The sequence below is a fragment of the Opisthocomus hoazin genome, chromosome 16 (genome assembly GCF_030867145.1).
Source record: "Opisthocomus hoazin isolate bOpiHoa1 chromosome 16, bOpiHoa1.hap1, whole genome shotgun sequence".
Classification (NCBI taxonomy): Eukaryota; Metazoa; Chordata; class Aves; order Opisthocomiformes; family Opisthocomidae; genus Opisthocomus; species Opisthocomus hoazin.
The window spans coordinates 13567449-13855806 of NC_134429.1; the positions used below are offsets into that span (position 1 = coordinate 13567449).

Here is a 288358-nt window from a genome sequence, read left to right on the forward strand (position 1 = left end):
AAAGGCAAGCATGTACTTAGTTTCTTGCCTTTTGCCAGTCCGTTCATGTAACTAATGGCTTTACAGAAGCCTTCCTGCACTTTCTGGTTAGGTAGAGGCAACCGTGATCTTTATGGAACTCCAGGGAAAGACTTTGACATGAGGTAAGACCAAGCTAAAGTCAAAGCTGGTGCTCATGGATTAATTTGTATCAGTGCAAGGGCTGGGGGTGGGAAGAGGGGCCCCAAACAAATGATGCTGTTGTGAGTCATTTAGATTTACAATATGATTACTGCAACAAATGAGCAGCAGAGAAGACTTGGGCTTTAAATTAAATCAGTGCTAGGGAGGTGTGAAGAAAGGGTATGAAGGATATTTAAAATGCCTCAGTCTCTTCACATAATATTACCTGTCCAATCTTTATTACCCACCACTTTCTTTACAGCTGTAATGATCAAGCGGCTGTCCATTCTGGACCATGGAAGATTCATCCTTGAGCCTCTCCATTTCTAGCAAGGTATGGGAGAAAGGGCATAATACAAATGATATTCAAATAAGAACATATTTGTCAAGAGCTTTTTCTGTGGAGAATGACAACGTGTAAATCTACCACTCTTCCAGAAGCTGTAGTCAGAATTACTGAAAGTACAGACATGATGTGATCTTTCTTCTAAGGCCGTCTCTCTCTCTCAGCCAGCCTGTGGGCATAGTAATTCTGTGATACGGTTTTGGTTTCTTTCATGGAAGCCAGGTCTTTCCTGAGAGCACCGAGTTCTTTGTCAGCTCTTCTCATTTTTCTGTCTGACTCAAAATGCACTTTAGTTTTGAAGCTACTGTGCACCAGAAAAAAAGACATTTTATACAGATTCTTTTTTTTGTTACATTAGTCATTCTGTCACTCTATAAAAGGTAGTAGTATTAGCTGAGATAACAAAAGCAGAGTTATAAGATTTTGTTATCCACATAAACTTTATACAAATGACATCTGTAAAAGAAATCTAATGGAAAATTAAGCCATGTTATCATTATTATTAACATGATCAGTCTGACACATTTTTAGCTGCTTAAATTTTTGTTTCAATCAAAGTTCTGAATAACTTAATGCAATTAAAAGTGAATAAAATGACAGACATATCATCGTATCTTGTTTTGCACATAAACACGGAACCCAAACCTGTGGTAGCAGAAATGCGTGGTTACACTTCCATAAAATTTCACTTTTTAAGCATAACAATACAAAGAGTGACTTTGCTGCTTCTGGAAGGCCAGAGTGTAGCACTGCCTAATATTGTGCTATTTAAAATGAGGATATGCTGGAAGTGATTGGAATGAAAACTAAGGAACATGAATGGAGTCAATGGGCTTTGTGTGTGGGGATTTATAAATCTCGGCTGAACCAAGTCTTCGTGCAGTAAGACTAATATAGGCTGAGAAGATTCTTTTTTCCCAGTACATCTAGGTTCTCTGCTGTCTGGAGAACTCTTCTAGCATCTCTGTTGTGGCTCAGAGTCAGCAAAAACAATTACTGTTGACAGTAGTTCCGAGCTTCCCACAGTCAGGAATTGCCTGTTTCATGTAGGTACTTTTTTACATTATATCCTGTAATTAAAAAAAAAAAAAAAAAAGTAACCATATATCATTGCTTGGGAACAGACCAGAATGCATCTCCTTCCGTTGGTTGTTCATTAATTGCCAAGAAATTTCCTGTGCTCAGCAAGAGCACAGCTGATTGAGACAAAAGTCCCGAGTTGCAAACAAACAAGAACTAGCCTGTTCTTTTATTTTAGATTTCTTGTTTGTATATGTATGAAACTTTATATAAAAAGCAAGGAAGCTGATTTCTTTCTCTAATATTTTTACTAGAGAACAGAAAGAGTCTGTGAGAATGTCCATCTACTGAAACTACTGTTACTGAAATGACTTGGGATTTCCCCCGTGTATAGGCATTTTATTATGACCACAGCTCATTATAACTGTATTTTTTCCTGCTGGGAACTCTTGTTTTAAGCCGTTGCTATGTTTCAACAAGCATGCAACAGGAGCTTCATACCGTCTTCCATGTTGATCACAGTGGACAAATATACCAAGGTAAATTGCTAAATCAATGCAGCTCTGCAGATCATGTTGTGAAGAGCACCTGCAATGTGTTCGACATATTGCAGGGTGGTTTGATTGATGGGACATAATTAAATGGATTGATAAATATTTAATACTAGGAATAGGAGAACTGTATGTGCAATTGTATGTACCGGAGTGGCATAGAGGGATGGAGTTTTGCCAGTCTGTGGCATACTTGACATAAATGAGATCTTACTCCTTTTTACATGTTCAAACAAGTTCAGATACTTTGTGAGCTACAGCTAGTTTAAACTCCGATTGCTGGCTCACTAAGTGCTGTTTCTCAATGAGGTTGCAGTGCACCAGTGTTGCCCTCCCTCCCATCTGTCCTCTTCAGGCTAGTGAAAGACTTCCAGAGAAGTTCAGTATGTTGGCTTCACTTATAATGCTTATAACTACTGGGATCCTGAATGCTCTCCCTGCATGTTGTTACCACACTCTCACGTCCCAAGAGCCCCAGGAGGAGAGCTCTCCAATGGCTAAAATGCGTAAAGAGAGGTGTCAGGAAAGGAATTCTTGGCGACTACTCACTTTCCTTCTTTTAACCATGAGAGTCTTTGTTTTTTATTACAGTAAATGCTTTCATTTTTCTTTTTTAGTTTGCTAAGAATTCCATCTTTTATTTTTACTCCTTATAGTCTGTAGCATATATCTCAATGGGCACTGCCTTTGGTACTCCTGAGACTCCTAGTGAAGTTTTAGGGTCTGGTGGTGTTTCATCTAGCGAAGTAGCAAGAGTTTAGTGATTTTTCATCAGCGTACTGCAATGCTCTAAATAGCAACACTGACAAACACTGAAATAGAGATTTCAGACAAGGTTATTTTAATATGCATCCTTTTAAATTCAGTGGTCTCATTTATCTGTTTGACAGACGTTTAGAGATGACACTTCTCTCAATGTTTTTTTTTTAAACCAATACTGCTGGATGCATATTAACTGAATATACATATTAAAAAGCACAAGGAACCGTGCTGAGAGTATGATATGAGACTAAAGTCAGCCACTTCAAAATTAGAAAATGTCATGAGTACTTTTGCTTGAGCGTGTGTGTAACAATGCTACTTCTACAGTATTCTCTTACTGCTATTTTTACTAGGCTGTCACTGTTAGCAGCACAATGAATAGACAGTGCTGAAGGGATGTCTTGGGTGCGTTTTAAAGAGACTTTCCCTCATGGCTTAGCTGGGTCTTTGTGTTCTTTTGCTCCCCGTATCAAGCAACATTTGAATAACTGCTGACTTAAAGGACCTTCTCTGATCTCCTCCATCTCAACTCCACACAACAGACACAGAAGATCAGCACAGATCAGATACCCGGTGTAAAGATTACCTAAGCCTTAGCTAAGCTCGACATTAACTAAATTAGTTACGACAGAGAATGCCAAGCAACCTTGTCTTTGGATATTGCTACCTTTAACACCTAAACCAAAAGCAGATTCAGATGTTAGCAACTGATGCGTGTAGTCAAATAAACATTATAAATAATAGTAATAGCATGCTTATAGGGGCTTTCCCTTTTTTATTCTGATAGACATTGTTCTCTGATGGAAGAACAAAGAAATAGGGGTTCTTTATTTGCTTCTATTTGTTCTGCCTTTTTTTTTTATGTTAACATAGAGCATTATTTTCTAGGAAATATATGCAACATTTAGAGAACAGTAGTGTGGGTTTGTTATAAAACGGAGGTCCTTCTTCCAGTTACTGATAGGGCTTTTTTTGGAAAGCCCCTTTCATTGTATTTGAAATCAAAACACACAAAGTCTGAAATTAATGCATTCACTTAAAAATGCATGCAGGTTGGAACGTTCCTATTAAACACAACCTTTTCACCCTCTTCATTGCTGTTGCTTTTATGACAGATTTATAATAGCATTGTGTGACACAATAGTCTTTCCGAAAAGCCAGCAGCAACAATAAGCACTTTCCGTTTCCCATCGTTTTAAATATCTGGTTCAATCAAGAATTAATTTAAGAGTAAGAAGTTCTAAGAAGGATGGCAGCTGGGAAGCCTAGTTTCACTTTGGACATGTGAGATGGAGTCTTTCTTCTGAGGAACACTGGTCTCCCACTGCAGCCTTTCCCTCGGTGAGAGGGTTACTAGAATCTTTCCTCTTTATCAAAGTCGTGTCCTTCCGTGAAACTTTGTAAAACTTAATGACATTGCATCCTCAGCCAAATTTGACTGAAGTTGTCCAATAGGTTAAAAAATTATTGACACCATTGATTAAAAAGGAACTAACATACATATATATACAAAATGCTCAGTATGCTCGTTTCAGTCTTATTTTTTTTGGAGAACAGACTCGAAAACTCTCCCTGTTGCCTGTCCTGGGAAAATCTTTCACACACGATTTTTTGTACTCAGGTACTTAGCTTTTGTATCAGATACATTGACCTCAGCAGTATAACTTATAGAGGCTAAAACTTTCCAGCCTGTGTCTTACATTGGTTCCTGTCTTTTTGCTAGAAAAGCTTAGCGAGGAGCAGATCAGAGGAAAGAAAGAAAAAAAAAAAGAAAAACGGAAAAACGGGGGGGGGGGGTGGGGGAGAAAAACAGCTCACCAATTGCCCAGACTACTATGTCATTTGAAACCACACTTGTAAATTGGGAGAATTGCCTAATGGCATATTATTACAGAAGATTAAGACATTGTCTTGCCCATTATTTAATTAGGAAAACCAAGAATGCAGTATTTGGACATTCAAATACTTAGTTCTTTCTAGACATACCCACTGCGATCAGCTTTTATAGCTAAGAGAGCTTAGAAACTGAGAATTAACCTGACAGAGTGAAGAAAGGAGGTTAGATTTATGTGTCAAATACACAGTATGCAGTGTTCTGCAAATGCTTCATTTTTATAAGATGGTATTCTGAAGAAAGAAATAGTTAAAAAGAAAAGAGTTATGGCTGTGAGTCAAAGAAGGTATTTACATCATCCCAGCGTCCCTGTGGAATGCTCTCATCTTTGGTACTCTGTTGTGATAGCAGTGAGGTAGCTGTGGGTCTTTAATAAAACAATCCATTATCCAACTCTCAATCTTTTCTCATTTCTTTTGTTTTTGTTTTTGATGATAAGGGTGAGAAGCAAAAAACCATGGGTGTGAGAATTCAAATTCTCATTATTTTCCTGAGCACCTCAGAGAGATTTTCAAGGCAGTCTGCACTTTTTTGAAGTGGCTAACTTTTACTTTTGACAGAACTTTTAGGGAAGATAACAAAGCTTCATGACACCTTAAACCAGCTGAAATATTTCCAGGTACCAGAGCCAAAAAATGTTATCCTGAGTAACAAATGAAAGTGAGTGAAATGACGAGTAGCGGTGCAAAGGATGATTGTTAGCAACAGGAATTGATTTCAAGTGGGACTGGAGGAAAGAGAAGGATTCTCAGGAGGGTGGTCTGCAGTATGTTGGTGTTTAAATGGCAATGTGTAAAGCCTAAACCTTCACAGAGTCACCTTGGTTGGTTGTGAGTTTTCACACACTCATCCAAACAGGAGTAAAATGACTGTACTGAAAAAAAAAAAGTGTTTCTTACTGGGAACTCTCTTGAGGCTTGGTTGCAGCCCTTGAGAGTGTGGCGGATGGACGGGGCAGGACTTGGACTCCTGCCTGGCCAAGGCTTGGGGTGGTGAAGTGCTCTCTGAGGGCAGCCTAGATGACTCAGGAGGCTCAGCCCAGTGTGTACCTCGGGTGACAACCTTGATGCATGCAACCGACACAGAAACCTGACAGCTCTGGGACTAGTGATTGATGCAGTTTTGTTTTGTTCTTTTTTTACTTTTCTTTTTTGGGCAGCCCCCCCTCCCCCTTCCTTCTAAATTGTTTTCTCAGCTTGTTTGAGTCTCAAAGACTCTCTCCTGCTTGTCTTGAACAGCTGGAATGGCTCTGGACTGAATGAACAGACACAGAGAAAGACTGGGCTGGACCCTGGGAGGATCTCAACCTCCGGGAGACGCAACCTGGCTGTCTAACCTGCAATGCTGGAATCTGGGGAGACTTAACACCACGGCAGATGGCTGCCTGCAGCCTGACACTGGGACTGTGGCTAGTGCTGCTTCTCCAGGATACCCAGACAGCCCCTCAGGTAAGTCAGCAAGGCATCAAGATTCTGCAGCCCCTCAGGACTCAGGAACCTGGAGAAGTCTGGGGGCACCCTGGGCTGCAGGGCTATTCTGCCCATAGACTGGGTGCTGGGTAGCAGGCATCCACAGAAACAGGCATTGTGCAACGCAGGGTGATAAAGGCATAAAGCAGAGCAGGCAGGAGAGTTTGCGCTCTCTGGGAACTTTGCAGACAGGAGCAGGGGACACGAGCTAAGATCTGCATCTCTTTGTTGGCATTGCTAGTGTTACTGTACCTCCAGGCGCATCACAGCTTGGGAATGGGGAAAGATTTGATAGGGGTGGGGGACTGTTCTCGTTTGTTTGGGTGAGTGGCTTTTATTTTTGCCTTGATGGCCAGGTGTTCTGCAGAGCTTGGCTCAGAGCAGTTCTGCTCACTCTGCTGATGTGAGTCAGGGCTGGCAGACTGAAAGATGTAAAGGCAAACAAAACAATAAAATACCTTCCTCTTTACAACCACCCACCCCTCTCACACTGACTTCCTCATGAATGGGCTATTATTTCTGTGTCAAATTGACTTAAAATAGACATAGCCCACTAGTTGCACTCAGCTGATGCTGCAGATGCAAGCTAGCTCTCTGCTCAGATCATATCATCTCTTGTGGGTTTGCTTGCCCTCACCCCTCCGCCACTTACCCCTCCTCTGTAGTGGATTGCATGGCAACGAACCCTCAGCACCTGGCATAAATCCAGGTGATTTCCCTGGCTGACGCGTCTGCGCATACACACAGAAAAGATCAGTTGCAGAGGCTCTTTGCACAGGTAAAGTCAAGTAGGTGAGTAGTTGCACACTGTGTTGGATCCTGAAATTGGCCATTTTCCCTTGCCGTGGAAATATGAGCACGCATTAGCCCAAGACAACTGTCTGTGCATAGTAACTGAATGATATGGCACATCATTTGGGCTGTCAGGAGATTTTTTTACAAGAAACTGACTCCAATTAGAACTTTGAAAATAACCAAGTCCTGCATCCTCTTCATAGACGTTACAAAAGATCCTCCTGGCTCTTTTGTTAAGAGTAGGAGTTTGCGCTTGTGTCTTTACTTGTAAATTCCCCTCCCACATTGCAAGTTTGCTCTACTTTGCCCTGGTTTTCTGTCCCGCCACTGTTTCCTTCCTGAAATATAGAAGGATCACTGTTCTTCTATACGATTGGAGTCTGTACTCACCTGAGGAATACTTAGGAGGGCATTCAGATAAGCTTGTCCAGTCTGCTGAATGCAAACTGCTTTAGGAGAAGGGCAATAGAAAAAAAAAGATGGTATTTTTGCTATTTGACGTCACTTTTGGTGTTTTGTTCACAAAAGGAAAGGGGCAGAGAGAAAACTGGATTTTCTGATACTCATTGTCAATGTTCAGACTTTCAGCAAAATCATCATTTAGCTGGAATAAATATGTAGCTCTTCCTGGGATAAGCAACTGGCTTTTCAGTGTCTTTCTGAATTGCCTCTGTCAAAGCAACATTTGCTTTTACTGCTGCTGGAGTACAAGTGATACTGTTTAATGTGAGCAAGTCCCAGATTATTGGTCATATTTTAAACCATATTCCACCTCACTTGAGTCCACAGTTTGGGTTTTGTTTAACTCGCATTTGTTAATAATGTCTTTACTATCAAGCAGATGAATCTTGACTGCTTGAAGTCTTCTTTTGTGCTGTCAGAATTTGGATAGAAGCTTGAAAGGGAGTCAACTGTTTTGTTACAGTGTTAGTCAGTTCTAGAATAGCCAATGCTGGTAGAAGATTTTTTTTTTACCGTAATATGCTTTCTTCCTGACTTACAGCTCATTTATAGCAATCTGATTTCTTACTCTGCCTCACCATCACTTTTTCTCTATGAGCTCAAAAGACCATGAATAAATGAGTCAAACCTTGTCCTGAGTGAATTGCAGAGTAGCCCACTGAATTCATCACCATCTTTACAATTGCCATTATTTAAACTGGAATAGCAAATGTGTTTGTAGATATAAGGAAGTGAGAAGAGCTACAAAAAGCCTATTTTCTAAAACAAATTCTCAAAAGCAAGCACTGAAAACCCCAAATGCCGTGTATCAAATATGTTTGCTTTATTTAATTTGGCCTTAATCTGCAATACTTCAAAAAAAAAAAGAACTGGTTGGCCTGATAGGTCAATGAAAGCACTAAGCCAAGGGATCACTGGCCATTCTGTTACAGAGCAGTCCAAACAGGATATGAATTGTGGTCTTTTCTTTCACAATGAGTATACCAGCTCCTGCTAAATGAAAAACCTTTATCTGAAGACCATGCAGGAAAAGATTAGTGAAATTCAGTCTCTGTCGCCCTCCAGTTGAACAGTACCCTGAATCCAATTTAAGAATTCCTTGTATTAGAGCAAAACCAGATGCAAATTACTAGTCTTATACAGACTCATGGCTTGTTCAGATTTGTTCAAAAAATGTGGACAGATTAACTTTGTAGTGGCAGGCTTTCTGCTACAGTGGTGATTGTTTACTACACCAGCTTACCTTCCTGTTAGTTTAAATATTTATCTATTCCTCTGCAGCTCGCATAAAGCAGCATTAACTCTGCATTGTGTCCTTGTGTCCAATCCAGATCAAATCAATTCTGATATAGTATACAGATGCAGAAATAATGCCTGTGAGGTTTCCTGTTACAGCTGTGCACATCAGCAGAGACCTGTCGCACGATGGGGAGGCCCTGCTCCTGGCTACACAGTGCCACTGACTTTCTTGCATTGAATTTAGTGCAAATGGCTGCAGCCACAGAGTGAGTTGTTTCAGTGCAGTGACCTGCTGAAAACCAACTTCACAGATTCAGAAAGCAGAGTTTTCAGTCAAATGAACTCCTAGAACTGATTCATCCTCTGGAAACACATTCGCTCTCTCTTAAGTAATCAGGGAGTTGGAGAGGAAGGAAAATGTGGGTACAGGCGAGAGAGGGGAAGTGAAGTTGCACCCTTGGATGACAGAGAGCCACAGGATGAGCATAGTTGTAATAGACACATATTCCCACTTTGCTAATCCATTCGTAGTACAGACCCATCCATTCAGAGTTTCATCAGAATCAGAGGGAAGGACAAAGACCTACTGTCTGCTACAGCTGGAGTCCTCACCGCTATCCACCAATACTTCTGTGATCTTCCTTGATTTTTAAAGGGGTTTTTTATAATACATATTAATGAACAGAACTGTAAGTACTAATGGATGATAGTCAATGTCATTGGCATGAAATTGGTATTCCTTCATTAAGACTGGATCATCTTTTGGAGAGGTGACAGGGAAATGTACAACGTCTCCTTCTGTTTTCTTCAGGAAACACTAGGAAATGGTGCCTTAAGAAGTGAAATTGCACTAGAATTTTGAATTTCCCTGGCAGAACCTGAGTTCTGTTTCTGTCAGTCTTGAGATTCAGACAAGAGTAGATAAGGAGGGACAGTAAAAAGATGAAAGACAAAAATACTTTGAATGTTAATTAAGCAGGATTTTGAGGTTTCATTCTGTTCCTTGCAGAGATGAGGAGAGTTTGTTCTGTAAAACTTACCGGAGATTTCCTTGATGAAGAAAAGCCACATGCTAGTTGCTACTGAGTATGGATTATACCACACTCTTCAGTGTTTCTAGGCATTTCAGGGAGAAGAGAAGGGAATGGGGCAGAAGTGAAAGTTCTTACACACAAATCCTTCCCTACAAAATAAATAGTAAGGGGGGAAATGAAGAGGTGAATCTTCTCTCACTGGCTAACTGACAATTTCTGTAAGCATACTGGAGCCAGGAGAAATGGTCAACAACTGTAAATGGAGAATTTTGTAGCACTTTCTTTCTGTGGGCTTCTACACACAGGCACTGTGGAATCAAGAAGGTGAGCCCCCCACCCCAGCACTCACAGCTAATGCATTTTTATAAGAAGGTGATAGTGTTGAGGTTTTGTAATGCGAGGCTGAAATTTTTTTCTGTCTCCTTTGCTTTATCCCTTCCTTTAATTTCAAGAGCTATTTGTGAGCAATTAGGACCTGCTAAGTCAAATCTTAACCTTCAGATTCTGCCTAAGAGTCTTAATTTAAATAAACTGATTTTGCTCTGGAAAAATGAGTTTTATTAGTGATATTCACACAATCCTGAGTCAAAGTAATTAAGTTCATTTTTTTTCTGAGACAGGGTGAAATTTCCACTGTCATCCTAGAACGTATTAAAAAAGATTCTTTGATGAAAGTTCATATGAACAAATGGGATAATAGTCCAAGGCAGAAGACTTTCACTATTTTGTAGTTAAACTTTATGATGTGTCTTATTCAATATTTTATAATGCTTGGTTTTGTTGAAGCACTCACAACTGGAAATATATTAGGAACATCTTAATGCTGAGATTTTTGTTGGCAATGAGAGCAGTAAGAGCACGTATGCTTTTCCTTCCTGCTGTGTTCTTGAGCCCTTATATGATAAAGTACAACTTTTTACATTATTTTTTCCCTTTTCTCCTCACTGCCCTTGTGATTCCCTCCCTTCTTTTAGGTAATCCCTTTTCTGATTAAGACTTGACAAGAGGGACATTTTCTTTAAAAGCTTCCACTGTTGGCTACTATCATCTTGGTCACAATACCGGAAACCCAGCATGTAGCAGGCTCCCACAGTTGCGGCCGTTGGTAACGCAGCTCAAAACAGGTCTATGCAGCTCAAAACAGTATGTGTCTCTGCTGGGGAGATCGGTGCTGCTACTGGTGGTGGGAATTTTTCTCAGAATTTCCCTCGCTGAAACAGGATCATTCTGTGCTGTCACCAGATTCCTTTGTAGTCACAGTGTTAGAAGACAAGTAGTTTTTCCCCTGCCTGTTTTGATTACAAACAGCATGTGATGTCCTCCTGAGCAAACTGCTTACCCAAGTTTTTGAGTGGAAAGATGCTTTTATGTTTCACTGGAAAAGCTAGAGAGAACGTAAACTACAAGTTCTGCTGTAGCAGACTGACCTATCCTGGTAGCAGTTGTCCTCCCCTTAGCAATTGAACTGCGAGTGTTGGCAGGATAAGAAGTGTTTACAGCACCATTGGTGACAGCTGGGACAAGATTTGGTAAAAGAAAGCAAATGTAAAGTTGAGGACCCAGTGGGGCTGGAGGAACAATATGTCCTATATGCCCTTACAGAGCCAATCTTGGGTTCCCTGGTGCTATATCCGCAAAAGTACCCATAATTGTAGATGGACATTGGACTCAGTACACCAAGGACTTTAAAGTAACACATCTGAGGCTGAGCAATGATAGAGGCAGGAACAGAGCCACCAGCCTTGAACATTAAGCTACAGGGCCTTCTCCTGCCCTCAGACTTGTGGTGGCCTCGCTGTCATGTTGCTGTGGATTTATACAGGGTTGAGCCTGGAGGTCCAAGCTGAGTATGGGACTAGTCAAACAGGAGCTCACCCAAGTCATTTTGATGTTTACCAGGTGAGGATTAGAAATCCAGTTTGCGTTCTAGCTGCTGTTTGTAGTAGGAGTATCACTATGTAGAAATGGTAAATTGCCATTGAAAATAGACAAGTCAGCTCAACAACCTTAATTTCTGAGAATTTATGCACATATGTTGCTTCCATAGTTCTGTGGAAATCTAATGCTTTTTTTGGCCAAGCCCCTAAAATATTTTTCACTTTTTAACAGTATTGGTTAATCAGCATTTAAGTATTTCGTAACTCCAGCACTCAGTCGTCATTCTGTCCAGGAACAGCAAGACAAATGTGCATTAAGTATTTTGCAGCCTCTCCAAATCTGGGTGGATTTGATGGTTGATGTCTAGATTTCTGCCATTAAAAAGGAATAGTCAACAGCTGAGAAACAAAAAAACACAAACACTTCAATCCTATCACTTGGAGTCGTCTTACACACAGAGATCTAAGATGATGGTCAAATCAAGACAATGCATGAGGTAGCTTTCCAGAAGCACTGAGTGTTGAGAGGAGTGGGACTGGAAAATTTGTAATCTAGAATTCCGTGTGTTTCTTGGTGAATTGCTCCCAGTGATCTCTTTGTATTTAGAAATCCTGAGGTCATCAAAATAAAGTCACACAAGCCAATATTTTATCGCAAACTTGTGCCCTAATTTCTCTAATTGTAGATGAGATGTTGGAGGTGGTATTTCACATGTGGGAAGAGCAGTTACAGGTGGTGAAACTGAGGTAATTCACATGTTCAGTCACTGACTGGGTAAATTACCTCAATTCAGGCCTATTGCTACCCACTAATAATGCACATTTTTGTTCCCTTTTCGTTTCATATCTTTAGTCGGTTATCTTTTGTTTTAGTTAAGTTATTACTCTGATATTCATTATGCAGACAGAAAAATGAAAATTACATTGTCCTTGTATGGCTGACTTCCCTTCACCCTTTTCCCAAAAGTAACCAGCAAATTAGTTGGCCCTGCATTTTATGGAAGACTTAAAACACTTTGAGACTTTGGCTCTTCACCTCTGCCATTTCTTCAAGCCATCTTCTTTGCTTTTGGGCACCAATTTGTTTCACTCCCAAAAAAACTCGTGGAAGTTTTGGTGGGTTCTTAGTGCAAGATTTTTTATTCCAGATGCATGAGAACTTGAAATTTAGCTTACAAAATGCCTTCCATAAGTTAAGAAGCAGAGCCCATATAATTTTTAGTGACACTTGCGTTTCCACACTACCAGTTTTGCTTATGTAATTTATTTTGAGCTTTTAAGCCTGAAGTGCTAGAGGTATGGGCACTTGAATTATACTCAGGTCCTTACCTTGAAGTATGCTGTCTACAAAGGGCCAACCTTTCTGCTTAGTTTAAGAGCAGAACTTTGCATCATTGCAGTCCTATTACAGGTCACAGTAGGAATCAAACAGTTTTAGAATTTAGAGGAAAAAAAATTAGAATGGGGAGATGATGACTGTTACTGAGCATTGATATGTTACATTATTTGTCACTGAAAGGATGCGTAGTAAGGTTTGTACTCATGAAACACCTCAACTGGACAGATGGCAACTCTTAAGACATTTTGCAGGTAGCTACGGATTAGAAGTAGAGTGGTCTTCAAAATACATTTTCTCAGACATAGAAGTTGTGTCACGATTTGTTAAAAATTACTTCTTTTTACAGCAGAGCACCTTGGGCTTGGCTCAGTGAAGAGTAAGGGTGGCTGCAAGGCTGCGTTTGTAACTGGATACTTGAAAGCAGCATTTGTTGTGAAGCTGTGGAAGTTATTTATTATGTAGCTGGCTGTAGTATATAGCTGCCCTCTTGTGGAAAGGAATAAAAGTTGAGTTCTCTCATATGTATATTTTCATAATTTGTGTAGTATTTATGCATAGTTCATGCAGTAATTTATCACAGCACTGGCATCAGGTCAAATTCATAATGAGAATTTGCATTGCTGTAACTAAGAGCAGAATCTAATCCTAAACTCGTAATTTCAGTATTTTAGACAAGGTAACTTTTTAAAAAGCAGCCCTTCCCTCACGCTTTTACATAGACACTATTCCTTTACTTAAACCCCAGAAGAGACAATTAAATAAGCTGTAAGCTTATGTGCTGCATATATCATTCAAGAGTTTATATTCAACATCATTTGCAGCCAGAGTTGGTTGCCAAGGAGAACCAAGAAGAGAAGATCAGGCATTTGTGGTGACTTCCCATAGTTCTTATGGGTAAACTAATCCAGGAGGATTTAGCTACAGCCAGAGTGCTGCAGTTTCTTAAATTTTCATTGTAAAACTAGTTAATTCATTTCATATCACTGCAGTGACTCCTGAATGACCCTTTGTCTAGTACCAGTACTGGTCTCGGTGTGTCATTTCCTGTTGTTTGGTTTAGTTGCCGAGTGGCGGGCTAACCGAGGTGCTTCTCCACGCGGATGCAAGGAGATTCCACTTCCTTTTCCTACAGTCTAGGGCTTCCTCTTCAGAAAAGAAAAATACGTGTGCACATTTGTAAACTTGATTTGAGTCAGGCTGAGCAAGCAGACATCTGCTATTTCCCCTCTACAGTAAGCTAAAAAAATGCTCTGTAGGGAGGCTGTGTGGCCCAGTGGTTAGTGCAGAAATGTGTCAGGCAGGATTTCTCAGTTCTGTTACTGGAGCTCGATGAAATTTCATGGTTTCAGTATGTTTCTGTTTCTTGTCCTTTTGTTAATTTCTTCATTGACTGAAAGTTCCTGATTTCTAATGTAACCTGGGGCAAGTTAAATAACTTCTGTGTTTTATGGTCCTGCTGTGAAAAGAACAGCGTGTTAAATAGTAGGGTATGGCTGTGAAATTAGTTAGGTAGTAAGATTCTGCGCTGCATACAAAGGCAGTTGTTACTTCAAAGGACAATGGGAAATTCATCTGCAGAAAGTGAGATGAAGGTTTTCTGTATTATTTAGCTGCTTTACCAGTATCATGTGGGAAAATCTCTGGGGAATCTGCTGATTGAGTCTTTACAGAAAAATTGCCTTTTATACCTTCTAGCAAATACTGAAAATGAAATTCAGATAACAACATTTCAGGGGATTACTAAGGGAGATGCCAAATTAAAAAATCAGATCTTCTCATCCGAAAACTTGTTGCACTGTAATTTCCCAGAGCATGTAGTGGCACTGCCATACAAAAATGAAGTCATATTATATGCTTCTTGCTACAATTCATAGCTGAGTCTCATTTTCTAAGCTAATACTAGAACTATCATGTGGCGTTTTTTTAACTAAAGAAGTATCAGTTACGTAGTCAAACCAAAGGTTGTTACTGAAAACCTTCACTCACAACAGAAGTGGGGTTATTTGAATAAGGGCTTCCTTGTGTGAGTGTTTGCAGCCTTCCTTTCAAGGCAAAGGCAAGCTCTTGTTCTCAGTGTAGGATTTGTCCCTAAATGGTAAGTAAAGCAATTTATTGGTTTATAATAAACACATCTTTAGGTCGCTAAATTCAAGCATTATGACTGCATAAATGACTGAACAGAAAGACTTGTTTGCTGCAAACAAGAATTATCTGTGTGGATTACAGCTTATCTACCTAGATTTAGATGATGCTGGCTGTGACACCACCTCTTATTCCAGTGCACACAGAGCTGGAAATCTGTTGCAGATGTTAGGGATTTTTTTTTATTTATTTTTTAAAAAATCCACATCTCAAATTAACATGGGATCATTTCAGGACAGCTATTTCTAGAGGAGACGCAGACTAACAAACTTTTCTTAGTGATCTTGGTGATCCTACAGCTAGGTTTCAAAGGGTGTTTGGAGCATTATCTGAAAAACATTTTTGTAGGGCAATGCCATTACCCTTTTTATTGTATAAAAGAAGGGGTTAGTTTCTGAGCACTGAAATGCTTAATACGCAGGTTGGGCTACAGTATTCCATTCCAATATTTAAATGACTTACAGAGAAAAGAGCCTGCTGAGTGAAGATACATATTGAATTGTTGCTAAATACACTGAATATTGCAGTATTTGCTTAAGCATATGGGCAACAGTAATTTAGTGGCATTGGAGATACTTGAACTTTCAAAAAACTGTAGGCTTTTCCTTACTGTCTGCAACTACTATCACTTGAGACAGGTACCAGCATCAGCTCTAATACAGAACTAATTGCTTTCTAAGTGTGTCTTTTGTCTGTTTCAATTTCTAGACATCACTAACCCCATCTCATTCCTGTGATACACTTGAGAATGGGTTCTATGATGAAACTTCACGAAGCTGCTGTTACCAGTGTCCCTCAGGTCAGTATGTTTATCATTCAATCAAATGAACATGGAGCCTTTCTTGTAGAGATAGTAGGAACCATGTATATCTGCAGAATTGCATTTTATCCCTGAAGTGAATCACTATCTAGTGTGGATCCATATATGAACTTGCTTTCCACTGCCCTGCTCCTGTTCAGTCTGCATGCAAATAATCTGTAAATTGCAAATAAGAAAACTTGCTAGAATTTTTAGTGTGTTTTTTATTGGTTGACTTGACACTCTGAAATAGCTAGAAGTAGGCAGGTCTAAGAATTCATTTCAACTTGCCTTAGGGTGTGAAATAATGCAATGAAATTAGGCTAAATATGTTTCTGATCAAAGACAAAAAGGTGTGGAAAATCTGTCATTATCCTCGTAGTCACAACGGTTTAGAAAGTGTCTCACATGAGAATGGGAACAGCCCTTTGTCAGGGGACACAGCGAGCTTTGCCGGAAGCTGGTCCTGACCGAGAAGCACATGAGGTCAGGAGCAGGAAACACCTTGGTGAGACAGGAGTTCTGGAAATGTCTGAAACCCCCCCGCTGGCCAAAAAAACCCCTCTGTGGGTGAGTGGGTGGGGCATTTTATGGTACTTCGCCATCATCAATCTCTTATAGAAGTGTTTTCGTTTTCTTTTTTTGTGTTTTTGAAAGGAAATTTTTGACATTTATTTGAGGTCTAATAATAAAGAGGGGGTTAGTGCGTGGTTGCTAGCATTTGTATGCAGTTACATCGGGGTTCCCACTGGGACATTGTGTACTGCTGGCCACACCACTAGAATTGTTCGAAAGTTGTGTAAGTAAGCAAGATGAAAGGATGGAGAAACTGGTCCCTTAAAAGAAGAAAAGGGGCAGGGATCTGATTCTGAGCCAGTCACAAGAAAAGCTCTTTTCTCTGTCAAAACCATACTGTGCAAAAGCTCCCATAATGGCAGTCATAATGCAGTCTTGTGAAAAGCAGAGACCTGATTTGCATCTGGCTGTAATGAGCCACCAGTCTCAATCATTTCACCTCTGCTTATTCCTGAAACTCATTTCGTTGCCACATCCTCACGTCAGTCTTGGACATCACATCCTCCAGAGCCTCTTTCACAACAGAAGCTGGTAGGAATGCTATTTCATTTTAATCTTCTGCTACTCCTTCAAGCAAAAATCTGTTCATATCTGCTACTAACATAACTGCTCACTGCAAAAGAAAGAGAAGCTATTCTAAAATTCAGTTTAATTAAAGTGGAGCATCTCGAACTCTTGATGCAGCCTGGCTTTACCTTCCTTGGTGTTCCAGCCCACAGATGTACAGCTTTCAGTCTGAGCACACTGGCTGACATACAAGCCATCCTCTGTTTCAAAGTGAATTTCACATTCAATTTCAAGATAAACTTCAAATCAAACCTCAAAAGATCATTCTAATCAATTTCTGCAGTTGCCACATCTCTTCTCATGTACTTAATTCTTGCGCAGGTAAAATGAGACTTCATACCTGGGATACCAGAAGAATATTTTCTTTCTGTCATCACAGAACAAAGTATTTCCCTCCTGTCAAGTGGAGGAACAGAGACTTTCATGGGAATTAGTGGTATAAGCTAGAACAGCTCATGTTATTCACAAGTTGGTATTCCACTTCACTTCTGTTTATTTTGTTTATGTGGTTTTTTGCATTTTTTGTTTGGTTGGGGTTTTGTTTTGTTTTGGTTTTTTTTTTTAGACTCTAAATCGGATATCGAGCTCCACAAGATAGTGCTGCAGTCAACACTCAAGACTATTTCCCACCTGGAGTTAACAGCAAATCCTCAGGACTGAATGAATGCACATACTCACAAAAGAAAGACACTTAAAACACTTATTAAATATACTTACTTTCGGTACATTTTTCTGTATGAGTGATTGCAGCTTATATTCCTACTGCTCAGGCTTTTATCTAGTTGTTGAGCTATGAACACAATCAATGGAGAAGAGCAGAAAACACTGTTAGACAGGCTTGAAAGCTACTGCACCTGGGACACACATCCCCCAAGGGAGGGAGGGACCCAGGTGTACAGGAAATCGCAGATAACTGAAGTTAAAGCTTTTGGGTGTTGGGGGAGGAAGCAGAAAATGACACACATGTGCAGGTACTCATGTGTTCAGCTTGAATCCTGAGATTCAGCAGTCAGCCCCCACCTTGAAAAGAGTAGTCTCATACAAGTAGCTTTGAGGACGTGGGAGTGGTGTGGTTCAGGCTTGTCTGGTGGTATTTAGTGGGCCAAATACAGCACAGCTGGTTTTACCTGCATTCCTACTTCATGCTTGCCAAAATGCATAGTAGGTGAGTTATTTCCCTACCAGGTTCCCCCTCCCTGTGGTTAACTCTTTGTGACTGGGTGATGCAGGCTGGATGCTGAAACTGAGATTCATTTCTCTCCATTCTCCACCTGTGAAGCATTCAACTCTGCCTATCTTTACATTGCTGCTTTAGCTTGTCCTTTTGCTTCTGTGACTGCTGCCGTTCCTTACCCTCTGGTAGTTATTTCCACCTCCTGGCAAGGCCACAAGGTCACAGCTGACCACTGTGCCTTCTAATTTCTTTGACGTGATGACCAGTAGTAGAATACCTCATCAGTTGCTTCAGGGGCTGAAGCATTAGGAATGTTGCTGTCCCAGCCTTTCTCATACTCCTAGCTGGTTATTGTACCTAGCTTGCCAGACAGATGCTTTTAAAAGCTAGTCACTAGAAAATGATTACCAGACATAAACAAGGAGTCATAGAATAGCTCAAGTTTGGCAAAGACCTCTGGAGGTTATCTAATTCAGCCAGCTGCTCAACTTCATGCACGCTGCATATACACAGAAGGGCTGTGAGATCCAGGGTAGTGTGCTTGCAAACTGTGAGCAGTGAGTCCAGATGAGTTGGAAGTGTTGAGCGGAGAAAGTGTATGGCATATACTTCCAGCATCAGAAAGATGTACATATCTGATTTGATTTGTTTAAAGGAAAGCAACTGGAAGATTAAACTATCTCACAATTGTCAAGGCAACTGTAAAACTAGCAGGACTGCTCAGAAAGCAATGTACTGCAAACCTGCTAGGGGTATATAGGGCACAGCTGAAGAAGTGCCATCTTGTAACCTCTCATTGTGAACACGAGAGGTGGGATTGTCCCTGCATGAATCCATGTGCACCTAGACAATTCTGGCAGCTTTTGAAAGGAAAAGTTATGCCTTAGGTAGGAAAATGTCAGGACTTGGTTACTATAGTCAAGAATTAAAAATGAAAAACAATTGCCTGGGAACTTAGTAATGGCAGGACGATACTGCCCTCACTCCAGACTTGGTAGTCTTTTCTAACTGTCAGCAAATGACTTGCCATGTGCCCATTCTGTAGCAATCTGTACTGTGATAATACCATGCGTAGGGCTGCTGAAACAGGAGAGTGTTGCGACGTTTCTGTGGTGAAGATGGACAAAGCATACGCATACAATATGAATGCTGCTAATGTCGAACTTTATTCATAGATTCAGTTCCTTATATACTAATTTTAAGATTATCTCATTGGAACATGTAATTTTCTAGTGACAGCTACAGATTATACCTGATATTTATGGTGACAGCTACTGATTATACTTGATATTTATTTTTTCATTAGTACAGGACATAACTTCCTCACATCAACATCTTCATTTGCCAATTGCATTTCTTGGCAGATCATCTAGTCCCATTTCCTTATGAGCCTTTGCTTCCGTTCTTGTTTACTTCTTTCTGTACTTTTCCTTGGTCCTTGATTCTTCCATCAAGGCATCCTTTGATCACTGACTTTGGTCAAACAAGGCCTACAAGCCTTGCTCCACAGCAGCGAACCTCACAGGAGAGCTGTGATCCCTTCAGACTTGAATGGAGAGGCCAAAATGTGCTAGAGAAACCAAATGACAGATACAAAGAGAAGACTGCGGTAGTGTGCCTAACCAGTAAATGAGCGTACAAGAACACTTCAGGGTGGTTGTCTCCTGTGATTCTGAACAGGTATCCTGCATATTTTGTTTTTCTTTCTCCAGGCTATGTTAAAAAGAGAGCATGTCCTAGGGACGTAGATGAAGACTGCATGAGATGTGGACCTGAACAATATGTGAATGAAGCATTGCAAAAGCCACAATGTGACGCTTGTGTGTCATGTGCAAAAGGTTTGCTTTCCCGCATGCATACCGCATGGTTATATTCTCTCTATATCTTTTATTTACACTTTATTTATATTTTATTCATTTAGAATTTCCAGCAGCAAAGATACCTATCCTTGGTTACTGATTTAGAGAGCAGAATGCTACCTTGCATGTAATCAGTATTGCTTCCTGTGTGACCTGGGACTACCTAAAAATTCTCACATCCAATGCTATCCAAGTCTGATTTCTGCTTTCTGTCGTATATTAGAAACCATTGTCTACAGGCTTTTCCAATGACTCATGACTTAAGTTGCCACTGCGAAGAGTGCCAGCAGCCTGTTCTGCTTCCTCAGCTTTTGAACTGATGTTGCTCAGCTTTGGCCCTGCCTTTGCGTTTTCTGAGCAGGGTTATCCTTTGTTACTGCATCTGTTTCTTCCCCACAGAATCTGACCTTGTGGAGAAAGAGCCCTGTTCCTTCAATTCTAGCCGTGTGTGTGAGTGCCGCCCAGGCCTGTTCTGTCAAACCCCTGTTCAGAACACCTGCATGCGATGCCAGAAGCACACTGTTTGCAAGCCTGGTTTTGGAGTCAAAGTCAGAGGTAGGAATTGGTACCTGCCTAGCTTACTTTTCCTGACCTTGGCCATAGGCCTGGACCTGATGCATTTGGTTGGTCGGTCCTCAGTCATTATTTTTATTCAGGCACCTCAACAAATGATGTTACTTGTGAACAGTGCCCTTCCGGGACTTTCTCTGATCAAAACTCCAGCACCGACATCTGCAAGCCCCACACGAAGTAAGTCCATGGTTCTTAAAAGTGACAAACTAATTAATTAAAGTTAATAAAGGACGAAAAGGGACACCTGTCACTTCTGGTGCAAAGTACACAAATTTATCTTAGAGGCAATGGGGTAGCTTTGGGCCTATGTGCAGAATTTAGAAGGCCTCTCTTTATACCTGTTGCACAGCTCTGTACTGGAGGAAGGAATCCCTCTTGCCTTGTTTTTAGTTTACTGAGTACAGTGGAATTATACATGCGTGTTGAGTATCCGGTTTGCATGCAGGTCAAGAATTAATGCCACAGGGGTGAGAAGAAGGTTAATGACTGTTTCACTGAAAGCAATAAATGCAGGTGGTACAAAAATGACCAAAGGGGTGTTTGTCACATGGAAAATGCTCTTATCTTCTGCCATGGCAGTTTCTGCTAGCACTGATACACTGTTCCCTTTCACTCCATAGCTGTGGTGAGTTAAACAAAGTAGTGCTAAGCAAAGGAAATGCGACACACGATCAGGTTTGCCTGGACCGATTGCCCACCTACCTCACCCCAAGCACTTTGTCCATGGGATTCAGCAATGAAACAAGTAACTCTGACCTAAGAAGGTTTGAGGAGAACCTGGTGACCATTGCTAGTGTGCTTTTAAGTGCCACAACAACTGAAAACCCCAGTTCAACTCCTGAGGAGAAAGCTCCGGCTGGCACTTTTCCCACCTCAGCCAAGGGGGAGACAACAACGGCAGGTAACAAAGATAAAGCATTTATGCTGTCTAGTGTGTTTTATTTGGATATATCTTTGGTAAATGCAATTTTGCTGTGTGAGCTTCCTGAAAATAGCCTACGACTTGTGAAATTATGTCTATAGATCTATGTCCAAACACATACATCTGCTAATAGTTCCCTCTCCGCCTTTTCTTAGTCTTTCGTGTGCTCCCTTTCCCTTTCTGTGCTATAGGTCTAGTTCTTTGGGGAGTGGTTCTCTCTGTGGTAGTGCTACTTGTGGGCATGCTGTTATTTTGGAAATGGAAGGTTTGCAAGAAGCGGATCCTCATCCTCAAAGGAAAGCGTGAGTTTTTAAGCTGTAATAAATATCATGCTGTTTGGTCTTCAAGTATATGCCAGCTGGGAACACAAATATCCCAAAATTTTGTGGAGGGCACTGGGGAAGAGAATGTTTACTACTGCCTTTTGAAGGAAGGCCAGATAAGGGTTCTAAGCAAACTGTTCACGCAGCGTGTTGGAGAACATGTGAGAAAGATTGAAGCAGCTGTGGATTTATGGAGGAAGATACTACAAGCTGGGTGGGGAAAGGGTAAGCAGTGGTTTCTGCTGTCAGCACAGACACTAATATTAGATGATACCTGAAATGTTTTGTGAGTATTTGTTGGTTCCTGTGATAGGGTTGGACTTTAAGTATGTGAGGAAGAGTGATTTTTACTGGTACGGACTCTGTAGCTTTGCCTTGGGTTACATGTGGGGTGTGCCTGCAGAACCACATTCCCTCTTTTATAGCAAGCGGGAGCTGCACGTTGTAGGCTGGTTGTAGACCTGTGGTTGTAGTAAAGCTGTTAGAGCCTGTATGCTCCATGATGAGTTCTGTTAAGTGAATGGTTTCTTTTATCAGCACATCTGCGTTCCATCACTTCACACAAATCTGGGCTCAGATCTCAAGGTGAGTGACTGATGGACCAGGAATTGTAATCCGTATGTCTAAGGAATAAGTGCATAGTTTTAGTATGGAACCTTATTTTATCGAATTCTAATTTAAAAGGCGGAGTTTTTCCATGCCAAACGCGTGTCTGCTGACATGCATAGGCCGGTCCCGCTGCCGGCCCTGCGCAGGCGGTGAGGCTCCGGGTGACAAGCCACTAGATGGCACTTGGTTCCCACGGCACCTGCGTGGCTGGGCCGGGGTCAGTGCAGGGAGCCTTTGCTGGAAAAACACCTGCTCAGTTTCTGGGACCACAAACGTGGGAGGCGTGTTCCAGAAAAAGTGACTGTTAGCCATAGCAACCTGTACAGACCCCCTGGGGTACACACATTTTTCCCAATTAACTAATAGGAGACCTGACAGCAGTGTTCCAGTACCTGCAGGGGCCTACAAGAAAGCTGGAGAGGGACTTATGACAAGGGCCTGTAGGGATAGGACGAGGGGTAATGGCTTTGAACTGAAAGAGGGGAGATTTCAATTAGATATAAGAAAGAAATTCTTTACTCTGAGGGTGGTGAAGCCCTGGCACAGTGTGCCCAGAGAAGATGTGGATGCCCCCTCCCTGGAAGGGTTCAAGGCCAGGTTGGATGGGACTTTGAGCAGCCTGATCTAGAGGAAGATGTCCCTGCCCATGGCAGGGGGGTTGTAACGAGGTGGTCTTTAAGGTCCCTTGCCAGGGGTCCTGTGCCGGGGCTTCACCACCCTCAGAGTAAAGAATTTCTTTCTTATATCTAATTGAAATCTCCCCTCTTTCAGTTCAAAGCCATTACCCCTTGTCCTATCCCTACAGGCCCTTGTCAAAAGTCCCTCTCCAGCTTTCTTGTAGGCCCCTGCAGGTACTGGAACACTGCTGTCAGGTCTCCTATTAGTTAATTGGGAAAAATGTGTGTACCCCAGGGGGTCTGTACAGGTTGCTATGGCTAACAGTCACTTTTTCTGGAACACGCCTCCCACGTTTGTGGTCCCAGAAATTGAGCAGGTGTTTTTCCAGCAAAGGCTGCAGGTACTGGCAGTCTGCTCTAAGTTCTCCCCAGAGCCTTCTCTTCTCCAGGCTGAACAGCCCCAGCTCTCACAGCAGAGGGGTTCCAGCCCTCGGATCATTGCTGGGGCCTCCTCTGGCCCCGCTCCAACAGCTCCAGGTCTGTCCTGTGCTGAGGGCTCCAGAGCTGGATGCAGGATTCCCGGGGGGGTCTCCCCAGAGCGGGGCAGAGGGGCACAATCCCCTCCCTCGACCTGCTGGCCATGCTGTTTGTGATCTCACCACACTTCATCTGACCACACAATGAACTGATCGATCTTGTTAATCCAGTAGAAAGTTATTAAAATTTTTTTTTACTTTTTTTTAATAAGCCTGTTTTCTGCTTATCTAGCAAGTTTAAACAGTTCATCATTTCATTAGATGAATACTAGCTGTGGTGTGGGGAGAGCAATAGGGATGGCCACAGGGGCTTTGGGGAGAGCAGGACCTCACAGTCTTGGCAGCAGCATGTTGCTGGTTCACCTCAGCCATGTCATGTAAGTGTGCCCTCAGTGGTAAAGAAAGCATAATGCAGGCGGGTTAGGCAGTGTGGTTTAGGACATGGCTAGGTGATACTTTAGAGCAAATATTAACATTCTTGTGATTGCTGCAAATTTTCTTCTAATAATTTTTCCTCTTTCTATTGCAGGTTCTGATCTAGTGAACAAAACTGCAGTAAGTGTGAACAATATTCCAAATCAGAACACTTTCCATTCCAATGTAAATAATAACATTTTTATATGTCCTCTTTAAGAGTGCCAGCCTTTTTGTTTGCACTTCCCTCTACAACACATGATCCACTAGGTGCAGCGATGAGATGTACTAGGACTTGCTACTTTCATGTCTTGGGCTATGTTTAATGTAGTGTTAAATAACGTGATGCTGCCGGTCTTCTTTGTGAATGGAGTGTTTGGTTTGGTCTTATGCCGTTCATGTTGCGTTCTGTGGGACAAGATCCCAAATCACATGAACATGCCTTCTCTACCTTCTGAGAGAACTTTGTCTGTCAGTCCCATTTTATCTTACTGCTCCAGTCACACAAGTGGGATTTGTACTCTTCTGTCTCCCTCTTTGTAGGATTTGACTTGACTGTAATACGGGTACACGATGGGTAGTGTCTGGAAGACTTTCCATCAGGACCAGCTTCTGGTTTAACAGTATAGTGTGCACAAGAACAAGACAAATATCAGTCAATGTGGTAACAACAGAAAGCAGTTCCTTCGCTGCTGAAATAATCACAGCTCTGTTTGATTCCTCCACTTCCAGTGAAATTGTAGCAACTTTCATCCTCTGAGTATTCTCAGTTTATTATCTTAAGGCTCATTATCTTTAAATATCCGTATCTGCTAAAATGCTCTTTAGACTGTTCTTTTTTTTTAGATCAGTTTGCTTTTAAATGTTGTACATCTGAACACATACAAGATACTATTTATTCTAATAAATCTGTTTGCAATCAGCTATCATAATTTCAGTGTGTCATTGCTAATTCCTGAGTTGCGGGGATCTTCCACTCTTGCTTTCATAGCAAATCAGACATGAGCAAGAGTTTTAAACTGCATATTTCGAAATCTTACTATTTTTTTTTCTTTTCCAACCTTGTGGAAAGAAAAACAGAGCTAGGAACCATCAGAAGTTTGTGGTGCAGGACCTTTAGCCCCTTTCAGATTCTGGCTCCTCTTTGAAAGGACTGTTTGTAATTAATTCTTCACATAATAGCTACTCTGAGCTTGTGTCTCCTACCTGAGGTTCTGCTGAGGCAATTCCATTTTAAAGTTCAACGAGTTCAACCTCTGGCTCGTTGTGTTCTTCCATAGCAGCGTGGTAGATCTTTCCAAAATCTAAGAAGTTGTTAAACCATATATTTTCAGTTTTGACTGTTTGACTCTCTCACCATATGACTACACATCTGTACAGGTTTGTCCTCTGATGCTTATCTCACAAGTAAATATGAAAAATATCTTGTTAAAGTTCTTCTGAGCAAATCCCTTAAAATTCTTACCTCTGACATCTATCTTTTTTGCTGATGTTATACTGAGCTTCAGCCCCCCAGAATGCAGCTGCTGCTATATTACAGGATAAGCAGATGCTGCAACAGAGCATACAGTATAAGATTAGTGGCAAAAAGTCAAAATGATGAATAGGTGGATTTACAAATGTTCATTGGCGTCTAAATTGCAGACAAGGCAGTGGGATTTACCAAAGCATCCAAGCAGATCCAGGAAACTGGATTTCAGTGAAAGTGAGGTACGTTCTTGCAAATGTCATCGAAAATCTGTGAATTTAGCTTAGAAACGCTATTTTTGAATATGGTCTTAAGTGAAGCAGGAACCTAGAATTAAGTTCCTATATCAGGTAGGCAATTTGGAATTTTTTACTCCCCATGACCATGGTGCTATGAAGTACATTATGTTATTCTGACTGGGACGGAAGGATTCTGTAGACCTGTTGCAATCTTTGCAGTGTTGTTATTACATTCACCCCACTTCTACTCTCCACTTTGTATTTGCAGAAGATCATACTGACTGCTGACAGTGGGCCAGAAGAGGAGTTAATTGACAGAACCCTCCCTTTGGAAAACAACAATAACTTGATGTCCAGCACAGAAAACGCATATAGTCCTGATGTGAGTCTGACTGATGTGACACAGAGCAGTGGAAATGCCCCAGAATGCGCTATAGATTCTCGAGTGAGAGACCACACAAATAATCGAATTGGTGAGTCTTGCTTTTTTTTTTTTTCCTTTTGCCTTTTCAGTTTTTCAGCCATGGGCACATAATGTCGTTCTGAGATTACGAGTAAGCTGCAAATGTCCAAAGCTTCTAACAAAGATTGGGGCTGAATCTCCAGAACTTTTGGCACACAAAGTCAGATATATCTGTTCATTTGAATATAATGCTTTCTTATTTTCACTTTTGCTTTAGTCACTTATGAACCTCACAGACAAATGCTCTTCTTCCTCTTTTTCATTCCAGAAGATATAAATTTGCAGAAGAAATTTGAAATCCAAAATATGCCAGCTGAAAATAATGCTGTAATACTTTGAGAGTTGTACTTCACATGTCTCAAGCTATCATTTTCTTCTCTTGGTTTCACAGTAGTAGCTTGAAATGTGTCTCCTGTATGCTCCCATAAAGTCTCTGACTGTGGCACAGGGTAGGAGATAGTCAGGCAAGGAAGCTTACTCACAGGGAGAGAATTGTCACCTGAGATACAGTCTACATGAGACATTCTGGTAACGTTCCCAACCCTGATTCTGAGGTTGTTTGAAGGGGTTTTTTTTTTATATTACTGGCACTGACCTTTCCTTACTAAATGTCCTTTCTGCTTTTTCTGTGAGTGACGGACTTGGGATGAATGTGATGGTTTCACTTACCATACCCAAATGTCTCCAAGCAATTGTGAACAATAACCTACAGTGTCTGATCTGCAGCATCCTTCTGAATAAAATGTAGTTGTCCAAGCCAAAGCAAAGGCCTTATTTACCTTTTGTAAAGGAGTAGGGTCAACAAGTTAGACAGAAGGTTCAAGTCTATCCCAGAAAATTTTGTAGCTGATACTCCGTTGGAAAGAAACTAATTTCTTTGCTGGTCCTATGACCCCAGATAATTACCCAGAATTTCTGTACAGTGCTGATCCTTGCACAAAGGCTGCTTTTAATGCAGGTATTGTTGCTTCTCAAAACAGCAGGAGCATAAACTGTGGATTCTCTATATCTGTCTTCACTGGATCCCGATTAATTGCTTCTTCTAACAGACTCTTGTGAATATCTTACTGCCTTTTCTAATTTGTGCTTCTCCTTGTAGTCCTAGCTATAATGCAGTGGCTTCATCACATGGGAGCTAGATCTACTTGATCTAAAATGCCCAGAGTCCCCTTGACAGTAGTCCAAAGCCAGACAGTGTGGTATAAAATGTGCAGGCCTTCTTTATCAGTATGTTCAGTGCTTTGATTTCAAAATTAAAAGCACCTTATGAATAAACAATTAAATAGACAACTTACAACGTGTGAACTCCAAAAGCTTTAGTGGGTTAGTGAATTCTGTGTTTTCACAGTGATGGGCTTGATCTGCATGCCTCTGATTAAAAAAAAGAAGGGGGGGGGAAGGAAAACTGAGTACCAGATAAAAATTTTGCATGAAAGGGACCATCTCTAGGGTCAGCAGTGATTGTTAACTACACTCAGCACTATTTTTTTCCCTCCTCAGAAAAAATATACATCATGAAGGCCGACACTGTTATTGTGGGGTCTGTTTCGGAAGTGCCTAGTGGCAAGAACTGTGCTGCTAGAGGATGCGAAAGTAATGTTGATGCCCAGGAAAATACAGAAGAGGAACTGGCAATGCACTATCCAGAGCAAGAAACAGAGTCTTTTCCAGGGAATGATGTAATGGTTCCCGTGGAAGAGGAGGGAAAGGAATTTCACCACCCCACCACTGCCACTGAAAAGTGATAACCCACCGAGAAGACGTGTGCAGCTCCAGAAACATCCAGTGTGACACTAAGCCTGAATCTCTGACAAGGGAGGTAAACACATAGTGCCTTAGATTGTCTGAAAACTCATGTAAAACACTGAAACACATTCAAACAAGGAGTGCTAGAATCTGTTTCATCTAACAAATGAGAGGATCATCCAAACCCTTGGCCTTCATAGCTGACATCAAATATTTCTCTTTCCCTCTCTCTCCCAGTATCATGCTGGGAACAAATTTGAATCAAAGCTACAAAATTCAGAGGACATCTGGATGCCAGCTCAAGTTTCGCAGCTTGCTTTCCCTGCATGAAGGAATGGATTGAAAACTATGTCTATTAGCTATGAAAATTCTGGCCAGAATTCTGAGTTAGGCTCAAGAACCAACAATGTTTCATGTGTTGCTTCTATTCCAGTATTACCAGTACTTCCAATTTTGTCATATATTTTGCAACATCTGGTATTTTTCTTAAGGCCTCAAATCTTGAATGAAAGTAATGACAATTTCAGTTTTCCCTAACACACACAGAACTCTTCAGTTTGTGGACTTCATGTTTCTTGAGGAAATAGAATCAAAAGGTGCCACACAGGCACAGGAAGCAGAAGGCAAATAAAACTAACTGAAGGCCACTGTACTTTATGCCATTCTTTCTAATTTTTAAGTCTGATTCATGTTTTTTGACTATTTCAAATCATCAGTGAGTATGGCCTCTTCTGGTGGAAGCCAAACCAGCTGAATATTTGGATACTGGATGAACTACGGGTTTAGCCCAGTGCGGACTCTGTAAAAAGGGAAAAGCAGCAAATAAACTAGTTTTCTACAAAAAGGAAGGACTGAATAACAGGCACAGCGGTTATTTCCTATAACATTGTTAATATCTGCATGTTTTAGAATTGCTCGTGATCATCAGAGTGACATTGATTTGCATATCTATTCTTTAAAAAAAATCTGGTATGTGGTCAACTGGCTTGTGTCGTGCTATTTTTCAGTCTTTCATGCTGCTTGTTTGATAACTGTAAATGTAATAGTGCTGACTAGGTTTTTGCACAGGACAATGGAAAATGAGCAAGATGACAAAGTGTGCCTTAACAGTCAAGAAAAGGAGCCACAAAAACAATTACTTGCTTTGTAGCTTTACCCTGGACAGAGTACTGTAATAACAGCTATGCAACTTCAGCATCTTTTGTCTTAGAACACACAAAAGGAACGTAAGGACATAAAAAACACCTTCTTGGGCCAAACTAGTAGTACGAGTCCAACATTTTATGTCAGTCATGGTAAGAGATGTTATTTAGGAAAAGCATGTAAGCCTGGTTAATATCTGCTGTTTGTATTCCTTGCAGTTCTGCAGTATCAGCTGTAACTGGATTAAGGATGTTAAAGAGTTTGTCGCAGCCTTTAGTGTTCATTCGTATTGCCTTTAATTTTAATTTCCTACTACAATCTGTCTCCATAAACACCTGTGGCAACAGATTACAGACAGTTACCATTCACTGTGTGAAGAGTTACTTTTACCTCTTTTAAACTGACCCATTACTTATTTCAGCCAGTGCCACTAGTTCTTTTGTTACAGAAATTACTGCAATACTGAGTTGTTTTCATGATTCTTGGTTGTATCCTCCTCAGCCTCCAAGCTGAGTTCCCATCTTTTTATATTTCTCATGTAAGTTACATGCTCCACTGCCTTGGCCATTTTAGTTGACCTCTTCCGCATCTTCTCTAACTTCACTACATTCTTCTGGACATCTGGAGTCCAGAACCCTGCACTGCACTGAAGAAGAGAGGTGGGCCAAGGTTTTAAATAGTGGCAGAATGATGCTTTCTATTTTGTTCTCAGTATCTCTGTAGATGATGCCCACCATTTTGTTTGCTCTTTTTGGCTGCCCTTGCACGCTAAGCAGATGATTTCAGAGGAGCATCAAGGATGACTCCAAAATCGCTTTTCTGAGTGATGGCTGCTAGATGCTAATTCAGCACCATGTACGCCTGGTTTAGATTATTTTTCCCTAAATGTATTGCTTTATGTTTATCTATGTAGAAGCTCATTTGCCACCTTTTTATGAGCTCCTTCTGGCTTTAGTTGCCTTCTATGTGTTGTGTAACTAGCTGGAGAAGTTTAGTAGAACCTTCACTGCGTGTGCACGCTCTTTTCTCCAGATCATTGATGAAGATATTGAATAGAACTGGCCCCACCAATCCTCCTGCTATCTGTTCTCTATCCTGAAAAATTACCATTATGCTGTGCTCTTTCCTTTCTGCCTTTTAAACAGCCATAATATCCTGTAACCTTGTAGCAAATCCATAAAATTACCTTTCCACCAGTCCTGTGACAACATTGTTTTTCCACCATCTTAGGTATGGAACCTCATCAAAGGCTTTCTGAAAATCACCATATAGTAGGTCCACTGGGTCTTGCTTATTCATTAAGCCTCACAATATAAGGGAAGAAATGTTATCAAGATTTTGTGACTGAAGAAATAAATCCAGATAAATTCATACTTTTCTGGAACCACAGCCACAGAGATGAAGTGGGAGAATCTCAGCACTATGGGATCTGGTCACTGACTTTCATCAGGGGATAATCTACCCATAGTACGTTAAAAACTGGTTGTAATCTCAAATGTTGTGAGTTCCAGTATTTACTTCCTGAATTCCGTTCTTCTCTGCAAGTCCAGAACATAAAATAATTTCTAAAAGCAACTACCACCACTTTATATTTTAGTTTGTCTACTAAGTCTTGCAAGAGAGGCGATTAGTGAATCTTTTCCGTGTACTTCTGTGTTTGTGCTTGTTTTGTTTCATTTGGAAGATAAGCTGCTCCTCATGCTCAGATTGAAATTTCTTTTGGCCATCAGTGTCGCTGTCTCAGCGGCAGTTACGTGAGGTGAAGAAGGAAACAGAACTAACAGTTTTTGGTTTAAGTGCTTATTGTGCAACAGAAGGTCAAATCACCAAGTACTGACATAAACCCGCAAATGCAAGGAAGAGGAAAAAAACGTGTAGGACAGATAGTGGTTACCCTTTCCTCACTTCCAGTCAGGGTAGTTCATTGTTTTCCAGTGCGTGCCTTTCATTCTAGAAAAATACAGGAACTTGTGCTTCATTTTCGACACCACCAATTTGTGCATCCACAACGTGTGACTGTGTTCACCTGGCTGCCATTGTTAAGGGGTGTTCTGCGACGCCGGCTCCTTGTGTGTTTCAGCTCTGTGTATAAATTAAGCTTTTTTACTGGAACAGCTTTCTAGATGAGCCACACGCATTGCAACCCGCTAGGTGCGTTATAGTTGTTTAATAACGCTGGTAATCTTGGAATTAAAAATTACACGGACTTCAAAGCACAGCCAGACTTTCCTCTCTGATATGCAAAGCTTTCACTGTTGATCATTCCAGTGCATGTATCAGTCGCAGAAAAAGCATTTTTGCCAGAGGGCTGTTCAGAACTTGGGCAGCGAGCGGCCGACTGGCGCTCATCTCCAGAGCAGGGGTCTGGGTTTGCGTTACGGCCTGCGCACGCCGTCCCGCATACGAGACCCGAGGGCTCCGGCGGGCGTAACGAATGCCAGAATGCTGCAAAAGGCGAGCGCGTATTCTGGGGCTAAACCAGCAGCAATACGGCTAAAGGCCCCTTCCGGCCCCGCCGAAGGCTCCTGCGGTAACCGGGGCTCCGACCAAGGCGCCGCCGGCCCCGCCCCGCCCCGCCCCGCCCCGCCCCGCGGCGCCTCACTCGGTGGTGGGAGGGGCCCGGGCCGGGCGCTGCTGTCGGCGCTCACGCACGCCGCGGGCGCCGGGTGAGTGCGGCGGGGGGTGCGGAGCGGGAGCTGTGGCTGTGCTTGCGGTCCCTTGCGTGAGCTGTCCCCCTCTGCTTGAGCCGAGCTCGGCGCGGTCTGTGCGGGAGCCTCGGGCCCCACTGTGGGACTGCTGCAGGGCTTGTCCCGCTCCCTGTGCCCATGTCGCTGTTATTGCCCGGCTTCCCAAAGCAGCGGTTGGTCGCTTTTCATGGGTTTGCACTGGAAATGGGTCGCTTTTTCAGGCTTATTTGAATATTTGCAAAAGCCGTGAGTGTCCTGGCAAGCTCAGAGTGTAAAACTGTATATATTTTACACCGTTGTTTACACAGGAAGAGCTTGTTCTGCTCTGTTGGATCCCTAAAACTACTCCTGACTTACACAGAAAAGCCTTTTAATTTACATCTGAGACGTGACATGATGCAGCTGTGACCGTGCTCCGTTACATCCAGCTGTACCGCTCTTTGGCAGTGAATGCCTCTGGCTGTTGAAGCCAGAGAGCTTGGTGGGACCAGTTTGACTTTGACTGTGTGTGCTGTGTGGGTACATTGATAGCATTTTGCTATCTGATTTTAAAGCGTCCTGGATTATGACGGTAAGTATGAAAGTGCTGCTGGTCCGGGTCACTGCATTTTCATGGGATGTGTATGCTACTTCCATGTGTATTTAATCATATTAATTTGGCCTCGGTAAGACAAAGGTTGAGTGAAGCTAGGTGGGGATGTCAGAATGTGTATTGAACCTGGAATTACATAGTGGCCTTTTAAGGAGTATTGGGTGCTATAGTGGGTTGATAATATATTAAATTAATTTTTTTGATGGCATCTCACACGTTTTGAATTCAGCCCTGGTTTGTAAGGTGATAGTATTTGGAACCTGATTCACTGAATACCTTGGAGTGGATAGAGTAGAGCAGGTAAAGAAGGGAGAGTCTCAGAATTGTAGCTGACCTTATCACCAAAATTAAAGTGTAAAGTTTTGTCATGCTTCTTGCTGAACGAAGGGGTTTGATTCAAAAGGAATTAGCTCTCCTCTCGCCCTAAACGCGACGTAAACATAATAATGGAAATCATGAAGGAAATTTTCAGTATTACTTCTTGCATTGTGACAAACCAAAGAAAAGTCAATATATAAAGTAGAAAAACAAAACTAGTGGTTTCAGAAATACCGCATCTGGCACAGAGCTGGAAAAAACCCTCCCCGTTATATCAATTTTAAAAAGTGATCAGTTAAAGGGAAGTTATTTTGGTTTTGAGGGGGAGAAACTGGCAAAGCAACAGTTCTTGAGTGACACCTTTTCCTGTTTTTTCTCATTCAGCTGAAATTATCTGAAAGTGTCTAGCCTGTGTCCCTGTGTTACTCACAGGAACTGAACATAATTTTTTGCCATTTTGAACAGCTCGGTCACCAGATATTTTTAATAGAAACTTTCTCAATAGCTTAAAACCCCAATAACTGTCCTTTGCAAAGCAGCGCTGTCTGCTCTGTGGTGTAGTTGCTGGTGTGTGCAGAGAAGGATGGTCATCCACTGCATGCTGTGGACTGCTTGTAGGGGCGTGCTGCTGGTACATGGGAGGTGTGTTGATAACCACGCACATGCTCTGAACTGCCAAAGGGCTGAAAAACGCTGGAATAAAACTGAGCAGACTGCTCAGATGTCCCTGCTTTTTATGGTCAGAGCTAGGAGGGCTGTGGGTGACCTGCGGCATTGCTGTTTTACATATCCCCCACTCGTGGTTGCCACATCAGAGTTCATGAGGACTTAAAGTCTTAACAGAGCATTGTAAAAGCTGTCTGTGATACAAGCAATGCCATCCCAAGAAAATGATTTGTTTCAAAATAATACAAAAATGCCATTTCTGGCATTTGGCATAGGTAGCAGACAGTTGTCCCCTCTGGCAGTGTGTTGGGCTGGTACACCTGGGGCATCTTGGGAGGGTTCTTCATCTGCCGTCTGCACACTTAGGGCTCACGTGGCTTCCCCTTCCCTGCTCTGCTCTCCATGTTAGGTGCACCGTGTCTCCCTTAGGTGCATCTTCCCGGAGGTCTCCATGTCAGGGCAAACCTGATGTGGCCAGTCCTGACTTGCTGATCCTTTCTTGGGGACTTGCTTGTCACCTGCCCTCCTCTGACAAGTAATGAGGATACAACCTATCTTCCTGCCTCTCAGGCCTGCAATTTGTTACTCTTCTTACTTTCACTCCTTGTTTCCCTGCGTAGCTTTGCTTTCCACAGGGAAACTGGAGATTTTAAGGTTCATCAGCTTTGACAGTGCCAATTAGTCTAAGTGTCAGATCTTGATCCTTAATTAGGACAACCTTTGGGAAAACAGGCCAACGTTTGGATACATAACCCTGAAGTTTTGAAACAGAAGAGCCGGTATTCCTGAAAATGTGTATGTTTTCCAAACATACACGTTCCAGATACTCATGTAATAAAACATACTCTGTCTTCCTACAAACTTTGGCTTGCTTCTATAATTTTGCATGTTGTGAATAACTTCCATATTCTATGCAGCCTCCTGCTGTCTCATTCTGGGAAAATGTTTTCGTATTATGGTGGTGAGTGGCAATGGAGTAGAATCCCTAACAGTAAGCAAAAAGATATTGTTTTCTCAGGGAGGGGGAATGTGGAGTTGTAAATCTGTTTGTGGCGGTGCAAGGACCTCTGCCTTACAGAAATAAAGTACAATGTAGGGTGGGAGAACAATTCACAGAATGGACCCGTAATTTTAGAGAGAGATTTGCAGAGAAGCAGCTTTTAAAGAACCTTTATGGTTTGAGTGTAGTAGATACAGCCTGATGCAGCTTCAGCTGATTTTGGTGAGACTTGCTGTTACCTGATAACTAATCTTCAACATAATTCTTTTTGCAAATTACCAGTTTAAATATTTTAAGCAGAATTCTTTTTTTTCCTGACTTCAGCAGGTTTGATAGCTCAACAAATGGTATTCTTTACCTCAAGTCCTTTCCATAGCAACAGATTTTTACATCAGAGTCCTTGGTGACTTCATTGTGGTTTCATATGCGTAAAGAACGTTATGTGCCAGATGTAGTTCCTGTTCAGACTCCTTTGTCTGACAGCTTGAGTTTGAAGAAGGCAACTGTAAGAAAGGAGACCAATAAAAATGTAAACATGTGAGTTAGGCTTAAAATACATGCTTAAATATATTTGTTTAAATGGCCTTGTGTGAAAATTAATGTTATGTGAATGGGTCAATACATATGTATTCATCCATTATATTACCATGTTTTATTTCTGATGTTGAAGATACTTTAATTTAATTACATGTAAGGTCCAAGAATACAGGAACAAGCTGTAAGGCAGCAGTTAAACAAAATTATGTTCGTTACTAGTAGTATTCAGCATGTAGGGAATGCATTACATGGTGATGCACTGTGTGTAGTTGAAACCTGTAGGTCTCACCAATAGGTAGATCCAGGTTGGGGCATTGGATCAAGCCCTTCTAATTTTGAAGAAGTCTGAATCCAAATCCTGTTTTGTAGTGACTGAGGCTTAGCTCTGGTACAGACATTAGGGTCTTGGTTGTGGTTGGCCTCTGTACGACTGTGCGGGAGGGGACAGCCCGCAGACCTTTTCCCTTCGCTTGTGCTGCTCCACACAACACTGGTACAGCCGCAGCCCTGGAAGTCCTGAGATACAGGCGTATTCTCTGCTAGTTTTATCTTCCGGTGGGTAGGATATAGGGAGTCTTGGAAACAATTGTGCTTGTGCATACGTGTTCATAAGAGTCTGTGCTAACCTCTCAGCTGGTATGGAGGCTGCTGTCAGCCCACTGCTCTCCAGTGACAGGTTAGGTCACCTGTCTGCTGGATCTCTGTGGTCCAGATGGGAAAATGATTCAAACAACGCAGGGACTCTTGAGAGAGATTCTGGAGTCAATGAGGTTTTGTACACAACTTCTTAGTTATTGCTTAATACAAAGGCATTGCAAAAATCTCCCTAGTGAGTTGTGTCGTCAAAGGCAAGCATAGTTTACCCATATCTGTGCCAAAATACGCTGCTTAATTTGATTGACGTGCATAGAGCTATACTAAATTTCATGTTTAATAATGTTTGTGCCTCTGCTGCTAGATAGATGAGGCTTTTACTTCTGCTTGTACCTGTCAAACTGAATGGAGTCTTCTCAAGCCTTCATTTTCTCTGTATAGATATCGTAAAAGTCTGCTGCCATTAGACACTGCTGCCTAATGTGAGAATTTCTAAGGCTATAACGCAAAAGATGCAGCATCAGTTTAGTCTTCCTTCATTCACTCTGCTTGAAGAACATAGTCACAATAAAAGCGGAAGACAAGGACTAACGAGAGATAGAAACAGTAACAAAATGTAAAGATTGTGGAGTAGAATCTGGCTCTACTCATGAGTCTTTCACCCAAAGTAGCCAATGGATCTGGATGCCAGAGGGTTTTGGTTTGGGTAGAAAACATTGTACTGCGCAACTCAGCCCTTAAAATTGGTGAGACAGGTAGCAAAAGTGGGGTCTTCCTGTAGCCAAGAAATCCAGGAGAGTTTTATACCTAGTGAGAGGCCTGTGCTTCCTCTGGCGTAGTAGATTTGACTGCTGGCCTTTCGAGCTTTGATTAAACTAGTTTACATTGGAAGTAAGTACTAAAATTAATGGCATCCTTCCAGTGCAAACAAAGCTGAGCTCATGTTTGTATATAAATTGTATCTAAGGGAGTTACAAGTCCCTTTTAGTTTCCCATGAAGTTCTTTGAGGACAGTTGGCAAGAAATTGTCAATTGTATGTCAGTGAGAGCCACAGCTCATCAGATAAAATTTCAGGGAGATTGTATCAGACAGCAGACGTATCCTTTCAAGCACAACTTAAGAGAAATAGATGTGAACCCATCAACCAACAGGTTTTCCTGTGTCTTTAAGTCACAGGGCAGTGTTTCAAAAGACAATGCAGAGGATGAGATAAGAGCATTTTTTGCCAGGAAGCCTCACCAAGCAGGATAATTTGTGATGCGGTTTATTGTATTTCTTTTTTTTTTTTTCTGTGTCTGCTCTTGCAGTGAGGTTTTATGTTTTAAAAAGACTCTCAAGTGCCTGTTTTAATGAAGTTGATCATAGTGACTACAAAAATGTGATGACAACACTTGGTCTTTCTTGTTTTAATAAACAAGAAAGTAACTTAAACAAAAAATACTTTTGAGAGCAGAGCCCTTTTATTCTCCTTCATCAGATTTTAGTGTCAGCTCACATTTGCAAATGGTATGGTTTACCGTTGCCCATCCTATGAGTGTATAATACCAAGTCCAGCATTAACAGTTGTTACTGAATCTAGGATGTATTGAAAAGCCTTGGGTTTCTTTTTGAATTATTATGGTTATTCTCATTAATAATGATGAAACTGATAATGCTGAAGCTAGGCTCCTGATTCTGCTTCAAAGTCTGCAATCCTTGTGCAAGCCCCCTTTAAATAAGCCTTCTTAACTGGAAAGCAAAAATGGAGGCCAAAGTAGATTTTGGAGATATTTGAGGCTGCAGCATGGTTCCTACAAAACTGGCTTTGTTCTCACCAAAAGGCAAAGAGCAGAATTTGAAAAATGCAGCTTGTGCTCAGCAGCTGTTGCTTACTTCACCTGCTCTAGTGCTTAAGGAGGAGAATGGTTTTGGGGTTTTTTTGTCATCTCTCCCCACCCCGTTACAGTTTCTGGCCTGTTAAAAGCATCTTTACAAGTTTGTTCTTCAATTTGCAACTTGACTGTTTCTCATTCATCTGGCTGTGAGAGAATGGGGCTGGTATTGATGAAACCCATCTCCAGTCTCCCTGGTTTTGAGTCTTTAACTCAACTGACTGATCAAAAGAGATCAGAATTGTCCTGATGTCTGGTCAGTGTTACCAGCTTTCATGGTGTTTTAAACAGCAGCGGTGAAACTGCTACTTAAATAGTTTGCTTTCCTTTTTTCTTTTCTGGGCTGAATATTGAAACTCAAGAAGGCCTTTCTCTGCCTTCACATTCTCAGGAAAGGTTTGTTCACAGAATCACGGAACGGTAACGGTTGGAAGGGACCTCTGGGGATCATCTAGTCCAACCCCACTGCTGAAGCAGGCTCACCTACAACAGGTTGCACAGGACTGCATCCAGGCGGATTTTGAATGTCTCCAGAGGAGACTGACCATTGATTAGATGGGTGACATCCTGTTTCTGATATACAGGTAGATAAGAGGTAAAATATTTCAACAAGCAGAATAATAAAATGTTAGGTTCCCTTTAAGCAGTTGTTGAGAGTGGGAAGCGTTAGTCTACATTGTCAGTAATGTGAAGACACAATAGATAATCAACATGTTTTTTTCAGTAAGGAGGAAGGATATTTTCATTACCGGCCTCTAAAGAACTTGTTCCTGTTTTGATTTCTCTTTTTAATGATACTTTTAAAGTACTTCTCTAAATGTGTGTAGATTATACATGGAGCAATCTCTTCAGACTGCAGAAAACTGAGCACTCACATACTTTTTGAACAGCATCTTTCTGATCTAGCGGGAAACTCCTATGCTTGGACTACCTAACATTAGCCTTTTTCTTTTGCTCCTTTTCAGAAGCAGCAGTGCAGTTTTTGGAGACGTCGTTTTCAAAACATCAAGACCTTTCTCATTCAGAAAGGAATCACAAAGTATCTGGAACAACAAAAGCCTTTTTTCCTTTCCTTTGGTGAAACAGTTCTAATAGTACTGGGTCTTTGACTGAAGGGACGGGTTATCTTGCCTGGATATTGCATGGGTATAAATGAGGGCATAATGAACATAAGCTCAATCAAGAATTGAACTCAGCATCCTGTGCACCCACGGATGAAAATAGCAAGATTCCTTCAAGCATTGCAGCAGGACTAGACCTACAGCTCCCTCTCCCACTGGCTCAGGAGGCCTGAGGGAATCAATAAGCAGCAAAGTCAACCTGCTAGTTGTCAGATAGGGCTCTAGATGTGTGTAGGGAGTAGACCTACGAAGTGAGAAGGTATCATTTCTAACATAACCACTTCACAGAAAATGCTTCTCCCCACGAACTCACAGGTAAGAGCTTAGGTTTCACTGGTGTTTTCTCAAAGGTTATTTGAATCATGGCAACTGGGAATAGGTACTTAGCCTTTTGGTTCAGGGGATGCAGTAGGGACCAGGTGTGATGCTAATCCCATAGTTCCATTGCGTTCTTTTGAACATAAAACCTGGAGAAATCACTTTGTTCATTGTGACAGATTTTGAAAAACAGAGGAACCTCTAAATGGCCTCAAGTAGCTCATAAGCTGTGCATTCTCCTTCAACTTTTGGCATCTGCTGCTTTCTGTTTCATCAGGCCTACATCAGTGTCTTGGAAAGGAGGGTGGTTAGAATTGCACTGATCAATAAGTGTTTGTCTTGTTTGAACCTCTGGTGTCAGAATGGAGTTGTGACTCATGGATATCCTTTAATTTCTCATAGGAGTATTCATTGCCTTATACACCACAGTTTGCACAATGCAAAGATCCCAGCACTGAATTCTATGCAGAAGTGCTTAATAAATGTTGCAGCCAGTGCCCTCCAGGTAGGTTATAATTCAAACGATTGCTTTACACAGCCAAATTCAGTCAATTTTCAAATGAGCATCATATGTTTTGATTATTTATGCATCTTAAGAGCATTGAATTTTTGCTGTTGTCTAGCTGGAAGACAATAAAATTCTGTGACTGTAAAAATACGTGCAAAAGAGACACACTGTTCATCAGGATTGGAGTTTTGTTACAAGGTTAACCTGGTTGGGGCCTATCGGGAGGTAGGCTGCTGAGCTCTTGTAAGCACAGCTTTGCATGGAGTTTTAAAGTATTTTTAAGTCAACATTTGGAGGAGGGAGCAACAGCTCACTAAGGGAATTGCAAAAATTAGACAACACGTGTCCACTAATAACAAATACATTGTAAAACAGGGCATGAGGCTGAGTTTAGTTTCCGTACTTTGGTAATATCACTTACATAAGGGGCTTTCCATTAGACAGGTTAATCTGTAATTGCTCATTAAGGGAGTTTTCTTGTCTTTTACTGGAAATCAGTCGCTGCAGACCACTATCAGAGACTGGGTACAAGACTACAGAAACTGTCTGCTTTGAGGTGTTGTGTCTTACACTCCAGTGAACATTATTAGTGATCTTTTGTTAGCAAAAGTTGTTACTGCGGAGAGGTGGGTGTGTGGGTTTGGGTTTCTTTTGAGGGGTAGTAATGGGATTTGCGTATTTTAATAATTGAGTTCTTGCAATAAGTTGTAATGATGTTATTACATGAGACACAGCAAAAAAACTGCCGATTTGTCTCATTACATGCTGAGCAAACAAAGTCTGTCTCCATAAATGCTGAGTTCCTGTCAGAGAGATCCGGAAGTTGAAGCAGGAAATCAGTGTATGCTGAAGCAGCCAGTTGCTTGAGTTAACCGAAAATGTCTAGATAGATCTGTCTAGCTTCCTTTGTCAAAAACACAGCAGATGAAAGATGATAATTCATAGTTAGAATCTTTTTGTGTTGTGGTATGTATTGTTCAGTCTATTTCTCCTTAATTTTAATTTTTCAGAATAACAAACTACAGGCAACAAGTTTTAGGAAGTCTAAAATCTTTATTTTTGTTATTATGAATTTTAATTTTTTTGTACCATAATTTATCAAAAATTGAAGCCTGAATCATTAGCAGGATGTGGGAGGCAGAATTTTAAGGTTCGAGTACGTATGTGGAAAAACAAAGTCTTTGGAAATAATTTCTGTGGCTCACCTCCAGGCGCACTTCTTTTGGAGAACAGAGACTCTCCAAGCAGCTTCAGAGGCTCTCTCAGTGTTACTCCTGCTTTCTGAGTATATTTTCCAGGATATTTCTGTACAGGATATGAGACATGGACTTTTATCATCTTCTTCCTTTCAAGCAAGGGGGAAATGGCAACTGAGGTGTTTTCCTTTCTCCAAAATGGATATGTTGGAGCTCATATTTACTTGTTCCCACCACTGCACTGAACTCTGTTGTTGATGAGAAGCACTGGAGAAACTACCTTTGGTAGCTTTTGATTTTGTCTGGAATGCCAGTTGCTTCGGAAGCTCATTGCCTTGATCTGTTAGGGCTGGCTGAAGAGGTGTAGGAAAAATGAGTGAGCTCATGTCCCTTCAGTAGTGGCAAGTGGTGAAGGTCTAGCTCAGGTCTGTTTGTGGTAATACTTCCTTAGGCTTTCTTCACTTGCTGCTTGTAAAGGTAGTAGCAGCCTCACCCAGACACATCATTCTAGCTCATGCTTGACTTTTGGCATGAAACACCATCCTGTGCTTCACCACAGAACACAGCTTCTGTGGGGGTAAGAAGTTTGGTTCATGTACTCTGGTAGCTGCATCTAAGTATATGCTGAGGGGTTTTGTTCAGCATTGAGGCCGCTTTGTTTTGAACGTGGCTGGAATTCGCTGAACTGAATGTAAGAAAAGGGGTCAGACATGAATAACGTAAAAGAAATCAGAGTTTCCCTCCCCTTCAAATCAATACTTGCTTGTTATACGTTACCAATCTGATAGTGGCAGTGAAGGGAAAGGGTTTCCACAGCTAAGAATGAAACTTACTTAAACAATTCCTAGTGATCTTTTCCGATTAGATGCTTTCTCTGGTTTGTTTTGTGTTGTTTGTTTTGTTTTGTTTTTTTAATAGGTCAATATAAGACAGAGAGCTGCAGTCACAGTGTGGACACAAAGTGCAGTCCCTGTAGACCTGACACGTATACAGCAGTCTGGAATTGGTCTCCTCAGTGCTTTGCCTGCTCACCACCCTGCAGGAAAGGTAGGCGTGAATTATTAAAGAGGTATTTTTGATTTTAACAGCCGGCTCAAAGAGTGGGCTTGGTTTAACCTAGTCTTTTCTCCTAAGACAACAAGGAGGTTTTGTCTATCAGTTGTATAGTTCCATTCTGATGCTTTTGGTACTCATAAGATTTGAGGAAAAGAATCAGGGAAAAGTCTTGCAGGGGGACCTGCCTCTTTTTCATTCTAAGTCATAAAATGTGACACCAATCTTATATTCTTGGAAACTAAGGCACCGCATCACTAAAATAGGTACAAATGTCATCAGTAGAAGGACTTCCTGCTTATACTCCCCAGCCAGGGGAGCTTAAGACCTGACTTGCTCAGCAGTAAATGGGTAATTACATTTCCAGCATCCAGTCATTCCTCAGTTTGTCTGCTGAACCGACAACAGCAAACACCAGCTGTGATATTCCCATATTGTTTTTATTTCTTTTGCAAACTAGAATAGTCGGTGAGAGCACGCTGGTTCAGTTCATTTGAAGCAGCTTAGCAGTATATAAAGTAACACATTGCACCAACATCTGTACATTGGCCTAATAGATCATGTGTGTTACCAAATTCAGTCGTGCTGTTGCCCATTATTTCTGATGGAAATTGGTGTAGAAAATTATCTACTTGACTCACTTGCAGGTAAGTTTTAAGGATACAGTCTGAGTTGTTTGAAGGACCTTTTGTCTCATCTAAATGCACAATTCTACAAAGCTGGTTAATCCCAGTATGAAAATGTCTGTAATAAGGTCTCCAATCACTTTAAATACAGTTGCATGATCTGCGTAGACTACAAATCCTAGTATGGCCCCCAAATACTGCAGTGATGGGCACACACCGCAGTGTGAGGTAACACAAATGTGCATATTTATGGATATGAGACAATATGATGCAACTGCATGTACAGAGTTTCAAGCGTGAATTCTACAGATGTGAATTTCTCCTCTCCTGGAGAGAAAGAGAGGAAACTCTTCTGAAAATGTAGATGTTGGGGCATATGATATAATTGTTTTATGATGGTATACTAGCCAGAAGCTGCAAAATTGTCTGCAGTTTGTGGTATGTGAACATCGCCTCATATTCACTTGAAACGTTGCAGGCAGTGATTTTAAATGTTGCTAATGCCATGTTGCTTTATTCTTGTTTTAAAAACAGGATTTGTGCAGAATCAAACATGCACTAAGTCACAGGACAGAATCTGTACCTGCCCACCCAATGAGTACTGCATTTTGAAAATATTTGAGGACTGCAAAATATGTAAAGTGCATAAAAAATGTGGAAAAGGTTACCGCGTTTCCAGAAGAGGTAATTTAAGTCTGAACACTCGACATACAAAATAGTTTTACTGTATGAAAAGGGTTAATTTTGGTGTTAATAGTCCATAAATATTTCTGGATCTGCCTCCAACTCAGTAAATTACAGGAATATTGTCTTTTAATTCCCTACTGTTACGCATTCTTTTTGGTGCAAGCATTGTCTTAGCAGGTAGTCAGCAACTAGAGTAACAGTGCTCTCAAGAGGCATATCCAAAGGGATGACATGTTGCAATCTGTTACTGCCATGTATCATAAAGTTCCCCAGTCCCACTTAATCCTTGATTTGTTCTGGTCTGTCCTGTGATTTCTTCCATACAAGTGACTCGGATTCAAGACCGCTTAATTCCTGCTTAAATCCTTGAAACAGGGCTTTGGGTTGAATTTTGGTTATGGTAAGTGGTTATGACTCTATGCTGTCCTGCATAATATGTCTTTATTAGATGAGGAAAGTCACCACTCTGATAATGTAGCTATCTCAAGATGATAAATAATATTGAAAGAGGTGGAACACTGTATTTTGAAGAAATTAAGAATTATTTGAAAAGATACAGACCTCCAACAGAACGGAATAAATGGTCAGCCTCTCGGGGTGGAGTGAAAAAGCTCAGCTCTGTCTGCAGTACCTCGTTTTAACCTTTGGGGGGGGGGGGGGTTTACAGTCTTTGAAAAAGACTATCAGGGGCACCAAACTAACAGCCGATTAATCTGCTGGTTAGTGTTCGGGTTGGCTGTTTCAAATTAATCTCTTCTGTGACAGTTAAAGACTGTATTTTACATACTGCCTCTGTATCACTTCCAGGATCTGTACCGCAGACTTTGATTATTCATTCTTGTTTCTCACTAGATGACTAACTGGGGTTTTTTTTATTTGTTTAAAGGGACAGATACCACAGATACAGAATGTAAACCTTGTCCTCCTGGCACTTTTTCACATGAGGAATCGTATGATACCAGCTGTATACCACATACAGTGTAAGCCAGTTTTTCTGTCCAGTAGCAACCTTAACTGTGCACGGGGTTGCTTTCTTTCCTAACTTCTCTTTTTGTTTCTTGCAGTTGTAAATCAGTGGCTATTCCTGGAAACAGCATCAATGACACTGTTTGCAGTGACTCAAAAACAGCAGCTGCCACTGTTCTACCTCCCACTGTTTTGAACTTGCTTCTGACCCAAAGTTCAGCTTCCAGCAAACCTGAAATAACAACTCGACCTGTCATTTTAAACTCTGTACCCGACATGTCTTACATCATTGGTGAGCTGTTAACTCATTTAAAGTAATTTTTGTCTGGCTAGGAAGCAAGTTCATACTTAGTTCTCAGTTTCTTTCCGAGACCTATTACCTGTACCCAAGCAGAACCTCAGAACAGCTGAATTAATTCAGTATGACACTGCTTGTAGCGAGTTGCATAATATTTACCTGTGCATCTGTGTTACCCCAGTACATTCTACAGTCCTTGTAATTCTGGAAATATTTCTAAAAATCCCAAAACTAAATTACACAAGGCATTTCCTGAGAATTGCTACTCTGAAGGAGCTAGTAGAAGAGGTCATATCTTAGATTCTGGACTGAGGCAAACTTGACTTCTTCTGGTGAGAGGTCTTTGGAGACTTCTGGCAGCCTTTCCTGAGACAGGAGGTCCTTATAGCATTCACAAGTGTGGATGTATTCTCTCTGGTTCACAACCTATCCAGAAGGCATATATGTTTAGGAGCATTATGGAATGCTTGGCCTTGTATTTAACAAACTGTTACTAGCCTAGAGAGGGGTCTTTTGTGACTGAGGCCAAAAGTCTGTCCTCACTTTTCAGGACAGGAAAATTCAATTTTATGAAGTGGTGGACTGAAATGAGACCTTGGTATCCACAATGGGGCATCAAATGTGAATGTCAGACACACCTGATACTTGTAAATTTAGCTTTTGTAGCCATGGACAGAAACTACAAAACTACCTCTTTCTAATTAGATCCTTTGTCAGATCAACCTGCTAAATAATTTATCTTTTTCATTTATTTTCAGGATCAGTAGCAGGACCATTGTTATTGGTCCTGATAATCACTATTTTGGGGTATTGCTTAGTCTCCAAAAAAAAAGGTAAGATTCATTAAGTGAAAATAAGCAGATCTATTGGAAAGAATGCAACCTTATTTCCTACTAATTTGAGCCTAGTGGTTGAATGACATTAGCGTCTTAGAAGATGCTAGCTCTCTTTGAAGCTTTTCTCATCACTTGATATGGATGAAGTATCACTCACGTAGATTCTTTGGTGTCTAATAATGTAGGAGTTAGTTTATTTTTTTCAAGGGGCAAGGTGATGATTTACAGGTTTTTGCCTCACTAGCTGGCAACCTTCATGAAACCCTGAGGAGCTTTTGACTCCATTCCTCTGTTACATTGGGGTGAAATTGGCCAGTGTTCAAAGGTCAGGAGAAGAGAGATTAAGAGAAAATTCATGCGAATCAGCTTGATCACATAAGCTTTGCAGCTACAGAAATATAGCATTAAAAAAATACTCGAGGAATTCTGTATTTAGAGTAAAAGTATCTTTGTTAAATCGTATGGGTTGAAATTCATCTCGATACAGGGATACAGTGAGGCAAATGTCCCATTCAAATCTCTCTTGTTCCTCGGATTTTAGAGAACTGTCTAAATATATAACATCCCAGTGGAGTTGGACAACTGTACAACAGTTGTGCTCCTACTGGAGCTTGTAAAATATTTTGTACTTCATCACTTAAATATTAGACATTATCAAAGGTTATCATTAAACAGTCATGACTGTAGTTTATTGTCATCAGTACCTTTTCTCACTGACATAGTACTAGAAAAATTATTAATTCATGCAGAGTGTCCTCTTGCTTGCTGACTAAATTTAAGTCACCCTACAGAATTAATACAATATAGCTTTCAATATTTTCAGTGTGTAGTAAATGTACATTTGGAGTTTATTCCAGGAGCAGAGGATATCATTCAGACTGGTTAAGAGAGCAGCTTTTGCAGCTGACACAAATTTAGGTGCTAATGAACTGTCTTTCCTCCCTTGCAGCCATTGTATATTCTCCACCGACTACAGAAGCAGATTTGGTGAGTGTCACACTTTCCTTTCCATCTTCTCTATTTCTTTAAGAGTCATATAGAAATCATGCAGTCTTACTGAATTGCAAGTAGAGGAAAACTGCACAGCAGAAAGACAAATGAAGTGCGGATGGAGTGGTTTGGTCCCCAAGCTAGCGTGTAAGATGTACCTTACCTCCCCTACATAATGTACCATCCTTGCTTTTTGTTATGCTGTATTAGCAATAAAGTGCAGGTGTGGTTCAGGAGATGAGCTTGTAGAGCCTTTGTTCCTTAGCTAATCAATAAAGTACTGTAGATGCCTTCAGGAGATGGGTTCATTTTGTTGAATGCCTAATGAGCTTGTATGAATTTTACTTAGTCATCACTGTGCAAATGGTAATTATCAGTGGTTTCTTTAGCTGCCTAAGTACTGACCAGTTCTGTGTTAGTGTTTTTTAAAAAGATTAATGTTTTGTGTTTCTCTGCAAATGTTCCAGCCTTTTTCCTCTATAGAAAAGCAGTGTGACAAAAAAGTAAGAAATACAGGATCGCAAAAGTCCAGCAGTTCTGAACAGGAGGAACGGCATCTCTTGGGAACTTCTGGGTCCAGCAGTAGCTCCCTGAATAATGCAGCTGGGTCTGCAGGAGTCAGTGTGATAACTAACAAGAACAATGAAAAGAAAGAAACAGAAGGATTTCAGCAGCAGGAGCATTCAGCTGCAGAAGGTTGTAAGCTTCACAGTGGAGACAGGAACAACTCTGCAAGTTCAGGTAAGAACGTATCAGAATGATAACCGTATTTCAAGAGGTTCTGGATCAGTTATGAGTCTCTTCAGCAGAAGTTTAAATGGCAGGATAAAACATCAGACCCATGTTCAGCAGAGAGATTAACTTTTGAAAAGAAAAAGCGATTGTTTTAAGTCATCAGCCTGAGACAGTAAAGAGAGTGTGCTCAGTGGAGAGCGTTATCTGCAGACTAGGGGACCCGTGTGATGGTAGGCACTTACCTGTCAGTGGGAGTGAGAGCCAAAGGGAGCCGTAAGAAAAGAGCATGGTCAAAAACATCTGAAATAGCAACAGGTGGGTAGGGAGTTTGCTGTGAGCCAGGGCTCTGGATTGATTTTTATGGCTTTTTTATTTCTGGGATGACATGTGGATTTTATGGTACCAAAAAACCCTTAAAATGTTACAGAACCAACTCCACCAGTTTACCTAAATTAAGTGAAGCAAGAAGATACTTGGTGTCTATTTTAACTTTAAAGAACTGGATAAACAATCCAACCGTCCTGTTCTGGGTTTCATTCTTCCACGTTTAATGTGTTTTCTATCTATTTGGCAGAACATTCTGGTAATGGAGGAACGCAAGTGAATGTGACTTGTATTGTTAAAGTATGCAGTCCAGACTGCTGTTCCCAGGTGCCGGAACAGACTAGTTCAACTAGCATGGATTATGGGAACGCTTCCTATTATTTCCCAACAGGGGAAGAAATTCCCCTTTCAAAAGAAGAGAATCCCTTGAAAAAAGACACTGAAATTCAGATCTTGGTGGAAAATGAGGACGATTTACTTCAAGACGTACTTCCAGAAGAGAAGAAGTTTCCTCTGGGTATTCAAGATGTGGGGATGAAAACCAGTTAAAGGAAATTACAGATTGTATACTGATTCACTGATAAAATTAATCAAACAACCCCTTATCTTCTAAAATAAACATTACATTAAATGTAGCATTCCTACAGAGACTTGAAATTTTAGACTAATAGAGACACTGACGCTTTTGAAGTTTTTAATCTCTTTTGTCAGCTTTGAGAATTGAAGGATGATCTTTGTAGTTTAAAAAAATTTGAATGCTTTTTCTTTTAAACTGAGTGGCTAAAACCTCCCTTTCTTCTGTGATGCCTTAGAGAGACCTTTACCAGATTTGAAAAGGAACATTTTTCTAACCTTATGCCATTGATTTTTCTGCTGAGACTTCTTGTGATGATACTTTGGGTTCAGGTATGCCACTTGTCAAGAACATTGCTGTGACCAGCACTTCTAGAGCCTGGAGTTAAAGTATCATGCATTCAATGCTAATGAATTATCCATTTGACTTTAATTTTAGAACTACTGCATACAATTTCCTAACCCATCTCTTCATGGGCATACTCCCCCTCATCCTCTTGGATATTTCTTTTATTATTACAGTTTGCTTTCGCTCATTATTGTACCAAACTTCTGAAAGCAACCTTAACTATATCAAGGAATGAAATCTTTTACAGGAGATTTTTTTGCTAGATTACAACTGTTATGTCTAAACAGTAGCATTTCATTAGCTGTGCATAGTTCATTTTATTTTAGGAAAGAGAATCTAGATTAAATAGTTGTTATCTTGGAGCAGGAAGCAAATTCCTTTTACTGACAGCTCGAAGGTTTGTCATCTTTGCATGCTGGCTGATGTCATGTGGTTCCCTGATTGATTCTGACCTCATTTTTGGGGCTAACTGTCAACCCAAAATATTTTTCTCTACATTCTTGTGAGTATTAGAGAAGATCCATGTGAATGTGTATGCCAGATAGCTCAGGCCCATTGAACCTCAGGAAAAGGACTCTCTTGATGATTGCATAGCATAATCTGTAAAAAGTGGAATTGACTCAAACCTCAGAACCAGAAAATCCTGTTCTCCTTCACTTCTTGCTTGACGCTGAAGGTCCAACCACCTCTTACTGAAAATTAGAGGTTCTCCTTGAGCCAAATGGGAGCCTTTTGGTTTTGGAAGTTGATTTTTAGGATCTCATTTCCCATAATTGTCTTTTGTGCATGTGACTTAACTGGCAATTGTGGCGTCTGTATTCAATCAGAATTTGTAATGTAGTGTCTGAATGACAGTTGAGTGAAGTCATAGAGTAGGTATAACTCTTTTATGCCATAAAAACATACTGTTGGACTAGATGGTCATTGTACTTGCCTTCCAACTGAACTATTCTACCTCGAGAGAAGCTAAATGCAGTAGTTATTTCTGAGGCCTCAGGCTGAAAAAGGATATTTTGCAATAGCATTTATTCTACAGCTACAGAAGAGGTACAGATTTTAAAATACAAACTTTAATCTTCCACAAGAGCTATGATGTTTACTAATGTTATTTGTGGAACTGAGAACTGCCAAACCTGTCTTTGCTTTTATTATGAAGAAACCTTTTGCAGCTGTATATTAAACTTGAAAGTAGTTTTCAGAAAAGACTTTGAAAATGAGCATGCTGAAACGATTACAAAACTGAAGGACTTGGGCAAGAAAAGAACCTAATTTGATACAGCGCTTTGAACCCCTTGCACTGTGCTATTTTCATCTCGCGTCTGTCAGCTCCTGGTCTTGGGACCACACTGAAGCAGCAGTGGAAGATTTTTGAAGCAGTTTTAAAAAGGTTAAAAAGGAGGATCCTGTTATGGCAGTTGATTTACTGGGTTTTCCAACTATGGAGCTGTGTGACAGAAGGAAAATCCAAGTTTTATGTTGAAGTAGGAAAAACGTGCTTGCATTTCCTTATAAAAGGTAAAAAACAAAGCCTGTATTTTTATAATTATGTTTATTTTCAAGTTATTAAATAAAATTATAATTTTTAGAACGAGTTCTTTTATTCTGTAGGTTAAGCTGCTGCTTTCCACACAGTTTTCCTGCTGTTGCCGCCTCATTCCCAGAGGCCTGAGCCCAGCAGCCCGTCTGTAGGCACCACGCCGACGAGCGCTCTGCCACCGAGCACCGCCACCGACGGAGCCACACCCTGGACCCCCAACCTGGGCGCTTTTAGGAGCCGAAAGACTTTGCCTGCCGCCGTCTCCTCATGAAGATCCCGGCGCCATAAAGGCCGCTGGCCAGCGTTCGCGGGCGGGCTCAAGCCCTGTTACCGCGGCCTCCGGCCTTCCCGCCGCCGGCGCGAGCAGCGCTCCCCGCGCGCCCCTGCAGGCGGCGCGGCGCGAGGCCGCTCCCGCCCCGCCCCGCCGCCGGCCGGGCTCCGCCTCAGAGAGGCGGGGGAGGTGCGCATCGGTAGCTCGGCGCTCCCCTGCCCGGGCGTCCCCCCGTCGGTTGGCTCGCCATCGATTGGCGTGCGGCCCGCCGAGCCCGCGCACCAGCCAGGAGGCGGCCGCCACCGGGAGCCCAGGTGGGTACCGGCGGGCTGGGGGCGCGGGGCAGGCGTGGCGGCCCCGGCCGTCGTTTCCTCCTGCGTCAGCCTCCGCTCCGAACTCGACAGCGGCTGCATGGCGCGGGCCCGGCCCTGAGGGGCACCTCCCTGCCTCACGCCCCTCGCAGCGCTCCGCCCCGCCGTCCCGGCCCCGCGGGGGAGAGGGGCCGCCGCGCAGTCCCGCGTCAGCGCGCCTCGGGCCTGGGGAGCGGAGCGCGTCCTCCTCCCCCCGGCCGGGGCTCTGCGTGGCGGCTCCGCCCGCGGCCGGGCCCGCCGAGTGCCCCTCGGGGCGCTTGGCGCTCCGAGCCTGCCTCCGGCCGCGCTCCGGCCGCCCCTGGGCAAGGTGACCTTTGGCTTCGCCGCGACACTTGTTGCGTGCCGGCGGGTCCCCTCTCTGGCCTGCCGTCGCCTCCCCGCGGTGCGTGTGCTTTGCGTGGGGAGAGGGGAGGGAGAGCGGCGGCCTGGAGCCTGCTCCCCGCCCTTTTTTCGTGTGACCGAGCGCGGGGTAAAACGGCTTCCCCCCCGTTTCCCTGTCCGATGACAGGGAAGTGCATCCGGCTCCTGGCCGCTGCTTCTGGCAGGCTGAACCCGGCCCCGCTCCTCCAGCGCCCGCCTCGTCCTCCCCGCTGGAAAAACTGCGCGTTTTTCCAGAAAAAATGCACCAGCTTTGAGTGAGGTCCTGGTATGGACTTTGATTCTCGTCCCGATAAGCGTTTGCCATTTCTTTTTTGCTCTGTATGCAAAGGAAATAAAAACACTGTCACAGAAAATAAGTGTTTAGTTTTTCTTTCCAGTGATACAACAATGGACTAGAAAGTTACAGGCATAAAAGCCTTAAAACATTTTAAAGATTCCTAAATAGTTATTTATGTTTTACAAGTTTAGATTAAGGAGGTGATTGCTTTGTTTACTGTTCTGATGATGACTTCAAGTGTGAAAGTGTTTGTGCACGGGAGGTTTTCAGTCACTGGGATGCTAACCTGTTTGTGCTTCTGAATGTTTCTTCAGGATCTTTCCTCGGATTTGGGTCTTGACACCTGTAGATTTCTGGTTCTATTTACTTATTTTTTAAAGGGTAACATGACAGGGATTACTGTATTTGCTTTTGTTTGAACTTCAAATTTTTTGTCAATTTTATTAGACTAAAAACCTATAGTGTAAGGTGGTGGCACATATGTACAAACGCTCCGTCTTTATTATGTGGAATGCTATTGTTTTTGAAAACTGTTGAGAAGTTTTACAAAGATAAAAATGTAAGCGCATTTAACATGAAGATACGCCTCATTTGTATGTAATTTCCCTGTGTTATTTATGATGTTTGTGTTTCATTCCGCATGATAGCGTAGTTTCACTTCTCATCTGTTAGGAAAAGCCTTTCATTAATTGCTGAATTCTGGTTATTTTATTTAACTGCATTAATTAAATATTTTCACTGCCTTTCTTTTTAAAGCAATAAAGGCTTAAATGGAGGTGCCTAAAATCAAGCAAATCTCATTATGGGAAAACCCTGAATCTATATTTAAAATGTAGCTCCTGAAGTTGTCGTTTTCTTCTGTTATCACATGTAAATAGGTCTGATATATCTTGCTTTTCTGCTCTGTAGAACTCAAGCTTACATACACTGGTGTAGGGAGGTACGTGGGGTTGGGAGACTTTTCTAAACAGAACCGACACATCTGCTGCATTCTAACCACAAGATGTGGCCTGTGTGCTTTTTTACCTTACCATAATAACAAGCTTCATCCTGCCCTTGCAGAAGCTAATAGTAGTTTTGCAATTCACTGGTTAAAAATTTAAACAGGCACTTAGGTATTTTAATGGTATGATTATCACATAAATTGAAACAGAAATGGTTGGAGAAGAGTACGAAGGGAATTGTTTACATGGATGACCAGTGTTGCTTTTCTAATGTAGTTTTTTTCCCACTCCTTGATGTAGTAATCTATGCTATCAGTTTGAAAACCTGTTAGAGTAACTGATGATGAGCTATTTATGGGACTTGTGTCTAATTCCTTCCCACGCATATGCGCTTCTTGAAAAAGGGGTGAGTTGTTTCACAGATGTTGTATAAGAATTCTACAAAAATACAGTCGAAGGCTCTGGGCTATAATTTAGACCAGGCTTCCAAAACCAGAATGCTTGAAACTTGAAGAAAGTACTGGCAGCGGAAGTTGAGGATGCCAGTGCAAAAGTGTTTCAATCAAAGTAGAATTTTAGTCTTCCCTTTTCTGCAAGGGGATTGTCAATTGACCTTGTGATTATTACAAGAAAACGTGGTGTTTTGGTTAGAAAAAGGGTGGGAAGAGGAATTTAGTTTGCAAATGGGAGTGGTCTGTAATCATCAAAGCTCTATATGAAACTCTGATTTGAGGTGTAAAGGGCATAGCATAAAGCATTTCTTTAAGGTAGAAATCAAGCTTAGTGTTTTTTACTGCTTTTTAGATTGATTACAGTAAGAATTACAGTGATAGCAATGTGTCAGCTCTGCTGAGAGTGTATATTTTAGTCATTTTCTTCATGTTTTTTCTTTCAGAGCGAGACTGTAGTTATGGAACAGAAATCCAGAAAATGACAGAAAAACGTTAGTTGCCTTCTTCTAGGACAGTCATGTTGGAAGGATTGGTAGCCTGGGTCCTCAACACCTATTTGGGCAAATACGTTAACAACCTGAACACAGACCAGCTTTCAGTTGCTCTTCTAAAGGGTGAGGCTTTGTGGTATTTTCTGTAGTGTTTTCATACAGAAGTGATTTGGAAAAAAAAAAAGTGTTGTGTTTTTGTGATAATTGGAAGTGGACTAGAAATAATCACTTAATACTGTGTTTAGCATTTATAGAAACCCTTTTAATATAGAGTTTTGTGCTAGCACTTTATAACGAATAGTAAATTCTTTTGTGTTCTGAGCTTTATTGCTTTTTATCAACACTTGTACCAATTTATATGAAACTTTCAAAAGTATGCTTAGCTTATCTTATCAGCATGTTTAATTTGTGTGATATTGGAGTGTCATTTTTCTTAATACTGTTCAGGAAATATCCTGTAGTCTTTACCTCGTACGTTTTGGTGCTAGTAGTTACTCCTCTGTAATTGAAGACTTCAGGTTTATGTCATATTATGTCATGTTATGTTCACGAGTCTTGTACTTTGTTACAGAGTCCACAAATCAGTGCTTTCTAATTTAGCTTTTGCAGCTATTACGTGCTATTTTTGAGGAGAATATTTTATAACACTTTAAATTCTGTGCGTGCTTTTTGTCATATTGAGAAAATACTTGAAGTATCTCTTTTGAAAAGATATTACAATAAAGTTCGGATCTAAAACCTTGCAGAAAATTGCTTCTAGATGACCTCATCAAACAGTTTGAGCAAATGGCATTGGAAAATTAACAAATATGTTAAATAATCATTGCACTTGTAACAACTTGATATGGCAGGTTGGCTGTTCTCATGAAATCCTATGTGATTTTTTTTTCTTTAAAACATGATTCTAGTCATTTTGGGCTTACAATGTTCAAGTTGACATTCTTTAACATAATTTTGTTTAACAGACTTGTCTTTTTTTCTGTTTTGTATAGGTGCTGTTGAATTGGAAAACTTGCCACTAAAAAAAGATGCCTTAAAGGAATTGGAATTACCATTTGAAGTAAAGGCAGGTTTGTATTTTGCTTGTGTGTGCAGAACAAATATTTAGAAAGAGGAAGTATGATGTATTTTGGAATAACCTTTACCTGTGAGTCAGAATCTTGAACAAATGAGATAACCTGTTCTTCGGGTAGTCCAGCTTTGGAGCCTTGAGCACAGGACAGGCATGTTGGAGCAGGGCCAGAGGAGGGCACAAAAATGGTCCAAGGGCTGGAACACCTCTCCGGTGAGGACAAGCTGAGAGAGTTGGGGCTGTTCAGCCTGGAGAAGAAAAGGCTCCCCTCTCTGGGAAGACATTATGGTGGCCTTTCAGTACTTACAGGGGGCTTACAGGAAACATGGGGACAGGCTTTTTAGCAGGGCCTGTTGCGATAGGACAAGGGCAATGGTTTTAAACTAAAAGAGGGTAGATTTAGGCTGGATATAAGGAAGAAATTTTTTACAATGAGGGTGGTGAGGCACTCCTGCACCACTGGCAGAGGTTGCCCAGGGACGTGGTAGATGACCTGTCCCTGGAAGCATTTAAGATCAGATTGGATGGGGCTCTGAGCAACCTGATCTAGTGGTAGATGTCCCTGCTCACTGCAGTGGAGTAGGACTAGATGGCCTTGAAAGGTCCCTTCCACGCCAAAGCATCTGCGATTCTGATTTTAGCCTGTTTATTTCTTATGCCACTTTTTCTTTCAGATTTTCCAAGCGTGATAAAGGATGTTTACATAGGAATCTGATAGCATCTCTGTTTTGTATATCTAGGTTTCATTGGCAAAATAACACTACAGATACCTTTTTATCGCCCACATGTGGATCCATGGGTGATATCTGTCTCAAAACTGCACTTAATTGGTGCACCAGACAAAAAAGAAGATTTTGATGAGGAAAGGGAGAAGTTGCAAGAAAGAGAACACAAGAAAGCCTTTCTTCTAGCACTTGAAGAAAAATGGAAAGTGAGTCATACTCGTCTTTCATGGTGGAGAAACTGCTATGGTGGATGGATTGCATTTAAGTCTCCTAACAAGTAGGAGAACAAATGCATAGGAAACTAAGTTAGAATTCTGTTCATATGTGCTAGCATAATGCAATTGCTGCCCGCCCCCGACCCCGTTGTATTGTGTGTCCCACATGTTGGAGATACTGAAATCTTTTTTTTTTTCCTTTCTCCCCATTCACAGTAATTTCAGTATAACAAAGTATGTTGTTTCCTGACCAGCTGTTACAGTGGTGGTTAATGCTTATCTGTATCTTCTCTTTTAGAAAGAGCGACAGCAGAAAGGGGAATCTTACTGGTACTCAGTTACTGCATCAGTAGTCACAAGAATTGTAGAAAACATTGAAGTAAGTCTTTGTGTTGTAGAGCTTTTGCTACTTGTTAAGAATTACCTGTGCCCACTGTGCTTCACATTGTGTAGTCCTCAGAGAAGAAATACATTAATCACAGGTAGATGTTTGGCAGAGCACAGTCCCTTTTCAGCTTGAACCTTCCTAACTTCAATCTTAAGCTAGTCCTAGTGGGGGCTTCTGGAAAGTTAAAACCCTCCATCCTGCTTTTACCAGCAGGAAAACATGACCTTTTTTTGGTTTGTAAGGTAGGTGGATAATGAATTTGCATGAAATCTGGTGGGGTTTGCTCACATTTTAATTCCTTTAGTTTTAAACCTGCCAAAACGCTGAATTGTTTATGTAGAGGAGGAGCGTGATTTGTTTTGATTAAAAGATAATTTGTAAAGAAACAAATCACAGAGTTTCTGCTATCTATGATTTTGATTATTTGGCTGCCTGTTGTGTCTCTCATGTGTCTCCCAAGTTTCAAAATGACTCAAAGTTTGGCTGTTACACTCTGTTGCCTTTCTCTTTGGAAGTCCTAATGCAGTTAATGGCATTTTAGCAACATTTACGTCGTTAATCATTCATGTTTAAGAACCAGATTCTTTCTACATATTACTTGCTAAAGTTTGTATGCTTGCCTCCATGAAAGGACTATCCTTCTTCTTCCGTATGTGCAGATAGATTGACTGTATTGTATGGTTGCGTTTCAATTTGCTAGAGGCAATTTGGAAGCAAGATACCTCAGACTACTTGCTTTTTCTAATGTGCTGGAGAAGAGTGTAGTTGGTACAGAAGCTCAAGGCAAGAGTATCTATGCTGGACTCTGCATTCTTGGAGAAGCCACAGTAACTTGGTGCTCTCAAAGTTTTTACCAATGTAAAATTAGTTTGGGTCACCTTGTATTGATAATTAGTTTGGAATTCTGGACCATGCTGATAATTCTAATACATAAAACAAATTTGCGTCTTCAATTGGCAATTACACATTTGCCTTTAAAATGGAGAATAATAGTAGGATAACAAAATAAGGTACACTGTCTTGTCAAAGTGGCGAGCTGTTTGTGGAGAGAAGGGCAGGGACTAGTGGTATCTGAGGAGAAGATAGAACCAGAGAGTACAAAACCAGAAGTGAGGAATAGGGTTTTTGAGGTCTAAATAACTACCAGAAATTTGTTGGAAAATTGCAGAAATCAGATAATAAATTGCTTCAGTATTAATGGATAGTACTGTTGTCCACTCTGATGGTGTAAATAGTTGTTTCTAGTAATGGTTTTTTTTTTCTGTCTAGTTAAAAATTCAGGATGTCCATTTGAGGTTTGAAGATGGTGTCACAAATCCTTTGCAGCCATTTGCGTTTGGCATATGCATCAAAAATGTATCAATGCAAAATGCAGTATTTGAACCTGTAAGTATGACTTTTTGTACAAGAACTCATGGCAGCTGAGATGTGATGCTGTATTTTATGAGTGCTAGTAATTATTTAAGAAAAAGTATGGTATTTTAATAATCTGGTTATTGTTGTAAATTGATTCTGAGCATTTCATGTTGTTTATCGAGGATGTGGAACTAAAAACTACATGGCATGTGGTGTGTGATCTTGGCTTTATTCCACTTTTTTTACTTCAGGTTGAGAAGCTGATGCGGAAAAAACAGTTGGATGTTGCCGACTTCAGTGTTTATTGGGATACCAACTGCACTTTATTGGGTGACCTGCCTCCTGGGCAGCTACAGGTACAAGAGAGAGATTTTGCATGCGAAAGAGAGATTGTTGTTGTTGTTAGTCTGTCTGTATTGCAGACCTAACTGACTTCGAATTTATTGGATCTGGTGCTTTTAAGAGCAACCGCCGTTTATGGTTTTATGCTATCGTGATGGGATATATGCGCAACCCACAGAGGCTGTGCTGTGAAATATCTTACCTTTGAAGAGCGAACATGTTTAAGAGGTGTTTTTAATGGACTGGCATGCTAATAAAGTGTATGCTAGTATATTAAACCAATGCATCCTAACAAGTGTTGTAGGTTCATTTCTTATAGAATAAATTTGCTTGTAACCCACAGGAAGCAATGGATAAAAGTATGGAAAGTCGTGATCATAATTACATCATGGAACCTGTATGCACTTCTGCTCTTCTTAAGAGAAATTGTTCCAAGGAGCCTTTAAAATCACGCCAGACTCCACGGCTTGAGTGTGACATTCATCTTGAGACTATACCCTTGAAACTTTCCCAGGTAAATAGCAGCCGTCTTTATTTAGCGCTCCATATCTGAAACAGAGGCTGTTGAGAAGCAGGTAAATGGGGCCATCATGAACTCTCTGCTGTTAACTGTGTTACGCTGCATTGGGTGACCAAACTAGTTAGTCTTCAGGATTGCTTGGGTATCTGCATGCGGTGTTGCACACTGCTTTATGGTCAGTTCCTAACAAAATGACTGATTAAAAAAGTTATTCCGTTGTGTTTTGGTTATCACAGTGTCTACAAATTCAAATCAGTAGTTTGACATAGAGGGTATTTTTTCATTACCATGTGCTGCAACTGTTGTTTGTATGTCAGTGCTTCTGAAGATCCTGCTGGTGAAATGCAGTGTTGAATTATCTGTATCTAAGAATAAACAGTTTCTGATTCAAACAGTGAAATGCCTGTAGGGTGAAACTGTAGTAGTGTTTGTAACAGCATGCATGCCAGTTATTGTAGCATGAAATTAAGACTTTCAAAGATTTTGTTTTAGAGGCAACTGAAAGGGGTATGTAAAGAATTTGTTTTAAAACCAAGCATTCCGAATTATTTTACTGATTATTGCAAAAAAATAACGTTGTTTATTGTAGTAATAGGAGGGATGCATATGGGGTTTTTTAGTGTATAGAATGTACAGTAGCAGCTGATGTTAGGTTGATAGTCTGACGCGGAAGGGGATTTCATTCTGTGTGTTTGTAAATAAGGAGGCCTGTAAATTGAATGTCCCACTGGGAGAAGACATGTAACACTAGAGAAGCAAGTAATGAATTACGATTAACATTAACCTTAATTCTGAAGCCATATGCAGGCCATTGATGCAGATAAACTAAGCCTGTGGTTGGTCTTTTGTTTGTTTTGTTTTTTCCTCCCCTTTGATTTGGAAATCACTCCAATATTGCCTAATTTGTCTGTGTATTCTTTTGCTGAAAGATGCAGTATCAGCAGATCATGGGATTTTTAAAGGAACTGGCTAGAAAGGAACGACAGCTTAAATTCAGGAAGTGGAGACCAAAGGTTACGGTAACAGAGAAGTAAGTATATCTACATATGTGGTGTTGTTGATATGGCATTAAAAACTATACTAGGGAGACTAGAATGAAAACAAATACAAAAAAGTAGGCAGTAATCATATATTAGAGTTTCAGTGTTCTTGTTTTGTTCCCCTACCTCATAAATCTGTTTTAAATATTCAGATGTAATTAAAACTTAAAATTATTCTTACCTAAGGCTATAAATCCTTCTTTCATAGCTTTTAAGAACTAAAATCGTGTTGGAGGTGCTATCCCCATGCGCACACTGTGATGTTCTGAAGTAATCTTTATGGAAAAAACTCCTGTTAATTTTCTTTTAATGGCAAATAAGAAAGATGGTATCAGTTCAGACCCGAGGTCTGTGTAACTCAACATTTTGTTGTCTGTGCCTGATAACAGAACAGCTATACTAAATCCCACTGGAGTGGTGGGGACATTGCAGAGCACTGTTCTACACAATTTGTAGAACTGGCCCACATAGGCTGTCTCTAATAGTGCGTCTTTTTCTGTTTTTTCGCTGAACCTCTCCTGGACCTTTCACCAGTTTGACATACTTTTTTTTTTTTTTTTTAAATACTGGTAATATAGTAATTCTAAAATATTTCAGCTGCCGAGAATGGTGGATCTTTGCCTTGAATGCTAATCTTTCGGAGATCAGGGAGCAGAGGCAACGTTCTACCTGGGAGTTCGCATTACATCGGGCCCAAGATGCAGTGTCTTACACTGACATGTATTACAGCAAGTTGAAGGGGGAACCACTGTCTGCTACAGACCAGGTGTGTAGATTTGGGTTTTCTACAATGTTGATTAGTTATCTCATATTTGATTTGTTTCACCTGCTCAAATTTAAAATCTGTTCTAGTTTAGAAACATCTTTAGTTTTACTGCAGGCCATTTTCACTGAACAGACTGTCTTTTGACCACCACTGAGTTTTTAATGCTTGAAACCTGGGCTTGTGGGAGGTGTGTGTGCAGAAGGGTTCTTGCTTTTTTGTTTTGCTGTGCAAAAAGCTGTCTTTTTTTTTGAGCTGTAGCTGCCTTTCACCAAAAATAGCATTAACTCTCATAGAGCGTTTATGTCAGTCAGTTGCATGCTTTCTTAACTTGTGTTCTCTATAGGCTCAAAAAGCATTCAAGTATTAGAAGTGTGTCAGGTCACCCATATGGTTGGGTAGATAATGTGGGAAAAATTGTAGCTGATTGGCAGTGTGTTTAGGGGTGCTTGTTAGTTTTTTTTTTTTTGGTTGGTTTTTTTTTTCCTCCCAGTTCATTTTAGTATGGAGAATTTAGAAGTAAAGTGCCCCTAATAATGAATCTGTGCCTTACTTCAGAAAGAAAAAAACCTGTGAACTATAATTAGCTGCTTTTTATCTCTAGGTCTGTTGGGACTTTTTCTTTAAATCAGTTCAGGGCACCATGTACCTCACCTGTCTGAATTACAGGTGTGATTCTGTCGATACTTTAAGTTGTATGTAATCATTACTTGTGTTATTTAGACATGAACTGTAGGAGTAGGTCAGTGTGCTGGATTTATAGTACCTGGCAAAGTGGGAAACTTTTACTTTCATATAGCGTGTATTGTCTTCAGCAGCGCTGTGAAATACAGCAAGGGCAATGCCGTTGGACTAGAAAAATATCTTTTACTTTCTTATTCCATTATATATCTTTAGACTTACATAAATCATAAGCTTCCACAAACAACTTCTTGATCAGTACAAAGAAGACAACGTCTAAGAAACTGAGTATGAATACTACATTGTCCTAATCTATGCAATTCATTTCCTCTGCCTCCTTTATTTGAGACAGAAGCTTTTTTTTGCTCCTGGCTAAGCTAGTGATTCTGTTAAATCAGATTATTTTCCATGGCTTGAATTTTGTGCTGCAAACTTTGCATCTGATGTGTGATAGGAGGATATAGTTGGGCAAGGAATTTTTACCATGAAAAGTGTTAAAATAATGTATTTTACAATGCAGATAAACTTTATTTTGGAAATGGGGCCATGTCAGTATTGTGGTTGATCACGACTTCTGTTTTTTTTTATGTGCTTAGACACTTGGACGATATCATTAATGCCTTCTTAGTTTTTTTCTATGAATCTCTGACTAATTGCAAAGATGTTTGACATGTTTGTGAATAAGACGCTATATTCTTTTAGTGCAGTTACTTTACCTTTTCTGTCTTTTCAGGCAGAAATGCGTCGTATTGAGGGTGAGCAAACTTATGAAGAGCTGAAGATACTATATGAGATAGTTCATGATAAATTTCATGACCTAGCTGAGGTGAGGAACATCATGCACACAGGGTAATATTTGGGATCTTTAAGTGAATTATTCTGAGCTGTTGTGTTCTGTTCTGCTGGAGAGGTCTGGCATGTATTTGTTATGATTTAGAGGTGTGTCATTAATGTTAAAATCGGAAACAATATTCGATTCCACCAGTTTTTACTCTGGTGTCACTTGCACAGTGAAATCTTTTGTCTAGTCATATGATGATCTTCCTCAGTAATATTCTTGCTGGAATTCCTAGGGCAAACACTCTTCATCTTAAAAACAGAGAGTGGAAATAAGGGCCTATAATGAGTATTTTCCCAGAATAAATTTATGGCAGAAGTAAGCCTCATGTAAATAGCTTTCTGAGCACACTTCATAGAATATGGACTAAGCTCTGTAACAGTACAACATCATCTTTCTTTCAGATACACTTGCTAAAATTTAGAGCTGTGTTTTATGGTGTCAAATGACTTCTTATTTGGTTTAGTCATGCTAGACTAAGATTTAAATAATGCCATATGGCTTCATATATGAATATGCAGCAGTTAACTGATGATGTGTTTGTTGTTTCTTTGCTGCTGCTCTCCTAATAGACTTGGTATTGATTGAAAATATCACTGCTGGTATACTGAAGAGTGCTGAGTAAATAGATGGAATTGTATTTTTATTGTGACTTTTGTGTACTGTTCTTTCACTTATAAGCAGTAATATGTGTCTTCAATATTCAAACATAGAGTGTTAAAGAGCCGTTGCCTGATTCACCTGGAGGTTCGCCTACAGCAGAATCTGCACATGGCAGTAGCACTGGAATGCTGCAGTATCTTCAGTCTTGGTTTCCTGGTTGGGGAGGTTGGTATGGATATGCTCAGCAAACATATGAAGGTGAACCTTTTGAAGGGCTGCTGCCAGACCCAAAGGAACAGTGGAATCCAGAAGACATACTAGGTATGGAAATACAGGATTTTCTTTTTAAGGCTGCTAATGCTACCATAGTTAGATACCTGGTAAAGGTGAACAGAAACAACTCATTGGTTCTGTACTGTTAAAAGATTACGCATGTTAATGGATGTACCTAGGTAGCAGAGCCTGTCTAAAGCTTAATACCCTGTTAAAAAATCTCAGTACGTGGTGTACCCGCTTATTTCTACAGCGCTATATGGAATACATTTGCTCCCACTGTTACAGATATTTATGACAAAGAGCTTTGGGACTTTTTCTGTTCAGGTGGGTGGGGGTCATGCAGCATGCTGTGACTGGGTACAACATTAACGGTACTGGGGTGTTGGAGTCTTTTTAAATTTAGGTTTACATTACCTTAATTGAAATGTAAGGGTTCTACAGAACATTCAGTTTTGTTAAGCAAGAAGGTATGTATACTTTATTTTTTGTTTCTATTTTTTTTCCATAAAGATGGGGAAATCTTTATTTTCAAATTTGGAGAAACTTTTATGTTCTTCAGTAGCCTTCCAGAAACTTGACTTATTTAATGTGTTGTGTTGTGGGTTGTTTTTTTTTTTTCTTTTCAATTAGGTGCAGATGAATTTTTTGATGCTGCTGCAGATGCTTCTAGCATGAATACCTTTACAAAGAGAGATCATGTTTTTGCTAAATTAAATCTACAGTTGCAGGGTGGCTCTTTCACTCTGTTGCATAAGGAGAAGAAGGTGATGCATGCTGAGGAGACTGCTTTTATGCAGCTGGAGTTTTCAGGTAGAAGTCAGTTTCTGTTCTTCAAAAAAGACCAGAGCTTTGTCTGTCTTCAGACCTTCCTTTGGTTTTTGCTTTTAATTCTTTAAATTACTATACTGAAGTAAAGTTTAAAATGAAAATAGGAAAGCAGGTTGCATAAATTGATGTATCAAGTGAAAATAAGTTTCTTTTTTTCAGTTGTGTGAATGATTTCAACACAGAAATCTAGTTTTAGACATTATTATATATGAAAGGAAGATAACTATAGAAACACATGTTTCGCAATCATTGTAATGTATTCCAAATTTATGTGTTTCATTTTTTTAGTAGAAATGAATATATATAAGCACTTTGAAAAGACTTGCTGGTTGGATGGTATTTGTTATCTGTAAAATTTAAATAAAACCTATGCTGTGTACTAAAAAAAATAAAAACATTTTATGTCTTTATATTCCAGGTGTAAAGATCTTGGCAGAATCCCTTCCTCGCAGAAATTCTTCCCTTCTCAAAGTGCAGCTTGGTGGTCTTTTTCTGAGGGATTTGGCAACAGAAGGGACCATATTTCCTGTTCTTGTTTTCCCAAATCCTGTAGGTGAAAAAAAACACTTTAAGTTACTATGTAGAATGCTTAAGAGTGTATGAAAATAGTCATATTCCAAAAGTCAACACATTTTTCTTGGTTTGTGTCTTACCCCAGAAAGAGAACACAAAAGTCTTGGAAGAAAAATTTCCACTTGTTGAACTTACGTTTCCCCTCCCTTTTCAAGCATCATCCATAGAACTCTTCATTGTTTGCTCTGTGTGCTTGTAATTTAACACTACAGTTATATGTGCTGGGAAGAAGGTAATTTATTGAACAAGATTCGATTTTTGGAACAATCAGCATGGCTGCTTAATCAGTGATTGTTCTTTTTTGAAAAGCTCTTTTGTCCAAGTAAGGTTTTATTTCACCTGTATACTGTTACACTCAAAGCAGAAATACAGAACTTTTTTTTTCTTCCTAATGAATTGCTGACAAGATTCCAGATATCTCTTCTGAGCAAACAAAATTTGAATCTAATTCCATCAAAATTTCCCATGTGTTTTGTACTTTGTAGAGAACTGACTGATATTTGCACTTCAGACTTCAGTCTGTCTGCCACGTGTAGATCGTGTTAGCTTCTTAGTCATACTTCCTTCTGTCGTTTGACTGCATTAACAAAAAAAATGCATATAATAGTCTCAGACTATACATATACTTACAAAGTGACCATAAGATGTAATACAGAAAAGACTTTTATGCTTATATCAAGTGGCTGGGTTGATTTTATCTAAACAATCTTTTTCTTTTAAATTCTTATCAGCAAAAAGAGGTTGGCTGCATGTCTTCCTTTGGACTCCAAAGTTTGTCCTCAGAAATGACTAATCAGAACACTGGTAAAGCTTTCATTTTATGTTTGATGATAAGAAGCGTATGAGATAATTCCTACAAACCTGAAATTTCAAAACTGAGTGCCTAGAGTTTGAATTCTTGGAAATGATTTTTGCAAATAGTAAAGATAAAATCATAGAAGCTTTGTTCAGGTGTAAGTGTGTGTGCGAGCTGAGTTTAAGAAAGTGAGTAAGAAAAAATGTATTTCAAGACAACGGGAATTGCACTTGCTTTTTGTCTTGGTTTAAAAAAAGAAAAAAAATTGTTATAAGTTCAACATTAGGACCCCAGTTCTGATGTGGCTTTGTATATACAAACATGTTGATTTCTGTTGATTGTAGAAGTTGATCAAATTACTTGCTTTTCTGTTACTGAAGAACTTTTGGACAGGTACTACTTTCCCTGGTTGTATGAATTAAAAATTAGTTATTAAATTTTTGGGGGTTGTTTTTTTACTTTTGTCCATTTGTTTTTTCCGGTTGTTTTACAGCTGCTTTTTGTAACTGATTTTTTTATTCAGTTGCAGATCCTGATGCCCCAGTGTTTGAGATGCTTTATGAAAGGAATCCAATCCACAGCGATTTTGAGAGGCGCCTGGAAGTCAGTACCAGACCTCTAAATATTATTTACAATCCACAAGCCATTAAGAAAGTAGCTGACTTCTTCTACAAGGGAAGAGTTCATACCTCAGGTTAACATTTAATGTGGTTTTTTTGGTGGGGTTGGGGTTTTTTTTGGTGGTGTTACATCTTTTCTTATCTTTCATTTCATTTATTTTCACTCTTAGAAATATAAAGCACTAATCAAAGAATCTCCACTTTAAATTCAAAGTAAGAAATACTCTGAGTCTTCATTGGATGAATTTTTTTTGTTCCTTCATTGAATTGAATTGGGAATTTTGCTCGTGCAGACTGCTGAAACTTCTACTTTAAAATTGCAAGTTGCTGCTGTACCGTATGGTGGATGTTCATGCTGCTTAAATTAAAATGCATGGATAAGGAGGCCTGTTTCTGTAATCTCTCCTGGAAATTCATGGAGAACAAGAAGGTTTTTTTGAGAGGACAGTTAATTGCATTCCAATTCCTGTTGTGTCTCTTCTGTTGGTTACATTAAGTCTGACATCTGTTACGGCTGCTTGAGGTACCTTGTTTTTTAGATGTTGAACATACTGCTTCCCTAAGCTTCTAAAGGTAGCAAGATTTAGGAGTCCAGTACCTGAGCTTGTAACATTATAAAGGGACTACCTTTGCAGTTTTAGTTGTTAAAGTTCAGTTTCTGAGGAGATGAGAGGTGAGAATAAGGAACATTAAAATGTTCTTAAAGTAACAATTCATTTTTCTATTGATTTTGGCAAATACCAAAAGATGTAAGTTACCTAGTATAAAGGTTTGTATGGTACTTACCTTGTCTCACAAGACGAGAATATTCCATAAATGTTACAGGTATAGTTTAAAACAAAAAAGCAAACTAAAAAAAAACAAAAGACTGCCTGCACCTTCCACAAACATCTTAATGGTTAGTCAGAATTTCCTCTGCTGCTGTACTTATCACCCTTTCTGTCTCCATCAAATTTAGTAACTCATCAAATAAAGACCCAGAAAAAGGTTTGGGAAGTGTTTTTTCTGGTGGGATGTGTTTGTTTTGTGCCTAGACGCTTCTTTTTTTCTATGAAGCAGCCTGTTGTGTAGGTACAGCCAATGGCTTTCAACTGCTATGTTTTCCTGTCCTATATTTACTGCTAAAATTTAAAATAGATCTTTTCTTTTTTCTCTTTCTTTTTTTTTTTCCCTGATTCAGTAACAGAATGACAAAATTATACCTAGTTGGTTTTGTATCTGTCTGCAGGTTTCGGATATCAGTCTGAGCTAGAGGCAAGAGTGGCCGAAGCTGCCAGAAGACAGTACAACAAGCTGAAAATGCAGACAAAAGCTGAAATCAGGCAAACTATTGATCGTTTACTAGTGGGAGACTTCATTGTAAGTTTTTGCCCCAAAAATGTTTATGTAGGCTTTTTTTGCCACATGCCTACAAGTTGTAGGACTTCAAGCTCGAAAGAGTGGGGGGTTTTTGTTGTTTATTTGTGTGGTGTTCTGTTTAAGAACGTGAGGAGTATTGTAGTATTCCTTTTGCTGTCAAACAATCAATTTTTGTGGTGCAGACCTGTTGTGATGAATGGCAGAACAGTATTTTTCTGTTCTTGACCCCATTACTGAGATGACTTCATACCAGCTTACTGGCTCCAGTGTGCATTGGAGCTCTGTTACATCAAACTTGCTAAATTTGTGTGTAACTTATTTAAAGATAATTTTCTAAACTAAGAAATTGTTCCACCTTTATTTGTTGTTTGCTCATTCTTCAGTTTCAAGTAGTATTAGTATATGTATCAGTGTCATTAATCTCTAGCTTTGGAGTTAGCTATATTGATGCAAGATAGTTGTTTTATATTGTTTTCAGTGAAATGAAAAAATAATTGTTCTGAAAAAGTAATAGTTTGATCTTTGATAAAACACAGTCTAATGCATGGTGTATTTATGCATAGCCTTGACAAGGATTTATCTTACACAGTGTCATGCAAAAGTAGATGCCTTCTCTTAGCTCTGCAGGTAGGTTCGCTCTCCCCACCTGAGAGACGGAGAGTCGCTCTGGAGGGGGGTTCATTGCAAATGTCTTAGCATGGGATGTTTCGCCTGCTGAAAATGTCTCTTCATTGACTGTAATGGGAGTCTGTGCTTTAACAAGTTCCCAAACTTTAGTATGGGTGAAATTGGTGAAAGTTAGCTCTTTGGGTAAAAAAGTGGCTAACTGGTGTGATTTGTTTGACGTAGCTTTCTTTGTATGTGAGGGGAAACTATTTCTTGTGGGCTATCATATCTTCTTAACTTTCAGGAAAACAGCAAAAGCTGGACCGTGTGCCTTGATATTTCTGCCCCTCAGGTGATCTTTCCTGATGATTTCAAGTTTGTGGATCCAGTGTTAGTTGTTGTGGATCTGGGAAGAATATTACTTACCAATTCTCAAGGTATGAGCTAGACTTATTGCAGCTTTCGTCTTCTTTCCACCTTCTCCCAGAAACTCTTTTGTCTGTGTAGAAAGTAGAGATGTCTTAAGGTTATTTCCCCTATATATGCCTAGTTTCACATAACAATTCTGCTATTATCAATAAATTTTTAATTAAAGGTTGATACACAATTTTAAAAATAATGGGGGTGTGTTTGCAGTTTTTTTGTTTTGTTAGGGGTCTGGGGTTGTTTTGGGATTAACACAGGCTCCCCTGTGATATCCTGCACCTCTTGAAGGCTGTGAACAGGTATGAAGCTGGTGTGTCAGGCCCTTTACCTTGGGTATGGTTTTGGCTGAGAGTGGCATAGGATTTCACTGTCAAATGTTTTTTTTGGGACAGGGTTCCCAGTGAAAGTATGCTTTGAATAAGCCCTCCGGTCGTGGAGTTGCATGGATCTCTGTTCTTAGCACATGTGTCTATAGCTAGCTGAATAAAAGTGAAAGGAAAATTGGTGTCCTTTGTAGGAAAAGTTGAGGTCATTGCTCCTTAAACAAATCGTTGCGTCTTTCCCATTCCACTAGGAAAACAATGCAGGAAAATTAAGAAGAAAGTACAGTGGAACTTGTAAATAGATTAGACCTACTTAACATGTAGTTGAGCTGTATGGTATGTGAGACTATGTTAAAAAAATATTGGAAGAGATATCTGTGTGGTATTCGTTTCCTTTTTAAAAAGTGCAGCTGTAGGATGAGCTGGTTTTTGTGGTGCAGTGGAAAGTTGAGGTGTCAAGCCTGACATTGTCTACAGTGGAATGTTTTCGCTCTGGATGTCTTTGAATCATTTAATCTTTTCTAGCATCAACTAAACTCTGCAATGTGTTAGTAGCTTCCTTTTTAGTAAATGCTGTCTTAGGGCAGCCTAGAAAAAGAACACGAATTGTTTGTTCAAAATAGATTTATGTTTCCCAGTGAAGTTGAGGCATTGGGCTGTTTAAAAGGAGCTTAAAAAAAAAAGGTAAAAAAGTACAGGAGAGTTTTGAGGGGTGTTCCTGCTTTGTAAAAAATCCTTTTCTTATGGTAATAAAATGAAAGTTAATATTAGGCAATGAAGTTAATTGGTCAAAAACTTCTGATCATAAATGTATTGTATCTAAGTAGCTCTTACCTTTCAGTTGGTTTTGAGGATAGAAAGAATTGCGTAGGGAGAGTAATGGTTTTTTTTTTTGTTGTTGTTGTTTTTTTAAACAACTTGATTAGAAGTAAATCATGTAGTAATAGTAAGTGGGTTAAAAATGAGACATTAGTGTCTTTTAATAGATTTTATAATACATTGTGACTGACATCTGCATGCATGTAAAAAGTGTAGTAGATTTCATGTTGAGAAAAACTAAAAGTGACAGTGAAAGGGGGTGAGGACAGTACCAGGTATGCTTTGTGTTTAAAAAAATACACCTTCAGTCAGGATGATCAGGTAATGATGGGAAATATCCAAGGAGGGAGAATACTTTATTTGCTTATTTATGGTTATTTTTTTAATCCACAGAAGAATCTAAAAGGAGTGCAGATACTTTTTCTTCAGAAGTCAATGAATTGAGTGATGAGGAATATAAAACACCTCTTGCAACTCCTCCCAATACTCCACCGCCAGAAGCTAACACTAATAGTGGCATCAAAATATCTGAATTGGCTGGCATAGAAATCAGTGAAGAGCAGCTACAAGCACACTTAATGAGCAAAAAAATGTATGAGAGATACACACTTTCATTTATGGACCTTCAGATCATGGTGGGTCGAGTGAAAGACAACTGGAAACATGTTCAAGATAGTGATGTGGGTCCAACTCATGTGGTAGAAAAATTCAATGTTCACCTACAGCTGGAGCGGAGATTGATATACACGTCTGACCCAAAATACCCAGGAGCTGTCTTGTCTGGCAGTCTGCCAGACTTGAAAATTCATATCAATGAAGACAAAATATTGGCTCTGAAGAACTGTTGTGCGCGGCTGAGTACATCTGAAACTAAGTCTTCTGATGCCCTACATTTAGGGAAAGACAAGATTTTTGCAGAGGTAGACCAGCTTGGCAGTTTGCATGATTCTGTAATGAATCTAACACAGAGTGTTGTAATGCTGGAGCAGCATACGAGGGAAGTTCTTGTTGAATCTCAGCTGCTCTTGGCTGAATTCAAAGTAAACTGTATGCAGTTGGGTGTTGAAAGTAATGGACGATATATCTCTGTACTCAAGGTTTTTGGCACCAATGCCCATTTTGTGAAAAGGCCGTATGATGCAGAAGTGTCCCTGACTGTTCATGGCCTGTTACTGGTTGATACTATGCAAACATACGGAACAGATTTTGATCTTTTGATGGCTTCTCATAAGAATCTGAGTTTTGATGTGCCAACAGGAAGTCTTCGAGACAGCAGGGCTCAGTCCCCTGTTTATGGACCATATGATGCACGTCCCATTGATGTAGCTAGTTTGGCAGAGAGATGCACTACAGCCTCAAATACTTCTTCTGGTAACAATGCAAAAGATCAAGAGTCCCTGATAAAATTAGAGTATCAGTTTGTGAGTGCAGAATGTCCATCGATGAATTTGGATAGCAGTCTGCAAGTGATCTCTGTACAGGTGAACAACCTGGATATCATCCTTAATCCAGAGACTATTGTTGAACTGATTGGGTTTCTCCAGAAATCTTTCCCAAAAGAGAAGGAAGTTTCTAGTCCTCAGCCTTTAATAACTGACTTGGAAAGAGATTGGAGGGAACAGGAAACCTTCCAGTCTACTTACGTACAGAATACAGAGGTAGCAGTTGATATTCACTGGTTAAATATACTCCTCCTGAGGACAGTTGGCATGACAAATGGAGAAAAATATGGCAGAAAAATTGCAACAGCCAGTATTGGTGGCACCAAAGTCAATGTCTCCATGTGTAGTAAATTTGATGTAAATGGCTCTCTTGGATGCCTTCACCTTATGGACCTAACACAAGATAGTGTTAAGAACCAGTATGTTGTCAGCATTGGGAATACAGTTAGGTATGAAAATCTCATTGGTGATGTAGGTCACTTTGAATCTTTATTGTTTAGGCTTGATGACGGAAATAGCGTTCCAGATGCTTTAAGCTTCACTTTCACAGAAAAGTCAAAAGAGGAATGTTCTCTCAACCTCAAAATGGCCTCCTTACACTACAACCATTCAGCTAAGTTTTTGAAAGAACTAACTTTGTCAATGGATGAATTGGAAGAGAATTTCCGCAGCATGCTGAAAAGTGCAGCTTCAAAAGTTACTACAGTCTTGGCAACTAAAACTGCTGAATACAGTGAAATGGTTTCTTTGTTTGATACAACACCACGATCAAGAGATGCTGCCAACTTAGAAGATAATGAAGGCTATGCATTTGGATCGCAGTCTCTCAAAACTGATACTATTAAGCTTATATTAAATGTAAACATTGAATCACCGATTGTCTCAATACCTCGAAAGCCTGGTAGCTCTGAACTGCTTGTAGGTCATCTAGGACAAATATCTATTCAGAATTTTGTACCAGGAGAAGATGAATCTACAAGTGATAGACTGCAAGTTGAAATTAAAGATATTAAAATGTATTCTTTAAACAGCAGTCAATTTATGAGCAAGAAGGAGTCTGCAAGTGAAGTATCTCATGGGCCGCATTCTTCTTCAGGTCCTGCCAGTATTAGTAGCCAGGAAGAATCCCATTTTACTCGTCATGACTTCTTTGAGTCGTTACATAAAGGCCATGGTATGTTAATCAGAGGACTCTTAATTATTTTAATGAGTAGTAGATGGTACTGAAACTCTGTATTGACCATAGGTCTGATTCTGTATTCTGTCTCACCTATCCTCCTGAAATATACTTCTCAATTTTAATTACAACGGACAAGTTATTTTATTTATATCCATTTTCGGTCTCCTAAGCAAAAACTGAATAGTGATTTTCGTGCAGAAATTTAACAAAACGTAGCCATAAATACTTATTTTAGCATTGCTAAGAGATTCTGAGCCAGTGAAATAGCCACTATGTTATCTCTGCTGTACAGTCTATATAGGATAGTCAGTTCACTTATTATAATATTGTTTTAATTTAACTTGATCTTCACAGCTTTCCACATTCTGAATAACACCACCATCCAGTTTGAATTGGAAAAGATACCACTAGAGAGAGATTTGGATTTAGCTTTTCCTCTCAGTAATGAAGACTTTGGAATATCAAGCATTATGAAGATTGAAGGGAAATTTGTGAACCCTCTTCAGGTATAGTAATGCAGTATTTCTACTGTCAATATAAAAGTATTTCCCTGCATAGAAGAAAAGTATTTTTCAGGCAAATATTTTCAGGTTTAACACATGGGTAGTTTAGAAATCAGATCCTTACAGATGTGGTTAGAAGAGACAGTCTTAAGACAACAACAATGACCAAAATTTCTTAATATAAATGACAAGTCCAATCTTGTTTTGGGCCATTTTAGACATCTTTATGAATTAGTCTGACTTTTACTTACCCTGAACACCTATCACAGAAGGAAAAATAAATGTGTCACTGTTCAAATATGTTTATTTGCAGTTCTAGTAGAAACTAAGAATTAAAATGCCACTATCTTGAACAAAATCTCTGCAGGAGCGGAGTTGTTAAGTAGAGGAAACTGAAGCTTCTAAAGCAAGCAATGATGGTGAAGTGGAATGTTTTTTCCATATATTACTGTATAATCTCAGCATGCTGAGTTAAGGCTGGTTTGTATGATGAATTATTTTTAACTAACTCTGTATGGATGCTTTTTGCCTAGGAATACAAGGCATCCTATTCTAGGATCCTATCCCATATGTTTCCGGATTGTGTCATCTTACAGAGCTAATACAGAATTGTTTTGCTTCAACTTTGCATTGTACCTTGTTCTAGATTTTTTTTTACTTGTGGACAAACTTAAAATTTGTCTGGTTTGAAATTCCACAGTCTTTCCGATTGTGAGTTTTAAAATATGTGTACTGATTTTATTAATATAGAGAGCTGTAACCTGATGATTGTTTCTTTTTTCTACATTGTAGGTGGTATTAGCAAAACACGTGTATGAACAAGTCCTGCAGACTCTGGATAATTTAATTTACAGTGAAGACTTGAACAAATTTCCAGCCACTTCTGTATCTTCAACTTGTCATAGTTCTCCTTCAGCATCACTGCATAGTACAGGCACAGAATTCCCAAGTGAACAGAAGGAAAATGGCTTATTCAGCCATTCTAATTTTAGTTCTGTTCCAAACAAGTCGTTAGCTATTAGGGAAACAAAATCTTTTACTCAGATTCAAGCAAACTTTCGTGTCTCAGAGCTCCAGGTTCAGTTAAGTGGTGACCTTACACTTGGTGCACAAGGCCTTGTCAGCCTTAAGTTTCAGGATTTTGATGTTGAGTTTGCTAAAGATCATCCTCAGACTTTGTCTATTCAGATTGCCTTGCGTTCTCTGCTAATGGAAGATCTTCTGGAAAAAAATCCAGACTCTATGTATAAGAATCTCATGGTGTCCCGTGGAGCACCCAAGCCATCCAGTTTAGCACAGAAGGAGTATCTTTCACAGTCTTGTCCCTCGGTATCCAATGTAGAATATCCAGATATGCCACGTTCCTTACCTTCCCATATGGAAGAAGCACCCAATGTCTTTCAGCTATACCAAAGACCAGTTTGTGCCTCCCGTAAGAAGCAGAAAGATGATGCTGATTCGGAGTATCCTCTGACTCCACCTCCTTCTCCAACAGCAGACAGATCCAAGTTGCCCTGTGGAAAAAGTAACTTTGATGATTCATTAGTTCATATCAATATATTTCTAGTGGATAGGAAACATCCTGAATTTTCTTCTCACTATAACAAAATTAACCGTAGTGTAGATGTTGATTTTAATTGTCTAGATGTCTTAATAACTTTGCAAACTTGGGTAGTGATACTGGATTTCTTTGGGATTGGATCCACTGCTGATAACCATGCTATGAAGCTGCAGCCTGAAGATACTCAGCAGACAATCAAATCAGAAATAAATACCTTGTCAGCTTCTCAAGCCCAAGAGCCCGTAAACACTAAACTGGATCTGAAGGTATACTTGAGATGCAAAATAGTAATTGGATTGTCTGTCGTAAAACGTCTGGTTTATAGAAACTTAAGGTGACATTTGAATCAAATGTTTTATATTCTAGTAGAGGATGTGCATAAATTCAGAAACAGTAGATTTAAGGCGTGCGTAGATGTAGTTTAAAAAAGTGCAGAAGTTTCAGAAAAGTAAAACATTTGCAAAAAAGGGAGGCTGAAGTAGAATGCTCCATGTTCATCCAATGGACCTGTCATAAGTAGAGTTTGACACCCACCGCCCCAGCCCCATCCAGTCTGCTCAATGCCTGAGAGTCTCAGGAAAGTCCGGGTCTGGTGGGCAGTGACTGTTACTTCCCTGAGGTTAACACAGGGCACAGACTAAATGTCTGTGATCTCTTAAGTGAAAAGGTTGCTTGAATATTAAGGACCTGACTTACTGATGTTGACGCTGTGCTGTTCTAGGTACTATGGAGTTTGTTTTAAAAACGAAGCATATACTTTTGTAAATATATATACATATATGTCTGTACATATATGTGTATAAACATATATTTTTTTTAAAAATTGCATGTATGTATATGTAGTCTTTGCACAGAGGTCCTGCAGTCTAACTTAACAATGACGAATCTTGAAAAAGAACAAAGACAACAGTGCTAGGATTTGTTGATGACCTGATCATTCGAAGTTGCTTGGGAGACCCGTTCATGTGCAAAGAAGGAAGTAAAAAGGTTGCTTTCCTCCAGCGTCTCCCAGTCAGATAATTCTTGTTTGCCATTTATGTGTTACAGTGCAATTGTCTTGAAAAACACTAACAAGACTATGAAGTCATATCGTTTAATACCAACCTGTTCCTTTTTGTTTGACCAGGTCCATTCTTTATCGTTAGTACTGAATAAGACAACTAGTGAGCTTGCTAAAGCCAGCGTGTCAAAACTTGCAGCTCATTTGGAAGTGATTGGTGAGTAGACTGGAGAGCTAAGGTGGTATGCAGTTTAAAATAAAAGGTGGTGTGCACTGGAGCTGTGATTTGCACCAAAATGAGAGCATTTCTTATTGGTTGTTTCCCAGGGAGGATGTACGTTCTCTTCCCACTGCTTCTTCCTCTGCTTTTTCAGGCTTTATTTTGAATCCTGACATCCCTCCTAGTTGTCAAACCCTTGACCGTTTTTAGCTGAGACTGGCTAGGATTTAGTGTATATTACTGTTGTAGAGAAAAAAAAGAGTTCTATCTAAGTTTTGACAGATCAAAGTGGTGTGATCACATATGTATGCAAAGCATAGGGTTATGTTTGGGCTAATGTAATCTTTGTAGCAGAAGGACGTCCTCTTCTTTGAACGTGAAGTTTGATGTTTAATTGAATGTGATTTAGTTAATTACTTGTAACGGGTTTATCCCACTAATATAAACTTCTGGGTTTTAATAACTTACGTGTGTTTGAGGATCCTAATTGTCTATCTGTTGTTTTGCAGAGGGAGATTTAGCCTTGCAAGGAAGTATTGGAAGTCTGTCCTTAAGTGACCTTACAGCTCATGGAGAATTTTACAGGGAACGTTTCACTACAAGGGGTGAAGAGGCGCTCATTTTCCAAGTCTACAAGTATGAATTCAAATTTCTTGTTACTCGATATTAACACCATTAACTCCCCACACCCCAAGAAACCAAAATGAAACCCAACCAAACCCAGAAAACCAAACCCACAGCTGTCAGGTCTGCATGATTCTGCTTTGGACGTTTGTGACTTAAATGCGACTTTGAACGTTTTCAGTCATTAAGCTATGATTTTTGACTTTTCTTTGTCCTGCAATATGCATGGCTTATCAGGAAAAATAGTTTTTTATTTCCCTCTACAGCTGTTCTTGAAAGTATTTAGGTGTTAGTTTGTTCCCAGGTAAAATAGTAGTTGTTTTTTAAAAGTTGGAAGATGTTTTCAGCTGATCATTGGTTGAAATTTCATTTAATTTCCATTTTTCCTTATTTAATTTTGGAATTAAGGGTTTGCTTTTGTCATAGTGTATGCTTGAAGTTCTGCGTTGTGTAAAGCACTAGTTCTTATCCTGTGATGTTTCATGGTTTTCCACCCCCTCCTCCACACACTGGAATTAATCAGATCAGAAGTTATCCAAGTAATGTTATGGAAATAATTTGAAATGTAACAGCACACTGATACAGAGTTGAATCTACAGATTACTATGCAGTAAAGTACTCACCTTATAAGCCACTGTTCAGATGTATAAAATCACCAAAGGTGTATCTGTTAGATGTAGAGATTTGAGGTATGTTCCAAAATGTAGAATTTTCCTGTTTGTTTAATTAAAAATCAGTAGCACTTAAATATATGTAATTTATAAATAATGAATGTAAAGCCAGTTTTTCATATCTATGAGTGAAATCGTTTTAATAATACACTGTGAACATCAGTTAAATCCTCTATATTACTATTTTAAATGCAAAAAAAATGAATAGCACTCTTTGCAGAATGTGGCTAAGATAGCTAAATTTTACTTTCAACCTTTATCATAGATATGGGAGGCCAGATCCATTTCTACAGAGGGAGTGTGATATTCGTGTCACTCTACGAATGGCATCTGTTCAATATGTGCATACTCAGCGTTTCCAGGCAGAGGTGGTGTCTTTCATCCAACATTTTACTCAGCTTCAGGATGTCTTGGGGAGGCAAAGAGCAGCAATTGAAGGACAAACAGTAAGTCTGGGTTTTATTCTGTTTTCTCCTTCTCTTTTTTCCCTTTTCTCTTTCTCTTATTTTTCCTTTTTCTTAGCTTACTTTTGGAAGTTGAAATGCAGTATAAAATTCATGTTAATGCATCAACTCAGTGAGTTGAAATGATGAGATGTTTTAGAGTTCTGGTATTAGTGGAGATTGCTCATAATCATCTTGTGGTGAAAAGGCTGCATTTAGGACCATCCTGCTGCTATTTGAAAGTGTAGAATATCAAATTTGCACATTACTTAAAATTTTGGTACCTGGATCCTGCAGTATGCACCAATACAGGTGTTTTCCTGTTATTGTGATGCTGGACGAAAATGGCTTAAGATTTTACCTTGCCTTTTTCTCCACTGTTTGCTGGGTAAGTTACTCAGTACCTGAATAAGCAGAACCAAGTGAGAAGTCCTTCAGTTCTGCTCCTCTGTATATCTTTGATTAAGCATGATGGCTGGTAGACTGAGAAAATCATACGCCGAACTTCTTCACAATAGAGCATAGAAATGATCATGACAGTCATAGCCTATTTTGTACAAAAGTTAATGCGGGAGTGATTAATATGGCTAATACTAATAGTCTTGTTTAAAAAGTTGCTTCGTGTAATTGGAAGAAAGACAATCAGTACTTGCATACATTAAAATGCTTCATTGTGTGTCAGTTAGGAAGTTTGATTTCGAAACATCTGTTCTAAATAATGGGGTTTTCTCCTGTAGATAACTTTTCTTATGTAATCTTTAAGTAGTGAGCTCACTACTGTCTGTTATGCCTTTTGTAGCTGGGTGGTGACAGTGTGCTTCACTCCTGATGGCTGCACCTGTTGCACACACAGGTGTGTGCTGTTTGCATCATTGCCTTCATTCTCTGCCTGAAATGAGGTGGAGTTGGGGTTGTTTTTGTATAAAATTTTATCACATCCTAATTTTGTAAATCAAAGAATATTGTTGCTGAGTTCAGAACTAATCAGTGAAATAATCACCTGCTTCCTGAAGTGTTTTTTTTTTTTTAATTTTTTTAATGAAATTTTGCTCTTTCCAGGTAAGAGATAAAGCACAGCGAGCTTCCCGAGTTCTTCTTGATATTGAGGCTGGTGCTCCTGTTCTACTTATACCTGAAAGCTCGAAGTCTAACAGTCTTATTGTAGCTAATCTTGGAAAACTGAAGGTTAAGAACAGATTTTTGTTTGCGGGTATGCCGGGTACTTTTTCATTAAAGAACAAGGTAAGAATATTACTTCTTAATTTAGCGGCTTGTGGTTTTTCTAGTTCTTGTGCTTTTTATTTCTGTATCAAAATGGTAAATGATTCTTACGTTTTACTTTATATATACACTTTGTACTACTAGTAGCGAAACAGTCCATGCCAGCCTGCCAGGTCGTCATCTGGATCTGGTGTGCCACTGATGGTCCCCAGCTGCTCCCTTCTGTGCCTGGACTTGTGCTCTGAGGCCTTCAGGGCAGGAGGGAGACTGTTCTGAGGAACTCACTAGAACTGGGCTTGTTAGGAAGCAGGACCCAGGTGGGTGCACACCTGGACGTGGTAGCATAACAGGCTTTAAAGCTAACCCTGTTTGGTAACTTCTTCAACTCTTCACCAGACAGAATTTCAACAGTGTGAGTAGCAGAGAATGGAGATCTGTATTAGCTGAGACTTGCTGGATCACACTGGAGAGTGGAATTTGGTTTAATTTAGGTTTGGGTTTTTTTTAATGAAACTGAGTGTGTGTAGTTGCTTTGATTCGGTGAAACCTAACAAAAGGTTTCCGGTGAATGCTTAAACCTAAGGCGAGGCGCAGGACGGGGAATAGGTGGTGTTGGCAGTGGGAGATCCAGCCACAGAATGTGGGGTAAGGAAAATCCATCTTGGATGGCTTTCTATATCTAACTTATGCAACAATATAGGTGGTCATTCTGGAAACCCCCTAATCCCATTTTAAAGAGGGGCAGAAGTTAGGTGGACTAAATTGCTACAGCAGCTTTGTGGTGTGTCTGTTACCTTCATCTGATTTATATCTACTGATGTCTTTAAGGAAATACTGGACTGTAGTATTCAGTTGTCTTCTGTGCTCTAGTGTGCTGATGTATTTAAAGGTTTGTGAGTGGTAGATTCCTAAATTTGTGTTAGATTTTAAAAGAAAGGATGTGTGTGTAGTAATTTTAATTCAATTTTAAAATACTGTCTTACGTAACACTGTAGAGTTTGGGGATTTGAAATGGGATTGGGTCATTTTTTTCATTTGTTTTGTTTTCATTTTTTCTCTGTCCTATGTTTATTTTTGAGGATCTGATTTTACAAGGCAATGCATACAAGGATCCAGTTTTATTTGAGGTATTTCACATCTTTAAAGTAGTCTTCAGGTGCTCTTCATTCATTAAAAAAAAAAAAGGAAATATTCTTGTGGAATATTTAGCATTTTTAAAGTTCCCTTGTATGTTAAAAGTGATGTTTCTCTTCTAAAGACTTTGCCGAATTCTGTAAGAATTGGATTTAAACTTGTTGTGGTGTGCTCTTTATGCATGTATGAGGGGCTATTAATTTGGACTTATTGCATAAATTCATAGATTTATAGATGATGTGGTGATTTTTCTTTGCATGTACTTTTCAGTTTTGGCTTTACAGTATAAAGTTAATGTCTTCAATTTTTTAATCTTAAAATCCTTAATCATGGCTGCAATGAATTTTTCCAGTGAATAATAAGTAAAAAACACATCATGCAAGTAAGTAATTAAAGCCAGAAAGGAAAGATTATGGGTAAGGACTGGATGGTGACATCAGAAGCTGTAGGCAGGAAGAAGGTGGGCGATGATAGTAACAACACTGCAGTCACGGGTAAAGGAAGCAATCCCAGAGTAAGGGGCAAGTGGATCACTACAAATAGATGATTGTTATCTGCTAGGGCACATGAAGATGAGTGAAATTAAAACATGAGGTTAAGAAATTTAAATCAGGATAGGCTAAAGGAACCCTGAAATTGGCTTTGGACTATAAATGTAGTGTGTAAACCTGTTCCACCAGACAAATGGGTTTGGGAGAATAAATTCTTAATGTTGATGTGACGGTTTTACAAGCAAACTATATGCTTTGCAGGTGTTTGATGCTAGACAGTGTCATGAAGGTGGAAAAGCTCATAAGATTTCCACTGGATATGTGGTTATGGGGAAATGTCTAAAATGTTACACATAAATATAAATGAGCTTTTCTTGTTTCACCTGTGGCAATTTTAACAGTGAGGGTAGGGATTTATTCTGTCTTAAACGTAGCTACTGCAGAAAAATTTTGGGACACATTTTGGTATGACGACTGAAGTAGCTAAAGTGCATAAAATAATAACTTCATGTATAGAAGTGTTTACATATTCTGATAAAATACTAAGTTGATGACATGATCTTGCAGAAATCATGGCGTATGTTGTTTTCATTATCTGAACATGTTCTGAAAAAAAGCTTTTAATATTCGGCAGTCTTTGTCTACAGAAATGCTTGATATCTTGACAGTCTTACCCCTCTGTTTTGTATTAATTTCATTTACATGGGGTTTTTTTTTGGTTTTGTGGAAAAACCACTGGTTTTTAATTAATTTCAGTTTAGAAGATTTCACAGCCTTTTTGAAAATGTTGCTGAAATAAACTTTTTTAAAAGAAAATGTTTCAATCTGCTGTTGAGGTTGTAGAAAAAAAGTTTGGCAATCTTCCTGCAGTAAACGATACTGACATTCAAATAAAATACTTCGTTTTTTGACAAGAATTTGTTGCAGTTTGAAACTTGGTGTATTGGTTCCTTTGAATTTAAAAATCTGTTGTTAATTACAAAATTACTTTCATTAGCAGGATTCGGTTCAATTTTCGTCTCCGTTGGGGACCCCAAAACATAGCATGAAGAAAACAACAAGTGCTGATGAATCAAAAATAGTGACGGAAGGATTGTTCATGAAAAAATCATCAGGAACAAACATTTCTAGGCTGAAGAGTGAGCCTATGCTGAATACACTGAGTAAGCAACAAGGGCAACAATCGAAGCTACCTATTGTACCAAACCCTGACAGCCCAGGTATGTGATAAATAGTAGAAACTCCATTTAGCTCTTCTTTTTCCTGTTAAAATAATGTGGTGCAATTTTGCTTGTATATTATGCGACACTGAAGAAGTACGGCTCTGGGTCTAAAGATTGTAGATTTAAAAAGAAATTGCTTTTTCGTTTCAAGGTTGACTTTTGCAGCTTAAAGAATTAGGGAATTGTAGTTCAACTTCTGTAAAAACAATCCTGCAATTTGAGGATGTTTTGAGATGCGTATTGTTAGACATATAGGGAGTATAGTTGGACTTTTAATTAAGAGTTTACATTCACCTGTGAATGAGTTTGGTATCAGTTACAGATATTGATGAGTGTGAATGAAAAATTACAAAAAAATAAAGTCTGAATAACTTCCAGGAGAAACCAAATTTCTTTTTAAAGTGGGTTGCATTAGTTTTCTACAGATTCTTTTTTTTCTTTCTGAATGTGTTATCTCCTGTGCACTTGCAGAGGATCACATCTGCCTGTTAGACTGCATTGTGGTTGATCTGCAGGACATGGACATATTTGCTGCCGAAAGGTATCAGAGAGAGTATTCAAAGGCTGTGGAAGATACAAGTGCCGACTTGAGCTTTCCATCCTACTTCGTGAGGCAGACAGGAGGAAGCCTATTAACAGAACCTTTCAGATTGAAGTTACAAGTGGAGAGAAACTTAGACAAGTGAGTTTATCTAAACAGGATCACTTTATGCTGTTGGCCTAAAACCAGTGTTTTAGATGCCTTTTATTGTATCTGAAAAATATTGCCTGCTGTGTTACACCTCCTTGAAATATTGAGGTTTTTTCCTTTGTTGTAGAGAGCTAAGTCATGCAGTTGCAGACATATCAATACATGGCAATCTGTCATCAGTCCATTGCTCTCTGGATTTGAAGAAGTATAAACTGATACGTGGACTGCTGGAGAACAACCTTGGGGAGCCCATAGAAGAGTTCATGCGGCCTTATGATTTGCAGGATCCAAGAATTCATGTAAGGGGAACTATATGCAGTTGAAATTCTGTCTTGAAATGTCTGGGATTTTTGCTGATTAGGCTAAATATCTGTGATTTTCTTGTAGTTTACCAGGTGGACAGGTATATTTAAAAAAAAAAAAAAAAAAAGTAGTTAGCCTAACAGCGAAGGAACCTATTTGTCTGTAGATACTCCTGTGAATTCAGGTTTGTGTCTGCATTACTGTTGTCCTTTCGGGTGTGGCTTGCTCTTATATTGCTTCATGTTTCCGAGATTCTGATCTTTAGAAGAGATGTGTCAGGAATAGCCATCATTGCATGTATTTCTTAGTTCATTTTATGTCTGCTGAAATATATCGGTGGTGAAAAAAGTTGGCAAATCTGTGAAAACTGTACGTTATTTTTTTTCTGAAGTATTTAAGCTGAGCTGCTATGACCGTATAATATTGGTATGTTAACAAGCTTAAGATTTTTCCATTGGAATGGAGTTTTTTGGAGGGACTTGAAGGTTATCCTGTAATTATGTGCAGGGTGACAATTCCTGTACCATCATGTCTATGACATTCCTAAAGACTTCTGATATTGTGGAATGTATATTACTTTGTATTAAAAGCCCTCTTTTTGTGCTATGAGTCTGAAAGAAGAGTTCAGTAATCAAAGCTTTATAGCAGAGCTCAGGTTCTGAAGTATCGCCTGTTTGGCTGTTGTCAAATACTGTCCTTTCTGGAAGAGTGTGGGCAGCACCTGGAAATAATCAGTGTATATCCTTTTTACTGGGAAGGGAAGTTGTTGGACAACATGTTTCGTCTTGATCTTGTGGGGCTTCTAAGCATTGTCTGTGTTGCATGACTGTAACCTTGGCTTAAGAAGCAAAAATATGACCACAGCAGGGAGAAAAATTGCTATGAAGCATCTAGGATTCACTTTAAGAGAGGAAAGAATGGGTAAAGTTCTTCTAATACAAGTATGCTTTTCATGTCAGGCTTTTCACCTAATTTTTTTTTTTTAAAAAAAGGAACTACAAATTTAATTTAATGATAGAAGGTACCTGAACCAGTGTAAAAGGATTGCTGACTTGGGGAGGGGGGGAGGATGATGATGACAACATTTTGTTTAAGAGCAAAGAAGCTGTAGAACAGTAGTGTGGAAATGGATTAATAGACATTTTTCACTTGAAGGCTACACTGCTGTGAAATGTAGCTTTTCCCCCCCAATAGTTAAGGAAACTCTTCGAAGGAGAAAGACACTACAGCTGTGTTAACATTTGGCTGAAATAACAAAATTTAATTCAGGAATGAAAGTTAAACAGATGCTCTTAAAAAAATGTTTGTGTTTTGCACTTTCAGACAGTTCTGAGTGGAGAAGTGTATACTTCCATGTCATTCCTCATTGACATGGTTAATGTGAGTCTGGAACTGATGGATCCAAAAGGAAAAGATGCATGCAGCTCTTTAGCCAGGTATGAATTTTCTTTTGTTACTGAATACCTTATTGTAAATACTATGCTCGTCTGAGAGATTATAGGACAGAAATTAACATAATACATGGAATTATGGTTTAATAATGTGGTGAAATAGAATTTCTTAATTAGAGTTCGAATTGAGAGTTTCAGCTGATCTGAAAGATGAAAGGGAATGACACTGTTCAAAAGAAACCATCTGTGTCTTTCAAGTTGTTCTTCAAATCACAGTTCAGTAATAGGCTGGCTTGCCCAAGAAAAATGTTGTTCTAATTAAGGGAATGTTGAGAGGTAATCTTGAAAAAACTGATTTCTGCTACGTTGTTTTGGGTTTTTTAGATCCAGAAGGTTCTGTATCAGTGGCAAATATTATTACATACAGTATAGATCTACTTTCTAGCTCTGTGACATGAGATGTGATCATAGTTGTTATAGAAAATAGGTAAATAAAAGATACCATCAGTATACCATACATACTTTTAAATGAAGGGACTTCTAGAAATAAATGAGCTACAAGACTCTTAAATTTATTGTTTTGCTGTTTATTCTCCTAGGTTTGATTTTAAGAAATCCAAGTTGCTTTTTGAAAGCTCTTCAAATGGAACAAAGTCTGTAAATTTGGTTTCTCATTCCATGATGGCATTTGACACACGTTATGCTGGACAGAAGTCTGCTGCAGGCATGCCAAATGTGTTCAGTTGTATCTTTCAGTCATCAAAGAATACTAGTAGTCCGGGAGCAATCCAGATTGAATTGCACTTCAGGTTGGTAATCCTGGGATTGGGTTGATTGGTTTTGATAATGACATACTCCAACGGGATTGTCGTGGTTTTAGTACAGTTGTTATTAATGTAGATAAACTTGCTGGCATTGTGTTTAAATCTAAAGGCATTTTTGGGGTGGTCAGTGGTGCTTGATAGATTGAAATCTGCAGTTATTAATTAACTGAAGGTGGCTGAGTTTTTATGTATTTATTTTTTCCTTGTTGCAATCAAAAAAAATTAGGTTTGAATGTGCAATGTATTGGATGAAGTTCTGGCCTATTAAAATCAGTAGAGCTTAAAGCTTGACAAGTCTGGCCTGTCACTTGTATGTTTCCATAAAGCCATATTATAGGATTTTTACTGTATGGTGCACAAAAGCTGTTTTCCAGTAGGTGTCACAATTGCCTTTCTGAGAGCATCGAAGTACAGAAACGGCACCTCTTTCGAAAAACAATCTCTACATTCTCTTCTTGATTCTATCCTACACTGTTTGTTTTTCCTTATCCAGATCTCTTGCAGTGCTTAAAGGCATCACAGTGAATGTATTTTTTTCTAATTTAATATTGAAAATGGGAATATGAAGTGTGATGTCAGTATTTACCTGTATCAGCATGGTGTTTTGTTGAGGGACGTTAACTAAAAAAAAAGAAGAGAGTGAAGTGAAATGAGTAGAGATGTTGCTTTCACTTTTGATCAGGCTCACTGACCAAACTCAGCTTTCTAACTCTGTTGTAAGTATGATACCTTAGGAGTAACAGAGAAGAAAATCTGTGGGCTATTGTAGTCCAGTAGAAAATCTTGAAGACATATGTTCATAAAAAACAACCTGACTAATTTTAGGCAATTGAGAGAAATTTGTCCTAAAGATTTGGATAATGCATAATGGTTTTCAGTGCTTAAGAAGTTTGTGTTCAGAAAGACACCAAAGATTTGGATTTGAATGAAACTGAAATGCCATGGGATTTAAAAAAAAAGAAAAAAGTTTTCATGTAACTGTTGATCCAGTATCTGCCTAGATTGGAGCTTAGTTTTCAAAGTATAGCCTAATCTGGTTTATGAGTGATAGTTTCAGGAATTCTCTTCCCAACTGTTATGCTTTTAAATTGTAGCTGCTTAAGCATGTGTTAGGTTTTTACTGGTGAGAGCATCCTTGGCGCTAGATGTAAGCTTTTGCAGAGCTCAGTGATAGTGTTACACTGACTCGTGCCTTTTAGAAATATCCTGGAGAGCCAGGGAGAGTTAAAGGCTTTTACTATTGGAAGCAGTGCAGGCAGGCTGCTTCTCACGAAGGAATTACAGTTCTTTAGAGATTTTATAGTTCAGAATGTGTTGGATATAAAATTGTTTCGTGGTATTTAAGCACTAAGATTATTTTCCAGTTAGCATGACCAAATATAATTGGTATTCCAGATTGTGAAGCCAAACACTTTTATCCCTCCTAGCCAGATACTCAGAATGTGATACTAAAAGTTCAGGAAGGCTAGCATTTTTTCGGAATGACAGAGCAGCTTCCTGTGCTGCAAAATGCTGTCAGGGCGTGAGAGGAAACACATTGTACGTCTGATCTTTTAGAGGGATATGGAGCCAGGTCTAAATTTCAAACGCAGTACGTTAGGTTTGATACGGAACAGATGTAAATGATAATAAGAAGATCAGTTTTAAAATTTGAGACTTTGCAAATTAGTGTCAATAGTGTAAATGTGTTAAAGGAGCTTTTATAAGTGAATTTCTTGTTATGTAGTTTTTCAGTTCATCTTTTGTCTCATTACGGCTTAGAATTCACACAGTTAAAATCTGTTGAGTTTCTGTGGATACTGCAACTTGATGAATTTAAATCTATTTAAATATGTATATGTGTATTTTAAAGGCCAGACACTGTAAACTAAGTGTATCCCTGTAAAGTTCCATATGGTTCTTACTTGCTGGATACTAGTTCTTTTCTGCTTCATTTTAAATATATGCAAGACGTAAAGTGAGTACATATGCTTCTCTCTTCTTAAAAGGTCTACTAAGGATTCCTCCAGTTTCACAGTTGTTCTGAACAATCTTCGTGTATTTCTGATATTTGACTGGTTGTTACTTGTTCATGACTTTTTATATACTCCTGGAGATAACAAAAAGCGGGAAAATCACCTTTCTGCCCGGCAACGGACTTACAGCAGTGACCCAGCTGTAGTTCCAAAAACAGTGAAAAGTGGAGTAGTTACAAAACGTTCATCACTACGTGTGTCTGCAGAAAAACAACTGGAAGTTAAGGTTAATGTGACAGGTAAATGTATTCTTCTCTAGGAGTTTTTCTGATTAAAAGCCGTGTGCTAGTAGAAACAGATCCTTTAAAAGACAGAAAATCAAGAAACCTGCTACGAATGCTTAAAATATCTTAATGATATTTTTCAGTTGCCTTGTTTATTATTTGTCATTTTGTTCTGTTAAGGAACTGAATTTGTGGTCGTTGAAGATATGTCTTGTTTCGATACCAATGCAATTATTCTGAAGGGGACTACTGTTCTCACTTACAAACCCAAGTTGTTAGATCGTCCTTTCTCTGGTAGTTTGTTTGGCATTGAGGTAAGAAGAAATAAATTTGCTTTTGTAGAACATTTGAAATTAGAGGAGCTTGTGAAGATATTTTATTGTGAATATAGATACAACAGGAGTAGTCTGCAGATGATTTTTGAATGTTGTTAGTTCCTCATGAGATGCTCTCACTCTACACCAGTTTTAAGAATGGTTTTATATTGTTAAGCCATTGAAACACTTGACTATAGTCTCAAAATATTGCTAGTTACTAATCTAGCTTCCAGTCATGAACTGGCAAATTAACTGAAAACTGAGGAGTGACTGGGTAGACAGAAGCCCACAGGGTCAGCAAAGGCCTGCAAGCTGTGATTGTAACGGACTTGAGGTGAACAAGCAGTATCATGCCATTGGAATATGCAAGTAGGGATCTTTTGCAAGTCGGCATTTTCAGTATGCAAAGTGGTCCTTGCATCCTGTTCAGCAGAGCAGGACCACAGCTGGAGTGTTGTGGCCAGTCTTGGGGAAACGGAGCTGAAGAAGCTGTGAGCAATTGAGAGGAGAACAAGAACACTCAGAATTGAGGGGTACATAATATATCGGGAAAGTTTAAAAGAACTTGCTCAGAAGGAGAGGCTGTGCAGACATCTGGTAAATCCTAGATGGTTATTGTAGACCAAAGAACAAAGCGTTTTCCATATCTGTGATAGGAGTGGTAGTGGAATTAAGCTTAGCAGTAAAGGGAGTATTTGGTTGCATATCACAGTCTTTTCCTGAACTTACAGCATAGCTGGGCACTGGAATAAATTGGCTGGAAAGATTCTGGAATCTCTGCACTGGAATAAATTGGCTGGAAATATTCTGGAGTCTTAAGTTTACAGAGAACGGTTTGGTTATAGTTCATATTTTGTGAGAGTCGGTCTTTGATTTTGAGGTTCTTGCCAGGCCTGTTCTCTCGGTACCTAATTTTTTTTAAATAATTTTTAATTTTTAGGTTTTCTCATGCCGATTGGGAAATGAGCAAGAGACCGCACTGTCAATTATTGATCCAGTACAAATTCAGATGGAACTTGTTGGGAATGCTTCCTACCCAATTGGCTCAGGACTGTTGGATGCTTTTAATAGTGAGGATTTTCCGCCTATTTTAGAGGTAATCTTAATAGCCTGAATAAAACTATATGCAATAGAGAATACTAGTTCATGATCTTGCAAAGATTTTTTTTTTTATGGCCAAGGATTCAATAGAATACTTTCAAATGTATAAGAAAAGATGAAGATAAGTGTTTCCTGGAGTGGAAAAGGCAAAGAAATAAGCATGCAGAAAGTGCTTTTAGTGGTCACAGAGGAGTGATTTTGGATATATTATAGGATTAATAGTGGGGAAAAAAGTGGGTTGATAGTGTAGACATGTTAGATAGTTACTAATAGCAGAAAGAAAAAGATTTCTGTGTCTCATTATTAGTTTTTATTAGAGGGGAAATCTGAATCTTGTTTTTTAATTTTTCATTTAGATTCAGTTGCAAGCCCTGGATATCAGGCTGTCCTACAATGATGTTCAACTGTTCTTGGCAATTGCAAAGTCAATTCCTCAACAGACTAGTGCAGCTATGCCTGACACAGCTGTATCGATTGCTGAAAATCCTGCTCACCCTTCCAGTTCAGCACTGGTGAATGAGACTTCCTCCTTGACACATGAAAACAAAGAGATACCCAAACGTGTGTTGGATCCTGTTCTTGGTACGTTTTTAAATGATGGGGTGAAGCCATTTTGTATATCTAAAGAAGGTTTCTGGAGTGTGAAGCTAGACTATGTGCTGAACACAAAAGATGTTGATCTTCATCATGTAAAACCCGTCATTGATTTGAATTATCATAGGGTTATACTGATGATACTATTAAAAAAAAACTAGATTTTTTTTTTCCTGCTTGTAGTATGACAGAGGGTTGTTTTATAGTGAGTTTTATTTAGCATCGCTTGTCGTTATAAATCAGGATGATGGAGTACTTCTTATGTAGCAAAATTGTAAAGGGGGAGAGGGACCACCTCTTCAAACTCACTAAATTGGTAGTGAAATGGAAAGCATCATAATTACCAGTTATCTCTTCGTGTCTGGCAATCTTTTGTTTTGGTGACATTGCTTTTTTGCAAACAAAATACTGTGTGTGGTGAGAACCACTGCCTGACAATAATCAGGAAATACACACTAGAAAAGAAGGTTTTCTTCTGTGCTACTGCAGCTGAGAATCATGTGGGGAGCTTAAAGTAAGTAATGGTGTTCTGAATGAAGGGTTGGTTTACAAAAAAATTTTAGTCTGAACTAAAATTCATGGAGTAGGTTGGCTTCCGGTAGTAGAATAAAAATAGCCCATACATTCTAGAATGTAAACATGATGGGTTAAGGGTTTGGTTTGAGGGTTGTTTTTTTTTGTAAAAGCAGTGCTGAATCATATGCTTTTTCTACAGTTGCAATCTTAAACAAAACCTCATTTTTCATACAGATGTGTCGTAATTATAGAATTGGTTAACTGTTCAATTACAGAGGTACAGCTGGCTCGCCTCCAAGAGTTGGGATTCAGTATGGAAGATTGTCGTAAAGCTCTTTTGATCTGCAAAGGTAACCTCAAATATTCTTAGCTGACCTTGCAGGTAGTTCCTATTACCTAACTTGCAGTTAAGTACAAACTTTCAGACTCTCAGGTAGCTGGCGCACAGGCACTATTTCCTTCCCTTCTCTACTTTGGCTCTGTGGTGGCATATAAACTTAAGCATTCTTGTTATTCTGTTCTACTACTGTGTGGAACCCACCCCCGAAAGATTCTTCTTACCTTTTGGGATGTTATGTGTGGGGTGTTTCAGTGTATTTTTGTCTGGGGGTTTGGGATGTTGAGGTGTTTTTTTTTCTTTTATGGTATACCTATTTCTTGCTGTTGTCCATCTCTCTCCCTTTACAGGATGTGTTTTCATCTTTCACTTTTTGAATCCTGTATTTTACCTACTTCTACATGCAATACACGAAAAGAAGATGAAACTTTAACACAAGTGATTCTTTTTCTTGGACACTGTCATGTTTCCCATCTTATTTATAAGCATTTGTAGTGTTAATATAGATTTATGTTATGTTGCCACACGGTTTGCAAAACACATTTCTTAGAAAACACCAATGTATTTATAATCTCATATTTATGTTACTGAATAGAACACATGCATCTTAAGAGAGAGGGAACTGGTTTGCTTCTGCATGTTTTTTAAATAATTACATTTTATTGAGAACATAGATGGTGATTGATTGGTTGTTTGGTTTTATCTAAGGTGACTTGAAAAAGGCAGCAAGTTGGTTATTTAAGAATGCTGAACCTTTGAAATCAGTTTCTGTGACCTCTTCTGGTCAAGATGGCCAGGGGATTGTGCCTTTTCAGTTCATCTCTGGAGTGGAAATAAAAGCAGAAAGTATATGCATTTGCTTTATTGATGACTGCATGGACTGTGACGTTCCTCTTGCCGAGTTAACCTTTTCACGTGAGTATCTTGCTTTGCCGAGTGAGTTGTGTAAAGTTACTGTCAGTTACTGTGTACGTTCAGCACTGTCCTCCAGTTCCTTGGGACTTGTGGAATTTCAGCTGACAGTGTTGTGGTGCTGGTGGTGGTTGCATGACGTTTTGGGTTTTTGGGGGTTCTTTTTTTTTGGTTGGTTGGTTTTCATTTTTGTATGTTTGTTTTACGTTTTGTTTTTAAGAAGATTACGGTCTATGCAGGGTTAAGATTCTGGTTTCCCCTTTATACATCGCATAACAAATGGAATCTGTTCTGAGCAGAACTCCCCGTTGTGAAGCATGGCTGTCTGTAAATGTTACTTGAAAAGGTGCTAGTTTGGCTGGGAAGGAGTTAATTTGCTTCATAGTAGCTAGTATGGGACTATGTTTCAGATTTGTGCTGGAAACAATGTTGGTAACACAGGGACATTGTAGTTACTGCTGAGCAGCGGTTACACAGAGTCAAGGCCTTTTCTGCTCCTCATACTGCCCTGCCAGCAAGTAGTTGGGGGGGTGCACGAGAAGCAGGGAGGAGACACAGCCAGGCAGCTGACCCCAGCTGACCAAAGGGATATTCCAGACCAGATGCCATCATGCTCAGCAGTAAAACTAGAGGGAATGTTGGCGGGGAGGCCGGTGCTCGGGCTCTGGCTGGGTATGGGTCAGTTGGTGGTGAGCAATTGTTTTCATTTGCATCACTTCTCTTTCTTGGGTTTTATTTCTCCGTTTTCCTTTTCATTGCAATTTATTATCATCATTGTTATTATTTTCATTGTTATTTTATTTTATTTCAATTATTAACCTGTTTTTTATCTCAACCTACGAATTTTGTCACTTTTACCCTTCCAATTCTTTTCCCCTGTCCCACTGGGGGGAAGTGAGTGAGCAGCTGTGCTGGCATTGTACAGTGGCAGAAGAGTATTCTGATACTCTTTTTGTACCATTTCAATTTAAAAGACAAGACAAAACCTTCTGTTACTTAACAGTTCACAAAATCAGGAAACTTGATTTTTTTGCATTAGTATAACATTCACTTCTTTTTGCAGGTTTGAATTTTCTCCAACATTTGAGAGCCAACCCTGAAGGCTACGCTCATTTTACACTGTCTGGAGATTATTACAATCGTGAGCTTTCAGGTGAAATACTGGGGATTTGTTGTTTTCTTTACTTGAGATGAGGAAAACAGCCTTGCCTACTACAGTAGCCTGAAATTCACCCAACATGAAATGCATATAAGGGAATGTGAAAGGTTGTCTTTTGTGGTGATGCCTCTGTGTGTGTGTAAACGTGATCCTAGACAAGATACCCTAACTTGGTATCAGATGGAGGGATGTGGAAAGGAGAGAGATTGCCGATGTGAAAGTTGCACTGAAGTGTTCAAATATAGTTGCGTAAAAAGGTTATCCAAGAACATGACAGTTACGTAACTAGCTGTCTCTGTATTCACATCTCTTTTTTAGTATTTAATTGTTTTGATGCATTCAGTTTGTTGCCTATTTCAGGAGGGAAAAGCACATGAGCATAAGGAATTAGGCTGAAGACAATGGACTAAAATAAGAGGAGCATCATAATTTATTTTTTTAGATATAAAAAAGGAAGTTATGCCTCAATATGGGTCAACCACTGACAAAAGAATAATCTAGTTGTGTATTTTCTCTGAATTGAGAAACTAAATTTTCTGTTGTAAAATTGGTGGCAACAACCTTAGGAATTATCTGGCAATACCAAGCTAGGTTTTCATTTTCAAAAATATGTAGGGTGGTTTTTTAAAATAGCTTTTAGGCCTTTGTTGTTTGTGATACTGAATAGTAGGCCAACTTATGTATAATTGTATGAAATTAATTTTCAAAACTATTTCAGAGAACTTAGTTCCAGCTAACTTCAGCGAAGCTGTAATTGTCTTCTAATGCCTTCCTCAGAATTAAGATGTTTCTGCAAGACTCTACACATTGTATACACTGATTGAAGTGGAGGAGCTGGAGGAACTTTGTATTAGCTAGTAAATTAAATCTCTAGGCTTACAAGTTCATCTTGAATGCAGGTTGAAAGTAAAGGATGTCATTATTAAAGTTGCATTATTAAATGCTTAGGTATGTAAACAGCATTCCAGCGTTGCCTTCAAACGTTTAATACATGTGACATTTTCTGTTTGTTCTCAGGCTGGGAGCCATTTATTGAGCCATGGCCGTGTGCAGTTTCTTGGCAGCAGCAAGCTTCGAGCCGCCTCCACCCTTCCCGTCTGAAGCTGGAAATAAAGGCTAAGCACCGTTTGGATATAAACATTACCTCTGTCTTCATTGGTATGTAGGAATACTCCCTGAGAGCATCACTATGCAGTCTCATTTTCACTGTGCTGGAGGTGACAGACATTTCTGAGTCCTGCTGGTGTCCCATAGACGGAGGGAGGCAGATTTGGCACAAGACTGTAGATGCTTCAGATGATATTGTGCACAGGTGTGCATTTAGGCAGCCTGTATTTTATCAAATATTTTGAAAGTGTAAAAATGAGCTACATATTTTAGAGGTTAGTAGGAATTCTTTCTCTGGTCGTATGAATTCTATCAAATTCATATGTTGTTTGAAATTCATTTCTAATCAGAAATGGACTTTCATCTACAGGTTTCCATACTTAAAATTATTTTTAGAAGCTTGTCATTTTTCAGTACATTGACAGGTGTAGTGGGGAGCTACTCATTTCAGCTCTGCAGTCTCTGAAAACCTCAGCTGTCAATTCCCACCTCAGGAAATCACAGTGTTATGTTGATCATTAACTCAAACTTCATGTAAGCTTCTGTGTGTGCCTTTTCCAGAAATACTGTTACTTATTCTGTAACGGCTGAGCTTGCAAATATAACAGAAGAGCCTTCCTTGTTCCTTGAGTATTCATTCCTTTCTCCCGCAAGGCCTGTGGGCTTGGCAGAAAGAGGGAGCAAAGGTGGGAGGAAAAGACGCTGATTAATGATTCTGAAGAGTTCCCATGGTACTTTTTAATACTAGTGATAACAAGTAGTAAGGCTAGTTTATGACTAATACGGTGCCAGAGGACTCTCTTGGTGTCATGTTATTTATGCAGGAATGTGCATGTACCTCTTAAAAAGAAAAAAAATTAGAAACTGCTAAGATGTAAATATTTAAGGTTAATTGCCTCCTCAGAGAGAGCTCTTACATTGCCACAGGAGTATCTTAAGAACATAAAATTCCACTGAAAGTCTGAAAAAAAATAAATCTCAACAATATAAAAACATTTGTTTTTGAAGACACTGCTGTGATTTCATGAGCTGTTGTTTGTCTTTAACTTACGTGACTCATACGAAAAGCAGTGAAGTGAAACTTCTGCCATTAAAGGGGAGTAACTTTAGTGTTATGAATTTAATATGCTTTCCAATTACTTTGGTTACTGCCACCTTGGAGACATTTACTGTCTGTGCTTGTATTCCTCTAGAACAATACACATGTACCAAACAGTCATGGATGGAAGATTACTGTAAACAGGACGAAGAAGTGAATGTAATCAGTTTGGAAGACTGGATGGGTTCTTCGGTGGATCCACCATGTTTTGGGCAGAGTATGATACTCATTAATCACATTTTATTTCAAACAGTCCTGACGTACAGAGTTATCTGTCTAATGTATTGCAAACACAAGTATTTGGTCTTCATAGCATACAATGAATTATTACAGATATTTGGCAAAAAGAAAGACAAAAATGCTATTTTCCTCTTCAATTGTGTTCAGTTCTTTAGAAACAGAAGCCTTCCGGCTGCTTAGCTTTGAGTGAGAGCTTTGCACTGCTAGCTCTGCTTTCTTTTTTTGTCACACTTTCTCAGTTAATGAGTGACTATTATGTCAAAGATAGGAGTGTTGAGTTTAGGGTGTGCAGTTCAGAGGTGATCTTTTTTCTTTCTGTACCCTCAAAGACCTAAGTGACTGAGTTTCTGGAAAAAAATGCTGTTATATTTGTGAAACAATTCTCTTAAGTAATAGCTTTTGGTACGTGGCAGGTCTTTTCAACTTCTTTTCTCCCAGTGTTAGTTCTGGAAGAAATTTTAGTAATTCAAATAACAACTTAGTGTAAGCAAACGAGTAGAGACTCATACACCAATTGCATGATGCCAGCTGTCTGTATCTTTCCTGATGCATGGTGGGGAAGAGTCTACGTCTCTTTATGTGTTTTTTCTTACCTGCTAACTTTGTCTTTCCTGTCTGCCAGGCCTTCCTCTTGTCTACCTTAGAACTAGGAGTACAGCCAGTTTGACTAACCTAGAGCATCAAGTCTATGCTAGAGGTACAGTATGGCAGAGAGAGACAAAAAGGTTTCTTCCTTCTTTGAAAGGCTCTTGTACAATACTGTGTTGTGTGTGACTTGCAGCCCCCTGTATTTAAGACAAATAAGCGAACAAAAAAGCCAAAACCAAACAACATAATAGCTGCTTTGCTTTTAAGCTGCTTAACTTAGTATTTCATCCTGTCTTTCTCTTACGTTCCTCTCTGGGCCATTCAGACAGAGAGAAGTATAACTAATCCTGTGCAGCTAGACTGTCTGCTTGAGAAAGGTTATATGAATTGTTGACTCTTCAGTGTCCCTTTTCTAGAGAAACAGTATACTGTGATTAAAAATAGTGTAATAAAATCACAAGATTTTTTATTTTATATGCTAAAAATATACAACTGTATGTTTGATGTACATACTTATGCTTGATTCAGCATATATATGTAGCTGTTTAGAACTTTGAGATGCATTCAGAAGGAACTGTTTCCAGTGTTTTTTCTGTTTTCATTAAGCCTTAGGAAGTAAGGCATTCATAATAAATATCTTGTTAATTTGTATGGTTTATATTTGACAGTACAGTATAGAGGCAAAACCATCCAGTTTAAAGTAAAAATTCTTAATTTTTATTTTTTAAGATTTTTAACATTATAGAAGACAAAACAGCACACTTGATAAATACGTCACCATGTAGAAAAGTTGATGAATGGGAGGAGAGAAAGCTTTCTAAAAATCTACATCTTTGGCACGTTTAGGCTGCCCCTTAGAAACATTTTCTCTGAGTGGTTGCAGACAGTTCATAGATGTTTAAAAAAACCCCAGAAAACGGAAAGTGATAGGATGATTTATTTTTCTGAGTTATTTTTCAGGAAGGGTTTTTTTGTGTGTGTGATAACAACAAAACTCAACATTTATTGTTCGGCTTCTAGTGGGTGTTGCAACTAAATGATGAAATGAATAATGAAAAAACCCCTCCTTGTATGAGAGTCTTTATTTTCAGGCAGTAGTCTCAAGTTGGAACTTTATGTTTTAAAATCAGGCCATAGTCCAAAAATTCTTTTTTTAGTCTCAAAAAATAAATTGGCAACTGTTTAAATGCCAGAGTAAACATTTATTTGGCTTCTGGTCTGTAATTTTGTAGAACCTGAGCTAGCCAAAAAAATGTATAAAGTCAAGTTCAACACTAAAAAAATTGGTTTATTTGCAGTTGGTAAAAATCAGAGTTTTCATTTTCAATAATTTAATCTTCTTGCCATTTAATTGGGAGGAACTTTCTCTGTAAGCTTTCGAGAGATCGAATTGAAGTCTCCACTGACAAAGTAAGGTGTATAGGAATTTGTTTTGGTGATTTGGAAGAAAGTTATATGCAGTCATCAATAACTCCTTCAAAAACTTACCCACTCTGCGTTATCCCTTCTTGCCTCTGTAAACCTGTGCTTAAGTTATCCTTAGCTAGACACGTGGTGGTGGGATGAGCGAGTCTCAGAACGGGAAGTACTTCACCTTGTATCAGTCAGCCTTTGGAGTGACTGCAGATACGTTCTGTGGAGTAGATTTCATTTATGTCTTACCTTTTCTTTAAGCAGCTGATTTATTGTGTGTGCCGCCTTTCTACTTCTCATACAAAAAGATTTATATATTTAGGGAGCAGCCATTTATCTTCTTTTTTAAGTAGTTAGTGGAATTTGACTGGGGGGGTGTCTGTGCAAACACAGTAAGTATTTTCACAGATATGATGTACTGCAGTATGGAAGATGAGAGTAACTCTTGTGTGCTGGTTAGTAATGCAAACTTGAAAGAAGTCAAACGTGGTAGGTGACGTTTCTTGTTCTGGGGTTTTGCTGTCCCAGCGTTTTAACAAAACCAGATTACCTTTGGTTGCATTAACTTTTTTTACTAGGCTTTATCCTGTGTAGGAAAATATTTCTACTTGTTCAGTCTTCGAGGATTAAAGTCCCATTTAAAGAGGGTAGCAGATAATCCTGTATTTTTCACGTGAAATAGAGCATAAATCCTAATTATAAGTGAATACATGTTTAATACTTTATGAGCATTTGGATGTATATGTGAAGTTACTGATTATGATTGGGTTTTTAGATAGGTTTTCTACATGTCAGTTAAACTGGAGGCATAGTATTTGGTAAGACTTGATCCGAAGAAACAAAAGAACAGGTAGATTAAGCTCAGTTCCTGGGGGGGGGGGTTGATGGACGGGAAGACTTTCTGTTTGCTTGGTACCATTTCTGTAATAGATACCAAATATTAAAATGTTTTTAGTAATGTTACCCTGTTTCTTCGATCTGTTTTTATTAGTGCAGGTTGTGGTTCTCAGCCATTGTGTCTCATCCTACCTTAGCATCTGATGAATGTTTCTCTCATAAACATTTAGACAAATCTTTATTCTCTTTTATAGCTGAAATGAAGACTCCAAAACGCAGGCAGCCATTTGTCCCATTTGCTCTGAGAAATCATACTGGATGCGCTCTGTGGTTTGCCACCCTAACTACAACGCCCACCCGGTAAGAAGCTGTGGTGGGGTCAGTTTGACAGTATTTGACTTCTCTAGCGTGTCAGCCAAACCCTATTGTTTTCGGTGCTTCTATTTTCTTGCAGAGAAACATAGGCAACTCCCAGTCTTTCTTAATTAAAAGCTTTTTCTTATACAGTGAGGTAGTTTTACTACTGAAAAAAGGATTTCTCCCCCCCCCCCCCCCCCCCCCCCCCCAAGAGGCCCAAGAGAATTTGAAAACCGGTCAGATATGTTCATTATGTATATGTGTTTAGTGCAGGACTTCTGTAAACTGAGGCAGACAAAAAAGTGAAGTGGTCATTTTGTCAGTGTGTCAAATGATGTGGTTCTCTTCATAGGGCTGCACTGTCTCACAGTGGGAGTCCAGGTGTTGTTCCTGAGGAGAACAGGACATTGCTGGATGATGCCCATAATGTCAGTGAATGGCAAGAAGTTATCACCGGGGAAGAGGTTCCATTTGAATTTGAAGCCAGAGGGAAACTCAGACACAGGTGAAGGGACACTGGGCTTAGAGTTGTGTTTTGACACACTTGTGTGTGGAACACATAGGATCATAGTTGTGAGGACACTAGCAGATTTTCATTAAAAAGTGGGTATGTTTTTAAATCTCCTGTTAATGTTTTGGGTTTGAATATTTAAAACTCTGTATAGAGTTAAATTATCAATTGTCTCGGAAGCAGCTAGCAATATGTTGCTATTGGTGGCAGCCATTCCTAGATGTGTGCTGGATCATTATGAGCTTTTAGAGACTTGGCGGCCTCAACTACAAGTCATATGTCCTTTATTCTAAAGGACTCAGGGGGCGTAGCATTGTTTGTTCAGCATGAGCATTATCACTGTTAAGAGCTAGAAAAACTTAATGTATATGTAGCATGCTTTTATTTTTGTTTGTATGGCATTGTTGTACTTCTGTATGTTCATTAGGGAAGGTGGAATAATAGATGTAGAATAAGGTCTGTCTTTATTCATGAAATGGAAAAACTCTTGAGACTTTTTTTTTGCTTAATGCTTCAGTGAGATTCTTTGTTCAGAATCTGGAGGATGTTCTTGGTTTGAACTGTTTGGTGTTTACACTGTACAATAATGCTTATTAGTAATTTCACTTGATCTAACCTGGTAGGCACACACATGATCTAAGAATTCATCAGCTGCAAGTGAGAGTAAATGGCTGGGAAGAAGTCAGTCCAGTATCTGTAGACAAAGTTGGAACATTTTTCCGATATGCTGCACCAGATAAGAACTCATCCTCTTCTACTGTAAGTTCTGATTTGGAGTGTTAGTTTTAACAGAATATGTAATTTGAGAGCAATTGTGTCTTCAAGATTTTGATCTTAAAGCAGCTGATTGTCTGCTTTCCAGTTAGCTTGGATTGGGAGAGTTTGGAGATGCTGACTGCCTAACTGGCAGTTTTATGCATAACAAAAAACCAAGCAGAGCAGTCAGCAGTTAGACTGTGCTTAGCAGCCGGGGCTTCCAGTGACAGAACAAACGCATTACTGACAGTGTCATGGACTTGCGCAGGTTGAGCTTTAAAGCAGCACAGTGTTTCAGCAGCTACTTTTGTTTCTTTTATTGCAGGAATGCTTCTCATGTGTTGAATTTACTTAAAATAAACAGCACTGGCAATTTCCTGTAAGCGTAGAGGTTGTTGAAATATGTGGCTGCTTAGACAAAATATACTTGTCATAAAGGAAAAATGCAATTGTAATAATCAGCAGGCTGGCTGTTGGTAGCTGAGGCTCAATGATAAAAACGATCTTGTGGATTTCAAAACTGGTGAAGTTTTGAGACTAGCTACTGAAAATTGTTGAGCACCGGAGAAATTGGAAGGCGAGATCTTTTTGGTATAAAACAGGATTAGAATTTTATTTCATGATACTGCTGACCAGAGCCAGTAGTCTCTTATTTGAATCATTTCTGATGTTTTCCTATTGAAGCATAAAAGCATCATCTCTCTCTGTAACTTGATTCTTGAAGGAAAAGGATGCAAATTAATGAGAATTGCTGTTCAGGAACAGCTTCTGTCGCTTTTTTCTTTTTTTTCAACAAGCCTTCTTCCTTCAGGTTTGTTTATTTTTAAAGCAGTATTACAAACAGGTTTTGCTAATATAGTTCTGACATGTTTTCCAAGCTGTGTTAAAGATCACAAGCACAAAATGGTGAAGGTATTTACTTTATTCTTCTGTAAGAGTGCTCTGTATTACAACTGAGCGTAATATCTTAAAAGTTGAACAATTCTAACTTTCTTGTTTACTTTTTTCCCAGCTTGGAAGCCCAATAAGTAGAACAAATATAATACATCCACAAGTCTACGTGAGTATATATTTTCATTTTTTGAGAGCTACTTAAATAAGACTAGCATAATTCTACAAGTGAACTGGTTTTTCCACTCTTCTACAACCTTTTCAATAGAAGGGAAACAAAAGTCAAGCAAACAAAACAAACTTCCAAATTAGAACAAGTATTTAACATGACTTACCATGCCTTACCCATGTAAATGTTTGGTTGGAAATGGGTCTTAAATTCCAGTATGTGAATTCCAGCATGAGCCCATATAAAGTGTGGTTTTCAGGATCAAAGTGACAATGACTTTGTATAATGTAAGAGATAAAACACCACAGTAGAAGGGCAGGTAAGAGTGAAGAAATTATGAATATTTTTAGAAAACTACAGCTTGTTTTTTAGTTTAGGCGGATAGGAATGGTGAGTGACTGTTGAATTATATGAGGCTTGGAATTCAAACTCCATGAATTTATACAATAATGTAATAGTGAGATAGTGTATAAAGTGTTTTTTTAGGATCTGTGTTGCTCTTACTTGAACTTGCATCATATAGAGTTGTTAGTATTTAGAATTGCTTTTTTATAGTTAATTTTATTTTGTTTTGAGGAGGTGGTACAGGATTATAAATCATTATTATGAAATGGTATATACCTTAGGTGTTGCACGTGGTTGGACTCCATTGGCAAGTTCTTACTCCAGCAGTTACTGCTTCAGAATTGAGGTGTCCCTCTTCTAGGTATAATCATTACCTGAGCTTTTTAATGCTTTTAAATATCTTCCAGTTTTCTTCATTGCCTCCAGTTCGTGTGGTCTTTGAAGTTACCATGGAAGGTAGTGCTCGGAAGGTGATAACAGTACGCTCAGCCTTGATGGTGAAGAACAAGCTGGAAACGCCAATGGAACTAAGACTAGATAGTCCTTCTGCTCCTGACAGTAGGTGTTGTATTCCATGCTACTGGGAATCTTTAGCTTCCTCCCCAGGAAGGTTCACTGCCGCCTGTTCACAACAGAGTAAACCTCCCTGGAGGGGAAATGGCTAATCTTAAGCAGAAAGTAATCAGCAGGGCAAGCTAGAAAACCTGGCAGGATTTTTCCTTATTGTTCAGGTAAACAGGGAAAGCTGAGACTCTGTAAAGACTGAATCTTATTTCTGTATGTAGCATATTATATCTTTTAGCAGTAGTCTAGAAGGTTTCAGGTGTTAGCATGCAAAGGTACAATCTAGAAATGTAACGGTATGCTGATAATCCACCCAAAATATTATGGATGAGGTCTTTTTGAAATAAGCATTTTCACTAAAGCATCCAAGGAAAAAGAATTTGAATTCCAGCAAGTTTAGAGTCTGTTTCCAGTTTCAGATTTACACACCTAAATTTGCCTGCTGCCAGATTGTTAACAGGGCTTAAAACAGCAGGTTGGTGTTTGAAACATACATGAAGTAGCTAGTGGTTTATGTTAAAATGAAACATGTTGCATACAAAAATTTGAGACTTGCTTTTTCAAAATTTTATGCTTTTCAGTAAAGGGGCCGGTTTAGTATGTGTGTTTTATTCTCTGATTGCAGAACCTGTAGTCCTTCCAGCAGTTATGCCAGGAGATTCCTTTGCTGTTCCATTACATCTGACATCTTGGCGTTTGCAAGCCAGGCCAAAAGGAATGGGAGTCTTTTTCTGTAAGGCTCCAATTCACTGGACTGATGTTCAGAAGACAGCAGAAGTTTGCAGTAGCAAGCGAGAGTGTCATTCAATGGAGTCTGAAAATACCCGTTTTTTCAGGTAGTTAAGACCTAATTATTTCTCTGTAAGCTGTGTTATCTTCTGATGAATGAAATACCTTGGAAATAAGTAACAGGAAAGAAAATACTTCGAGATGAAAGCTTCTGCAGTTTAATGGGACGTTTTGTTTGGTCTGTTGAATAATGAGCAGGCATTGAAGCGTAACTGCTGTATTTCTTCAGGGCTCCTTGAAGCCCCTTTGACAGTGTCTATTAGCAAATGTCTGAGAATACAAAGTAGGCACACTATTAATATTTATTGTAAAAAAGAAAAGGTTGGAAAATAGAATGTGGTCTTATGTTAAATTGTCTAGTCTGTCTTACTGAGAAAAACGAGTGGTTTGCCATAGTGTGTTTGCAGATACTCATTCTTTGTCCTGAACATTCCGTACTCCATTCTAAGCCCCAAAATGTCACTGCATAGTGAGGACTTAATGGAATTTTGTCATTAACTGATATGATGGATTTAGGGATGCTCTGAATTTAGGAAATACTAGAATAGGGATTATGGAAGTTGTTTCAGGAAATGACGTTTACATAGTATATAGTTCTTCTGTGTGTCAGTTCCATAGTTCATTTCTTAATGAATGAGTTTTGTTTTTGAAGGGAGGTAAATTTAAAAGTTATTTAAAATGAAGGTTTACTTACTCAATTTTTTGCCTTTAATTAATGAAAAACTGCAGTGTCAGGTGGCCAAAGCAAGGATATATCTACTAGGAAGAAGGACGTGTTCAGCATTTGTGTTTAAGAATATGGTTATAAGTTCAGTAGTTAAAATCTCTTTTTAGTAACAGCTGATAATGTGTTTTGGTGAGTTTATGGAAGTTGGTCTTAAAGTTGGTAATCTATAAAAGCAATTTTCTCTTAGGTCTTTGAACAGACGAGTTTTTTTGAGTGACCAAGTTAATTTGATTAAAATCAGGAAATACCTGTTGCTGTAGTGTGAGGCATACATACAAAATACCTTATAATCAGACGCTGAACTAATTATGTGGAGAACAATTCTAAATGCTATTTTTCCGGTCAGTCCTGAAGTTATAGCATGTTGTGGGATTTAGTGCAATACACAAAGACAGGGTTCAGTTATTCCATTGAGTTAATTGACTTCTCGCATACGTCTGCCTTTACAGGTTCTGTGTGGCTATAAAGAAAGAAAATTACCCGGATTACATGCCCTCCAACATATTTTCTGACAGTGCTAAACAGATTTTCAGACAGCCTGGGCATACTATTTACCTCTTGCCAACGGTGGTAATCTGTAACTTGCTGCCTTGTGAACTTGAGTTCTATGTTAAAGGAATGCAAATTAATGGGACTTTAAAACCTGGCAAAGAGGCAGCATTGCACACAGCCGATACATCTCAGAACATTGAGCTTGGTAAGGTTCTTTTTCAGAGACCACTTTCTGATCCTCACAGAGGAGTACCTCAATATAACTGTTTCTTTTACAAGGAACTATGGTATATGAATGGAAATAATTAAAAAATAGAAAACATTTATGTGAATATTTCAGTGGGTTGCAGGGCTTCTTATAGTTAATAACCAAGTGCATGCATCCAAAAAAGATACTGATATTGCTGTCATTCCCCCAAGTCTGTCAGCTGTCTTGGTCTGATTCGGCTCTTTTCTCATTTTCCTGAGTGGAAACAGTGGAAACTGGAGAGAACAGTGATAAAGAAGGGAATAAATCAAAGAAGTTGCCACCATTCTGGGTGTTCTTGCTGTTTTCTTTCTGACAGAAGTTGTTCATGTTGAGAGTACATATGGAATTACTCGGCACTGGCTGGACTTCTGATGCCTAAAGCAGTAACTAGCCCTGCGCAGGGTTCTTTACAGAGCTTTTGTTGCTGCTTGTGACTTAAATTGAAGCATTTGTTCATGAGGTTACAGGTTGCTACACTGGGCAGATTTGGAAGCTAATCCGGGTAAGGTATATGAAATATTCAGAAGAATCAAGCCACATGAAACGCCAACCTGTGTGCTCATCAGAAACTAATGTTTCTCTGTGGGTGATGTCTGGGTTCATTTTGGTTTATTTTGGTTTTGCAGGGGTATTGCTAGAAAACTTCCCGATCTGCAAAGAGCTGTTGATTCCTCCTGGGACACAAAACTACATGGTGCGGATGCGATTGTATGATGTCAACAAACGACTGCTAAATTTGACCATAAGGATTGTATGTCGTGCTGAAGGTTCTCTAAAAATACTGATTTCAGCACCATATTGGTTAATCAACAAGACAGGTAAGTTTACAGTATTTGCTTTCACAGCTGTAATCATGAACTGGGAAATAAAGATTTCATGCAGTGTTTTGATTAGCTTTCTAGCGAAACAGAGCTTTTAAACACTACTTAAGAGGAAGTAAAGTTGCAGGTTTTTTTTTTGTTTTTTTTTTTTTTTTTACAGTGCCAGCAGCTATTGTTTGACAAAGTTACAGATGACTTAGACTGCTATATTGCAGATTTTTAGACATGAGCTATTGTACCTCTAAATAAATCCACGTAGGTTATATCACTGTTAAAATTGTGGTTTTCAAAGACTAAAGTGCCTTGAGAAAGCAGCAGGTCTAAATTGCAGCTACTTCATGTTAACATCCATTGGCACTCTTAGAGCTAGAACTCCTTCTCTGCATGGAGCAGACCTCCGTGGCTCGCAGCTGTTAAGCAGGTTAGACAGAGAACGAGAGGGAGAATGCGTGCAGACTGGTGGCTAATACTACAGCTGAAGTATTTTAGATTGTTCCGTGATTTGAAGTAGTTATTACCATTCTGATTTTAATTTGTGCAAAGATGAAATGTAGTTTGACACTCCATTTTTTTGTGTTTACTTAAAGGATTGCCACTTATCTTCAGGCAAGATAATGCAAAAACCGATGCTGCAGGTCAGTTTGAAGAGCACGAGCTTGCTAGGAGCCTCAGCCCACTTCTGTTCTGTTACGCTGACAAAGAACAGCCAAACTTGTAAGTAAATACCGCAGGCAGAGCAGACAGGAGGAACTTCACAAAGCGTGAAAGTAATTTGCAGAGGATTGGGTGCTGATACACTAGTATGAATATCATGTAGGACGAGTCTTTCCCTGTTAAGATGATCTGTTATTAAGTTTCTAAATACTGAAATAAGCGTATTGGATCTTCAGACATTTCCTACTGAAAACTCCTTGGTTGGCACGTTCTGTTGTGTCCGCAGGCTGCTTTGGTTTTATTTTGCATGTTTTGAACTCGGGCTTCTTTTGTAAGAAAATCAAAAAGCTTTTTGAAGAGACTTACCAAGTTGTATAATTTACTTTGTTACCAGTAAAAAAACCCCACTCCGAGCCCCTAATCCTAACGTCTGAATGTTAATAGAGAAGTAGTAGCAGTCCCTTAGTAGGAAGACAACACGCAGCAGAGCTGTCGGTGATTTGGATGTAGAAGGAAATGATAGGATTTCAGAGAGGAAACTTTTCAGTTCCTTTAACGGGCATCAAGGGGTGAACTTGGTTTTTCCATGAAAATAAGAAAACAGAACATTGATTTAAAGTAAATTTATCTGAAATGTTCTGGGATTTTTGCTCAAATGAATAACAGATAAATTTATCACAAAAAATTATTCCAAATTTTCTTTTTTCTTTCAAAGAAAAAAGACACACAAATGTTGTTGTGGTCAATCAGTCTGAAAATTACCAAACCTTTGAAAAGAAATGGTCGCTGAATCTTGATCAATATGTTGAAAGAGTTTATGGCAGAAATGCAGAATGAATTAAGAAGAGATTTATTGTGGCTTCTAATGCTTTTACATTAAACCACAGATGTTCTTTTTGTATCTGGGTATGTGACTGTCATCATCATCGTGTTGATAGCTGATCCTTCATTTAAAGAGTACATTTTTGTTTTTTTTTCTTACCCTTAGTTGTACAATGCGGGTTGGCAAAGGGATCCATCCTGAAGGTATGCCTGGCTGGTGCCAGGGTTTCTCCCTGGACGGTGGTAGTGGTGTCAGAGCCCTTAAAGTGATCCAGCATGGGAACCGGCCAGGCCTCATTTACAACATCGGTAGGTGTTGGTAGGAGCACCTGAGAAATACTGTAGCACTTGGTAAGACGTGGTGTCAGTGACACCAGAAACGGAATGGTTACAGCAGGCAAACGTATGTTGTAAGGATTTTGAGGGTCCAGAGAAAATTATTAAACAAAAAATACTATTAGAAGTATTTTTACATCTTTGTTTAGAATTTCATTAGCTTAAAAATTATTTTTCAGTTATTTTTAGTTTTACATTTCATCATTGAGTATTAATGACTGCATTTAAAAACTAGATTTTCTTTGTCTTTATTCCCCCTAGATGTTACTTCTGAGTACATTTGAAATCCCACCACGTTAACTGTGTTTGATAAGTTTGAGTGTCTGTATCCTGTAACCGTTCGGCTGTGTGCTGCTCCTGTAGTTTTTGCTGTGTAATGCCTCTGTAGGCTGACGTGGAGGAGTGCAATGTCTGTCTGCCTTGCGCTCCTGGGGTACCTAAAGTAAATTTATTTGGAAATTTCTGGTATTTAATTGCATGACAGGATAGATTTTCAGAGTTTGGAAGTTACTCCACAGTGATTTTGGAGGAATTTTTCATATGTTTAAAAGTGGAGTAATTACTTCGGTGGATTTACTTGTGATTGGAAAACAGGGGTTTTTATCTGCAGTGCTTACGATCTCCAAATTTTACCTGAGAAATAAAGGGTAACAGATGGCATAAAATTACGTTTACTGTTTAAAATAGTGTTTTAAAATATAGCAGTGGTAAGGCAGAAACAGCACATCTCAGGAACCCAAGAAAAAGAACTTACGTGAAATGTGTTGTGGCAGGTCTTGTCTTTTATCTTGTAAATAATAGCTTTATTTTTAACTTGTTTTTATTACTAGGTATTGATGTTAAAAAAGGTAGAGGCCGTTATATTGATACATGCATGGTAACATTTGCACCCCGTTACCTGTTAGATAATAAATCAACCTACAAGCTTGCCTTTGTTCAGCGGGAGTTCGCCAGAGGTCGGGTAAGCTGCTTCCTTGCTGTTCCTTGTTACCATACCTGTAGTTGGTCACAGCATCTTCTAACCAAAACAAACACAAACATTATACTTGGAAGTGTCATTGGCTGGTGATGAGGCTCTTTCTCGTTATTCTAACACCAGCATCCACCTAACGGAGTAATTACTGTGTTCGTATTGGAGTGGCATATAGATTAATATTGTATTTTTTAATACTTATAGGATATGTTTCTACCGATTTCTGTTGCTAGGGAACATCCAATCCTGATGGCTACATCTCCACACTTCCTGGCTCCAGCGTCGTGTTCCACTGGCCACGTAATGATTATGATCAGCTGTTATGTGTGAGACTAATGGATGTCCCGAACTGCATTTGGTCTGGGGGCTTTGAAGTCAACAAAAATAACTCGTTCCATATTAATATGAGGTAGCTATTATATATAGATCTTCTGTAGTGTGCTTCCATTTTTTGATGGAAGCAGCTGTTTAGCATTTAGGATTGGGGGTAACAGATCAGAAGCCTACCTCTGCTGCATTTCTTTGTTTTTGTTCAGGGACACCCTGGGAAAATGTTACTTCTTAAGAGTAGAAATTACTCTGCAGGGAGCTACATACCACATTGCGTTCAGTGACACAGATCAGTTACCACCACCTTTCCGCATAGACAATTTCTCCAAGGTAAAAGAGCAAAAAATCACTTTTTTTGTTTTATTTTTTAGTAAAAAAAAAGTATAGTAGGAATTATTTTGTATTTGTTAGAAGAGGGAAATGACTGGCTTGTGTAATGAAATAAAATGGAAGTGTGTGTAGCAAGAGGCATTTGTGTATAATAATTGTAGTTTTCTGAAGTTTTAGTATAAATTCGAAGTACTCAACTACTTCATATTGTTCAATAGTGCTAACATTGTCACTTTCATGAGTGTATTAAAAATCTGACAGAGCGTTATTACTGATGAGAAAATTGTGCTGGGGGATAGTTTTAATCTATTCTGTGTTATTTTCAGAACTTGAATAACCTGTAAAAAGAATTCAGGCTACTGCTGCCACTTCCTTTCTCTCTGTCTTTGGGCTTCCATGTCAGTGATTATAAAAACCAGACAATTTACTTTGCGTGTCTGACAGTAACTTACTGACTGCCTCGTGATCGGAGCAAGAGACAGAGCTCTTAATAGCTATTGGTTCTTGTTCTGGATTTTGGTACTAAACTGTTAAATAGAACTGGGCAAGCCTCCTAATTTTGATGAGGAGGATTTGGGATGCTACCATGGGACTAAGGACATTTTGAACCACAGGTGACAGATAAAGATAACATTTCTTATCCCTTTGAGACTATCTTTAATCGAGTCTCAAATGGAAGAAAATGCCTCTGAAATCATTGGGATGGGGAAAAAAAAGTGACCTGAACATGTTTCAGTGGTCAGCTCCTGAAAAATGAACAAATGATAGCAAAAAATCTCTCTGGTTAACAATTTCTGTGTGAAACTAAATCCTCTCTCATAACTGTTACAGGTCCCAGTCGTTTTTAATCAGCATGGTGTTGTCGAGCCCAGACTATACACTGAAGTGAAGCCCATGACCTCTCTGGATTATGCATGGGATGAACCTGTTCTACCACCTTTTATAATGGTGACAGTTAAAGGGGCAGGCTCCTCGGAAATCATCTGTAGCATGAATGACTTGCAAGATAGCAAGCAGCTTTACTATGAAAACTTCATTTATATTGCTGCTGCCTATACTTTCTCAGGGTAATTCTTTGTATGTTAGATGAAAATATTTTGAATGTTCATGGTGTTCATTAGGCTTTACGTTAATATTCTCTTAATGGTTACTGTTTGAAAGTTTTTTCAAATGCAGCTAGACTTTTGCCAACCTTGTAGCTAGCAGGAGAAATGCCAAAATTCAGCAGTTGAGCCTGGCCATCAGTAAGCTGTATATTTTACTGGTTTGGATGTGGTGACTTCGCTTTGTTGGTGCAGGTTGCCATTGTTTACTTTGTCACATAGTGAGAAAGACTTAGCATGTGGCATCTGCTGTGACTCCACTGGCTGATCTTAGAAGAGCAGAGACATTTAGGGTCACGTCTGGGGGCTTAGTTTCGTTTGGTGTATTAAGAACACGTGACACAGGACATACCTGTTTATCACATGCCTGTGAATTTTAAACTTGCGCTGGTTTATATGCTGTTGAAAACAACTGCAGGAGATTGATACATGCTTTGTTGCTTTCCTCAATGAAAGGGATAAAATTTTCTTTGGAATTCATCTGATCTGCCTGCGAAGTTCCTAGTCACAGTGAGAAATCAAAGCCCCTTTTAAAGAATGTGCTGAGATGGACAGTTTACCCTGATAATTCTGAAAATAACAGGAGGGAAAAAACCTCAATATAAATTTTTGTCTGATTGGCTATATTGGAAGCATAAGCTTCCTCGATTGGATTTTTAGTACAGATCTAATTCGATCTATAGAGGAAGCAGCTACTCTGAACAAACATGGTGATGTTTTCTTGATGTTCCAGTTTACAGGAGCCAAGTGTAAGACCAGTTGCTTCGAATAAAGATGCTGCATATGCAGAGCTTGTCCTTGATGTTTCTCCAAAGACTCAACGAGTTGTTCTGAAAAAGAAGGTACCAAGATACATTCAGTTTTATTAAAATCCTGTTGCTATGTGCTGAAGTAGAATCATATGCTGGGAGAAGGGAATAATAAAACCATTTTCATGTTAACTTTTAAAGGGTGCAGACAGACTCCATTGAAAGCAACAGGTTATTGCAGTTCACGTTACTTGAATTATGGTGGTGCTTCTATGTAAGACTTCTGTGGGGGTAAGGATGACAGAAAAGAGAATTGGTATAAAAGTGGTACGAAACATTGTAAATGCCTCTGAAGACAACCAAGTGTGGTAATTGTATGTTGAAGGTTCTAATGAAGTACAGGGTAGGGCATGGTTGCATCGTAAGCCAAGTCTTCTATTTCTGGAGCTCTTAAGAAATAGAAACTGTATTTACATATTACTGAGATTAAAAATATCTTGTAAATACAGCTCTGCCTCTAATAATGCTAACATAAGATGCATATTCATTGACTATCAGAGCTGAATTGGAAATTATTGTACAAACTAGTTCCTAATTCTGATTCAGGCTCTGAAGATAAATATATACAAGTCATTCCAAGAATTATAATTCAAAGCATCTGATAGCAAAACAGAACAGAAATATTTGCTCTGTACTGCTGTGTTCACTTAAATGTTGAATTTTTATGCAACAGGAGCCAGGAAAACGATCCCAGCTTTGGAGAATGATGGGCACAGGAATGCTTTGCCATGAAGGCTCTTCCGTTCCTCATAACCCCCATAAACCTTCTCCTCGGTCTGTGGACTCGTGTATGATTTTGGATATTGCAGGTCTGGCAGCTGTCACAGATAACAGGTATTGCAAATACAATTTCTCAGAAAGCTGTTGTAGATTCTAACCATGTCTTTGCAAGGTTATTCAACGTGATATTTTCTGAATAAGGAAAGAAAGGATTCCGAAGGCATGTGGAGGAGTTAGATTTTATCTGTCTTTGTGAACGGACCTCGTGATCACTTTTGTGACTTGGAAATATTTTTAAAAGCATGGCTGATGTATTTTCAGCAGGAGATTGTTAAAAGAGCTCTTCAGAAGTGAGATTAGGAAAATCATCCTGAACAAAATTAGAGTGTTTGCCGTTATCTCAACAGTATAACTGAGCCATTGTAATCCTCTGAGTGTTGGCTGGCGTGCTTTCGTTGCAGGTACGAGCCCCTGATGTTGAGAAAGCCTGATCGGCGGCGCAGTACTACCCAGACGTGGAGTTTTCGTGATGGGAAGCTGACCTGTGGTATTCATGGACTTGTTGTCCAGGTCAGTACGGATTATATGTTGAATTTATTCTGACTGTTGCTGATACAGATGACAGTCATTTGGGGTTAGTATTGACCTAAAAGCTTTGAGGCCAAAGTTTGGAATACAGAGGAAACCAGACTTGCGCAAACAGCTTGTGTGGGTTAAATTCATGTTTGAATGTTCTTATCAATTTCAAATAATTAAACATCCTGCACTGTTAATTTGAAAGTAAATAATTAAAAAATTAGTAGTAGATCATTGTTGAACACGAACAGTGTAGTGATAAATAGTGCCTTGATATTCTCACACACACCAAATATGAAAACACTGCAGACTGTGTCAGGATCACTGATGGAGGGCAAGATTTGTGTGTAACCGAGCACTTCTCAGAATCGTGGTTCTAACACTTCAGTAATAAGAATTCTAAAAGCAGTTTGAACTGTTTGCTGTTTCTTTGCATTGCAGGAAACTGAGTTACAGACAGCTAACGCTTGTACACTATTTGGTAATTCTGCCTGCTGATGGTAGAATTTGTAAGCACAAAAGCCTGGATTGCTTTTACAAATTCTAGAACTAAACATCAAAAGAACTTTGATTCTTCCACCCCCGACGTGTTCCAACTATATCCATTGCTTACAACAAATCTGAATAAGTTACCCGCGTATTGTTGAAATAGCAAAGTATGTTTGTAATAAACAGTGATATTATTTCTAATGTTTATTTTGAAAAATAAATCATGCCAGCAATGGCAATGGAAATCAACCTCATTTCAGCGGAAAAAGTACCTTCACAGGGAATATGTTAGCTGTATGATGAAAGCGAGTCTTTTATGCGCGCAATGAATTTGGAATTGGATCTGTACGGTACAGAATGATAATATCACTTTGAAAATCCTGCAGATGGGACACCATCATGTTCTGTTCCACACACACACATCCCCCCTTCCCCTTCCTTCTCTTGTTTCTAAATCCCTTGTAAGTTGTTAGGGGTTTTTCCAAAACGTGTGCTTTGGATATTTCTTCATTTTAGAACAGGATGGCAATGCAGAAAACCAGCATCTCGGTCATTTTGTTCACTCTGTAACAGTGGGATGGTATGTGTCCTCTGAGAAACTGGAGATATCCTGCCAAAACCAATTTTGACGTTTCATATGCTTGCTGATGTAAGCAAGGGAGCAAGGAGGAAGAAGTATGGAAAATACTCTTCAAAGGCTTCACAATAACCTTTTAAGACTGTATTTGTAGTTCTGATTAATTCTAAAGGAATATAGTAGCCATGAAAGAATGTTCCTGCCTGCAGAATAGATACAGTAAGGATAGCAGTGTTCTTTTGTCACCTTTGATGCTGTGTTTCAATTGTAATACCAAAATACAGATCTAGAGAAAGTTGTTTGATTTGATCCCGTGATGTTGCATTGATCATTCAGTGATCATATTACTGTAGCTCAGTAAGTTGCTGCTTGTCAGTTTGAAGCAACCAAAAAGCCCTGCATTGCAGTTTTGAGATGTTGACTGAGTAAGGGTTTACATTCTCATCTGCAGACCCAGAGTTCATCTTTTAAAAAGCTTTCTGTAATTTTGAAAATATTTTCAGGAACGACTTCCCATCTTTGATCATGATAGCTTCAGTTTCTGAACGTGCAGTGGGAATACTTAATTATTCATCTTGGCTGTTTCTTCTAGCTGCCAGACTGATTAAACATGAGTTACCAGAAGCTTTAGTAATATCAAGTAAAACGCTGCTGGACTGCTTTTCTTTTAGTTCTGAAGAGTAAGAAATCTGTTAATTTGCCTCACACCCAGTGTGGGATGGAGTCTCAGAAGACTACTTCTTCAGCTGTGGAAGGAGAGGAAAGTAAAATACACTTTTAAATTAATGTATGTAAATAATTATCTGAAGCCTTTACCTACCACTTAATTTTTTTTTTTCCTTACTCTTATTTCTTTTTCTAGGCAAAGGGAGGAATACGAGGTCTTCATGATGGAGCAGAAGTTGTTCTTGGTCCTGATACTTCGCTTGAACTTTTGGGGCCAGTTCCACCTGAACAGCAGTTCATAAACCAGAAGATGAGGCCTGGGTCAGGAGTACTAGCTGTGAGAGTCATCCCGGATGGGCCGACTAGGGTTCTACAGGTGAAGGTCCTTCATCGACTAGAATCTAGTTTCATTATTTGCTTGTACTTGAAATACCTGCTTCTGTCTTGCATCTGTAAATTCTGACACAGAGTTACCTTTATAATGATTTGAAGGGGGAGGGGAATAGCACAAAAGAGAAATAATTCAAACATAAGTTTTCATTGTGCTTATTTTTAAAAAAGAATAATTTTGGAAGGTAGGACAATATAGATGTTATTTATAAATAGGAAAGTGATGGTTGTAGTAATTTATTTGTTTATCAGATAACAGATTTTAACCAACGTAGAAATGATCGTTTATCCAGTGAAGGAGGTGAACTTCCAGTTACGGAACAAGATCTGCGGAAGTTAAAAAATCCACACACAAAGCAGGAGTTAGAAGTAAGATATTACAACTGGTATCGGTCTCTTTTATTTATTATTTTCCTTTCTAGATTTTAGAGGGAGTCTGGGGGGGATTGGTCATGAAGTTTTCCCCATGATGAGCTCTTGTTATGAACTCGTAGATTTTCCTGCTAAACCTCCTCATTCTTAGAAGTTTAGTTTATATGTCTTAACACCTCTTTATTCGAAGACTAAGCATCACTGAGGTGTGCAGCCTCTCTGGAGATGAGTCAGAAAAAACCCTTCTTTGCAGAAGTGTGTATTCAGTATCATAGGGGTTTTTTTCAGTGTTGGTTTCTTAGTGGGGTTTCTTTCTTCTCCTCTTCAAATATTGTTTTCTCAGGTGCTTGTGAAACTGGAAGGTGGAATAGGGTTGTCTTTGGTCAACAAAGTTCCTGAAGAGCTAGTATTTGCAAGCCTCACAAGAATTAATGTCCACTACACACAACTGTCGACAAGTCAGGTGCTGGAGCTCAGTGTGCAAGACATACAGGTATTTGCCATTTTGAAACAAATGTGTTTGTTCATGGGTCTGCTGTGGGTTTTGTTGTCATAATAGTTTTGAAAAATGTTTAGAGCTGTCAAATACCATAGAAGTTTCGATTAGCGTCGACGTTTCCTTTTTTCATTGTTCTCTACTTAGTAACAGCAGAGACAATGATATATTGTATTTCATGCCGTTGATTTCTGTTAGGCAAGTTAGAATCTATTTTATTTTGTAAATGGGTCAGATTGAGATTTTTCTCCCTTCCTGGTTCTTTGTTCTTTTTCATTACATGATGAAAAAGCAGCCACTGAAAATGAGTCCTGATGCCGGTAGTACCACAGTATGAATCATAGAATTATAGACAAATAAGAGAAATATAAACCTCTTGTATTTTTTTCTAACTAGATTTTGTTTTTGACTTTGCAGAGTTTTGCCTTAACCTTTGTTTTCAGTACAGTCTTTGAAATTCTGAATTCACAAATTAAACTGAAGACTGTAAAAACTGTTCTTATTCTACTAAAAAAACCTCCTATAAATTATTAGAATTCTGTTCCCAATATGTAAGACTTCCTTGGAAGGGGAATTGTGGGTACTGGTGTAGATTACATGAGATAAATGGATACTTATATGCATCAGTCAAACTTAAACACAGGAGTAGCTTAACTCTGCAGTTGTATTAATTTTTTTGAAAAAAGAAAAGAAATCACGGAGAACATAGCAATTTTGTTACAGGTTTTGTTTGTTGGTAGGGATAACCATTTTTTTTAACGGAGGACATTTCTGCATGGTTTTTTGGTATGGTCTCAGTGGTGATCAGTAACCAAGTATGTTCAGTATCTCCCTGGCACAAGGACCAAGTATTTCTGAAAGATTTTAAGTCCTCAGTTAAAGAGGATCAGTTTTGCTGTTTATTGTCACCTATTCAGATGATGTTGTCTGTCTTGCCCACTCTGTAGGTGGACAACCAGCTTATTGGCACCACACAGCCTTTTATGCTCTTTCTGACACCGAGAATGAGTGAAAATGAACCCGTGGAGACTGGTCCTGCTGTGCAAGTAAATGCAATGAAATTTCCCAGTAAAAATGCACTGACTGATATATACAAGGTAAATTCAATCTTTTGATTGTGCCATGCAGGTATTACTCTGTGAAAATGACTTTTCCTGTCCCTAACATAATCTGAATTAAATAATTTGTGAAATACACTTTGTTGAATTAATACTGAGGCTTCAAGGATGCTGTATCCCCTTTCTCATGTTCATAGTGTTTAAAGCTACAGTACAGGGATGAATCTCCTTCTCTGGAGGTATTCAAAACCTGCCTGAACAAGGTCCTGTGCAGCCTGCTCTAGGTGACCCTGCTTTGGCAGGGGGGTTGGACTGGATGACCCACAGCGGTCGCTTCCAGCCTCTAACATTCTGTGATTTTGTGAACAGGATAATAAATACGTTTAAAAATATAACAAGTTAGGCCAGACCCCTGCTTGTTCATGTCTGTGACCTTACTTTTCAAGCCAATTACTGTCCCATCAGAATTGATAGGTACCACTGTATCATAGTGAACCAGAATATCTGTGCTGTGCTTTTCATGAGCTGTGTACAAGGTTATCACTTCTCTCTGATAAGCCGTTATCTTGCGCCATGAACCCTGTTCTGTGTGCTGCAGCTGTTTGGAGACGTTGTTTGGAAATTTGTCCGCGAACTGTGGTATGCATCATGAGGGCAAAGCAGAGTTGATTGTCAAGACCTGTTTTCTTACTTGGAATCTTCATCCATGTATTCTGACGCTGTTTTGAAAAACAGCTGATTTTGGTGTTTTGAGAACAGCTGAGCATCAGATTCTGAAGTGTTAGTATAGGTAATGAAGCACAATACCTTCCAAAAAGTTAAAACAGTCGTCGCTAGTTGTAGGTAACTTTAAGTGAAGAAAACCACCAAAGACATTTTGAAGGTGGAAGTCTTACTACAAATTCATTCCAGTGAAGTAGATCACATTATCTTATGTAATGGCTTAAATGAATTATATTTCTAATGTTAATACTGCAAACTGAGACTTGTGTATCTTTGTAGCATCTGATGATCACTGCTCGCAAGTTCACAGTTCAAATTGAGGAGAAACTGCTTCTGAAGCTGTTGAGTTTCTTTGGCTATGATCAGTCTGAACCAGGTATAGTATAAAGTTACAAAGACCAGTTTTACAGTGTGCAGAGATATTATGGTCTTTGCATATAAAATAAGTTCAGAACACCTAGCAAACTCTTAGCTGCTTGGAAACTTCTGGTGCTGAACAGAAAGCTGGAAGGCTAACGTCTCCATGGCCCCCGCAGAGCTGCGCATGGATATCGTGCTGGTTACAGTGTTGGGGTAATGACCCGTGTAACATGCTGTTGTCCGGTACACGGTGGCTGAGCTGAGCCTCTATGGGAGGGAGTTCAGTATTCATCTGAAGTTCCTGTATCTGGATTCATCTAAACTGGGATAAAAAAAATTGTGTTGTTAATTTAGCAAACCGCTTTGTTTAGTAATGTTTGTTTATTTAAACCCAAGGCTAGAAATGGGATCTCTGTTCATTTGTTCCTTGGGCAGTTTCTCTTACTTAACTGAAGGAAAATTTTGGCTGTCTGACCTTTTAGTTGTGGCATCCATACCCCAGGCTTTAATTGTAATACAAGTTTTCTTCCCTTCAGTGAGGCACGGCAGAGCTCTTGAATCCTCTAATCTCAAAGATGATGTTCTAATCCTTCTCTTCTAGGGTTTATCTGTACTTTGGAAGCTTTCTGAAATGTCGATTTTGGAGTGGCAATTTAAAAAGGCACTTTTATTATGCAGTAGGATGTGGGGGGTTATATAAGAAATTAACTATTGCAAAAAAACCTATTTTTGGCATGATTTCAAATGGGGGCAAGCCTACAAATGATGGTGAAGAGGTGTTTGTCTTGGTAATCCACAGTATCTTCTGAATTGTCTCTGAAAAAATACGAGTATTACATTTCCCAGTTTCACAGAGGGCTTCACAGGGGACTTGAATTTGTAGTGATAAGGAAGACACAAAGATCTGGAGTTTGGTCTTATGCTGTTTACTAATCTGTCCTTTGTTTTGGTTTACTCTGATGCTTCTGCTGTTTTTCTTGTTTCCTTACTGTACACTCTTTGTAGTTTATCCACTGATGCTGATGATGTCATCCAAGATTCGTACAAAAATTATTTTGTCATTTACATTCAACATGTTGAATTGTTCAACCTGAGTTCATACAGCTTTGTTATCTTTCGTCTTTCCCCCGCCTTCACGCACCACCAAGGTGCTCTTACAGATAACATAGGAACCTGTTAGTGTCAACCAAATTTGGCTCACTCTGTCCGTAAATTGATTTATTGAATGTCTTCCACATAGGCATTTTGTCGATTGTGTGGTGATAACTGTAAAGACTGACAACTTGACTTGCTTTGTACATTGTATTGATAGTTGAGCATGTAAGGAAGCACAGAGAGGTAGAGAGAGGAAAACATACTGTAAGATTGTGACTACGCAGTATCATACTACATTGTGTAGTTATGTTTGTATGTCCTTGTTTCTGTATGCTGACAAAGGTAAGTTAGAAGTGACATTAAAAGCTCAAATAAAAAAAAGTCATCCAAGTGCATAGTTTAAGTTATCTAGCTACAAATACATTCCGGTTTTAGAGATACAAGCAGATTGAAAAAAATTCTTGAGCCTCAGAGGTCAACTTCATGTCACAAGGCATGAGTAATTTTGCTGGCTACACTAGCAGTTGCACATACTTTTTATTTGTACAGAGAAGCTATTAACTCTTTACTGAGTATGCATTCATAACCCTATATTTATTTATATATAATCTGTTCTCATCCGTATGTTTTGTCTGGATGCAGAAGTTGAAAACTATGATGAAAACCTCCATGACAAGGTTATTGAACAAGGTGGAGCACAAAAGCGATACTACTTTGAAAATCTGAAAATTAGTGTGCCTCAAATAAAGTTGAGTGTCTTCACTTCCAACAAGCTGCCTTTGGATCTCAAGGTACGCCAGCACATTCACAGAGTATGCTTTCAAGTGAAGAGATCCTGTTGTAGGAGGAAAAGGGAAAAGAAGCTCTAACTTACTACAGTTAATTTCCATTTACTCTTCCATTATTTAAGTTACACAAAATAGCAGTTCCAATAGCTTCTGTTATTTTATTTGCATAATTTGCAGTCTTGTCTGTAATATCCTTTCATTTTTGTAATTTTAGTTGACACACAGCCAACTTCACCCAATAACGCACTCTCTTACAAAGAATCTTAGTTACATTAATGGTAACGTAAAGAGCTTAAAAGGGAGTGACTTACCTACCATGTGGGAGGGCTGAGGCGAGGGTGAAGAAAAGTAAGTTGTTGCTCAATTTAGGGAGCAGAAATACAGGACAACTCTGACAACTCTTGAGTGTTTTCATCCAAAAAATGTTGTCTCACTGGAATTGGAGGGTTTGCATGAGCACTGTGCAATTTGGTTCAATATTAAAGTGAACTGAGTTTGAGTGTGGACTTAAGTGGAAAATCTCGTCCTTTTCATGTGGTAATAAATGTTCTGGTAGAGTTGTTCAGATGAACAAGGGATTCCAAATTACAGCAAGAAAATAATCTCATCCGGGGTTCCCAGCTTGTGTGTTGGGAGCTTTTAAAGATGTTTAGTCTTGAATGAATGTATATCATGGAGTCCTACCACGATGATCCAGAATATCATCAGTCCTGCATTCTTGTATTGCTTTACCAGATCCTGGTGCAAAGGAGGACAATTCCACAGCTAGCTGTAACGTTTCTTAGCGTTCAGCATCATCAGCAATGTCTTGAATGTGTTTGCGCTTTAGCCTCAACGTGAAAATACCTATCATCCGATTATCTGAAATTTAGAGAGAGAAAGAGTGTTAGCGGTGAGAGCCTTTAAGAAACCAGTAACGTGCGCTGTTCTGTTTGGATTTCCTCCTGCCTTTGGTATATGATTGCCTATGGATATGCCTTGGCAGCCGCCAGCATTGTTCCCAAGGGAAAACTCAGCGTATGCATTCCTCCCCCATGAGAACAGTCACGGACTGTATTTTGTATATTAACTTTCACAGAAAGAGTTCCATTCAGGTTTGTAGCATAGGAGAGTTCAGGGTAGGAGGGAGAGTATAATCACAGTAGAGCCTTTGTAGAAGTTTTTCTAACTACCTCTAATGTTTCTGGCTTGGACGTTGCTGTCTGGTAATTTGGTGTAGACAGATTATTTTTATTAGGTACCAGTATTAACAAAGTTGCCTTATGTAATATCTGATAGTTAAACAGGAAATTACTTCCTACCCAAGTGAATAATGAGGACTACTCTAGTTAGTCATCCATTTACTGAAAAAATAAATAGGTAATTTCTTGCTTGCAAACTTAAATCAGACATGTAATTTATTGTAATTGCCTGCAGATGGCAGAAAAACTCATCTTTACTACTACCAAGCGTGCTTTAGTGATTAACGTAGAAGGATATAACACGCATATCGGGCTTCTTGCCGCCTTCAGGTTTTCTGATGTTAGTGACTGACAGATGCCATTATCAAGACCTGAAATAGAAGGAATCTCTTTCTTTCTTAAAAGATCAGATTTCCTGTTATTTTTTCATAAATTATTTTATTCTTGTGTGTGTATATATAGATGTATAGCTTGTCCACCTTAAATATGGTTTTTCATGTATAGACTGTACAGGTTACAGATGGCCCATGGGCTCATTACTGTCTTAGTTTTTCTTCCTTGAAAATAAATGAAAAACTGGTTTACAGAATTGTGGTATACCACATAATGTTAAGAAATGAGCCTCCGGTTTGCAGGAAATTATATATGTTACTCCTGTTCATCCGGACACTTAATCCATTCGTAGAACTTTAGCAGTGTGGAAAATAGCCAGTTTTGTCTTCACCACATATCAAGGAAATTCATTTAGGGTTCAGTTTAATTGAACATTAGAGCAGTTACAGCAAACTGCTGAGCATGGAATCTTAAACACATTTTGTTTTGAAATAATCCTATCAAGTGTAGGAAACTGATTGCATCAGGAACAGTGTTAATGACTAGTTATTGAAGAAGTGCAGTTTTAATAATTGATCATTGCTTACAAGTAAAAATTTTTATGGAGTGATTGCTCTCTATGTCAAAGCATCTACACGGCAGTGGAAAACTGCTCTAGCAATGTCAGATGATTTTGGTTTGCTACCCATTTAAAATTAATTCATTTGGGTGGTGTGAATGAGAAGTAGAGAGAAAAATTAATGCAGCGATGTCTTTTATTTAATTAGGCGTTGAAAAGCACCCTGGGATTTCCTCTAGTCCGATTTGAAGATGCTGTGATTAATCTGGATCCTTTCACTAGGGTCCATCCATATGAAACTCAGGAGTTTATCATTAATGACATTCTGAAACACTTTCAACAGGTAAGTGTCATACGGGTTGTATTGTGGCAAAGGCTGAACTTCCCTGGATTGAGGAGTTCTCTCAGGAGCGTGGGGGAGCTTTCTTGACCATTTACTGAAGTGGTTGTGCTGTATGGCTTCTTTGGTATACGGAGAAATAGCATCACGTGCTTCTAAGAATACACGGCATTTTAAGATGAAACTGTTGTTGATCTTGCTGGTATTTGTATGTTCATGTTTTTCAGTAAAACTGTTTATTTCTTCATTAATGCTATGTGGTTTTATATGTGCTTTTATTGCAGGTGGACTTTTTTTCTTCTGTTAATCAACCTTGCTGGTGTTAATGTGATCCGTAAGTGATGGCTCATTCTTCCTGTTGATTTTACAGGAGCTGCTTAGCCAGGCAGCAAGGATTCTTGGTTCTGTGGATTTCCTTGGCAGCCCTATGGGTCTGTTGAATGATGTTTCAGAAGGTGTTACTGGACTTATAAAGTACGGCAATGTTGGTGGTCTCATAAGAAATGTCACACATGGAGTATCAAACTCTGCTGCAAAGGTAATAATTACGATATTAAAGTTTGCTAAAACAATAAGCAAAAACTAGTCAGGAAACAAGTCAAATACAATTACTGATCGTCTTTCAGTTGCTTTATGTCCTGTTTGTTGTGTAAAAATTGTGTTTGAAGTTTAGATTTTTCTTTTTTAAATGTTTTATATATACACTTCAGGGATGCCAGAAGCCCTGCAGGAGTCAATGAAACCACCCAAGGCCTTGTTATTGATCTACACCTATTTTGCAGATAGAACACAGTAGTTGGCCAGAGTGAGAACTAAAATGTTGTTCAAGTGTGGCGTCATCTCCTATGTGCAAATGAACAAAGTTATGTTCTATTATGTATATAATATATATAGAAAGAGAATTACAGAAATGTGGAGTATTTAAGGGGTTATGTAGTACAACAGGAGTTAACTTCAATTTTTGTAAAGTGATTAAGCTGATATGAATATCAAGTATTATGATAACGCTTGAGGGTTTTGTTTTTTTTTCCTATGCCACATAGCAACGAACTAAGCAATTCCTAGATCGCTACGCATTTATCTTTAGTGTAGTTCCAGAGTCTCCGCATGGTGAACATTTCTTTTGTCTTTCCTGATAACAACTAAGCGAATTATGTCGGTGTTACCAGTGAAAATAACTACCTTTAGTGCCTGAGAAAGGTGTGATCTGAGACAGCAGCCGACAATAGGAAGTGGTTTTGATCATGGTCGATGCTGTACTTGATACTGAACAAACATGTTTTTGAAATACTGTTCATTACATATGTGGGGTATCAACATGTACTGTAAATGAACTTTGTGGTCATGGGTAGAACTGGACTAATGCTTTCTTCACATAAGGACGTGTTGTTAAAATTTGGTTTTGTGAAAATTCTTTAATTCCTATTGTTTTCATTTTCCAAACTGGTAAGTTCATACATGTATATTATCATGGTTCATCCTTTCACAACCTGTTCCGCTTATTTGTATACAAGGAAGTCTTACTTTTTTCCCCACATTAGTGGGAAAAGGTAATTCAGAAGATGAGAAAGGTGAAAAGTAGAGTTTGCATAATTACAGATAGCTTGAGACTAACATCATCAAACCTGGTTAAACTGCCTTAGAGATCCCCAGTCCATCGCCAAGGGCACAGCTGTGAGCATATGTAACACAGATAGTTGAACCATGAGGAAAGATGACATATGTCTTCTGTAGCATAATTATCTTGTTCCCAGCAGTGCCCATTTTGGATAATTTCAAGAAATTCAGAATATCGTGTTGTTGATATGCCTGCCTTAATCCCATACTAGGTTGATTCTGTGGTGATCAGCACTGCAAATACAAGCTTCTCCAAGCAGTTTGGTAGAAGCGGTACGGAGCTTCTGGAAGGCGGTATCCATCTGTGCAAACGAGTATTTTTGTCCATACTTTCTGCTCGTGGTTCTAGTCTCTTGTGACCCATCCGCTCCACCCAATAGAGTATGTTTCTTTAGAGTTTCCTCTCTGTAAAGTGTTTCCTCATTGCAGTCACATCTGCAGCAACAGTCTCATAAATCTTTCTTTAAAAGGCACGAGCCTTCCTACGTTTCCCACAAGGGCAAGGTCATTCTTTGAACTTTGGAGTCATTTGTAACCGAGGGTTTTCTGAAGGAAGATTTTCAAAGGCAGAAGGGCAGCTGGATGCTGAACTCCTTTCAAAATTCAACAGGAGCTGAGTGCCTGCTTCCCATCTATACCTTTGAAAATCACCCCATGTACTATTTATCTGCCTTCCCAGGTATTTTTTTTTCTTTCTCCTTGATATATCTGAAATGCGTGATGCAAGTCTCACACAACTGCCTTTTAAAAACTTTTTATATGGATTATGTATTTGTACTTAATAGTACATTATGGGATTCCATCATTAATCCTCCTTCCAAAGGATGGATCTTCATTCTGCTACATAGAAGATTATGGTAAAAAAGGCTCAGATAATCAGGATTAATTCTTCCCTATATGTTGCACTGCTTTTACGTGTCTAAATCTGCTGGAAGACTAAGCCAGGAAGTCCCTGTGATAAAAAAATTGACATTTCAAGTACAATTTGTGATGTGTTACGTGCGTGGTACAGTGTAGAACTTTGTCTTTTACTCCTTTCTACTCTACCATGTATATGCCTTACGGTTGTGTCTAGGATGTGTGAAGTTCTAGTAACGAAAAAAATAGGGGGGGGGGAAATAATTCAGATTACTCAGGAAAAACATGGCAGAAACAATAGATCATTTTCATTTTGCTGTACTCTCTGTAGGGAAAGTATTTTAAAGTAAAGTATATTTTCCGCTGCGTAGATTCTCACCTGATTCAGCTGTGCCACAGAGGTCCTCATCTTTGCAGCTTCTTCTGTGGAGCTGGTAACTGATGCAGCCCAGACGAGATGAGCCTGTCTTCTGCACAGAGACTGGTGGCTGGGGAAGATACCCATTGTGGCTGGTTTGGGTACCTGACTTTTGAAGTGTCTTAAATAAAAACCTATCCTAGATTTTAAGAGAAGGTAGCTTTTAGGGTGTGAGTAGATAGATAAACTTTAATACTCTAATCATCGTTTTAGAAGTAACACTGCTTGACTGAATTGAGAAGTAAGCTGTTTGAGTTGTACCTGGTTTTGTCATTTTATTGCTTTTCTATTTTATAGTTCTGTTGGTTATCCCTGTAATGGCTTTTCCATGCGTTTCAGAACATGCAGTGGTAATGCCTTCTTTCAAGTGGAGAGCTGCAGTGTATTTAAGTTGGCACAAAACCTTAGGTTAAATAAAGTTCACTACAGACAGTTTTGCAGTTTTTATCCCTTGGGGACTTCAAGTTCTGTATTTTAAAAAGTTCTTTGATCCTAAATATAGACACCTGAGGGAATTTCATTCCCTCTGAATGGAGACTTCTATAGTTGCCATATGCATAGACATGTCTTGCATTCTTGGCATCCACACTTTTATTTCCCCCTTTAGGCGTGATAGTACTAGATCCTAAATTACTCTTGTTCCAGAGGTGTTTCAATTAGAAATGAATATTGAACACTGAATTAGCATCTGAACAAAAATGTTCTGTAGCTTGTGCTCTCCAACTGAAAATTCAACGTGGTTGTTTCTATTACTGGCAAATAGATGTTGTGCTGACACAGTGAAACTCCTGGTAGTAAAGGTTTGAAAAGATGAATCACCTTGTCAATACTGTATTTCATTGGTCTGATTCCTTCAGCCCTTACAAGGAATTCTGTTATGTTTTATGAATTATGAGCACATAGTAATGTAGTCGTTACGACTCTGCAGCTAGGCTTAGTTTCTGGAGAGAGATATGCCTAGGATGGAGATAAATGTTGTGTCTCTCCCTTCCTCCCTCCCCCCCCCCAAATTCATTAACTTCTTGAAAGAGCTTAGTTTTCGTATCGAACTTTGAAGTTGCCAGTGAGAAATCTAATTAGGCTTCTTAAGGGGTAGACAGTCAGCCCCAGTTGCATTCCCTTGTTAGGTTTCTGTGGCAGCTCGCGGAGTTGGAGAGGCAGGCTCCCTTGGGCTTGGGAGCAGGCACCTGGGGGGCCAAAACTTACATATTGAGGAGTTGCAACAAATAGTGTGGTGGGTGTTCATTTTGCTTTATGGCTGAGGAAGAGGCACAAATGAACTTCTACCCTGGGCTTTTGTTACATATATTTATTTAATTCTATTTATTTTATTTATTTAATTAAAATATATTTAATTTCATTTAATTAAATTTTTTTTTAATTCTGTTCACAGTGATGGCAGAGCTATTTAAGCGATTAACAGAGATATGAAAAGTAGTAGGGTGTGGGAACCAGATCAGAGAATTATAAGACTAGTAAGGATACGAGTATTGCTTCAGGTGAGTGTTTGACATGAAATCATTTGTAGAAAAGGAACTTCAAAGCAACACAGAGGGAAACAGGAGTTTAACCCTCATTGTAAGATAAATCAAAGCAGAATCTCAAGTGGTTGGCAGTGACATAAAAATAAAGATGACTGAATGGAAAGTGAAGAGGTAGTAATAAAGGGATTATTTAAAAACAAATCATGAACGAGTGTTTGACTTGCATGGATGTTAACTTTAACAAAACTGGCAATAAATAAGGTGAGAAGTGCATCTAGCGAGCACAGAAGGTAGGTACAATTTAAGCAGGTTCTGCCCAGGAAGAGACAGAAATGTTTCTGCAGCAGTCAAAGCTGATGGTTCCCTGTTGTTTAAAGTTTCTTGGTTTATGTGACCAACCACTCTGACTTGATACCGTTCAGAAGCAAGAACAACCGGCATTCTGGCGTCTTTGGAGAGGCTGTGGTCAGTAGTTCTAGGAATATTAGCTCAAAACACAATTCAAGTACCTGAAAAAATAACCCTTATCTTGGCAACAGGGAACTTGTGACAAAAGCCTTTGTATATGAATCCTGAGAAAGAAGCACAGTGTTGTTTTCCTCAGGACAGCATTCAACAAAATAGTCAACTGAGAATGTAGAAAGATCATGGTGGCATTTGGGTTCTGAGTTTCCTACCTTTTTATATTTTCACGATTATCTTTTGACTCCTTGCTCTTCTGTTTAACTGTGAACAGCAGCACGTGTACGATTACTGGCAGTCTCTTACTGGATGAGAATGAGGAAGGCTGGAATACATGTCATCTTTCTGGTCAACTTTAAAGATTTAAATTTGGGTTTTACTTTGGGAAAGCTGGCAGTCATCCTGTACAAGGGTAGTCTAGGTATTGAGGCTGTGGGATTTAGCAGCAATTGCCATAAAAAGTTTTTTCTATTCCCAGAAGTGATTCATCCAGTTCAGGTCAAATGTGGCTTTCCCTGAGTTTTCTTCTGTGTAACATTAAGGTTTTTCTCCTGGTTGTCTGGGAGCTACCGCAGTTTGTTCAGGTAACGCATCCAGGCGGCCCTGCAGGTCATCTCCAATTTAACTTGATTTGCACTCAAAGACTAGCAGTTCATGGGCAGGGTGAGTGCTGAGCAGTGAGAATCTGTATGAAAATGCACAGATCGTGAGGTGGAAAGTAACTGAAATTCCCAGGCAGAAATTTTCCGGGCTGGGAGGAGCATGACAGATGAGGCCATTTCCTAGCAGTTCTAAAAGACAGCGAGCTTTATGGCCAGTTAGTGACAATCAAAAGCCATGGGAAGTGTCACTTTTCCTGTGTAGAACATCTGGTATCTGTCATCGGTGTCTTAGAAAGAGGTTTTGGCATAAAGCATCATCTTTGAGAAGTCTGAAGTGTTACTTTGTTCTTCCTGGTTTTCATACCATGGGATAAAACCTGTGCGGCCAAGCATCTTGGCTGAAAGTTTTCTTCACAGTTCAGGTTAAATTCAGCCTTTTTTTTCCAAAGCTGCTTACAGAAAGCGTTTGTGGACCTGCTTTGACGACAGTGTATTTATGTGGAGAAATGGGTACGGGGTAAGATCAGACAAAACTGGTGATGGGTCCTGTGGGAAGAAGTGTTCTGATCTGGGCTTGATGTCTGAAATGTGCATGGTCAGAATCAAACCGGCACATTGGTAATAGCTTTGAGTGAGCCTTTTCCGGGAGAAATGATTCCGTAGACAGTGAGAATCCTGCAGCAGTGCAGCAACCAGGTGCTAGGCTGTTATGTAGACATCTACAAGTGACCATCCTGACAATTAAAAAAAAAAGGGGGGGGGGGGTTAGAAAGATTGAAGTTTGACACCTGCTCTAGAGCTTTATTTTGAAGGGTTTTACCAGCTGACTTTCTTGCAAAATAAAATACAGTGTTCCTGTTTTGCTGACTCATTGGGGAATTAAGTGAAAAAAGAACTTAAAATGTGGTATGCAAAATGTTGCCAAAAGTACAAACTGTGAAATTAGAAATAAATATCAGAGATTGAATGAAATTTGATCTTAACCTACAGGTTTTGAATGATTAGCATGTCATGAAAGCAGGCACATACATCCTGTATATCACAGTCAGCATCTGAAGGAGAAAAAATGGGGTGTGGGGTTGAAATTAATTACTTCAGTCTTGGAAAAAAGCTAACTACAGCTCCCTACTGTATACATAAAGTTATATAATTGTGTAAAATATGTTAAATAGTACAGATTTAAACTTGAAATTCCTTGGCGGCATATCCCTGAGGAGGGAAAGCAGTATTCTTATGTCCACGGGAGATGCCCAAGGTATCTTTTGAGTATCTTCTGAAGCTGTAACACTAGATGAGTGGCATCAGTTCAACAGCTCCGAACGTGTCAGCCCTCGGTGAGTTGTTTGCTCTTTACACTGCACACATGATGCCAGGCCAAATGAACGTGTTTGCATTAGGTTTCCTTCAAAAAATCTAATGGATCACAGAAAACCTGTGGGTTTTCTAATATCCAGATCCGAAGCGTAGTCACAGGTGACTGGCAGAAAATGAAACTGGCTGGAAAGAGACTGACTGCGGGGGTGTGCTGCCGGAGGGAAATGCCCTGTGAAAATCACAATCGGCAATTGGTAAAGATGATGTGAAAGAGCAAACCTTATCTGCTGCCCTCTGAGTACACTGTCGTTAGGTTTTAACTCAAGGAACTGGACTCCATCTCTTCAGGCTTTTTCTCAGGTTTTCAGTGTATAGGAGGGTTTTTAAGGAGGGCAAGTAATTCCATTCCCAAAAAATAAACAAACAGGAAGACCTTAAAGCTTTGTGAGAGTTAAAGTCGGGGGGAGGGGAATTATCTGTTAAGAGTATTAGTTGTTTAATAAAGCGCAGTTGTCCTCCAGATGAACCCGCCAGTGACTCTGCAATTGGGGTCATTCCAAGTTCATGCTGTGGACTTTTGACTGCCTTCTGTGTCTGTGAAAACAGCCGGCGGTTCCTGCGGGGATCACTCAGCAGCCCTGTAACACAACACGCTTGCCAAGGGGCACCTGCTGGCAGCTTCCCGGGGTCCCCGAGGGAGGCTGCCCGGCTCCTCAGGGGTCCCTGCAGGCACCGCAGCGGGGGGCTTCACCCATCACCCCGCCAACGTGCCATTGTCAGGCTGCATTAGGGACCGTAGTTAACGATGGGATGTGAGCTAATTAGAGCTCCTTCGGTTATGACAGAAATAGGGATGGATAAGGCTGCACAGAATCTTGAGAAATGTATCTTTGTTCAATGGGAAAAGCCGCTGCCTCCTCTTAGTTGTCAGTAATTTAGAGAGGGTCAAAGTTGATGTGTCTTAGAATGAGAAGCCGATTATAGCATTTTGCTGACTAGTGTTTTCTAAATTAAGACTATGTCAATTCTATTCGTAGTTCCATGACACGTTTCTGCACAATTTGGCTTGGTTATAGATGTGTTGGGGGCTCGGCCTGAACCCTTCTTTCTGTTTAGGATTGTATTGAACAGTTGACCTGGCTGTGTATTAATGTGTAAAGGAAAGTGTAAAGGTGTACAGGATAGAAACTTAACTGAATTCACAAACATGCCTGCTTAAATATCTGAATAATGCTTAAGAGACTGACAGAAGCCATGGTAAAAGCATGTTATGGAACAACTTCAGATAGGTGGGACTTTTAAAGCTGACAAATAAATACCTGCTATTTTTCAAATACTTAAAGCATTTCATTTTTAGTCCCAGTATAACGCACAGTTGACCACAGTGATGTGAAAGGAGGAAGCTGTGCTGGCTGTCTGGTTACTGGTGTCCAGTTCGTAAAATGAAATACGCAGTGCTTCCATCCCGTAACAGTGCATGTATTGATTAGTACAGAAGCTGCTCTAAAAGTTATTCTTGTGGTAAGTCACGGAAATATATCAAATACCAATCTTGAGACATTGCAATAAAAGCAAGGAAACTTAGGCTGAAGAATTTACTAGACAACTTTATCTGTTCCACTGCACCTAGTCATTACGTATATCCAAGAATACTGCATGTCTTTTTTCTTTTTACACTTTCAAAAGAGTAACAGCAAGATTTGAGCATGGCTAACTGCTCTAAAACTGTTTTTTTAACCGTAACAAATCCTAGCAGCACGCATGTATGTCTGCTTAGCCTGTAACATGTACACGCTGAAGATTTTTGCCTCCATATAGCAAAATAAATGCTTAGTTTTGAACTGTTGTATTTTACTGTCAGAAGTCAGCGTAAAAATTGGCTTCCTTTCAAATACCTCTAACAGATTGGAGAGATGTAGGAAACAAAGGTGATTTTTAATGATATTGCTTGAAGGCAAGTAGCCACAAGGGATTAAACTTCCAGATACATATTAAACGTTTAGATGTAGTCCATTGTATTTAATCACTTGGCTGAACAGTACCTCTAAAACTTCTGTTCACCAGGGAAGGGAGTGGATGTGGGTTTTTAAAAAAAAACAAAAACAAAAAAAACACAAACCACAATTCAAAAGAACATAGCCTCTAGTTTCTAAAGCTATCCATCTACTTGAGTTTATTATGTAATTTCTAGCTATGTTTTATGTGAAGATAACTGTTTTAAATAGATATAAATATGTGGTGACATTTTATTTTAAATGTATTTGGATGATAACTAAAGAAACATCATCTTTTCATGCTAAAAAGACAGGTTATTAGTATTTTTTTAAAAAGTGTAAAAATAATGTTCTATGTGAAACATTTTGTACTGTATAAGAATATATATTTTGGGGCAGGGGGGTGTCAGTATTTGCCAGCTAATACCTACTGTGCGTATATTTATTGGGGTTTTACACTGATTTGTTAGTTCCTCTCAAGCTGCCCGAGCTGTGATGCCTGTTGCTTCGGTTGCAGTAGTACGTCAGAAAGAAGGTGAGTGTCAAGGCAGCAGAGGGGAGGAAAATGAAGTTCCAAAACCAGCGTTCCTGCTTAGGGCTGTAAGGAAGAACGTAACTGACGAACTCGGATTCAGAAATCTGTTAATCACTGCTCTTTCTTTACCTATACAGCCTTTGCTTCCTGCAATAAGCAGCTCTTCTCTTTCACGTGGACAGTTAATTGTATTTGGGGGAGTTACTGTTGAAACTGTGGAATGACTTTTAATTGTCACGACTAGGGATTTTCCTGATTTGGAAAATATAAGAATCTGTGTGAGAACTGAAGATGACATAATTCACAGTTTACATTAGACTCTTTAACTTAAATAAATTTTAAATGCTCTTTTTCTTCCTTGCCGAAGTAACATACTTAATCTGTGCTTTGGTCTCCAAGAACCATTTTTTATTATTGGAGATAAAAGTATGAACATCGTCAGTGTGTGATGTTCAGGAGTTTTTTTGAAAGGTGGTAGTTTGGGGTGAGGACTGGATGGAGTTCAGCAAAGAAACCCTCTTCAAAGAGTTCTGCAAAGCAAAGCAGAGAACTGAGTAAACCCTGTGATTTCTAATTCAAGTGCAGTTCATTGTGAGGTATGCACAGAATTTCTAACTGACCTATATTTAATTTCATCATTTGCTCCCTTAAAATTTTATCTTGGAATGTTCTACTTTGCTCAGTCAATAATATTTGTAAATGTACCCTTCTCTGATGCTAGAATTACAATGGAATGTTTGGACTAAAGTCATAATTGTGTATTTATCCTTTTAGGATGTCCTTAGAGAAGCAGGCAGTGCCAAGAGCTTAAAAAGACTTTAAAAGATTACTTAAACCTTATTTCCATGCTGTGTGCCTCATGCATCTGGCGTAGCAGGAACATGCAGTACAAAGTCTAGAATTAGTTTTCATTTGCTTTGAATTCTTCTGCCCCAGAAACCTCATTGTTTGGCACCAGCTTTGATTCACAAACACTGTATATGGGTGTTTTTGTTTTTCTTCTATTGCTTGTGACAGCAAAGGATACATCGTCAGTGGTAAAAGTTTCTGTGGCAAAACTTCCTTAATTATTGGGCCTTTAAAAAGAAAAATAAAACCAAACACACACCCCAAAAATACCCAGAACTCGAGCAGGTTAATTTCTTGTACAGATACTATTTCAACTGCTTTAGCAGACTATGGTAGATGGTTAATATCGATAGGTGACACTACATAAATGTAAAACAAGAAATGGTGAATCATCTGTTTACTTGAGTCTACAGAGGCGGTGGCGAAGGCCAGTGTGCCCCAGGCTTATGGCAGTGTAATAACTTTTTTGGTAATCGTGAAGTGCTGAGAGTGGCTCACGCGATGTTCCAGAGATGGTGTTCACAGTAGCGTAACGTCATGGAATTTGGAGGGAAATGTGAAAGTCGTCATGTTTCACCCTCCTCAGGAGGATCCGTTTCTGTCGGACACACAGGCTTAGGTGAAGGAAGTGTAGTGGGGCACATTTTCTAATTGCAGTATATTACCAGTTGGTAGCTTCACATCAGATATGAACCAGTGTGGGATGAAAACCAGGGATCGAGTGTCTTCAGAATGTAGACCCGGAAGAAAAGGTCGGTGTCCCTCCGTAGAGGGGAAATGCAGGAGGTACCATCTGCTTCAGGGACAGAAAGAGTCAGAGGAGAAAGAGCGTATGTGTGAATGAAGGTGGACGAATGGTAGGATGACTCGAGCTTTTTGGAGACGTTCTCCTTTTTCTGTCCAGGCAGAATGGATAAGGCAAAGTATTAAACAATGCACATTAATGGTAAATTGAAATATTTTTAGTACCTGAAATGACAGAACTTTTAATTATTAGTCTGGAAGACCCATACTTAGCTTCGTTTGGACATGCCAGGTTGACAAGTGAAATACTGGCCTTCTTACATGTAGCTCATGTGTAGACTGGCTTTGTTCAGTAACGCTTCTCTGCCTTTTGGTTAGGAAGCGGTAACGTATCGTAGCTGATACTGATGTACCGTGTAGCAATTCTGTTTCAAGGGAAAGGCTGTCTGAAATGGTCTTTTCTCTCTGCATTTTTCCCCAAGTTATGAATTTATTTTTTTCATCCACAAGTAGACATAGAACTTATTATGAAAATTAGGAGAGAGAAGGAGGGGGGCTGGTTTTTAGAAGTCGATTGATTAGTTGGCATTTACATGGTCTCAAGTGGGCTTTGAAGTTATCAGGTCACATCTTATTAACAGAAGCTGAGCAAGACGAGGGTGGATCACACTTTTGCGGTCACCTTTGTTTATCTGGAGACCATTTTCTGCATGACCGGGTTAACAGCTCAATATGCCACCATCACTGCTCTGCTGCAGGTCATAATACCTTAATCTCAATACCCAATATTGCACTTCTCAAGGGAGGCACCTAAAGGCAAGACATTGGGGGGGGGGGGGGGGGCAGAAAGGCAAGTCTGCTTTTGTGCTTTAACTTGTTCATATCTCCCTTCAAAGTCAGTGTTTAAGCTGGACTTAAACTGATAAAATTTCTGATATTTTCTCAGGTTTCTGATCCTGAAGTAACTTGCCACTGCTGAGTAACTTTTTCTTAATACAGTGATTATAATCCACACAGGCCATAAGGTGTGTGTGGATGTGTGTTGGTTTGGTGGGGTTTTTTAATGGTAGAAATCTTTGGTTTTCCTTTTTATTATAGGTAGGTACAATCCTGTTTGCTGAAATAGGCTTCAGAAGCTGTTTTGGGGAAAGAATGTCAGAGGTGCACAGAAAAGGATGGTTAAAAATTTCTGGTACCCAGCAGCTATTTCACTCACGTGGTTTTACCTATATTGGGTAATACGAGAGGTGACGTAGGTCTCGGTCAGATGGTGAATCCGGATAACGCTGACACTACAGTCTGATTCTCTATTGAAAATAAGAGTCTAAACTTCTCAGCAGAAAACAGCGAGTTGCTCACTTGCCTAGCAGACCTTAACGCGACTTGCGAATGCCTGTGAAATGTCTCAGTTGTTTTATCTTCACTGGCATTTTACCTCTAATTGGCAAACTTGATCCCATTACATTCTGTCCCTCCAGGCAGGAAAAGCACTGCCGTGGTCCCCATCTGGAGGTTGTTCCGAGGGACATGTGTGCTCGCTGAGGGAACCCCTTGGTTTAGGTACAAATGGTACAGATGGCTACAAATGTTTGGTTAAATGAGGCCAGAAAACAAACAGTACCAGGCGGGGGAGCAGCCGCAGCCTGTCACAAAGCAATTCAACATGAAGTTCATGTTTTGTAATCAATGTGAGTTTAGATTTTGTCACCTGAGTCAGGGCAAAATGGAAACGTTTCACAGTACATTTGGTACATTAGAGTCCTTAAATTCTTCTATTTACAGCTGTAATTCACTGTTATTTAGAAAGTAACACAAACAAAAATGTTTGCATTTAACTTTGGTTTTACAGTTAATAGAGACCGACTTTTAAACTGTGTGCGTGAGATTTTTTCTTTTTTTCCTCCTAAGAGAATAATTTACTATTACATTAAATTTCTTTATATACATTAAACCAGAACTGTTATTGACTATTAGGTGTCAGATTCTGCTTCACGGAGGGAGGAAAATCTGAGGAAAGACTGGATTGTGTTTAGCAGGAGAGCTGGTGTAGTGGAGCTGGCCAGTTTAGACAGGGGTGGGGAGGAAAGAAAAAGCCAAAGCTGCAAGAACTGCTTACCAATTTTGATCAGTATTAACCAGCTGGTTTATTCCTGCTGGCTGGTTGTCTAATCATGCACTAAGATAACTTTCAGAATGTGTTCTTTAAAAATCATTTTCAGGTCTTGACAGATTCTGTAATGAGGTTTGAATTTTGAAGGCCTATTGGGCCTTTTAATTTTTATAGCAACTACTCTAATCCTCTTAAAGCAAAGTATTTGTCCAGAAAAAAAGCCACCCTTAGACATGGTTAATAGATAGCTTCAGGTTTGTTTGTATTTCTAGGCTAATTTAAAAAAAAATAACATCTACATTAAGTTCGCAAAGAGGTCAGAAGTAATTCCGTCAGTGATCACTATGCTCTGTTTAGTGTCCATATGATGAAGTCACAAGAGGGTCACAGGATTTAAATTTCGTTCATGCTTGTTTAGATAATTGGAGCCACTGGACTAGTTTGTCTTTGAGCTGGAAAGAAGTATCTAAAACTCAGACATCATCTCATTAGTAAAAAAGAAACGCAGCCTTGGAAAAAATGACAGGAAAAGGAGAGGCACTTCGTCGTTGCATCAAGCACAGAAGTTAACTGTTCGTCTGTTTCTTTAGTGTATCAGAATTTCACACCAGCTTTTAGTTGTCGTCTGGTGCACAGCTTAATCTCATAGCGTTTAACAGAAGTAATACGGATGCAAAGGAGAGACAGTACGTGCAGCAAAGCTAAGGTGAGCAATGGAAGGGCAGTGTCCACCCATGGCTCTTAAGCAATGGAATACTTGTCGTATGTCATAGCTACGATCAGGCAGGACAGCAATGATTTCACCACTGCTGCAGCCATCAAGTATCTTTGACATTCCTGTGGCACCTGGTACATTCCTCAGCCCTACTCTAAGACACAACAAAGCAATAAATTACCTTTCCTTTGCGGGGGGGGGGGGGAAGTTTGCTCATTTGTTGAAAGGAGAAGATTGTAAGAATGATGATGCTAGCTGAGGGAGGTACAGAAGCTGACCAACTACACATAACCAAAAAATAGCTAGCTTTTGGAGGTTATTCCCGGCAAACACCTGCTAGGAGTCCTTGTCTATAATAATATCCTGAATACAAGGTAAGGTTTCAGTGTTTTTGTCTCCTTTTGTTGCCTCCCTCCACCAAGCTTCTGGTTTACATCTGATTACATCAAACTAAAGATCAACAGATCACAATAGATCATTTTTATTTGGTGATTTGTCATTGACCGGTACTCACTAGTGGTCAGAGTTCTCAGAACAAATGCTGTTTGGACTTAGATGTCCTCATTTATCTGTAAGTATGTCTCCAAGTCTTCCCACATACTGTGAAAGGTAAGTGTAAGGAGTAAGAATGCTCCATACACACATGCAGAGTTCCACTTACACTTTTGTTTTACAGTGTGTAGTACTGCGGACACTCACCAACACAGCCATCTTTCAGCAGATCACCCCATGCGCTGCAAGAACACCGCGTGGCTCCCCCACCAACTCGTTTCGCAATGGAGCCATTTCTACATTGTGCTACTAAAAAGAATTTAATTAACTCTTGCAAATGTTTTAGTTTCATGATAGGGATATTTGCCTTGAAGCTTTTCACATATCTTTGCAGAAGAAAAGCTTTTTATCTAAATAACATTCTTGTGAGTTTTTGAAAGTTTACAGTTGGGTCACTGGCACTGCTTTTGGTACATCTTTCACAGACTTCCTTTATTTTGGCTCGACCACTGCAGTTGGGCACCTGCTTGGTTTTTGACTGTCACCTCAGGACTGAAGTTGCACCAATGGAAAGCACAGGTTAATGTACTTCAGAGCCTTCTTCATGGCAAAAAGCTGGGGTGACTGTACGCATAACAACATGAGTTGTATAAATCTGTGTTTCACAACTAGAATCTGGGAATTTTCTTCTGTAAATCTATGTAAGAGAAACACCTTTGTTCTTTTAATAACAGAACAGGTTGCTCTCTTACAGTTCGCCGGGACTTTGTCAGATGGTTTGGGAAAGACAATGGACAACAGACATCAAACCGAACGCGAATACATCCGATACCATGCTGCGACTAGTGGAGAACATCTTGTAGCTGGAATCCATGGGCTTGCACATGGTGAGCCTTGGCTGCAATTTTAACTTATTTCTCTCTTAAAAGTAACGATCAGATTGAGAAGAACAGTGCACCACAGTTTGTATTACTCTGTGATTATTTGAAGCCACTGAAGGCGAGCTTTATATCAGAATTTGAATGCTTGCAGGTTGGGTGGAGGCATTGTTTTTTAAGTTGGCAGAAATTACATTTAAGAATAGGTCTTTTCACATGCAACTGTAAGTAAAAGCTCTTTTTTTTTTGCAAATTAGAATGAAATTTCAGAGAAAGTTCAGCCAAAACTTCAATTTCTTTGTAGTAAGACGCCCATGCAGTCTTTTTGAGGGCCAGACATTAAAAGAAAAATTAGCATGGTTGGATTGTAGCTTGCTTATCTTTGCTTTCAGTTCCAGAAACATGAGTTTCCTCAGAATCAGTGCATCAGTTTAAAGTAACATTTCACCAGTTGGGTTATTTTGTGGTTTTGCTTCATTTTTGTTAAGTCTACTAAGAACTAGAGAAATTAATTTATATAAAAGGCAGTGGACTAGTCTTAATTTGGCCAGCACCTCATATCAATTTAGTTCATGATTTATCTGTGGAAGAAAGTTAAATCAAGCCAAGTTTAAATCAAATATTTATATCTTGCATCATCTTGACTCAGTTTGTTTAAATGTCATTCTTTCAGTGCAACTGTTGCAGCCTATGTAAAGATAACCTGTTTTTCACTAAAATGACAATCTTCTCTATGCTGACCAAAAGTCTTTATGCTGGACTTTCGTCGTAAAGAGACACTGTGGGTATTTACATGGATCATGAGAGAGGTTTCTCTCACCCCAGTGTGCTGTGAAGTCTGATATAAACTAGCTTGGTAGAAATGCAGGCAACCTCAAATATGTCAGTCTCTGCTGAAAAGTCAGTTATAAAAGCACTTCATTGTGTTGTGTTATCCAGTAATTAGTGGGACTGTTTTAGTCTTAATTCTGTGGAGTTTTTAAATGCTTCCCATTAAGCATTTTTGAAAAAAAGCAAATAACTGTTAAATCCTGTCTGTGAAATCTAGGAACTAACCATAATCTATAGCTACACAAAAGAAGTGATTTAAATACTTTGTCCTTCCCGAGTTTGGAAGTTAAGATGCTGCCTGGTCTGTACTTCAGTGGCAGACCTTACAGAGTACCTGGCTGCTAAAGCTGAAGAGCCAAATGGTGGTGAGCATTTTAAAATGAGGGCTTAAGTCAGTTCACCAAAAATGAAATCTTCACAGCGTGTTCGCCGATAATATGAACTGTTCCAAGTCTTGTGAAGCCTCAGTAGGTTTTGATTTTTTTCACAGCATTCAGATTCTCAGCAATGGAAACGTGCACAGAAATATCTGTCGGCAGCAGCTAACATGAGCAGTTAAAAGTCACACAGTGCCAGTTTAAAATAACTTACTTTTGCCAGTGGAGAAATGCACTTCTCTGTTTTCTGTCTCAAATTGTGTAAGCTTTTATGGTAACAGAATTTTGCCACATTGTAAGGAACTGCTTCACCTCAGGAGCAGGTGAGGACTGTTTGTGTAAACGCAGCTGGGAAATAAAACAGTATAGAAATACAAAAAGATATACATACTTAATAATGAATTAAATCTTTTTCTGTGGGATATTGTTGTCTGTGCCTATGCGTGTGCACGCTACATACACAAACCATAAAGTTATTAGCTGATGTGATCAGTTGTGAAATGGTTTCTGTATTCCATGAAATGCACAGTGCTTTTCTGTCAAGCTTGACAGTAAATCCTTGCGGCAGACAGCATCAGCGGTGACAAGGCTCTGGAATTTTTTGAGGCAGTACTTCTGGCCCACTTTGCTGTTCTTGTCTTTGCCAGGTATCATTGGCGGATTGACAAGTGTAATAACTTCAACAGTTGAAGGTGTGAAAACTGAAGGCGGTGTCAGTGGTTTCATATCGGGCCTTGGGAAAGGGCTGGTTGGCACAGTAACCAAACCTGTGGCTGGAGCTCTGGATTTCGCATCGGAAACTGCACAGGCTGTGAGGGACACTGCAACGCTAAGTGGCCCCAGGTCAGTAGCAGTGTGTATTTCCAATCGATAATCCTGTAAAATGCTTATTAATACCTGCTGCAATTTCTGATCTGATTATCTTTCCTTACTCAAAGCAACAATAATTTAATGAAAGTTACTATGAGCTATTATTAGTGATGTAGCCCATTTCATTCAATTTGCTTTTTCGTTAATAGATGGCATTTGCTGATACTGTAACAAGAGCAAAATTTGCAGGGAAAAGCTGCAACATAAAATAGGAATTATTAAGCTACAGCATTAGATTAAAGCAACATTTTTAAAAGGCTATATATAATGAGATTGAACTTCCACCACGCAGTCCTTCTGCAGAGTTGAAAGGGAAGAGTTCTTGTTCCTGCTCTGCCTCCAGCTTCCATTTAGCTGTGTAGAAAAACAATCCTTCAAAGGTTTGCAGAGTTCTGGCATCAGCGTAGCGTCATTATCTTCCAGTTTTCTTGTTGCACAGTAGTTCTCACTTACTTGTGGAACTTGTTGTGGGTATCTGCCCTTATGTCCACATGCTTATCTCTTTACCCATACACAGATGGATGTTAGGTGTCAGCACATCACAACAGATGCCTTGGCTTCCCTCCTGTGTTCAGTTACTAGTGTAACGTGCTCTCTACAAAATAACGATGATTAAAGTAAATGAATGTTCATTAACGCTGATGATGAATGTGGAAGAGGGAAAGAGCTAAGCTCTAAAAAGGCTTCTCTGAGAGAAGATTCTTTTTATTCTCTGTGTCCAAGTGTTTACTTTATATGGTAATACTACACCAAGAAGTCCTTTGTATGTACGTGAGATCCTGTGTGCTGGAAAAACGAAAGAAAATCCTAAGTAAATTTTATTGTCAGAAAGCTTAGAGAAAAATGTTTGCAAAATATTGGGTTTTCTGGTTGTTTTGTTCTTCCCATTTGGCTTTTCTATTTCCTGTGTTTTATTACGCCACGCTTGGAATCCTGAAGTGTCTACCATCAGTGTTTCAGTAAGGAACAATAAGCTTGATGAAGTGTGAGTGAGGTGCAGGAAACTTAGAAGAATGAACCTAGGTGCACTTTGCTGTGAAAATGGAAGGGTTTTACATGTATGTGTCTTATGTATTTTGTACGTTACTTGATTTCTGAAACCAAGAGGTCAAGGATTACAATTTGGTACGTACATATGCACACACAAAATTACATGAGAACTCTGAAGTGCATCCCTGAGAAAACACATCGACTGTTTTGCCTGGACACGTCTTAACTTTGTGACCCTACAGATTGATTGATTTATTTAAAGGTAGGGAGAAACACGCCTGGCTACACTTTTAGTTGTCTCACCAGTTGAGCTGTGTTTTTATTATAGTTTGTTTCAAGACACACATATACTTAAAATTCATGCTTTGACATAATTCTATGAGATACAGCCTATGCACAGTAGCGATGATGTTATCAACAGCTGGCAAAATAGATAGCAGCTGGGAAAGGGCAGGCCTCCAGCCAACCTTATCTCTAGCTTGTGTTTGCCTCTGTGACATACTTCCCTTTAGCTTGTTAACTGTCAGGTAAGAGATGAGGTTAAGACAGATGAGCTGAACCACATTTTTGCTTCCACTAGATTCTTAAATATTATTGTCATAGATGAGCACTGTGACATTATTTTAGTGTTTACACACACTGTGCAAAAAGTTTTTGACCCAGGAACCTTCTACGAGGGGAAGAAAACCCCAAACAAACAAAAAGAAAAACCTTTGTCACGTACCACACTTCTCCAGTCTACAGAATCTGATCAAAACTTATTTTAGATAAACAAATGTAGTCGAGAATATGTAGATAAAGTAGGAGAGGAAAGAAAAACAAAAAACACATTATTACCTATACGCAACCTTGCACTAATGTTTTGTTTGGTAGGGTTTGTTTTTTTTCTTTTTAATGTGCTTATACAATGAAGCAACCAAATTGTTCTTTTGGGCATATTAAAAAGAAAAAACAAAGAATTTGTACATTTTTTAGACTGCTGTGTACCAATATCCCCCTGCCGCATTTGTTAACTGTTCAAATATGTGTGGCTTGGAATCAAAATAGAGCAGTGTTCCAAACCCAAGTCGCTGGCTCCAGTTGAATATTCTGTTGGAGCATGCTGGGCCATGTAGACTCTTCCAAGCTAAGTACACAAAAACAGCTAATTCTGATGAATATGAGTTTATGGCAGTAACTGATCTCAAGTGTAGTTTTGAACAACTGAAGAATGTGAGCTAATAAGCATGGTAAGAGCCATCCTGACCTTCTTTTGAGACTGACAACGTATGTGCAAGTTTCCGGTATTGGTGCAAAGTTGAGTCAACCAGTTAATTACAGTTGCATTTAAATAGCATGATACATAACCGTAAATTAAAGGCCCCTTGCAATTCTCTAATTACATGGTTGAATTTTTAAAAAGCCCTGAATTTAAGCTGCTGGACTTTAACCATTGGATCAGTTTTGAGGGAGATTTTAATTGAGGTTGTGGGTTTTCCTAAAGGGCATGTTCTAATTCCAGCAAAGTTACTGAATTGAATAGAATGCTGAGGAAGACTCTGTAGCTTGTGTTACTGTGATTGGGCCCCATGGACATAAGTCTGGTTTGGCTTCAAAATGTATTGCTTTGTACTGGGACTTGTGCAGCTAGCGCAAACCCTGAATTTGGAACATGGAACCAAACTAATATGGCTGAGATGCAGACGATGGCTTTACAGCTTACAGTGGTAGTTTAAAAGGTGATGTGTTTGAAGTACAAGAAAATATTTTTTAAACCTGACTTTGGGCTGAACTTTTTCAAGGCTCATCTTATAACGTATTATGTAATGGTAGATTTTATTATGCTTGTTATTTATGAATAAAACTGCCTTAATACTTTCAAATTCTAATACAGAGGAGAGCATAAAATTGTTGTTGACAATGCAGCATACATCTAATTTATAAACAGTTAATGCCTGTGACTTGATACCTTTTTTTGAGCGGGTTTTGTGTGTTCCAAGTACTGTGGTGTCACATACAAGAGTTCTGATTATTTCCATACTTGTCATATACTGCCAAAAGCCCAGTTCAAAACAGGAAAGCTGTTATGTGTCTAGATATGCTTGGAAGGCTCTCTCCTGGAAACGTGTTTTAAGTCCGAGTGCAGCACAAGTAAAGAACATTTAATATTTAGATGTGTGTCAAGTAGTGCAGGAAACTGCCATTATGGCTTTCTCTCAGGCTTCTGCCAGGTCAGTGCAAGTTTAAGATTATTCTTGAACTGTAGTTGCAAGGGTTTGTGTTCTTTTCTGATAGTCACAATATGAAACTTAGAAGTAAGGAGATAACTTCATGACCTACTCAATTCTAATGAATTCTGTCATGGAACTAGACTGTATTAGTCAAGAATAGTTTGAGACTGGAAGCCATTAATGGTCACAGAGCATTCTTGTGTAAATATTTGATTCTTTTCAATGTTCTTCACCTGGAAAGAAGCAGCCTGTGCTACTTGTTCTTTCGTTCAACACTTCCATGCCATCACTTGGAAATCTGCAGTGAGGTTGCAAAGTTTGAGACAATGTCAACAGCACGTGATATCCCCCTGCCCCCACCCCCTTTGTGCATCCATCTTTCTGTTGGTCTGTTAGCTGTGTTTTCAATGGTAAGGTCAAAAGCAGTAGACTTGAGACCATGAGTATCAGTGACACTGAGGAGAAGCAGAAAATACGGACCGAATTGTACAGAACACCATCTCAGCTAATACTGCCAAGAGGATATTCTCAAGGTTTTCAAGTTTTAAAGATAAATGCTGCTTGAACCTTAACACCTCTGTATGTGTCCCAGCTTCCATCCTGGCCTTGGACTTGATCTAGATCTGACTTCAAGAGTCTTTACAGTAATGTCAATTATGTGTGGGCCATGACCGGTGAATGAGATGGTATTCTTCTCCTTGTAAGCCCTTCCTAAGATTTTCCTAGAGACCAAAGAGAAAATGTGTTTATCAGCCAGTACTCATTGTGTTGTGTAAATCTGGAAACGCTGCATACAGGACAGTTTAGCTGATTTATTGGTCTAATCTGTAAATGACTTGGGCAGTGTGATTTCCTTCATTTCCTCTTTTTTGCTAGTTTGGTAACGGGTCTTTATAATGAAGTTTTCTCAAATGGTTTGTTTTCTGTTGAGTGAGTTTGCCCATTTTACACCTGTGGCACCCAGTTAAATGGCTGTAGGCATTGGCTGTTCCTCAGTGTTAGCCCTACCTCCCATCTTCAGTCACTGTTGAACTGGATTTTATGGGTTTACATTCTTCTGTCAGTAGTCTATCCAGATTCTTCCGCTGCTGTTGCTGAGCTACTTTGAAATCACCCCAGGCTGTAAGTTCCCATCAGGACTGTGTGAAAAGGGACTGTCATACCCCTGTTCTGTGACAAGCTCTGCAAGTCATCCAAAATTGCATTGGCTGGTTTTACTGCCATATCACATTGCAAATTGATACCCAGTTTTCTGCTTGCTGTTTTCCCCCAAGAGGTTTTTTTTGTTTTATTTTACTGCCTTGCAAATATCTTCTCATCATTTTATATTTGTGTTCTGGATTATTTTTCCCCAGATGAACCAGGTTCCAGTTTTGTAGGCTGAATCCCATTTCATTTCCTGCCATATTTCTGACCTCTTCAGGTTCTTTAGTACTTCACTGTCCTCACTGGAGTTTTAAACGCCTCTTGGTTTGTCCTCTCCAAATATAATTGTACATGCTGCTTTTACTAGATCCTTGAAGTTAACAAGCCTGGTTTTGTGCCCACACATTTTGCAACAGCTTAGCAGACACTTCTCCCTGGTTTAATAATTTTCTGTTACCAGTCTCACCTGCTCAGTATTTTTCTGTTACGTTTTGTCACTGGTAACTTTGTACAGTTCTGTTGGAGATCCTGTTCTGTTCTTCAAATGTCTGCTCTTGCTTGTTGCATAAGTGAATGTAGATTTTCGTGTGGGGGACGTAATTCTTCAAACTGCAGCCCTGTACCTCTTCAGTGTGGATAATTTAATCTCAAAACCTTTTTTTTTTTTCTGAAAACGCACCTCAGCTATTTTAGTTTCTTAACTAGAAAGAGACAATAATCCACCATCTAAGACCTAGAATGATTTCTAAATAAATTAAGCTAACCCTAAGAATGAACAGAAAATGCTTCTCTCTGCCTCTTCAAATAGTGCTTCTTGCTGCCATGAGATGCTTCTGGCTTGTAGCTGTGACTATGGTTTCCTTTCCTACAGCTTTCTGTAATACCGATTTTGTTGTTGTTGTTGTTTCTTGCCCTTACTCAGAATTATTTTCCAAGGGAATGACTCAGATTAGAAAGAAGTGCAATCTTCCACAGACTACACAGAAATAGGTCTCACATGCTGTACATGAAGAAATTAATAGGGCTTTTTGTCAGACAAGTCTCAAGTAATGATTATATTTGACTGTGAACGGAATTCTGCGAAGACTGCTTTGCATATTCACTCCACCGGTCTACTTCCCCTGAAAGCTCTATGGAAGGAATTCATTCAAGCAGTTGGGACATGTGGCTACTCTTCTGGAGTGCCTGAAATCATGAGAATTGAGGATGGAGTGCACTAATGTCCCATGTTTCACTGCACTTCTGAATCTCTACATACTCATACAGTGACAGAAGTCAGTCTTTAGTTAATCAAATTTATTATTTCAATAAAAACCCACAGAGTTTTCAAAGGGATAAATATAATAATAAATTGAATAAATAAGAAATAAAGGGTAGTAGAGTTAAGCCCAAGAACTTCAGTGTGTGAGAAAGAAATACAGGAGGGGCAGCTTTTTTCTTTTTTTTTTCCGCACCCTCCTCCAGGACTCTAGGCTGGGCATCTCCTGGTTTTTGCCTTGCCTTCCCCCTCCAGGCCAAAGGCTGAAGGATAATTAATTGGGAGCACAGCCTCTGTTCTTCACAATACAGCAATGCTATGCATGGCTGAAGAAAATAACTCTGATGCATGTAGTTTCCATGATTTTTTAAATCCAGAGGATATAGTAAAATAAAGATGAACCTTTAAAACACTGCTTAATCATATTTTATTGCAGAGTCTGTAATTCTAGAGCTGCACATACAAAAATGTCACAATTTCCTGTGTTCCTACGTTGTTCATGGTAGGAAAGCACTGTTAGCTGCTTAGCACCCTGCAAAAGTCCAGATGATTCAGAGAATTCGAACTCTGCATTACATAGCCCTCTCCCTTTCCTTTTTACAGGACTGAATGGACATAAATTGCTCTTCATTTTAAAACCAAACTGTAACACCTTTTTATGCATTACTGCAAATACCTTGCTTTACGTCTGAATAATGTTTCCAGGAGGTTATTGCTAGCTATCTGTTACTGGATGCCATTTATATTTGGAGTATTTGTGAAAGCAGCTGTCTTACAGTTTGGTGTCTTTGTCCCTTTTGTTGAATTTGACTCAATTTAACTATTTGAAACGAGTGGAAGAAAAAAACCATAGTGTCTGGACCTACAGCAGCCACACAGTACTTCATTAATACTGGATAGATGTGGTTACTTTCACATCTGCTGTAAATGAATGTTTTTAAGTAATAATAGGTTTTAGAAAAAACTATACACTTGCACTAGGCTATGTTTAATCATACAGGTCTTACATTGTACATATGTTGCATCTGATTAGCCTCTGGAGCTTACAAGTGAGACTTTGAGTAGCAGGATCTGAGATAGGAAAACTTGCAAACACGCACCTTACCTCACCTATTTGTAAAAAGACACTTTTTCAAGGCCAAGGGCTAAAGTTGCTCAGCCTGGTTGTTAGAGCTCCCCTTTGCATTGTACTTCTGGGCTTTTATGCACCCTGCATATTGGCAAAGAAGTTCTAGATGGTTTAAATTCCAACAGGGAGTGCTAAACCTTTAGTTAAAACTTGTGTAACTTCTTTTGTTTACAGCCTTTTTGCTTTGCCATGACATAATGTATTCGTACTGTTAAGACAGAATGAGAGCCTGGTTTAAGAAAACTCTTGCGGTCACTGGATTTCACCATTGGTAACATGTCTGTTAACAGTGAAAAGGGAGAGGGACTGAACTGTCATTCTAAATGCCAGCATCTCTAAGTACAAAGGATTTTCCACTAAAACATCAGCATTTAACTTGACATCTGAGGGTAGAAAGCTATCCTGGATGTATTCAGACTGTTGGTTAAGGGGCAGAGGCATCGGAAGGCAATGTTGTGAGAGGAAGACAGATGAGTGAAATGGAAAACATTAAAGTGAATAATGCTGAGCAGTTAGCTGAGCATAAAATGTGAAATTGTGTTTCTGTTTATATGTCCATTCATTATTAGCAACAAATAATTTCAAAAAACATGAATGAATGTGGAGCTCTTAATGTGACAGTCTCCACATATCCAAAACACTTGGTAGTGCCTGGGTGAGTTACAACTAGAGGCAAGTATGTTTCCACCACTGGGTAAAGGGTGAAGCATGGAGTGAAACTTGCACAGTGCTTGCATTAAACAAAAGGCTGCTGCTCTGGCTGCATTCAGAACAGGACCCAGATGATGCCTGATTTCATTGTGTACAGTAACTGGTTTGGAAAATGTGCGAGTTTGTGAGGAAGGGCATTACGTTGTATTAGGTCAGTCTGGTACAAAAGGAGAGGTGGCTGAAAAGGGACATCATGGGTACACCACTTGCTCACCTTCCAACGCGACACCTCCGGAGGCATGGGGAAGGTGCTGCTTGTTGAGGCAGGCCGATGTTTGCACTAGGTAACTACTGTTTTCCAGTTAGGTTAAATCCAAGGCACTGTCATGTAGGCCTGACGTTGTCCATCAGAAATTTAAGCAATTAGGAACTTCCTTCTGAAAAGAGCTGATAAATCCCTTGTTGGATTTACCACAGATTTATTCTACTACAAGTAACAAGAAGACTGCATTTGCTCCACAAAATGGAATTATTACACTGTGTGCCCACTTCACAGTATCTCACTATTAACTAAAAGGAATGCATGCAGACAGGGAGAAATTTTTCCTTTTCGTAGGAAATAGTTGTATTTCTAGAGCCTGCACACTTTGTCTAATTATCTTAGATTTCAGCAAAAGCTTTTGGACACCAAGGCCAAAAAGTTAAAGGAACACCTTTTACCATGTTGTAGGTTTCCCGCTTTCTGGCATTTGTGCATTTTTTTAGATCCTTCCTGATCCAGAAAGCACTCTGCTAAATGATGCTGCTGTTTCAGTGTATTCTGTGTAACAGTTTTCTTGAGTCAAAACAATTACCGAGAGCTGCAGATTTAACTAGCATGCAGTGGTATCTCCTAGGATGGAACTGGAGAGGCTCTGGAAAAGAAAAAGCCATATTCATGCGTTGGCATCAGCAGAACAAACTAAAGAGTCATCAAAGACCAGGCAATAAAGTATTCACAATTTCCATTCACAAATCTACTTGCTTAGAATTAGGTGGGATAAGTTGAAAGCGTATGCGCACCAGAAATGAACAAAAGCTTTATTCAAAACAGCCGTGTCTGCTGGAATGTACCAGGGCAAATCATCAGACTGCATTAAACCAGTCAGACTTGATCCCCAGAATTGAAAAAAATTTAATACACGTTCTGTGGGCTTTTATAATATCTTTTGGCCCTCTTACTAGTATTTTCAGTTCATAAAATTGGTAGGAAAGATGAAACTGGTGTAATGCAATAGGAATACCGCAGTTGTTTATTTACTTATTTCTAAAGCAGAAATGGCATGAGCTGCTCGCCAGCGCAGTGGCTGTATGACCTCATGTCCTGAAGTATCTGCTGCTGGTGCCAAAGGGGTGAAGTCTGGTACAGCAGGTCTAGGGCAGCTTTCTGGGAATAAGTTTTACTAGTCTTATGCTGATGCAGGTAAGCAGAGACAGTTTCTGTACCGAAGAATGAGTACACGCGTACCCTTATTACGTGCGTAATCAGTGAGAGTCCCTGTGGTTTTCCGTGTGTGTGTGTGTTTCTCTTGCGTGTATTTCGAATACCATCCTTCAAGCTGTCTTTCCATTAGCTTTCACTCCAGATGATTTTGCCTTGAGATCACGTTAGAGGTTTCTTTACAACCTTCATTTTGTGACCTGTATCAAGACACGGCCTTTACCATAGCAGTAAAGCTTTGAGTGGAGAGTATCTGCACGTACCCAAAGGTGGACTTTTTCCACCCCGAGACCAAATATAAAGATGTAGGAAACACCTATTGTACACAGAATGAAAATTTCTCCTCTATGTAGTGTATTTCCACTAGTTTTGTATCATAGAATCACAGTATCTTAGTAGAATTACTTGCTACATCCTCCTCCCTAGCATAAATATCATGGCATCAGGTCCTCTGAGGTTTCTCCACATGTTTAAAATGGTAGAAATACTAAACCATGTGGTTGGACAGGTAATGCTGTTTGTACTGACAGGTTTAATTTTCAAATTAAAAGATACAACATTGCCTTAAAACGAATACCACTTCTAAGCAGTAATTTAAGCCAGATTAGTTGAAGTGCATATTTATGTAGTAATTACAGGCTTACTTGAAAGCGAGGGACCTTGCAGCAGGGTATGTGTGAAGGTACTGCTAGGCTGTTTACCTGTTACTAGACAATTTTTTTCCTTTGTCATTAACGATGAGGTTTTCTGTTCAGTCCTAGTCCGGAGTCTGTAGATGGGAGCCCAGGGCCTGCTGGGATGGGGTTTTACACTTGTGCTGTCCTTTTGCCCTTCCACTGAACTCTTTTCATTTCAGTCATGAGCAAACAGTCAGTGCCTGAACTAACAACCCTGCAATCCTCCAAAGCACGCCTCGCTTACAGTACCAAACAAAGGGAGGCCCGCGTGGGCCGGCCCAAGCCAAGGAATGCAGCTTCGGGGTTCTGCTCCATAAATTTAACCAGCACGACAAAAAGGAGATAATATGAGCCTTCGTGATGATCTGAAAGGGGGAGGTTTGTGTCCCATTGATTGCGGTCTGGCCTATTGCCAGGCCCCGAGCCTGACCGACAGTTGAACCATATCGTTAAGGCGTGTAATACAGCTCAAGTCTTGTACAGCAGCCAATGAGTACATATCCAGAGGGCAAAAGTTTATAAAGAGTTGAGGCTGTCCTGTTTAACCCTCTCACACTGCATGTAATATATACTGCTGCCATTCAGAAATGGTCACATTGCTATTAAAAATGTAAACCTTCAACTTTACTTGGAAAAAATACACGTGTGTCTGATTTCTAATGTGCAGCAGATTTATAAAGTGATCTGAGAAAAATATGTAAAACTGAACTTCAAAAAAAAAAAAATCCAACCTAGTTTTTTTCCAGTACTACTTTATCCACAGTTACGTTTTTGTTGAGAGATGTCTTCTGCGTTGTTCTACAAACTCTTTCATACAGATGGAGCTATTTATTGCCTTGATGTCACCTCATTTAGCATGTGGCTGGTATTTTTATAGACAGTTTTTCCACCTAATCTTGCTATTAACATGTGGAACGCTCTTTATCAGTTTTGTAAGTGCAGCCAGTTGATTTGAATTGTTCTTGCAACTCCTAACTTTAAAAATCAAAACAAACTTTCTGAGTAGTTTTTCGTTAGGTGCAGTTTGTGCTAGAAGACTTTGCAGTGCCTATTGCAGCCCTGCTTGTACTAACTGAGCAGCGTATAAAGGAGGGTCTGAGTCATCATAGTTCACACTGCTCTTCACGCACGCCTAGCAGTTACTGTCCTGGTGCTGGGCAGGGCCCATGGTTTGCTTTCTTCCCCAAAGTGGATTTGCTTTCCCAGAAAGGTAGGAGTACAATACAGAAACGTTTCTGTTACGCTCAAAGTATGTCTCACTCGAAGTAAAGTGACCGTGTTTGCGTTTACAACAAACGGGCACTGTTTGGCCAGCACTGATGGTTTTTGATGGGACCATTATAAACATCAGCACAGAAGTAAGACTAAAGCTCCATCTACTATTCCTGTCAGCAGACTGTATTCAGACCTTGCGCCGTGCCCTGAGGCAGAGAAACATTATGGCTCTGGGCACTTAAATCTTCACTAGGCCATGTTCAGTTCATGTTTTCCAGACAGGTGTTTGCAAGAAATCCCTGCTAAGAACCATATCCTTTACATTGAATCAGAAGGTGAATGGGAGCATTTTTCAGCACATTTGTGGGACAGGAAACTTTAAGGTGACAACTCCAGTCACCACTCTGTGATCAGTACAGGAAGAGTCTGAGAGAAACTGGAAACAGAGATTACAATGTTACATTTAGCTTGGTGATATTTAAGTGCTTGAAAAAACTTTTGTTTGCTGCACAGCTATTAGTCAGGAGTGGAGCACTAGTTGATGCAGAGAGTATGACTGGTGTTAAGTGCCATGCAGTTGTCTAGTATGCAAGCACATATAGCTTATGATTTGTAATATGGACGTTGTAAGAACGTGCCATTTGGGCAAGTACATCTGCTGCTCTGCTGTTTTCAAACAAGTGATTCCTGCTGTCTTAATTAAGCTCTTCTCACTTCCTTTTGAACATGGAGCCCGAAGAGGCTGTATACAATCATAAACCCAATGAATAGTTTTCAATTTTGTTTTGATCTTATATACAAGGGGAAGGGGGGAGAAGAGCTCCATCTCTAAGAAGCTGGCAGGAACAGCCTGCATGATAAACAGTTGCTTCTTCAGCATGCTGTAGTTCTCCTAAAAGTATATTGGGTCAGATAAAGGTCTTCAGCGTCTGAGCTGGTAGATCCCTCAAAAGAGGAGAGATTTGACTGTAAGTGGGAGGTTTTAACCCTAGGCACTATTTATTTGCATGTTTCTGCCTGAAACTAGCATTTTGGGAACACATTTAACAAGCCCAGTCTATTCCACGCATTTGCTGGAATAAACGGTGCATATAAGCTTCCTCAGATATGCAGTCAGCAGGGAGCTGTCTGGCTCATGATTTTACACATTCTTGCATCTAACTGAGACATACTAATGCCAAATCCAACACTTGGAGTGACGGCACTGCGTGTGCATTTTTAACACACCTTAAAAGCATCTGTGTCTGAATTGGTGAATGAATTCCATCATAGAGCTGTGCCAAATCTCTGGGTTCAGGCATGAAGTCTTCAAAAATTAGCTGCCTGTTGGGAACTGCACCCCCAAAATCCAAGACTGGGAAAGGAGGCAACTATTCCTACCCTTTTGAAATACAGCATTGCCACAGATTCACAATGGAACATGAAATCCAGATTGCCACAGGTTATTCTGAAATGGGCCCACGTTATTTAATGTTCTCAGACACACAACTAGCACGTGTCCTTAGGCTCAGTAAATGCCTAAGGGGCAAAACATAGTACAAAGTAAGTACATCAGTGAGGAAAGAATCGTGGAAATAGTGCATTTTTGGTATTATGCAAAGGTGTGAGGTGAAATACGGACCCTATCAGAAATGACATACATTAGTTTTCGTTTGTTATCCTTACGATCCTGTGGTATGACTGCGTCATCTGTAGCTTGTTGCTGTGATGGGTGAACTTTTAGGTTAATTTTTGAGGTACACATTGTTTAGGATTTAATTGATTCTGGCACTTCTGAGTATGCCTTACACTGTGTCCTCCCATTACATGTCTATGAGACAAGTACTGTCTTCGCTCCGCATTTTGTGGAAATTACGCGCATGCAGTGATGATACTTACAGAAGGCTGCAGGTGCAGTTCAGTCTTGAACTTGAGCAACTGTACCAGGTATTTTAGCTGTTGCTTATTTTTTGACAGAAGATGTAAGGTTACTCCTCCTTTATCAGGTTAAGTCACTTCTTAATGTCTGAAATGCACTAAAGCCTACTCAGACAAAGCACTCCCTGTATTTATGAAGCAGACTTTTTCCAGAGCCAAGAAAGTAACAGGTTTGATATTATTTCTTCAAAACACGAGCAGCAATTGAATTGTTTCATAGGCTTATATTACCTGCCAATTTTCCTTTGTTTGAACTAAGGTTGGTTTATAATTATATCAAGGGGATAAAAATTGTTCCCAGGCTGAAAGTCAGTATGCCAAGTTACAACCCAGAGCAGGCTTTTGTCAATAAATTTTATGCAAACTTGGAAAAACAAGTTTACAATGGAAACACTGACAGAATTTGAGCTATACCAGAACCAGTAAGTTACTGCTTTAAATGGGTTGGAATGATGAGGTTGTTAAACTGGAACACCTTTATGAAAGCGACACATTGATGACAGTTGCTGCAAGTTTTGGCAGGAAGAACTGGGTCTAGCTGAAGAAAATCATTACTAGCGAGTGTGGGGGAGGGCCCTGTGCCCAGAGAGATCTCTTTGGAGGCCTTGCATGGCTGATGTGCACACCAACGTGTGTCAGCCAGAATGGACTTAGGGCTTTGGTGGCAGGCTGGCCATACAGCAGGTGATGTCTCTGAAGAGCCTCTTCCATTAAGTACAGGTTTCAGATGCCAGAATTGCATCTCCTTGCACTTAGAGCTGCTGTTTGTGCAGGATTTGGGGTGTCCTTACACTCCTCCAAGTATGGATCAAAATCTGTATACATGCTCAAGGTGGGCTTTTTGACCAGATTTGTAGTTCCAGTGCTGCTCTCTTACCAAGACCATGCATTAGAAATCCCACAGATACACATTTTAAATGAAAAGTTGTAGTGATCGCAGTGGTGGTCATACATTTTTCCTTGTTGCTTTTTTTTGCAGGAGAATTTGCTAAATTTCCTGAAGTTGTTTTATTCTGAATAATTCTGGTTGTGATAGATGTAATAGCAAAAACACACATACTTTTATTTGTATATAATTTTAGAGGTGTAATGTTTCATTTTCACAGACCATCATCTGTTGGTATACCAAGTTCGATACCTTCTGATTTTTATTTTTTTAGTATTTTTGTCAAGGCAATCTAGGTTCACTTCAAGGAATTTTTTTTAGGGCTAAAAGACACTCAAAGATTATTAACAGTTACTGTTCTCAAAAACACTATGTATTTATGCACCTCAGCAGGAATCACATCTACCCCTGATAGTGTAAACCTAATAGGGTACCTGACAGAGGTAAATGTGTAGTGAAGGAACAAGGACAAAAGTAATTCTGTAAAACATGTGATGTCTCTTTGTAGAGTTTTTTCAGCCTAAGTTGGTAAATAATTATCACCAGTAATACCTGAACAACTTCCTTACATCAGTGGGTTGGTGATCTGTTTGATTTTGAAACTGCTGGCTTAAAACTGGTCAGCTGAATCACAAGAATTCTGTGAACTGTTAAGCAAAAGCCAACCAATTAACACTGCTAGCTGTTTTTAGCATCCGTACAGTCATCTGAAATGCGACTCTCCAGTGTTCAGCTTTGTCTGCACACTGAAGAACTAGAGTGTGTGCCTCAACCTTCTGACACCATTTCCAATCTCTTTGTGTCTTCATTCGGCAGCACTCTTCCCTGCTGTGACTAGCAGACGTGGGGGCATTTCTGCCTTGTATTGCCTTTGTGTGCTTATTAAAAAAGAATCAGCAAATCTGTTGAGTGCATGTTTAATGTAACACAGATGTGGGCACACCACCGTTCATTCTGCTTTACAAATCTTCAGCTTTTTGTATTTCATCAGTGTTGCTTATTATTTACAGAATGTAACCTGAGACAGTAGAACAAATTTTTAGATTAAAAAAATCAAGTTGTGTGGAATGTTTTCAGCTGTCCAGACCAAACAGGCCAGTTTGCCAAGGGGCTGATGGACTAAATCAAAGCAATTTATGCTAGCTCTAGTGGCACTTAGTTGAAAAGCAGCTGACCTTCTTATCACCAAGATGAGAATTGGCTTTTATCACCAGGACGAACATTTTAGCAGGGAGGAGCATTGGGGACAGTAAGCATTGTCCTCTGAAGTACTTCTTCCATTTTAAATCAAAACCTAAAAACAACCCACACCCAAACCCACAACTCAGAAATTACCAGGCCTTCCAGAAATTCACTGTGGTGCCTAGTACTTTTATAGTACTAGTACTTTCTATCTGACCTGCTTCTAAGCCAGACATTAGAAACCAGAGTTCACTCATGGTCTGGTTTCTGCGGAAGAGGTCCGATTAAAAGGCCCTATTCTTTCCTCGTTGTTGCAGTAGTCTTGCTTGCAGTCCTTCAGATACCTCTTCTCACACTACTACACACTAGATAGCACAGCTGAATGTTTATCTGAAAGCTGGTTAATGTAAAAACCATTATGCAGTGTTGTTGCTCACTCTCATATGGATGGTTGTCTAACTTTCCTAACTGTGTAACAGGAAAGTGTCTAAATAGTTACTGATTGGCCAACAGTTAATTAAAAACTGTACATTACACTTCAGACACTCTTTAAACTTGTCAATAGAAGCTACACGTGCTGTAGAGAAGTTTAGCCAGTGGGGGCTTCCTGGAAAAGTGAAATTTTTCCATTTTGATGCTTTTGCAAGTAGGACAGACAGCAAGGTGTTAATTTCACTGGTTGGAACGCTTTCATTTCTTTGGAACTTACCTCAACATTCTGCATTTTTGTTTACTACTTTGTAATCCAATAGGTAAAAATGGGCACTTATTTGTTCAGCTCTGGTGTAGGTTTAGAAAGGTAACAATACTGTCATGTAACTGCACCTGGTACAGAGGAATCCTGTTTATATCTAAAAAATCTAAGGGCCAGGAGAGGTGACTTGCTCCAGGGTCGTAGGACTTAACAGTGAAGTTCTAACCACTGCATACAGCTGTTACTCAGTGGAATAATTTTAAGTCATACATAGGTTGTGGAAGTCCTCTATTTACCTAATGTTTAAGTTACTCTGATTCATAAAAATGCTACTATTGGAAGAATACGGTTTTAAGACGCTGCACTTTTTGCAAATGAGGAAAACTAAGTACCTTTATGCACCAACTAGCAATTTTCATACTGGCATTTTTTAGCTTGGGTGCTAATGAACGTCTAACCAAAAGTGAAAGCAGTGCAGCAGGACAGGTAAAGCAGTGAGAACATCTGTCAGCAGAGGTAAAACGGAAAATTTGGCTGGTAACATTTTACTGGCACTATTAGTGACAACGTTTGTTATGGTTTCTTTAGCCCCTGCTCTGTTTCACGTTCTTTTAGTTGGAGAATTTCCACTCTTCGTTTCATCCTCCCTGCTGACAAACTGACTTTCCATCTGAGCATAGCCATAGTTCAGCTGAAGTGAAGTCAACAGCATTCTGTCTCTACTTAAGTTTCTCTCAAAGAGGATCAGTGAGAAGCACTACTTCTGAGCCACTGTAGCTTGTTATGCAGGTCAGGGATGTAATGATCTCATGAACAAAATCAGAATGGTCTTAATGTATTAAAAATATAAATGGGCTGATGTTTTTCTCTGCTGTGCTGGAAAGCCAGTATCTTTGGCCTCTATACCTTCTTTGCAAAAGACGCTGATACCAGACAATGACAGCCAAAACACACAGAAAGGCCAGTCACCCAGTGGGGAAGCAGCAAAGATGATACCAAGTCATGAATGCCATGTAAGAGATTCTGTTCCCGTAACATTTACTGCAGCAAAGAAGGGAAGGGGCAAAACCCAATGTCTGTCACCACTAAAAGGCAAGGGTGTCAAACAGTCAAAAGAAACCAAATTTTAAAAGGGTGCATGGGTTTCAAGTTTGGGACAGGACTGCTGAAAGGGAAAGGTAACAAAGAAACAAGACTCCAGAGAAAACATCTGCAGAAAGCAAAGCTTAGAAGGCAAGTACTATTGTGTGCTATTGCCAAGCAGCTTAAAAAGAAAACACATTGTTATATGGGATTTTTTCTCTGTCTTTTGATCAAACAGGATAGAAGCAGGTCATTGTACCAGGATCTTTACAAGCATCAAGATGGGAAATAGAGAGCACTAATCAAAAATGGTGCATTTGGCTTGGAAAATTACTAACAGCAGTAGCCTGAAAGATGCGAAAAAGCATGCAGCAGACCCAGAGTGATGCTGCTGGGAAAGGATGGAGAAGAAAGCAGGGCTAGTAGGCAGCCTGTAACTCAATTCTTCAGGGGCAGGGCATTCCAAAAGCTTAGAACAATTCAGAATACTATTTTTTAACAAAATACTGCTAAGGGAGGAACCTAGCCTGCAGTTCTTTAGCACTGTGGCCAGTATCAACCTCTGATGTCTGTTAGGCCACACCTGTGTGTCTTTTATTACTGGCATTTTTTAATAGACCCTCAAGAAAAGTAAAGTATGCTAAACCCTACTACTGAGACTCTAATTAACTAAGTGTAATTTATTTTTCTTTTGTCTTAACTGCATGTGCCTATTTCCATAACCTTTCAATTTTCAAACTCCTGACACTGTCCATCAGTGAGCTCTATCTAGGTTGACGCACTCTTCTGTAGAGAGGAGCGAAGAAACAGTCAAATCTGTAAAACTCTGCTGATAAATAGATCCCAAAATCTGCAGACAGTATGCTCAGTTTAGGTTGCTCTTCCTCCTATTTATTTAGCACACTGCCCCTTAATTGTAGAGGAAAACTGGGAGACATTTCTTTGAAATGTAAAACTATATGAATATAGACACCAGGTCTTCCAGATCAAGTACTACAGAACCTATGGGCTGTATTTGTGAAGGCCTTGTATTTGTAAAGGCTTTGACACACCTCGTATTTCAAATCAAACACAACTTTGTGTGCTGGCAGGTTTAAGTGGAAGGAGGAGTGCTGCTGTTGCACTGCATCATTTCTCTGCATCTATTTTGTATGCAGGACACAAGCGGAGAGAGTGAGAAAGCCACGCTGCTGTAGAGGACCTCAAGGGCTCTTGCCCCGCTACTTAGAAAGTCAAGCAGAAGGCCAAGAACAGCTGTTCAAACTGACTGACAACATCCAAGATGAGTTGTAAGTACTTACAGTTACTTTAAGCAGTTCTGTTTGCTGCCACTGTATCTTCATGTCTTTGGGGAAGAGGGACTAAAACTGCTTTACACGCCACACGTGCGTGCGCACACATGCACATACGTTGCATTTGTTTTCTCTTGGTACCGATTAGCAGCTCAGCACGAGCACCTGCTGACTTCCACAGTGGCCTGCCCACCGGCTGCAGGTGCCACGGGGCTCCTTTGGTTCGCTTGTTGCTAACTGCCACTGATCGCACGTCACATACAGGCTGTGGAAGAACTGGAGCCTTCTATCATCACAAAAGATGAAATCTCAGTAAATTTCTAAATAATCATTAGTCCATTTAACATGCATAATACATGTCCAACTCCCCACACGTACTGATGAACAAGTGCGTGTTTTCACCCTGGACTCTTCTTCCTCTGTAACGTGCATGCAGGCAGAACTAGTACCTCTTCCCGTGTCTGTCCCTTACTGTCCATTCCTCACAGCCCAAGGCCTAGTAGAGTGGGTAGTGATTGCTTGGCAGCAGTACATGAACCACCGCTGACCTGCACAGAGCGTGCTCTTGAGCTGGCTCTGGGTTAGAAGCTAACTTGGATGCCCGTGGTACATGTTATTCCTAAGCTACAGTTGTTAACAACCAAAATCACGTGCAAATTTTTTTTTTCCCTCCACTCCGAAAACTCAATACTGAATAATTTACATGGATAATACACTAAAAGCACATATACGTTTGAATGCCTTGGATATGGGTTCAGGAAAGCAAGTGAAAAGAGCGTGTAAATGTTACTAGTGGTCAAGTTTGAGAGAATGACAAAACCCGCGTACAGAGTGAGCACATGCAAAGATAGCTGTACATTTGTTTCTACAGAAGATGTCAGTTTGTTGGGTTCGGGTCTTAAGGCATAATTCATTACTGAACCTGATTTCTACCACAGTTACCTGCACAGCTGCTTCCAGTGGAGTGTAAGATGCTGTGTTTTACATCTATTATCCATCACAGTAGTTAGAACTGCTGATGGTGAAGCTACCAATTCAGCAAGGTATCATATTTCACCAGTGTCAATGATCTAGCTTCAAAGCCATGTGCCACTCTAATTCTGCCTTCAGCTACCTGGGAGGAAGAGTTTGTAATCTGCCACTTGCAGCCCTGTGATCTTACACTCTCATTATCATTTTCATCTCATTTAAGGGTCTTCATGCATATACAGTCTGGCTTTTAAGTAAGGAGAATTGAAAGAGAGCAATCTGTGACCAAAAAAAAATTGTCAATTCTTTGCAAGTGTACCCCAGAAGCAGATCAGTGGGCTGTTGTCATTGAGTCACACTGTTCAGTCACTGTGACTTTCACCATCAGGAACATCATTCAGCAAGAAAACAGTGTTTCTTGTCATGGAAAATAGGTACAAAATTATGCCTCTGACTCTTATCCTAGTATCATAATCAGAAACACATTTAAGGACCTGATTATTTGCATATTTTCCTTCAGAGTTAAATCCATAAAAGGGGGTTTAATACCTTGCTCTACTGTTCTAACTAAATGTTTCCACATTTTTTTCCAGTTAGGCTCACTGTTTCACTTCTGGAAAATATTGTGTAATTACTTCCTGATGTTGTTAAAAAACCCACAAATTCTCCAGAGGTCTGGTTGCTTCTACTTTGTTCTACTGGATCATGTTTCATTTAATTTTTCATTTTACTAATTTGAGATCTTTTTAATAGTGTGGAAGTATGGGTTTAAAAAAAAAAAGCAGTATCTTGAAGTAGTATCTTAAAAGGTTAAATACTCATTCTGAGAACTAGACAGAGAGAAGAAAGTAACAGTTGGCAAGAGAAAATGGGTAATGATGCATGATGCAAACTTAGAACAAAATGTAGAGCTCGAACTACAAATTAGCTAATGTTTCTGTGCCTCACCATTAAATCACTGACCTCTGTTTCCATTCCTCAAAATATATACATGTAATCACTAAAAATCTTGTATGGAAAATTAGATATATAATGTGGTGTTCTTATGGAGAAAATACAAACCCATAGTCTGATTACCCAGACGCCTCTACTCAACTTTGTAGTAGCTTTTAGTGCTTCAGTTCTCTCCGCAGATGCCCCCCATACAGTGGGCTGTAATACCATACATCAGGAAAGGGCTGTTCTGCTTTTGTGGGTATACAAAACCTTCTCAAGTTTCTCAGCTTTGCTGTGACAATTGCTAAGGATGGTGCTAATGCTATTAGGGGTTTCTGATAATCACCTTTTAATCTTCTTTCCCCACTCGAACAGAAGCAAAGAACACCAATGTGCCAGCAAGTTTCCTTTGGTTCTGCTTCTAGTGGAAGTCTGACCTGAGTCAAAGCTCGGATCTCTGTAAAATATTGTACTTGCTTTCATGTGCAAGACAAAAAACCTTACCCTGATGGAAGACCGAGGGGCAATTGCTAGTTTCAGTAAAGGTGCTAACAGTGTCTTTCACCTAGTCTCTTTTAAGCTGAAATACACATTTTTGTCTGTTTTGTTTTACTCAAAGCAGCACAATTCAGTTATCCTATCCCATAGTTTTATCCAAGGGTAGAGCTGGGCAAAGTACATTACAGGCTGTGCTCTTCTCAGCACTTAAAATGTAAGTTGTTAACTTGAGTAAGTGTGTACGCCTCTCCCAAGTTTAGGGAAGGCATTTGTCAGCTGACATGGCTAGGAGGCATAGGGCAGGGAAAAGACAAGTTCAGTGCAGAATACCATCTTTCAGGGGACTATTACTGGAAATATTTTTCTATACCGCAAAACGAAACCGTGATCTGAACTCTTGAAATATTTTTGGCTATTTAAATTCCATTTATAGCTATGGGTTTATTTGGATATAGCTCAGTATAATTTATGCAAAGTGTTAGTTAAATGGTAGAGCCAACAGTAGTTTTGAAGATGCTAAGCTTTTCTGATCTACCAAGAACTTTTCGTACTGACAGTCGTCACTGAGTTCAAAGACAGTGGAGTATTTTGCAGAATGTACTAGGACAACAGCAGACAGATTGGTACAAGCAACAGTTCAGAAAACAGTAATTTTGAACCTACCTGACAGCATGAGAATCTTAGTTTTACAGATGTGCCGCTACTGTTCTGGCTTGTTCACAGAGCATTATTACTCTAGAACTCTTTTTTAATTATGTACTCATATTTCATTTTCTGAATTTTTCAGCATTTTAAAAAACCCACTAATGAGGTTCATTTCAGTAGTACAGCAGAAGTTGGGGAGAAGTGTTTGTGTGTGAAATACCTATTTCACTTTTGCATTCCTTACTGCTAGTTTTTTACACATCAACCTTTTCAGCCATCGTAATTCTCAATATTCTTCTTAATTCACTCTTTTCTACCGCCACTATTCATCACTCAAACTAATCTCTCTGGGGAAACCTGCTTGCTGCTTAACCTTTCACCCCAGTGTTAAACAGCTAATTTCTCTTTTCTAGCTACTGATCCAGGCAGCAGGTTAAGCTTGTTTTTTGTTTTTAAAGGACAAGGGAGGTGTGTGGTAAAAGGAAGCTCAGGAGGTTTACAGTGTGTAGAAGGATAATGCTCTTGTCATAAATGTCTGCAAACTTTTCATGTACCAGCAATGAAACTGAACCTAAAATTAAACTTCAGTATTAGGGCTTGCAGTGTACCAGTGCAAGGAAATTACTCTTCTTAAGCCTTGTTAAAGTATATATTTATATGTCCTTTTAATGTCCAAAGAAGCCAGGCATTTAGAGCTAATATTTGATTTACAGCATGATCTTTTTTAAATGGGTGAGAGAGTACTTCATCAGCTTGATTTTTAGAATAATTTAAATTAAAACCAGATGAATTGTACGTGTTACGCTATTGATTTTTCTGAAAGACTTCTAAAGGTCACTGAAAACATAACAGGTGAAGACATTCATTAGTTTAGTATTTTTAGCTTCAAGTGAGTAATTTTTCTTTTGTTCTTTTTTGCAGCTTCATTGCAGTGGAGAACATAGACAGCTATTGTGTTCTCATTTCGTCTAAAGCTGTTTATTTCCTGAAGAGTGGTGACTACACAGACCGCGAGGCCATCTTCCTAGAAGTCAAGTATGATGATCTCTACCACTGCCTTGTTTCAAAAGACCATGGGAACGTGTATATACAGTTGACGAAGAAAGCTGTTAATACAAGCAGTGGTGTAGCAATGCCAGGCCCATCACAACAAAAACCAATGGTAAGGATCTAGCACCTCCTTGTTTCATTCATGCGGAGGTTTCTTTTCTTTTCCCCTTTATGCGCGTACTCGGCTGAAAGTGTTTGTAGTCATTAGTGTTTGTTTCCTGTGCTGCATAACAATGAAAACTTTGTTCTGTCAGCAGTGAAAACAGCTGCTGCCGAAAAGGTTTAGGTGACAGTAGAACTTACGCCCTAAGCTCCTGAGAAAAGCTGAAGGCAAAATCTAAAATATTCCTGCAGGCAGGAAAGTTACAGTAGGCAGCATGTATTAACCTAAGAAAGGCTTTAACTTTACAATACATACATGAAACTGAAGTACTTTGCTGTCTATTTAGTCTTCTCTTCTCCTCCCATACATAGTATTTTACTGCAAGGTATCTAAGATTGGAAAGAGTGCTTATGTCATGCATGTAAAAGTTAATCAGAACTCTCACTTCTAAAACCAATTACAGGGTTTTTTTGCTTCATTACAGTAGTTGCTCAGGGGTCTGTTTTACAGGCAAGGTTACAAGCTCACCCTTGACCCAAGTCAGTTTACATTCCAAACAGATGAGCCAGATAAAAGGTAGAAGGGAAAGCAAAGAAAGTAACTTCAAATATTGCAAGATGTTTCCGCTCTCATCCTAAAATGCCCATCTCTATTAACCTGTCTCTCCCTCTCTCACTTACTTCAGCCTCAGCACTGGGGAGGAACCTCCACTGAAACATTTCTGTTCATTATAGGAGACTTCAAACCTAATCCCTTCAGTTAGTGAAGTAATAAAAAATAAATATATTCTGCTTTAGAGGACAGCAGTACCACATTAAGAAAAATCACATTTCTTTTTGCAGGTGAAAGTGAAATCTGAAGTTCTTGCAGTAAAGCTGTCTCAAGAAATAAACTATGCAAAGAGCCTTTATTATGAACAACAGCTTATGTTAAGACTCAGTGAAAATCAAGAACAATTAGAGCTGGACTCTTGAAACCTCTTCCTTACTGCCAGAGTGAAGTGCAAGTATCAGTCTGGAGCTGATGGTATTCTGTAACTAGAGAAAGTACTGCACGGGAAAGAAGTATGATTTTAGGATTTAGCTAAATGGAATCATTGTGCATAAGAAAACAAGTGAGGTGGGCTCTTTTTTTTTTTTGAGCATTAGTTGTACAACAAAGATACAGCTGAAATGCATTTAGTTCTGGGAGAAGCCCTGTATTTTGCTAACATGTATATATGTAAAAGTGTTTCATGTAAATAAGAAAGTACAGACCAGGGTGTTTGGTATAAATAGAAGTCTGTTTACTGTGTAAAGAAATTAAAGGAGCTATACTGAGTCTTACTGCACTGCCTGAAACTAGCCATTCTCTCTCTCTCTTCTTTTTGTTGAGAAAGCTGATTTTCACAGTGCAGGTATGTAGATAAAAGTTTAAAAAATAAAATAAAATTAGGAGTTAATTGCAGCTGTTGGAGCACGGACATCCTGTAGTATGGAGCTTTAACGCTGTGATTAGGGTGCATTGTTTGGGGTTGTTCAGGGTTTTTTGGTTTTTTCTTAAATCACTAGTACAGCTAAATGCATGTATACGTAGTGTTCCACTGAAATTTCATCCTCGTTTTTAACAAAAATAATTGCGTTTTAATGCAATAAATACTGCAATGAGGACTCGCTAATTCAATTACATTTTCAAAAAATTAGAAAACAAGAAGCTGATTCTGTTCTGAATACAGCACTTAAACCTAGCAAAGTCTGCACTTCCGAAGGCCCCTGCTTCTAAGCTGCTTTTAAAATAGTTCGAGTGAGCAGCCTTGGAAAATGAAATCCTTAACGTCAGGTTTTCTCCGTCACTCAGACTGAGTAAGTCTATCTAGTTGGCTGGTTAGTGTGGAATTCTGCTCACGCTGGAACTGCTGAGGGGGTGGGGGGAGAGGAAATCGCTGCATCATTTGTCTTCATGACAACCTCTTCAAAATTAAACTTTTTGAAATAATAAAAATAACATGCTTTTTCAGATGTTGTACATCAAATCAGTATTTGTCTCATCAACTTTAACCAAGCTGAAGACTGAGGAATGAGTGCAGTCACATACCTTTACTCACAGAATCTAGGAAGTCTCGTTTTTGTGTTTGCTCCCTGGAATAGTTCAGCAACTGTGCTGCACGTCTGCGTGCACTACGGCATTTTGCTGTGCAAGGTTCAAGTGTGAATACACAACCTTCTGAAAACTGCGGAGTAACCTACATTTTAAAAGTTATTTTGTAAACCTTGGACTCAAAGTAAGGAGCCCCACTATAGCTTTACTTTCAACTTAGTTTACCATTTAGTTATCCTTTCATAAAGGCATACAGGAATATTTTTACACTGAAAGTTGGAATTAAACCAATTCTCAACTCCTGTAAAGTGAAAGGCAGAGGATTATTGTCTAAGGAGAAAATGTGGTATCAGTTGATGTGTGTATGGTCTGTGACTGGAAACCAAAATCCATAAAGGTCCATTACACAAATGAAACTGCATCACTTTTGTATATTTCTGGATAATTTTTAAGTAAATTAAGGAATTAAACAAGTGTATTGGCTTAACAGTGCTTTAACATGTCAATCCTACTGCACTCTGCTACCAAGACTCCCTCCTTCTCTCACCTGTAAAATTCTTCTCTAATGCACCGACTGTCTAGCTGCTAAAGATGGTAAGTAGATGGGGAAGGAAAATAAAAAATAGTTCACAGCTCTGTGTTGAGAATTTACAGGAGAATGGCTTGAATACTAAAGTTTTGTAACAATTTATATGAGGAGCTGATGTGCAAACTCTTGAAAAGTAGTTTGATAGTACACCCTTTGAGTTACCAGAACTCAGGAAGCCACAGTAGATAATGGATCTAATTTATGTATTTGTTTATTTCTTTTGGACTGTGCTTAACCTATTCTTTTGACTGTTGATTATTTAAACCTTTGAAAAGTGTGACTATTAGCCTAGATGTATACGAGTACCATGGACCATAACTGGCCTAGGTTAGTCCTGTATGTTACGATACCGTTCCTGATACTGTGCTCCTCTTGAGTACGGTGGCTGAAGTTGCTCTCTCGTCTACGGACAAGGCGAAGTTTTCTCTTAAGGGTACACACGGGGTACTGATTACAAGGAATGATGTCTTCATACACAGACATAGTTGAAAGCAGCACATTGCCTCATTTAGCATTCCAAACCAAACTGAATCAGAACTTTGTTTTTTTAAAAGCACAAATTATGTTATTTATTGCTGGAACCCAACTATTTTTATATAATTCCAGAACTCTTACTGTGGACTTCCTATTGCTATTGGCAGTACTAACATTATTACTCAGTGAATAAATATAACTTTCAGATTCCAGGAGCCATACTCAAAAATAGTTCACAGAGGATGTGGAGAGTAAGTGCAAACTCTTAAGAACTCAAACACAAGCCGTAAGTAGACTAGACAACATAATAGTTCCATTTACCAAATTCTGCAAAGTTCTTCAGCTTCTGAGCCTTGTGAAGACAGTATGCTTACCACGCTTAGCCTCGTTTCATTGGAGGAGGGAGGAATGACTGCTGCAGCAATGAAAGCAGATTCAGTCCTCAACTTTCAGAAGCTGGGGAGGAAAAATTTCACTGATGAGAGACACTAACACAGCTTTCTCCCCTGCCCTGCTGTCTTTAGCACACAGCCAATACAATTCAGGGAAGACAATGCTTTTTCACACCTCTTTGCTCAAGTCTTTATAAAAAGCTGTTGACCTTCACATTCTAATAAAGCTTAAATGACCCATCAACAATGGAGGTAGCATTTCAAAAACCCTATAACCCATGCAGTAATATGCTGAGGTAGAAAGACTTCACTTCAGCCCATTAGCTTTGATTTTACCTATATTTTGCTGAGAACTGTACAACCTGTTCTCCGCCTACTCTCACCAACTTTGTTTTCTTGCTGGAGTTGCTACTGAAGAAATGTAAAATAAAGATTATTGACATAAGAGTTATTTCACCACAATTCTGGAGAAGTGCAATAAATTTATTCCACCCACACTCTTCCATGTGCTCTTGCTTGCAAAACCATTAATTATGTGCAGGAACAGAGAATGACTGTAGAGGACAGGAACGAATAATTCTCTAAGTTTGACACACGCCTCTTGAGTGGCAGAACAGCCTTCAAGACTCTTCTTACATGATGTAATTCTGCTGCTTGATGTAAAAACCTGGACACCTCCCTGGAATGTTCCTGGTCACTGTAGGTCAAACCCAAACTTACTCTGACCTGGGCACTCAAACACTCTGCATTTGAGATTGTCTTGTTTTCCAAAAGTCATTTAAGAGTGGGAAATCTAGGTGGTAAGCTATTTAAAAGCACATATTGTAAAATAAAATCCAGACATCTTTCTTACAAGGCTAGATGACCAGCATGGCTGATACATGCTTTTGTGCTACAGTAGCACCTCACAGTACCTGTCATCTGCCCAAGCTATAGAATACCAGAGTTAAGTCAAACAACACACTTCAGAAAAAAAATGGCACTTCAGGTATTACTGTAATTCTGTGTGGGAAAAATGCATTGTAATATTTCTAACACTCATCCAGATCCCTGCATTCTACTGTCACTAAAATGAGACAGACTTGTGACTGAATTAGGTAAGCAAGTTTTTAATGTGCAAGATATGCAGAAGAACACAGATGGCGATGTCATTTTATTCTAGACGCAATTTTGGACAAGCAGCACTACAAAAGTCCTTTCTGTTCTGACCTGTATGCACAGCTGTGGTTGCAAACTTCCATTTTGCCACCCTGTATCTGACAAAGCAATCAAAACATGGAGAATTACTAATTTTGGATTGTATTGTTTAAAGGGCTATAAGATGGTCATAGCTAACAGGAATGTGACAAGGCCACTGAGAGACCATTTTTTTGCTCAGGACACAGTATTACTGATAAACAAGCTGGTACTGCAAAAGTATAAAGATGCAGGGAACTGCATAATATAGCTGCTAAAAGAGGCAAACCCCACACCACTCACCAATACATGATTTTGTAACAAAATGTAATTCTTGGGAGACGTCCTCAGCTGGTAGCAGGATCTAGCACGGTATAGGTGGGAGTACATAAGGTGCCAGCCCACTTGCTGCCTCTGAAAGAAGAGAAATTAATTGCTTTCTGAAGTCACAGACTAAACTGGGGAATAAAGTTTGGTAACTTTCAGACACTGCACTCAAATGAGGGGTGAGGTTCTACATGTAGAACTGCATGCTCTACATGCAGCTTACTATGGTATGATCAGGCTGAAACAGACTTTTTGGTACTGTCATTACTGGATCATAAACAAGTCTGTTACCTACTTAGCCATTTATAAATAAAGGCTATGCAGTGAAACAGGCAATATAAAATGACGTATGCCTAAAATGAGGTAAACAGTGTGCAAGCTGTGAACATCCTTCCCTTCTTTCTGCTCCTGAACAGATTTCCAATAAATCAGCTAGACTATACTATCTCAACAGTTTAAGCTGTGAACGCTGTTTACCAAAAAAGTGCAGTGCTTACATTTTTGTGGCAAGAATGTAAGTGGCTAAATGGGCCACATCTCAAAACAGAAAAATAATCATAGCATTTCCCTATGACAAGGAGATTTTAATCTGTTTGCTATCCCGTTTCTTAGCCTGCATGATTGTTTTCAGTATTTGTCTATTTTTCTCATCAATAGAATACTTAGTTTCTAGGATCCTAGGCCAGCTATATATATTTTAACTTCTTTTCTGTCTCTGTAGCAAAGTTTAGCACTGACCTGTTTCCTACAGTGCCTGAACCACTAGATGATGACTCCTCTAGGAATAACCTTGCTTGGTCTGCATCTCTTCTTAGAAGAACGTGTCTGTATTTGCTAATCACAATGACTTCACCTCTGCTATCTGGGTCTGAAAAAGCAGGTTTCGAGGAGTGTACTCTCTTCAGGTTACAGGCTGCTGTAAAGAGCTAAGAAAAGAAAAACAACCCACATTTTAATTAAGTCAACAATTACTTACACAGCTTGGTTTCTTACAACGATTAACACTCTCTGTGTATATGCTTATATACTTCTTTTCTTGATATGCACCCACCCCTCCCTGCCCCCCATACTTTTTTTTTTTTTTTTTTTTTTGGAAAAGTGATGGACATACTCCAAACTCCTTAAAAGCGTAGTTGTTACAAAGAAGGAACACACCGTCTTATTTTTCGGGGGTGAGGGTGGGGTGGTGTCAAACTATGCCCAAAGCTTTGGATTCCAGTCCAAACTGCTGTAAAATCCAGGCTTGATAGCAGGCTCTTAATCAGCACATGTTCTGATGCTTAGCTTTATCAAATGTAGGGCTAGGACCAAAACACTTCAAATTCCCCACTTGTATTATTGGTCCAACTTTATTACAGCCTACTGGTAATTGGCCCAGTACTCTGACAGCCTTAAAAAAGACACTGGGACAGCACAAAGCCATCTGCCTCAATAATACCATAAAGCTACCTAGCTGAGAAAATGTTACATTAACAGAGGACACAGACCAGCTTGACTGAACTGTATGCTTTTCACAGCTCTCCAGCAGCAGATTTTCTGAAGTGGGAGAATGTGAGGACAAAATCAGCACCAGATGTGTACATAAGGCTGGTTCCTCGCGCTGTGACTGGCTTTGCACGTGTCTCATAGATGTAAGAGAGTGCAGTGTTAATCATATGAAAGGAGGCTTGCCAAAAAGAAAAAAAAAAGGTTACTCATTAACCACTGACAAATATGGGGGGGGAATTTTTTTTGCTATCTTCCTCAGTAGAACTACAGCACATTCTAGTATAGAAATAAAAATAATCTTGGAGTTACAGAAGAGGTACATGCCTGCTGAATTGTATCAGTTCTATTAATGGCCCGTGTACAGTTATGTTGCCTCAATGCAATCGCGCTCCAGTATCACAAGGGTTTGTTGTTTTTTTTTTTAATCTGCAGCTGACACACTATTACCCAAGCAACGTGCCCAGCACAAAGAGTTCTCCCGGTGGATAACAATAACCTTGCACCTCAGGCCTACTCTGGGCTGAGTCAAAAGTACTAAAAGGCCAGGAGAGAAGTAAACAGCTTTCATGTGCATTTACATTTTGGATAAATGGATGGGTCACCCAAAGGACAAGGACTGTGTATGGGAGCTACACAACAATTGTTTCTGCACATTGAAAATGCCAGCCAAAAAAGTCCCTTAGATGCTGCTGCTGTAGAGAAATTTTAACAAATAAAAGAGAAATCTGTCATACCATCTGTCCCTCAACCCTCTAGACACAGCAACAGCAAGCATTTGCTTTGACCTGGGAGGGTGACTCACCATAGCTAATAACTGTTGCTTCAAGGCCCTGGCAAACAATGAACTATCAGCAGTACAAATCACCAGGTACCACAATACTGATGTTAGCAAAAAAATTGTGCCTGCATATAGTTCGGGGGGCGGAGGGGGGCTGGGGGGGGGGGGGGGGGGCAAACCATTATTTTGCAGGACCAGACTCCCCCCTCCCCTACCTTATTTTGGTAAGGTCAAACCCCTGACACAGCAAGTCAAATACCAGGGAGAACATGACCAGCGATGTTTTCCCTCTGCCAATGTGCAAGTCTAGGCCTCCTGAATAATCCTTTGCGTGCCAAAACATTTTTCAGGATGTCTTTTAATCTTACAGTATCGAGGGAACAGTATTTGAGGTAAACATCTCAGAAATGTGAAGATTATATTTAGCACTACCTTCTGTGCCAGAATATGTCTTTATTCGTGGTATAACAGCAGTTGCACTGTGAGCCTTCAGAGGATTATACAGAATCAACATCCTTACACCCCGAGTTCAGACACGTATATGCAGAATACAAGAACACAATACTGTACATAAATGGATAAAATTATTCTTTCTGACCTATTTCAGTATAAAGCTGATCTCCAATCATGTTATTCACTTGCTACCTGTATTAGTTTCCTCTAATGCTTCTTAAGGGCTTCTCTAATCCATACCAGCCTCAGCATGCGGTAATATGTCAACTTAAAATCTGACCACCTTGTTAGTTATGTGGCAGGAGAATCTATTACTCACAGTGCTCACTCTCAGGTCTTGAAGCGTGAAGCTCGTTACTACTTGTACATTTTGCTGCACTGACAGTAATTCCACCTGCTGATCCTACCCAGTAAAAAAAAACATTTTAAACCAAACCAATATCCACCTGGAGAAACTATCGGCTGATAAAACGTTGTGAGCAAAAATAAACAGCTGCCAAGTTCATAATCACACTGTGATCACACCAAGAGCTGACATTTATAAGCCGGTTTAAGAGCTTCCTGATTTCAAATGCTAAATCCACATAACACATAGACCTTCACCCACCTTCCTTTCTTTTCAGTAGCTTCCTTTTTGCCCTCTCCTCCAAGCACACACCAGAGGAAAGCTGATGTGCAGAAGAACATGTATTTATACACCAGAAACCCAGAATGCATCCCAAGATGTACAGAAATTCCCACAGCATCAGCAGTGTTGAATGTACTCAGAATTTGAAAGACAAGCATCCATGGCAAAGCAGAGGTCACGTGGCTATTCAAAATATTAACCATCAAAGGCAGTCAGCTTAGCACTGCTTGTGTGCCTGAGTCTTAGCTGTATATTCACCCCAAGATTATGGTATTACTGCAGCATCTGTTTGCTGTGGGTTCCTGTGGGAGTTTGAAATTACCCACACACAGCACAAGAATCCACTTCTGCGCCTCGCACACATGAGCAAGCCTTCTAGACTTGAGCTGGTAACTGGACTGCTACGGGGAGAAAGTAGAGTTCTCTGCATCTTTCCTGCACAAATGCTGAAATATGAGGAAGTGGCAACAAACCATGCCACTGACCGACCGGTGATCAACAGGAGCACAGCACCGTGCCTGCCCGTTCACAGAACAAGCACCTGCACCCTTCCTGGGTTACATTCAGCAACACTTCTTCCCACTACCTGCACTGAACAGGTAGTAGTAACCAACAGGTTTCCACCGCAAGCAAGGCGCCCAGAAAAGCCTCGGCGCCTGCTCTCTCGGAGGCAAGCAGAGAGGAGGTATTTCTGGAGGTCTGGCTCCTATTCAGAAGAGAAATGTTTCCCTTGGCTTGTGAAGGTTGCTCAGACCGAGTGCGGTAACAGGCTGAAGAAGCCAGCTTTCCATTCCCTGTTCCATTACTCTTTTTGATTGGCACTTTAATGAGGGCGCTAGGGGTCGACCCCCTGCCAGGGGGCTGGTTCATGCCCCGTTTATCTCACAGTCCATGTAAGACTAAAATAACACACCAGGCTGAGTTTCACTGGCTTGTGATCCAACAGCCCACCATGATGGATTGAGTGACTGCAGCAAGTTGGCAGCTAAAGTGTGTTGTAACAGTATCTTTCTGTCAGCACAACACAATGGATTTGCTGATTCCCGGGTTTTCCCAGTGTTCACTGTTACCATCAGCTCAGAATTTTCTAAAGTTCATTTTCCAGGGGGCTGCAAAGTGATAATAAATAACACACCAAAGGTTACACCAAGCTTTTCTTCCCCTCAGCTGTCCTACTGCTGACAAAGTAGGGGTTGTGGTGCCAGCTTTACTACATAGACAACAACAGCCATAAATTCACTTGCTTTTCCAAAAAGGAAGAAAGGGGGCAGCTATACTGCTCTTTTCGTGTGAGCTCACTCTGCTAGGCCAACACATGCTACACAGGACTTCTCACCCCTGAGCAGAACAGTGAATACAATCCAGCACAAGAGGAGGTTGCTATGCGAAGCATCTCTCTCCAGAAGAGCTGTCGGTTTATTTGGGGGCTGAGCTCACAGGCTGCAGAAACAGGCTAACAAGCCACAGTCCTTGTGATCATCTTACTGAGCTGCATGGGTTAGACCCATCAAAATAACCCTTAAGAGAGCTAGAAAATCCAGCAATGCTGTGCGAGGGATAGACTGTGCTTTAGATCCCTTTAATATTGGAACATATCCTCATATCTCCTCTATAGGAAAACCCCAAACAAAAGGAGATTTTTCCTTTAAAAAAGAAAGGAAGTTAGGAAATGGACTGATTTTTTTACTAGTCATCTGAAGAGGTCCTCTATGTCCTCTTACTAACTAAAACCTTGTCTCTATGCCCTGTTTGCTCAATATCCTTTCCATTCTCCGTGCTACTGTCTGTGAAATGAACAACTCAAATACAGGAGGGAACATTCTTATCTTCAGTTGTTGCCGTCTCAACCCCTACCAGCAAATGTCAACAAATGAGCTCCACAACAGAAGTAGCTTTTCACCTCCTGTATAAGCATTTTTGACAGCACAAATTTCAACAAGCTAACAACTCTCCCACCCCCCGAAGTCAGATTAACACTCCACCCCCAGGGCTAATAAATAGGGAGGGTGAATGCTGTTATCCTTGCTTAGCGGAGAACAGCTCTGCAGATCCATACAGCTGTATGTCTACGGTTTTCCATTTCTTGCACAAAACAGCCTAACACTGCCAAAAATACCTCTAAAATCAACTTTAGAACTTCAGCTGCCCTAATGTCAACATGTTCTGAAATATCCCATTGTGGGCATCCAGAATTGATCCAGCTTCACCCTCTTCCATCTCTGGGACTCTAGATCCATGTAACTCAGGGCAAAATCAAGTGTGTTCCTGCCAACAGAAGACATTACTAAGAGAATGAACGGGGAAGGTAAAAGAAATGAGAATACACATGTGGAAGGGACTCGGACAGGCAAGATCAAGTAAGAATGCATAGGGATATGAAAAGAGAAGAACATGATGGGAAAAAGGAGCTGGACTGAGGAGCTGCTTGAAGAAAATATGGCTGCTTTCAACAGCAGCTTACAGTTTACACTGACAATATGAATCAGTGCACAACAGAGATTTCAATTCATAGTGCTGCAGAAACAAGCCTCATGAGTTGAAGATCTTTATTTGTGAAAGAGAACAATCTCAACTACAAACTGGAACAGCAGCAATACACCAGATTGCTACTGGTGCAAGTCTTTGCTAGTGCAGAGCGCATAATTAGTGTAATTCTTTGCAGAACTCCCCTAGAGAATCCAGTTTGTAGTTCTGTGCACCCCAACACTGTAGCCTGGAGACACATTACTCATCTAGCTTTGAACCAGCTACCTCAGAGACTGCCAACAACACCACCACAGCAGAGCGAAGTGGAAGATGTCCTGTGAAGGCGGTCTGAAGCTTTATGGAAGCTGCCAGTAGTTAATCTACCTTGCTAGTTCAGTTCCAGCTTGTATCTGCCTATGCAAGTTGCTGCAGCCAAGACCTAAATGTTCCTCTGGCGAGAGCTTGATACTTACACCTTAGCACAGTAACACAGAAGAGGGCATACGGAGCGTACAGCCAGAAAGCCTGGGAATTATTAAGAAAAACGAGTGGGTGGGGGAGCTCAAGGGACCAGTGGGAGGATGCGGGAAATCACTAACACTGATTTGAATAACTGGTAACAATTATTAGATCTTCTTTGGTATGAATCATCTCTCAGAGACTCATCATTTAAATGATGTCACTCAAGGGGCAGTAAAAAATACAGTAGAAGAAACAAGCCTGCCAGGACACAAGGGTTTCCAGCCATAAGGTGAATGGCCAAACAGGTCTGGGAAACTTCACCAACACGTCTAAAAGGGAGCAACTTTTATGGAGAATATACACTCTTAACTGACAGATCAGACAAGCAAGTCTGTCTTTAGGAAGATTATGATGTTACTTAGAGCTCTGCTGAATCTGCTTAAACTGGTGGAAAAGGAGTGGTCTCACTTGTCTGGTGACCACTGGACTTGTCCTTGCCCAATCCCCTCCCCAGTGCTGGTACCTGCATTTGAAACTACAGGTTGTAAAATTAGCCAGCCAGAACCATCCCAAAGGAACAAAACCAAACCAGAACAACAAAACAAAAGCCCAAACCAAGCAAACAAAAATGTGACTTTGACCAGAATCCATTCTCTGACTGGGCTCACCAAACGTACAAAAATGTCTGTCGTTGCAGGGGAAGCGGCAGCAGAGAGCAGTGCTGCCTTATGCAGATTTCAACTACTTCTTTCATCTTTTAAAATGACTGCATGAGAAGAAAAACTGTTTGATAAATAACTAATAGCAGCAGCAACAGGCAGGCTCAGGAACTCAACAGCAACCACACCACAGTTCATACTCCCTTTCTCCGCACCTTCTTCTAACACACCCCCACTTTTCCCCATCCACAGAACCATGGCCCTTTTCTGTCACCAGAAATACCGAGCTTCTGCATCCAATCCACATTTGTTTCTCACCTGATGGGCAAAACACCGGAATGTTAAGGAAGCAAAATTAGATTCTCGTCCTCTGGTACGAAAGGTATGAGCAAACTGCAACTGGTAGCATTAAGCTCTACAACAGGCATGCCTTTCTTCCCCATACTTTCCCCCTGGTTTTCCTGTAACCAAGAGTGGCACCACTGGGACAGCTGATGCCAGCTGTTCTACTGCAACACAAGGCTGACCTGAATGCACATCTGGACAATGTGGTCGTGTCAGTCTGAGCTCCTGTCCTTCTCCAGGACCCAGGAATTTGGGATACCAAAGAAGATGCTGTCAGTACTACTGTGCAGCCAATCACCTAACGTAAACCCAGCAGTGGCTGAGGAGCTGTATGTGAACTGACATTTACATGTAGTCTGAGAAGAACTTGACCTCTTTCCCAGATCCAAAATGGAGGGCTGGAAATCCACGTTCTGCCTTGAGCAGAGCAGGAGGCAAAACTGAAAATACTGCTCCAGGAAGGCTCACAGCTTCCTGAAGCCAGAGATTATATTTATACAATGGTCTTTCCATTTTAGACACAGAGCTCCCAGCATTTACCATCTCAAAGTGCATTACCAGTAAAAGTTTCTTAAGGGGGAGGGGGGTCTGCAAGGACCTCTGTTTTATGGAATTTAGGCACGCACACAGAAAAGCACAGGACTTCAGTCCTGGAAACACTGTGCATTGGACAGCTTCTGTGGGTTTCAGACCTTGCTTACCTACGATGACTGAAAAGGAAAAAGGAAGATCAGAAGAAAATTCAAGAGTCCCAATTTCAAAACAGTGATTTTTAGCCTAAAAACTAGGTTGAAGGGCTTCATCAGGTACTACTCTCCAACAAACCTGCCACACCACAAAACAGAAAAATGGTCTAAGAAAGCCTATCAAAAACTTCAGCCTCAACACTACCCACTGATTGTGGTGGAGGAACTACTTAAAAAACAGTCACTTTAATTTGCTTGGAGCTTTCTTGGGAGAGGAAGCAGTAAGGATTTAGGAAAGGGTCAATAGAACAAACTCAGGTCTTGGTTCCACACTGCACCTCTGGAGCAAAGCCCATTACACAGAGGTGATGTGAGTAAGAGCTCAAGTACGCCATGTCTAGTTATCAATATAATTAACTAAGAAAAAAATAGGCTTAATGGTTAACAAAATGCTACGTTTTTACAACATCTGTCAGCCATTATTTGTATTTACTCGCACTGCAAATGCACAAGAAAAGTCAAAGAAATATAAACACCAGAATTCACTGAATTCCCACCAGTCTTGCGTTTTCCCACAAAGAATCTCTAACCATCCCTGTTTAGACACTGTCATTTGTTCCTTGCCCTCTCCAGTACGGAATTTCTTCACAATCCTCCTCTTTGACCACAAATTATTGGTCCTCGTTCTACACTGGAGCAAATAATGACTAACCCCTCTGCACTTAGTGGTGCTAACTTCAGTGCTCCTAAGACAGCAATTAGAACTACAGTATTTCTTGGACTCAAACCAACAAATCAAACCCCTTTCAGTGCCTGCTCTCCCCTTGGCCATGCTTTATACTAGAGCAAAAAAAGGAGGCAGGGAGAGCAAAGGTTGTGATCTACTCGAGTTGTACTCCACCTGTGCAATGCAGGGTGAGGAACAGGTTAGCTGGGTGAAAAGTTCACTGCAAGCTGAGCTGTCTGTTTCTCTTGCTTAATTTATCCGATATTTGGCTAACCTTGCTCTGAACCCAGCCCCCAAGACCCCCTTCCTCTCATCCCTCCCCAGCGGGCTCATGTCAGCCAAAGACACCGCCCCTCGCTCCCTTCTCCCTGACCCTGCTGAATGGAGCGGGGGCTGGGACAGAGTGAGAGCCCTTGCACTGGAGAGATAACAATTATTTATGCTCTAAACTTCAACAGGCCTCATCCTCAGGAGCAAACAGAAAAGTTCCACAGTCAGCAACATTGTCTGGTACTGTGTTCAGGCTTATCAGTTTTCCCAAGGCTGGATGGCAGTCACCCTGCCACCCCCACCACCCTGTCGCTCTTCCAAGGATGCGGCACTTCCTAAGGTAGCTCATAACGCAGCCCTGCTCCACTCGGGCAGCCCTTGCAACGGGGTTGTCACACACTTCCTACTACTTTCACGATCTCCTTGATACCGGTTAGCCCAGTATGTCCATACCTTGTTTCTGTAGCTCAAGATCCTCAAAAGGAACACAACAGACATACTTAAAATTTTGTAAAGAACAGAGCAGTAACTGCAGTTAACAGAGTGCAAGCAGGAAGACCCTAGATGATTGTTCTCCCCTCAAATCCCATGAAGTCAGTGAAGGAAAGGCTGGGGTAGTAAGACTTGCTACTGCTGCTCTTTAGAGAAAAGGATTCCCTGATCCATGAACGTTTATGCATCCATCAGCAACTCTTACTGCAGAACACAGAACAGGTTCTGCTCAGAAACTGCTAAGCGGTTTTCCTTTCAGTGATAGCCTACAACTTTCCCACACATCCTCCCCCTGTACCCCGAAAAGAACACCCTGAAGCTACCCCCCTTGTGTAGGCAGTAGCAGGGCACCAGTTTCACCTCCCAGAAAACTCATTCAGCACCACCTCTTGATTCAACACGTCAGAGCTCCACATCAGGTGATGCAAACTACTTGAAAAACTCCCCAAGAACACGCATTTCTGGCAGGCTTTCATTGTTTTCCTGCTGTGCTCAGGACGGCTCCCAGCACTCTCTGGGGCAACACAAAGCGTATTTGATGGCCTTCTCAATGACTGGATACATCATCAGAAAACAGTGCACAAACCAAACCTCTCGTGCTTTCACTGCTCGACTAGGCAGCTAGTACTCTCCTTCATGTTTAATCTTGGACTCCCAAGGATCAACACGCTTTTACACCCGCCTGCTGGCACTCTCTGCCTCTATGAGATGGCACTTTAGGATGTGACCAGAATCTGCTAACTGAGAAGAATAAACGTTTCCCATCAACTTTAACTTCATTATACTCTGTGACCTCACCAAGGACCTTACAGCCATTCCACAGACTTGATACACCTAAGCTGCTTTAGCTCCAGTAGAAACTCCCACAAACAGCTTATTATTAATAATAATCTGTATCATCACAGTGCCCCAAAACTCCATTACAGTATCACTGCACACACAGAGAACAAAGTTGCTGTCCCAAGGATTTGGGGGGGCTGGAGAGAGGGTCACACAGCCTGACAGTTTTACAGTAAGTGGAAATTCCTTGTGGTGTAAGAATAATATTAAACTTGCTTCTCAGGATCACCAGATGACCTCGCCTTGACACATGGCTTAATTTGTCTGGAAGCACTGCAGACCAGAGTCGTTCTGATGTGGTCACTAATTTAGTGACACCATCCATTTCAAGCTTCACCACTCCCACACCAATGTAGCAAAAGACCAGCTTGCAACAAAGAGTCCTTGTTATTAAAGGAATCCGGGGCCCTTATCAAAGAACGTGATCCAGCATCCCCCACCTAACCCCTGCATATTTTCAAGGCATGAAAATTGCTACGAAGAGCCAAGCAAGGTTGTCAGGAAGGCATCTAGCTTCAAACTGCTACGTAAGACAACAGAGGATATACACCAAATCCTTAGCCCACACTGCATAACTCACCCAGTACCTGTATTTCTCAACAGAAGGACCAGCACAGATACTCATCATCGCATCAGAATAATTAAACTATTAAAATAACAGACAACAGTAATTTCCGTACAAGGAGATCCCTGGGTAAACTTTCTCTGGGCCCCTTTAACAAAGGCTTTGGCCTTTGTTAGAGATTTTAACACCTCTTCAAAACTGCTGAAACTATTCAGACAGGTAAAAGGCACAGGATCGACATAACAGATGTCAAAGATGATGTATAAAATCAATCGCAGACTCCAAGCGCCACACATCCCAGTTCTTTGCTCCTTCCATCCACCACAGAGAAAAGCAAAACCACTTCAAATGATGCCATACCAGAATAGGAAAATTAAAGGCAAGCTGAACTGAAATGCAGCTCCAATCGTTTACAACTTCTGGTTTAAGAATCACCTCATTAAAAAAAACAAACTTGACGCGGCGATTTTAATCATTCTGGCCTATCTCAAAAAATCCAGTGTTTGTCAACAACAGAAAAGCACTTGTGAAACCTCAGCCGTTCAGAGAAACAGCTTTCACTTGAGAAATGACAACATACAGGGGGACAATTGACAGCCCAGGCTTTAAAGGAAACAAACGTCCTCTTTTCAACGCATCCAACTTAACGGCTTCTGTTGTTTGTGACAAAAACCAAAGAAACACAAGACCTCCGCCCCCTCCTCCCAAAAAACCCCCACATTATGAAAAGGTAAGCGAGCAGCCATCGGAAACTCCGCATTTCGGTCTCTCGGGCAGGTTCTTTTGTTCTTGCCGATTCCATAAACTGGGGCAGCCTCTCTCCCCTGCGATCGCAGACAGACCTTCACAAACACAAACCCTCCACTTCCAGACACTTAGCGTTCAATGCACTTCCACTTGATGCTTCTGTCACGAACGCGTATCTGGATTAACTCTGACAGCAGACCCCCACGCTCCAGGGGCAGGCTAATCACCGAGAACTTTAGATACTATGCTTAAAGCGAAACGGAACTAAATTAGGGACAATGGCATGAAAATCACCCCATCTGCGGACAATGGGCTTCCGCCAGAAAACCTCTCCGGACCAGCGGCGCGGCCTCGGGCCCGTCTCCGCTCCGTCTCCGGAGGGCACGTCCCGGCTCCGGCGGGCCGCAGCCTCACCCGCGGCCACGGCGGGCAGTCACGGCGGAGCGCGGCAGCCATCCTCCTCCGCACGCCGACAACGAGCACTCGGCGCTCCCCCGCCCGCCTCCCCCGGCAGGCTGCCGAAGCCTCACCACACGGGCGGCGAGGGCCAACAAGCGCCCCCCCTTTTTCGCTCTGGGCTAGGCTGGGAGTTTGGGCTGGGTTTTTTTTTTCCCCCACCTGCAACTCCCTAAAAAAATTCCCCTCTCGGCTCAGCTCGCAGCGCGCCTCGCCTCGCCTCGCCTCTCTGGAAGGTTCTGCGGCGCGCGGGCAGGTGCGGCACGAGCCGCGGCGCGCGCCCCTCCCTCCACACGGCTCCAGCGGCCGCTGGGCGGCGGCGCGCGCCTGCGGGGGCGCGTGCGGGCTGCAGAGCCGCGCCAGCCCGCCCGGGGCGTGGCGGCTCCCCCTCAGCCCAGGGCAGGGCGCGGTGCCGGGCGCGTTTGGGCAGCGAGCTCAGGCGTGGCGGGAGGCGGGCAGCGGGGGTTTGTCCCTCGGCCAGGCGACGTCCGAGGGCCGCGGCCAACACCAACCGTCCCGCAGGCGGGCTCGCTACCTACTGAGCAGCCGAAATATTAAAAATTGCTGACATGTGGAATCTATTAGGGCATTTAGGAAAGAATTCACATTCATTGTTTCGCTTGAAATATAAAGGTTATAAAACTTAATGGCCACATGACAAGGAAACTATATGAAACACTCGGAGATTTACAGAGCAACTGTTGGGCTCTGTAGGCATGTGGGCTGAAAATTGCTTTACAATAGGCAACGCGACCTGTGGTTGCAGCGCTGAGGTCTGCTGGCGGTTTTCTTTTTTCCTTTTTTTTTTTTTTCTTTTGACCTTGCAGACTGGTGTTCAGTTACCACAGCAGCTCCGAAGTAAAACAGAAACACAGCTTGTATCTTCTTTCAAGTTATTTATTTCTTTTGTCCTGTTAACATCAAATAATGGAAGGAATTGTAAGGATTTTGAAGGGGGGGGTAAAAAGAATGAAAGCACGAGAAAGGAAAAAAAATATCAACATAATGGCTTATTTCTCACAGCATGTGCAGCGCAAACGAACGGTAAACACATACCACAGAAAAATGCAAACAAAGGCTACGTTTTCTGAGAGTTCCAAGAAAAAAAACCCATTGTGAGTGCCCCCAAGCAAATGTTTCTGCAATTCAATCCTCAGAGCCTTTGCATGGCTAGGCCAGTTTAGCAGGGCAGGTATCTCGCCCCTTCGCCCCACACACACCTCGCAAGCTGGCAGGGAGGAGCCACGGGGCCAGGTTTTCGAGCCTTGGTTTGTTTTAAGGCATGGAAACGTTGCAATTATGGCATTAAGAGGAAGCGGTAATCTAATGTGGAGGATCAAGTACAAGTGTGAAAATCCCATGATAAATTTCCCACTAGTGTTTCTCTGTACAGAGCGACATCATTAAGAAAGCAACAGTTTATGGGGAAATGCCATATTTTGCTGTGCTTGTCAAGCCACAGCACTTGCCTCTGACCTGCAGGCCAGGAACTTGTGCTCCAGGCTGCTATCACGCCAAGGCTTCAGCGTGACCCTAGGGTTATATCATCAGTGCAATCGTATCTTCTCTCGTTCTGTGACACCAGGCAAAACTGTACCATTTTCTTTTTCACCCTTGCCCTATGTATGTAATAGAAACTGAAATGCTCTGGTAGGGCTGGGTGTGCAAAGATGTGTATCAGAACACTACGTTTTGATACAGGAGTTTCAAATCTATGCACCTAAGAGTGAATAAGAAGAGTTTGAACACCAGGTGAATTGAGTTCTGCTCAGCAGCAAGCACAACCTTGCTGTTAATGCACCTGTGTTCTCAGTGCATTCAGACATTCGGCTCTTTTTCTACACTTGCCCACTTTCCACATTTAAGCAGCAGTACAAGTTTATTCCACTTGTGGTTTTATATTTTCTTAAATGAACTAGGAGTGAGTATGCAGCAAAACAAATCCCAGAAAATCATAATGCTGTTCCCCTCATGTGGAACTATGCCCTGATGTCAGGAGGTCACTTTTATATTAATTAACTATTTCCAGGATCAGCACAGTGTGATTTTTGTTCCTTCTGACAATCTAAGGCTAAGAGGGAGGTAAATCCAGTGAAAGAAACAAAACAGAACTGTGAATATTTGCTGCTGTGAGTAAAGGCAAATGCACTTTCAACAGTATCCCAAGTTATTTTTATTCCCTTGAAAATGTCTATAAGCACGTTTTTGAACACAAGATTGGAATATGTCATGAGAACGCATTCAAATATGCATTTGCATTAATATTCTTGCCAGAAGCCATCTCACAGTCGTCATCAGACATACTGGAGCCCCTAGAAAGCTTTCTGTGGGATTGGAAGGCATCCAGCCAGGGGAAAGCACAGCCACCATGGGATTTCGATGGCCAGTTCCACAGGAAAACTATACATTAATGAATGGCAAGCACTCAAAGTGGTAGTTATGGTGAATAGCTTGCAATCAAATCATTGGCCAAGAACCATTAAGTACATAAAGTGTTTGATGAATGAAATTTTGAAAGAAGTCTATTTAAAAATAATCTATTGAAAGAACACAGGCTAATTGTACAGCAAGAATTGCCTGTGTCAAACAGTACTGCTAGCTGTAACGAAGATTGCTAGAATACGAGTTGCCCATCCAGCCTTAAAGAATATCCAACATGGTATGTACTTTATACTGCTAAATGACACTTTTAGGTATCATTAGAACAATCTGGTTTAATATTCCTGAATGGTAAATTACCAGAAGAAATCAAACAGCAGTGCTGGGTACCCTGCAATTCAGGGCTTGCACAATTATTTCCATTATTCGGAGAGATGGAAAGGGTTTATTTTCTACTTCAGTACTGATCTATAAACACCACTAGATCTACAGTTCAATTCTTTGTCCCAGAAAGCAGGGATCTTGCTCCTAAATATACCATTTGCACTCTCTGGACTTTTCATGCAAACCTTCCTTCTTTCGTTCCTTGACTTTGAGCTTGATTCCCCCCTTTAACTGTAAAGTGACATTCTGGCCAACCACTACTTGACAGTCCTTCCCAGTTCAAATTCAAATCCTGTAGGTGTTAAAAAGAATATGCCATTATCAACTCGTTCGGCAGAAGCAACGCTAGCTCTCTGGGCTTTTGGTACACTTAATGCTTTAAAGGAAGCTAATCTGGAAGATATTTAGGGCAGTTTGCAGTGTTAATGCATAAGAAGGTGTGGACACAGGTGTGCACAGGTGAGAGACTGCCTGAAGGGAAGGCGCAGCCATCAATGGTCTGCATGCACAGCATTCTGGCTCAGAAACTCTCCAAACACAGTCCTCCCCAACAGGAACAACTGGAAGAGACAGCCAAAATGATGAAAAATTGAAGGGATCAGCAAAAATCAGACCTAATCTAAACCCAACTAAAATGAACTCAGCATGGCTCCCGTGGCTCACTCAAAAGAAGGTCTTCTCTGAGAACTCATTTGCAAGAACTCTGTTCACCGTAAAATAGAATATAACTTCCTCTATTTGTGTGATTAGGAAACATTGGCAAATCTGACTGACAATATGAAGAGGTTTTTCAGGGGAAGTACTGAAGATGGCAACACTCCCTAGCAGACTGCATCACAGGAAACATAACATCTCCAGCCAGAAAGTGTCAGTGCTCCTAAATACTGGGCTTAAGACTTGGAAAGAATTAAGATTATTTTCTTAATTGATGCAGGGAATGAGAGCTGTGAGGAGTGCTTGTCTGAATTAAAAAAACAAATTACAGTTTTTACATAAGAAAACTTACAATTCTGTAATTTCTTTGAAACAGAGGGGGTGTGTTTCAGGAAACCTATTTTTAAAACTGGAATAAAGATGCATTGACTCTGCATCTTTAAAACAATCAGCATGAGGTCAGAAGGCTCAATGCTATGACCCTGTAATGATGGAAGCAGAGCATTCTATTGAGCGATTAAATGTAGCTGTTTGTACATGACTTCTTTGATTTTTAACATATGTAGCAACTTTTGCTGCAGGACATCAACACTTTTTAAAATTATTTTTCTGTGTCAGCATCAGATCCTTTCTAAAGAAATTCAAGGCCATATTTCATTTGATTAACATACTTAAACCTCAGCTATATCAACAAGACAACAGAGAAGCTGAATGTATTTTAGAGCTCAAAAGTATTAGCTGATGTGGGTGAAGAAGGTTTTTTGGCAGTAGCAGACAGCTGAGAAACATGTCAGATCGCTAATACTGAATATTCAACAATATTAGATTATTAAAAGTGACAGACGATTCAGCCACTAAAGCACACAGAATATTGCTTGCTGGTGTCTCTCTCTACTGTTGTTTGCATAGCCCTTAGAACAGTAACAAAATCTTGCCCAGCTCTGCAAATATTGTCCATGAATTTACAGCCCTGATGGGAGTCCAGAAGGGACCACAAGGTATTTTATTGCTGGGGAAAACAAAGCCAAGCAATAGCTCACAAACTGATTTGTGATTCTGTTTAATCCGGTTGCTGATTTGAATCGATCATTACTAATAAGGGGAAATATGGCCCAAGACCTCAGGGAATCAGCTAGGAGATGCTGTGGCTTCTCTTTCTGGTACCTGAGAGAGTCTTCTCCATTATCGAAGGATGACACTAACCCAAAGAATTGCTTTGCTCTCTTTTGGATGGATTTGTAAAAAAGAAAAACCCACTTATTTCTCTACATTCAACAGCTGAGAGAACAGAGACAATGAGCTTGTCACCTCTGCTATTACTTGTAACAGGCAAAGTTGCAGGGGGTATAATGACCATGCAAGTGAACTGACTTCATTATGGCATGTCTGCATGAAATCAGCATCCCCAGCAGGCTCCAGGAAGAGGAACCGTGTGTTTGGGTATCACTTGTTTTCCATTATGACCATTTCCGTCTTCTGTTAACATTCTTCTGAGATGAATCCTTATTATTCTAAAACCTTATTCCATATGACAGTATTTTTCATATAGTCAAAATATTCCAGAAACCATATCACTCCTGCATTTATCTCAGTCCTCTCTCTGCATAAAGGCTCTAATAGTTGACTTTCCTGGATAAGACAGCAACGGTTTGCCTCCTTTTCTTACAGCTAATGGTAATACTGTAATGTGCCAGAACAGTATCTGGGAACACTCATCAGATCAATAGCAACACCCACAGCAGAAGCAGCAGCAGCAGCTGGTGGCTGTGCTCCAAAGTGCCTAATGCTAAAAAAGGAAGATGAAGAAGCGTTTCAGTTAATGTGGTCACAATGCCTGATGTTTGCACGTGGTGGTTCAAGCGAAGGAACCAGTCGGGCTCAAATCTAAGGCAGGACTTGTGGGACTCATGTAGGCTACTCTTGGGCACCTAAGGGCAACTAGAGACCTCACTGCAGTACTTGGTTTTGTACTTTCTATCACGTGTCATCTCTTCTTCTTTTCAAAAGTGTCTGGCGGGACAGACGTTTAAATCAATTTGTTCATTGATCACATGTACCACAGCTTTCCATGAGGTTTTCCTCTGCACTAGTGCACCGTAACAGCATATTGCTCAGGTAACTAGTCTCAGTGGCAAACTGCCTCAGAAGACACGTAGGAAGTCAATTTGGGAAGCCAGGGTCATTTTCACACAGAAGCCAGTAGGCTTGTGACAGTCCAGATTTAAGTTACCGATATTCCAACAGCGTACCTCTACATTAATTCCACGTTGCTTGGGAAAGAAGCTGCTTAGAGAAGATGTCAAAGAGCAGCTTTTCTCTTTTGAATTCTTTTCATTATAATTCAACTAACATAGACAGGGAAATTTCATGCCTAGGATGGCTGTCTATGAAAAGCCTGTACAATACAGAGGCAACTCTTTCCGACAAATACAATTCAGAGAACCACATGTCATTCTAATACCTAGGCATGACGGATGACCTTTGCAGCTGGCTAGGAAAAAGTGACTGGCGAGTCAAACCGACCCTTCCTTGTTTTTACATGTATGGGTTGCTTTCCCTTTCTCAAAAAAACAAGAGATAGCAAACAGTAACTGGCCTATTGGGGTGTTCCGAGCCAGCAAGCTACAAAGTTAATGGACTGGTTTTTAGGGCATGGTGACCTGCAGGAATGAGCAGGAGTAACAATACGCTTCTTTTATAGACTCTGTATCTGGATGGAAATCACATGCCCCTATTATTACATAACTTCAGGAATACAAGGTGGTGCCTTGCCTCTGTCTGTTTAGGGCCACCACACTCCCCCTAGGATTGCATCTATCCTCTATTTTCTTTTCTCTTAGACTTACTCTTTGGTCACTCGCAAGCTCAAATCAGAGTGCTTTCTTCCCTCATTTCTAGATTTATGCAGAAAAATCAGCATATGTATTTGCCTTGATTTTTTTTCGCCATTAATATGTGACGATGCCCATAGCAAAAGTGAGCATAAGGAATTAGGAAGGTTGGACTCTCTGGGAAGGTATGAAGATGTGAATTGTCTCCTCAAAGGTCTATTCTTTTCAGTTGTATCCAGTACACGCAGGCTGGATCAGTACGTTTTTGCTAAAGCATCAGCTTGAGGGTTCTATTATAGAAACAAAAGGGCGTTATGTTTCAAGAAAAGATGATGGGCGCAAGGGGAACTCACCACCTTCTATGGTGCTGGCAACATTCAAGTTGTGTCCTGTGTGCTGTAGTCTACAGGCTGGGGTACCTCAGACCCATCAGAACAGAGTCTGTTGTTCTCTCTAAACACATTACCTTGCTGATCTGACTCTCCTCAATAATACAGAAAGGGTTCTTTCTGTTGAAGCTGTCAACTCTCTGAAGGTACCGAAGAAAGGTACTGAGGTGATCTTAGTAGAATAGCGGGTGAAAAGAGGGGCAGTTTATCCATCAGCCTCCCATAACAAACATTGCATAAAAGAGAATAAGTAGCAGGAAGAAGGTGAAGTCCTGGTTTTCTTCACCTCTTTCTCTAAGTTAGTTGCTGAAACCTGTGAGAGGTGCCTGCCACTATTCACATCTCAAAATCTCCTTCAGAAAAGCACTCTTAAAGAGGATTCTGTTCACTAGAGAATGTAACTGCTGCTTGTGACTGACAGGTTTTGCTCAGTCTCCAAACTCCAGCAGTCTGAGAAGCAATTCCAGATTGAAGGATCGTAGCATCGAGAAGGTAAGAGCTACAAAGACAAAAACTCTGATTCTCAGGGCTGTTGGTTGTTTGGTGAAAAATGCAAAAGATTGTATTTGACATAATCTTGCTTTACCCCCAAACTTATGAATAAGTGCTGTCAAAAAAGTGGCTGTCACCCAGATTAAGTTTAGTAAAGCCACACAAAGAAGTAAAACCAAAATAGATGATCCAAGGTCACCCTGTATTCTTTTCTCAACAGTTGAATTTCAGCTAGAGGAAAACACAAGGTCAAATTAACGTTTGCTACAAACAGATGTGTTCTCTTCGAAATAAATGCACCCACTTAATGCTCTCTGCCTGCATTAAGTCTGTTACTGGGTTTTTATGAGCTTTGGCAAGTGCAGTGAAATCTGTTAATATCTGAAGACGGGAGTGTTCAGGGAGTTGTCTGAAAGGCTTGCAAGACCAGATCTGATCATATCCACCCACGCTAATTAACACATTACATAAAAGTACAAGTTTTCTTCTTGCAAACATCAGAATTGCTTGCCCAGGCACTTTCACTGAAGTTCTAGAAGAACTATAGGGTCGGACTCTGTCATTTTTTCACCTCAACAGAACAATGAATGAGTAGGTAGGGTACAGTTTCCACTTTCAGGGCTCACTCCTTTTCTTCATCCTGCTAAAAACATGCCATCAGCAGGGATACAGATGGAAGGACCTTTTTAAAGTTGACCAAAACTGCATGAGGGAATGTGATTTTTTTTTTTTTCTCATCAAAAACAAAATACACAATCAAATAATGAACATGAGGAATCAGATTTACTTACAAAGGACTCCTCCTCTCCCTGACCCACCTCGCTACTTCTGAAAATTACTTTGTACAAACACCAGCCTCTGAAAACACCTGGAATGGAAAAATCTTCCTATTTAAATAGGGTCTTTTTACGTCGGGAGAACACATGTCCCAAAACGGCTAACATTTCTCGATCATTCCAATTTAAAACAGCAGTAATCTCCTGTATAAAAACTATAGTAAGGGGTCTTCTTCAGATTGGAGCAAGTAAAACTGGAAGAGCTTAGCTAATTTCATGTGAAACTTCTGTGATCTGCTTCTACAACTTCACCTAGATTCCTCCAGCAGGATAATAAATACATACCCTGATTTAAATTTACTCCAGACTCTTTGTATGACATCTGGCTTCAAGATGGTGGCACTGAAAAGTGCAGTAATGACATAGGAAAACAGAAGGGAAAAAAAATAATTGTGCAGTGGAAAGCACGAGGCAGTGGAGAGAGCAGGGAAAACCAAAATTAAAGTAAGTCAAAGGGCGGAAATTCCTTTGAGAAGGCCTTAGGCTTCAACAAAGCTTGTCCACATTTGCAGCACTTCAAGATTACCCAATACTAACCTTATGTGAAAAGGGACAGTAGACCTCAGCATTCCACAGAAGCCTTTCTATTAAAAATGTCTTCAAATGTATCCATCCAAATTTGCAAGTAACTCACTGGATGTAGAGCATTCTATCTTGCAACACTCACAAGAGAATAAAGTCTCTTACCCAACTCTTCCTTACTATCTGAAAAGCAAAGTCAATGTTTTCCTCATTATTTTGTGTTTGCTGCATACCTCTCCCCCACTGTGACTGCTATTTGACCTGCTGTCCGCTCAGAGACCCCGAGGGAAAGAGAGAGGGAGGTTTGTGTGTATGTGTGTGAGAGGAGTAAGATGAGGAGAGTCTCAGCTATGTTCTGACTTGTTTATGTTCATTAGAAAGAAATCAACAGCATTTAGTATGCAAGGCCACCTCTGAAGATAGGGAACATCTTTCATGCAGTGCAGGAAAAGAGCAGACTAAGGGACAGGATTTGTGGATGAGTGAGGAGTTAATTTCAATGTTTGTACTACTTTTTGCCTCACTTTTGCATTAGGATGTCATCAGTGAATAGAATCTCAGCACAAAGGCTTAATTTAAGGGGAACACCACCTCTTTCACCAGTTCTGTTTGCTCTTGCACCTACAAGCCTGGCGTGCCTGACTGTGATTAATGAGAAATTGGAAAGGATTAGACTGCATAAGGGGAGACAGGTATAGCCATCCCTTCCCCTCCCAAGTGTCTCTTGATATATATTGTACCTTCAACATTCCTGGCAGATCCTGGAAGGGTTCTCCCCTCATTGCATTTGTGTTTTCAATGAACTGTGTTTCTTCTCAAAAAATTGCCAAAAAATAAAGCTGAAAACATCTATTAAAATCACAGAGATCAAAGTTTCTTTTCATCCTCTCCAGAGACCCTCAGACATCTAGGAACTGAAAATAAAACTCCATTGTAAGAAACCTTTTCAAAGCTGGCACAGTGCTACAGCCTCTATGTTCTGCACTCGGAAGGGAAGCACTGACCCAGATAGGAGAGCTCCTCAAAATATCCGTGCAGGCAGAGGGGCTTGCATCAGTGGCACTTTTGGCAGTATCTTCCTCCTGAACTGCTCAAGAGAAGATCCATCTACTGATCTGCAGTAAGGTTCAGCCCTTCAGATTTCAACATTCACATCATTGCGTCTAAGTAGTTGGCCTCCATTCTACACGGCAGAACCAAAGGAATCTCTCAACTACAGCTCACAACTTTTCTGCTGTAATACAGATCTATTCTAGGAAATTATATATTTGGGTTTATGGGTTTTTTCACATTCTGAATTTTTGTGTAGAACCTCTTGGTTTATGAATAAATACTACTTTTCCTTTCTATGGCATGTTCCATTTGAATTTGCTGAGCTTTCAACAAACATTTAGGTAGTCAGACTTACAACTTTTGAGGTAGTGAAACACTAGAAATATCTGCTTTTCGGGTCAGGGTGCACCTTGAAATTATACATCTTGTCCCAGGTCACACAGGACGTCTATGGAAAAGCTTGAAATTCAAGTCAGTAGCCCTAAATTGACTCCGTTCCTTTAACCACACAGCCTTCCTTGAGGCGCTTCATTCAGGTGTTCTCCAGTTAGGCTTGCTACTTTCCTGTATTGCAATTAATATTAATTCCTCTTTCAGCAGTGTTCCAATATGTTTCAACTACATTACTATGCCTAGTGCTGCAGGCTGCATCTGGCATAGGAATGCAGTGTTGCTCTTACTAGGCTGTCAAAGAGAATACATCATTACAAAAATAAATAATGTCTAGCTGCTTCTGGCATTTCAGTCCAAGCAGTATTTATCACTTTCGGCTGATCAGTGCCTGATTCAATGCCCCTAAAAAACAATGGGTATATTCCCAGTTCAATTCAATGTGCATTTAATCAGGTCTTTGCTAGCTGTGCTTCCAAACTTCACATTTCATGAGCATTAAAGTACTGTCTCTTCTATTAGCATGATTCCACTTATTTCATTCTGCAGATTGATACAATGGATCTTCCTCTGCATGGATTATGTCAGTGAATGCATGTTTGTACAAGCAGGCTCTAGTTTTAGTTCTAGATTTAGTTCACCCCTAGTGTGATGCTGCCTGCATGCCTGGCAATGTGGGATTAATGCTAAAAATATATATATTTTATCATAAATGAACAAAAATATTCAGAAAGACAATTAGATTTCATATATGAGTTCAGTGACAGAAAACAATCTTTCACTATTCAAACTGTCTGCTCCTCTGACTGAGCATTCCCCTCCAGCCTTCACAGGCAGCCTTCACAGGTGAAGTAAGACAGCTTTCTTTGGCCCAGCACAGTCCTTCCAGACAGAAGTCCTGGGTGGCCTTCAACAAAGAAAACATTGCTCCGCAGTTAGCTCCTTCCCTGATGTGAGTTGGGAACAGCTTCATCAACGGATGTGAAGTGAAGGAAGGAAAGGAAGCTTCCGTTAAATGTCCACAACTTTTTGTTCTTCAATGTATTTTTTAAGTTCCCCATTCAAAAAGCTGAAATGAAACCAGTAGCAGTTTGTAATTGCAGTTCCTCTGAAGCGAGAGGATAAAGTATGGGGTGTGATGTGCTGCCTCTCAGCTGAGACAGCCTACAGACACTTTAGAAACAAAAATTACATCTTAAACCTATGAGTAGATTTAACAATTGAACTCTAAAGAATTAAACCACATATAAACATTTCACACTTTTTGTTTTTCTTTCCAAGGGTCCATAGTGTAGTCATTCAATCCTGTGCAAAGGTCATGTTACTATGGATATGACCTGCAAGAAATGTGTTGCCTCAGAGCAGCACAAGTCACATGAGCGGGCTAAAAGCCAAGACTGCTGGATTCACAGTCTTGTCAGGATTTTCATGCTTGTGTTGCTTTCACTGGAGAACAGTCCTTGCACCTTCTAGTCTATGTTCGTCCTTTAAAAGTGTTCATGCAGGTGTAGCTCCCAGAAAACTTGTGGATTTCTTCAAGTGCTGCCTGAGGGAGAATGCTGCAGGAGAAGCAGAAAGAAAATCAGCAGACCAAACAAACATCTTAGTCTATTCTAATAAGAGGATGTGTAAATATGCGTTTATGTACACACATACATACACGTATTCTCAAAAATCAGCTAGTGAGAGCACACAGACAAAACAAGTGTCAGTATCCTGCTGTGAGTAGGCCTAAAAGGAGAAAGTTATATCAAGTCACTCTTTCTCTACAGAAATATTTATCCAAAAAGGCCTGTAAAAACTGTAACTTGGACAATACCATCATGTTTTAGTCCTCCCAAATGTTGTGCAGAATCTTGCACTGCGAAATACACAAATTTAAACTGAGTTCGTTGGTTAACTTGGCATCTATTTGTGCTAGGCACATGGCCTCCTTATCATAAGGTATGGATATAGATCTAATTTCTTGACAGCTACTGTAATGGAAAATAAATTATTAATTCTTACAATACAGGAGAAGGAGAACAGCCCTTTTTCAGTCTGCAGAATTTCTGGGAACTTTTCAGTATCCCAAATTTTACATTCAGAGCAAAGCATTTATTGTGAATTATTTGTTCTTGTTTGAAAAGCAATATTGTAATTATTTTCCACAGAAATCTCATGGCCTTGTTTATGTTCCTGACTGAAGCAGGTTTTCCAAAGGCTTTAGTTCAAACTCTCATGGAAACACAATTTTAAATGTATTTTCAGTTGTTTCAGGATATGAAGTTATGGCTTACTTTCCTTAGCGACATTAAAATTCCTGTCCTAATCATACACAAAAATATTTAATAGTTTAACTGCTTTAACACAAGCAATGCTCTCTAAATACAGCTATGAGGTACATACCAAATTGTACAGAAATCCTTTACATTATAAAGCCTGGAGTCCAAAGAGTGGCTTACTACATCAAAATCAACTACACGCACATGTTAGTTGTTAAGAAATTTCCTAGAGACAAATACCAGTTGGGACCTCAGGAATGCAAATTTTGGGAGTGAAACTGGTTTCATAAAGGGGTTATACCCAGGGAAAAGATCTACAAAGGGGATCTCAGAAAGCTTTCTCCCTTTTGCTTCTATGACTGTCTTCCATGGGAAGGGATGAACCAATCTGAACCTAGATATTGGGTTACAGTCAACCTGCGGCTTGCCTTGGTGGACAGACACAGAGGACTGTAAGCCAGTCTGGCCTAACTGGCTAGGCTATTGCTGGGCAAAGGAAATATTTACCTCTTTAGGATGACAAGAACATGCATTGTCCACGGAAGGAGCAGGAAGGCTTGATTCATCTGAACGGCTTCTACTGTCCTCCTAGCCACTGTCTCTGGCTTGAGAGGAGGAAAAAGATTAGGGAACCTGAATAAATAAAGTAAAAAATAAAATAATTATTTGTTAACCAAACTCCTTCTTTAAGATATAACTGGCCAAGTCCTGTTATTTACTAAGCTATCACTGGTTACTGGCATTCAAACATGTGCCAAAGCAGGCCGGGAGGAGCAGAAAGTTCCTGTTCCAGCCAGAAAGCTGGAAAGCAGAAAGCCCCGTTCCAACCAGTACTACTGAGTTAGTTAAATGGTTAAGAGTGTACATGCTGGTCCCTTCAGGGTGAAGTGGCAGAGTGTACTCGGAACCTTGATTCAGGGATTTTCTTACATTGTATGCAAACCAATACCAAAATGCTGTTTGTTGAGCGTTGGTGTTTTTCCTCTTCCTCTCTGTTGCTCTTTGCTTGATTCAAATTCTGACAAGTAAAAGACAAATATTTTCCCCCATTGCTTTTAATAACAAACATAAGGCTTTTCCCAGCTCCAGCAACACTGCATATTTTCTTGACTAAGAGAGCACAAACTATATTAATAGGCTATTTTGTCCATTGTAAAAGCTTAATTTGGTCAGCCATCAGTCTTTGAATTCAGCTTGTTCTCTCAGATACAGGTAAAAAGGAGGTACTGATAGCCTTACTTCAGTAAGTGGCTGTCATTCCTTTCATTGGGAAATAATTAAGTATTTCAATGAATAAAGAAGGAATTTGTACTGTTCATTCTTAAGTAATTTGTAGACTGCTCCTTTTAAATGACCTCAATTTTCAGATTGCCTTCCCTCCCTCTCTGGTGGCTGCATATGGCCGAAATACAGTCAGAGAAAAATAGCTTTCAGTTTTCTGTATAGAAGCAAATGTCTCACTCCGGGCAGGCAGGCTATATGAATATGCCAGCAAACTGAGGGAACCAGTCTGATGAGTCCCAGGTGGCCTAGAGTGACCCTCTGTTCCCAGGCAGCCAAATGAGACATCAAATTCTCTTAACTAAATGAAGCATTAATTAGGAGTATATTCTGATGATTCATTTAAAATGAGATGCTTTATTCTAGTTCCCCTGGACTGACCTGATTCTCATGCCCTGAAACATCTCTGTGCTGGTGTGGAAGGGCAGGACTGTTGTGGCATTCACTCCAGGACAGTCTAGCAGCCCCAGGGTCAGGCTCTCCATAAAGGCGAAGGACGAGGCTTTGGAGGTGCAATAGTCAATGGCACCAGGGATGGCTGACAAGGCCAGGACAGAGTTCAGGCAAACAATGTGTCCATTCTGCAACTCCAGCATCCTTGGCAGGAATGCTTTGGTGGTCTGAAGAACAACAGAGTAAGAAAAAAAGAAAAAAGGTTTGCTCAGCAGAGATACAATAAAAACTGTAGTTACTGAAAAGAATAAGGTGACACAGCTACAACAAGCCACACTGTGTTGTTCATTATGCTAGGAAAGGAGCGGGAGAGTACCTTGCTGCTTTGCCATTTTCTGAAAGATTCTCAACAGACAAAGTTTGTGTAGAAACAAAACAAAATATTTTTCTAGCACGTAAGTAAGCTGTACCCACAGATAAAGGCCATGAACAGAACACTTTTTATGTTTAGAAGTTCTTGTAGAGGATAAAGTCTTCAACAAAGTGATGAAATCACAAGAAGCTCTTTTTTATTACTATTATCTAATTCAATATGGAATGAGTCTCACACTATTTTCCTTCCCAAAACAATGTAGTCTCCTGCTCCTCTGATGTTCCATGTGCATCACTGTACAGAAAACTATTCTCAGGGAGCTCAGCCTTTCTCAAAAGCTTTTACTGGAAACCACAGAATTGGGACACAAGAGCATCAGATACTGTGTCACTACTGGAAAAATCGTATTTTTTTAGACTACTTTCCTCTGGCCTTTGTCCCTCACATTGTTTTTTCTGTCTCCTTTTCATGTCAGACTGATTTTACCAAGCATCATTTAGAAAGACCTAGCAGCAGCCAAGTGTTTACCGGCTGTAATCTGTCACTCTCATTCCCAATTCTAAATACATGTGGCACAAGAGCTTATCTTACCCAGAACTGTCCCAGGGTGTTTATATGTTGTGATTTGAGCAGTGCATCATCATCGCTGTCCATCAGGCTCTTACCATGGACCACAGCAGCATTGTTCACCAGGATAGTGATATCACCCACCTGCAAAAAAAGCAAATGACTTGTTACAACTAATATCTCTCTTCACGAATCAGCAGTCACCATTATATCTAAAAGTCTATTATTGCCTAAATACAGTATTATTTTCATAGCTTTTGACATTCTTGCCTATAGGCCATCTAATCCTTCTGGATCACTTAAAACAGGTAGCTAGACTTTGTACAGCATAATCTGGATGGTCGCCTTTGTTTTTCCCAATTTGCCAATATATTTTTTTTTCCTCAGTCTCGTTACTACATTCTGCCCACAAACAGTGTTTCCTCAGACACTAACCTTTTCCCGTACAGCTTTGGCTTGCTGATAGACCTCCTCTCGATTTCCTACATCACAAATGAAATAATGGCATTCTGTCCCCATCATCCTGATTTCCTCTGTGGTCTCCTTCAGGCACTTCTCAGTTCGACCCCACAGGATGATCTGCAGCAAGAATCTTTTGTTAGAGTCAAACTACTTCTGCTTCAAATATAAAATAATTAAAACATGCTTCTAACTTCAACAATTTCATGAATATATTCGATGCGTTTTCACTGCCAGCCCTGTTGCACTGTTTCATTTAAGACTAACAATGATTTTCTGTTACATTGGGATGGGACTTGAGTACCATGGTGGTAGCTCTGTCCCACTGCTGATAATCTATTTATTTACAGGTTCTTTACAGGCAACACAATAGCTAACACAAAAAATCAGATCTTTAGCCTAACATCACACATATACAAAACACTTGGCAAATTTTCTGTATTGTGAAATTTCAAATCTATCCCTGCTTTTGCTACATACATGCAGAGAAAGATAAATTTATTCTACCTTCCTGTATATCTGGTATGTTATCTGCTTCTTGTTCTACATTTGGAGACAGTATCTGCTCTGCAGTAAAACATATTTTTTCAGCATATCATATGCAACTATTTGCAATGCTGTTTGCAGGCTGGTGTCCTAGGTGCATTTCAAACAAGAGGTTCATCCTAATATATAGATTAAATTCATGCTTGAAATTTCTCAGTGTGAGAAATTTCAAGCATGAATTTAATATATTCATTATACCCATAACATTTTGCAACTAATATATGTGAGATTTCACTTGCCATTCCCATTTAACACAGTAAAAATGATACAATACTTCTTGTACAAAGGAAAATTCTGAATATCCGTGGAAACAAAACATTAAAATCACTTAGCATGGATTTGATATACAATGAACACATAACCAGCGCAACCTTATCTGTATTTCTGCACCATCATGGAAGTCAGAAATAGAAGTAACTTGAAAAGTTACCAGGTTCCCCACTTTCCTTGTGGGGCTTCATACCAGTATGATATGATTTTTCCTAGTGAGACAACAATATTAGTCTCAAGTATGAGATAGCACTTCCACCACTGTCTTTCAAACATCAATCTACAGCTAAATAGATTTACCTAGAATATTTTTTTCCAAGTATATAACCTTATTTTCTATTCCTTTTTAAGGCTACTGGACGAAATATAATCTCATCTCCCTGTTACCTAAGACATCTATATATGAATCTATCTGTCCTTTCTGCTCTTCAAGCTAAGTCTTCTAAGCATTCATCATGTTATGAATGGCGAGTCACTTGTCGTTCTGCAAAAAATAAATTACTGGAGTAGGTTACCGACATCAGCTGACTGCTCTGTGAGTCACACAGCAGATCCAAAAGAGAAAGAAAAGGTTGCTACTGCTTGCAATTGCAATTGTGAGCATTAATAATGCAAAACTACTATTTAGTACTACAAAACAAATGAGGACATTTGCATAGTTCAGTGCAGCTTTATGCTGATCAGGGGACTGGAAAAATGGGCTTTGAAAATGGAAACAGCTTTGTTGCTCTCAGAATGGTGCTGTTTCCAAGCAGTGCCCTTACCACCTGTGATCCAGGATTACAGTTGCTTCCCATGCCACTGTGTATTGAGTATGAATCTGACTGATAAACTGATTTTTTTAATGGTTAAAAAAAGCACACTTAAACTTTAAAGATCCAATAATATTTGAGTTTTCAAAAAGTTGAAAGAACAGGGAAAAAAGTCTAAATTCTATCACTCAATTAACTTTGTAACAACAAATTAAACACAAAAATTTAGGACCCACAACAAATCTCTTGCAGAGAGCTTTAACATGCTTATTTTTAAGGACTGGTTAAGCTTATCTCATAACTGGTACTAAAACTAATCTCTGGCAGGGTCAAAGAGCTCTTCCAGAGCAACTAAGCAAGGCTAAAATGCAGAAGTACTTGGGTCCTCAACCATTTCCTAAATGAATTAAATTTACAATTAATCCCATTTATAAATCATTGGCACATCTGTGAACATAAACACACACAGACTGGCAGACCTATATTCTCAAAATCACCACAGGACTAACGGGTTGGTTAACCAGAAACTTCAGAGCATGTATAAATAAGCCAGAGACATTTCATAGGAAATCTTCTCTCAGGGGAAGTAATTGTCAAGGAAAAAGTTGTGACCAGGCTTAAAAACTGTAAGAAAGCATACAACTAAAAATGTGGCTTGTGTATTGGCCCATCTTCCAAAGTTTCAGCATATCACCCTTGGCCACCAGGCTTTAACATCTACACAAAGGCTGTAAAACTGGTGGATATGTACTCACTCTGAACTCAGAGCGAGACTGGGTGATATTTCTTATGCCTACTCTGCAGACTTGAAGGGAAATCAAGAACATGGGAGAAATTTCACAAGCTTTCAGGAAATATTTACAAAATACTGTTCAACTGTAAGCATACACACTTACTTGCTCTCTCTTTCACAACCTACATCTCTGTGGAAAGCGGAGAAAAAAACACTAGAAAACATCAACCATAAGCATCAAGTTTGATGCCCACAGAGCTTACATCAGTGTGAACTTCAACCTCTTAGCAGGACTGGATCAGTCAAATGCAGACACTAAGAAGTCAGCTGAGAAGTTGAAGGGTGATGGAAAGTAGGAGAGGAAGAGGAGAGAAAGAGAAATAAGATGTTAGATGAGGGGAGTAAGGCAAGAAACTGATCTCACATACCTAGCACTCCAGGGCTTCACACTGCTATTGCAAAATAAAAAGTAGATCCCTCACTCTTCACTTTAATCTGTTTCAAACATCCATACAGCCTCCTATTCCCAAGAGTTGCCACTGATGCATTGAATGTCAGGAAACATACATGGAAGAACAGTTAAGCAAAGGATGACCTGTCAAAGGAACATCTGTCTGTGATGCAATTCTTGGACATAACATTTTTTATGCCCTAACAATTACTTTGGGACCTTTAATATCCTACAGGCAAGTCTTGCAAGGTGACCCTGTTATAATCTGGGCCATCTGGGGAAGACAGAAATTGCTGGTTATCCTGCTGACAGCATTAACTTCAGAACTGATTTTTTTCCATGGAAGTTTTCGTGTCCTTGATACTGTTCACACTCAGGTGAAGGCTTCAGCCTGCGTAAGAGAAAAGCAGTAAATAAAAGACCATTCTTTCGTGAGAGGTGAAAGTTCCCTAACAACACAGTGGGAAGTGAAGTTTCCTGCCATCATTTCTGCTACTTTTTACAGACGGATAAAACTCAAAACTCAATACAACATGCTTTTGGTCCAAATTCAAACTTGACTGCTCCTACAAGATCATATGAGACTTTCAATTTCTCTCGTACATCTGGCCAAATTAAATTGGCACAGGCTTCCCTCTAGTCTCCTAGGATATCAGATCTTACAAAGAGACAGGACTTTTAGTTGCTGCATGAGCCTCATAGCTGAGGCTTCTGTTGCTCCTGAACTCTACCTTCAGAGGGCTTTGGCTTAGTGTTTCTGTGTAGGCAATACTGCTCTCTTCTCACTTGCAGCCATTTCACCAATGTTTTTCTAGGTCCTTACTCTATTAAATCACCTCCTGAGATTTTCTACAAACCTACTCATCAGTCCTCTGCTCTCCCACATTCACCTCCTTCTGCAAAATCTGCAATTTGACAATTTGCTGCTTGGCACTCATAAGGTTGTGTTATCTGTAACATTCTCACTAAGCCGTTCAGCTAGACACGTCCAGAGTCAGGGACAATCTGCATGTTCTCAATGCTCCTGAACAAAAACTTTTGCTTGCTGTTGAACTGATGAATGATTGTGGGCCTGGGCCTGTGCTTTGCTGATGCCCTGTGAGCTCTGGTTAGCCTAAGGCTGTGCAGTGGGCACTTCACTTTCCTTTATACGCAAGCATGTAAGGAAGTCTCATTTTATTCTTTGCTCAGTCAACATCAAGAAAGGCATCATGTAGCTTTATCCTGCCTCAGTTAGGATGGGCTCTGCATTTGTGAGGAGTCTAGATTTGCAGTTTAGGAAACAGCCCATTTTATTAGGAAGCACAATTTTCAAAATGTAGACATGGGTCTTAGAGTCTGGTCTGTGCCCCCTTTCCTTTTTAAGTTTAATTCTAAATTGGCAATAAGTGTGTCCCAACTGGAGACAGTCCTGGAGAGAATGACTCTTACAGGCACAGAAGTTCCTGTCTGGGACAGAGGAAAATGCAGAGGAATAAAGGAGAAAAGAGACACGGCATTCCTTATTACACAGCCTGTCAGGATGTTGCACAGCCACTCATTCACGGTAATTTAATGGTGGATAGAGGAATATTTAATTTGCATTTTGGAGAAGTTCTTGGACAGACAGTTTTCCGTCCTGGAAAGAATCCAGCCCCTATTTCTTCTCCCTCTTCATCTCTCATCATCCTCTCCTGCCTGCTCCTCCCTACTGAACTAGACACGCTCTCCTTTCAAAAAGTTACTGACCAGAAAATTGTGGAGGGCAACAGCCCAGCGCGCAGTTAATCCCCGCTCCGGGAGGCTCCCGGCCCTGCGTTACCTCTGGGTGACCCCGGTGGCTGGCAGTCGGGGAGGCAGGTGGAATGGCAAAGCGATCGCTTATGCTCCCGGCTGATGAGAGCCTGGGCAGCAGGAGAGGAGTCTTCCTACCACTGCACGTACGAAAGAACAGATTTATGATGTTAAAGGAACTTAACAAGCCCTCCTCTTAATTAACTTTAAAGTAGGTAAGGGCTGTGACATCACATCTTAGTGCAGATTTTCCCAGGATTTATTCACGAGCAGATTTTTGCAAAACAAACCTTATCTCTAGATCTTCTCCCCTCTGGCAAGTCACAGAACTCCTTATCTGGCCTTAGGAAAATCATTTCAGCTAGAGTGGCAGGCTCAGTAGACACCGCATCCTCTGCTCCCAGAGGACTCCTTTAACTCTGGACTTAATCTGCTAATGAGACATGCCCTGAGGTCGGAGGGGAGTCAAAAGGAAGGTTTTAGCTGCTGTTGTACTAAGGCAAGACTTTCTAATGAGGCCTGCGCTGGCTACTTGCCAAAAGCCCCAAACCTGACTGCAGGTTTAAATCCTGATTTTCACTGTAACACGTGTGAGTAAGAGTTATGCTTTTGACCACCACAAAATCAGATAAAGCCACTAATTTATATAAACTGGTCTAGATTGAAGCTGCTGTCAACCACAGCCTATACACATGATCTATGCTTCCAGAGCCTTAAGTATATTATTGGTGCAGGAGACGAAGTTAGAGCTAATTTTACATCATTTACAATGCTGTTTAACTTGTTTGGTCCAATTTTATTGCTAGCACAATTTAAGAACGGCAGCAAAGGGATGTTGCCCTTTTACATTGTCAATTAATTCGGCACTGTATCTTCAGCAAACCCGCTGTGCTAGACTTTTATCGCTCCAGTGAACTAGACCAGTATTGGAAAGGTGTCCCACAATAAAAGCATTTCTGAGACCTAACACGTGCCATTTCTTGACACTCCCCTTGGATCACCTGAGTCGTGTTTTTGTACAAAACTGTTCACTTGTAGACTTTTCCAGCACATCAATGTGCATAGTGATCAGCAGATACAACTTCCATTCCAAAAGTTTCTGCAGTTTACGATTCATGAAGCAATTCTCTGTATCAGTTTGAAGACACTGAAAGACTACAGTGCTGCAGAGACACACAAAAGTGCCCTTCCTGCCTGATCTCATTATTGCTGCCTCCGCAAATCAACCACAACTCCTCACCACAGATCAGCAGATAGGAAGTAGTTGGTAGGTCAACACATTTCATTCCCCCTTTCAACCTCCTTCCTAGCCCAGTGAAACAAAAGTTGCTCTGTTTGAGCTGGTATCTGTAATTGCACAGACTGCTACCTTTGTTCAAACAGAGAAAGCCTTTCTGCACCCAATGCTGAAAGTTCCTGCATACTTTTAGGAAGTACAAAGTGTAGATAATCCACTGAAGTATGTCAGTCTTATCCCCATATATTTACAAAGCCTGGTAGTACTAACTCACAGTTGGTCCTCCGAAGAAAAGCATTCCAGTGTATCCCAGAATCCTGGCAGCATTTTGCATATCATGAGAACTGGAGGCTAAATCCTACAGCCTCAAAAGCGTTCATGGCGTAAGGGTTTGCTCCTCCACCCCTTCCCCTCTCTTGCCCCCAGGGCAAAGTCAGACAAGTTCTTTCAGGAGTTCTCCATGGGAGAGGCACGCCAAAGACAGATTACTGCAAGAGTGAAAGGTGTGGCTGTTCAGTGTGAAAAACCAATCTTTGCTTCAGAAAGGAAAAAGAACCTTTTGATGCCTGAAGTAGGTCAAAATACTTAACCCAGCCCCTTAGTGACACTTGTATAAAAGTAAGCAAACAAAGCAGGCCAGTGGTAAAATTTTCTCAATTCCCACAGTGGAAAGTGAATATCAAAGCTGCAAGGGATAGGTGTAAGAAAGATTACAGGTAATCACAGGTAATCACGAGAGAGTAAGCGCATTTACCTATTGTACACAAACCTTTTCTAGATTAGTATTTAGAAGTTCTAAAGACATTAGACTCTAAGAATCTAATTTAAAGTTAATCCTGCCACCATGGTAAAGACAAAATGCAGACTTTATTATAAACTGGTTTGAGTTAAGGCCAGGAGTAATATACAGTAATGAGATTAAAAGTTAGGTCTAAAGATACTTCAGAAGGAGACTGAAAGAGTGAATTCCAATTCCTTCAGTCTAGAGTCAGAACTTTTATTATTTTATACGTTGACTTAGCACTCAATGGGATTAACATTATTCACCTAAACCACCGTCAATTCCAGTTGTACCCCAGTCACCCTTTTTTTCCCCTCTGAAGAAAACAGAACAGCACCTAAAAAGTCGTAAAGTGAGTAAACACCTGTCTCCTATTCAATAGAGGCCTTATTTGGAAAGAAAATTTGTAATTTTCTGTCTGCATACAGGCATTAAAGAGCAGCTCCTTCTAAAGAAGTGAACAAATGCCTACTGTTCTCACAGTCAGGACTATTTAAGGACAGCAGGTGGCCCCATGCTGACTTTTTTCCAGTGGTTTTTCCAATTGCTTTCGTCTGCAACACGAACCGCGCCTCCAGACTGCCTTGGGAGCAACACTTCTCAGCTCTCTTGTACAGAACAGTTGAGGAAGGGGAAGGGTTAGGGTTGTTTGCAAGAAGAGGTCACGCAGGAGTCAGCCTTTACAATCCCATTAACGCTGGGACAGGGTCAAACGGAGTGCACGTTCCAGCCCAGGCACCAAGTGGCCACAAGCTGACACCCTGCAAAGGTCCAGCGAAGCATCTGGGGGGGGAAACGACCGCGTTTGAATGGTGAATGTCTGCCACACCATGTGTTAGAACCGGCCTCGGCTCCAGGGAGCCAAAGCACACAAAGAAATATCCAGCAATAAAACTCTCCGGCTGCAAAGCAGAACAAAGTGGGCATACCTGGAGGAGGAGGGGAGAGGAGTACGTTTTTTAAAGCTGGGTGTTTGAGGTAAGGCTCTGAAGGTATCTACCAACAGAAATATAATACTCCATTCCGTAAAAGTAGCTCGTGTGCTGCTGCCTCCATTTGCTTGGCATGCCACCTCTATAATCCAGATTCATATAAAAATGTCCACAGAGATCTCAGGAAATTGTGGGGAGGGTAGATACGCAGGTGCAGAAAGCCCTTTTGTACTGCAAGCACAGCAGACAGGATGAAGGGATTGAAAGTCAGTAAGTAACATCGCACAGGAAAAAAAAATTACTGGATCTGTCCAACAAAAATGCCATGAGCCGACAGGGCACTCAATGTAGCTGAAGGTTTACTGTTCACACGTTTTCCTTCCAAAATGCTGCATTATTATTTTTACTTACTGCATATACCTCTCAGGGTAGAGTTCTTTACATGTCATAAGCTAAATGTTCATATAATATAGTTAAACATTTACTATGACAGAAAGTTATGTTGACACTGAATGGTAAGAATGTTTGGTTTTGTAAAGCTAAAAACAATCAAAAGTTTAGATTACAGGGCAACGTTAGAAGTAAAGGACATATGAAATTAAAAACATGGATCCAACGCAGTATTATTTCCATCACCTGACCTGGTGAAAGTAACTCCTAAAATTGCCTGGTTCAACCAACAGTTAACTGACAAGTCTCCTACTTCTTAACTAACAAATTGGAAAAATCAGACCAAACATAAATGTATGGAAAAGAAGAATTCAAAAGCTACAAACTGGGTCCCAATAGAACTGGATTATTTTTTAGAGTTTGTCTTTATACGTATGTGATTATTTGTGTAACAGAGTGCCTAATCTTGAAATGCTGAGCAGTTTTACCTTCCCGTGGAGAAGGCTGGCCCCCTGCTTTAAGCTAAATCATCATGAGTATTTCATCAGCAACTCTACTTATTTGGGGGACTATATGCAATCCCACTACAAGTTCTGTAAAAAATAATAAATACCATTTTATCAATTAGATGCTATACTCCAAAGGAAACTTAATTAGCCCTCTGATGCTGGACTGGTTCTGAACTTTGGCAGTAAGCTATGATCACTGCTATGTGAACTGGAGCTAAGTTTACTCCACATTCTTACATAGACCTGTGATAGGCCACGATAGTCCTGTTACCAGTCCAGGGGACTTGGCATTTTGCTGCACTGTCACATTGGCAGAATACAGGAATAAAGTGGACAAAACGGTAAATGCATTAGAAGCCCTGATGAATGCAGAATGCCACAAGGAACCTTTACAAGCCCAAGGAAGACACAGGCAGACAGACAACCCCAGCTCTTGCAGGAACATCACAGAAAAGGAAGACTAGGGGGAGTGTTTAAATTTGTTAAACTGGAAGAAGGCTTACAACAAAAACAGACATGGAAAGATAAGGAAGAACAACATTTCAAACTCTGTCATTATAAACTGCCCTCCAGAAAGGCCTAAAATATGCTCCAGATCAGCCAGGTGCATAATATGATGCAGCTCTTGACTGAAAAAAATAATTTCTCCCATGAGGCTACTGGAGAAGTACTAGGAGTTAAAATAGCCTACACTAAATTCGCATATAAATTGAATGCTAGCAACAGCTCCAGACAAGCTCCCCTACAAGCGTCCTTTCTTTGCCTCCAGAAAAAGAGAATTGCTCCCCTTTTAAAACCATCTAAGAACTGTCAAAAGGAGCTTTTCTTATAAGTATTTTAGTCAAAGAAATAAAGGATAGTGCTTAGAAGAAAGCTTCAATATTTAAATGCTTAACTGGTTTCCTATCTTTTTATGTACATTTCAAAATGTTATTTTTTTAATGGTGGCTGTTGCTATGCAACAGGGCAGAATTTCTAAAATCTATTCATCTGTTGTACAAATGACAGTTTTCAGGCCATACTTAACTCTCTCAGCCTATTATGTCAAAGGAGGAGGGCGGGAATCGGAGGATTGTAAACTCCCAGAGCATGCACCTCCTAAAGGGGTACAGCTTGGCTAAAAAGGGTCTTTCACGGATTATACATTTTTTTTCTCAACATGCTATTAAAAGGAAGTAGCTACCCTACTTATAAAAAATGTGAAAACCAGCACAGGTCTAGCTAAATAAAATATCTAAATGTAGAAACAAAATTTATGATAATAACTTTTGTCCAGAAATGATCAAAACAATTCTAATCAGGTTCTGCTACAGTGACACTTTATGTAAACTAGAGGGGCTGGTCAGGCAATCACACATCAAGCTCTAGCATATTAATACGTTCCAGCTCCCTGGAAGTTGCCATGCTTTGGATGTCATTGCCTATGCCACACATACTTTTTAGGCCACTGCAATACAAAACGAAGTTAATTCACCTCAACATGAACATAAAATCAATTAAGCTATCACAGAACATGAGATAAGCTTTGCTTTCGAGTAATATCAATTATATAAACTACCTGGTCAGTATCTGAGATTTAGCTGAGGGGACAGTAATATAATATTGAGGCACAATAATTTCTTACTGTGTTCAAAGTCGGAAACAAGCACGGCTCTAGCCATAGGGTTTTCTACCTACCAGCAGAATGCAGAGCACTGGGGATCTGTAAACTACTTCTGTGAAGTGTGTGAAATTTAGACCTAAAAAACGGGCCTATTTTTGGTTGACTCACATTCACTGTGGAACAATCTTTACTTCCACTGAAAAATATTTACAGGTACACAAAAAGACTAAGATAATTGAACTGACTGACATGATGTGCAGGAGGGCTGACTGACAGCAATCTCCATGTGCATCAGTGGGAAATCTGTAATGTATTGTCTTAACTGAAATTGCTCTTAGAGGCTTAGATCCTGAAACAAATAACACGACTTGACCTAAATATGTGACTCAAAAGCAAACCATAAGCATTTTAACTGTTTTTAGTAATCTTCGTGGGTAAAGAAGCCTTTCTGACTTCATGTATGGCAGAGTAGTTCACCCCAAGCACACTGACTCCCGTTGAGATGGATCTTTAGTTGTAGTAACCATTTCAATGACAACATGAAGTACTGTCCTTGTAATTTAATTTCAATGGCTAAGAATTTTCTGTCTTTTATTTTCCCTTTTAATTGAGTCAGGAAGAGAAACTAGAATCACTTTATAGAAGTCAGATGCTTTTCTAAGTTTCTGATTTTGCAAATATGCTGGACTAAAATAAGATGACAGTGGTCAAACCCATCAGCATCGCACTTCCTCTGTGGGAGCAGTAAACAAGTGTAATGATGTCAGTAGGAGCTGGCTGACCCACTGGTGAACTCTGGGCTGTGAAGGCGATGCAAGGTGCCAGATCACTACACGCACACACACTTACCCACCCACATGCACACACGTGTGCACACATACACACACGTCCTTACAGCGTAAAGGGTGTCCCAGAGCGATCTGCAACAGTTGCACACCATCATCTAGGGAAATGAAACCCTGAAAAACCCCTTTGATGGCTAAACGTTTTGCTTTTAAAGAGGCAAACCTCTTGCTTCCATAAAGCACACATTCAAATATAAACACAACCGAGACAATAGTCTCTAAGGGACCTGGATTAAAATCAAATAACAAGCAACACAAAGAACACTCTGCAACATTGCACAATCAGCATATCTCAAAACCCAAAATCAAGTAACTCAGTTCAGTGAGACAGGACTCCCGTGTTTCCCAAGAGTCTTGGAAATGTTCTTACATCATTTCTGACAGCTCACTGTGGTCAGAGCCAGCCCTGTTCTATTACCACTTTGGGAAAGAAGTGTTTGTACCAGCTGGATGTCTTTAATATTCTACTTGGAAGCACGACCTCTTCTCTTTAAGGCAGTAAGCTGAGTTTCGTCCTCACTGGTAAGCTTCTTTTTCAGGAGGTAGGGCACAGGGAATTTGAGTTTGTACTCAACATAAAACCAAGCTGCTGAAAGTGGATGTCAGGATTTCCCATTCCCTCTCCAAACTACCACAGCCAAGTCTCGCCCAGTGAATGTAATGATGAGAGAGACAAGGCGTCTCTGTTTACTACTAGCAAGGAGATTAAAATGACCGATCTAAGACAAACACTAATTTAATCTTCATGTAGTAAATATCTGATTGTCCACTGTTACTGTTGATCCATTCTTTTTAAGGGCATGGAAAGATGAACTGTGCAGTGTTTTTACAGCAACATCTTCCACTCCCATTAATTCATTTTAAGTCTAGTATATTTGAGGTTTTTCTTAAGGTCCAGCACCCAGAGTTAAAACATCTAAGAATCTAACAATTGCTGCTTTCAGTTAAAGTAGTGCGAGTTTGCCACTTCTCAGATACGAAGAAAATTTTGAAAATGTAACTTGGGTGTACGCAGTGGTTCAATGGGCAAGCAGAATGGAAAACCAATTATAATTACTTAAAATACCATGCTGCTTTGAGTGGTAACTCCTGATTTCTTAACATAGGCCTAGCTATACAAGAGACATTTGCTGCACAGTGAAGCTTCTAAGAAACACTGAAATAAGATTTTCTTCTGTGCGTGAAGTTTTCACTTTCTGATACAAGTCAGCACTCATAGAAACTTTGCTAGCAGCTTCAGTCCAGGACTTACTGGAAAAGAGGACATATTTAAAAGACAAATGCTACCTATCAATACAACTGGTGCAAGCTGGTATCTGTGCTGACCAAGAGATGGAACTCTGACTGAATGAGAAGTCAAGCTTGAACTCTATTTGCACCTATTTTAAATGGCTGTTTCATTTAGATAAGGGCTGAAATATATTAGCCAGGTCATACCAACTGCCACTCCACCTTTATATAGGCTCTTTCTAACCTGTGGCTAAAAATATGTCATGCTACAGGATAATCACAGCCCAGAATCTTTCCAGGCATCATTTTTACACCACCTCAAAATATGTATGATTTTAAGTTGTTTAAGTGTACTCAGAGGTACAACTGCCACTGATTACGTACCGAGAGCCAGATTTATCTCAGTCTCCTATGTAAAGCACAACTAATTTCAGCAGATTTGTGCTTTCAAACACTACTTTATTGCCCTAAATGGCACATTTGCTTAGGCAGTGTTAGACAACAGAAATCCCTATGTTGATCAAAACAAGTAAGCTCTGCAGCACTGTACTCAATAAATCATAATTAAGAAGGTGGCAACACAAGGGTGGCTGTCCACAAAATCCTTTTGTAATTATGCATAGTTTATGGCTAAGCTAATAGGATGAACAATTTAAATTAGTTACAAACTCTGCCAAGGTACCCATCTATTCCCAAGCCTATTAATTAGAATCAATTTAATCCCCACTGGGATAAAGGTCAAACAACATGTATTTGACCCTTTTCTACTGGCGTCAGTGTTATCAGCCAACGGATCTGGCAGTGCCTGGGTCTGACTTGTTCGACTCTTCAGCATGTTGACATGATGCTTTGAAGAACAGAGTCTGGGCCCAGCTAAAAACATCTCTCTAATAATTTCTGCTTTATATTCCTGATAAGCACACAAGTTTAAAAATGCCAGAGTTTGTTCTCTCCAGGTGGTCAGCTCTGAGGCTGTTGTTCTCTGTCTTTAAGATTTTTCCTTTTCAGGCTCCTTTTCCTATGCAATACCTTAAAGCGGCAATGGTATTAGATTTGTATCTTCAATTCATTCCAGAAATGAAAGTGAAAATGAACATTAACAACTAACCGACATTTGTTAATGGATTTTAAAACAAGCACTCAAAACCAATAATCATGAGCTGACATTTCCAAACTGTCCAGAAGGAAAGATACAGAATTTCTACACACTTGTCCCAAAGTTACAGGAAGGAAATGAACTGTTGTCTTTTTTCTTCTCCCCATAGTTCCTGTAGAATTAACTGGCTATTTCTGTGGAGTTCATCATCATCATCTATTTGTCCTAGTTCTTTTCTTGGAAAAATTGTCATAATACTTTCACACCTCTCAGGCTACTGTAAAATTAAGTTGCTGGTCTTGGCTATTGTAGTATGATGTAAAATCAGCTAGTTCCTGATGTACTGCCTTTGTGTATGTTCTCTTTGAATGCTGCTGATCTGTCTAAGGAATATAACTCCGAGCCTGTTCAGAGTTTTCTAAGTTCCTCCTTCATCTTTTTACTATCCACGGCATAGTATCAACCCTATCAAGACATGTTTCCACAGCAGCGTAAAAAACCAAAATTAAAAAAAAAATATTTAATTCCTTCTAAACCTTTTAGTGAGAATGCTTAGAAATGTATGCAGGGCTTATGGTCACTCTTAAAGCAAATTGTTGTGCCAGACTAATTAGACATTTGCTCAACAGCATGTTTAATTCATTTTATAATGCAGTAAAAACTACCTAAGTATGTCAGTGCTTCAGATAGAAATAGTTCTACAAATCCGAAACAACTTTTTCCTGGTCTGTGCCAGACTCATGGTATACATACAACACAGAAATACACAGCAGCACATTTACAAGTCACTACAGGTCATGAAACCATGCAAATAAAATAGGGATGAATCACTTCAGATAAGTACAGTGAAATATAGACCAAACCCATCTTGTCAGCCATGAAATTCAGAAAAGCAGCCTTTTTCCTGTCTTTGGTACAAGTAAGACTAAGATCACAGAATCACAGAAAGGCTGTGGCTGGACGGGACCTCTAGAGGTCATCGGGTCCAGCCTCCCTGCTCAAAATCCTACACCTAGTCTACCTCTTTGACCAGGCCAACTCTCATTTTGAATTTCACTGCCTCTTCTTCAAGCTTTCCAGATCTAAGCTGCTGTCTTCACTTTCAAGGTCACTACCTCACATTACTGATCATCCTCCATTTAGCACCAGAGCTTCCACTGCAACCTTTACCCTCCCAGCATTAATTTTTCAAACAACCTTTGTGTCTTCTGCCACAGTGTCTGCACATCTGTAAACATTCCCTAAAACTCTTTATTGCTGCTCTTCAAATCCCACCTTAAAACCCCCATTGCTGTGATGCATTTCCAAAAACCTAAAAACGGCTAAAGGAGTGGTGCTGAAATCACTTGCTTTACAACCCCATCCGTACAGACTTCTGTGTTTGTACTCAGCTGTTGCCTTTTGGTTTGTATCTACACTGTAAACCCTGAGGTAGGCATCATATTTTTCTCTTGGTCTTATACAGCACATTTAGCTTCTTTATGCTAAACAATTTCTGGTGCATGAGTGGGTTTGAGGCACTGCAACAACATTAATATATAACCTCGTCTTTAAAACTTACCTCAACATTTCTTACAGCATTGACACAGTCCTTATATTTTGTGGGAAGCCTCGTTTAACTGTCTTGATGCCAATCCTTAAGCATTTTTAAAAGTGCTGGATTTTGGTGTGCCAACACAGCACGGTCTCACTGGGACGGTATTTTCACATGACATCACTGTATCCTGACATGAGATGACAAGCCGGTTACTCTGCAAGTTCCACTTCTTGTTAGCATTGTTTATGCTCTTTACAACGTACTCAGTAATAAAAGACAGGAATGTTCTAAATTATAAGCTAAATTATAAGCAGCCGGAATGCTGCTTTACAGACATCAACAGATCCGATATCTGATAAATTCTGGCTGTGCTTGCCAACCAGAGACACTTATTCAGCACGTTCTTCAAACTGCTGGCCTTGGCACTGGCACACAGAACAGGCTTAATGCCATCTAAGCTTGGGACTTGAAACAAGTGTTCTTCTGCCCATCCTTAAATTCAATCAAAAAGGAAGTGAGCTGCCAACAGGAAGCCATTACGTAAAGCTGCTGTCAGTATATAATCTTCAGAGAAAGAAAGCCTTTCTGGAGACCATAAAGCAACTCAATCAAATCTATGCCCTCATAGTTTACCAAAAGTTCCAAATTAATACATTCTTTTGCATGACATGGAAAAACATTCACTCCCCAATTGTTTTCCCATGCTTCTGGTTACTGGTAAGTTATGACATGTTCTAATAGTTTGCTGTAAGATTAAGTGCTTACATTTAAATAAAATTCAAGTGACCATCGTTCAAATTATGCCTGAAACTGTTCAGTTCCTATGGTTTTTATTTCAGTCACACAACAGGAGAAATTAATCACCTAGAACCTGATATTTGCACATGGGTTAAATATTCTCATTATATTAAAATATCTACAACACAGAAAACACAAAATTCCTTTTAGATTACATTACCTTTCTCACTTTGAAACATGTCAGACTGCCTTTTCAAAATGGCTAGTTACTTCTTTGCATTGCTAAACTACTACAGAGAAATCCACAGTGCATAAAAAGCTTTCAGGACGTGGACAGATGCTCTCTTGACAACACTATCTCAGTACTGGAATCTAAAAATTTATGGGTACATTTTACACTGAGCCTTTTAAAAATTATTATACACCAGGCCAGCTCAACATCTGTTTGTGCAGTACATTTGCATACTGCATTTGCATTGGGTACACTGGAACCGTGTCCATTTCTTTTATAAACTTAATTTTACAGGCTTTGTGATTTCATTATATTAAATCATGGTGCCTGTTAAAAACAAGTACATGGTGATTAATCATGTTCTGTGGAAAACCAGTTCCTCCCAGGTCTGAAATTCTTAATTTTAAATCAGCTCTTTTCCGTATATCAGAACTAATCTCCTCTGGGGTGGCCAGATCAGGTCTATTCATGCTCTGAACTCAGAGTGAATCGCAGGATACATGTCAGAAATCAGTTATTACTTGCAGAATACAAGTGTCTTCTTGATGACTGGCCCAGCTACAGTGGATTTAGAACCTGACAGACAGCAAACAGAAGGACTTACTGAGTTCAGGTATGCTACCTCATCCCTTCCTCACTCCTCCAGCACATTATCAGAAATTATACGCTTTCATACATAGCAAAAGAAATGTTTTCAAGTTTGGAACACTACAGCCCATCTGGGTGAAACTCCATGGCAGATTAAAATGCCTGTGTGTTAAGAATTTGATGTCAGATTCTTCTTCAGGCAAGAGCTAAGTATCAAATACAGTTTACTAACTTTTAGCATCAGTCTTGGTATTTTGCCCTCACCTCAGGAGATTAGTATTAATTTCATTTCCAGCTCTAGTCACAATGCAGTTATCTTTCACCATATAGTATTGGTATATGTTATAAAAGAATTTTTTAAATGTATATAATACCAATTCATACAAACCAGGACAATAATAAGTTAACATGATTCATAAAGACCAAAGTGAAATATCCACAGAACTACAGATGCAGTTTGTGTAGATAATGTGGGAGGAGAATGCCATTGTAGAAGCTCATTTCGAAACTTGCCAAATTTTCCGTTACTGGGAATACAAGGCTAAATTCTAAGACCTGACACCATTTTTTACATAACCTCTCTGCAATAGTCTCATCCTAAACAGAATTTATAGCCTAAAATCTCACCCAGCTAAAACTCTCCAATTCTACAAGGCTCTCAAACACCCGCAATTCCTCTGAGGTTTTCAGTTCTGCTGAATTCCATGGAACACTGAAAGAAACCAGCTCTAGGTTTCGGCAGCAGAATGGGCTTGCACACCTCCATCCCTTCCTCAGTGCTCCTTCCTCCACTGACTTCTTATTGCCATCCCCATTGTAACTGAACTGAAAGAGGACAGCACGCTCAAATGACAAGGTGTCTTCCCAAATGAAGACATGAAGTTCTGTCTTTGAAAATGTTGTGAAAGTAATGGCGGAAAGAACAGTTGAGATTTCAGGGGTTTTTTTGTAGCCTCAGGAGTGACATAAGCAAAATACAAACCAAAACAACACCACCACCACCACCTCTGACCCTTTTTCAAAACAAAGTTTTCAAGCAGTGCCTTCAGGATCTTTGTTCACCATCCCAAAATAGTCACTGTATTATTGCATTTGTGGCATTCTACAGCTGCCCACCACATTGCCATCCTGTTAAAAGTACCTTGCAGACTTGCAGACATAACTGTCTAGACTCCAGTGCTGACAGAGCGAGGTCATGCCTATCAAGTAGTACATTCCATGCAAGAGCGAAGCTTCCGTTTCTTGTTTTTGTTGGTGATGCCAGCTCCTTGCCATCTAGTAAGGGCTCTTGTCTGTCCTGATATTCCAGACTGCTTACCTCACCGGCCACACAAGCATGCAAACCCTTCAAGTCGCCCAGTCTCCTGCAGTACAGGAAGCGAATGTCCAGAGGACAAAACAGCGAGAGATCTTTCAGCGTATTTACGAGGTCATTTCTTGCACAGTGATGAATGCGAAGAACTCTCAACAGGGTTAACAGGAATTGCTCAACTCTTCTCTGCAGTACTGTCACACTAACATGTGGCCAGGGCTGCCCCTAACCCATTTGGTATTTTGGAGACATCTCTCACGCCAAAACACCCCCGGATTCCCTAGAAGCCCTCTTGTTTATTCATCAATAGCTACTGCTACCAAAAGGGCAAACACATCACAGCTGGGGGAGAGAAGGCAAAATATAAGGACAAAATATACATACTTTGAAAGAAACCGAGATCACAGAAATGATTACAAAGGAACAATAGAAAAGCAGTGCTGTGTAAGACCCCTTGTAGACACGCTACCGAAAATCCATACTGCCAATTTCTGAGCCCAGAGCCCTCAGTGTAAACAAAAAACCTAAGTAAAATCAATGGCTTCTGACAAGTCTCCCAACAGTAAAGACCTAAGAAACCCTTCCAAAGTCACTGTTAGATAACCTTGAATACTAAAATACATACTGGAGTTGGGGAATCTGTTTCTATCATATAATTGTATCTTTTCCTGTTACTTTTATTGGGTTTTCGTGATATTTAATAATCCAGAATGCCCAAGAACCAAATATCTCTTTCCTGTTCAGTCAGACATTAGATTAAATAATCTGTGAACAAAGTAAATTAAGATTACAAGGAAAATTCTTAGACATCAAGGAAATGCCCTGAAAGAAAATCTAACAAAGAACAAGACATACAAATGACATACAAAAGACATACGAATCAAAACTTCATCACTGGAGACCATCAAAACACGGGCTGACAACTCTCTGGCAAGGGCACTATAATAGCAAATGCTGTAGGAAAAGCAAATGGCTTAGAGGAAACCAGAAGCATTTTCCAACTGTAACCACCAGTGAATGAACCCATTCAGCTCCTGCATCCCCTGGACTGCTCACATCTGCACAGGGCTGTTCTTCCACCTAAGAAATACTGCTGAAAGGCGCCAGTCTTCCCAGTGCTAACTCGATTATATTCGAGTATATTCTTTGGAAAACACCATTAGGCTTTGTAAGTGGATTTTTATTTCATAGGCGTTAAATCATAAACTCATAAAAATATCTCCTTCACCCTTTTCATTAACGCAGATATACTTTGCCGTTTTGGCTAACCGCAGAATATCAAAAGCTAAGAGCCTTAACAAAGCTACCAATGTATGAGACCGGGGCAGAGCTGATGCTCTATTGGGCAAATACTTTTAAGGTGCAGTCAAAAACCTCAAGAGTTAAGGCCAACAATACTGAAAATTTTGAATCTTGCAAGCAACCAAGAAGGAATCAAAAGCAAAAAAGTATGTTTCTCCAGCAATTCAGCTTCAGCAAAGTAACGCCTCAGCTGGCACTTCTGAATCTGGACACATCTCCGTGGAACAGCATGAAAGTTGATTTACAGTACTTGAGTACTTCCAGAGAAAATTCAGTGCTATTCATCCCTCATAGTAACACAAACATGTCCTGTATCATCTGTAAACCACTCTTTCTCTGCACACAGCAAATTTACATGCTTTTGGTTTTTTCCATAAGTGCTACAGGAAGCATTTGAATACACAATGCCTCCCATGATCAAGTAGTTTTTGAAAACTTCTACAAAAGTAAAAATGGAGTATGGACCCTTTGACCTCTTCTTAGTATACATCTGAACAAGGATGGTCTAACGATTAAAGTCTCTCACTGCCTAAAAATCGCTAGTAGTCTTAATTGAAAAAAACCAGAAGATACACACTTCCAAAAGTGAAAATACAACTGACACTGCTTTGTCCCCTTATTGGCCATTTCATCAGAGAGGCCAATGGACAACAACCATGAGAAAAGAAACATCACCATAGAAGGAAAAGTCTCCTAGACATTTACCTGTCTGTGTCATATCTAAGGTACAATGGCAGCACAATGGACTTGAGGCATGGGGGTAGAGAATGGGAATCAGGATGGATTTACATCATCATGCCCAAGAGACGTCCGTTCTGTCAGATTGAGAATTTCTGTCTCCATGCTCATCTACCAAGCAGAACATGTTGGACTTTCATTTGCATAAACCCTTTTTTGATATATTTCTTGCCATGTTCATAGCTTTAAATGCAAGAACAAATTTTACAGTAAAATGTTGCAGATGTGACAATTCGTAATATCAGTGAGATACAATCTTACCTGAAAACTGCTCCGATACATCTCATTTGTGATTAACAAAACCAGACTCCGAAAACAGTGTAAGATGAAATCCAATCCAGTCTAATTATCAGCGGAAATTTCATATGCTAACAGTCTCAACTAACCTATCTTTCAGAAGATTCTAATCTCAAAAATATGGTTATATATCGCCGCCTACCTCCAAAACTGCGCCACTATGTCTGCGTGCGCAAGCGCTGTGATGACTTTTTCAAGGTACACTGGACACTCACTATTAGAATCTGAATCTGTATGTTACTGATTCCATTTACCTCTATGTCACACTGTGCTGGGTCTCAGAATTTCATGCCTTTGGTGGAAGTGTTCTCCTGAACTTGGAATATTGTGACTACACCATCTGATAACCAGCATCTGTCATGAATTATTAATTATGATCAATAATTCAAGCTTTGCATATAGTTGTAAAACAGTTAACTCCGTAAGAAGACAACAGAAAAACAGAATAGTTAATTTTAACAAGCCTTATTGAAAGATAAATTGCCAGCCACTTCAAGTCTTTTTAATTTCTTTCGGATTGTTTGAGACAAAGCATAACATCAAGGAGTAGTGCCAAACAGACGTCTTGCATTCTATATGGAGACTGCACTAAATTCACAAAGTTAGGGTTGATCACAGAAGGCAGGAAAGAAATGAAATCTTGGAGAAAAGGGAATGGAAACTACTACACCTATGTAAAACTGTCATTAAAAATGTTAAGGAAGAAAAGAACAAGCCTACTTCAGTGCTGCAGTGAAAACATGCCACTGCCAAGGGCCAAAAGGCAGTGCCACCACCAGAAAGGATCAAAACTTCCTTACTTTGACTTACTGGATAGCCATGATATAACTGACAGGGGAATCTAACTCTGATTCGGTAAAAGCAAAACCTGAAATACCTTGATGACAGACATGAAAAAACCCATGAGGCAAAACCCCCCAAACCTCTAAACAGTAACTAGCAACCACGCATTTCACAACATCGCAAGACAAGTACAAAGGTTCCCAATAATTATTTTCATTTATTTCTTCCTTCTAACATACGTGGAGATTTTATAGATAAGGCATACATATGAACTACAGTCTATAACTGTTTACAGTAATTTCATCCTCAGCTCTGTATCTTACATAGCTCCCTCTCCTTTTGGCCCATGTCACCTGGCTCATTAGGGCTGCCCGCCATTGTTCAGCTCCCAGCCGAACCGCAGCTAAGCAGCTCTTGAATTAGCTGTAGAAATGGTGGTACTTCAATATCAGAGCTCAGCATAGCAACCAGACGGACTAAATAAATAAATAATGAAGCATGGTGTTCCAACAGATAATATAAATACACTTTCAGCAAATTGCTCGGGTCCAAAGGTCAGTCAACTTGTTTGCTCTGTCTCCAAGAATTTGTAAATCTCAACATGATGTTTAAACACAAGCATATACAAACATCAAAGTTCAATGCTGACAAATTTTACACCTGAAAGCTGTATGCCAGAATTGCTCTATACCACACACAGAAAACTGTAATGCATGTGTAAGGAAGTGACAAAACACTATCTCAAACCAAATGCCAATTTTTCTTTAAATATATTCTCATACTGTTTTTTTCTTCTTCTTTATTCTCTCTTTGCTCTCATTCATCCTCTCTCACATGGAGCAGTATTTATGCAGCTGTCTAATTTCACGATTCCTCCCTTACATTACCCATAAAGGGGCAGACTGAAACTTTACATCTCAAGCCTTGCTTCAGGCTGTCTTTTCTGTATCCCTGACTGATTCACACACACCTGCACTTAGGAAAAGCCAAAGTTTCAAGGTAAGCCACCAGCTCCTGAGCTAGAGAATGGACCCATCAGCTACACTGGCACTTCCAGGCTGTTGTGCAGCCAGACCAACCTCTCCGCCTCTCTCCCTTTCCCTCTTTCCTAAAGGAAACGCGCACACAGTCTCACAGCTCCTACTCCTGTTGTACTTTTCTTCCTTGCTGGGGTCGCATTCATTTTACCCTTGAACAGCTCTGGGCTGGCACAGAGCCAAACACACGGGACTCCGGCAAGCACAGGCGATTGGTTTTGCACATGGGGAAGCACCGGGTGAGACTGAACTCATCTCCCCACTTTCCCGAGAGAATGCGTTATGGGGACCGAGAGCCAGAGCCCTCCCGCACGCACCGCTTGCCCCTTCCCCCGTCCCCTGCGGGGTGACACGCGTGGCAGCGGCAGCCTGGCTGTGCCCGAGTGGAGCTGAAGACGGGCTCGGTCTGCAGGGCTGGAGCCGGGAGCCCGCTGCCCCCCTCCCTGGGCACACAGCCCCTGCTCCCGGGCAGCAGCCGGGCGAACAGAGATGAGCGCTAGCACGGGAATCGCACAGCCCTCCTCTCCCTGCCACGGGAAACCCAGGCTGGAGCGAAAACCTCCCCCTTGTCCGCGGAGGGGAATTCACCAGGCGGCCCCTTTCTCACCTTTACGTTCTCTTAGATGAGATGGGGAGATGCAGGGAGGGGGGAGCGGGCAACTTCTGAAAGTTCTTGCTTCGGCAGGGGGGTTGGACTAGATGACCCACAGAGGTCCCTTCCAACCCCTACCATTCGGTGATTCTGTGAAAGGTAAGCCAGGGAAACGGCTCGGCGCGCCAGGGTCTCGCCAAACCGGTGCTCCCCCTCCCCAGCGCTCCCTCCCCGAGGCGAGGGCAAAGCCCGCGCAGCCCCCCCAGCCGGAGGGCTCCCCGGCAGCGCAGCAGGCCAACACCCCCCCCCATCCCGCTCACCTTCCCGGCCCCGCGGCGGGCGAACTCCCGGGCCAGGTGCCGGCCGATGCCCCGGCCCCCGCCGGTGACGAGCACGCTGTCCCCGGCCAGGTCCCGCAGCTTGGGCGGCAGCACGGCGCAGACGGCGGCTTTCACCACCAGGCACACCAGCTGCACGGGGAGCAGCAGTACGGCGCCCAGCCATTTCCAGATCATCCTCTCGTTCCAGGCAAGTCGGGAAGGCAAAATTCTCTTCCAGCCCTTCACAAAACCAAGTTAACCGAGACAGACAGCCGATGCCCTTCATGCACCCCCAGACGGGTGACAAGTCTTCAACCCCCTTCCGAAACTTGGGGGTAAGAGATTCTCGAATTGGAAAAATCCTTCTCTCCCCCCCTAAAAAAACTGGGGCAGGAGTAAAGTAGTGCAGAAGACCGAGTCACTCCCCTTGTTTCTTGATCGGTGTCCTCTGGGACTGTCACATGCAGGTAAAACGGTTTCCTTGCTCTTTAACTGGAAGACAGTTTTTTTAAATTAGAGAGAAAAAAAAAAAGTAGAATTAAAAGTAACCATACATCCCTCAGCTTCAAAGACCAACAGAAAAATCGAGTATCCAAATTGAAGGCTTTTACACTTTGAAAAATAAAATAAAGCAGCCTATGTCTCCAAATTTCAGCCCGCAGTGCCTTCCAGGCAGCTCATTTCTATTCTTAGACGCAGGAAATTGCTTAAATAAGACTGAATTGCCAGGACCTTTTTTTTTTTTTTTTTTTTTTTTTTTTTAAGAAAGGCTCTATTCAGGGCAAGGTTGTTGTTTTTGTTGTAATATCTATAAATATCTGCAGACGTTCTGTCCTGAGCCGGTTACAAAGGTTGAGCTGCCAACCGCCCCTCTGCCCCCTCTCCTGGTTCCTGCACTCGGAGTGCCCGCGGCCACGGAGCGGGAACTGCGCCGGGCGCTCCTTCAGCTCGGGCTCTCGCTCATCGCTCGCACCGCTCCCTCTGCCTGTCACCGCTGCGGCGCTGGGGAGGTTTTATACCCCATTAAGCCTGATTGACAGTTAAAGTGTCGGGGAGATTTCACTACTGTTTCTGTGAGTGGCTGGCTTTGCTCTCCCCTCCCCCCCGGGCGATCCCGGAGCCGCCGCACACCGACGCGCACGGCCGGGCAGGCCCCGCGCCGGGCAGGCCGGGGCTCGCTGCGCGGCGGGCCGGGATCGCTCCGCGCCGGGCCCGCAGCTCTGACCGCAGCCCGCTGTAACTCAGCCCCCGTCTCCTCCCCGCACGCACCCAGGCCGCAAAGGAGGTGCCGCGGTCTGAGCCTGACGGAGCTCTGGCAGGGAACTGCTGGCCAGAGATGAGCTGGTGTGGACCAGAAAAGCTCTTTCAGCCCTGGATTGCCAGGCTGAGCGCAGCCCAGGTTGGTAATCGTCAACATCTACTACATTGGACCGATGTTTTTCTGGACAACGTGACAACTCCTGGATTTTCCAAGCTGGAAGACGCTCGCATTGCTGAAAACTGGTGATTTAGTAGCGGGGCAATAAAAAAGACAGGCTTTGAATGCAGCAGGGAGACGCACTTTCTCACAACAAAGGGTGTTCTTCTTTCTCTCCTTTTCCAAGACTTTTCTGTCCAGTTACGAGGGCATAGTTGCAACACATGAAGGTCTCCATAGCACTTCAAACTATGTTGTAACAGGAGAAAGGGCAAAGTGTACTGCAACTAGGTCCCCGAGCTGGGTTGTCTGCACCGTTTAGCATTAGGCAGGTAAGGTCTGTTTTCAGTTGCACTGAACAAGCATTTCTGAGGAGGATCTAACTGTGCATTGGAACTGAGAGCTGCTCACACACGGTTGGTAGTTGTGGGAGCAATCAGAAATAACCCAATATGCAAAGCCTTGAGGATGTCAAAAGATGCTCAAGGATGTCCAACCTCACATTGCTGTCTTCACAGCTGAGCTGCAAAGAACTTCATTTTTATGACTGTATAGATCATTAAGAATGTGCCAAAATGAAGCCCATCCCACGCGTTAATGCAGGCGGGCCGGAGCTATATCCACTATCCTGGGAAGCCATCTAGTGGTAAAAACTAGAATTAATGAAAAATGACATCTGACAGACCTCAAACTTCTGTCTATAGTTGCTAAAGCACCGCTGGAATGGAAGTGTAAGCATCTGTACATAGGTAGCCAAGTTATATTACACAACCAATACAAGAGTTAGGGAGCTGAATCCCTTTGAAAATAAATTCAATTTTATGTTTTGGCATCAAACAGGTATTTTCCAAAACAGGCATTGTTCAAAGTGGCCATACAGTTACAGAGTGTTCCAGGGTTATTTGTTTGCAAAATGAAGAGCAGCCAAGTTTCTGGTGCCACCCGCATTTAAAACCTATATCACACAAATTTTTTAACACAAAATATGAACAATATCTACATCCTTGAACTTCAGCTGTTAAAAGTTCCACAAAAGTTTTCAGAAAAAAAAGAAAATAAAATCTAGAGAGAAATTTGCAGAGTTCTTACCTTTAAATGCCAGGTTACCTCATATGAAATTAGCCATATGACTATCACTGAATCATCACAAAGTGTCAGGAGAGAGGCTTTTGGAGGGAAGAAGATGCAGCGTTCTAACCAGAAACTGTAAGTCTGTACACCTTGTCAGAATCAGGTGGTATTCCCTAACTGAGCTGCATCTGAAATAACCAGAGCTCCGAGAATTCCCATTGCTGCTTGGCAGCATTTAGCACCTCTGCATGTTTTTACAGTAATACCTTTAGAAATGGAGCCAGGGGAGGCACCTGGCATTACAATTTTCCTCTCAGTCCAAAAACTCTGAAGGGGAGAGAGAAATTACACAGAGAGCCTAGTGTCTGGTTTAAAAAAGAAGGACTCAGTGTCTGGACTGGTAACAAATACAACCACCTTCTGGTATGGAAATAAGCAGCACAGTTAAAAATGAAAAGGTATGAAGTTATTAAAAGTAAATTTGATTACCGATTCCTGAGTTCAGTCTCTATGCACAAAGCACCACAGACACATTTAAAATAGAAAAGTCAGCAATATTACACAGTTAACCTGTTCAGACTAAAACCAAAATTAATTATTAATTTAAAACATTTGCAGGTCCTTTGAAGCCAGTGGGAATGCAATAATCTTGTGAATATTGATTCCATGCATCTGTTTCCAGCTTGAATGATACTCTAAAATGTATTGGAATTGGGGTTTTTTCATTCATTATGATTTTGGTTTATTGACCTATGTGCAAAGTTGCTACCAAATTTGGAGTGGGAATAAAAACACAGTTCTAAATATTTAAAATTTTCCTAACCTTCTCTTCAAATGTCATGAAAGTACTAACTATTTTACTTCTTTACTACTTTACTTTGGATTTACCTTGAAGCAGTGAAAACCAGTAGTTACTACATTGTACAAATGTACAAAAGCAAGAAGCAAAAGCAGACTTACAGTAAAACTGAAGTTGCTGCATCTTGCCTTTAATTAATATGGTGAAAAATATATGCAAGTTATTTTAAAATTCACCTAATTCAACCAAAAAGTCAAATGGCTTTAAATTCTACAGATACTGTATAAAACACTGAGAACAGCTGAGGTTTGTCCCTTTTAATTGCAGTTCCTCTCTGAAAAGTGGCAAAAAAGTAGTATTCTGGGATTTCACCTGATTGTTGTATAGCAACCATTCTGCTCTTTTTTGCCGAGAGGTCTTGTTCCAAACTGTCACCTTCACAAAGCCAACATGTGCTTTTGTTCAAAAAGTTCATCTCTGTTAGTGAAACCCCCTAAACTGTACCTTCATGCAGGTTTGATTATCCAAACCGCTTCCAGTAAAGGTCTGTAAGTGCAAACAGACGCTCAGTGCATACCTTTGTTGACGGTAACAAGGATCTGTCACTTCACAGCAGCTGTTCCTAACTGTAAGCGAGAAGTTGTCCCAAAGTGAATCCCTTCCATGTTTCCAGTCAGAAGTCCTTAACCAGTGCACTGGAGCATCCCACAAGCAGGCCTGTTAATTTTGTAAAATTGCATCAGTTGATAACGCTATCACTTAGTTGCAGAATAAATTTTGCATTTCGGACAGTTGCACAGTACTGAACTATTTGTTTCCTATTTCAAAGCACAAATTGCAAAAAAACCCAAAAACTTGGCTTAAGCCATTTTCACGGCACTTTCAACTATGTTTTATTCCAGTTTGCAACAAGAGCAAGAAGGTAGTCATGTAGTACCTCTCAGTGGTAACTCGTTCAATTTTGACTTCCGCTTGTGTTTGAATTTCTAGGTTTGCACTTCTTAACAAAGTGTAAAGGAAAACAGCTTTAATACGTTGTTACGAATCTATTCTGAATTAATAGGTTTAAATTTAGATCATCCCTGAACGACCCACTCCTGGGACCACAGCTAAAAAGATGCGTTTATGCTTTCTGAATACTGAACCACAATAATGCGTAATAGTCCAGCTTAAAACTAAACCTGTTGTTCATATGTGGGCTAGCTAGTGTAAAGGTAGGTTAGGAAGCCCTGTAAGTAGCTGAGACCCAGCTTTTGATTGTAGTTAGTGTAGATTTACTAATACTCTCTATCAGAGTCACAGAAATCTACTTTTTCTTACTTGCCCTGTCTTGAAGAAACAAATAGCAGTGAAAAAGCAACTTTTACCTCCAAAATAAGCTGATACATTTTCTATACACATCACTTGCATAACACATGTCCATTTTTGCAGAACAATGTTACATGGATCTATGCAGAGGCTCAGGTAGAGTGTCTGAATGCTTAGATCTTGATGGTGTACCTACACATACTGGCAGAACTCTAAAATTGTTCATAGAGCCTTTACAGCCACGCTCCTAGTAAACTTGGAAGTCAATGCAAATAGAGTTGCTAAACTCTTTTGAGCTGGGAATTAAAAGCATGCTCAAGGCATGTCTGAAAGCATCTGGGCTACGAATTCTGTGTTTTCAACTTACAAAAACCCACCCAAATATATACAGTACATTAGTAAGTAGATGTGAAAAACTTTGGAACACAGAACAGCCCTGTTACACAATGGAAAGTCTGTGTTACTAGGGTGTCAAGCAATACCAGTTTTTTACACCAGTGCAGGGTTCTTGACCACAGACAATCTATCACGATCACAGATTAAAACTAAACCTCCTTTAAAAAAGGAAAACCTTTTGCCAAGCTGATCTGTTTTTTGTTACATGAAGTACTGCTGTCAGATTTGGATAAATCAAGAGCTAAATTTTTGTGCTTCTTGATTTCACTCTTCCCTTGAGTTCACATTTTCCATTTGAAATGAGTCCCAGTGGTTCTATGATTTCACACTGTCCTTCTATATGCTATTAAGTATTACGAGTCTGATACTGTTGCCTTGTAAGTGGAGTTTTGCCATGGGCTAAGCTCAGAGGGACCAGGTTTCTGTTTAACTTCCAGCCTTGACAGAAAACAGTCCGTGTCCGGCCTTGTGTGAAAAACTACATTTGGATGCCTTACTGCTTTCCCAGGGTCTCACAACAAAACAGTATCATGAATAAAGGCATAACAAACCTCTTACACAGTAATTCTAAATTCTAGATGACATTCCTTTCTAGATTCAGTATGTGTAAATGTAGTCTTTATGAGAGTAAGTACAGCGTTTTCAAAGTGCATGTAGGTGCTACCTGGAATTCAGACAAAGCGATGGAACATCAAGGATGTACAAGTTAATATTATCATTTGTACTAACTGCCCTTCTTTTTTCTCACCTATCTTTAATTAGATGCCAAATCTGTCTCAATCTGTTAGCCTGCGTCTTCATATTGGAAGAGAGAACAGTGAGAGAACATCACATGTGAACGGGAATGGAGTGACTACATTGTGTTAAACTGATTGACTCATCTTACATGCTCTTCAGTTCATTTACCTCACTTTTACACCACTCAATATTTACCAGTCCTTCTAATTCCTCAGTCCTGACGAAACTTCTAAGACACACAAGGCAAAGGAGACAGAAGAATTAAGTCCATAAGGCCCTCAAACTTAGAGAAGCTTATTGTTTCAAGAGTCTGAACTGAAATCTTACTAAACCAACGTGATACGGACTGTGACAAAAACAGAACAGTAGGCTAATGCTTGTAATAAGTTTGCACTGGAAGCTTGTAAACTAGCTTAGGAAAAAATCTCTAGATAAAATGTTCCCTGAATCCTTTCTAACAATGTCTTTTTAAAAGAATTCATTACATGCATCTATAATTTCTTTTCAGAGCTAGTCATTCACGAGTAGATACAGAGGTGAAATAATTCAAGTCCTCTAACTGTCACAAGCTTCTTCATACTTGACAATTCTAGAACGGAAGCCAAAAAGAGCAAGAATGCTAGAAAAAGAACGCTGTTGTCAAAGGCAGACTTTTTTGGTTGGAAGGCTAGAATGGATCAGCTTCAGATGTATGAATTGATGTGGGGGCATAAGATCACACTAAAAAATGATGATGGGAAGATAAGATCTCTGGAGAGATTCAGTTGAGCTAAGAGAAGGCACAGAGGGATTATTAATTCAAATTGGGTTCTTAATTCAAACAGAACTCACAACATTTTTAATGATGATCTGAGCAAGGATAAGGCTTGGGTTTTTAATAATTTATCTGGATATTTCTAGAACTTTACCCACTGTTAGCAGAAAGTCAGTTTGCTCGTTCTTGCTGAGTCACTACCATTACCCCTACGACTTGGTATCACTGAGCTTTCTAAGGGAAGAGCAGTTCTGGAGGAGGCCGTTGGAGCAAATGATACATGGGGTAAACAACACAGCGCTTCCAAGGGCCAGCTGATCCTTTAACTCATTTATAGGGACTGCTGCCTTTTTAAAAGTTATTTTATCTTTCCTGACATGCACAATGGCACAGGGCAGTGAGGATCAGCTGATTCTTTGGAGGAAGAAAGATGAGTTATAACAGCAACACGCATAAATCCAGATGTTTCCTAGAAGCTGACCTGTAAAATAAATTGACAGGGATGCTTTTTCAGAACACTCTTTCCTGCCCTCCAGTTAAACTTTGTCCAACACTATTTGATGAAAAAAAATTTTAAAAAAATCCCCTAAACCAACCAACCCCAAAGACCAAGAACCCCTCTTCACAGGACTCCTGCCTCTCCTGCAGTCTCTAATTAGATGATCAGCTGCTGTCTGAAAGTCTTGATATCATGGGAAAAAACCCATGTATATTGGGAGCTCCTAAGTGATTTGGCAGAAGGTAATTGGTACTTTGACATCCAACTTTTATGAGGGGAAATCTGCACATTCCATGACCTCCTCAGATGATAGCATCAGTGAGGTGTTGAAATCCACCCTGAAGAGAATAAAAAAATAATAAAGAAGAAATGTCTTTGAACTTTTTCTTGTCATATTTAAAAGTATTGTCTATATGGGGACATTGAGAACTTAAAAACTTTTTAATTTTAGGATGGATTAGTGAAATTCATTAAATCCCAACCTGGATATTCCTTCTCAGAATATAAAAGCAGCCTTAATTTTTGCTTTAATTTATGTTGTGTTTTGTTTTTTTTTTTTAAATAATTCAAGTTAAGTGTACCCTACAGGTCTGGATGGAGCAAGAAGTTGGGAAAGGTTCAGTTAAACATCCTGCACCTCACAGTGATGGAAGAGATCAATTATTCCCCAGCTTAGTCAAATAATTTGAGTTAGTATTGGAAAGTTCCAGGCCTGCTGAGTTAAGGTGAGAGCTCCATGCTGTAACTTACATGGATTTCATGGTTTTCTTGACCTTAACACCCTTTAATTTATTTACTTCTCTATTTATTTTCATTTTAAAGCACATAACTCAATCAGTTGTACTTGCTGAATACCACGGAAGTTAATGATTAGACTTATTCTCTTAAGAATCCAGTCTGTCACTCTTATCATTGAGTCCTTTATCTCTTATGACTCATGTTGTTTACTCTCATTCCACACAGCTAAATATTTGTTTACCCTATTGACTAATTCACATTAAAGCTTCTGGCTCTTTCCTGTAATGCATATTTTGCATAAATGGGATTTTTCTGAGCAGATATATTTCATCTGCTTATTTTATAAGAAAAGCGAGAAAGGACTTGGTCAAGATCCCACTTTCTGAGGGAATACCACTACAGGTTTGTTAGCCAAATGCAAAAACGTATGGCTCACAAAAAGGAGTATTTCTATTCTATGACCACAATTACAAGCTTTTATAAGGGTTTTAGAATTGAGTATCTGGGAAATTAGCGGGGATAAAGAAATATTTCACAGTGTTCAGGGGATAGCATAGGTTGTATTGATTATGTCAAGCTGAGCTGACATTTGTTCGCTTTTTACTTCTGCCCAAACAAGTCATACAATCATAGAATCATAGAATGGTTTGAGTTGGAAGGGACCTTACAGATCATCTTGTTCCAACACCCCTGCCATGGGCAGGGACACCTTCCGCTAGATCAGGCTGCTCAAAGCCCTGTCCAGCCTGGCCTTGCGCCCTTCCAGCGAAGGGGCAGCCACAGCTTCTCTGGGCAGCCTGGGCCAGTGCCTCACCATCCTCATGGTAAAGAATTTCTCCCTTATATCAAATCTAAATTTCTCCTCTTTCAATTTAAAGCCATTACCCCTTGTCCTATCCCCACAGGCCCTTGTCAAAAAGTCCCTCTCCAGCTTTCCTGTCGGCCCCTTCAGGTACTGGCAAGCTGCTCTAAGGTCTCCCCAGAGCCTTCTCTTCTGCAGGCTGAACGGCCTGGACAAGAGAAGTCTTGTCCAGTCACACAGTGGACAGAAATACGTGGAGTTGCACCTGGTGACTCATTGCTTTGCTATCGTCACCTCTGTTGGCACAAGCGTTTGGCTAGCCATACGGTCTAATGACAGCCTAAATTGCAATTAAGGATAATGTGCAGTTGTCTCGGCAAAAAATAGCAAACTATGAAGTTGTAAAGACATCAAAATCCTTTCTTTAGAATGAATCAGAAGAGAGGGTTAGGGCCAAAGTTCTCCATGTCAAGAGGAAGTTTCCCTCTGATATCACTGGACCATTGGTGAGCCCAGAGACCCTTGCTGTACACTCAGGTAGGGAGATTCCAAATAACTGATACCTAAACAGTAATCTCTGAAAGCAAAATGTCGATGCACTTCGGAATGTCTGCTCTAACTCTTGTGGCCAGCTGTCTGCCTCAGCAATATAGCAGGGAAAAAAAAAAGACCAGCACTAAGCAAAAAGCCTTAGAATCATACTCCAGATCTATTCCAAGAGCAGAACAATTACAGTTCCTGAACACGGAGACTGGAGTTCAGCACTGCCAGTATTCCACGTGAGACCACACCTCGAGTACTGTGTTCAGTTTTGGGCCCCTCACTACAAGAAGGACACTGAGGTGCTGGAGCGTGTCCAGAGAAGGGCAACGAGGATGATGAAGGGTCTAGAGAACAAGTCTTACAAGGAGTAGTTGAGGGAACTGGGCTTGTTTAGTCTGGAGAAGAGGAGGCTGAGGGGGGACCTTATTGCTCTCTACAACTACCTGAAAGGAGGCTGTAGTGAAGCAGGTGTTGGTCTCTTCTCCCAAGTAACTAGCGATAGGATGAGAGGAAATGGCCTCAGGTTGCATAAGGGGAGGTTTAGATTGGATATTGGGAAAAACTTCTTTACTGAAAGAGTGTTCAGGCATTGGGACAGGCTGCCCAGGAAGGTGGTGGAGTCCCCATCCCTGGAGGTGTTGAAAAAATGTGTAGATGTGGTGCTTTGGGATACGGTTTAGCAGGCATGGTGGTGACGGTTGGACTTGATGGTCTTTTCCAACCTTACTGTTTCTATGATTCTATGATAAGCAGAGGTAGTACCTTCCACTACACTAACGAGTGCACTTGGAAAAAATCACTCATAGCTTTTCAGGCCCATAAAGCAGAATATAATTAAACCAGATAAAAAATCAAGTTAATTTGCGATTTTGGAACTGACAAAATAGTGACATTTCCTGGATGTGAGTCTTCCACATATTAACTATGACCACGCTAAATAAAGTTGTAATGGCCGGATGTTTGTATGCTTCTAGCATCTGGCAGCCTTACCTGTAGGAGGAGGGTGGAGAAATTTTCATATGCAGATTACTTCTCTGTGGAGTCAGTCTGGAGGATATAAATATTGACAGAATCACATCAAACAGTTCTCTAATAAATTATTCCCACCAAAGAAAAATGGAATCCTTTCATGCTCTGACTTTAATAGCAGGAATTCTAATTGCTTTTGTAATACTGGTTTTCATTGCAACTTATTATAAAAACTTCAAGGCAGAGATTCCTCCTGATATTGACCAGCCATCAAAGCTCCGCTTATATCATTGCATATATACTCTGATGGAAATTCTGGTGAGTTTATCATGCTTTGTGATATTGTGATTTTCAGGAAAGGAAAAACTTGATTAAAACGATGAAGATATGCATTTAAATATTGCAACTATGTGTAATGGGAACCACACAGTAACACAGATTTAAAGACAAAGGCCAAAGTTTGATTTGGTATTCTATTATTGTATATTAAAGCAGCCAGTATGAGGTGAATTCTTTTAAATATTGAGATATGCATTCTTATGCTGCAATTGCAATTTAATTACCTTCTATAATGAAATGATTGGTCTTGTGGATGACAGGAGGGCTGTGGATATCATTTACATGAATAACAGTAATAAAACCTTCTGTATCTTAGTGCACTTTGATATATTTAAGGTAATTTCCTAAATTTTGAACTATCTACAGTGCTTTTCTTACCTTTGATTCTGTTCTTACTTCCACAGTGACTGAATTACTGTGTCTCAGTTAAATATCATAGAATCATGTAGGTTGGAAGGCACCTCCAGAGGTCATCTAATCTAACCTCCTGGCCACAGCAGGTTCAGCTAGACCTCTTATCACTTACTATTTGAGTACTCGTAAGCCATACTCACTGTTTTGCCATCAGAGAAAGAAACAGCTTTTGCCTAGAAAGCTTTCAAAGAAGGCAACAGGACTACATAAGAACAGCCTCAGCCCTGTGATGTCTGGCACATAACATGCCAAAAGAAAGCCTGCAGGAAAATAACAGAATGGCTTTGTAATGTTTGTACGGAGCTCATCTCAAGTAAAGGTATTCTCCAATCACCCTAGTTACAGAGAATGAACGTTGTAATTAAGGCACACATCCTTGAAAGGTGATTTGGGGCACTATAATCTATTAAAGACTTATGTGGGTTGCTTGAACCTACATAGCAGCATTCACCAAATCCAGTAATTGTTCCTGGTTCTCCAACGGCCTAGGCCCCATGTAACTTTCTGCATTGTCTGGCATGAAAGAAGAGTCTGCAGTCCTTATGTATCTCACACTGCTTTTCATTTTATGCTATACATAAACTTAATATAATAACCTGACCGTAATATAACAATATGACTGTATGTTATTAAGTTCTCCATATTTCTATTATTGGTTGGATGAAACGATTCTTTCAGGTAACTCTTTGTCCCTGCTTTCACAGCTTCGAAGTGGCTGTTCCGCAATAGTTTATATTCTGTCTTCACTGACAGCATGCTCCACAAATTTCAGCTTCCTTTTTCTGGACAGTTTTGAAGATGCAATTCAGCATTTACTATGCATTGAAACCGTCCAATACCTAATTTTCTTTCAAAAATCTTTAGACATCTGCCGGTGGTTCTGGTGAATTTCTAGGTTTATGTTTATACTCACAGAAGTAGCCCTCAGAGTCTGGACTTCACAGGTTTCTTACAAAGTGCATGATGTTTGGTGCATTGCATATGTGCAATGAACATAACCTGCTGATTCTGATGATTACTGCTCTTCTTGTGCCAGTGATGTGTCTGTTTGTACTGTATGTGGCAGTAAACACCTCTTTCCTTCTACGATACAGGACAGCCTTTTCCTCTTTTCTTCCACCTGACTCGTGATATGCCTTACAAAAGCTGCATCAACAGTCAAGTATGTACCTTGTACAGCAGAAGTACCATACATATGATGCTCCTGCTGCATCTATCCCCACACTGTCATAAAGAAATCAATGACAATCCCAAATGAAAGAAATGAGAGACAGCCTCCAAGCTGATATCCTAGCTTTTGTTTAAATCTATTCATACAGATCTGCATTTAGACTAACTGTGCATATTGCACTGTGATATAAATCTTTAATGATAATTATTTTGGCTGGTAAAGCGCAACACTTCAAGGTGCTTGACAGAAAGACCGTCTAATGTAGTCTTAAAGTCCATGAAGCTCAAATTGAGTGTTTTTGCTAGTAGGTATGTGATTTCATAATTATTTTTAAAGTAAAAATCTGGTCCCCACATGATCTTCCACATAAAAAGCCAGTTTGTGCCAGAATTTAGGTGTTCCAGCAAATAGTTTTTCGAAGACCCTATTTCACAAGAAAAGGTATGCTGACATGCTGATCTGGGTCCTGTTCTTCTTACACACACGCACATTTTAGAACCTGGCTTATATAATATGTTTCACCTACTAACACCAAACACATCTGTCTAGGTATAGTCGTAACTTCTATTTTTTGAGTGTATTGTTAATGGTCCTGAAGTATTTCATAATCACTGATCAAGAACTTCTTTAACAGAATACATACCAAATTCCCCATTCTCCTTCATGACCGTGTTTTCCATGAATTTGAAGATGCCCCTGTGACATCAGGAGCTCCTAAGCTAAGGAAAGGAAAGAGAATATTTAGATAGAATGTCCTAATACCAAGTTTATCATACATATTACTATCTGTCAGCTGAAAGCTCTGTAAAACACTCGGGGATGTTAGAAAGTACAGATGCCATTAAATAAATACGGTATGGCAATTTTGCCAACTTCAACCATTCCAAAATCATAACTGTGACAAAAAAAAATGATTTAAGAGTCGTGAGAGTTTCTGAAAATTGCTGTTTGGGGAAGGTTATATTGACCCTGTGGTTTCTGCCACAATTGCCTTGGCTCTTCTATTCATTTTCACCTTTGCCCTGATACCTAAAAATGTGCATTTTCAAATGTAAGGCAAGAACTACATCTATACATTTGTCTCTAGGAACTGGGAATTAAAACACCCCAAGCACTGCTGGCAGTTGTGGCACAGAGCGTTATGAAAAAAACTCCAGATTGTCTCTGGGTTCCCATCTTTGTTTCTAAATTGTTTTCTGTCTCTTCCATGGCTCATGGCATTTTTTTTTTATTACTCCTCACCCAACTTTTTTATTGCAGCTCGGTCTACATTATTAGGAAGAAGGAATTTGTATTGTTTGAGAAAGGCCTCGGTGAGGAACTGGGTGTTGCAACACGCTTGAACTACCTAAGATTTGGCTTCATATGTGCATGATAGCTGGAATCATGCACCTAAGAAAGTTCTGTCTCTTTGTCTTACTCTGGTATTCTTTCACAGTAATATTACTATTTAAGGTCAATGTTTGAATTGTCACTGAGATAAACAGAGCAGATCCAAATTAAAGGCCAGATACACAAGGCTGCAAAGAACAATTTACAAAAGCATAGCTGGCCATTAGTTTATAAGGCACTGATACAGCCGTGTACACAGAGACTTCTGTTGCTCAGAAGAGAACAATACAATTTGCAAATTGCTTATGATGATTATCATCATTGCAGAAGAATGAATTCTAATAGTCTGCAAGGGCAATTAAGTCAACATTTAAGAGGAAGGAAATGTTGTCCTAGCAGGAAACGCATCCATTACAACACGTGTTCAAAACAAAGGATTCCAGTGGCATCTTCAGGCTATCTATCTTAATTATCAGCAGTTGACTGGCCTTGGATACGAAAATCCTTTGACACATTTAGCAAACCTCTCCTGTCATCAGAATATTTCTTTTCCCTGATTAGATGTAAGAAACTGACTGCAGAGCCACTTCATGAATACCTGTGAGATCTTGATAAAGGCAACAGTTTCACCAATGGAGAACGAGATAAGATTCACAACTATTTTCATCAGTTCTTCATTTAGGTCAGCAGCCCTTCATTATTGATCATAGGCACTAACGATTTTCTTAAAGCTTGTTCTAATTGACCCTGTGGCATGGAGATGACGCAATCTGGCACACAAACTGGCATGAGTCTTTTTCTCTCAGTATACTAAATGCTGTCATGCTAGGGATATTTTCATCTCACCTAACCTTAAATACTTTAACTGAGGCATCTGAAGTACCCAGCCTCCCTTTATAATCAATGAAGATGAACAGACATCTCCAGAGCACGATTTAACACACCTGCAGTTGGAACCGTCCTCAAGAAATACCTCTTTCTCTTCACTGATTAGAAAAGGAGCCTCAGGCCTCGTGAGTCCCAACTTTCACACCTAAGCAAATGCCTGATGTTACTTGTGGTACATCCAGATCACAGAAATTAGAAGGTATTTATGTACATTTCATGGAACAACTATTACACCGTTTTACCAGAAATAATGGTACCTCAAAAAATGAAGATGTACATTTTCACTTTCATAACTGCTATCACAAAGCCACCAGAGTTAGTTATTTGTGGTAATCCTACAAAGTAGCAAATAACTAATATAATCATCCTAAAATCCTAAATATAGTGTAGCAAAAGGTAGCTTGTGGCCTTTACAGAGTGGGAAGACTTGAATTCCCTATACTAATTTCTCATTTTCCCTGTTACATCTATGCAGGCAAGGAACTTAGAAAGTTTGGGTATCTTTGAGGAGCACATACTTATGAGGTTGGTTGTTGATGGACTGCCAGCATGCAGGGATTCAACGGTCTTCATAAAGGATCTGCATTTTGATGAGGTGCCAGTGAGGATTTACCTCCCAAGAGTACCATCTGCAAGCAAACGGAGAGGAGTCATCTTCTTCCATGGAGGATGCGGGATATTCGGAAGCATCAGTAAGGAACTGAAAGAGAAAATACGGTTATTTAGGATTGTAAATTATGTAATTTTAAAAACTCTCCTGAGCCTAAGAAGTGACTGAAGCTTAGTTTGAGAGATTGAAAGACAGAAAGCACTTACTGTTTATTTATTTATTTTTACTTTTTAAACTCTCTACTCTGCCCTTATTTAGTATCAAAATTTTTTATTTTTATAGGATATAACACTCCTTATGGCATATATATTCATTACTGTAAGTGGTGCTGCTAAAGAAATAAATTCTTTTTTTTTCTGAAAACCTGACATAAGTTATTAACAACTGCATTCCTCCCTTTGATCTCTGACTGCAGCTTCTTTTTTGGGACTTCTGTAAACAGCTTTCATGGCAATTCAAGTGGCCTACAACAGCAATTTCAAAATGTGTGTCCACGATGCACATACTTTAGTTACGTTGTCTTTTTTTCCAGTTTAATTTATTAGAGAAATTATTAGAGAAAGCAGAAAATTGCAAGCATGATTTAAAAAGTTGTAAAAGATACTGTTTCTACAGGCACTAGACATATCAAATGGCATTAGAATTCCATAATTGAAAGAACACATCATTGAGCAAATACTTGTAAACCAAGTCTTCTAAATGCAGCAAATTCAGAATTAAGGTTGAAGGAAAGCTCAATGTATCTTTAAATACATTAAAAGAGGCATATTTCTGCCCACAACCTTATAATGGAATAATTCTATAATTAGACAACTTAGTGTAACACAATTTGGATGCCTTAGATTTCTGCCTGAATTAGCCTCACAGAAATCTACTGATTTCACAGGGGATATACCAACTGCCCCCTTCATTCTTCAGAAAATTGCCAAATCTCTGCTTCAAATAAAAAATTCAGCTAGACTTAGCTATAGTACTACAATTAGCATTTCCACAGCAAAATGATATGACATGCCTAAGTCAGTCTCAGACTCACAGTTACTTAAAATAATGTAGTAAGCTTTTACGAAGATCTCAAGTATTTTATCCCTTACAACCACTTTAAGCAATTGTGCATAACAACCATAAAATGGTTTGGGTTGGAAGGGAGCTTAGAGATCATCTAGTCCCACCCCTCCCCCCCCCCCCCGTGGGCAGGGACACCTTCCACTGGAGCAGGTTGCTCTATGCTGCATCCAACCTGACTTCGAACACTTCCAATGATGGGGCATCCTGTTCTGGGCAAGAACAGAAGTCTCAGTTTAAAACCATTGCCCCTTGCCTAATATAATCATATTAACAATTCCTTATTTTTCTTACAGTCAACAGTCTCCCTAAATGCACGAACTTTCCAGTGTGTACTGACGATCAAAAGTCTAGACTATTGTCATCCTAGAGAAAATTCGGGCAGCTCACTAAATAGGCAAGGGGCCCACACTCAATCTTGGCCATATGCCATAAAAAAATAAGGGATAATATTGCTTCAAGTATTCTAAGATACTACATTAACAACATTTGTTCTTCAGGAAGTTATGAAAGAATATGCCGGTACATAGCCAGAAAATCTGATTCAGTGGTTGTGTCTGTTGGGTAAGTGAGCTCCACCCAATGTTACTGCCAGAACTAGATCGTTCCGCTGCTCTCCCCCCTACTTCCCCCACCCCTCCGAACGACGCCAATTCTGTACTTATATTTCTTTGAATATAAAAAAAGAAACTGAGCGCTAGTGTTGTCTGCCCTCTGTTGTCGATACATGTGAGCAAGCATGTGCCACGAACGACAACCAGAAATACCTGAGACAGGTTTACAAACTTACGAAAGTAATATGTATGCCAGCTGTTTTCAGAACAGAGATGTGTTCATTTTACATTGTTCTCACCAGAAAAATCATTTCCTCTGTTTGACAATAAGGAATTATAAGCTGGTTTCCCAATTTCAGGTTTTAGTATTTAGGGGGCTTTGGGGATGATTTTAAAGAGTAAATAATAAGTCTAAAATTTAAAACTTTTTTTTAAAATTGCATGGACCACTGCTTCCTTTTAAAGATGTTTTGCTTATGCAAAATAGCTGATGGTATAAAGAAATCTTAGTTTCCAACAAATTATTCCATGAAAAAAGTAATTACTAAAGAATTTTATTCAGCTGGGAGGAATTGGTTTTGAGAATGAACTGCATATTCCATATCGTGTCTGGGTAAATCACAATACATTTAAGTGACTCTGAAATAAGACATTGATACCTTTTTATTCCCTAGTTATTAGCAGGTTTACTTTATGAATCCTTTGAATTAATTTCACAAAACAGTGAAAAAACAGAAAAGCAGAAGCAGTGTGCCTCAGCAAACAGTGAAGGGTTAAGAAAGAATGCCTGCACTACTACTTTTGTAGTATTTTTTCCTTATTAATCTTCTCCAGAAAGCCCTAAAACCATGAATACAGAGATTAAAGAACCACGGCTGCTAAAAATGTAGTCTCAAAGTAGTCTTGCGTGTCATTGGAATCAAATTACAACCCTTAAACTTGACTTTTATGCCTGCCTTACTTTTCATCATATGAAAGTATGTTGTTAGTTAAGAAATAAACAAAGAGATTGTTACTCTAACATCACTCCTCTGTGATTCACTTGTTCCAATTAATAAAATAAAAGAAGGAATTGCCTACAGGAAGCTATTCTGTCACTGCAGTACATTCACTGTATGGTGTTTTATAATATATTACTAAATTACTCTTTTTATATTAAAACATAATAATAATATACAATACTGTACTGATATATAATAATACAACATTCAGTGTCCCCAGTGTAAAAAGCTCAGGAGTCAGAACTTGGCTTCATCTCATGGGCAAGCAGGACTGATTCATAGCTATACATCCATGCAAGGTCAGCCCAGGTGGAAGAATTGCAGACTTCCCCGGGGCATGAACTTTGATCCCAGGCAGGTGCGCTCAGATCAGGAATTGAGTAAATATGTACCTTTGTACAATGTGGGTGATTGGACTGCACTACGCAAGCCCTCATGCTCTTCAGTTATGCTAGAATAAACCTCAGGGATCAACGGTGTCTGTATTTTGACAGAAATGGGAAGGGAAGCTGTTCTGGTCTGCTTCAGCGTGCAGAATGTTAAATAAGTAATACAGATTTTGGTGAGCTTTTGCAAGTGCATGGGATGCATTTAAGGTGACACATTCAAGCAATTTACAAATATATGTACTTGTAATAATACCTGTCTTTTGCACATTTCAGGTATCATTTATCTCCTGAGCATAAGTATCCAGCCCAAACTTTGGACTGTCTCACTGCTACCGTACACTTTTTGAAGACTGCAGAAAGCTACGGGGTGGATCCTGATCGGATTATTGCTTGTGGGGATAGTGCAGGGGGCACTTATACTACTAGTGTTTGCCAAGAACTGGTAAACAGAAAAGATATCCCAAAGATACGTGCCCAGGTACTGATCTATCCATTTCTCCAAGCATTGAACTTCAATCTGCCTTCTCATCAGAAAAATGCTTTCACTGCCTTCTTGTCCCGGGAAAGTGCAGTCCACTTTATTCTGAAGTACTTGAACAAGGATTGCTCTATGAAGGAAGCTATTTTGGCAGGTTCTCATGTTCCCGAGAGTATGAATTTGAAATACAGGAAATGGATAAATCCAGATCTTATCCCAGAGATATTTAAACTGGGCTATAAACCACCATTGCCCACCTCGTTTTTACCTCAAGTCCATGAAGAAACAAAAGAGCTGTTTGAGACACGACTTTCCCCACTGTTAGCAGAAGATGCTGTTGTTTGCTGCCTACCCGATACTTGTCTAATCACTTGTGAGCATGATGTGCTCAGAGATGATGGACTCTTGTACAAGAAACGGTTAGAGGACAACAACGTAAAAGTGACCTGGTACCACATGAAAGAAGGTTTCCACTGTGCACTGGGATTTTTTGGTTATGGTATTTTCTCTTTTCCATCATCAAGTAAAATAATGAACCACATTGTAAACTTTGTAAAAGGCTATTAACATGTTTTCTTGAATACAGTGAAGTGGTCTGCAGACAGAATGTATTTCAACGAAGTATCTTCTAGCTATTTGTACATTAGAATCTAGGCAAGATTTAAGAAGTTAAGATTAGCATGGTCTGCTAAATTCTGATTTTCAGTTGCTATTACTTGGGAACACGATGTATTTTTCATCATCTTGTTTTTAAAATCCATTAATTGATATGCTTGTTTTCTTGTTCTCTTATGTTGTAAGAATTTTTGTTCTCTTCTTACATCAAAGAATAAAAAATCACCATAGCAAAAAACATTTTAAAGCATGCAATATGTGAGTAATCAGCTATGTGCATATGCATATCCACATAATACACACAAAATCAGCATAACAGCACAGATAAAATACCCCCCCAACACCTCTGGAGACTGAAGATACTTTCAGTACTTCTGAGACAAGCAGTAATCATCATCAGACTATGTGTATAGGCGAACAGTAGCTTTGGACTTGCTTGTAAAATCTGAAGGAGGGAATTTGATGTACTTACAAATCTTGATTTTAAAGAGAAATGGCTGATGCAGAAGGCAGGTACAGAAATGTGAGCTGTACAAGATGGCTACCTGTAAGTATCCGATACTGGCAATGCAGATGCAGTGAGGGAGAACCACACACACATAACTGAATGTCCTCTAAACTATATTCTATAAGGTTCCTTTCTGAGAAGCATTTGGCTATGTTCAGGGAAGACAGGAACTTAGTGGGTTTTGCATTTTTATAATCTGACAAATGATCAATTCGTTTACCCAGAATGTGGGGAGAAACTATATAAACAGCATTGAAGCTGCCAAAGTAATTTCTACAAATATCCAAAACACAAAGCAAAAAACCCCCTCAGCTCAATTGTTACATTGCTTATTAGGACAGAGCCACCTTTGCTGAACACAGATGTCAAGGTAATTGCCATTGCATGTCAAAATAGCTGCCCACGTAATATCTTAGGAATTGTGAAATATTTCATGATTGTTATGCAACCACCTTGCCCTTGTAATATCTATACACACTCAAGTGTGGGAAGAGATTAGTACATACCTTCTTTCTCTGCCAGCCAAACTGTGAGTGGGAAGAAAATCGTGGGTTAAACTCTTTGTGTTGTCACCATATTAATTAAATGTGGTGAGAAGTCAGCAGTTACAAATCTCTGGAGCAACAAGCTGTTGTTCGTGAATTCTTGTTCTCCAGACCCTCTCAGCAAAGTGGAATTATGTTTCTTCATGCTCTGTTGACACAACAGGTATTTTATATGTTTCATTTTTCCTATTGTAGGGATTGGCAATTTACTCTTCAAACAAAGAAGTTTTTCCATGAGTAAACAACATGATAAAGTTCCAAATGTTCCATTGTTCGAGGATTACAGGATTTGCTTTGGTTATGCAACCTGATGTGAAATGAACAATTCATTTTGGTTTCTGATCTCCAGATGAAGGTTGGCTTACCAGCTTACACGCTGGTGTAGCAGAAGCTAGACCAGCAGAGTCGGTATCTGCTGTAAAAGCTACGCAAAAAGCTGGATAATGTTTGAGTAGTTAATCCATGTCTGTTCGGCCACGGCTGTACTGTTATCTGTACTTGAGCAAGCTGGCTTAATGTTAGTTTGGATATGTCTTCATGAACTTGAGTCAAACCTGTGAAAGTCATCAGGCTTACCTTTATTGACGATCATCTTTATTCATGTATCACTCTTCTGTCCATCTTCTATACCAGGCCTTTCTTTCAATGATTCTTTGCAGGTACAGAGACAGTTGGAAGTGCCAGAATGTCCATACAATTCCGCTTTGTATGTTTTAAGTTATGAGATGATCACATATGATCACATACTATTTTACACACATCTCATTCTGTGCAGCATGTATTATACTCCTTGTCAGTTCACAGAAGCATGGAATCATACAATCAGAGAATGCTTTAGGTTGGAAGGGACCTTTAGAGGCCATCTAGCCCAACTCCCCTGCAGTGAGCAGGGACATCTTCAACTGAATCAGGTTGCTCAGAGCCCCGTCCAACCTGTCCTTGAACGTTTCCACAGATGGCCCATCTCCCACCACTCTGGGCAACCTGTGCTACGGCTTCACTACTCTCATTGTAAAAATTTCTTCCTTATGTCCAGTCTGAATCTCCCCTCTTTTAGTTTAAAACCATTACCCCTTGTCCTATCACAACTGGCCCTGCTAAAAAGCCAGTCCCCATCTTTCCTATAGGCCCCCTTCTGGACTGCGAGCACACATTATTGGCTCATGTCCAACTTCTCATCCACCAGCACCCCCAAGTCCTTCTCCTCAGGGCTGTTCTAAATCCCTTCATCCCCCAGCCTGTATTGATACCAGGGGTTGCCCTGACCCAGATGCAGGACCTTGCACTTGGCCTTGTTCAACCCTCATGAGGTTCACAGAGGCTCACCTCTCCAGCTTGTCCAGGTCCCTCTGGATAGCATCCCATCCTTCTGGTGTGCCAGCTGCACCACTCAGCGTGGTGTCATCTCCAAACTTGCTGAGGGTGCACTCGATCTCGCTGTGTCATTGATGAAAATATTAAACAGCACTGGTCCCACTATGGACCTCTGAGGGACACCACTCGTCACCAGTCTCCATTTGGACACTGAGCCATTGACATCCTCTGGACACGACCATCCAACCAATTCCTCATCCACCAAACCGTCCATGCATCAAATCTGTGTCTCTCCAATTTAGATAGAAGGGTGTTGTGGGGGACCATGTTGATGGCTTTACAGAAGTCCTGACAGATGACTTTTGTTGCTTTTCCCTTGTCCACGGATGCAGTCACTTCATCACAGAAAGCCATGAGGTTGGGCAAGCAGGACTTGCCCTTGGTGAAGCCATGCTGGCTGTCTCGAATCACCTCCCGGTCCTCCACGTGCCTTAGCTAGATTCTAGGAGGATCAGCACTCCTTGTTTTCTTTTGATTCTTCAGTCTCTGGACCTATGCCTCATTTATGGGCCAACCTCCAAACTCCACACTGATCTACTCCTGAGATGATTCCATGGTCCTTTATCTGTAGGTCTTAATTTACAACAAATATTAATAGATTTATCTTTATAATATGTCAGCAGAATTAATAGCTCTCTTGAACACATGCATTTTAATCTGTATTGAGGGTTATAACCATGGTAGTGCAGATGGGTAAGTGGAGAACAGTAAGTGCTGAAACAATGTATTCTTTTTTTAGCAAGTGACTCTCATATTTTCTAAAATTTAGAAAGTCACAGGATCTAACTGTCTCCATGGAACTTCCTGTCCTCTGATTTATTTTAATTAATTCTAGCTCTGCTATGTGTCTTGCATTGCTAAGATAAATGTTCGCTCATTTGAAGATATTTTATAGTTTCCAAAGTGTGGAATTAGATTTCAAAATTATCACTAATTTAAAGATTTTTCCTTTTTCTACAGAAAGATATAAAATAATTTTTACTAGCTTCTTTATGCAGACACTTCCTGACAGCATGTTCATCTCACTGGCTGCATGTTCAACGAGCTATATTCAAGTACTTAACACACAGTCAAGCACAAACTTGCAGTGCACCTACAGAATTATGCACACCAAAGTCTTTCCACAAGGAATTATGCATACAGAGAAATAATCAGAGATAAAAGTGTGCCACACACAATTTACCGTGCAAAATACACCATTAACAGATTTTGTCAGTGCTTCACATGCAAGCTCAGAGCTAATGGCAGTTGGAGTATGCTGGCGAAGACCTGAGGAAGTCCGTTCCGCTTTCACATCCTGATTTCGAGCACCAGATGGCTCCAAGGTTCCGCAGAACGCCAAAGAGCTGCCTGGGCCCAGCAGCCACCTCTCCTCCTCCCCAGCACCCCAGCACAGGCACCCGCACATACCCGGTGTGTCCCAGCCGAAGCAGGTGAGCGCCCAGCTGCCACCCAACCAGCACCATGATCCAGAGACAAGCAGAGAGTTCTTGGGACTGGCTCAGTCTCTGTCTCCCCTAGCATGTGCAGCTACACAATGAACAAAAAGCTTATGGATGACAGCCCACTATTGACCAGAGTTCAGGCACTGACATTGAGCTCTTCACTGGAAATGAGTATGAAAAGGAGTTCCTGGGGTGGGAGAAAACGGGATTCTGGCCTCAGGGATCAATTCCTCTGATCTGTTCCACAAGAGCAAGAGATAAGGTTAAAAAATCAGAAGCTGGAAAGAGAATACATTTGAAAGATTATTTAGGGAATGGTTCTCCACCCTGGGCCTCAAGCAAGCTTGTAAATTGCTTTGTGTACACTTATAAAACATTAAATATTACTCTATGTACCTGCAATGCTCAAAGCAAAACACAGTTTATTACTTCAGGAACCAAACAGTTTGTTTATTTTACAGCTGACACCAGATTCCAGCACATCCAGTCTTTGTGTGGAGCCTCTGGGGTTGGTGGAGGTGTCATGATGTCTGCATCTAGTTAGCATGCCCAAAAGAGTCCAAGACTAACCAGCTGTTGGTAAACTGGCTACCCATAAGGACTGGTACCAAACAGATTTAGAGAACAGATGAACAATAGGTGGTAAGTACCTTAGTACAAATGATCCATCACAAGTGTCAGAACATGTTCTAGGTCCCCAAAGGGGCCAAATCTGATAAGCATACTTAGACTACACCTAACTTCATTGTGACAGCACAGTTTAGCACAAAGCTGATTAACCACTTTCACTATTTAACACTACAGGGAGCTGCAACCATGTTTTGTGTTACACTATTTCTGAATGATCTTGTCTGAGCTAAAAAGATGGCTGAACCCTATACATACCCGGGTCCTGACAGGTTTGAACTCATCACTTCCATTTCCCAAGAGAGTGTCCCAATCATCAGGCAACGTGCCTTTCACCAACATCGCTTAACGAGCTGGGTGACTGTATCAAGTGGCACAAGGAAGAATAAACAGAAAGGAACCTGATTTTATACCTAGCACGTACACAACCTTCTGGCAAGGGAGGGAGAGGGAATGGGGACAATGGGAAATTAAAGTCGTCAAGGGGTCATTGGATAAAATCAAGAAACAGGTTGGGCAGCGAGAGCAGAACACAGAATTAGCTTCTTCTCAGAAAGCCCATCACCAGACTCTAAAATGAAGTTCCTTCCTGTTTATTCTAAACAATCAACACACAGTTTCTAGAGTCAGGAATCAAGTCTGAGGTCTTCTTTCCTGTGCAGGCCATGGACTGTGCTTTCTAAAGCTCTGGGGTTCTCTGCATTTAAGTTTCATTTTAATGTACATCTCAAGGTCAGCTTATCCCTTGCACTTTTTTTTTTTCTGGAAAAATTTTAAGCACTCATTTCACCCATACTGGTATTTTTCAGAGCGAGAATCTGTTGCCTTCATGGTTTGAGGAGACTGGAAAAAAGTCACTGTTCCCAGAGGTGACACCATATGAACTGAAAAAGCTTTGCCTTACAGAGTTTTTGTTTCAGGTTAAATCTTATCACTAATGATTTGTGCACTGAAAAATATGCTAGCTCCAGAGGAAGGCACAGATCCTAAAGCTCACTAGAGAGTACAGAGAAAAGAGTGGGCTGCTGATGTCTAGTCATTGCTACTAGCACCAAAACAATGAAGTTCAAGTCTTGTTTTCATCAGCTGGAATCATATTTCTATCTGGAATGACACCTGCAAGTAATATATTAATGAGAAGACAGAGACCAAAGTACTGTAAGCCTCAACCAATTCAACTGAAGTCTATTTGACTCCAAGATGCAAAGGCATAGCAGTGTACAAAATCAGTCATCAAAGGTGATGAAATGTGGTTGCAACACTGAAACCTTGATTTCACTAGCAGTCTGAAGAAGTAACGCGCAGAGGCACAATAAATCAAGAAACCAAGCAGTCCTGAATTTGAGTACTAAGAAATCTGTAGGAACTCACAGGAACTCAGAAATGAGACATACTTGACTGTATTCAAGAAATAGGGAGAGACATAAGTTTTTGTCTTCTCATAACACTGATGCTACAAATGATATATCAAGCACTGGTTCTGTGGTCATGGGTGCAGACTCAAAACATGTTAGCTGCAAATACAAGCACTGCTTACGCAAGCCTCTCTCACGAGGCTTGTTAATTTCTGTTCTATTCTATGGTTTGATTGCCACATGCCCTCATCTTCCTCTTAGCATTTTTAAGAGCCAGGTGATGGGATATGAAGAGAATTGTTAATCCTGTGTCTTTACCTTCAGAAACACTTCAAAAGTCAGACGGGGAAGGAAGCCACAGCCGGTTCTTCCATTTGGCTTCTAACAGTACAGTGAGATGGAACTCCTAGCAATTTTTCTTGCTGTTTTGACTGTCATTGTGGCAATTTCATTCTACTACGAACATCCCAAGGCAAAAATTCCTCCTGGATTTAGACAGCGCCTGAAGATTCACATATTTCATCACCTCTTTAACTTTGTGCTTGGTCTGGTAAGTAAAACTTGACTAAAGCTGGAGTTTTTAATTTAATTTCTGATACGGGGTAATGGATTGGTGAAGGTTTATTAGAATCCACGTTTAAATACATTGCAAATATGCAGCTGGATTAACTTGGTGATGTGAGCACCAGTGCAGACACCTTCAGCTCAGCTGGGTATAATAGACTCTACTGCTTGCTATACAGCACCAAAGGTAACAATATGGAAAAATAAAATTCTGCAGACTGTGTAATGCCCAGTTTTTTCTGATGGCCTATGTTCTACCTTTTTATACTGTTGCCTCAATGCAGTGCTGGAAGGCTTAAGAAACTTACTGCGCTGCATATGCGGAACTTCTGCTCTGTATAGCACGGTGCTTATCTAGAGAATAAGCAACTAAACGGTGTCCATGATCTCAGCTCTCTTCTACAACTGCATCACTCTGCTGCTGAGCCATCTGAAAGCCAGCCGAAACATTCACAATCTTTTGCCTTTCAATATGCCTGTATGACTTTCTTTTCTGAGATAGTACACATAACATTAAAGCTGTCTTTCTGTGTCATTGTTTTTGGCACATTTTTGGTTCTCCCTTGTTTTCATCCTTATTTCTCGTCAAAACTAAAATGTGACTTCCACTTGCCTTGCTGTTTTGTCAATTATCCTTTCCTGAAATAATTGTTGCCTCTGTCACTTTAAAACCACTTCTCCTGTGATACCTAAATCAAGATGTTTTTCTTTTAGCTTTTTAAATTATGAAAAAAAAAAATCAGTTTCTTTGGCTCATGCACTGCATTTCACTTCAATTCCATGTTCCAATGTCACTATTTCTTCCTCCCTTTCCCTGCCACACTGCTTATTAAGTTTTGTTTAAAGTCATCCAGTAAGCTCCTAAGAACGTGACTCATCATGCCTGTTGAGGGGGCCACACCCCGGTCTGAACACTGCTATGACAGTAAAGCCACGCAATACAATAGGGTAGTAATAGAAGTCAAATTAAATTTTCTTACATCTACTATGCAATGCGTGGACTTCACATTGTCAGAAGACTCTTTATATACTCTTTATCCATCAGACAAAGTTTTATCTTTGTTTAATTCATATGTAAAAGGCTAAACTGCAGAATTTAGAACCTTACTGAAGATTAATGTAGTTTTTAACTTCTGATCTTACCACTTTCTATCCTTTCTGCTCACCAGATAGAGGCCAAGCAAAAGCACTGTACCAGATGACCTCACAGGAGCAGAAAGATAAGAATATTAATGTATGGTTATACAAAAGTTTAAATGCAAGTAAAGTCTGAGTCATGTAGCAACTATTGGTATTGCTGTTAGGCCACTTACTTATGCCAAAGTAGCCAAATCCTTTCAAGTGATGACAACCCATGATGTCAAAACTGCAGGGCAAATTAAAGCTTACTAGAATATCCAGTCTTCAGCTGAGACAAAAGACGCACGGCAAGTCACTGGAGACAAACCAGTTTGAAGTAGCTGTGCCCAATCTAAGAGACTTTATGAAGCAATGTCTGCATTCACCTGTGAGGATATACTGTAGTAAAACCAGCTACATCTTAGTGTTAAATTTCTTCATGGAAAAATCTATTAACTCATGCTTTATTTTTTTAGCTAATATTCAGTCTATAAGAAGAAAAACTGACATATCAGTAAAGCTAAATAATAGCCAGGGGACTTTTGACTTATCTTGTCTGGGAAACAGAGGGACTGATTAAATTATGCCAGCTACTGTGTTAATAGTTCTGTAAGCTTCTTGTACCCCATTTATTCTAGTAATGGCTTAGGTAGAAGGGCTAGCACAAAGCGCAATTCAGATGAGTTCTGGGGTGTACACAGTAGGCCTTTGTACCTGTGTAAAGAGGACAAAGGACTCTAACACCACGGAGAGCACAGCTCTGTCAAATCCCTCCCACAGACACTACTACACATGTTGCTGCAGGCCCTAGTCTTTTGCCTGAATATGTATCTGAACTTCTACTTCTAAGCTAACTCCGCTCTTGCACAGCTTTTCTCCTGGTGCATGGATATCTGCATGTCAGTTGTTGCCAGTGGGATCAGTTTGTCAGTAGTTCATGGTGAATGCCAGACACTGTGGCACTTAGTGTGACTGCAGAGGCTCAGCTGGACAACGCTCCAAATGCGGTCGCTGTTCTCTAGTCCCACACTTTGACTGTCTTACACTACTTGTAATTATGTTTTTATTTTCATGCTGTCATGTCAACTATAGTGTTAGAAGATCCTTAATCAATATAGAACCAAACTGTCCAACTACTGGTTTACAAATTATACTACTAAGCAGTCAAACTTATTTACAAATGTCAAAATGCAGGTCATGTTTGACTGACTTGCTTAATCATCTGCAAAACAGCACGCTTTACGAACATGAAGATCGTGAAAGTGGGATTTCTGGTAATAAAGAAATCAGTGATACATAGTCTAGCTACACTCTAAGTGTACCTTTAGGTATCCATAACCCAGTCTTGTAGGTGCCATGCAAGCAACCAGTTTTTCCAGAAACTGCAGCCGAAAACCAATACCTCACTTCGAGGAAACATATATACTACTAAAACGGACTTGAATCAGAAAACAAAGCAAAAATGCAAATTCTGCTGGTTCTTGTACAACTTCTATTCACAGGAACTGTACAATTTAAGACAATACAATTTAGAACAACACCACAAGATTAAAAATTCATTGTATTTGCATATAGAAATAACTATGAGGATGATGATGATACTAATTATGGATGACTGCCGTAACTGTAAGCTGTTGCAGGTAACCTATAGAAGATATTCACAGCTAACAGTGAAGTGACTAAGAGCAATATAAATAAATGCCAATCTCTATGAAAGTTGACCTGTGAAACTGTTACAGGTTTAACAAAAATGAGATGCCAGACTGCCAACACTAAACACAGCGGTTGATAAGGACTCCAATTTTTTTTGGTATTTCCAAGATAAAGATAATATCTATATTATAAACAAAAAAATTGCTAATTACAAGTTTAACATTTACTGTTACAAAAGTATCAGTGTGAGGAAAGAAAATACCAGAGGGAACTGGAAGATTAAAGAAATTATTCTTCCACAGACATCACACAGGAATTCTGTAGAAGGAAACAGTATGAGACTAAAACGTGGCCAAAAGATGATCATTTCTGCATATGGGATCAGCTCCTCAAATGGCCTAGAATGGGATACCTACATCAAATTTAACAGGACCACATTATTGAGCTACAGGAGGTCTGCGAAATGTGAGGTGAAAGCCACAAGCCTTACTGTGGGTTTTAAGATACATGCAGCATAAACCTTTGGATATACAATTCTTTTTGAAGTAAATACTGCATTAATAATGGCAACAGAACAAATTAAATTACTCTTTAGAGAAGCGTACCACTGAAGAAGTACAAAATTTAATCCAATATAGTGGAAATGCAGTGATACTGCTGCATATTTTTCATCTTGACCATGAATAGACTAGCGCAGACAACTGAAACAGCTTAAAGCCATCCAGATGCAATGAAGTAGACTAGCTCAGAGCAACACAAGAATCTTCAGCCTGAGTGTTTAAGTAAGAATCACTGAGCTGTGAGAAGACAGGCTAAGGTTCAGAGCTATTCTTGTTCAAGAGGCCAGCTGTGGTAGATGCTACAATTTTTTTTCTGCAAGTTAAAAAGTAGTGTGACTTCAGAAAATGAAAGTATTAGTCACATTTCTTCATTCAAAGCTAAAGTCTAAAATGCTGTAACTACTCTCTCCTTATTTTGTTCAGGCACAAGGCTACTTAAAACACCTGACAAGTTGAAGTATTTGACACCTTCTTTTGTTTACTATTAATAGTTTGATTTTTTTCCTACTGATAAAAACTAAGCCAGGCTTTCATCACTGAAGAAGACATAATTTGAAAAATACCATGCTCTCATCTAACATTTCTAATATAATCTAGAAACTACCACCAAAGCTAACCCTATGTTCTGCTACACAGCACTGCTAACATTTTTTGCCAGAGACGTCAGATGGTATTAGCGAGCCAAGTTACTGCGCTTCTGTGAAAGCAACTCCCAGGCAGGCTTTCCCACAGGCTCCAAGCATGGACACAAGGCAGCTAGAGAAGAGAAGTTCATCCATTCCTGTCAAATCTACTGCTTTTTGAATTTCAGATTTTGGTAGGTATTACAATGAAGATGTATCCAAATCATCATCATAACTGGCCACTGAGTAAGAACCCTCAGGAGAAAAAGTTCAAATTGACCACGGAATTTTAAATTTTTCATGATCAGTCTCCAGGTAAGATGGAAACTTGCACTAATTTTTGATTTCTTTCCCTTTATGAACAGGCACAACTTTTGGACAAAGTAGGTATCACCCCAGAGGTCTCTCTCCTCAGGATTATCATGGATGGAATACCACCATTAAAAGAGAAACATCTTTTTATCAAGGACTTGAGGTTTGAAAAGGTTGAAGTAAGACTTTACCAGCCAAAAACACCAACCAACGGCCAAAGAAGAGGAATCCTTTATTTTCATGGAGGAGTTGGACTGTTTGGAAGCATTCGTAAGAAATATATATAATATGAGCTGTAACTACAAATACTGTGTTGTTTCTGGTCTGACATGGTATTTCTTAAATGACAAGAAGAGTTAGTAGGTTAAACATTAGAAATAACAAAATCAACTTCAGGACAGCACAACAGTCTTATTTACATGCAGTAGGCATCATGTTCAATTGTCTTTATATAGGTCATGTATCTAGAACTTTTATTCTCGGATCATTTATAATACCTGTTTTCTTCCTTCTCACTCACGCTTACAAGAAAAGTTGAAAATCTCATTCAAATTTTATTTCTTATTTTAAAGAACCCAATTTGTGTTCACATGTGTGTGCAAACTTGTGTGTATGTGTGTATACTGCTGTGTGTATTTATAGTGGCAAAATGAAGAAAAAATATGTTTTGGCATTTGAAATGGAAAAGCCTAAGAGATTAGATGGCAGCTCGTGCACAAGAAAAATCTTGTGCTACATTTAGCAGGATTTTTTTGTGTGTTTCTTTTTTTAAATAACTTCTCACCTTGCATACTACTTTAGAAGTGACAGCAGTGGTGCTTTCTATTAATTAAGGTTTCAAAGAGGAGACTGAAACAATGCATTGGTGTAAATTCCAGGTTTCTTACTGGCAAGAAGATTCCCATAGACTTTATAAAATTGTCCAATGTCCAGATTAGACCACGCCACAATAAGAGAATTAGTGTAGCATTAATCACAGAATAGAGATAAGAATCTCAATATTTTCATTCAACTTATTTTTAAAGCAAGTCACAATTCCATTGCAATATTTTGTTTTACAGGGGCCTATGAAAGAACATGCCGCTATTTGGCTAGAAACAGCAATTCAGTGGTTGTGTCTGTTGGGTAAGTGCAGTCAGTCCAGACACAAAACATGACAGACATTTGTGCCTCCTTCTAGGTTCGTAAGTCTTTCACGCATAGTCACCACAAGCCAAGATCCTTGTGAAGTGCATACAATACTTACATTTAACCATCACATGTGTTTCACCAGCACTAATCACTCAGAAATAATTAGTCAACTGATCCCTACTTGCTTATTTCCGAATAAAATCCATTATAATAATTTTATAGCTTGTAGCCACCACTAAGAGGTGAGGATGTTCTTGTTTCCTAAAGCTATATTCAAACCACCTTAAGTTGAAAGCCAACATTGTGTTTGAAGTGTAACTGTTTATGTTAAAAGCACAGTTGCCCAGACTACTAAATACTCATTTGAGTAGCACTGAATAACTGAGGGGGGGGATATCCACATTTAACTTGCAATCAACCTGAGATGAACATTCAAAATATTTTTCTGATGAGCTGTAATGCATTTTTAAAAGCGGTGATTTCTAAAATTTCAGGAAAAGTATCATAGAATCATAGAATCATTTAGGTTGGAGGAGACCTTCAATATCATCAAGTACAACTGTTAAGCTAACACTGTCAATTCCACCACTAAACCATGTCGCCAAAAGAGCTGATGTCTTGGAAATTGATTAAAATTGCATTAATTACTATTTACATCCTAAAATACTTGAAGGACCATTAACTCTTATCTATTCTTTTATACAGAATTCAGCTTACAGAAGACCACTGAAGACCTTTTGTATTTTCATTATCAATATTCTACACTCATATTCTCTAACAATCCACTGGGAAATGTTCACTTCAATTTCTAACTAGAACTGTTAGCAACAGAATCATACATACTTGCTTTGCCACCTAATTCTACAATAGCTCAGCATTTGCCTTCAGCCACCTAAAAGATAGGTAAAGAAGTATTTTGCAAAGATAGAATATTGTCCTGACTCCCCCAAACACTAACAATAGTAGCAAATATGGGGACAAACTTTTTAGTGTGGTCTGTTGTGACAGGACAAGGGGTAATGGTTTTAAACTAAAAGAGGGGAGATTCAGACTGGACATAAGGAAGAAATTTTTTACAATGAGAGTAGTGAAGCCCTGACACAGGCTGCCCAGAGTGGTGGGAGATGCCTCGTCCCTTGAAACATTCAAGGACAGGTTGGACGGGGCTCTGAGCAACCTGATTCAGTTGAAGATGTCCCTGCTCACTGCAGGGGGTTTGGGCTAGATGGCCTCTAAAGGTCTCTTTAACCCAAACTATTCTATGATACTATGAAATAATACATCAAAAGTAATAATTATAATCAATTCTAGTGCTGTAATTATAATTCCAGAATACTTTCCTATCTTCAGAAACAAATATATGAATGAAAAGATGACAACAGGATCATTCACCAGACAGGACTATGTTAAAACACTTTCACTCCTCTTTAGGTACCGCTTAGCTCCTGAGCACCCATATCCAAGCCAGTTTGAGGATTGTCTCACTGCCACCATACACTTTCTGAGGACTGCACAAGATTATGGAGTAGACCCTTCTCGCATTATCGTCTGTGGAGATAGTAGTGGAGGTACACTCAGTGCTGCTGTTGCCCAAGCACTGGTCAACAGAAGAGATCTCCCAAAGCTGAGAGCACAAATCCTAATATATCCATTTCTCCAGGGTGTGGACTTCAATTTGCCTTCTTATCAGCAGAATGATGGAGTCCCCGTTTTGTTAAGGGAACGAACCCTTACTTTTGGTTTGAAGTATCTTAATGAAGACTTGTCTCTCATGCCAGAAATACTTAAAGGATCTCATCTTCCAGAAGATTTGCAACTGAAGTATCAGAAATGGATACATTCTGACCTCATCCCTCCTGAGTTTAAAACAAGAGGCTACAAACCAAGTACAAAACATCCCTTCTCAGAAGAAGTCTATACACGGATCAAGGCTCTGATTGACACTGTTTTTGCACCACTGATAGCTGAAGACAGTGTTATTGCTCAACTTCCCGAGGCTTTCATTTTGACCTGTGAATATGATGTGCTTAGAGATGACGGAGTGCTGTACAAGAAACGATTAGAGGATCATGGTATAAAAGTGACCTGGTGCCATCTGCAACAGGGATTCCATGGAACAATATTCTTAGCTACTTATAGCAGGGTGGTGGCATTCCAATCTGGAAATAAAGGCCTGGAAAAGATAGTAGATTTTCTAAGATTGATGTAAAATTCCATTTCTTGCTTTCCTTTCCTGACTCCTGTCTCTCACTACTTGCAAAGATTTTAAAAAAATAACCTGATTTTTCCTTTTCTTAAATCACTTTCTTAATTTTCTGCATTGCATCTATATTCTTTTTACCCAATAAATTGACTTGGTGATGGCTTTTGCTTTATTTTCTCTTATGATACCCAAAATCAGGTGAATTTACCTTTCCTTTCCCTACCACCTTTTCAGAGTTTTCTCCTGTATCCCGTAAAAGATCTGGTCCCCATGGCAACTGTTTTGCAATGCAGTTCGGCTCAATAAAGTTCTGGTAATATCAATACACAAACCTCGATTTGAGGACAACTTGAGGCAGGTAACAGGGCATGAATCTACAGACTGAGTGCATAACGAGCACGATCAATGATTTATCAAAGCCTACATCTAATGAAAGCTGAATTTGAGGCAAGCTTAAAGAGAATTGAATATAGCAGAAAATACTTGAGAATAGATATAAAAGAAGGAAGTGGAAGGAAAGGCGAGGAGCTCAGGAAAAGGGTTAGGCCGAAACTACAGATGTTATAGAAAGTATTGGTTAAGGAATACAACATCTATTAAAAAACATAATGCATATACATTTTATATATAGATAAAGATATATTGGAATACACAATAACATCAGTTACTTTGCAAAGAGCTTGTATTAACTATAGGCCTGCACTGTCTGAAGCTGGAAGCACTTTCTCATAGAAGAACAATGTAAAGTGGCAGCATATCACTAATAAAAGGATTCGGGAACAGATCAGAACATTGTCAGGACCTGAAAACTAGTGAAATGCTGGAACGTTCAGTACAGCTGGGAGGTCTTGACTCTACTAGAACAGCAGTGTGTTAAAGGAAGATGTTAACAGAAATTAAGAAAGGAAAACCAAATTGCTGTGCATCGTTCTGATCACCAGATGTCAACACACAATTGACTTTTCAATGACAGCAGAATTACCTGGCAAACATTTGTGCTCTGGGCACAGAACATGAGTACCCAAAAGGCATTACAAAAGGTCAATCTGTGTTCTAGACTTAAATATTTTTACTGAACCTGCTGTAACACCTTCACATACTAAAGCTGTATGTTTAATAACAGAGCACATTTTAAGACATAACAATTTAAAAGTTAGATTACCTGTTCTAAACTAATCAAGTTACAATGATTTATTACACAAGTCTACAACTGCAATTATCTTCTGCTTTGCTTTCTTTACATTATCTTTTTGCACTGCTCTAGTTAAAACTTCATGTACCACAGCAAGTATTTTGAAAAGTAAGCCGGCAATTAGAAAACATGCCAAATTTATTAGCTCTTTTATTTATAAATAATATTACTTATTTAAAAGCATTTAACGTTAATTCTCCCCCTATGATGCACATTCTCTGTACTGCTCCTGAAATAAATAGGCACAATCCTGCAAACTATGGCTGCTTTTATTCCTGCCAGTTTTCTTTCTCTGACTGCCCATTACGTCAATGATTCACTGTGTTCGCTGACTCTCTCACGATAGTGAAGAAACCACTAACCTACACACTTAGAGTAACGCATCTCAAACAAATCTGGCCACAGCAAGTGAAGGCCAGTTGCAGGTTTTATATTTACACGCAAGCTACTCATGACTTAAGAACACATTTTGGTGTGGTGATCTGTGATGAGATGTTCCAAAGCAGCTTATCTGGACTCCATTCGTGTGAAGCAGAGTTCATCCATTCCGAGGGACGGAACTGCACAGCTACTGGGACACATCTATCCAAGAACTCGTCCACATTTCAAAACGCTACGTAACAAAAACCTTCTGTCGACTCACCATTTCAAAAATGTACCTGCTCTGAATTGTATGGCACAAGATCTGAATTTCCATCACTGAATGCTAATTCATAATATTTGTCATAATTTTTATTTGATTTTTTTTTTAATATAGTACAGCTTTTTACTGCAGAATTTGTTATCAGATGTTTAACCCAGGAGTCATTTGGACAGCACAGACTTCAAAGAATAAGTTAGAGGAAGAAAGGTTAAAACAAAGTTTTACAGCAGGCTGAATGAAAGATGGCTTTCAGTCATGAGTAAGAGCAAAATGCACAGGGAGTAGCTACTAATTTGGGTGGGGAGATGGAGATAACAAACAGGGAGGACACTGAAAGGTAGTGAGGAGGCGGGGTAAATGAAGAAGCAGACAGATCAAGAAAATATACAGCATCTTTAAAAAACAGTATCATAGAGCACCTACTAAGCTGTAACTTCTTGAAGCTTCTTATTGTCACTGTAAAGGGCATACTAAATCCACCTCGCAGATCAGAAGACCAAGGCTTACATGTATGAAGAGGTCTGAGATGCCTTCAGTCATTTGTTTACATAAATACAAGGAAAAAATAGTGAACTGGAGGACAGTAAGTTTCTTACATGCTCTACTTGGTAAAACTGAAGTTAGTTAAATTGCACTACAGAGTCCAGTCATCCCACTAAATCACCTGGAGTAAATTAAAAAAAAACCAACCCAAAACCCAAAAGTCAGGCAAATCATATTTACCAGAGTGTTTCATTAATTGGAATACATTGTTTTTTCCCATTTTCTTAGCTTTATGCCATCAAGTTAGTTATTGTCTGGCCACACTTGACAGAATTGGTACCTCAGTCATTGTATCTGGCTATTTTACCATGCTTTAGTGAATCCTCATAGTACCTCCTGCATTACACATGGTAGGTTCGCAATAGTCAACTAACTACAGGCTAACTGTAGGCTGTGTTAGCAAACACAGCCTACAATCAGAAGTGAAATGTTTTGCAATATTTTATGGAAAGACATGACAAGAAAAACAGTAACTTGACATTTGCATAACTCATTAGCACCAACCACCCCTGACACTTTTGCCTTTATCAGTGTTTGGACTGAAACCAAACCTGTCTCTTATGTCTCTTGATTACAGGTTCTATTGAAAGCACAGAATTATCCTCCTCTGAGGGTTCAAATGTAAGAAATTGTCAAGAATGCTAAAATACAATATTCAATATTTTGATTGATGGCACACATAGCAGAAATAAGCACTTAGTAAGAACTGTGTGGTTCTGCTGCTTTGCTGAGAATATACGGCAAAACAAACACTCAATAAATAAACCGCAGGCTATGCTATAATATCACACCACACGGAAACTATTCGCAGAACCAATAACTGAAATCATCCATAGGATGACCCTGCTGTGTTGCAGAAAAAGCTCTACGGATAAACGTTCATAAGCTTAGGATAAAATGAGCGCTGACCTCAGGTATCTGGGTTTGGCTTCAAGGCTCTACACTCTGACATTTGTAACTAACTATATCGCTAAATTTGTGCTCCATGTAAGAGAATGGCGGCCCCAAATCAGCCAACCTCAGCAAAGAAAAAGCCCTCACTGAGGAGCTGACCATTTGCCTATGGAGTTAAATCCAGCTGGCGGCCGGTCACGAGTGGTGTCCCCCAGGGCTCAGTTTTGGGTCCGGTCTTGTTTAACATCTTTTTATCATTGATCTGGATGAGGAGATTGAGTGCTCCCTCAGTAAGTTTGCAGATGACACCAAGTTGGGTGGGAGTGTTGATCTGCTTGAGAGTAGGAAGGCTCTGCAGAGATATCTAGACAGACTGGATTGATGGGCTGAGGCCAACTGTATGAGTTTCCACAACGCCAAATGCCGGGTCCTGCACTTTGGTCACAACAACCCCATGCAACGCTACAGGCCTGAGGAGGAGTGGCTGGAAAGCTGTCTGGCGGAAAAGGACCTTGGGGTGTTGGTTGACAGATGGCTGAACATGAGCCAGCAGTGTGCCCAGGTGGCCAAGAAGGCCACTAGCATCCTGGCTTGTATCAGGAATAGTGTGGCCAGCACGGGTAGGGAGGTGATCATGTCCCTGTACTCAGCACTGGTGACGCCACACCTTGAGTGCTGTATTCAGCTTTAGGCCCCTCACTACAAGAAGGACACTGAGGCGCTGGAGTGTGTCCAGAGAAGGGCAACAAGGCTGGAGAGGGGTCTGGAGAACAAGTCTGATGAGGAGTGGCTGAGGGAGCTGGGGCTGTTTAGTCTGGAGAAGAGGAGGCTGAGGGGGGACCTTCTTGCTCTCTACAACTACCTGACAGGAGATTGTAGTGAGGCAGGTGTTGGTCTCTTCTCCCAACTAACTAGCGATAGCATGAGACGAAATAGCCTCAGGTTGCATCAGGGGAGGTTTAGATTGGATATTGGGAAAAATTTCTTTACTGAAAGAGTGGTCAGACATTGGGACAGGCTGCCCAGGAAGGTGGTGGAGTTCCCATCCCTGGAGGGGTTCAAAAAACATCTAGATGTGGCACTTCGGGATACGGTTTAGCAGGCATGGTGGTGATGGGTTGACGGTTGGACGTGATGATCTTACAGGTCTTTTCCAACCTATGATTCTATGATTCTATTTCACGAATGTTGGTGCAAATTTACCTTGCTTTATCCAACACATTCTTATCTCCACAAGCTAAAATTGTGCAAATCAGCTGTCATGATTGCTTTGCTTCAGATACTATGTTAATGAAGTGAAGGACTAATTCAGTTGTCAGACTGGGATTTCATTTTAAAAGCTACGACAGGAAAAAAGCTTAGGAGCCATAACTTCGAAACTGTGTGGAAAAAGAAATTTTGAATGAAAATATTTCTCATTGTTAGTGAAGAACTCATGGTAGAAATCAATCCCATATACTTCGAATGCCCCATTTTGTAAAGGGTAAAAACTTCCACCTCTCCTTTTTTTAGTATAAGAAAGCGCTGCCAATAATCTCATTAGCAAAAGAAGGGTGGAGAAAATTAGGGTATTGCAACATTAATAAACTTTTTATTTCTGCTAATGAACTGAGTGCTTAGTCTCCTGTGAAGACATCTCAGAAACACCTGAGAAACAAGGCTTAAGACAGCACAGTTTTTTTTAGCGTTCACTTCTATCGAAGTGAAATGGGATCTGTTTATACAACTTTAGCAATACTAGGAACGGTTTTCATTTCTCCTGTTCTAATACCAGCACTGTTTTTGTGGGGGGTATTTTATGATTTTTTCAATTCAGAACTGCCACCTGGAATTGACCAACCTCTAAAACTTCGTTTTTTCCATTCTTTGTTGATTACAACCATAACCTCGGTAAGTCAACTTTCTTAAAACTGGGGACTTCACTTTTATTTTGGTAGGATATATGGGAGTTGGAAGATAATGGCTTAAGAAAAAAAAGAAAAGAAGCAGCAGCAATTCACCCCCCTGAAGCCTGTAAGCATTGTTATATGAACCAAATCATGTTAAATTAGCTCATAAAACTGATACGACTAATCTTAAAAGGTTATTTAGATTTTTCAGTGCATCTGTCAAACTGCCGCCCTTTACATTGCAAAACTGTTATTGAAATAAAAAAAAATATTTATATGTATACTGTACCTATTGAACTGCATGTACATAAAATAATGCTATCTATTCAGAAGCAAGCCTACATTACTCATCTTCACATTTGCTTCTATACTTATTATCCACAATCATACATCTATATTCATAGATTTATACACATAGGGTATTATGAACAATAAAATAAATAAAAAATAAAAATGGATAGGAATGGTGAGGTCTTTCTTCTTCCATGGCTAGTTCAGAAAGTAAGATACAGTAAGAACAATGTGTTTAGCTTTCATTTATTCACTTATTCTTTAAAAATGCCTGTGTGTTTGGGTATTTACTCACGTGATAGTGAATTTAACATAAATCCAACATATCCATTTCCATTAATTACATAACATAGAGACAAAACTAAAAATCTTTCAAATGAGAAGTGGAAATGAATTATTATGAAAAAAACACATAAAAATAGGATATTTTCAGTTTCAAAAATTTTGTCTATTTTTTTCCAGTTCAAGATAACAAACCTACTCCTTCTCACAAACAGTTATGGGACTGACAAGTAATTTCTTTAATACAAGTGTTACAGAATTTAAAAATCATGAATTTGGAATTTGACCCTTCAATTTTCAAATTTTTATGACACTTGTAAAAACTTTGCACAGATTTTTAGACACAAAAAAAGAAAGATAAAAACAAATTCTTAGTGGGTGTGTTAAATCACCTTCTAGATCTATGTATGTTAGTCTAAAAACATTAATTTCCTTGGGCTAAAAGTGACCAATGAATCCACTTCCTTACAAATAGCAAACTATTTTGATACTGGACTTCAGAAGAGTTGATTTTGAAGTTAAGACATTATGGCACGGCGTGAATATAGTAAGTCTCTTGTTTCCCACCAAATCTCAAAAATTTCTTCCCAGGGTAACACAACTTTCTTCGTACTTTTTCAAGTAAATTATATAGTATCTTTTGCACAAGAAATACTAAAATATCTTCTAAAATGTTGCACTCTCTTCATTATAGCTGTAAGAAATAGAAACAATGCTATTTGTCTTCCTGACCACGCTGTATGCCAGAGTCTATGATAATCCTATAGATTTTAGCAGAGTCTGCTTCTATAAACTATGGTTCTGACCTGCTTTCATCATCCTCACACCCATAGTCACTTCTAACACTTACTTCAAAATCAAAGATTAGTCTTTTCCTTTCCCCCACATTTTCAGCTTAAATATCTATCTTATTATATTTAGATTCACAGAAATAAACATGCAAAAACAAACAATGAGCAAGAGGACAAGTTATGCAGAATGGGGTTGACATGTTACTTTTTGGCAATCTTCAGCAACACTTAATTCAATCAAAACTGCTCAATGACTTCTCAATAGTCACCACAACTCCACTGAAGCACTGTCTCCAGTATCTTCTGAAATACAGCACAGCAAACTAAACCTGGTATTTTTATTTTTAATTCAGGAGAGTTGGAAGCTTTCACACTCATCATATGCTGAATTCTTTCTTTTCAACAGGGAAGGATTTTGGAGAAGCTAGGGATCTGCAGTGATATACACTTATTGCGAGTCGTGCTAGATGGACTACCACTATGGAGAGATTCAAAACTTCTCATCAAAGATCTCAAAGTAGATGAGGTACCATTGAGGATTTATCAGCCTAAATGGCCACCTACTGGCAAAAGAAGAGGAATACTATATTTTCACGGAGGCGCTGGCACATTTGGGAGCATTAGTAAGCAACCATCAAGTTTTGTTTTTAAAATTGAATCCAAAACTTTACATTTTTACCTTCAGACATCTGTCAGTCAATATCTCACCTGTCCTTCCTAATGAGAATAGTCTTTGCAATCTCAATACTAACTGCAAAGCACCTTGCGGAATTAATAGTCTAGTGCAGAGTTAAGGGTAATCACATTTCTACTTCCTCTGGTCTACTGGCAAAGTTGGTGAAAGCAGCTCTTTGCAGATCTGAGGCTTCTAAATCCAGAACTGTGATCCACAAAATGCTCAATCAGCTGTCAGCTAACAGCAGAGGGACTCCACTGCTGTTGAAGCTGTTCTGAGAAAGATTCCATTTGCTGGGGCAGAGAGACCATTAAAACAAAACACATACGCTCAGGTCACTGTGAGGGAAGTTCAGTTCACCTGATGTTCTTGTACCTTAACTAATGGCTAGCTGGAAATACGACATAGCAACAGCCCTGGAGTAAGCGTTAGAATCCATGTCTCTTCCCTCCTTCTCCTCTGTACTCCATCTTTTCTGGAAATGTAACTTAAAATTCTTTTAGGCTGACATAGAACTCAGTCTAGATCTGCTTTCTGGAATAATTACAGCAGCCTGAAAATGGCAATGCTGTTGCTAAAAGGAATACATTCTGGCTTCACTCTTTGGAACAATGCTTTGGCTATTTCTCAAGGAGAAATTTTTAGGTTTGGATCTCAACTGGACTGAAGTGTTTCCTGTAAGCTTGGGTAGGGTCTCAACATACAGAATTTAAGATATAATTCTGTGCTCAGCACTCAACTTTTGTGTAGAAACACTACAAAAGCCAGTGTTTCTCAACTTGCAGTCCATGCATCAAAGGAAGTCTAAAAGATATTAGAACACGGTCCAAGAAAGGACTTAAAGAATACATTAAAAAACAAAATCTGTAAATATATTCCCACTCATGCATACAAGGAATCAAAATGAAGGAAAATATAAATAATAAATGAGAATTAAAAAGAGAACCAATTTGGGGGAGTATGATTCTTGTGGTAACACTGCACAGAGTAATTTTTGTTTTTTTCAGAAAGGGAGACAACTCTTTGATTGTCTCAGTAGCTGCTGGCTCAGCCTCCTAACTGTTCTGGATCTCTTTCTGAGCAACCAAGTCTCTGTGAGCTTTGTCTGGAAGCCAAGGCACCTAACATGGAAATCTAGATTTCATTCCAGGGGTCAGACAGGGAAGTTGGTTGGGTTTGAATCCTTTACTGTTTCAAAAGGGAAGTCTCCACTAGCACTATTTTAGGCAGACTTCAGTTATCTGCAAATGAGTTCGAGAGTCTACTTGGCTTCATTTAGCATCATGTGGAAACAATAACGTAACTTTTAGTAACTTAGGTCCCGCTTTGCACTGTGGCAGAAATAATCTACCCTTGTTTTACTGCAGAGCATGTTAGCCTGGGTGGAGCAGCAGGCTGACACCAGCTGTGATGCTTCTACTTCCAGAGCTAGTCTGGGTGGCAGCAAGGACTCAAGAGAAAAGCCTCTACAATCGAAGTGACAGGTGAATTCCTTTCATTGGAAGGAAAAACCCACACCACAAAGTTGCATAGCTGTAGTTGTTGTTCACAACATAATTGCTATTGCACAATCAGCACACTGAGGGAGCTATATCACATGCCATAGCTTGATATAAATTGCCTACAAATCTTTTGATAAATGATAAATATAATACTGATACCCGGACTGCAGTACGTGACCTGTCATTTGAATTCCCATTGGTACTTGGTAACAGGAAAGCAACCAACACAGTGACAGGATTTTAAAAGGACCTGGGGAATCTACATACTAGTGAGCCTGAAGTCTGCAACTAGCAAATTAGCAGAAGCTACAATGAAGAACAGAATCAGCAGACAGCTAAGTATGGCTTAGAAATCCATACAAATGGAAGTCATGCTTCACAAATTAATTTAAGCTTTTTAAATGAGTTAGCAAATACATGAATAAAGGAGATTGATCTGACAAAACCTACTCTGGTTTCCAAAAGAGTCTCCTGAAGAGGCTATGCACCCATGACACAAGGGGGAAGATCTTCCATTTAGGCAAAAACTGATTAAAAGACAGAAAAAAGATTGGTTGTGGGACGTTCCTGTGAGATTCCCATAGTAAGATCTGTGCTGGGACCAGTGGTAATCAATATATTCAAAAACAGAAAAGATAGTGAAAGCTGATAGGATAGTAAGTCCTTCAGGGTAGTAAATGGATGGCTGAAAAACTGCAGAATGTCTTTCTGATCCCAAAGGATTATGCAGTAAAATGATAGGTGAAATGGCGTGTAGAGAAGTCAAACAGAAGAACAGAGCATCCTAACTTTATAAACAAACCAATGGACTCTAAGCAGACTACTCCCTTGCAGGAAGATGATCTTGGGATTATGGTAGAAAATTGCATTAAAATGTTGACTTAGTGCACAGTAGCAGTCAAAAAAACAAATTAAATGCTAGGAATTAAATGCTAGGAAAAGACAAGACAGGAAACTTCTTCATGCCACTGTAATAAATCCATGGTGCATCTAAATATAGCATACTCCTCATAGTTCTGGTTCCCATACCTCAAAAAGGATACAGCAGCACCAGAAAGACTCAGAGGAAAGCTGCATTGGTGAGAAGAGTGCTTCTGTACAAAGAATAAGTGAATAGACTATGATTCCTCAGGCTGGAAAAGACAGATAAAGGCAGATACACTAACATCTACAAAATGATGAGAAGCAAGAGGAGGTAAACGGGGAATGATTGTCCACCATTTCTTACAGTACAAGAATTACTGTCACCAAATGGAAGTAGCGAATGTCACATACAAAACAAGTAAATAGAAATGATTCTTTACACCTTTGTAAACAAGCTATGGAATTCTTCACAAAGTAGTTGACGTTAAAATCATTACTTCAAGAAGTGGTTCAAATAATTCAGGGAAGAAACATTAATCAAGGGCATTAAATATAAAGTTTCTGTCTCAAAGGAGTGCCTTCAGCCTCAACTTCTCGTAAGCTTCTTATCACTATATGCTTGTCCTCAGCTCATGCTTCTCCTTAGACAGCTTTTGTTGACCACCAGCTAAGACGTGACACCAGCCTAGATAAACTTCTATTTTTTTCTGACATTACCGATCTTACATGCTTATATTATGCCCAATAACAAGATAATACGTTAACACGTAAAGACCGCATTGCATAGCAGAAGTTATTTATTGGTCTCACATTGCAGTGCCTTCCTCAGAGCGTATAATCAAGGACTTTCATTTCAAAAGGATATCTGATTTTCAAAACTTCGTTTCTGATAAACTTTCTTTTTAGGAGCCTTTGAAAGAGTATGTCGCCATATTGCCAAAAAATGCAACTCAGTGGTTGTGTCTGTTGGGTAAGTGCTACTTTTACAGAAGTATTTATGGTAATACAGTTCACAGTTGAAACACTTCTGAAAAACACACTGAAAATATTTACTATTTTACATTATGCTGTTTTACACTTTAGCCTTTAATTTAATTTAGAAATGTGCTTATAGGCAAATTAAAATAGCTGTAACACCATTAGATTGTCTTTCAAATCTACACTCCTTAAAAACAAATATAATCTTTAAAATTTAGGAAAAATGCCTACAAATCTACCACACCAATCAATCATAAACAATGCAAATTAAATCTTTATAATTACTCTGGCAATAACCACAGTATCTTTGACATTTCAGATATCGTTTGTCTCCTGAACACCCATATCCAGGGCAATATTTTGATTGTCTCAATGCCACCTTATACTTTATGAGGAATTTAGAAGAGTATCATGTGGATCCTGGTCTCATCATCATTAGTGGGGACAGCTGTGGAGCTAATTTTGCTACGGTTATTTGCCACATACTGGTGAATAAAAGAGATCTCCCAAAAGTACGTGCTCAGGTCTTACTTTATCCAGGACTACAGGGGCTTGATTTTCATTTGCCTTCCTACCAGCAGAATGCTTCAGTCCCCATATTGTTTCGTAAGCTAGTTGTCTACTTGTGTTTTCGTTATCTCAATAAAGAGCCATCACATTTGGAAGATGTCCTACAAAATCGCCATGTTCCTGAGAGTATGAAACAGAAGTATAAAAAATGGATAAGCGCTGACATTATTCCTGATGAATTTAAGATTAGAGGCTATGTACCACAGAAATCCACTTCATATAAACCTGAAGTCCATGAAGCAATCAAAGAAATTCTAGCATTAACATTTTCCCCACTTTTAGCTGAAGACTCCATTATCTGCAAGCTCCCTGAGTCCTACATTGTGACCTGTGAGTTTGATGTGCTTAGGGATGATGGACTGCTATACAAGAAGCGATTAGAAGACAATGGCGTTCAAGTGACCTGGTATCATTCTGAGAGTGGTTTCCATGGAATTTTAGCCTTTTTTGGCTATGGGATTTTTTCCTTTTTCTCTGCAAAAAAGATAATGGATAGAACTGTGAGCTATATAAACAGTTTATAAAAGTTTTTTTCAGAACAAAGATGCAAGTCTTACATTATCCTTGGTGAATTTATACTTGGCAAAGAATGTAAAAACTTGTGATCTATATTTTGGATTTTGACTGCATTTTATACGTTCTAATATCTGCGTCTGCAGTGACTCTCAAACAAATCTTAAGATTATTTAAAGTAGTACCATTCTAGAAAGCATTATTATAAAACCACACCAATAAGATCGAAATGCACAAAGACAACACTTATCCTTAAGAAGTATAGTCAAAAGAAAGGCTTCTGTCTGAAGCAGAAGTCCTAACTGGAACTAGTATGGGTTTGATTTTGCTTGGAATCTGAGAAATTATGTTTTGGTTTGGAACTTGACTCTTAAACTGGAATCCCTAAACTTCAATGAGTGTGTACATGTTAGCAAAGTGCAGAGGTGAGACTTCTTTTCATTTTTGTACTCTTTGTTTTTCTTTCAAGATTATCTCATGCTCGGGACTACCTGTTATGCTACCTGTTATGCCATGCTTTTTGAAAAAGTTCTGAAGATCACAGATGTAAGAAGGTAGAGCAGGACATTATACTATCTTATCACTGTAATGCTGTGGCAATTCTATGATGCTTTCAACAAAAAAATAAAAATAAAAACTAGCACTTTAAATACTTTTGTTACAAGAGCACATTACATTTTCTAAACACATAATGGCTGATAAACCTAAACAAACACCTCATGGTGAAAGGAACAATGCAATACTGGCAGACAGAGACCACAATCTTGCTAATTTTACCTAGTCAAACCTGTGCTGTGCACAGCAATTAACTTACCAGACGACTGGACTATCCAAGACTATTGCATATGATCATATAACTGTGGAAAGATAATATAAACTGAAAGTCCAGAAACACCATTGGGTGGGCTATTTCTTTTTTTTAATCTGGACTTTTGCTGGTTTTAAACAAAATATTTCCTTCTACTTCAGAATATTTTACAATGACCATGTGCCCTATTAAAAACACTCAGCTTCTCACTGGAAAAAATGATGAAATTTCATTTTTTTATAAAGTTTTCTAACTAAAATGACATGGTACTTCCCCCTCCCATCATTTCCAATTTAACTTAAAAAAAATTATAACATGGCTGCTTAACGAAGTTAGATTTTTACCTCCTTCATTTCCCTGAGAATTTGCAATTTCAACAATGTTCTGACATTCTAGTTGTTTGAAGAGTTGAAGACTCAGATTCATAACTAATATTTCAAGCCTCATTTAAACTACAGCATCTCTGCGTTAGCACAATCCCATTCTACAGCAAGAACAAGATAAAGCAGTTTGATCTGAAACTCTTTAATTTCTGATTACTTTAAATCATTTTATGCTGTACCTGTTGCACACTGAGAGTTACTGAAGTTTACCTGATACAAGGCAACCTGGTCATGAATCTAAACTCAGCCTCCTGCGGGTTTTTTAACCATGTTCTTCTTTTAGAAGAAAACACAAATACTGAAAAAACTGAGATTGAGGCAATGACATAGTTTTATAAGTGGATCTTTCCAAAAAAACATTGGTGACAATACATTTGGCCCTTTAGAGTGACAATCGTCATATGCAGGTTCCTATCTCTGCATAACCTTAGGGAAACTCTTCTTCTGAATAGTGTTTCGTAGTCTCACAAACTCCAAGCACACAAATACCCTGCGTCCATTTTTCACCTCTAATTAATTTAACATTAATGCAGTTATGAATAACACTCTTCTCCCAACTAAGGACCGGTTTCTTGCAAAAATTCTGAAATTATGCTGGCATAGATCTTTTAACGAATTCGGAACTTTGACCAACTTATCTTCCGCAAAATAAAGGGAGGAGCAAGAGAGAGGGCGAAGGATATCTACCAACATATCTGTAAAATGGAGGACAAAGGTTTTTACTTGTGCAACCTTACGACGAACAAAGAATCAGGAAGTAACAACGCAAAGATATCTGGGAAAGTCAAATCAAAGACATTTCAGATCACTTTGCTGCTCAGCAAAATGGCAGTTGTTTACACACTGCTGGTGTTATTCTTAGCAGTTTTTGTTGCTGGATTTATATTGTTGGTCATGGGAGCAATTAATTTCGATATCTCCAACTCAGAAATTCCTCCTGGAGTGAATCAGCCTGCAAAGCTCCGAATCGTTCACATATATTTAATAAGCAGTGCTGTGGTGGTAAGTTAACCTGGTCTGATTTCTGGGGGAAGAACGGCGAACCTGTAGATTTTAAACTTAATGCAATGCTAGAACCCTGCTCGGAATTGATTTTCAGAGAGGAGAGCAGGGCATAGCTACCATGCTGCATGTTGTATTTAGAAGCTCAGTTTTGCTAAAGAAACCTCTACCAGATTTTTCACACTGCCGTTTATTATTACAGTCCTGTCTAGCTCTTACATTAGGCAGTATGTAAACGCTGCCTAACACAAGCTTTTGAAAGTCTGACTGTGCTTCTACACAATTGTGCTGACCTAGCAATAATTTGATTAAGAATGCTTGTATATGTTGGATCATTTATATTTCCATTCTAGGTTTAGAATGTATCAGATGACTTTGGGCCATGGTTTCAAGCTTTCTTGGACTTGGGGATGAGGAGTTCTGTATTTGTTCCGAAGATAAAATTAGAAACTGAACATTTCAGAAATCATTTTGGGAAGGGGGAGTTTTTCTCATGCATGTGACAAAATTAGGAACATTCCCTAAAAGAAGCTGAAGGAATTCCACCTCCCCTAAACAAATACTTGTAACTCCTGCAGCAACTAAGCAGGCTTGTCTGATGGGGTTGAGGGGTTCTGCCTAACTTCTTCAGGTGAAATGGCCGGTAAAAGAGTGGGAAGCTACCCAGTCCATAAGAGCTGAAGCCCTTACCAGCACTCAGCTTCTGGTGATCTCTGCTGATAAATGATCTCACTGAATCAGGAGCATTTCCATGCAGCGACAGATCTATAGATGCTGTGATGAGGGAAGGTGTTAGAAATACATGACCTAGCAGAAGTTGTGCATATATTTAATAAATTACTCAAACACCTCCAAGAGGGACAAACCATGTAAAACAATAAAAAGCAACCCTCTGTCAGAAATATTCTAGATTATAGTGGACCATAGTAAGGAAATGTAGGTATATATTCTCAAGCTTTGGCAGCACACAAATTGTAACTAGAAAGAGATTACTTCAGCAGCTGGAAAAGCCAGTTCTCTTTTTATCATCTATACACTGCCCATTAGTATCATAAAACAGAATTGTATGCTGCAATGTAAACAACACAGAATGAAAGAAACCAAACAAATTGAATGTGAAGGTGAGAATATTCTTTGTCGTTGTTCCATTTCTGCTTGGAAAATAGCAAATAGAAAAGAACAAATAATTTTATCATGTTTGTATAGAATGAGAGACACTAAGACGTGCCCTGCACATGGGTCAGGGCAGTCACAAACACAGATACAGCCTGGGCAGAGAATGGATTGAGAGCAGCCCTGAGGAGAAGGGCTTGGGGGTGCTGGTGGATGAGAAGCTCAACATGACCCAACAAAGTGCGCTCACAGCCCAGAAGGCCAACCGTGCCCTGGGCTGCATCCCCAGCAGCATGGGCAGCAGGACTACGCAGGGGATTGTACCCCTCTGCCCCGCTCTGGGGAGACCCCCCTGGGAGTCCTGCGTTCAGCTCTGGAGCCCTCAGCACAGGGCAGACCTGGAGCTGTTGGAGCAGGTCCAGAGGAGGCCCCAGCAATGATCCGAGGGCTGGAACCCCTCTGCTGTGAGAGCTGGGGCTGTTCAGCCTGGAGAGGAGAAGGCTCCGGGGACACCTTAGAGCAGCCTGCCAGTACCTGAAGGGGCCTACAGGCATGGACACAAGGGCATGGAGTAATAGGAGAAGGGGTAATGGCTTCAAACTGAAAGAGGGGAGATTTAGATTAGAAATAAGGAATAAATTCTTTACTCTGAGGGTGGTGAGGCCCTGGCCCAGGCTGCCCAGAGAAGCTGTGGCTGCCCCCTCCCTGGAAGGGTTCAAGGCCAGGTTGGACGGGGCTTTGAGCACCCTGGTCTGGTGGAAGGTGTCCCTGCTCATGGCAGGGGAGTTGGAATGAGATGATCTTTAAGGTCCCTTCCAACCCAAACCATTCTATGATTCTATGATTGTATGACTAGTTTTTCGAACAAATTAAAACCAGTATGTTGCAAAATGTATTAGTTTCTTCACCCTCAAAATCAGGCATGGAGAACATTAAGTCATTGAAGAAAAGGTCTTTCATAGGTAAATATATTGAGAGTCATAACACTGTACTGACAATCCACACAAATATGGCAGTCTAATAAGCAATATTCATAACAAAACATTGAATAATAGGAGCTTGATCCAAACCTTCATAAGGACTGAAGTACAGCTGTGGCATGACTAAATAATGTATTTCAAGGCAGAGGTTATGCCTTTTTTTTTTATTTTTGCAAAGTTACATTGGACCAATAGCTGTCATTTGTATTCTTTTTATCTTCTTGTGCCTGGCATGAATATCACTACAGCATATAGAAATAACAGAAGTTTAGTCCTACTAAATATCTCAGGATCTTCTTGCCAGTGCATTGCACACATCGCTGAAGACTTCCCAGATGAATCAAAAAGCAATTATCAGATATATTCTCAGCTTAGTCAACTCTATTTTCGGCAAGTGTCCATATAATGCAAATCAGCACACGAACTATCACCTTTCACATCTTCTCAGGGGCAAGGACTGAATAACCTGTCTTCCATGTTAGGTAAAGGACCCGTTGAGAAAGCAAAGGGATCTATTTCACCAGTTTGTGCTAATGCCGTGTTGTTTGGGGATTATGTTCTTTGGTGAAAGCTGCTGTTCATGTGACCTCTCATGATGCTACTGTTATTTGTTCAGTTGTACTATACCTGTATAACTACTGAAATACTTCATGATTGCCCTGAATACACGACTTTGACATCACGAGAGTATTGCCCATACAGCTCCTTTATTTTGGAAAATACAGAATCTCTTGAGTGAACTTCCTACTCTTTTTTGTCTTTGAACAGGGAAAGATTTTGGAAAATATTGGCATCTGCAGTCAGATTAGCTTTGTCCGGTACATGCAAGGTTGGAAGACTCTAGGAGTGGACCCGAAGCTCTTCATCAAGGACCTGGAGTTTGAGAAAGTGCCTGTAAGGATTTATCAGCCTAAGGTTCCATCTCCCAGCCAAAGGAAAGGAGTTATGTTTTTCCATGGAGGAGGCTGGGTATTTGGAAGTCTTGGTAAGATGCCTAACAGAAGAAATATTATAATTTACTTAAAGAAGTATCTACTTCATAAAGGGTAAAGTTGATTGTCACTTGATCTGTAGCAGTTATGAAGCTCCAGTATAACCACAGATGAACTTTCCTAAGTTTTGCTGTCAGAAGAAAGCATCTGCAGTGCATTATGTGATTTTTCTTAAAGACAAGGACAATGAGATATGAGCGGAAAAAATACAGTAAGGAAATACGGAAATAGCAGGATGAGGAGGTACAAAGATCTGTGGAGCTGTGTAGGAAGGGGCAGAGAAAAGTAGAGAGTATTTTCTTCTTGCAATTCTTTGACTTAAGTAATAGACAACACCAGTACTCTGGAAAAAACAAACAAAACAAAACATACCCAAACCCCACCAAATGTGTTTCTTTCAGAGACCCACGAAAACCTATGCCGCGCTATTGCCAGAGAAAGTGAATCAGTGGTTGTATCTGTTGGGTGAGTCTTTCCTCATGCTGTTTTTTAGCGACTATTTCCTATAGTGTAAATATCACCTCACAGCTTCCCTTCTCATAGGAACAACCATTCTCAGAGAAATGTTTCTTGTGGGACTTGCCAAGCATATGACTTACAAATTCATTCTGCTCTTGTTAGGAACCACTGAAGACTGACTCAGGCTCAGTTTTCGCTGTATGGCTACATCACAAATAATGCTTTGGGATTACTTGCTGGAAAATGAAATAGCTCCAGTTTATTTATGATCAACTGCTGGAGAAAGGGAAAATTCTGAGGTAATCAGGGTATATTCCTGGTTACAGGAAACAGTATTTTCTGCAATACATTTAAAACTAATATTTCCTTCTCAAACATTTGTTGTCTCCTTTTGTGTATTAGGTATCGTTTAGCCCCTGAACACAAATACCCTGCTGCGTATGAAGACTGTCTTAACGCTACCATACACTTTATGAAGAATATTGAGCACTATGGCGTGGACCCTGCCCGTATCATTGTCTGCGGGGACAGTGCCGGGGGCAATCTAGCAGCTGCTGTTAGCCAGACCCTTGCAGGTAGATCAGACCTCCCCAGACTACGTGCTCAGATCTTGATCTACCCAGGCCTTCAGGCACTGGACTTCAATTTACCATCCTATCAGCAGAATCAGGGAGTCCCTCTCTTATTCCGAGAACGTGTCGCTTTCTACATGTTACAGTACCTAAACGGGGATGTATTGCATATGCAGGAGGTCTTGACGGGTTCCCATATTCCTCCAGATGTTAAATTAAATTATAGGAAGTGGGTGAGTCCAGATAACATCCCTGAAAAATTTAAGGCCAGAGGCTACAAACCACATGTGCTACTTGACTGTACACCTGAAGTTTATGAAACAATGAAAAGATTCTGTGAGCCCAACCTGTGTCCACTGTTAGCCGAAGATGCTATTGTTCACCAGCTGCCCGAATCTTTCATCTTGACTTGCGAGTATGATGTGCTACGAGATGACGGCTTGCTTTACAAGAAGAGACTGGAGGACAATGGAGTTCGAGTGACCTGGTACCACCTCGAGGATGGATTCCATGGAATCATAAGCTTATTTGATTATTGTGGTTTGTCATTTCCAGCTGGAAAAAGGGGTCTTGACAATATAATGAACTTTCTAAAAAGCTTATAGAAACAATTGTCTTTCCTTCCGTAAGAACTGCCAATTTTCTGTAGTCTGTTACACTTCTAAACTTCATATAAGAGGGTTAGACAGGAAATTTTATTAATGAGCAATTATGCCAGTGTGACCACTGAAAAAGATTTCAAGAATGCTATGAAAGCTTTATTTAGTGCTGATTGAAGTATTCCACCAGCATTCTGCCTGTTTTAATGATCTATTTGGACTAGACACTTGCTACTCTCTCAGTAAATATTAAAGATGCATTAAAATCTTAACTCAACATCTGGTCTGACCCATCTTATTCAGTTATGATCTATGGTTTCATTCTTCCTAGAAGACTAAGTGTGTTTTGGCAAAGCAGAAAGTTACTGGTATTACAATGCTATAATGCAGTGCCTGTGCTATATGCTACATGTAGCATCTGAGTCTAAGATTCCCAGTCACTGACTTGCATTAAATTTCTCTGGGCTAGGTAATTGGTATTTTAGACTCCAAAAATGAAGTCAAAACTGCAGCTGTCCCCAACAGAGATACTCTGTTAACAGTTTTGCTTAAATTACAACGGAGGAAATGCTCTAGGTGTTTTCCTGTGATTATCACATGTATGAGTATAAAAACAGCAAAATAAGAGTGATGCATTTGCTTTTGTAGAGCACACTTTAGCTTTTTTCCCCCCTCGTGTTAGTTCCCATTTTCTTTTCCAACTGCCCTTTTTAAAACCATGTATTCCAAACCACTTCAAGAACATCCACAATACAGGAAGCAATATGTTGTGGCTGCAGATCAGATGCAAGAGACAATTTAACCTCCACATTAGTAGGCTCTCATTGCAAACAGCAACCCATCATAAACTAGAGCTTCATTCCATACTTAACTGCTGTCTCTGAACAGTCGTTCATATCATCCGCAATCCAAGAATACCACACAGAATACCAGGCCCTGTATCAGTCCCCAATTAACATAACACTAAACAGGAAATTAAAACATATTCTGCTCTGACTCTTCTCCAGTGTGGTGCATGCTGGCAGCCTGCACAACATTTCCAAGGACTTTCAAGTGTGTAGCACCTGAGAGATCTGTTGTAACTCGGACTGCCCTAAGGTGTACTGTTTCTGAGAAAGCTAAATCAACGACAGGTAAAAAGACATCTCACCTTTGCTTAAGTGAAATGGTATTTTTTTAATATATTTCCAGTGATAGTGCTGCTGATTTTTACTGCTTCATTCATACTAGCGATTATAGGAACAATTCAATCTGAGTACTCCAATATCACTATCCCTCCTGGAGTGAATCATCCTAGAAAGCTTCCAATTGTCCTTGCTTCTGTGACTATTACATCTGCTACGGTGAGTTACTCTGCCATGATTTCTGCCAGAAAGGCGCTTTAGATGTTATTTTTGTAAGGCTGTGTGTGTAAATACCAGAATCCTGATAGCTGCATTAAGATTTAAATGAACCTTTTTTGGGGTCTGAATTTAGAGGAGAATTTTTGCAAAATCTTTTCTGTTAGACCTCAGATAGTTTCAGTCAGGTTTTCCCTATTACATAGGGACGAAGCCAGCCATGAGTCCAAGCTTCATCGGCTGAACTTCCCTAATTCAGTTTAAATTTTATTTATAAAAAGTCCGATTGCTTTGATCTTCATTTTAGCTAAGCACAGATGATGTTTTTAGGCCATTTTTTAAGCTTTCCAGTAACACTGATGAAAGGCTGGGTGCTTCTTGAGCAGATAAAACCAGAGACTCACGGGAAACCTTAGAGCAACAACAGGGTTTAAAGCCTGCAAACGGTGGGAAGCTGCTACGAAACCGAAGGGCTTGGTGATGCTGAGGAGGAAACGCCTTTTTTTCCTCCCCGCAGACATTTCGCCTGACGAGAGCGTGAGTTGGACGCGTGGGCCTACCTGCTCAGGCGCACGGTGCCAAAGCAGCCCTGCTCGCCCAGGCGCGCAGCCTCACAGGGGTCCGCCACGGCTCCATCTTCTCCCGTGCCAGCTCTCTGGTGAGGACCAAGCCGGAGCGGCCGCTCCAGGCGAGGGCTAGAGGCGAGCGGCTCTGGAGCAGGCTGAGCCCCGCCGCGGCCGGGGGAAGGCAGGCGCGGGGTCTCCCTCACGGCAGTCTGCCTGGCGGGGCCGGCGGCTGCTGGCTGCCCCCGGGGAGGCCGCCCTCCGCTCAGCTGGGCTCTCCTCCCTCTCTCCGAACGGGGGAAGGTTTTGGAAAAGATGGGGGTGTGCAGCCGGGTCGCCTTTAACCGCTGCCTGCGCTCCGGGAGGGAGCCGGGGCCGGACGCGCAGCTCTCGCTGGAGCACGCGCGGCTCGGCCGGGTGCCGGTGAGGGTTTACCAACCCCGCGGCCCGTCCGCCGGACTGCGGGCGGGCGCCATCTTCCTCCTCGGCGGCGGCCGGCTGTACTGCAGCACCGGCAGGGCAGGGCGGGCCGGGGCGCTCCCCCCGCGCCGCTCGGCGCTGCCGCCCTTCTCTCCTGGAGGCGGGGGACTCATTCTGCCCCCAGAGCTGGCAGATGGGCTGAAGCGTGGCTGAGCTCTCCCGCCATCTTCGGCCAGCCCAGCGCTCTGGGTGAAGCGCTGCTGCCCGCCTGGGGGGAGGCGGCAGGGCTGAGGGGAAGAGGGGAGCTGGCGGGTGAGGGGCGGGAAGGCCCGGCCAGGGCGGGAAAAGGCGGCTCCCACCTCCCCTGGCCAGCGCACCTGGCAGCCGAGCGGGCAGCTAACAGCCCCCCAGCTTTGTGTAGATACCCATGAAAATGCCTGCCGCTACACTGCCAGAGAAGGCCAGCGGGTGGTTGTGTGTCGGGTGACTTATGTCAGCACGCTGCCCTAGGGATGCCTTTTTGCTTCTTTTTGCTTCTCGGCACCACAGCGTTGCACGTCTTGTGGGAACGCTCCTCGGTAAACCGTCTCCTCAGGATCCCAGGCGGTCAGGCAGAATTTCAAGGGGACTATTTTAATTTCTTTCCCCCCAGTCTGCTAAGGCAGGGAGAGTGCAAACAGACCCCAAAGAAAGGTGCATCTGTCTCACAACACAGAGCTATGCTGGCACCACACAAAAAGAAGGAATGCTTTCCAGAAGAGTTTTCTTACATGTTAAGAACTGACTAATAAACAAACCTGGAAGGTGGTGATTCAGTGACATATTTAATTAGATGTAATCACCCTGTAAACTTTAAGGAGTTTTCTAACAGAATCAAACACTAATATACTTCAGTACTAATAATATAACTCTGTCCCAGTTAGTTAAATAAATTCTCACGAGGAAATATGCTAAGGAAAGGCGAGCTGCAGACTGATTAAATTACTTCATCCACAAGGCAGATGCAGTCACCAGAAGAGTAAAATGAACTCGTGTCACTCCAGTTCTGATCAGTGCTGCTCTAAGATGAAGATCCCCACTACACTACATCCTTGCAACTTCATCCTACCGGCTATCACTTATCTGTGATAACTCACCGGACAAATACCTGTTTAGCAGATAATGACAGTGGTGTTTTTGCTAAAACAAAAATATTCCAAAAGACACCAGGAAAGCCAAGGTGCTGGAGGCTATCTGTATTTACAGTTATGACATTTCCTTCCCTTATGTTTGTCATCTCTTTCTGTGTACTAGGTATCGTTTAGCCCCTGAACACAAATACCCTGCTGCGTATGAAGACTGTCTTAACACTACCATACACTTTATGAAGAATATTGAGCACTATGGTGTGGACCCTGCCCGTATCATTATCTGTGGGGACAGTGTCAGGGGCAATCTAGCAGCTGCTGTTAGCCAGACCCTTGCAGGTAGATCAGACCTCCCCAGACTACGTGCTCAGATCTTGATCTACCCAGGCCTTCAGGCACTGGACTTCAATTTACCATCCTATCAGCAGAATCAGGGAGTCCCTCTCTTATTTTGAAAACGTGTCACTTTCTACATGTTACAGGACCTAAACAGGCATGCATTGCCTATGCAAGAGGTCTTGGAGGGCTCTCATATTCCTCCAGATATGAGGCTGAAGTACAGGAAGTGGGTGAGTCCAGATAACATCCCCGAAGAATTTAAGGTCAGAGGCTACAAACCACACAAGCCCCATGAATTCAAGGCTAAAGTTTTTGAGAAAGTTAAAAGAATCTGTGAGCCCAACCAGTGTCCACTGTTAGCTGAAGATGCCCTTATTCACCAGCTGCCCGAGTCTTTCATCTTGACTTGCGAGTATGATGTGCTACGAGATGACAGCTTGCTTTACAAGAAGAGACTGGAGGACAACAGAGTTCGAATGACCTGGTACCACCTCAAGGATGGATTCCATGGAATCACAAGTCTATATGATGATTGTGGTTTGTCGTTTCCAGCTGGGGGAAGGGGATTAGATATAATTGTTAAATTCATAAATGGCCTGTAAAAAGAAGAACTATCCCTCTTTATGCTTCTTCCACTATTGTCTCTGTTTAGGCTCCCAAACCGCAGGTAGTACTTGTCAGCAAAAACGTGATACCCTTTGATGTGTAAAATACCAGTTTTGATATTCCTGAACTTCAAATGCTGTCTGAACACCCGTCTTTGTCCTTGTAAGACTATTGGCAGTTCAGTCTTTACAGTTTTAATATTTTCCACATGCTGTGTTTCAATCCCTTTTCTTTCCAATCAGCATCTGATTTATTCCTTGTATTTAATTACCAGATGATTTACTTCTTTGTAAATAATGTCTGTGGAATGATTTGGATTAAATAACTCCTGTGAATTACAGTCAGGATCTTTGTGACATCCATTTGATAAGCTCCAAAGCATGACTTCATTTTATTTAGCTAAAAAGTACGAGTTAGGTACATAGTGAGCTGGAGGGAAGAGTTAGAGGAAAACTCTGAAAAAACTGGCAGAGATCAAGGTCTCAGTGAGGAGATTCAACATATATTCAGTGCGCACGGCAGAACCACATCTGGAAGAGCAGCAGTACGAGGCCTGAGTTAATTGGGGACACCTTGCTGGAGGCAGGTAAGTGCTGCCCTGATTTTGAAATAACCGTAGCTCTACAAACTCCTATGTAATTTTGGCGCATCTCCATTACACCCACTGAAGCTCAGGGCAAGAGATACTGGTTGAAAGGGAACACGTCAGGTTTTAGAAAAGACAGGCAATGGCCTCAAGTTGCATCAGAGGAGGTTTAGATTAGATATCAGGAAAAATTTCTTTACTGACAGAGCAGTCAGACATTGGAACAGGCTGCCCAAGGAAGTGGCTGAGTCACCATCCCTGCAGGTGTTCAAAGAAACGTGTAGATGTGGCACTTCGGGACATGGTTTAGCAGGCATGGGGGTGTTGGGGTGACTGCTGGACTTGATGATCTTAGAGGTCTTTTACAACTTACGTTTCTGTGATTCTGTGACCAGTGAACTGGGACGTTGATCTATGTATACTAGAAGGTTTAGCTTAACGAAAGAGAAAATGTGAACCAAAATGTTTTCATGATGTTTCACAGAGTGGTTCCCCAGTATTATTTTTTTAGAATTTGTGCTGTGCTGTTTCTCCATGTTTTGAGTTTTCTTTACAGGACAAGGCAGTGTATTCCTTGACATGATGCTTCATTATACTCTGTTGAGGAAAGCAAGGAAAAACAGTAGTGAGCATACTCAGAACAGTAAGACTGAGGAAACGGAAATCCTAAGGGAAAGAAAAACCTCAAGACTGAGGAAATCAGAAATTTTCTCAAAAACAAATGCTGGCTTCCACTTAGATTTCAGAGTGCAGAGGCAGCGCTTCCTTCAGCTTCCCGCAGGCGGCCGTTAGACAAAGAACCCCTAAATGCAAAGACAAACGACATCCTCCCGAGGGTTCGAAGACCAACCCGACAGGAACCCGGGTGCCCCGCGACCCCCTGCTGTCCCGGCTCTGTCGCAGCGGCGGCAGCAGCCGCAGAGCCCGGGCTCCAGGCTCTCGCCCTCCCCGAGCGCCCGGCGCCGCACGCCCAGGTCACGCACTGCCTCCTTGAACCGAGATTACCCCGCGCCTCCAGCCGGCAGCGCGGCCTCCCCCCCGCACCCTGACCCCGGCGGCGGCTTTGCAGCGCTCTCACACACGGCCCCTGACGCCGCCGGCCCCGGGCCGCGGTGGCGGCGCGCAGGGGGGGGCGGGCGGCCGGTGCCGGGCCCCGCCGCCGGGCCATGGCGCTGCTGCCCGCCCTGCTGCTGCTGCTCCTGCCCCTGGCGGCGCTGGCGGCGGCGCTGGCCGCGGCGCTCCTCGGCCTGCCCGGCTACGACATCCCGCCGGGGGTGAACCAGCCCGCCAAGCTGCGCCTGGTCCTGGCCGTCCTCCTCGGCACGGCGGCCCTGGTGAGTCGCGCTCTCGCCCCGCCCGGTGTTTCGGGGGGCGGGGGAGGGTTTCCACCAGAGCCGGGAGGTGGGGGGGTTACGGAGGTTTCGCAGGTCCGCCCCTTCCCCCGCCCGCAGCCGCCCGGGCCGGGGTCCCCCCGCGGCGAGGTGGGGACGGCCGCCGCCCGCCCGCGGGTTGCACGAAACCCGGGGCGGCCCGGGCAAGCGTGCTGGGCTCGGCGGCGGGGGCTGCCGAGCGGCCGTGCCGAGGCGCGCCTGCAGCTCGGCGTGAGCCGGTGTTCCGCCCGGTGACTGCCGCCAGCCTGAGGCGCAGTCACCGTGCACAGGGAGAGCCGCGGCCCTTCAGCTGCTGCTGCCGGGGCTGACAGCTCCGGTGCACAATCCGGTTAGGGCTGCTCCTAATCCCCGGACTGCCTTTGCAGCATTGCATAAACGGCGTCGGAGCGCTCGAAACTCTCCCTCTGTCACTTGCCGCATCTTTTAATTGATTTCAGTCTTTAGTTTTCTCCTCCACTCCTTTAGCCACAGCATCGCCCACGCAGGCCTTGTTTTCCTCCACGCTGTTTCTTACACCTTTGACATCCTCTTGAAATTTGTGGACCCAGCTCTCCTAAATCCCAATAGCAGGTGACAAGAAGGGAACGGATAAAAAAAAGACTCCCACTGGGCATTTAAACTGGGGATCTTGTTTAGTAACTGAACGGTAACAGTTTACTTGCTTGATTCCATTAATTAATTTGGTTCCCAGTTTCTTGTTTGTTCACTTATTACATCAGATCTGTATTCTAGCTTGCAAGATCACTGCAAGAGCATTGGGAAATTTCTTGATTTTGCTCAGTAAATCTGTTGTGCAAAAAGCAGTAACTAACCTGCCCAACACAACTCCGCACTTAAGATTTGCAAATTCACTGACTTTTATGGTCTAAATTCAGGAATATTAGTTTATGCATGAAGAACTACTACATGCTTTTATTGCTGTTTTTATATAAAAACATTTCATTGTTATCAAGTATAAACGAAACAAGAATGAGCACAAAGGTGTGCAGGACAATACTGGCAATTAAAAGGTATGCTCCAAGACAGCCAATTTGGATGGCCTATATAAAATTTTTGATGTGTTATTAGACTGAGACTGGATTTGAGTTATGGAGGTCAATTTTTTACAGCCTGTGGGATGTGAGAGCTTGGGAAAATCGTTTTTCTTGAATCAGCTTTATTTTTATCAGACAGCAGGGGTCAAATTGCTGTATGTGAAGCCTAGATTCTTCAGTCTGATTCTTTAGGTTCCAGCTGGTATGATAAAAGGTAGAACTTCTCCTCTTTAGTAGAACTAATCCAGGCAAACTTCAAACAAATACTGTTTTCTGACTCTATCCTGAGATCTCTCACTTTCTTAGGACTGGGCATTCCTATCAAGAAAACCAACTGTAGAGTTACCTTTCCTCCCTGTTTTCCACAGGTTTATTAAGGCAAACCCCAAGGACTGAACACCCTATTAGAATGAACTCTCCTACTAGTACTTAGGATAGAGGAAGCCATTTCAAGAGTGTGTGGGAGATGCTTGCATAGCCATTATCCTCCTCTTGTACTGTTATTATTATGCCGTCTCACAGTATTCATATTTTACAACATTACCACTTTTTTTTTTGTAAGCTTTGTGTTTCTTTAAAACTTCCCTCAAATACAGTTCAATCTAAGTATGATGCAGAGTTCTTGTACCTTGTCTAACTCAAGACTTTTAAAGAAGCCTTTATTTCTTTTACCTTTAATAGGGAAGGCTTTTGGAGAAGACTGGACTTTGCAGTCAGATCACTTTTGGCCGATACGTGCGACAGGGACGGAAACTAGGGGTGGATCCAAAGCTCTTTATCCAGGATCTGCAGTTTAACAAAGTACCTGTGAGGGTTTATCAGCCTAGAGCTGCCTCTGATGGGCGAAGGAGAGGTATCATCTTCTTTCATGGAGGAGGCTGGGTGTTTGGAAGTCTTGGTAAGATATTTTCTGGAGGAATTAGTGATATAGAAAGAATATTCTCATCTTTTTATAAAATTGAAATAAAAGGAGGTTTCAGCATGTGATCTGGGAGGAAGTCTGCAGATAAATAGATGCCCTTCTGGAATGAACATTCCCTAGCTGTCTCAAAGATTAGCGCAATAGCAAAGCACTAATGAAAATATTTCTTTTCCAGATACCTATGAAAAAGTATGCCGCTACATATCCAGAGAAAGTGAATCGGTAGTTGTATCTGTTCAGTAAGTGAACCCTACCCAGTTCTACTGTTTGGAGATTATTGTTGCTGTGGTGCCACCGCAGAGCTGTCCTGGTTTTGGAGATGTTCTTTTTTTGCAGAGGAAAGTCCATAGAATTCATTGAAGTCCATAAAGAGACAAATAGTGATAACTGAGATTTCACAGCTCTTGAATGTTCATGCCCTGATATACTCAGAAAACATCCAAATGGAAATATTTGGCACACCAAGAATATCTGTAAAAGCCAATCAAAAACTTAGGTGAAAAAAGTCTTCCCTGTGCTGAACACATAATAAGATGCTCCAAACAACTGCGATTTATAGAAAAAGAGAGAATAATCACACTTTGTCACTCCCATTTTACACACAGGAAGCAGAGGCACAAAATGATTAAATTATTTTGTCAAGAATACACAGGGAGTTTTCAACATGACTGGAAATGTACAAAAGCTCAGTCAGACTCTTAATCAGAAGAGAATCCTACTTTACTGAGTCCTTGTGATTGAATACACAATTTACAGCTTCTCAGCAATCGCTGAGGAATACGCGCTTAGGAGGTAGTGAATATCCCAACCTGGAGGAAGAATACCCCAAAATGATAGGGCTGGAAGACAGCATAGGATACCATTTCCTGATTAATGCTAATGACGTTTGCTTCTCTTATACCTGTCTCTTTCTGTGTACTAGGTATCGTTTAGCCCCTGAACACAAATACCCTGCTGCGTATGAAGACTGTCTTAACGCTACCATACACTTTATGAAGAATATTGAGCACTATGGCGTGGACCCTGCCCGTATCATTGTCTGCGGGGACAGTGCCGGGGGCAATCTAGCAGCTGCTGTTAGCCAGACCCTTGCAGGTAGATCAGACCTCCCCAGACTACGTGCTCAGATCTTGATCTACCCAGGCCTTCAGGCACTGGACTTCAATTTACCATCCTATCATCAAAATCGAGGAGTCCCTCTCTTATTTCGAGAACGTGCTGCCTTCTTTGCTTTGCAGTACCTAAACGGGCATGCGTTGCATATGCACGAGGTCTTGGAGGGCTCTCATATTCCTCCAGATATGAGGCTGAAGTACAGGAAGTGGGTGAGTCCAGATAATATCCCCGAAGAATTTAAGGTCAGAGGTGTGAAGCCACTTAGGCCCACTGATTTTATAGCTGAAGTTTATGAGACAGTGAAAAGATTCTGTGAGCCCAACCTGTGTCCACTGTTAGCCGAAGATGCTATTGTTCACCAGCTGCCCGAATCTTTCATCTTGACTTGCGAGTATGATGTGCTACGAGATGATGGCTTGCTTTACAAGAAGAGACTGGAGGACAATGGAGTTCGAGTGACTTGGTACCACCTCGAGGATGGATTCCATGGAATCATAAGCCTGTATGATTATTGTGGTTTCTCATTTCCAGCTGGGAAAAGGGGATTGGACAGCATTGTTAGCTTCCTAAAAAGCTTATAGTAAACATCTTAGATTCCATGAGTCTGTTCATGCCTCAACTTAGGAAAATATCTTTTTAGGATATTTAATATCAGGTGATGGGTAGTCAATTAAGGGCAGCCATTAACAATGGTAAACAAGGCTCATCAGAACCTCATTCCAGCTGTTAGTTGGAACATGGAATATGCAAACCTTATACAAGCTTGTACCATGCTGCAAGCCCTTATCTTTAGATATGTCAATAAAGAAGAACATTATTGTGAATGGACATGCTGGTTTGTCCCACTTGTTTAAAATAAAACGTGTCTGTCTATGAAGAGAGACTGTGTGTTGTGCAGGTATGTGTGGTGTGTTGGTATAGAGGAGTATATTGCTTATATCACAATGTTTTGAGACACTCTGTGCTCTGATTCTGAACTCTATTAGAGAAAAAAGCCCAGCTGACTTTAGTGGGTTAGGACCCACTGTTTTGCTCAACAGTAAATATGATGCAGCCCAGAACGTGGTTACTGGAACAACAGTCACTGTGGGGACAGGCCAACACAAGCGGTTCTAGGGCCAAGCAGTTCCACACACCATCCGTGTCTCTCAGCACACAGGCAGGCAGAAGTGAAGCCCCTTTCTGCCCTAGTTCTAGCACTGGACTACTGAGTAATCTTTCACCCACATAACTTGAAGGACAGTTCCAACAACCACGGAGGGTAGGGCTGGTGAGACAAAGAAATATGCATCGCAAAAAGATGGAGAGGCTTCGTGGAAAATTGAACCGAAATACTCTAGTAAAGTTCTCACTGGAAACTGGCTGGAAGAGAGGAAAAGGGTAAGATCAGGAAAGAAGTCTGAGAGCAGGAATAGAGTGGGTCAGAGCCAGTGCTCTGGAGGTAGTATACTACTGCAGTCACAAGCTGGAGTCCAGGCTGATCTCAGGAGAATCATAAAATGGGGGAGGATAAGCATCTTGCTTGGCCTACATTTATTCATTTTGTTAATGATCTGCCATTCTTCTGTCTAAGCCAGGACAGAAGCAATGCCTGAGCATGGGTTATATTGTGTGGTTCACAGCAGATACAACATTAGGCAACTAAAAATGCTATAGCACTTTTTATGGCAATCACTTCAGACTGCTATACAACTTACATACAACTATACAACAACAATATATACAATTTAATAATATATACCAACATTATATGAGAGGCTTAATTAACCCATAAGTTAATACTTATTATCACTTGTATCAGAGGATCTTTAATAATTTGGATATTAGTTTCATTTACTTGTGTAAACAAGAGCATCTCTGCTAGCAGAGCTGCTCAATAGAGTGCATGCCCTGCTTAAGAGCGGAGCAAAATTTTATCATTAAACTTTGTCCAAACATGCCAGTTACATTCAATATTGGGGCTGTTAAGGCAAATCCTCCTGACTCCACTAAAATGACTTCCTTTAGATTGATTTTTTTTTTCCTGGAGCAAAAGGTTGGACTGTATTGCAGATACTGGCCTGCTACGGCAGAAGTAGGAACAAAGGGACAAAAAAAAAAAAAAAAAGGGTTAATTCACCCTTTTCAGATGCTAATTCACATGGCAGGTGAAAGTATCTAACACCAAACCACGAATCATTTTTCAAGGGCTGCACAGTGTCTTACATTTGCACCAAGAAATCAATCCAGAATTTTACAGTGGCTGATTATACCAGCTGACGTTACCATCTGAGAAAAAGTACATAGCACAGACTTCTTTCCAAATAAGAGCTTTTCAAATGTGTACCTGAAGAAAGCAGCACTGGATCAGAGCTTCTGGAATTACCAGATTGCCTTAGCTATACTGAGTGTTGTGTATCTCCCTAGTTTATAAAAGACACCGGGAAACTCGGCGGCAGCGGCAGCAGCAGCATATACACAACAGACTCCATTTGGTTCCCAGACCACAAACCAGACCAAATACTAAGGAGAATCATGATGGAAAGACTTGAGGTAAGTAGAAGAAATTTCAAATGTAGGGCTCTGTGTGGCAACATTCCAACTAGAGATGATCTTTGACTAATGCTTAAATCATATTTTATAACCTTGAACAACTATATGTGTAAAAGGTGGCACTGCAGCTCCGCAGCCAGTTCACAGGATCCAGAGCTCCCTCGTATGTTTGATTAAAGTAGGGTGCCTTCCAGAGCACGGCACACGCTTCTTGGCACTCTCTGGTTGTTTCCCAGTCTCTGCCTCGGAGAGTGACCAGGGCACGTGAAAATCAGCATGTTACTAACCAGCTAGGACTGGGTATTGTGTTTTCAGGACGTTCTGTGGGCTATGATATATGATATATATTGCTATAGAATAGATAATATTTTGCCAGTAAAAGAGGATTATTTTCATGAGCACACCTCCAATTCATAGGAAAAAACTCTGCTTAAACGAGTCCCAGATCCTTCACAACAATACTTTTCCCACAAGTATCATCTGCTAGAAGGTCCCTCCCTCCAAGGTGCCTCTCCACCCCCAAATACTCTTATCACTGTCTCCTGACAGACAGTTGGAAGGTAGTATATGCAATGCTAGTGCACAATGAAACACGCAGCGCAAGACAATCACCTTTTCATTTGCAGGCTTCTTAAATGCATCTGCAAATCTGCGATGTGTATGTTGAAATCAGACTAATCAGATCATGTGACATACAGAGGTAGCTGCTTAGTTTAACTGGAAATTTACTTTACTTGAAATGCAAATGCCCTTATTTTGAGGGATTGAACTATAAGTAAAAGTAATGTAAGTACTGAAAAATGTTGTGGTATCACTGGTAGTACAGTCTGACTCAAAAGCATGCTAAGCCATCGCAGTGCTACGTACAAAGAGCATGGTTTCACGTACATCTCATTTCAGGGCCTGCCAATGCAGCATTTCTTCAGCCATCACGATGAACCACGAAGCCGAAATTTAGTATCGGAGTATGATGATAAATACAACAGACGTGGTTGCAACCCTGTGCTGCCTCCCCTCCACAGCTGGAACAGACGCAAGTTTCCCTGGATTCCTCAGAAATCAGATTTCCCCATTCTTGTATTAATTCAATCGGATGGAACGTGGTGCAGTGGTCATTACAGAGACTTAAAGCTAGGAATCTCCTTCAGTTTCAATTCTGAAAACGGATCCTGTGGTGACTTTCGGCTATTTTCTTACCCAGTCGGTAGATTATTTTTTGGATTGATAAAGTGGAAGCATTATCGATAAAACAATGCTTAATCACCACAGGAAGCAGTGAAGGATAGTACCAGCGAACATATTTCTCTCCCCTGTGCAATAGTGCAAGACGCCAGCTGAAAACAAGGAGAGCTTTGAGATACAACTACCAGGAGAATTCACAGAGTACTATTATGTTTCTGAATTTAAGTGACGTGTAGAGCTCTGCTAACATTTTAAATATCTACCAGAGAGACCATGAAGAATCAGGACTCCTTACATTTATACCATTACTGCTGTCCTATCAATATTTAACAGTGATTCTCCCTTCTAGCCACAGGGTAGACACAGATGCCCTGGGAACAAAAGGAACAAAAAGATGTGTTTTGTCCTAAATCTGCTGTCAAAATAGTACAAATATTCCCTATGATAATTGCGGAGTAAAACCACCAGGACTAAAAATTAAATTCTCTCATTTCTAACATTTATTCATTCCCTGTCCCAGAACCACCCACCAACTATGGCCTTCTTGAGCACCTGATGAAAAAATGGCACCAGAAAGAAACTGGAGTGATGAACAGTGTCTACACCATTTCCTACGAAAGCCCACCGATTTCGGCTTTTGCTACTTGTCGACTGAGACAACCAGCTCATGACGTCCTTTCCAACCAGGGATATCTTCCCCAAGGTGTTAGTAGAATCCTGGACTATGAAGGGAGTCAGAAATATCTGCAAGCCATTGGCCAACTGGGGAGAGACAGAAAAGCAAGGGACGCCTCTGTGTAAACTGCTTAGGGTGATCTTAAGTACTACTTAATATAGCTTGTGGCTTATGTACGTAAGAGCGATCTGTTCCATGCAGAAGGAATGAGAATTAGGTTATACAGGCAGAGGGCTGTCTACCAGTTGGAACAAGTTGCTGGGTTACATTCTGACCTACAGATGGCTGGGAATATTTCAGAAGATATTAAATCGCTGAAAAAAAAATTCATCTGTTGGTTTCTAGTCAATACATTGTTGCATTAAGGAAAAAAAACACAGAGTGGCATTGAACCTGAAAGGATATGAAGCTCTTAATTGCTTTGTCCTTAGTTGTTCCTTCATTTTTACACAGCTTGCTATACATTTCTTTGAAGAAAGAATAGACAAGAAACTGGTATTGTTCCATAATGTGTCTGAAACATCCAAAAATAAAGGAAACATATGAAATGGCTGCATGCCTAAGGACAAGGTGAACCAAGGTTTCTCCCAATGCAGTAAGCAGGCAGACATTGATTGCCCTTGGCTTTACATACTGAATGGCACTTAATGGCAGATAAGCTGCAAAGCGCACTACATTAGCTGACCTTGTATTGCCAAATAGTAAACCTAGAACAAATAGCTGTAGGTGGCCTTTATACTGCTGGATAGGCCACCGTGACACTTCATTCAATTGAGAACGTATGTGAACGACCTATGTAAGAAGTGCTGACAGAAGTCTAAATTATTGCACTTATGTGCAACTTCTACATTTCAATTACATTCGGTCCAGAGGAGGTATTTGCAACGTTCAGTTGCTATCGGTTGAGGCTCAACAATAAACTTGCATCAAGTCAAAGGCTTAGATTAAATATATCTGGAACTACGTCAATGCATATTTATCTCTTCATCAATTTTGCTCAAGATTAACAATAATGTAATTATTTTTAGGAACAAGATAAAGCATATACCTTCATCTTGGCATGGACAAGCCTCTGGCCACGGTCTGTCCAGAGTTTTACCTCCGCAACATTTTAGTCACTGTGATTTCAGTTTGCTTTTTCAAGGTTCGATTTTCAACTGAAGGACATTGACGATTCAGATATGTGTGTAGAGCAACAGTGGCACCTATTGGCAAAGTGATCGTCACCAACCTGTGAGACATCCAAAAGCGTCCGCGGGTACGCAGACCCGCGGCTGGTGGCATGAATCAGAAAGCAGCATAGTTAATGAAATCTTTTAGAGATGCAAGAGCCCTGATAATTAGATAAGCATTATCTGGGTTTTTTTTGGCTTCAAAGCCCCAGGGAGATCAAAGGCACTGAAAAAAAATTGAAAGCAAAGTAGGTGAAAGCAGTGACTGAAACACAGCCAGCTATTAGTGTTGTGTTATAAAAAACACATTCTCTTGAAAAAGCATCTTTAAAATAATCCCTAAAGAAGGCATGCCCTTCAACGCAAGGAAAATCGGCGGATACAGAAATTGTTGTATCCACAAGGAAGTCCATCCACATTAATTTTATTGCCATTATGACTATAAAAAGTGTATTTTTCTGTTTGTTACCCATGTGTTAATATTTTTAATGAAACTACCAATCAGGCATGCATCTTACAAGGACAACAAATCCCACATAATATTTATAATACAGCTTAGAAAATCATATGAAAGTAGTCTTCACTTCAAGCAACTCTATCAGTTCGCTTATAAATCTGGTCATCAATCATTCATAATTATTAAATATTTATAGTAAATGAAACATTTATGGTTATTATCTACTGTACTTCTAAAACCAAAGCTCATATATGGAAAGAAATGCCCAGTTTGATGTACAGGGTATACTGAAATGCACAAGTACCACCTATGAAATTTGTATGAAAACATTAGCTCCAAATCTGTAAACTGACTGGGCAGGGCTCGCCAAGCACAAGTCTAATCTGTTCAACTATTGAGCCATTTACAAGTAAAATACACAACTACGACACCCAAAGGAACTAAACAAAGCACGCTAGCTAATTGGATGAAATGCATTTTGATAGAGAACTTCTTAAACAGAAAAATGCACAACTCTACAACACGTGTCAGTTGTGATTAATAATACCCGGTAGCAAAATATCTGCTCTGAACTGTTTAACTGATTAGCTGTTTCCACTTCAGCAATACTAAACATGCATCACAGATACCTAGCTAGCTTTCTGGTGACTCAAGCCTCAAGTTGAACTCATGACAGAAAGAGTCCAGGCTTCTCTTCTCTTGATCCGAGTTCAGCAAAGGTGGAAGCAAACACCAACCAGCCGGTAACAAAAACTGAACAAAAGTATCTTTATCTCAAACACACTGCTCAAATATTCTGCAAGACAAAATTTCAGACAGAATAGTACTGATAATCAAGCTTTCCTCCCCTTTTTTTCCTACAAAATGTAGTTGACCTAGATTATCCCAGACAGAAGCCCCCAAAACCATAAGGCCGAGCCACTGCTGAAAGCAATACTGCAAACACACCAAGAATGCCTCATTTATATTTTCCTGCTCACCATTCTGATTAGGTCATAATCCTAGGTTTTGATCCTGTACATCTGTCTTACTACCAATATGTAGAGTTAAGCATATACACATTTTTTTCCAAGTACTGTCCTGCATTTGGCAGAGGTCTGTGGAATTAGCAACGGCAGATAAAAATGGATACCTACAGGTACAGTTTACAGACACTAATTCTTGCCAAGACAAACAATGCTGTTTAATCAGTTACAATATTTCTGTGCTAGAGATTCCTTTAATAACAAATACCCTTGTTGTGTCTAACACAAACACATTTCCCAGCTCCCTCGAATCTCCAGAAATTACAAGGACATTTATTCAAGATAAAACCACTAAAACAGAGGTCGCTTTGCCTGTGCTTCAAGAACAGGTAAAAAGTGAAACAATTAAGATGTTCACAGCAGCCATGGAAAAGAGGTGAGAAAACCTGAAATTTCATCATCAAAAAATTTGCAGTAACTCAGAAATCCATTTACTAGCAAATAGAAAACGCAGCCAACTAATGAAAATCAACAACAGAAATGCTGGGTTACACTATGAAGATGTACACTTTTCAGGAAGAGGGGATATTAATGATGAAAATAGCATAACCTGAAAAAGAAAAGAGAGCATCTTGAAACACAGACCTGGGGATAAAAACTCTTGAACTTGGAGACCTCTGAAATACAGATCCAGTACGGAACTGAAGTACATCTCTACCAGACAAGTAAATAGGTAATGTTTATTCCGGTACACTCTGATGTTGTAAGGCATAATTCATTCATGTACATCGAGCACTTTGGGACTCCTGGGAATCATTACAAAATGCAAAGGACTACATTTTGCTGATGTGTCAGATTTATCCAAGCTTTTTTTGAGAAACTTTTTTTTAGTCTCAGGGCCCTGTAGTCACTTGTGACTGGAAAGCAAGAGTGCACCAGTCTCTTCAGTTTTTCACGGAGCAAATAGATGTTTTGATACAACTCTCTGATGAAAATGTTGTAGACAGTCTTGATTGCATGAAATCAGCCTCATATTTGAACTTCTGTGACATTAAAGAGACAAAGCGGTAGTCAGAATTGATGCACATCTCTCAAAGCAAGCATATTTCTTGCCTTGAAGGAGACCGACGTCAGCCTAGATGAGCTGCATAAACAAGCAGATAGATGCTTTGGACTGAGAATCTCAGTCAGGGCTGGGACTCAGACAAGGAACACTGATTCTGGCTGGCAAGCTCTGCAATAATTGGGGACTGTGGGTGCCAGCTGTGAAGTGAGGGTGGGCACAGAGACTAAATGCAGGGTTTCAGGGAGAAGAGAAATAGGTTGTTGACAAGAGGTTGTTCGCATGGTCAGGAGGCCTCTCTCAGAAAGTTATAAATATTCCTTGGAAGGTGCTTAAAAAGAGCTATCCAAGTCAGTTAATTGGTAAAACAGCTTCATTGGTCTGAATCTGAGCACTGCCTAACAGGGACACAATGGCTGCCAGGTCCTGTCCTCCAAATCTGCACATTCCATTGCACTGATTTCTTTGAACAGTTCCTTTAAGCATGTGTAGCTCCTGGGACTGGGATTCAGACTCACCCTGCTCCCATAAAAATATAAAAAAGCTTTCTTTGATGGCAATTGCACAAGGCACACATGTCTGGCAAAGCTTCTTGTGTATTTAAACACATATTTTTCATATTGCTGATGAAAACATCAAATTGCCATTAGTAACTAGCCTTTTCCTTTTTTAAATTTTTGTATTGTTTGTTGAACTGAGCTGAACTGATCAGCTCTTTAAAGGCACCATCTTAAAACCATGCCATTGATACTCTTATCTTCCCTGTAAGTCTAAGCAGTCTAAACAGACTTCATTTGCAATACACGTATAATGATAATCTTACTGCTATATGGGGCTGTAACACTTCAGGAAATAAATTAATTTACTAGCTTTTAAAAATAATTGATATTTGGTCCTTCTTTTCTAGACAGCGTGGCTTTCCTCATAGAAATACTTATTACACACCAGCAGGAACTACAGCTCCCATGAATACTTTCATCAAACAAAGCAAATACTTGAAACAAAGTGCTGCATCACACAGCTCTTAACAGTTGCAGAGGGGACCACGTAGGGGCATAGTCCCACTGACTTCAGTAAGATGAAGTTCACCGTAAGCAAGAGTGCATAAACTTCCCAAAACGTGACCCATTCTTTGCAGAAACATCTTACCTAATCTATACTCCACATTCACATTTCAAAGGAGCCACTTGTCTTCAAGTGTAGCTGTAAGCAACAGAAATACAGCAGCATGTCATGAGCCTGACCTGTGCTATCGGCTGTCTCTAATGCAGACATTCCTGCGGTGGGGTTTTTTTTTCTTGTTTTCTTATGACTTAAAAGCTACATAAGTTCAAAAGGCTATTTGTGGGAATTACTTCACAAAGAAGCAAGTTTGGGATGTTAAAGAACTGCTGTAGAACCAAATTACATTTTGCTGTATGTAACTGTGAGGTAGCTCCTAAGCTAGTCGGTGCAGAGTACAACTCCGTCCTGACAGCGAAGGAAAATAAAGGAAATAATTTTGTAGTTGTAGTGATGGGGGCATTCCCCCTGGGTATGGAAGGACCCGAGTTCTATTCAACAATGACCCATAAGGAAATTGTTATATAAATGCTATACTAGTTGTTTTTGGGCAATAACATTTGCTAAGAAGGAAAAAATTTCTAGGCACAGTCATTTTGTAGGGAGCTGCTCTTCATTGTCATGTACTTTTATTCTTTCAGTTGCAACAACCCCTAAGGATGCCGGCCTCATTGTGCAGAATTCAGCTGTAAACAGACAATACGAAGACAGCCCCTGGCCCAGAGAGCTCCAAGACCTAGGATTGGTTAAATACTCTGTCAGGATTTTTAAAAAGTACATTGAAAAAGTCAGTCTATTTTTTAAAAATAAGAACTCAGGATTGGCTGCATAAATATGTACTTACTTGTTTCAGTGCTGTAAATATGTAATTTAGGCTGCTGCCTCATAACCTATTTTGTGTCTAATTTAAGGAACTGTATATTTGGACAAGAGAGTCTGGAAGACTGTCAGGCAAATATTACAAGCTGTAAATTTTCACAGCAGATCTAACACTAAATTTAGTTAGCACTATATATAAAGGGAACATTGCCCTGATGGTAGGCCTTGTCCTTGACAGCAGTTGGCCTGAGAGGGAGTTAAGGATCCCTAGAGGAATGGCGCCCAAGTCTCCCTTAAGTTCCAAACTACTACATTCTGCCGTGGCCACCCCAACATCCTTTATATCAGCGCTTCAGCAGCTTCAGCTGGCACAGAAGCTTATAGCCCTGTCCTCTGTAGTTCACCTTGAGGTGGGGAATGCTCGTACCAGGCAGACAAGTGCTTATGGAGAAGAGGCTTCGGGGCTAGGCATTGCCAAAGCTTCTTGTGTGTGTCAGCCTGGCAGCAAACAAAGAGAAAATCCTGGATTTTTAAAATGAAAAATAAAGCAATTTTGCATCTTAGTGATACACCAGCTATGGCTTTGCACATGCTGGTTGCTGATAACTGCCCACAGAGTCAGCTTTCTAATTTAAACTCTTCACTTTGAGATATCTAGAGGAATGCTATAAAAATCCCCTGGTTTGTACAGGCAAGCCTGCATTTTTCTTCTGTTCCCTCAAATGCTTGAGCTTTGAATGGACCTTTAGTCATGTCAATGCTCTCACTGGACAGCCCACTCTCCCTCAATACTCTTGACATTTTGTGTTATCAGTAATTACACTCTTAAATATACACCTAGCACAGTCCAAGGATTTGCAGGTGTGGACTTTCTTCACCATGTATGTCACTACATACTGCAAGGACACTTTTCATGACTGCTGTTACTTATAAACATTGAAAGCAAATCACTTAATCTAGCCTTTCAAGTGTTTTAGGCTTAAACACAGCAATCCCACTGGTAAACACCAGCTGGGCAAAATCCCAGCCAGGTTAGAGCCGACCAAGGCTCTGTCTCCGCTGAAAACCCGGGCCCTGTAGGCAGGCAGGGAAGCAGCAGGTGGCAGAAGCCGCTCTGGTGCCCTCGGTTCTCTGGCATCTGAGGACGCTTATGAGGAGCTGTCTCCTGGGCACTGACCTGGGACACGCCGAGCACCCGTGGGCGCTGGGGCTCACTGCCGGGTGCGCAAGGCTCAGTGGCACCCAACGGCTGGCAGGTGGTCAAGACCTGGTCTGGTCCCCGGCGGCTTAGAGCCCCCCTTCAGTTTAAGGGAAATGAACACCCCCTCTTTCTTATGGGGAGGAATTTCTACCTGTTCCTTAAAACAGTGCCACAGCTGCGTTCAGAGGATGCAGCTTTTCCAAACGTTCTGAAATCCCTGGAGATGGAAGGTGCCATTGCTACTATTCTTTATTCCTATGACAGTAGAAAAGAGGTCAAAGCAGGGTCGAACGTAAACTGTGCTGGATTTTATGCAATCAACACAAAAAGCAGACCTTGGCACAGGCAGCTGCTAAATGGTACATGGCTGATAGACAAGGTAGCAAGAGGTCTCACTCTCCTTCATGAATAATATTTTTTTTCTGGAAATAGTCAATACACTTACTCCAGGCTACGTGGAAGACAGAAAACATTGATGCAAGCCAGCCCAAAATGACCCGTAGTGTTTTAACATGAACAACGTGCATTGCCACATAGATTCGTGTGATTTACACACTGTCCCCTTTCACCTTTCACGCTCCATGATATAATTTTTGAAGACATTGCTATATCCACGAAATGTTGCTGCCACAGTTTTCAGGCAGAAAGCGGCCCTTTGTCAGTGATTACATTACAAGCAGGCAAGGTGATTTGCCTCCAGCTAGTCAGCAGGGGAGCTGCAGAAAGAACACAGGCAGTTTCATCCTCATTTCCATATTTTAAACACTTGACTAAACTTTCTGCCCACAAAATGTTAGCGTAGACCAAACTGTTCTGCTTGACCATTCAGACAGCATTGTCAGCCTGTGTTTACATGCTCAGTGTCAGGCAGGGTTCTTGGTCTGTACCTGGTTCCCTGATTAATGAGACTTTCCTCTAGCTGGTCATTTCACAGAAACAGCTTCCTATTTTCCATTTATAAGCACTATTTGCAAAGCCACCTCAGTCAGTGGCATTGAAATCTCATAATCAACAAACTGCTACAGGGAAAAATATGTTCCAATTAATATTAAATCAGAAGTGTGCTAATTTTTTTTTCCTTTTTCAGAGCTGCTAATGAGGAAAATCAAAATAGTATCTTCCAGTGAGCTGGTGACAGATCTAACATGTTAAAAGTTTAAAACTGAACACAAAAAAAGCACTCTCAAGCCCCCAGATATCAATTCCGTTAATGGGAAAATGTCAAAAATGCCTGTGAGGTTTCAGATGGCCTTTTAAAAAACTGAACACTGGCAGTAAACCCTGAACCCTGAAATAATGGACCAGCTTGTTACCAAGCTGGAATAAATTTCATGGTTTTTTAAGGTGAGCGTAGCTTTGGCTTATGGTACCAGTTTGACAATCTTAGAGATCAGAGTCATCTGCTTCCGCCTCAAGCTAAGACAGCAGGCGCAGAGGCAGGGTGAATTTATTCAGAGTGCTCTAATTTTATTCGGATTTGTTGGAATAAAAAAGCATATTTAGCTTCAGACAGTGAGAAATAGCAGCTTTTAAATCATGTCTTTTACAGAGATTACTGCTGCGGAATCAAAATGGTAGAATTTGTCAGCTTCATATTTGAAATAACATTTTTCTTTCCTTAAAACGTATTGAGTCATAGCAAACTTCCAGATATTTTTAAGGTCTATTTTAAGGAGACCACTATTTCCAATTATTTTCTTCCCTTTAGAATTCTGCAACAGTAATTATTTCCTTTATTTTCACATATATGATGGAATTTCTACGCCAGGAGTATAATGAATTGCCTATATAAAATAAATATTGACATGCAGATTTACTGTAGTATCAGCCACTGTATGACTAAGTTGAAATACCTAAACAAAAATTTGCTGTGAAACTATCATTTATCATCGTAGGTCCTTAAACTCTGCTGGAAATGACATCGTAATATATATAACACAGCAGCGACCCAGACTACATATCCAGGGGCAAATTAGGAATTCTACAGCATGAAATGCGTTACATACAATATGGTCCAAAGTAAATTGAAAACAGTGGAAAGATTTCCAACTGTCTGTAAAAGACTTATGGTCAGGCTGTTAATGCTTAGTTCTTAGAACTGCAACTCTTGGGATTACAAATAATTCTATTTCTAGACCGTGATGATTCACAAGAAATCCCCCTCTTCTTGCATCCACTTGACCACCTCCACGTCAAAGTTTTGGGGATCATGCTTCCCCCCTCCCCTCTTTTTTTCTTTATCAATTAAACCGCATGCTGTCCAATTAGCCAGTCTCAACCTTGAAACCAAGAACTCTCATTATTAGATTATGGTGGAAGATAGCTGCATAGCACCACCAAATGCTTTTTCTTTGGTTTCAGAGGAAGAGTCACATTGTGAAACCTGGATATCCCCCCTGCACCTTCTTCTCTTCCCACAATGTTGGGACTTTCCATAGATGATCACAAGATGTTTCAGCAAAAGACACTGACTGCAATTAATCTGTGTTTAATTATCCAGGAAAGCATGCGCTGGCATTGATGTAGACATGGGTGGGTCTCCAAACAAGTCACTGACATGAATTCAGTAGCAGGAACACAGCAACCCGTAAGTAGCAAACCTGCGTCCTCCTGGCTGTCTAGATACAGTGCATGGAGCTCCACTTTTCTGAGTTTCGCAGCTCATGCCACACGCTGTGCAGCTGTGATTAGACAATTTCTTTGCACCTAAGCTAACACTGCACTCACAGCAGTGGTATCTCTTTGATTGCTGCAAATACCAACAGCACTCATCCTCCCAGCTTGCTTTTGCCATCAGGAGTTTCATTGCAGAGACAATTGCCTTCAGGCCTTACAACAAAGAGCAAAACACATGTTTGAAGAGGTTATTTAAACACTTGGCCTCTCCACGGCACAACATGCCACCCAGGAAACAAATTCCAAGAACACGTGCCTTTAAAAATAACCTTTAAAAAAGACAGCTGTTGATGGTACAGACATTTGGTCAGTCAGCTTAAACCTGTGACAGCCTGTGGCCACCTACATATGGAAGCCATATTCCATCAGCTAAATATATTCATATCGCAAATAGGGGCAGAATAGAAAACAAACCTGCAAGTCTCCACTTACTAAACGAAGGGATCAATTCCCTAATTCAGCTGGGAAAAGTAACCAAAGCAGCCTGGAACAGTCACATTCCATGTGTATCCCAAAATAAACATCATGTGAATTCTCTACTTGGCCAAGCAAATGGAGATAAGTAGGAAGGGGAATCATTGTCTTTTGTTTGAATCATCTATTGATCGATGTCTTTTGCCCTAGCTTAAAGCCATGCTAAGAAGTGGAAATTACAGGTGTTTGGGGGCTTTTGGAGACAAATTTTATTCCTTTGCTTTTCAAAAAACCTCATACAGAACTAGGGGGTTCTACCTAAACCTCAGAGGGCATTATATTTTCTATCCATACTTACAGCCATCAGCTGTATTTCAGCCAACATTTAAGTAGTTCCTCAATTAGGGGGGACGGAAGGAGAAAGAGAGAGAGATCTGAATTTGCCACACATCTAATTCTGCCCGCCGGGGCAAATATGTTTGTCTGAGCTGAAGTAGCTGCTTCACTGAACAAAGTGCAGAGAGAAATTGTTAAAATTCCTAAATCTAGAGCGTGTATTTATTACAAACTTCCTTAAAACAAAAGTTATTTGTCTCAACATCTCAGAGCTATAACAAGTCCAAATCAGAGACACTTAAAAAAATGTGTTTTACTGTTTTGTTTTGTTTTTTTTCTTTGTGGGTTTGTTGGGTATTGTGTCCCGTCCCCCCCCAGTCAGATTTGTATCCATGCTGAGAGCTCTTCGCTGCATCGCCTTGGGTATAATACAATGTACAGAAGTGCTCCAAAACATGACTAAAAGGTAGCAGAGACCAATGCGTCTGTATTTAGGGACGCAGAATGCACTTGAACTGAAATTTAACAGGAATGCTAAGGCTTCCCAGTACTCCTACTCTATGTGAAAGAGAATACACAGGCTCTGATTAAGATAAGCAGTCAGAACATTGCTTATGAATACAGTAATCACACCTGGCTGGTATTATAATTAATAGGAACAAGAAAACCAGTTAAAGATTTACCTGGGTTATCATAACTAAAAACTTCATCAACAAAGTCTAGAAAAAAAGAGTAATAATAATATTTATCTATCAGATAATTGAATAAAAACTTATT

At 40.2% G+C, this 288358-nt stretch overlaps 9 protein-coding genes and 1 pseudogene across 24 annotated transcripts; 9 read left to right on the plus strand and 1 right to left on the minus strand.

Moving 5' to 3' along the window:
• Window positions 1-330: 330 nt before the first annotated feature.
• Window positions 331-29565, plus strand: TNFRSF8 (TNF receptor superfamily member 8). Of its 3 annotated transcripts, XM_075437315.1 has the most exons (13): window positions 1518-1554; window positions 1843-2067; window positions 5974-6183; window positions 15801-15891; window positions 19921-20046; window positions 20467-20622; window positions 20724-20817; window positions 21261-21541; window positions 21754-21864; window positions 22423-22470; window positions 24177-24202; window positions 26037-26241; window positions 27732-29565. In XM_075437315.1, the coding sequence occupies exons 3-13, from the start codon at window positions 6112-6114 to the stop codon at window positions 27974-27976; spliced, it is 1455 nt and encodes a 484-aa protein (XP_075293430.1). In that variant the 5' UTR covers window positions 1518-1554; window positions 1843-2067; window positions 5974-6111; the 3' UTR covers window positions 27977-29565. The 3 variants fall into 3 exon arrangements, with proteins under 3 accessions (XP_075293429.1, XP_075293431.1, XP_075293430.1); XM_075437314.1 differs by lacking the exons at window positions 1518-1554; window positions 1843-2067 and adding an exon at window positions 331-496; XM_075437316.1 differs by lacking the exons at window positions 1518-1554; window positions 1843-2067; window positions 22423-22470 and adding an exon at window positions 331-496.
• A 2163-nt stretch (window positions 29566-31728) lies between these two features.
• Window positions 31729-49554, plus strand: LOC104332995 (tumor necrosis factor receptor superfamily member 1B). Of its 3 annotated transcripts, XM_075437548.1 has the most exons (12): window positions 31731-31786; window positions 32116-32378; window positions 38352-38822; window positions 39228-39330; window positions 41448-41576; window positions 42743-42892; window positions 43782-43875; window positions 43960-44153; window positions 44918-44992; window positions 45945-45982; window positions 46453-46726; window positions 47295-49554. In XM_075437548.1, the coding sequence occupies exons 3-12, from the start codon at window positions 38799-38801 to the stop codon at window positions 47591-47593; spliced, it is 1380 nt and encodes a 459-aa protein (XP_075293663.1). In that variant the 5' UTR covers window positions 31731-31786; window positions 32116-32378; window positions 38352-38798; the 3' UTR covers window positions 47594-49554. The 3 variants fall into 3 exon arrangements, with proteins under 3 accessions (XP_075293662.1, XP_075293663.1, XP_075293664.1); XM_075437547.1 differs by lacking the exon at window positions 32116-32378 and having other exon boundaries at window positions 31729-31786; XM_075437549.1 differs by lacking the exons at window positions 31731-31786; window positions 32116-32378 and adding an exon at window positions 37744-37970.
• Window positions 49555-49970: 416 nt separating this feature from the next.
• Window positions 49971-158493, plus strand: VPS13D (vacuolar protein sorting 13 homolog D). 8 transcript variants are annotated; one of them, XM_075437606.1, is made up of 71 exons: window positions 49971-50088; window positions 52643-52813; window positions 53683-53760; window positions 54503-54693; window positions 55001-55081; window positions 56360-56476; window positions 56698-56802; window positions 57132-57302; window positions 58238-58338; window positions 58946-59114; window positions 60526-60618; window positions 61344-61554; window positions 62140-62319; window positions 62756-62886; window positions 63642-63714; window positions 64230-64400; window positions 65555-65685; window positions 66596-66728; window positions 68253-70475; window positions 70836-70987; window positions 71777-72811; window positions 73672-73762; window positions 74275-74401; window positions 75326-75506; window positions 76563-76745; window positions 77804-77851; window positions 79347-79569; window positions 80044-80254; window positions 80391-80562; window positions 81890-82002; window positions 82557-82766; window positions 84770-85035; window positions 85201-85334; window positions 86278-86433; window positions 86795-87020; window positions 87824-87898; window positions 88594-88800; window positions 89861-89950; window positions 90974-91114; window positions 92257-92379; window positions 93025-93099; window positions 95495-95600; window positions 95950-96102; window positions 96732-96867; window positions 97877-97924; window positions 98677-98827; window positions 99459-99669; window positions 100799-101046; window positions 101718-101909; window positions 102500-102626; window positions 103555-103697; window positions 104555-104685; window positions 104931-105106; window positions 105234-105357; window positions 106189-106424; window positions 107194-107302; window positions 107943-108103; window positions 108451-108559; window positions 110494-110673; window positions 110940-111056; window positions 111403-111552; window positions 112503-112652; window positions 113616-113712; window positions 115434-115582; window positions 117861-117995; window positions 118363-118530; window positions 132941-133073; window positions 134920-135115; window positions 152818-152949; window positions 156922-157162; window positions 157996-158493. In XM_075437606.1, the coding sequence occupies exons 2-71, from the start codon at window positions 52717-52719 to the stop codon at window positions 158125-158127; spliced, it is 13236 nt and encodes a 4411-aa protein (XP_075293721.1). In that variant the 5' UTR covers window positions 49971-50088; window positions 52643-52716; the 3' UTR covers window positions 158128-158493. The 8 variants fall into 8 exon arrangements, with proteins under 8 accessions (XP_075293721.1, XP_075293723.1, XP_075293725.1 ...); XM_075437608.1 differs by having other exon boundaries at window positions 66644-66728; XM_075437610.1 differs by lacking the exon at window positions 93025-93099.
• Window positions 158494-178037: 19544 nt separating this feature from the next.
• On the minus strand, window positions 178038-265570 carry DHRS3 (dehydrogenase/reductase 3). 5 transcript variants are annotated; one of them, XM_075437617.1, is made up of 11 exons: window positions 265483-265570; window positions 226932-227018; window positions 224742-224817; window positions 222196-222252; window positions 216005-216144; window positions 212141-212632; window positions 189493-189636; window positions 189082-189201; window positions 188106-188344; window positions 186951-187076; window positions 178038-185738 (listed from the first exon to the last, which is right to left on the minus strand). In XM_075437617.1, the coding sequence occupies exons 6-11, from the start codon at window positions 212333-212335 to the stop codon at window positions 185654-185656; spliced, it is 909 nt and encodes a 302-aa protein (XP_075293732.1). In that variant the 5' UTR covers window positions 212336-212632; window positions 216005-216144; window positions 222196-222252; window positions 224742-224817; window positions 226932-227018; window positions 265483-265570; the 3' UTR covers window positions 178038-185653. The 5 variants fall into 5 exon arrangements, with proteins under 5 accessions (XP_075293732.1, XP_075293731.1, XP_075293730.1 ...); XM_075437616.1 differs by having other exon boundaries at window positions 226837-227018; XM_075437615.1 differs by lacking the exons at window positions 216005-216144; window positions 222196-222252; window positions 224742-224817; window positions 226932-227018; window positions 265483-265570 and having other exon boundaries at window positions 212141-213201.
• On the plus strand, window positions 222322-230979 carry LOC104332985 (arylacetamide deacetylase-like 4). Its single transcript, XM_009938450.1, has 4 exons — window positions 222322-222492; window positions 226794-227010; window positions 228491-228554; window positions 230208-230979. The coding sequence occupies exons 1-4, from the start codon at window positions 222322-222324 to the stop codon at window positions 230977-230979; spliced, it is 1224 nt and encodes a 407-aa protein (XP_009936752.1).
• Window positions 237279-245052, plus strand: LOC104332974 (arylacetamide deacetylase-like 4). The gene is made up of 4 exons (XM_009938439.2): window positions 237279-237431; window positions 241766-241982; window positions 242774-242837; window positions 244275-245052. The coding sequence occupies exons 1-4, from the start codon at window positions 237279-237281 to the stop codon at window positions 245050-245052; spliced, it is 1212 nt and encodes a 403-aa protein (XP_009936741.1).
• LOC104332590 (arylacetamide deacetylase-like 4) lies at window positions 250026-256685 on the plus strand. Its single transcript, XM_009938007.1, has 4 exons — window positions 250026-250208; window positions 251978-252194; window positions 255520-255583; window positions 255911-256685. Exons 1-4 carry the CDS (start codon window positions 250026-250028, stop codon window positions 256683-256685), a joined length of 1239 nt encoding a protein of 412 aa, XP_009936309.1.
• LOC104332579 (arylacetamide deacetylase-like 4) lies at window positions 258658-263854 on the plus strand. Its single transcript, XM_009937996.2, has 4 exons — window positions 258658-258867; window positions 261729-261945; window positions 262354-262417; window positions 262814-263854. Exons 1-4 carry the CDS (start codon window positions 258691-258693, stop codon window positions 263586-263588), a joined length of 1233 nt encoding a protein of 410 aa, XP_009936298.1. The 5' UTR covers window positions 258658-258690; the 3' UTR covers window positions 263589-263854.
• Window positions 264598-268195, plus strand: LOC104332963 (arylacetamide deacetylase-like 4; annotated as a pseudogene).
• A 1534-nt stretch (window positions 268196-269729) lies between these two features.
• On the plus strand, window positions 269730-273885 carry LOC104332952 (arylacetamide deacetylase-like 4). The gene is made up of 4 exons (XM_075437325.1): window positions 269730-269897; window positions 271670-271886; window positions 272086-272149; window positions 272833-273885. The coding sequence occupies exons 1-4, from the start codon at window positions 269730-269732 to the stop codon at window positions 273605-273607; spliced, it is 1224 nt and encodes a 407-aa protein (XP_075293440.1). The 3' UTR covers window positions 273608-273885.
• Window positions 273886-288358: the final 14473 nt, after the last annotated feature.

Excerpts from the sequence above, each read along its gene's own strand:
- TNFRSF8 (XM_075437314.1), top strand. The coding sequence starts at position 6,112 with ATGGCTGCCTGCAGCCTGACACTGGGACTGTGGCTAGTGCTGCTTCTC. Across the intron at positions 6,184-15,800 it reads ATACCCAGACAGCCCCTCAG|ACATCACTAACCCCATCTCA; the intron begins GTAAGTCAGCAA and ends TTCAATTTCTAG. Across the intron at positions 21,542-21,753 it reads GGGGGAGACAACAACGGCAG|GTCTAGTTCTTTGGGGAGTG; the intron begins GTAACAAAGATA and ends TCTGTGCTATAG.
- LOC104332995 (XM_075437547.1), top strand. The coding sequence starts at position 38,799 with ATGCTTCTCCCCACGAACTCACAG. Across the intron at positions 42,893-43,781 it reads TTACCGCGTTTCCAGAAGAG|GGACAGATACCACAGATACA; the intron begins GTAATTTAAGTC and ends ATTTGTTTAAAG. Across the intron at positions 44,993-45,944 it reads CTTAGTCTCCAAAAAAAAAG|CCATTGTATATTCTCCACCG; the intron begins GTAAGATTCATT and ends CCTCCCTTGCAG.
- VPS13D (XM_075437606.1), top strand. The coding sequence starts at position 52,717 with ATGTTGGAAGGATTGGTAGCCTGGGTCCTCAACACCTATTTGGGCAAA. Across the intron at positions 80,563-81,889 it reads TGCAGGATCCAAGAATTCAT|ACAGTTCTGAGTGGAGAAGT; the intron begins GTAAGGGGAACT and ends TTGCACTTTCAG. Across the intron at positions 105,107-105,233 it reads TCGTTCCATATTAATATGAG|GGACACCCTGGGAAAATGTT; the intron begins GTAGCTATTATA and ends GTTTTTGTTCAG.
- DHRS3 (XM_075437617.1), bottom strand. The coding sequence starts at position 212,335 with ATGATCTGGAAATGGCTGGGCGCCGTACTGCTGCTCCCCGTGCAGCTG. Across the intron at positions 189,202-189,492 it reads CCAAAGCTGTACGGGAAAAG|GTGGGTGATATCACTATCCT; the intron begins GTTAGTGTCTGA and ends CTTTTTTTGCAG. Across the intron at positions 185,739-186,950 it reads GTTCTTGTCATCCTAAAGAG|CATTCTCCCTCAGGCAGCAC; the intron begins GTAAATATTTCC and ends CTTCTCCTGCAG.
- LOC104332985 (XM_009938450.1), top strand. The coding sequence starts at position 222,322 with ATGGAATCCTTTCATGCTCTGACTTTAATAGCAGGAATTCTAATTGCT. Across the intron at positions 222,493-226,793 it reads ATACTCTGATGGAAATTCTG|GCAAGGAACTTAGAAAGTTT; the intron begins GTGAGTTTATCA and ends ACATCTATGCAG. Across the intron at positions 228,555-230,207 it reads TCAGTGGTTGTGTCTGTTGG|GTATCATTTATCTCCTGAGC; the intron begins GTAAGTGAGCTC and ends TGCACATTTCAG.
- LOC104332974 (XM_009938439.2), top strand. The coding sequence starts at position 237,279 with ATGGAACTCCTAGCAATTTTTCTTGCTGTTTTGACTGTCATTGTGGCA. Across the intron at positions 241,983-242,773 it reads TGGACTGTTTGGAAGCATTC|GGGCCTATGAAAGAACATGC; the intron begins GTAAGAAATATA and ends TTTGTTTTACAG. Across the intron at positions 242,838-244,274 it reads TCAGTGGTTGTGTCTGTTGG|GTACCGCTTAGCTCCTGAGC; the intron begins GTAAGTGCAGTC and ends ACTCCTCTTTAG.
- LOC104332590 (XM_009938007.1), top strand. The coding sequence starts at position 250,026 with ATGGGATCTGTTTATACAACTTTAGCAATACTAGGAACGGTTTTCATT. Across the intron at positions 250,209-251,977 it reads TGATTACAACCATAACCTCG|GGAAGGATTTTGGAGAAGCT; the intron begins GTAAGTCAACTT and ends TCTTTTCAACAG. Across the intron at positions 255,584-255,910 it reads TCAGTGGTTGTGTCTGTTGG|ATATCGTTTGTCTCCTGAAC; the intron begins GTAAGTGCTACT and ends TTGACATTTCAG.
- LOC104332579 (XM_009937996.2), top strand. The coding sequence starts at position 258,691 with ATGGCAGTTGTTTACACACTGCTGGTGTTATTCTTAGCAGTTTTTGTT. Across the intron at positions 258,868-261,728 it reads TAATAAGCAGTGCTGTGGTG|GGAAAGATTTTGGAAAATAT; the intron begins GTAAGTTAACCT and ends GTCTTTGAACAG. Across the intron at positions 262,418-262,813 it reads TCAGTGGTTGTATCTGTTGG|GTATCGTTTAGCCCCTGAAC; the intron begins GTGAGTCTTTCC and ends TTTGTGTATTAG.
- LOC104332952 (XM_075437325.1), top strand. The coding sequence starts at position 269,730 with ATGGCGCTGCTGCCCGCCCTGCTGCTGCTGCTCCTGCCCCTGGCGGCG. Across the intron at positions 271,887-272,085 it reads CTGGGTGTTTGGAAGTCTTG|ATACCTATGAAAAAGTATGC; the intron begins GTAAGATATTTT and ends TTTCTTTTCCAG. Across the intron at positions 272,150-272,832 it reads TCGGTAGTTGTATCTGTTCA|GTATCGTTTAGCCCCTGAAC; the intron begins GTAAGTGAACCC and ends TCTGTGTACTAG.